General features: G+C 40.9%; 1 protein-coding gene and 3 pseudogenes across 1 annotated transcript; 3 read left to right on the forward strand and 1 right to left on the reverse strand.

The window, feature by feature from the left end:
• Positions 1-24,632: 24,632 nt before the first annotated feature.
• Positions 24,633-101,610, forward strand: Cep162 (centrosomal protein 162). Its single transcript, XM_042668572.1, has 27 exons — positions 24,633-24,687; positions 26,034-26,150; positions 30,547-30,661; positions 33,730-33,876; positions 34,185-34,368; positions 36,554-36,621; positions 44,170-44,288; positions 45,393-45,423; positions 45,882-45,992; positions 54,851-55,042; positions 55,765-55,846; positions 59,097-59,385; positions 60,651-60,906; positions 64,337-64,470; positions 64,838-65,065; positions 65,932-66,072; positions 69,469-69,581; positions 71,512-71,617; positions 74,540-74,666; positions 75,755-75,918; positions 77,247-77,351; positions 80,350-80,562; positions 84,118-84,761; positions 87,329-87,470; positions 89,245-89,343; positions 99,548-99,682; positions 101,244-101,610. The coding sequence occupies exons 2-27, from the start codon at positions 26,094-26,096 to the stop codon at positions 101,451-101,453; spliced, it is 4,212 nt and encodes a 1,403-aa protein (XP_042524506.1). The 5' UTR covers positions 24,633-24,687; positions 26,034-26,093; the 3' UTR covers positions 101,454-101,610.
• A 6,141-nt stretch (positions 101,611-107,751) lies between these two features.
• On the forward strand, positions 107,752-110,636 carry LOC122098084 (annotated as a pseudogene).
• Positions 110,637-111,187: 551 nt separating this feature from the next.
• Positions 111,188-136,261, forward strand: LOC122098085 (annotated as a pseudogene).
• A 20,111-nt stretch (positions 136,262-156,372) lies between these two features.
• LOC122098086 lies at positions 156,373-207,886 on the reverse strand (annotated as a pseudogene).
• Positions 207,887-288,358: the final 80,472 nt, after the last annotated feature.

A 288,358-nucleotide genomic window follows, 5' to 3' on the forward strand; every position in this document is an offset into this window, starting at 1 on the left:
GAGGGGTTACAGTTCCCTAAGTAAGATAATGACTACATTTCTTTTTTGAGCAGTGTTATCCCTTCCCTCGAGGCAAAACAGGAGAAAACGACAGTATTTTTTGAAGCTATTACAAATGGGGTTGCTTTCCAGATTTCAATCTCACTCTTCTCATTGGTAACATACAAAAAAGTGACTAATTTTTGTGTTTCATAACCTACTACTTTGCCACAGTTTTGGATCAGGTCAAGTAATGGGAGAGGTACCTATGGAGTTTTTAAAATACAAGATTTTGTCATATGTAAAGAGGGAGAGTTTAACTTCTTTCCCTATTTGGATTCCCTTTATGTTTGTCTTTTGCCTTAGTGCTCTAGCTAGGAATTCCAGTACCATATTCAAAAAGAGTTAAGAGAGTGGCCATCCTTGTCTCATTCCTGATTTCAGAGAAAATGTTTTTAACTTTTCACCATTAAACATAATGCTGGCTATAGGCTTGCCTTTATTATATTGAGAGAAGTTCCATGCATTCCTAGCTTCTCTAGAGCCTTTATCATAAAGGAGTGTTGAATCTTGTCAAATGCTACTTTGCCTATATTGAGATGATCATGTAGCTTTTGTCCTTGCTTCTGTTAATGTGTTGAATTATGTTAATTGACTTGCATGTACTAAACCAGTTTTGCATCCATAGAATGAATCCCATTTGATTATAGTGTATAATTATTTTGGTTAGTTGTTGAATTTGGTTGGCCAGAATTTTATTGAGAAATTTTACATCGATGTTCATCAAAAAAATAGGTCTATAGTTTTCTTTCTTTGATAAGTCCTTATCTTTGGGACGAGGGTTGTGCTGGCTTCATAGAAGGAGTTTGGTAGTGAGCTTTTGCTTTCATTTCATTGAAGAGTTTAAGGAATATTAGAGTGAGTTATCCTTTGAAGGCCTTACAGAAACCATCTGGTTCTGGGATTTCCTTGGATGGGAGGTATTTCATTGCCATTTCTGCTTCAATACTTGGTAGGGATCTATTTAGTTGGTTTAAATCTTCTTGGTTTAGTTGGGGTATATCAATATTCTATCATTTCTTTCAGATTCTACTTTTTTTTTTTAACATAAAAGTTTGCCAAGTACTCTTTAATGCTCAGAATCCTGCTTGTTTCTATCTGATGTTCCCATTTCTATCTCTAATTTTTATTAGGGTATGTTCTCTTCTTTTTGGTCATATTTGCTAAGAGTCTGTAAATTTTGTTAAGTTTTTGAAAGAACTAACTCATGTTTTGCTGATTCTTTCTATGGTTTTTTTGGTCTCTAATTCATTTATTTCTGCTTTAATTTTGATTATTTGTTTCCATCTAGTGGTTTGGGATTGGACTTGTTCTTATTCAAGCAGCTTAAGATGCATCATTAAATTGTTGATTTGAGATTTCTCCAATTTGTTAATGTAGGTATTCAGAGATATGAATTTTCCTCTGAATACTGCCTTTGCTATGACCCAGAGGAGCTGATATTTTGTGTTTATTTTTATTAAATTCCATAAATGTTTGGATTTCTCTTCTGATCTCTTCAGTTATCTATTGGTCACTCAACAACACATTATTCAGTCTCTGTGAGTAAGAGAATTTTCTATGGTGGCTTTTGGTTTTGAACTCAAATTTTATTCCATTGTCTTCTGACAGAATTCAGTGAATAATTTCAATATTTCTGAATTTTCACAGGTATGCCTTGTGGAATAAAATATGATCTATTTTCGAAAATGTCCCATGTGCTGCTAAGAAGAATGTATGTTCTGATGCTCCTGGGTGAAACATTCTGTAGATATCTGTTAAGTCTATTTGATTCATGCAACTATTTAGGTCTGAGGTTTCTTTCTTGAGTTTTTTCCTGGTGACAATGATGTGTTAAAAGTCACCAACAATCAATGTGTTTGGATCAATGTGTGGTTTTTGGTTAAGTAGTATTTGTTTGATGAAGTTGGGTGCTCTGACATTTGGTGTATAGATATTTAGAACTGTTTTATCCTCATGTAGGAGAGATCCTTTTATTAGTATGAAATGTCCTTCTTTGTCCCTTCCCAGTAATTTTAATTTAAAGTCTGTTTTATCTGATATTAGTATTGCCACTCTGGCCTGTTTATGGGAGCCATTTGCTTGAAAGATTTAATTCCAGCCTTTCACTTTCAGAATATGTTTGTGTTTGTAGGCAAGATGTATCTCTTGAAGACAGTTGATGGATGGGTCTTGCTTTTTGATCAAACAAGTCAATCTATGTTGTTTAATTGAAGAATTAAATCCACTAATATTGAGAGTTAGGACTGAGAAGTGTTTGTTAACTCCTGCCATGTTAACCACCTTCTTAAGGGCTGTGCCTTGTCATTCTTACTATATATATATATATATATGTATATATCTGGTTCTCTGGTAAGGGGCCATGTTTCTGCCAGTATTGTGTTCTTGTTGGTTTTCTATATGTAGTACAACTTTAAGTATTTTCTGTAATGCTGGTTTAGTGGAGATAAATTGTTTCCATTTTTCCTTGTTGTGGGAGGTTTTTGTTTGTACCTTGGTTATGAAGGAGAGCTTTGCTGGGTACCCTATTCTTGGATGGTAGTTGTTTGCTTTTAAGATATGGTATACCTCATTCCAGGCTCTCCTTGCTTTCATGACATCAGCTAAGAAATCTGTAGTTACTCTAACTGATTTTCCTTTATAAATAATTCATCTTTTTCTCCTGACAACTTTAAGGATCCTTTTCTTGGTTTCTATGACCCTATGTGGATTACAATGTGGTAGTGGGATGTTCTTTTCTGGTCTGGTCTGTTTGGAGTTCTATCTGAATGGAGCTATTGTTTTGAATGTTTGGAATGTTCTTTGCTAGAATTTGGTTACATATATTTTATATCACTTTAGTTGCCTTCTTTTCACCTTTCTCAATAACCATCAGCCTTAATTAGGACTTCTGATTGAAACCTGAATTTCCTGACAACTCCTTTCTTCTTTCTAGGGTTTGTTCTGAAAAAATGGTCTGTTCTTCTCTATAATATCTAGTTTCTTTTCATTCTATAGACTGGCTTCTACATCATTAATCTGATATCGACTTTCTTTCTACTTTGTTTTTTTATTCCCTGCATTTTAATTGATAATTTTTGGTGGCTTCCATCTCTTTATTAAAGCTTTGTTTTATATATTGTATGGACTTCTTTACTTTCTTGGTTTGATATTCTGTGTCTTCTCTCATGTCTTTTAGCTGAGTGCCTATTTTTTTGGAATTTATTTAGATTTCTGTTTATGGATCCCATGAATTCCACCAATAATCTTTGATTCGTTCCATCACACTCAGACATAGCCTTTTGTAGGCTATCTTTTCATTAAAAATTTTTATTAGCAGTGTTTTTAAAGCATTTTGAGAACTATCTTCTAGATCTTTCATTGTCTGCTCTACTGCCTGATTATTTTATATGGGAGTTGAGGTTCCTTGACTTGACATTTTTCTTGTGTGTCTATACTTTGTTCTGCTCATTGAGAATCAAAAGCAAATCCAAAACCACAACAGAACACAATTTAAAGTCAGAAATCAACCCAGAGCCACACAATTGCATAGACTTTAAATCATCCATTTTAGTCATAAACAGGTATTCCTGTATTTAAATACTCCTCTTTGTTTGGGGAGGGGTGTTGTGGTGCAAAAAAGGAGATTATATGCAGTTGTAGCCAGTGAGCAAATCTGTTGTTATGCTCACAATAAAGCAATATAAACTTAAAGAAAACAGGATGAGCCAACCAGACAGAGGCAAAATGGAAACAAATACATTCACACTAACAAACAATTATGGATCAATGGAATAAAGAAAAGAAAGGAGAGAAGGACCAGGAATAAAGGAAAACAAGTTAAAGTAAAATTTAAAGACATAGAAAAATAAAGGAAGAACCAAATAAGAATAGAAGAACAAAGAAAAGGAAAGGTAAAGAAGGAAAAAAGTAAAACCTAAAAATGTAAAAATAAAAATAAATGGAAAAATAGAAAATTGAGTAATCAAAAATAGAGCCAGAATTAATATGCACACAAGTAAGAAAGAGGCCTAGCCATCATCAGACTGTATATCTAATATTAAACAGAACAGCAGCAATGACAAAATAACAAAACAAACCAAGAAGAACAAAAAAAATATAGGTTCTCCAATTTGGAGGACCTGTGTCTCTTAATATCTGGTATGTAGTGTCTTAGTGGAGTCTCTGCATTAGTTGCTGTGATCTGTAGCTATCCTTGTAGCCAAGATCTAGGGGGAACTGTGGGGGAATTAGGTGGGGGGGAGAGAGACTGAAGGAAGCTTATTGGTGTTTGTAGTTTGGGATCCACACTGCTTAAGTACATGGAGTTGAGGTGTAGCTGTATTCAGAAGCCTTCTTGAAATAAGAGTATGGCTGTTACCTAGATTCTCACTCTCAGTACAATTGAGAAATAGCTAGGGTTTTAAGGCCTGTATGAACCTTACTTGTAAATCAAAGAGAACAGATGAATTCTCTAATCGGTTTGAGTAGCCAGAATAAAGTGCTGCCTTACAAACTTGGAGTCTTTGCAGATCTCCTCCCAGTCTAGATTAGGTAGCACTGGTGAGGGGTAAGAGGGCTCTGTGAACTGAAACAGGTAGGAAATGGCTCTTTGCTGCTGCCTAGAATTTGCAGAGCCCTTGGGTGTGACCTGAGCTCCTTCTCTTAGCTCAGTTTGAAGCTGCACTCAGTTTTTGTTGTTGTTGTTGTTTTGTTTTACGGTTGTGGGGTTTGAATTCTGGGCCTGGGTGCTGTCCCTCAGCTCTTCAGCTCCAGGTGAATGGTCTACCACTTGAGTCACAGCATCATTTCCAGTTTTCTAGTGGTTTATTGGAAATAAGAGTATAGTCTTTCCTTCCCGGGCTGGGTTTGAACCGTGATCTTCAGATCCCAGCCTCCTAAGCAGCTAGGATTACAGACATGAGCCACCGGCACCCAGCTGCACTCGGCTTTTATGATGTGTCCAGTTTTTTTTAAGGGGGTTGTTTTGTTTTAGTGAGATTTTAGAGACTTTAAGTTTTGTAATCCCAAGGGGCTCCACTAGCCAGGAGCTGTGCTGGTATTTGGCTGAAATGCCAGGCTTGTCTTGTTCACTGCTGAGGGGCAGGGCTGCCTCCTTCTGGGCAGGTCTTTTTGTTTTATTATAAAAATACCATACTGAGGGGTTACAATTACACAAGCAAGATAATGAGTACATTTCTTATCAAGCATTGTTGCCTCCTTTGTTTCCCCTTCCCATGGCTTCCCATCATCTCCCCCTCCCCCCGCCCCAAGTTGTAAAGTTTGTTTTTCCACATAACGTTTTGTACATCTCATTATTTCAATGGGTCCACCTGTGTCCCTATTTAAACAATTTGTTTTTTCCCTTTCCCTCCACAAATTATACCAGCATCAAATACAGTGAAAACAGGGGTTATACCATGGGGGAAGGACATACAAAGCAATCATCTTATTAATATGTTAGAAACAATTGCAAGAAAGAAAAAATATTTGAGTCTATCTTGGGGTTCATTTCACCTAACATCAACTTATCTGACCATTTCTGCTTGTCTGAGACATATACTAGTTATTGCAAATAAGGGAAACAATCGGACCTATGTTTCTTTGGGCCTGGCTTACTTCACTTAATGTAATTTTTTCTAAGTCTTTCCATTTCCTAACAAATTGGGCAATGCCATTCTTTCTGATGGAGGCATAGAATTCCATTGTGTATATATATCACATTTTCTTGATCCATTCATCTACTGAGGGGCATCTGGGTTGGTTCCATATCTTAGCTATGGTAAATAATGCTGCTATAAACATAGTTGTGCTGGTAGCTTTAGTATGGTCTTGCTTGTGATCATTTGGGTAAATGCCCAAAAGAGGGATTGCTGGGTCATAGGGGAGCTCTATGTGGAGTCTTTGAGGAACCTCCATACTGCTTTCCAAAGTGGTTGAACAAGTTTATACTCCCACCAACAATGCAGTAGGGTTCTCTTCTGTCCACATCACCTCTAGCATCTGTTGTTTAATTAGAGTTCTTGATTATAGCCATTCTAACTGGGATGAGGTGGCATCTAAATGTTGTTTTGATTTGCATTTCTTTTATGGCTAGGGAAGTTGAGCATTTCTTCATGTGTCTATTGGCCATCCTTCTTTCCTCTTCAGAGAAGTTTCTCTTTAGGTCTTTAGCCTACTTATTTATTGGGCAGTTGTTCCTTTGAGGATTTGTTGTTGGGGGATTTACTTTTTTTGAGTTCCAAGTGTATTTTAGATATGAGACCCTTGTCTGTTGTATGGCTAGTGAAGATCTTCTCCCAATCTGTAGGCTTTCTATTGATCTTGCTAGCTATGTCCTTTGCCATGCAGAAGCTCTGCAATTTCATGCAATCCCATTTGTCCAACCTTTCTTTGATTTGTTGTGTTTCTGGGTCTCTATTATGAAAATTGGGTAGGTCTTCTGTTTGCAGACAGAGAAGTGTGGTGCATGGCTTTCAGAGTTCTTTGCCATTTTCAAAAATGGAGCCACTTCTCATGCAAGAGTCTCTGGCCAGATGCTCTGACAGCCTCTTTCTACTTTCAGAAATGGCTTTCTTCTCAGGTGTAGGAGGGGTTCCCATCTAGGTGCTGTTCTCTGGGAGGGAAAGGTGATGTCTTTTCTGATGCACTCAGTTCCTGGTGATGCTTCAGACAGACCACATTGTAGCAAATTGTCTCTGCATTCGACTATGTATGGCCACCTTGGCTGTGGGCTCCTGTTCAGGCTTTTTCCACTGTAGGCTGTTTAAATTTCCCAGTAAAAGTATGTGTGCTGCTCATGATCTCCATTTCTGCCGCTGCCACTGCTGCCGTCCTCACCATAGGCAGGTGGCGAATTCTCTCTTCTTATACAGGTAGGTTAAAATCTTCTTTGGTGTATATCTCTGTGTAGTTATGTCTTACTTGGTGTCACTCCCAAGATGTGACTCCCTGATGGGACCTAAAACTCTGCTTCTTGGGAGAGAGCTTAGGTTGTTCTCTGTTCTCTTTCTGCCACCTTCCTAGAATCTCTGTCTACGCAAATTTTTGTTCAGAGAAGTTTCTTTTTAGGTCTTTAGCCCACCTATTTATTGGGCAGTTGTTTCTTTGAGGATTTGTAGTTGGGGGACTTAATTTTTTTGAATTCCAAGTTTATTTTAGATATGAGACCCTTGTCCGTTGTATGGCTAGTGAAGATCTCCTCCCAATCCATGGGCTTTCTATTGATCTTGCTATCTTGTTCAGAAAGAATGAGGGGCTGGGAAGTTGGCTCAGTGGTAGAGTGCTTACCTCGCTTGCCTGAGGCCCTGGGTTCAATTCCTCAGTACCACATAAGCAGAAAAAAGCCAGAAGTGGTATTGTGGCTCAAGTGGTAGGATGCTAGCCTTGAGCTCAAGAGCTGAGGGACAGTGCCCAGGCGCAGAGTTCAGCCCCCACAACTGACAAAAATTAAAAAAAAGTCTTTGAGGAACTTTCTATTTGTGGAATAAAGGTCACTCCAGTTAAAAATAAAAATAATCACTATCTCCATTAATTTTGCCTATTTCCATAGCCTTAATTCTTTATTTTTATTCAAAAGTTTGTTTTGTTGAAAAATTCTTTGGATGTATAATTTCAAATGCTTTGTGTTCATAAAAAAAGAAGATATAGGTCCACAAACATGACTAATAATTTCATATATTCAAATCTCTCCTCTATGTGAGACATATTTCTTTTGTACAGTATATGCTCACATAGGCACAAAACATTGATATTAAATGGAAAAAATAATATTGAATGGATAGGACTGGAAGGATACTTCAGAAAGCATAGACTAAATACAACTATGTTTATTATCTAGGAAAATGAATCCAATCCATTTCCTTTGTTATCTCGCAAGGACTTATTATTGCAAAGCAGCAACACTGTCTTGCAACACTTTAGCAATGCTTGCAGGAAAGGATTATTGCTTTTCTAATTCTATTCCTAGTTATATGGCCTAAGTCAGCCATATAACTATATGCAACATAAATAAGATTTTAATCTTATCAAAATTTCTGGTGACAAAGACATTCTTTATGGTTTTGAAACTGTGTTCTATGTTTAATGAGGAATCGTTGCATGTCTATTGATCTTCTGCATGCCTCCTGAATTGCCACACACCACACATATATGTACTCAGAAGCATACTTTTACAAACATATCTGCATATATGCCACAGTGAGGAAAATAATTTAAAAATTACAGATGGAGATGATGGTGTGGATCCGTTCCCCTCTAGATCCATAGGCTGGATTTACTCAAATGGTGATGGTCATAGACATATGCCATCTGGGAAATGTTTAATGTATTTTGGGGCTCTAGAGAATAATATGTCACAGTGAGAGAGACAAGGGCCTTATTCATCTCTAAGTTGGACAGCCAGCACAAGACTGACAAGCTGGGTTAGAAAGCTTTCAAAATTCAAGAGATATTGATGTTTCATAGTAGGCAGTGACAGCTGTGGACCTGTTTCATGTGCCTTTGCAAATAGCTACCATACACAAACAGGCACAGATGACGAACAAGACACTCCCATCGGTGAGCACAAATAAGGAACGGAGGGACATATTAGAAAGTGGCTGCATGAATGTACATGGTAGGTTAGATAGATAGATAGATAGATAGATAGATAGATAGATAGATAGATAGATAGATAGATAGATAGATAGATAGATAGATAGATAGATAGATAGATAGATAGCAGATAGATTAGGTAGAGAAAAGAGAAAATGAGAGATGGGCTTAGGAATCTCAGGAGGGACTTCAAATGCTACCTAGCAAATTGAGTCATAACATATATACTCCAAGGCTTCCATACCTATTTCTTTTTTAAATAGTATTTTATAACTTATTAAATTGTATACAATATACTAGTAGGATTCAGTATGAACATTTCTATATGTATACCTAGCAATCTATATCTGTTTCAACTAGAGTATCACTATTTTCAAATATTTTCTCAACTATCCATGCACTATGTCATTAACAAAATAAAATCTGCTACAAGATATAAATGATAAAACTGACCTAGTAGCTCTCTTTTCTCCAATTAAAATTGACTTTCAGCATATTCTTCACATGCTGTAAAACAAAGTGGATGAAGAAATTCTAGAGAAGCTCTGAATTTAGTTGCTGCTGTTAGTCCTGAAGGTGTTTTTATTTGAGGTTATATATCTGTAACTTTCAATGGTACTTCATCTATTCATCTAAAAGGCAGTCCATATCTTCCCATCCTTTTTCTTCTTTGCCCAAGTTAAAAAGCTCTGCATATGTGTATGTGAATACCTAAATGCAAAACATTTCAAATTGCAACTTAATTTAAACAGTTTAATATATTTGAAATCTCTTTAGCTTACTTGGTTATGATCTACACTGCCCATCCAAAGAGACAGACAGACATCCATGACTCTAGAAACCTTAAAGTTTTCATGACCTTCTCTCTATATCTCACCTCACAGATCACAAATATATTTTGTTCTGAAAACACACAAATAGACTTTCTCTTATCTTTGCTAACTCATTCTTTAAAAATCTTCATTGTTTCTGTCTGCCCACAGTGATAGTCTCCTGCCTAGACTTTCTATCATCATTTCCTTCCTCCTTATCAATCTCAAACACAGACAACAGAATTTTTTTCTTAACACAATATGATCATGATACTATTCTATTTAAAAGTCTTCAAAATGTCTAGAACAGCATATAATGTTCATACTCCTACACTCACTTTTCCAACTCAATCATGAACATCTATTGACTTATGATTGTTAAATGAAAAAAAGTATTGCCAAAAACCTAGGAAATGAATTTATGACAGGATAAATTGAGAGGACATAGAAATCTTAGGATGATTAAAAAACCAAACTCAGAAAAATGCAAAAAGAGAAGTAGTCTAATCAGAAAAACCACAGCCAAAAGCAAGCTACAAAACTAAGCCACTTAAGACATTATTACCACCACAGAGCAAAGGTCTTGTACTAGGTCGCTACTGACCTGTATCACCACTACTGTGTTGCCTCTCTAGAAAGTCTCTGGTCAGGTGGCCCCTTCCTGTACTGCTCCTGCAAACTACAACCCCAGTGATGTATGAATACTATGAAATTCTCAGCTCGTTCTGTTTTTCTACTTCCCTTGTCCAATTACACTGTAAAACTGCAGTTGTCATTCCACTCCTTTCCTAACAAGAAGGAAGTGTAGGAATTGCCAAAACAAGAGGGAGATAGTTCAGCTTTGTAGAATATGGTCATAAAAAATTTAAATGGAATCAGATTCTGGACAACACACAATGGAAGAAAAAAAAAACAGTGTAACCAAACATATCAGCTTCTCAAGCTATACAATTTTCTTTAAAGAAGACACATTCCTTTGCCTCTTTCAACTTAATAAAGCTAGCTTCTTCCTAGTCACATTCATCCTTTTCATGAAGCACTAGTTGATGCCTCTCTTTTTTTTCTTTTTTCTTCTTTTTTGCAGTCCCAGCACCTCATTGAGTATTGCTCTCAGTTGGTTGTAATTTTATGTCATTTCACAGTATTATTTCATCTCTAAGCAGTGAGTTGCTTTTGAAAGAGAGTATATATTGTATTTCTGTGCCTTTGTAATTGAGCAAGATGCCTGGGACAAAATATACCCTGGGTAAATTCTAATGAATACTTTGTGTAGCTCTTCCTGGAAAAACATATTGGAGTCTGTGAGTAACCCCTAAAACCACTGCCATCTACTGTGAGTGCAGAGACACTATCTTCCTTAGGCCCAGTAACAGAAGTGACAGCTCCTAGGACTTCACAGGACATTGCAAGCTAAATATTGTTCCTGGAATGAACAATGGCCCTCTGCCTCATAATCAGTGTCTTTCAACTCCATTCTCAGCTTAACACCTGTTATGATCTGGCCTTGGGCATATATTTCCTAGAATGATTATAGGCTAGAGAGTGTAGTCATTCACAAATATTTTCCATTGTATTACAGATGAAGCTTATAGCAATATCAAAAAATCTAAAACCCTGTTGGCTAATACTCATACACAGTAAAATTCACATTGTCCTTCTTAGACAGTGAAGATCCCATTGTCTTTACCCAGATTTTACTGTGAAAAGATATATTTTCAACTCTTCAAAATACTGTTCAACATATAGCTATAATACTACTAAACACTATAGCTATATAAAGACATAAATGTATGATTATTTTCAGCATGAATATAATTATCACATTTCTAAAGACAATAAATTACATGATGATAAACTTTAAATGTTAATTACAATGAATGTGTTATCTCATTTATTGATATTAGCCAAGAGGTAACAGAAAGTATTTGTGAATAATGTTCACGGATGTTTTGGTGTAAGATTTTGCTGTGTTTCATTTTTAGAGACAGTCTGTAAGTAGCCCAGGAATGCCTGGAACTCACTAAACAGCTTGGGCGGGTCTTTAATTCACTATCTTCTCACTTGAACATTCTAAGTACTGAGATTATAGGCATGTACCACCACACCCTGATAGAGATGAGATTTGTTTTAAACAATATGATTCTTCAACACATTGTTGATTTTCAGCTGGATAACTCTCACATTCCTCTAGGCTCTGGGGAGGTGGTGAGCATGGTACTTATCCTACCAACATGTACCAAATTCACTAGCAAGAACTAAAATTGCTTATTCTGGACAGACTACTGACATAACAATAGAAATGAGCCAAGTCATGTGAATAATAATAATAGCTAAATTCAGTTTAAAAAAATGTAGTTGTTTGTTTCTAAGAGTCAGGAACCTCTCATTCCTATACATATGAACGTTGTTACCAACATTGTTTATTGCATCAATTGTGTGTTTTAGTAATGTGCCAGGAAAGCATGGACACTGGGCCTTCAGAAATTTATTAGGTAAAAAATTATTTTAGAAACTTTACATTCAATATGGTCTTCCTTGGTTCTGCCCTAATATGTCCTACTGACACAGCTATGAAAGTATTGAAATGTGGTATTTGCTAGAGTACATTAATGATTACTGTACTACTTTCTTTACATCTGTCTCTAAATCAGATTCTCATCTTCACCCTTGGGCTATGAATATGGTCCAGTACACCAAAAATTCATAAAATATCTTGGTTTCCTGTAACCTAAGAAACTACAATGGAAGGGAGAATTTTGTTGTGCGTTTTAATCTGCATCTCGGCTGTTCTCATTTTGATATTTATTTTACTACTGGGATGTTATTTCCACAGACTCCTTCTAAAACATGAAATCTCTTTACAAACACAAATACTTTATTTTCATATACCCTGTAAATATCCTTATGAGTTTGCTGATTATCCCTTATTCTGGATTAAAAAAATAAATTTTCATATTAGGCATTATATATCAAATAGGCAGGAGTATTTGAGTGCATCCTTTTGATGATTTCTCAGAAAAGTGATATTTTTATTTCGGTCGTGGAGCCTGAACTCTGGGCCTGGGGGCTGTCCCTCAGCTCTTCAGCTCAAGGCTAGCGCTCTACCACTTGAGCCACAACACCACTTCCGGCTTTTTTCTTTTTGCTTATGTGGTGCTGAGGAATCGAACCCAGGGCCTTGAGCATGCAAGACAAGCGCTCTACCACTGAGCCACCTTCCCAGCCCCTTCTTTTATGTTATTATAAGTATATTTTGAAGCAGAAATTGAATATAGAGAACTTTAATTTTTGTGTCTAGTAATTTCTTTCTTCAAAAATAAATCTTAAGCAAAAAATCACAACTTGCAAGCAAGGGCAAAATGGGCCCTGGGGTTTCATATATACCTTCACTGTTTGAGGTTACAAAAAAAAATTTACATGTTGCTTAATAGAAATACCTTAAAATGAAATATAAAAAGAAAAAGAAATTAAGTGCGGTTCCCCCAGCCCAGATAATTTTGATTTATGTCCTATGAGATTATACGTCAACATTTGACAAATTTTGAATTACAACTCTAAGTTTGATATTTGAAATTCTACCACAGTCAGATTTCAGTCTTTAAAGACAGCATAATTTTTTCCAGAAAGAAAACAATCTTTTTCTTGAAAAGTTGCCAGAACTAAAAATGTGAAATAAATTCAGATTAGCACTGTATTCTGGCTGTGTTATCCAGACCATAAGAGCCTGTTGATCTGAGCCAAATATATAGTTCTCTTCTAATGTTCAGATGCTACTGTTCCCAGTAGCCTGCTCCTAATTGGTTTTCATCCCATTTCCTGCTAACTCCTGCCAACCCTTCCCAGTGATAACACAGAACTGTGGTTCACTCTAGGCAGTAGATAAATTTCAGAGTAGATGCATTGCATGAGTGTGCTTAATGTAGTAAGAGGAAGGAAAGGAGCCTGGTGAAGGAAATACATTTAATTCAAGTTAGAGTAAGTTATGAGAAAACAGTGAAAAAGAGCAAAACTGCTTCAAAGATGTGGATAGGCCATCACCAATAGCCATCTTTCTCAATTCTGAGATGCTCTATTCTAGAGCAGTAAGCAAATAGTAAGCTCTCTTTCGTAAATTGTTCCAAGGTCTTTATAATTAAGACCCAAAAGGAAAGAACTTTCCTATTGAGACAATGTTTATCCAGAATTAAATAATCAACTTACTTGTCCATTTGCAAGACCCTGCGAGGCAAGAGATTATGCACATTGACTCTAATAACTGATAGATGGATAAAATAAATTCTACAACTCTCACTTCATTATACTGCCTTACACATTTGGTTATCACTAACATTAGAGGAAGTAATAATGGATGAAGTGTCATTCCACCTTCCTGAAGGTAAGGTGGGGTGACCATACACAGACCAAAGAATGATATCTCTACCTAATATACAAAGGTGGTTAGAAGATAGAAGAGAATGGGAAGATCCACCCCGTACATGTAACGTATTGTCAAGATGTACAAAGTTTCAACTTATAATTTACACCATCAGAAAATCAAATTAGAGCAATGAAGTTGATAGATTGAACAACTACTTACTTTGTGAACATCATGGTGTAATACAACAATTTATAACACAATGCCTACTGTCACCAACGATAGAGAAAATGGAAAGCGTCTGGTAGGAAAAAGAAAATATAAATGAAATAGATTATTTTGATTTAAAAAAAAAAGTAAATTTTCCTACTCAAGACATAAGCAAATCTATCAGAAGTTCACTGGAGATGAAATAAACATATATGTATTGTTCTTTTGCTCATTCTTATTTTCCCAAAACCTAAATTGATTCCATTAAGAAGGCAGTAGTATTATAAAACTTATTACACTCTTGATATTCCAAATTCTTAGACATGGATTAATACAGGTGGTGGATTATTCAGAATTTTGCTTCCTCTGGGCTCTCACATTTAGAACCACTCTTTGCTCATTAAAACCTCCTTTAAAGGCCAAAAAAGGTGTATGGGGTGGGAGAATGAAATTCAATTTTGAAACTTGTTAGCAGTATTGATGAAAGAAAGGTCTCATTTTATTTTCATTTTCTTTCAAAGAATCCTTGCTTTTCATCAGTGAGATTTATATGGTGACTAGGAAAACACATGTGTGCTTTGATTTTTCTGGGTAAAACACTTCTTCAAAGAAAGCCTTCATTTAAAAAAAATCAAACTTTTTCCTTAATCCATATCAATTTATATTTTTCATGTTAACTGATCCCCTTATCAAACACATGCACACACAAGCGTACACACTAATACACACACACACACACACACACACACACAAAACCATGAGTTAAATATAGGCAGAAGGATCTATTTTAATACATTTTCATGTCAAAATTGATACACCCCATATATACTAACAGAAAAGAGAAAATATGAGCAACACAGGCCCAAATAACTTTATTTTTAAAATGAAGAATCATTGGAGAATAGTTTTTACTACCAAGAAAGGAGCTTGAATTAAAATAATGAAGTCTCTGATGAGGAGTTATCATATTCTAGACGCTGATAGGACCTTGTCACCCCAACCCTCTCATCCATTGGTCATTATAGGTAAAGGTGGGGACCTGGGGCAGAAACAGACTATGCCTAGGAGCAGTGTGCCTGCTCAAATCTTGACTAGATTAGAGAGCAAGTTTAAGAGTTCAGCAAGATAAAACTGAGGACAGATAATCATAGAGATATTTGTGAAGACTAAGTTTTGACTGCTTAAGCATGCAATCTACAAAAATGAATTTTCTTGCTTTATAACAGAATTACCTTTTAAAAATATATTAAAGACTTTTTTGTGACTGTGATGACTCGAAACAAACAATGCCAATCATATTCCATATTGGAGCAAAAGCACACATGATAACAGAAAAAAAAATTTAACATATCAAACCATTGTTATCTTGTATAGTAGAGGATATGCAACTTTATAAAACAACTATTGTGTATAGAGCATTATCACGTGCAGGTACTGCTCTTAATTTTTATATGCTGATTCATTTAGATATTGGAAAACTATGGCTTATATGTTATAGCACTTATTGAACCAATGAGGAATTTGGAATAAGCAGTTATATTTTAATTTAAACATTTGTATAAATCAAATATAAATTTTTCTCAACAACTTTCAGTCTAGAGGGGTTCCTTTTTGTCTATTAAGAGGCTCCGTGGTTTGAGAAGAGTTCAGCTGGCTATACAAAGCATGTCAGATCTCATATTGTGGAAACACAATAGTCCAACTTTAGTAGAAAAGATTCTGATTGCCTAATATCAACTCATGTGCTACAGCTTTTTTTTTTAATTCGAGTTTAAAAATATGACAAAACATTATTAAATAGTATATATCATTGAATGCATTTTAAATGTACAGACTAGTATGTACGGCTATGCAATCAAGCTCCAGAACTCTTTCACCTTGCAAAACTGAAACTATATTCATTAAACAATATTCTCACATTCTCCCCTAACCTCCTGTTCCCCCAGAAACCACAATATGACACTGTCTCTATGAATTCCACTGTTTTACATACCTCATACAAGTGGAATCACAGCATACATGTCTCTTTGGAACTTACTCCATATGCCACAACATTTTTGAAATCAAAATAAACAATGCAAACAAAAAAATATCATTGTACAAAGTTTTAAATTATTGTACAAAAAGAGCAAAAATAGATGACTTTGTGAGGTTTTTAAAACACAAATGTAAATTATTTTAACCTTCACAGTGTGCTTTCTTAAACAAGAGAAATTTTAAATTACTTAAATTTAACTGAAATATCTATGAACATGAGGTATTAAAATATCTATTATGATAAATAAGATCATTGATATAATTGGCATCATGAACATGAGAGACAAAAATTTGAGGAACATTTTACTCTATTTTGATGAAGTGTATGTATAAAATAAAATATAGATTTATTATAAAATATATGCCACCATACTTCAAGTTTTATTTCCTTTTTATTTTCAATAAAGAAAGTTTTTGTTCCTTATAAGCTCTACAAATCCAACTGATTAAATACTAAAATTATCATTCAAAACTAAGTAGTCAATAGTACTTTGCATTTAATTAATTTATTTTTTGACAGTCATGGGGCTTGAACTCTGAGCCTGTGCACTGTCTCTGAGCTCTTCAGCTTAAGGCTAGCACTCTACCATTTGAGCCACTGTGCCACTTGTAGTTTCTGGTGGTTAATTGGAGAGAAGAGTCTCATGGACTTTCCTGCTCAGGTTGGCTTTGAACTGTGATCCTCAGATACCAGCCTCCTGAGTAGCTAGGATTATAGGCGTGAGCCACCTGTGCCTGGCTTCCATGTCTCTTTTGAGAGATGTTAAACTTTCAATAAGTTAGAGGAATTGTAGAGTCACATGTTCTAATGGCATCTTTATTGCAAGCAGAGCCCAATAAGCAACTTCAGGAGACTTGTGCAGTTTTATATGCAGAAAGTTAAAGGGAATACACTACCATGAACAATTGTCTAATTTACTTATAGCCTGGATTTATACTCAGGCAAGAAATTGTATATTACAAGTTTAAAGGTAACTTTAAAGGAAATTCCTTTCATTTTAATTTTTCATCATTATATCAAGCTTCACAGAAAGATGGGAAAATCATGGATAATAATCAAAGACTACATTTGCTTTTAATTGAAGAAACACTGGCCTCCATTTCAGAATTATTCTTTACTCTTTATTTTTAAATATTACTAATTTGCAGAAAATTAAAGACAATAGTACTGAAGTCATCCAAATCTATGAATATTACATGCACTCACTTGTGTGTGCCCATGTATGAGTGTGTAGTTCTCTATAATTTTATCACATATGTAGCCACAATACACATTACCACAATCAAGAAATATAACAATTCTATCCCTACAAAAATTCCCTATACTGTGACCCATTGCAACAGAGATATACAAGACACAAGACGCTATGTCAAACTTTACAATTTAGGCGGGGGGGGGGGGGGGGAGAGGAGGGTGGAGAGGGGGTGCAGAGGGAAGGGATGGTGGTAGGGGAAAAACAAAAGAGACAACAATGCTTGATAAGAAATGTACTCATTACCTTGCTCATGTAATTGTAACCCCTCTGTACAGTATTTTCACAATAAAAAAACTTATTTAAAGAAAATTCCCATACTATTTCTTCACATATAGACTCATCTTGTGATATTTGTGGTTTTATTTTTCATTTGCCTAACAGTGATGTTAAGCATCATTCATGTGCTAATTTACCATTCTTTAATTCTCGTTAGTGAAGGATCAGTCATGTCTTTCCTCAATTTTCTAATTATATTCCTTTATACTACTGACTTTTGAGAGTTCTTTACATATTCTAATAATCAGATGCTTTCTTTGGTACTTTAGCTTATCTTTTAATCCTCTTGTAGGGACTCTCATAGAGTGATGCCTTTTATTTAATTTGATGAAGTATAATATATTGATTTATGGGTTTTTTGGTTTCAATTACAAATATAAAATATTCTGTTAATTATCTTTTTTAGAAATAGAGCCAAATTGTTACGATTATTGACATCCCCAATGGCCACTTTATAAATTATCGGAGAATTATTTTAAAAATGGTTTCACAACCTAAGTAAACATCCATGTCCTCATGGTCTAATTGCCAACTGGCAGCTCTTCAAAGCCTAGGGGAAAGACATCCACCCCTGATTTAAACACATTTAAATCCACAAAAAGCTGACTGCATAATTTTTCATAATTCCTATTATGAGTAATTAGCCTTATTTTTCTTCAGGAAAATTAAAACATCAGTTAAAACTTTGAACACTAGATTTTATATAAAAGAATTTTTTAAAGGTTTTAAGTAATTAGAATAAAAGCAGCAGGATATAAGGAATGGGGGAAAGTTAACAATAATAACAACAACAAACATATGCAGAACAACATAAGGCATTAAATTTAATTATGATCAGAATAGCACGATTCCTTCAATGTCTTCTCATTATCTACATCAAAAAAAGATAATCCCCTATATCAGAAAAGGAGGTGCAAAAATAAGGATTTTTGTTCAATTGGATTGTTGTGTAAATGGGTCTAATTCAGTTAACCTCCTTAAGTCCCTAGTTTTATATCCCAGGATGCTGCAGGTCTTGACTGTTGGCTGAGTTCCCACACTATACTGCATTTTGCAATAAGAAAAGTCAGTAAATCCTGGACTATAGACCACTTGCCCTAGAATCTAGGAAACTAGACAGACCCAGAATATATACAGAAGTGTATGTCAATACAAAAGCCATAAAACATAAGAAATTTCTTATAGTTATGAAGAAACATCAAAGTAGGAATCTTTGATTCTATCAAAAGCAACAATTACTCAATTATCTAACTTATTTTTCTCAATTCATTGACATTTTATCATGGAATTTGGTATTATACAATGTTTAAAATTATGAGTCAATAAGGTCAATATATTATAGATGGAATCTTGAATCTGCCTCTTTGTTAGTTGAACTTCAGAAAATTATTCTTCAAATCTTAAACTGAGATTCAGACTATGTCATCTACTTCAAAATGTATTTGGGAAAGTGACAGTATAAAAAGTTATGGAACAACTTCTAGTACAGAGTATGCTCTCAAAAATATCAAAGATGACTAGAATTCTTTAAAAAAATGTAGGACAATCAAACTATGTATAAAAAAAATCTTGGTTAGTCCTCTACCACAATTCAGAATGACAAATTATTGAGCATTTATGCAAAAACAATTTACAAGCCCAAAGAAACATAGGTCCCATGGTTTCCCTTATTTGCAATAACTAGTAGATGTCTGAGTCAAGCAGAAAAGGTCAGATAAGTTGATATTCGGGGAGTGAACCTCAAGATAAGTATTCAAATGTTTGGGGGGGCTTTTTTTCCTTTCACGCAATTGTTTCTATCATATTTATAAGATGATTTCTATGTTGCTTTTTATGTCCCTCCCCCACAGTATAACCCATATTTTCACTGTTTTTGATGTTGGTATAATTTGTGGAGGGGAAGGGAAAAAAAACAAATAGTTTAACTAGGGGTACAGGTGGACCTATTGCAACAATGAGATGTACAAGATGTTATGTCGGAACGAACTTAACAACTTTGGTGGGGGATGAGGGGAGGGTTGGGTGGGGGGAGGGGAGGAGTATGGGAAGGAATGGGAAGGGGAAACAAAGGAGGCAACAATGCTTGATAAGAAATGTACTCGTTATCTTGCCTATGTAATTGTAACTCCTCTGTATGGTATTCTCACAATAAAAAAAAAAAGAACATATGAAAGAGCTAGAGGTGAAAAAAAAAGAAAAAAACAATTTACAGATAACCTTGAAGTCCAGTAACATTCATCTTACCTCTCATAACATACATGTAATTGCAACCTCTACAGGACTCAAGTATTAAATGCTGTATCAGAACTGCAAAGAATTCTGTAAGCCTTGGTGAGTGAGGATGAGAGTACAGAGGTAAGTACTGGCAAACATAGCATATAAAGCTTTCTAGATGTTTGGATTTGGTCTAAATTCAATCAGGAATAATGGAAAGATTTGAAGCAATGCAGTAAATTTACATTTTCACATGGTAAAATTTTCTATTATATGGGTTAGAGGAGAACAACAGTAGAAGCAAGGGTGCATATTAGAAAGCTTTTCAAGTAGTTCTGACAAAAGAAAATAATGCCTAGGACTGGGGTACTTGCAACTAAGATGTGAACAAAATGGGGACATAATTTACAGGAAGCATTGGCAAGTCTTTCTAAAAACATTATTGTAAAGTTGACATACAGGGGAATTAGAGTTACATAAGTCAGGTAATGAGCACATTTCCTTTTGAACAATGTAATTCCCTCCCTTGTTTTCTCTCAGTTTTCCCCTCTCACCTCCCTCTCTCCCAAGTTGTATAGTTCATGTCCAAAACAATGTCTCGTAAATATCACTGCTGAATTGATTCACTCTTTATCTTACCATTTTTTTTCCACAAACTTACACATTGGCTTGAAATCTATTTGTAAACCTACTTGAAGATATGTAAATTTCAGGCACTGGTGCTCCCACTTGTAATCCTAACCACTCAGGAGGCTGAGATTAGAGGATTATGGTTCAAAGCCAGCCTGGGCAGAAAAGTCTATCTTCAATTAACTGGAAAAAATTCCTAAGTAGATCTGGGTCTCAAGTGGTTGAGCACCAGCATTGCACAAAAAAGCTAAGGGACGGTGTCCAGGCCCTGAGTTCAAACCCCAGTACCAATGCACTCTCTCTCTCTCTCTCTCTCTCTCTCTCTCTCTCTCTCTCTCTCTCTCTCTCACACACACACACACACACACACACACACACACACACACACAATTGATAGTCAACTTTGTAGGAACAACTCTCTTGATGCTGGAGAAAAAAACTGGCAAATATGAAAAGTTAGTCATTCCATTCAGGATTCTGTGTATCTTCTTCTCAACAAGAGCCATAACCATGTTTCTTGCCCCCCCCACCACACACCACTGTCAGTCTATCAACAGCCTGTTTCCACTTAGACAATAGAGAGGCAGAGCACCAGCCTTCCGAAGAGACTCTGCCCTCTAGGCTTTGCCCACATCCCTTCTTTTTCCTCTATCAAAACACAAGCCCCTTGGGATGGGAAAGCTGCTGGTAACACCATGCAAGCTTCCTAATCTGTTTATTTTGCATATGCTTTCAAAAAGCCTGGCTGTCAACAGTAAAAGCTAGGTATTTCAAACTGTATCTCTGTTATCTGCTTTAAAGGCATATTTTGGGATCAAGGTCAAAATAAGGCTTGATGTATTAGTGAGGGTTCTTCAGACAAAAACAATCAATAGAAGAGAAAGAGATGATAAATAGGTGGACAGACAGACAGACAGATGGACGGATGGACAGACAGATGACAGGTAGGTAGACAGACAGACAGACAGGGTGGATAGATGGAAGTATGGACAGACAGATGGACGGACAGATGGATAGATGGACGGATGGATGGATGGATGGATGTATAGATGGCTTGATAGATGATTACACAGGCTGACAAGTCCCAACATCTTCAGTTGGCAACCTGGAGACTTCGGACAGATACTGGTGGAGTCCCAGTCCACATCCAAAGGCATGAGGCACAGGAGCCAGCAGTGTCTTTTCAGCCTAAATATTGGCCAGCTCAAGACTCAGAGCCGCTGTTTCAGTCTACATCCAAAAGCAGGAAGGCAGCTCAGGGCAGCCTGGCTCAAGTTCCCCCTAGCTCAGCCTCCTGATTCTGTGAACATCCTTAACTGATTGGGTGTGGCTCCCACACTGAAGATGACCTACATTATCTAATTCACTGATTCAAATGTTATTCACATCCAGGATTTCCCTCCTAGATGCATCTAGAATTATTTCTGACCCAATGTTCAGGCACTCTATGACCTAGTCCAGCTAATTTCTCAAATAATCACTCAGGGAAAAGGGCAGGGGGCAGCAAAGATCTTAAGTAAGACCCCGAATACTATCTTACTGTCCTGATTTCCATCTTTAGGTTTGCTAGAAGGCTTCCTACCCATCCTTCCTCCTTGTGGCTATAGATCTGTGGGCTCATTTCTGGGTCTTGTATTTCATTGGTCCTCAGACCTATTCTTGGTCTGTACCAAGCTGATTTTATTACTACAACTTTGAAATAGACTTTGAAGCTTGGAATTGATATTCCTCCAGCATTGTTTTTCCTGATAAGGATTGTTTTTTGCTATTTGGAGGTTTTCTATTATTCGATATGAAATTTTGGATTCTTTCTTCTATAATATTGAAGAATGCTGTTGAGATTTTGATGGGTATTGAATTAAATTTGTAGATAACTTTGGGCAGTATTGTTAGTACTTCCAATCCAGGAGCTTGAGAGGTTAATCCATTTCCTTAAATCTACCTTAATTTCCTTTTTTGGGTTTTTGAAGTTTTAATCATAGAGGTCCTTCACATCTTTTGGTTAAATTAACTCCTAGGTATTTTTTTTTGAGGTTATCACCGATGGAGTTTCTTTCCTGATTTCAGCCTTGCTCTTTTCATTAGTCATTATTGGAATACAGAAAAATGACTGATTTGTGTGTGTGTGTGTGTGTGTGTGTGTGTGTGTGTGTGTGTGTGTGTGTGACTTGAACTCTGGGCCTGGGCACTGTCCCTCAGTTCTTCAGCTCAAGGCAAGCACTCTACCATATGAGCCACAGCACAGTTTCCAGTTTTCTGGTGGTTTATCGGAGGTAAGAGTCTCACGGGCTTTCCTGCCCAGGATGGCTTTGAACCGTGATCCTCAGATCTCAGCCTCCTGGGTAGCTAGGATTTCAGGCATGAGTCTCTGGTGCCCGGCCAAATGACTGATTTTTGTGAGTTAATATCCTGCTACTTTGCCAAAGTTTTGCATCAGCTCAAGTAACTGGGGAGAGGAATCTATGGGATTCTTTAAACACAGAATCATGTCATTTGCAAAAAGGGAGAGAGTTTTACTTCTTCATTCCCTATTTGGATCCACTTTAGGTTTGTCATTTGCCTTATTGCTCTAGGTAGGAATTCCAGTACTATATTAGAGAGGAGTAGAGAGAGTGGACATCCTTGTCTCATTCCTGATTTTAGAGGAAATGATTTTAACTTTTTGCAATTAAGTATAATGCTGGATGTAGGTTTGTCATATATAGCTTTTATTATATTGGGGAATGTTCCATGGACTCCTAGTTTCTCCAGAGCTTTAATCATAAAGGAGTATTATTTTTTGGCAAGTCTTAATGATGTGGAGAAGAGAGAACACCCAGATGTCTGTTGAGTAACTGGCTGAGCATAACTACCACACAATGGGACAGGAGGTACTGAAAGAGAAAGAAATCAATATAGGAGAAGAGCAAACTAACAAGGCATCCATTGAGTTAGAGATAATTATGGGATATCAAGATTTGGATAACTTGGATAAGGACCCTATGATTCAAAACTGAGTTTAGAATGGGAGGAATATATTAGAGAGTCAAAAGTGTAAAGATGATAGTTAATGCCATGAGCAGAATATTTCTTAGGATAAGAATGTAAAAGAAGATACAATGACCCAGAAATTACCTTGATGATCAGGTAGGTTAACTGAAGGAATGGTGAAAGACTGAGGAGAGAGTCATAAAAGACCAAACAAGAAAAGAAAATGGATAGTGATAAATAGCATTGAGAGATCAAATAGCTGATGTCTTTTTTTCTCTAATGTAGTAATATGGGAAAATTGGTGGTTCTATCCATGATGGTTTTAATAGTCTGATGTCAGTGCAAATTGGATTAGAAAGTCTAATGAAAGGGTGATGAATTGGAAATAGTTCATCAAGAAAACTGGCAAGAAAGGAGGAGATAAATTTATTATAGGGGAAATATGCAATGAGGAGAGTGTTTGGAAAGAGCTATGCTGGATCCCAAGGCATATTTAAATGTTGCAAGGAAGATTCCCAAAGACAGCAGATGGAAGATAGGAGAAGTAAATAAAGACCCATCACCGGCTCAAAAAGTGCATTTTATCTAAAAGAATCAAAGCCCTAAACGTTTTGTTGATCTTAATTTCATTATGCTAAATGCTGTTTTCTGAAATATCAGCTTGGGCAGTAGAGAGGGGGAGGAAGGTCAGATGGACAAAAATCAGAGTCAGTAGTTGTAAACTACCACTCACCACTATGGAATGGGGTTTGAAAATGTAAAGTAGTGGGAGCCAGAGATGCTGTGGGAATCTTTCATTTTGCTTTTAACATTATTTATTTCCTTATAGGCATTGCATAAAATATCCTTTACAGGAAATATTTTTACTTAAGCTTTTCCTCCATATATTGTGATGATGGTGATGATGATGATGATGATGATCTTTAAGAAGTTCCCATTCCTGCTGTAGGAATCTTAAGTGTTTTGTATTTTCAACTTCTTGTCCACTAGGTGGTGGCCCAGAGTCACTATTCTGACCTCAGAATTGGTTTTGACGGCTTTGTGTTTTCCTCACTGGGCTTACTGAGGGGGAACGCAATGCATTCATTCTCTCCAAACTTCCCCCAGCGTTCAACCAAGAGGTCGACGAGGCCTGGCCGACCAGATCGGGGACAACCACCAGAACAGGGATAACTGGACTACATCTCCCAGAGAGCCATGGGGTGGCTTCCGGGATCTCCGGGAACCTCCGAGCTGCCACCCACTTTTTCAGGCCGCAAGAGAAGGTGGAAGAGCGTTGAAAGGTGGAGCAGCGAGGGTTCGCACAGGCCTTTTGGTAAGGTGCTGAGCCGAGGTTCCCATCCCACTTGCAAAATCCACGGGACGCCGTACCCCACTGCGCGAGCCACGTGGCCGGCTTTGATCACATGATTTTGACGGGCCACCGCGAGGTCGGTTGCTGTGGCAACGGCCCCTCTGACCTTTTGGAAAGCGCGGGATTCCTCGGCCAGGGTAGATGAAGACGGTCCCCAGCCCACAGTGCCCCAGGACTTGTGTTTGCACCTCTTCCCACTTCCTGCTCGGATTCGTCTTTTCAGTGCTCACTGGTCTCGCCCTCCGCTCTCCAGTCTGCGCTTGCAGGAGCCTGGACGCCGCGGCCTAGCAGCAGGTCCGCGTCTGTTCAGACGCGGGCCCAGACTGTCCTCCCGCTAATCCGGGGCACAGGTGGCGTCTCCCGGCCTCCACCCCTTCCTGCCCCCTGCCGAAGGAAGCTGGTGCTCTGCTGCACCTAGGTGACAATCCGAAGTTGGGAGAGATTTCAGTGTGGGTTCGTTATTGGGGAATTGGAGAGCTTTGCCTTGAAAACCACTCAGTTCCACCTAAGGTGTTCTGTGTTTTGTTTTGGGGGAGGGGGGAAGCTTCTTGGTGCTTCAAAAGAAACATAATTCGTGGTGACTGTATGCTGCATTAATTTCATTAACTATTCTAGCGATCGTTAATAAATTCACTGTCGGAAACGTCCCCACGTCTAGGAAGGCTATTTTGCAAAACTGTTAATATGCATTGGTAAAATAATTAGGGGAAACTAGCTGAATTCAGGCAGCACAAACTTCTGTGTTTTGCAAGAAGACATGGTCTTCTTGGTTTGCATCATTACAATAATAAAAAAAAAAAGATATGTGACGATTTGATGTCTATTTAAGAGGTAATAGGAAACACACAATTATATGTAGGCTTAGGAAAGACTGAAGAGGTTACCTTTTAAAATATTTTTTTATTAAAAAAATTTTTTTTGCCATTCCTGAGGTTTGAACACAGGACCTGGGCACTTCCCTGAGCTTCTTTGGTTCTAGGCTAGCACTCTACCACTTGAGCCACAGTGCCACTTCAGGCTTTTTTTGTGCTTATGTGGTACTGAGGAACCGAACCTGGGCTTCATGCATGCCAGCCCTGAGAAGTTACCTTTTAAAATCAGATATTAACAAATGAAAATGTAATTCTAGATAATATATTAGATACATTGTCCAAGCCTCTTTTCTAAATCAGTTTGCTTAATAAATTAGGAATCTCGACCAGTCATAATTTTGAATCATGAAATGCAGTTTTTGAAGTTTGAGTTTGGATGTTTTCATGATATGATAGGTGTTCTTAAAAAAGATGTTTGTGTCTTTTGTCATTTAGTGTTGGATTTTGCAAATACTTTAGGAATATTTGCTTTGAGAAGCAGAAACTTATTTAACTATGGCTTACTATCCCCAAGAAGAGTTGGATGAAGAATTTGAACAGTTTATGAAAGAGGTAAGGAAATTCACTGTTTTAAAAGCTATATTGTAAATTTGTCTCATAGGACTCTTTAGTCTTTTCTTTCACTTCTTAAACACTATTAGTCCACCAACTCTCAAGTCCAGTGCTGGCGCCTGCTACACCACCTTGCCTATTGCGTCAGTTCACCTTAACTATTGCAGCTGTTTCTCACTAATGTCTAGCATTCCTTTCTGCACACTGCAGCCAGGTAGGATGCTGCATACATCCCATACATATTAAATGAAATCTATGGTTTATAATGCTCTTCAGAATTTTGGTCATGTCTGTCTCACTGACTATGTACCACTCTTCCACTTTGTTTCTCCCACCTCCACCTTAATTTTTCCTTTAATGTGTCAAGTTCATTTCACCCTGGAGGCTTCCAGTTTCCTATTTCTGTCATCAACAATGCTGTTCTCATATTTACCTAGCTATTGAAGCTATTATTTAAAATATTGCCACCTCAGAGAGGCCTTTTCTGTTAACCCATTAAAAAGTAGCCAGGTGGGGCAGGGAAGGTGACTCAGTGGTAGAGCGCTTGCCTTACATGCATGAGGCCCTGGGTTTGATTCTTCAGCACCACATAAAGAAAAAAGCCAGAAGTGGCACTGTGGCTCAAGTGGTAGAGCGCTAGCCTTGAGCTGAAGAGCTGAGGGACAGTGCCCAGGCCCTGAGTTCAGGCTCCACGACTGGACCCCCCCAAAAAAACAAAAAAAAAGTAGCAAGTTACTTCTTGGGGTACCATATATTTCCTTCCTTTTCCCCTTGCCCTTCACTCTCCATTTTCCCCTTCCTCTTTGTTCTCCTCCCATATATATTTATGTACAAATACAAATATATAATATAAATATATGTAGTAAATAAGATATATCATATAAATAATATGATATTCTAAATCAGAATATATTTATTATATTTACATATAGTTATGTTATATATAAATATATATTTATTCATATTTATGTCTTATATAAATATGTATTATGTATTTTATATTACTATATTATACATTTACTTATATAGTTAGTGTTGTATATTATATAATATATAATATACTATATAAAACATATAATAAATAATATATAGCTTATAAATAAAAATGTAAATTTGTTACATATATAAACACATAATATAAATATAATGTAAAATAATATAGATATATAATAAATGCATGTATACATATGTTAAATATATGAATATATTAAATATATTTATATATAAATATATACCATGTATATATACATATATATGGTATATATATATATATATATATATATATATATACACCATATTTATATGGTTAGTTTTAGGAGGTGGGCCAACCAAATTTTAAAAATTCACTTTATATATAACTCATATACCATACAATTTGTCCATTTAAAGTGCATAATTCAATGTTTTAAAGTTTTTAACTTTCATTATAATTGAATTTAGAACATATTTATCATCACAGAAAGAAATCTTGTATCTGTTAGTAGTTTCCCCAAAGATTTTGTTAAATGGAACATACACTATTTGGCCTTTAGGGTCTGGCTTTTTGTTCTTACTTCTTGTACTAAACGTAGATTTTTTTCAAGTCTTCCCATGTTCTCACATATATTAGTTTGTTCTTACAGCTGTATAATATGCCATTGTATGGATAAAGGGTATGTGGCATTTGTTCATCTGCTTTGTGGTTGATGGACATTTCAGATAGTTCCATCTTTGGGCAATTATGAATAATTATGTGCAAGTTTTTGCAAAAACGTGTTTTCATTTCTTATATGCCTGTAAATGAATTTCAAGGCCATATGCTAATTTTGTGTGTAGTTTTTCACCACTAGAAAGGTACTAGACTACTGTCTAGTGTAGCTGGTTACATTCTCACTAACTGTATGTTAATTATGTTTCTCTATGTCTTTGCTATTTTGTAATTTTGTTCTTATCTGGAATCAGCTCTTTTTATTTTTGAAGTGCTGGTCCTGGGGCTTGAACTCATAGATTAGGTGCTGTTCCTGAGCTTTTTTGCTTAAAGCTAGCACTCTACCACATGAGCCACAGCTCCACCTCCAGTATTTTGTTGGTTAATTGGTGATGAGTCTCATAGATTTTCCTACCCAGGCTGGCTTTAAACCATGATCCTCAGATCTCAACCTCCTGAATAAGTAGAATTCCATGTATGAGCTACTAGCATGTGGCTCAGTCTTTAATGATCACAACCCCTTAATCAGTGTGGACAGGTTTGAAAGTCAGAATACCTGCAATGTGTTAGAAAGGCTGAGACATCATTTTTTTTTTACAACCCTACTGTGTCAATGGTTCTATATCTGTGCTATAGATAAATTTTTAAAATGTGGTGAGAAGAAGCTAGGGTCTAAATGGTAAGTGATACAACTAGTTAACAGAACTTCAGGTTAAATAAAGAGTAGGTTTTCTTCTTCCCTTCATCCTACCTATATGTCAGTGAAGACAATAAGTACTTCTTGAACTCACTTCATGAAATTGACACTCTTAGAAATCATTTTTTGTTTTCCATGTGTGAGATGTGTGTGTCTTGTTATCTTAGAAGTTACAAAGTCTCCTATTGGTATCCTAGTTGTGTGGTGGAAAGTAGACAGGCTCTCAGAACAGACCTGAGTTAGTTTGAGTGGCACTTTACCTCTCTGAGCTTCACTGTTCTCATCAGAAAATTGTTGCAAGATTATTTGAAGATGAAGTGAGGTAATGTGACTTAGAGAGCTGGAAATTGAGAAGAGAAGGGGTCAGAAACACAGTCCTAGAGAGGTCTCGAGCTGACAAAATGGGCAGAAAGGCCCAACACTATTACATACATGGGTACGCATAGGGATGGAACATGGTGAGAGTGATGCTGGTCTGGTCAAAGATACAGTTTCATGAAGTTAAAGAGTTGGTCACCAGCACCAAATTCTGCAATATGAAGAGGGAAGGATGACTGATGAGTCGTTCATGGCATTTAGGAGGCCTTTGGTTTCTGGAGGAAAGCTGTTTGTGAGGAAACCAGATTCTAAGGGGTTAATGATCAATTTTTGAAAATGTTATGTAAAGGAAATGCAGCAGGTACAGTAAAAGGAAGGTAGGGATAATGACATTTTTCTGTTTGCTTTGCCCTTCCACACCTTTCTGAGTATAAGGTAGAGTTAAGTATTGGTTCTTTGATTCCAGGTTGTGCCAGTTGCTATGCTAGAGGCAATCTTGAGCCAGGTATGCAATATGGAGGAAGAGTAAGCCTAGAGACTAGAGAGGAGCAAGATGCAGGCATTATATCAGAAGCACCTAAGGAAGAGATGAGAGGGAACTGGAACCCCTGTGCAGGTTCTGTTGGGAGTGTAGGACAGTATTGTGTCTTTGGAGAGGGAAAAGTTCTTGAGTAGATGAGATTAGTGAGGGGAAGATGGTAGTGCTGGCTGAGGTCTTTGATTTCTCAGCAAAAAGGGGGAATTCTGGCTTACTGGCTAGGAGAAAGTACTACACTGCAGCTACACTAGACTAGGGTTATAGTAAAGTGTACTGGATGAGTGGAAAAGGATAACTCCAAGTGTTAAACCACTGTGACAAAATGTTAATTTCTCCAGACAACGTCATCATTCCTCTGAAATGTAGTCCCTAGTCTTGGAGTTGAGTTCTTTTGCCATGATCCTGGGTAATTTTGTTCAACTGCTTCTTGTTCTTAAACCTTAGAGAGCAGGTAGAAGATAAGAACAAATATTTGTTCTCCTTTCCTCAACAAGTGGTTTCATCAAACTTTCTTTCTTTATTGTGCTTTGCTTGTTTAATTCTAGGTATGAAATCAGTATTCAAACACATTTCTTGATTTTTAATTTAGCCACCTGTGTTTACAGATAAGAATATATGTGTTCACTGGGACATGAATATTATATAGGACTTTGGACATTCACACACCAAGGCCAGAGGAGGATATTCATAGGAGTGGTTGCCAAAGGCTCAATAGCTATGTGCAGATGATCATATAAAATAATATTCTATGAAAGGAACTCCAAGAAAAGGAAACAGGAGACATTTTTAGTTGCCATTGTTGCTGTTTTGTTTTCTGTTCCTTTTGTTTGTTTGTATTTCGGAGGGCACAGAAAAGGTGGAACAAGGATGAACAAATTCAACAGTGATACTAGACACTATGTGGAAAATGAACTGAATATCTTATGGGTGGAGATGGGAGGGAAGAATCAGGAGACAGGGTTCAAACAGAATTATACTCATTACTCATTATGTTACTGATTCCTATAACTGTAATCCTTCTGTATATCAACTGTACAAAAACAATTATGTTTTTGTTAAAAATATTGTTTAAGTGATAAGAAAATTGAAATATTTAATGATGGAATTTTCTCATTTACAGTATATTTTAAAATTTTATAATTTGCCTCTGATTCAGCTTTCAGATGATTCTTTTGAAAATGTAAACAAAATGCCCAAACAACCTGCAGAAGAAATGAAGAAGAAAGATACAGTGCCTTGGTGGATAACTGAAGATGATTTTAAAGATGACGGTAAATAATATGAAGTTTTTATGTTAAATTATTTGATCACAAGAGGTTTGTCAAGACTTTAATTCTGGATTTTGTTACTACAATACAAATATATAAAGTACTATTAATGTAGATTTTTGAGTTCATTGTTACTTCACTTTATTACATTTTATTATGCACTTGATAGCAGGTTTAATGATAAATTGATTTAAAAGTGATTTAATAAGATATTCTGGCACTGTATTAACATTATCACAGGGAAGTTTGAACACATCTGTAAGTTTTGGTATCACAGTTTGTTTGCAACTATTTTTACTAGTCATTAACAAACTATAAAAAATATGTCAATATATCTGTAGGTATACAGATAATGTCTCTCTTTCCTTTTCTCTCTCTCCTGCCCTCACTATATATATATATATATGATGGGACTGGATATGAACTCATATATATATGAGATATATGTAGTATATATAAATATATATGTCTATAAAACATATATATTATCTATGCAAATATGGATATATCTCACCGTCACCCTTTCTGGAGAAGTCTACCCTCCCTAACCTCAAATGGAGCATATTCCTCCCTTTGTAACTGCTATTCTTCCTTCCTGCAGTTGTCATCCTTTCCCACATCACCTAATTACCTCCTCATCGTTCTTCAAATTTTGGCAGTATTACTTCTGTGCAGAATGTTCTTGGATTTTTCCAGTCTAGATAGGACCTTCCTCCATTAATATCTCAGGGGTTTCCTCCAAAGCTCTGGAGTTGTAACACACTGAGCTCCATTCTGTAGGTCCTACTGCTTTTCCAGTGGTTACTGCCTGCTTTCCCTTGTCCACCAGAGACCTGTCTCTTCTAGACCTTTTTCTCCATCTTCTGATAAAGTATGTCATCATACCACTCACTGCCGCTCCTTATTGTCCACTTATGTGCATGTTATTCTTAATTTCATAAAGACTTTTCAGTTCCTATTTTACCACCACCTCCAATTCTCCTGTCTATTCTTAATGACTTCATTCACCATTCATATCATCATTCCCTACTCGTTTGTTTGTTTGTTTGTTTTCCCCTGCTCATTGTAATAGCTTCTCTTGTCATTCATAAAAGCTAGTGGCCTCTAAGTTCCCACCCTCCAGGAATCTTGCATCATGACTTCTTTGACCTGTCGATTTTTTTCTGCTTTCCCTTGGCTCATGCTAGTGTAAATCTACTAGCCTGCTCATGTGTCTCACACGCCTGGCCTTTTGCCTCAGGGGCTGCATGCATATTTCTTCTTCCTTAAACACCTTTTATTAAGTGTTCATGTGCACTGGTTCTCTATGTCCATAGGTCTTAGCTCAAGTGGAGCTCAAGTGAAGTCTTCTAGGACACCCTCTTTAAATTTGCCATGCTCTCCCATATACTTGCCCCCAATTTTCTTCAGTTTTCTACAGCTGCTTTGTAAGCTCAAAGGGCAGGGTTCTTTGTTTTATTCACTGAGAAATCTTAAGACAATTCCCAGCATCAATAAGTATTTGCTTTTTGTCTTATACAGTAACTTTCCCATGACAAAGGCCTTTATTGCATGGCATGCATTAATACTGTTCAAGATGCACACTGTTGTTTTTTTTTTAAATCTAAATAATATTAAAGACATTTGTTTTATAAACAAAAATTATACTGTCTTGCTCAGGTTTCAGAAACTTTCTTTGGCCATATTGAAGTTTTGAATTCAGTGGCTCTACCTTGCTAAATAGGCATCCTACCACTTAAGCTTTTCAGATAGGGTCTTTTACTTTTGCCTAGAACTGATCTCAGATCAAGATCTTCCATGCTTCTCATTTGGCTGGGATCATAGGTGTGGCATCAAACCATTCTCTTCCTAATTTTTGCTTCCTAAGTGACTAAGATTTCAGGTATGAGCCATAGCTATTGAGACTAAAAACATTTATACTATGAAAGATGTCAGAGGTTCAGAAAGAAGTAGAATATATTCCTTTGTATCCATTGTCTTAAAAATATCATTTTAACTTATGGTCAGTCATGCTTCTCTTATTTCCCATACTTTCTCTAGTCCCTCGGTTAGCTTATACTAAAAAAAAAAAGGTTTAGTCACTTATCACTTCTATCCACAGATATTTCCACGTATCTCTTTTCTTTACTTTGTTTGTTTGTTTTTGGTCCAGGTTCTGGAACTTAAACTCAGGGTCTGGGCACTGTCCTGAGCTTTTTTGCTCAAGGCTGGTATTGTACCACTTGAACCAGAGCTCTACTTTTGGTATTTTGGTAGTTGGAGATGAGAGTCTCACAGACTTTCTTGCCTAATGTGGATTTGAACTGTGATGCTCAGATTTCAGTCTCCTGAGTAGCTAGGTTTACAGGTATGAGCCATCAGCTCCTGGCCCAAGTATTTCTTAGGATAAGTACTTTTAAAATATGATTGTGACGTTATTTAAGAAGTAACAGTAGTAATCCTTAATATCATCTAATATTTAATCAGTCAGAAAACAATTTTATTATGTTTCAAATGAATTAACTTTAGAGACAATTTCATTATCTAGAATACTGTGAGACTAGGCTATCCTCCACGCTCCCAACAGTAAACATGTATACTGGTGTGAGACTATCCTGCAGGAAGCCAGTTTCCAGCCAGTGTTTCCAGTGTTTGGGAAATAATGACTCTAAAGACCTTTTGTTGTTTCCATCTACTTATTTGAGGTAATATTTATACTAACTCTTGCTGGTATATTGTTAGGTCTTGTCTAGCTTCTGTAGTTGTCTTTCCTGGGACCTGCTTTTTCCTGTGGTGTTTCAGATATTAGTTCATGTTGTGCACATTTATTGACAGGAGAAAAGTGATGTGGCATACTGTATTAAGTACTTTTGTTTCAAGAAAATTTTCTGAGATCTTATGCAAAGTTTTGAAATGTTCTATTTAATCAGAGGCACTGCAAGCAACTGGAATTATACTTTTTTGTGAATTGTAGGTCTGATAGGTTTTTATTCCATAGATTTATTGTAGCTATTTTGCACAAAATTAGTATAACTGTTTTCATGTTGGCACAGTTCTCTGAACATAAATAACCAACTCCATTAAATTCTTAGGACTACTTGGAACAAATGTAAGCTACCTGAAAGTGAAGAAGACTTCTCAGCCTACTGTAGAAACAGAAGAGGAGTCTCCTGAAAACATTCAGCTTCTTAAGAGCAGTGGGACCTCTATCTTAAGTGTTGACAGCTTAGAAACAAATGGTAAGAAATGTGTAGAATGTAAATCAATAAATTGTTAATTACTATGCTCATTTCCCAATTTTTACAGAAATCAACTCATCTTGGAGCCTTGACTAAAGCATGTAAATTTATCTTTCTAGATACAGATGTATTTTCCTAGAAGTTAAAAATTACAACTCTAGAGAAGTTGTACCAAGTTTGGCTTTAAATCAATTTGGAGGGGGAGAGGTTTGTAAAAGTTTTTAAATTTATGGTAGGAGGTCAATAAATGTTCCATTTAATTTTATCACAATTCCAAATAATAGAATGTGTTTGTGCTTTCTCTTTAGAAGTGGTAGTTTCTGAGCTCCATCACAGCATTCTTGGATTGGGATTGGACACATTAGAAGAACAAGAGGAGAAAGAACAATTTTTTGCCAGACTTGAGAAGGGCTTGACTTCTTCCATTGATTATTCAAGACTGAATAAGGAATTGGACTCTAATGACTCTACGCAATTGAAAGCCTTATATAGGTAACAAATACAATATAAACCTATTGATATACAATATAAACCTTTTGTGTTACTCTGTATTTTTGGAAGTCTGACACATACATGGACTCAAGTAGGTAAACAAATCAGCTGAAGATTCAAATAGGTAAACATTTAAATCAACTAAAAATGATGTCTTAGTTTTGTACTCAATTCTGTGTTTATTATTTTGGTGAGTGGTTTTTCTTATCTGGACAGAATATGATGATTGTAGAATATGATGTTTAAAGTCTCTTCTGCCTTAAGCTATCTGAAATTTCATATCTAAGTTATTGTTGAAACTGATTGTATAATTGGATAATTCTAGGAAAGAAACTGATTAGTGGTTTTCCACAAATAAAATCTAAAATAGAATCCAGGTTCTATTCTGAACTCAAACAAAAAGGAAGAAAAGGAAGTAGGAAGCAGAGTAGGAAGTAGGAAGATACAGTTTTGGCCTGTGTCTTACCTCTATGTATGATTGACTATGTTGGTTGTCAGGAAACCTCATTCTCTCTGAATTCCTGCTAGCTGACTGAGCTGGTCCTCTCTTAAGGTCGTGACTACTGGCATTTTCAAGAACTTAGTGAAACCTGATGTTTTTCATTTCCTCAGTTTAATATATGAGTAATGGAAATCAGACTTTAATTTTATTGGATTTTGATAACACAAGTACAAAGAGAAGAATAATCTCTGATTATTGAGTGCCTAGTATCAAGATTACTAGCTTCTTACAGACAGAAAAAGCAGTACCTAACTACTAGCACAGACTGTATGGGGTCTGAGACTTTTTACTACTTTCCAGTGACCAAGACAGACTTCCATTTTTGTGGATATTAACAAGGAATAGGAGTTTCCTCAGGAACAAAAGGCCTATTTACAACAAAAGCAATTCCATGTTTTCATTGGTGTCCCATATCCCTGGGTTAGTACAAAAGTATCCCAGTTATATGTCTGCATTGCAGGAAAGAAACACTGAGCTTGGGAAATCTGTCACTTTTACTGAAGGAGAAATAAACCTGTTCTTTTGGTGGAAAGAGTACCTCATATCTCATATTTACTTGCTGCAAATAGTTAGAATAGCTTGGTAAAGAATATTCAAAGCCTGGCTTTATTGGCATATCCAACAAAAGTTATATGGGGACACTGTAGCAGTTGACTTTCCCACCAGTGACAGCACAGAGTAAGCACACATACATTTGTTGATCATATTTTTTTTTGCATCTTTGTATTATTCCTTAACTTGTTGTTTTTTTTTATTTCTTAACAATATTGTTAAATTTGAGTATTTCTGTTCATAATAGGCCAATTGCAGTATAGCCTGAAGTTCACAGCATTAAATGCTGGCTACTCTTCCTGTGATCAGTCTTCCAGTTCCTCAAGGTGCTAATATCTCAGTAAAGACAGAGTTAAGGGACTGAGAAAAGTACAACTGATGCCTTGGTTTGAAAGAAAGTAGTCTATGACTACTGTTTCCTATACAATTAAAACACGCTCATTGTGTCTGCTTATTGCTGAGTTTTTAGCTCCTATTCATCTTTCATTTCCAGGTGAAATTGTATGTGAGTACTGAACTGGGTAATAGTTCTTGTCCTCTACTCAGACATCAATTCAGTATCTGCTGGTCAGCTCTTAATCTATTGTGAAAAAAACTGAGTGAGGGCTGGGAAGGTGGCTCAGTGGTAGAGCACTTGCCTTGCATGCCTGAGGCCCTGGGTTCGATTCCTCAGCACCACATAAGCAAAAAGAAAAAAAAGCTGGAAGTAGTGCTGTGGCTCGAGTGGTAGAGCGCTAGCCTTGAGCTGAAGAGCTGAGGGACAGCGCCCAGGCCCAGAGTTCAGGTCCCACAACTGGACCCCCCCAAAAAAAAAAGAAAAAGAAAAAAAACTGAGTGAGGTTAAGTGTATACATGTAGATGCACATACTATGTATATAAAGGTGTGTATAATTATATATAAATTTAAGAAAAAATGGCCTTTTCCTTGTTACTTGTGCAGTACAATCAGTCATAAACTGATGGGCTTTTATTTTCAAAATATTTTTGTACAGCTCTGAACTTTTAGCTTTTTGTAGGACAGAAGTATTTGAGAAGATTCAATTTTAGAAGATTAAAAAAAAATCTTAAATGGTTATATGAGAATCTGTTATTTGTATGTTTTACTACATAGTAACTAAATTATTTTTCCAGTTATGATGCTAACATAAAGCAACCTGAAGAGGAACATGAGAGTGAATTGAAGCATGAAGAACTGCCAGGTAATTGTAATGGCTTTCATATTTTGAAAAGGTAGTATAGTTTTGAACTAAAGACACAGCCAGGACATTTGTGTACACTCGTATACTTTCCAAAGTATTTACTTATATATTTATAAACTCATTCCATCTGGCTTTCAAATATGAGAGAAAACATGTAACCTTTATCTCCCCAGACCTGACTTACTTCATGTAACATAATTTTTCCCAGGTCCTTCCATTTCTTCGCAAATGATGCAATGTCATTCTTTCTAATGGATGAACAAAATTCCATTATGTGTGTGTGTGTGTGTGTGTGTGTGTGTGTGTGTGTGTGTGTGTGTGTGTGTGTGTGTGTGTGTGTGTGTATGTATATATCACATTGTCTTGATCCATTTGTCCATTGAGGGGCACGTTGGCTGTAGTGAATAGTGCTGCAGTGAACAAACCTGTGTTGGTGGCTTTTTTGTATATTAGAGAAAAATAATAAAGAGAAATCCTGTTGTCTTGGAAGAGCCTTGAGCAGATGGAATGAGGTTGTGTCATAATCTGACTATTGAGAAATTATTAGAAATGAATTTGCTTTTCCATTGCAGAGAGTAAATGATGAGCCAGTTAGAAAAAATGAATAAAAAACACGAGATAAAGCTTTGTGTTAGGGCTGTTGGCATTTCTAAAGCCAGGCCAAAGATCTTCAAAGCCTGGTGGTGGGGAGGAGTACCTTTTTTCTTCTTTGCTTTTAATGTTCTATGTGTGTGACTGACAAAAAAAGAATGTAGATTTATGTACAAGGTTACTTGTTTGCAGTACTTTGTGTTCCTTCTATAAATTTGAACTTCTATCTTAAATTGTTTTTCTCATTTAAATTTTAATTCAGATTACTACTAGGAACAAATTCTCTCAGCTTTTATTTCTTTGTCCTCAGTTTTGAAGAATACTTTTTAGATTCGGTGCAGTGGCTCATGTCTAAAATTCCAGCTACTTAGAGGGCAAAGATTGGACCGGTCACAGATTTAGGCTAGGTTGTACAAAAAGTTATTAAATCCCTATTTCAGCTGATAAGCCAGCAGCAGTAGTATACATCTGTAATCCCGATAGTTGGGAAGATGGTCATCTGAAAAACAATTGAAGTCAAAAAGGACTGGGGAGTGGCTCAAGTGGTAAAGCACTTGCCCAACATTCACCAAGCTCTGAGTTTAAACTTAAGTACCAATGGGGCTGGGAAGGTGGCTCAGTGGTAGAGCGCTTGCCTTGCATGCCTGAGGCCCTGGGTTCAATTCCTCAGCACCACATAAGCAAAAAGAAAAAAGCTGGAAGTGGCTCTGTGGCTCAAGTGGTAGAGTGCTAGCCTTGAGCTGAAGAGCTGAGAGACAGCGCCCAGGCCCAGAGTTCAGTCCCCACAACCGGACCTAAAAACAAAAAAAAAAAAAACCCCTTAAGTACCAAATAAATAAAAATATAAGCTCAACTATATTGGAAATGAACTATACCACTTGTGTGAGATGATGGTCAGGAGGGAAAAAAACTGGGAGAAAGTGAGGGAGTCAGTAACACTATTCAAAACAAAATGTATTCATTACTTGACTTATATAACTACAGTTACATAACTTCTCTGTACATCACCTTTACAATTTAAAAATAATATATAAGCTCAATATATTCTATACCTGCTCAGTATAGAATTTTAATTAATTTTTTTCTTTTCTTTGAACACTTTGATTTTATTCTGTTGTCTCTTGACCATGAAAAGTCACTGGTAACTCCTATTGTTGTTACTTTGCTTGTACAGTGGTCCCCCAGTATCTTCAGGGCATTGGTTTCAGGGCCCTTTAAAGGTAACACAAATCTGCCGTTGCTCAAGTAACATACGGAGTGGCACAATATCTGCACCTTGTGCACATCTTCCCATAAACTTTGTCACCCTACTTTACTTACAATACCTAGTCCAATACAAATGATTCTGTAAGTAGTTGTTACTTTGTATTTTTCAGGGAATGATAGTAAGGAACAAAGATCCTTACACATTCAGTACACACACTTTTTAACAATCCAGTACTTAATGAAATCCAAAGACAGAGAGCTTACATTATATCCCCCTTTTTTTTCCCCTCAGTTTTTAAGATTTTCTCTTTGTACTTGTTGATGACATGTCTTGTGCCTTCCTATTGGAAGCTGATTGAATATCAGTGATGGGTGGATTCAGAGTTCCCATCAAAGGGAAAATGCTTTGCCCATTAATTCCTCAGGTATCATTTCATTTTATCTCTCATGTCTTCTGATCTTACAAGTGTATCAGAATGCTGTTGCCCTATACATTACTAAAGACTTTTTTTCTCTTTCTGAACTTCAGTTTCTTTTGCTAGGCCTTCAGGGTCGCTGACCTTTAATTTCCTGTTACTGCTAACCATTTTTTTCCTTTCACTATTGAAATTTCTTTTGGATTTAAAAAAAAATTTACCTTTCTTCATTTTTCCAAACACCAAATACTATGCATCTTCCACAGATTTCAACATGTGTTCTGGTTCAAGTATATTTTTGCTTTTTCTCATAGTCATGGGTTTTTTTTTTCTGTTAGATGTTAGAAATTGTGAAGTCTACATTGTTGATTCTACATTGTGTGGATTTCATTTTCTCTTATGGATATGTTGAGCTTTGTGTCAACAGTTAATTATCTTGCTACTTGATCTTTTCTTATTTTTATTAAGGGACAATTAGAGTAGTCACTCTAGGTATCATTTAGCCCTACCACTAAGACCCAGGTCTCTGATGAATGTCCCTCGTGATCAGTGTGGACTTCCCAATTAAACAGACTAGAGCCCAAGAATTACCAACTTGTGAGAACTCAGAATTTTCTAGCCTACAGCTTCCCAGGTTGTTCTTGGCTTATCTCTCACATTAAGGACTTAGTATCTAGTAGGGAGTCAAAAGGACTCATGCAGATCTCTGGAGCCCTTTCTTCTGGAACCTCATTTCTTGATCACTGCACTACAATTCCTGAGTGCTTCAGCCTTTCTGCCTTTCAATGTCTTCTCCCTCCGTGCTGAGCACATCTTCATTCAGGTAATTGTGGGGGAGCTCTCATTTATAGTTTCTTATATAATCACATTTTTTGTCTGCTTGTTTAGTGTGGAGAACAGATGTTGTATTTGTTTTCTCCAATATACTAGTAGTTTACAAATCAAGTTAAATATAGTCTTTCAATTCCACCATGCCAGAGGAGGCTCTTCAGATTATAATATACTTAAAGTTTAGAAGGTAAATTGTTAACCAAGGATGAAAAATGTCTCTGAAAAGAATTCTTGAGATCTTTGACACTGATTGTGGCTTACTTTATCTGAATTGTAAGAATATTTTCTGTTCCTAAAATAATATTTTAGCTGAGGGCTGGTGGCTCAAGCCTATAATCCTAGCTACTCAGGAGGCAGAGATCTAAGGATTGTGGTTCAAAGCTAACCCAGGTAGAAAAGTTCTTGAGACTTATCTCCAATAAACCACTCAAGAAAAGCTGGAAGTGGCACTGTGGCTCAAGTGGTAAAGTATTAGCCTTCAAGCCTCTTACTCGGTAAGAGGCTCAGGGACAGCACCTAGGCCCTGCAGGACCAGCAAAAATAAATAAATAAATAAATAAATAAATATTTTCAGAGTTACAGAAGTTGAATGTCTTCAGTAGGTGACACTTCCTGCTGAAAAGGTCAGAGTGCTACAAGTTAATAGTCTCAGTTTGTTTTCCAAACAGTGTACAAGAGCCTGTCATTCTTATAAAATTACTATTATCAATGATGCTTTATCATTAATTTCTCTTGATGTTTAAGAAATCTGACTTTTTCCTTCCCCTTATTTGTCATTGCTCTTCTCTGTTTCTTGACATTTTCTTCTTTCTTCAGCCTTATTGTATTTGTGACACGTTCCTTGGGAAGAAATTAGTCATTTATATGTTGTATGGTGATACTTGTCTATAGGTTGTTGTTACTCAGTAAAAAGATTAGACTATATTCTGGATTAATGCGCATGAAATTATCAATTTTGCAATTAGAAATAATATTTGCCAGGGATGGAGGTGTAGACCAATGGTAAGAATGCTTGCCTATCATAAGTGAGGCCCTCAAATGCATCTGATACAAAATCCCCAGCACCACAGGAAAGAAAAATAAATAATGTTTTGCTTTACTAACTTTTTATTCAAATTTAATGCAACATTAGCTATTGTAATTCTAATATCAATAATTACTCTTTTGGTAATCAACTGTTGTTTTAAATACTTTTAATCTCCTCAGTCCTTTAAGGTAAGTAAAATTATCAACCTCACTTTACAGACAGGAAAAGAGAGGCCAAATGGTTGAAATAATGGGAAAAAAATGGAAGGTAGGCTTCTGGGTCCACCTTGCCCTACCTGAATGGAGTCTTACTTACACTGTCTCTCAGCAGTGAGAGTGTCTCTCACATACACTATAGCCTAAGGGGCTATAATTCTCATCTTCCAGATAGTTGTCTATGTGTCACACTCCCTTATCTTGTCTCCTGTTTTACCTTTTCTTAAGTAAGTTTAATTGTTGTGATTACTTAAAATTGGATGATCTTCACCTAGAATGTTAAAATTTTAATTATGTTATATCAGATACCCTGAAATGCATCTGTTACAAAATAATTGCCCATTGCTATTTTATAAATTTGATTATGTCAGTTGAAAAATTGAAGTCTCAGGGCTGGGAAGGTGGCTCAGTGGTAGAGTGCTTGCCTTGCATGAATGAGGCCCTGGGTTCGATGCCTCAGCACTACATAAGCAGAAAAAGCCAGAAGTGGCACTGTGGCTCAAGTGGTAGAGTGCTAGCCTTGAGCTGAAGAGCGCAGGGATAGTACCCAGGCCCAGAGTTCAGACCCCACAACTAACCAAAACAACAACAACAACAACAACCAGAAAAATTGAAAGTCTCAAAATGTTCTTATATGGAGGAGAAACAAAGATGAGCTTTTTTTTTTTTTTTTAACCCCAGGATATAGATACTGATGTAGTTAACCTAGCTTTTCTACTTAAGTTACTTAAATTATAATTCTTGTGCTGTCTCAAATCTGTGTTTTTATGAAGAAAAGTGGGTATGTTTCTGTAGCCAGTTTTCCCTAGGTATTGGTGATCATCTTTAATTCATTCTCAGTCTTGTAATGCTGTATGCAAGTTGTCCCTTCCAGTGTTAAGAGTCCTTTCTAGAAGCAGACACTAGTACTCGGGTATCCATCAGCCTACATCCTTTCCAGAAGCAGACATTAGTACTCAGGCATCCATCATCCTATCATTGACACAGTCTTCGAAACACAGATAACATGTTTGTTTTTTAAAATGTTTGGTACTACTGTGAAAGGTTTTTGCCCAGTATAGATCTCAGGCAGTACTTTGATTTGTAAACTATAAAGAAAACTTGATGACAAGAATTTGTCCAAATAACCTCTAATCCACCTTCACTATTAGTAAACTGATTGCATCAGTTAACTTTTCTTCTGCCACAAAGCCAGTCAGAGATAATTTAGGGCATTTGTGAAGATGAACACAGGATTAGGAAATCAGGTTATTTGGTCTAGTATTTGCTAATCTTAGAGACATGCTGGAGATTGGTATTTTAAAAGTATGGAAGAGATGCCTCCAGAGACCAGAAAGCAACTTGAAGTAAACAAAATTCAACCTTTTGTGTGTGTGTGTTGATTGTAGGGCTTGAACTCTGGGCCTGGTCATTATCCCTGCACTCTTCAGCTCAATAAAAGCACTCTACCACTTGAGCCACAACACCACTTCTGGTAGTGGTTAATTGGTGATAAGAGTCTCATGGACTGTCCTACATGGGCTGGCTTTGAACTGTGATCCTCAGATCTCAGCCTCCTGAGTAGCTAGGATTACAAGTGTAAGCCATGACACCTGGCTCTACCAGGTGTGTCAAGATTTCACAAAAGTGCTGCCTTTTCTTTCTTTTTTTTTTTTTGGGTACAGTCGTGGGGCCTGAACTCTGGGCCTGGGCGCTGTCCCTCAGCTCTTCAGCTCAAGGCTAGTGCTCTACCACTTGAGCCACAGCGCCACTTCCGGCTTTTTTCTTTTTGCTTATGTGGTGCTGAGGAATCGAACCCAGGGCCTCAGGCATGCAAGGCAAGCGCTCTACCACTGAGCCACCTTCCCAGCCCCAAGTGCTGCTTTTTCTAAGTAAACAGAAGAGTATATGTCTTTGAAAAAAAATCTTAATGTTTTATTTTAAAGGAAATTAAAAATTCTTTTGGATAGGTCTAAATATTTTACTGGGGAAAGAATAAATGATGAAAATATAAAACTGTTAGAACTCTTTGAATAGACAAAATTGAATCCAGGAATGGAATCAGCTCAGATGTCCCTTAATGGATGAATGGATCAAGAAAATCTAGTATACAAACACAGTCCATTAGAAAGAATGATATTGTATCGTCTGCAAAGGAATGGAAGGACCTGGAAAAATAATGTTAAGTGAAGTTAAGTCAGACCAAGAGAGACAAAGGATGTATGTTTTCTCTTATATGTGGAAGCTAGAACTAATTTATAAATATATAAGTGAACACTTAAGGGTGATAGGCAAGTGAACAAAAATGTGTGGTAGATTAGAACATAAACAGTGTAATGCCTTAAAAAGGATAATTCATAGTCCAACAAAATGAACACCCAGAAACGAGTACTAGAAAGAAGGTGGTATTAAGGGAATGGGGTACAAATGAAGAGAGGAAGCAGGAGAGAATGCAGTCATAAAAGTAAATGCATACTCTACAAAATGAAGGAAATTGAGGATAGGGGTGAATTTGGGAGGGCTGGAATTGAATGATGAAAGGGTGACATTGATCGTGATTCATTGTATTCATAAACTGCTTTGTTGAATGGCAACTTGTTTGTACAAGTACTTAGAGATAAGAAAAAAAACATAGTCTTAAAAGTGAACTTTTGAGATGGGTACCGGTGGCTCAGACCTGTAATCCTAGCTACTCAGGAGACTGTAATCCTAGCTACTCAGGAGGCTGAGATCTGAGGATCATGGTTCAAAACCAGCCCTGGCAGGAAAGTCTGTGAGACTCTTACCTCCATTTAACCACCAGAAAACCAGAAGTGACACTGGCTCAAGTGGTAGGGCACTAGCCTTGAGCTGAATTGCTGAGGTACAACACTTAGGCTCAAAGTTCAAACCCCACGACCGAACAAAAAAGAAAAAAAAAGTGAACTTTTAGGAATTCTTTATAAAAATATGATCTCTAAATGTACATTTATATTAATATCATAGCCCGTTATTCTTATGCAGACTTCTTCTTTTTGATATCAAGTCTTTTCCTGGAATTTGATTTTTTTGCAGTGCATTTGTTCCATATCATTATCTTTATGTAGTTATATAGAGGGGTCGCCATTTAACAAAGAAGTTTATGAATACAGTGCATTTTGATCAATCTTGGTATCATCACTTCCATCATTCTCCCCTATCTCTCCCAACTTCACTTCTCCCAATTTTCTTTATTTTAAAGGATATGCATTGAATTTTGTTTATACACTGTGATCCATATATATTTTATAATTGTTCCCTTCAGAAAGTTACAGTGATGATTTTGAAGATATAGAGAATAATGAAGCTCCTTTGATGAGGAAAGATGAAGAGACTTATTCTGAAGAAAATCCCCAATTGGAAAGACAAGATGTACCCAGCCAAGTAGGTCTCACTCTTACATTGGCCAGTGTTGCAGCTTCTTTCATCAGTTTACCTGGCTGTTGGCTGTATGGAAAGCTCAAAATATGAAGTTCTTCATTGTCTTGCTCAAAGTTGTAAACATAGTCTCTTTTTGTTGTTTTGTCAGTGCTAGGGCTCAAACTTAAAGCCTTACACTCTCACTCAGCCTTTTCTGCTTATGGCTATCTAGAAGGATAATGACTGTTTGCTATTTTGTTCTATTTCTCTCCTTTGGGATTGCATATTAGGACTAGATGTTTGAACATGTTTGAACCAATGACTCTAAATAGAAGAATAAACAGAAAGGTAGCTTCTGGCTCATGCCTGTAATTCTAGCTACTCAGGAGGCTGAGACCTGGAGGAACAAGGTTCAAGACCAGCCTGGGTGGGAAAATCTTTGAGACTCCATACACAAAAGTTAATGTGACTTCATGAATATCCTTATAAATTTAATAAGATTTGTATTTAGAATATAGCAGTTATAGTAGTTTATGTAAAAATACGTCACTAGATGGCACAATAATACAGTGTATTCGAGAAGTATGCTGTGTGTAAAAGTGTATCAATATGAATGTGATAGCCTCATGGAGAGCCCCAATAAGAGTAAGAGTAAGAATCAAACCCTGTATACTGATTAGCCAGATGGGGAATAGAGGTGATAGTGACGGAAACTTCTTGCCATTTGCTAGCCTTCTATTTCTAAACATAGAGGAGACAATGAGTATAATGTATGTTCCTTAATTTTAAGCAATAAGCCTAAATTGATTTAAATGTTAAAATTGTGGACTCTCGTGTGAAGTAGCCCTATTGCCTTTATGTACAAAGAAGCCAGAATTTTTGAGCAAACTGGATGAGCAAGTAGACCCAAGCTATTTTAAACAAGGCTTTTAAGGCCTAAAATACTTTGGATAATTGCCAAGATTTATGAGGCTTGTTCTCTAAGATGTAGAGGCTGTTTACTTGAGGTAAGCCCAGTTCTCTTCACAGTGAAACAAAGTATTAGTGTCCAAATTGTTGTTTTTCATTTTGTGCTCATTTTGCATGATTTGATTTTTGAAATGTAATACTTTTCTTCCTTTAATTTAGAAAGAGGAGAAGATTGGCATGCTGGCTAATGGTAAATATCACATATATTTGTATGTTTTCATTGGCAAAACTTCACTCTGTAAAAAATTTTATCTAAATTCGAGTAAATTTTTATGTCTTTGCTTTTAAATATCTCTGAGAATTGAATAAAGGTCATGGCTTTGCTCAATAATATGCCCTTTATGTACATTTCTTAATCATAGTTTATCTAGAGAATAATTTATTTTTGATCATTACTCAAGCTCTTTGGCCTTCCACATGTAAATGAAATTTATTACATAGAATCATTGATGTGTTTGTTGTTAACTTACTGTCTTGTACAAGCATGTACATACCAAACATGCATCTATAAATAGAAGATTATACCACTTATTCATATAAACTTTTATTTCATGCATTGCTTATGATTAAAGTAATTTTATTAGATCCAAAAAAAATCACACCAGCTCTTCTGCCTTCTTTACACTTTTTTCTTTTATGTTCTTCCAGTTGTACTGCTTGATTCTTTAGAATCTGTTGAAGAGATCAATTGTGATAGACAAGATAAAGCAATACCACAGGCCCTCCCAGAAACCACTGACAATGAAATGACAGCAACAGGTGAGCTTGTTTAAAAAATTGGGTGGGGCTGGGAAGGTACCTTAATGGTAGAGTGCTTGCTTTGCATGTATGAGGCCCTGGGTTCAATTCCTCAGCACCACATAAGCAGAAAAAGCCAGAAGTAGCACTGTGGCTCAAGTGGTAGAGTGCTAGCTTTGAGCTGGAAAGCTGAGGGACAGTACCCAGGCCCAGAGTTCAGGCCCCACAACCAAAAAAGAAAAAAAAAAAATTGAATGTACTATAATCTGGAATGCTTTGTGGCTAATAAACTAATTCTCAGAGAATATACAAACAAGACACTGGTAATGAAAACCTAAAATCTCACATTTTTCTATCATATCTAAATTTTTTATTAATCATTTTATTGTATTTGAATAGATCTACGAAGGGTTTCAATTCAACATGTCCATTTATGTCTGCAGTATATCTTGATGAGTATCACCACTTTCATCATTCTTCCTGCCATATCTCGACAATTTAAATAATCAGAACTTGCTTATGATAATTAATTGCTAGTAAGCCAAGTCTAGAGTGACTTTTAAATAATTACTCATTAGTAACGGTATGCTTTTTCTAAATTCTTTCTCTTTAAGAAAAGGCTAGATCACACTCCCAAATTCTGAAATACCTAAGACAAACTAGGTTTTCTTCATGCCACTAAAAATCATTGAGACAGTAGCCTTCAGACTTCTTAAAGCAGAAAATATTTCTAATTGAAGTCTTATGTGGAAATCTTTATGTAATGTAGGTGATGCTGATATTATATAAGCTGTGTTTCGTGTATACTATATAGTATATAATCTTGATTTACCATATTAGTATTGGTAAATGGAAGTAAATGGAAGCTTTTTAACCATCTTGCTTTGTAGTCTCAACACATTTGTCAACCAAACTAATTCAAGCATTTGGATTGAAAGAGCAGGAGAAGCCCAGTGCTGGTGGCTCACACCTATAATCCCAGCCACTCAGGAGGCTAGGATCTAAAGATCAAGGTTCAAAGCCAGTTCAGGCAGGAAAATGTATGAGACTCTTATCTCCAGTTAAACACCAGAAAATGGGAAGTGGCACTGTGGTTCAAAATAGTAGAATACTAGGTGAGTTCAGGGACAGTTCTCAGACAACTTTGGCAGGGCAGGGAGATGAGGGGGGTGGGGGTTGGGGGGAGGAAGGGAGGGCAAGGATGGTAAGGGGAAACACTTGATAAGAAATGTACTCATTACCTTGCTCATGTAATTGTAACCCCTCTGTACTGTATTTTCAAAAAAAACTTATTAATTAAAAAAAGAGCAGAAGAAATCACTAACCAACTTTATCCTTCAGCTCACATTTTATCTGTATTTTATATTTTACTTTGTGCATTCTTTTGAAGGCAAGTATACCTATAGAAAAGTTTACATGTCATAGTAGTGTACTATGAAGAATTTCTAAAAACTGAATATATCCCTGTAGTCAACAACAAGATCAAAAAATGAAAGAAGGTTTGGTATGGTGGCTCAATCCTTTTATTTTAGCTCCTAAGAAGGCAGACATTGGGAGGCTTGATTTTCAAGACTACTTCAGAATAAAGCATGACACTCTTGTTCAACAGTCAGAAATAGTGGTTGATGCCTTTAATCCCAGCTACAAAGGAGGCATAGATAGGAGGATTTTGATCCAGCCTTGGGAGCAAAGCATAAGACCTTATCTGAATAAACAAACAAAAAAACGACAGCATAAAGGTCTAGGATGTGATTCAAGTGGTAGAATACCTGCATCTCAAGTGTAACATTCTGAGTTCAAACCCTAGTACCACCAAGAGAGAGAAAGAGCTAAGTATTTGTCCTGTCATTAACTTTTTTTCTAGTCATCACCCTTCCAAGTGTCCTCACTCTCTGGACTTAATTAACAAACTTTAATCTTTATAAATATGAAAGTCAAAAAATTAGCATCTTAGTTGGACAGGGTTACACAGAGATATTCCTACACAGAGATATTCCTAGCACTCAGCAAGTTGAACACTTAGCAGGTTGACACATGGGATTTTGAGCTCAAGACCAGCCTGACATAGTGAGCTACTGTCTCAAACAACAAAAAATTATCTACTAGGAATTTTTCCATATTACTCACATATTACTCACTTGAACTGGTGATTATAGTATGATGACAGTGTATAGAACATACAACCCTTATTCCCTTATTCTTATGACTGCTGATTTAAATAGCCATGTCACATATGTGCTGTGATAATCTATCTACCAGTTGTTAGTAAGCTGACATAGATTACTTTAAAAGATCAATGTAGAGCTGTAGCTTTTCTAATCAGCAATATACTATAGACAGCTAAATGAGAGACCTCTTAAGATGTGCGTGAAAACAAGTACAATAAAACACAAGAACTAGCAAAGTATTATAGTTACCACAATGTCTTCAAATTGCAGTTTTGAAAGTGGAACATTAGAATGTGAAGATTCGGTTTTATAATGTCTTAAGTTTAAAATATGAGTTAGAGTAGAATTTTAGTCAAACATCTGTGGAACCTGACATATTCTTGAAGAATTATGAATATAAAATACAGTAAGCAGAAAAGGTCAAAAGCTACGTACATATGACTAGATAAGATGATGTTAAGTGAAATGAACCCCAAGATAGTGACACAAGTGGATTTTTCTTGCTATCATTTCTAACATATTTATAATGTACCATGTGATTTTTTTTGTTGCTTTGTATGTTCCTCCCCCACAGTGTAACCCCTGTTTTCACTGTATTTGAGGTCAGTACCCTGCATCTTGTATAAACACTTTTCTGATTTGGGGAGGGGAAGGGAAAAAACCAAATATTTAAATAGGGATACAGATTGACCCATTGTAACAATGAGATGTACAAGACATTATGTTGAAGAACAAACAAACTTTACAATTTAGGTGAGGGGGTGTAGTTATGGAGGTGGGAGGTAAGGGATTGTGGGGGGAGGAGGCAACAATGCTTGATAGGAAATGCACTCATGAGCTTGCTCATGTAACTGTAACCCCTCTGTAAGGTACTTTTACATTAAAAACTTATAAAAAATAAATAAAATAAAATACAGTAGGAAAATCACTGATGTAAGTTACTAAAGAAAAGCTCAGACAGTTAAAATATATTGTTCAAAGTAAAATTTCAAAGGTGATACAATCTATATAAAGTCGTGGTTTTTGGTCTTATTTCTCAAATGTTCTATAATATGAAATAGTTTGATTTGTTCTTCAATGCAGTAGTGTATGAATTTATTGTTATATATACTTGGATTCTTATTTCCAGCCTTGCCAGTTACCAACTGTATATCAGTGGACAATTACTGTACATAAATCTTTCTTCCCTTCAAAGGAGGCATTGTAGTGGTTAATGTTTCATGGCTAGTGCTAGTACAGTGATAAGTTAAGCATGCAATAAGTTTCAATTGTATAGCTGTTATTCTTTATAGCCTTTATTTTATGCTATACTAAAAACTTGGAGGTATATAATGCAAATACACTTGGTTAGGCCCCGGGATTTTGAATTTACCAGTTATTATTGCTAAATCACATTGGGAAGTCTTCCAATGAGCATCTGAATTTAATCTAAGAACTGAAAAGTTCAATATCTTTTTGGTTTGGTTTCACCACTTTTCTCCTAGTAATAAGAAGGCTTGTTTTTTGTCAATAATATCATTTATGAATTTGTTGTGCTATGCTGGATCAAAATGATTAGTAAATATAAAAATGAGATTTTCCTAGCCCCAGGCTAGATCTGGCCTTTTTCTTATTTGCATTTGTTTTTAGGAAGACGCCATGACTGGAGTTAAGTGCAAAGCTGCCTGACTGCAGCTGTCACAGTATGACAATATCGTGCCATGAAACTGGGGCCTTTCCTCTAAAATACAGTATTTAACACTTCTCAAACTTCTCAAGTTGAAAAGTATAGGGAGTTTTGGATTTCTAGTAATAAAGGAACTACATAGAGTCCTCTCTGTTTTGACAGATAAGTAAGGTCTTTTCCATATCCATGAAAAAAAATTATGTGATTGTGGGATTAGTTTACTATCATTTGGGTGAAAGATACAAGTTAGTATAAATGTCCTTTTCCTACTTTTCTCTCTGAGCATCCCCTAATGTCTCTTTAGTTAGCTGCTGACTTTCAGGTCATTTATTTTTCTTTCTCAGAGCTGCTCTCTCATACTTCATACCTGTCAAGTTAGGTGTGAGTATTAAGTATTACAAAGCTGTTCACCATTAAAGTCATTTACATTTGCACAGAAGATACTTAAACTTTCTTAGGCTTTAAAAAGAAAATACTTTATGCTTTTTTCACCAAAAAAAATTCTCTTTCAATCATGTTTCCCTGATATTGGCTGGTGGTTTGGAGAAATAGTTGGGCTCACCCCAGTAAACAGACCATCTTGGAGAATTCCTTTCCCTTATCAGTTGTCAGTTTTGCTCTAGCAGTATCCTCCACTACATAGTTTTTTTAGTATATTTAAGCATATTTGTTACTTACTGCATGTGTTCCAAAGAGTCCTAATGATCTGAAACATTAGCTACAAAAATTTCCATTGTAAGGCATTCTTTTTTATATGTGGCACTTTACTACTTACATTTACAGTTGAGAATATCCTCAGGAGGTTATTTGTAAGGTTTACAATGTGTACAGAAGATGAATGTATAAATATAGATACACACACAATACATTGTTTAATTTTTAAGGATTAGTTAACCATGGGTATCAAGAGAAAAAGAAACTCATTCTTTAATTTGGAACATCCCATTGTTAGAAGTTAAAAGCAAATGAACACTTTTTTCTTAAATTTTTTAGCAGGTGGGATGAGCTAGAAGTAGAAGAGAAGGAGTAAAGGTTGACATCAAGGTTTCTGTTTTTAGTAGCTGAGTAGGTACTGATTCCATCCCCTAAATAGGAAACATTGTAGTGATCCAAATTTTGCTAAAGACTGTAATGAATTTGCTGTGAATGTGTCCGATGTTCTTCATAGGACAACTGAAGTATCTGTTAGAAACTTTGACAAGGAAAAAGGCATAGGTTTGGCAGTAATGAGCACATGAATGTACTTAAAGTGCCAGAGAAAGGTCACCAGGATGAGCTATTGCCTGAAGAAATAGAGAATCGGGCAGTGAAGGAGTAGGCATAGTGAGGATGTAGAAGAAACTGAAGGAACAGGACAATGTACAATGTCTCACAAGGTTGAATAGATCTAAGGATGAATGGATTTTGATCATTAGGAAATGGCTTTTAAAAAGATGAAGTGTCCCGACCCGCAGGACTTCAACGAGGGCAGTGAACCTAAGCGAGAAGGAATGAAGGGACAAGAGACACGAAGAAGGACAGCAAGACAAGGATTCTGATCAAGCTGCCAAATTTTATTTTTCACACAGGGATATTTATATGCTTAGAATAAGGAAGCTTTTTCATTGGGCTAGCAGCTGCAGGATGCTTGCTTAGGGCAATGTGAAAAGGTGGTCAATAGCAGCTACCTGGTCTTTGTTTGGGGCAGGATGCAAAGACCAGATTCTGTAAATAGCCTCGAGAGATGTTCCAGCGAGATAGTCAAGCTTATCATGCAGAGAGACTCCCTGCAGGGCTCTCAACATCTCCCCCTTTCTTATTTAGAAAATTGACCATCAATTGTTGGTGCTCTTTTTGAGGGGGTGACAGAGGCTCTGTTCCTCTAAGGGCCCAGGGTTTTTCTCCGCTCCGAGCGAGCGTCCTCACTCGGGGAGGGGAATTTTACAGACCTTGGCATGTTTTTTGAGGAGACGGCTTGTGGGTATGCATGCCAACCGTCATGCACCAGAGCTTGCCACTCAGGGGTCTTGGGTTTTGGGATCTCGCGGATCCATCCCCCTGCAGTCTTACCTGCACCCTTGATTAGAGCATTTCTTCTTCCTCCCATAGGTGCATCCTCCCCCAAGCGGAGGGGCCTATAGGAGGAGGGGCGAACCTATCCCTTATGGCAATAGGTCTTGCCCGTTGAATGGTCAGGAGTTATGAATAAGGAGGGTTTTCTAAATAAGAAAAAAAAAGGGAGGGCTGTTTCCCACTGGAACAAGCTCATGGCAAAACACTAATTAAAAGCCTGGGGTCAATCCTAGATCTCGATGCTGCGGTCTGCCATATCAAGGCGTCTGCCATATCAAGGCGATGGTGATGAACCTGTATGGGCTTAGAAACCAAGAGATTAATCTGTTATTTAATAAATTTAAACAGGATGGTCCATGTCTGGAGTTCTAGCTGCATCTGCAAGAGAAAAGGCATCATCCTCGGGGGGGAAGGCTTCCCCTGGGTTGTGGTAAGCCATTCACCTGTTTTATCAAGCGTTCTGGCAGCCACCTTGGGGCCACTTGTTCTTGATCTAAAAGACAATGAGTGGCAGGGAGTGGTCTACCTGTAGCTTTGGAGGGCACTGCCCCTTGGCTTTGTTTTGCCGAAGGGACATTCACGTGCAAAGTGACCAGGTTGTTTACAATTAAAGCAAGTATGCGAGCTGGGGACTGAACCTTGAAATGCCTTGGTAAAGGCAGCACCTATGGCGAGCCCCATGGTGTGAGCGGTTCCTACTCCAGCACAAAGCCTGACGAACTCAGAGAGGTCACCCTTGTTTTTATGTGGTCGGAGGACATCTTGACATGCCGGATTAGCATTTTCAAAGGCAAGATGTTTAACAAAGGCACTTTCACTTTCACTTGGCCCAAGAAGCCTTTCTGCAGCCAAGTTAAGCCGCGAGACAAAGTCACTGTAGGGTTCCTCTGGCCCCTGTCTAACCTTTGCCAGGGAAGTAGTAGCCGATCCCTTTTGAGGGAGACGCTTCCAAGCATAAAGGCCAGCGTTTTGAATTTGTGCCAAAAGTCCAGTAGGAAAGCGTGCCTGTTTAGCATTGGTATCAAAGGGCGCAATACCCAAAAGTTTAGTATAGGTCCAGGTTTTTGAAGATGTTTTAGCCAAATTTTTTTGCGCGGTCTCTCTACATTGTTCCTTAAAGTCCGCATTCCATAAAACAAAATCACCCCCACTAAGGGTGGCACGGGCCAGGAACTTCCAACCATTAGGGGTGAGCCAGCGCCGCACTTTGGTTTTCTAACAAGGCTAATGTATAAGGGGCAGTCGAGCCATATTGGGCACATGCATTTTTAAGCTTTTCAACAAACCAGAGGCTAAGCCTCTTATACTCTTGTTGGCCTTTTCCCTGGGTAGGTTGTTCCTCTTCATCCCCAGTATCCTGTTCCTCATCTTCCTTTTCCTCCTCTTCTGATTCATCCTCCCCACCCTCTGAGGTCCTATCTGTCTGGCTCTGAGTTACTGGAGAGGAGAGAACTGATTGATGGCCTGATCTAACCTTAATTTTATCAGGCGTTTTTGGAGTATCGGCCAAGGCCAGTATGCGGAGTTCATAATCAAGGGACCGCAGTTCTTTTAAAAGTTGAAGGTGTTCTCGCCTATGTTGAAGAGTCTCGCGTAAAGGTGCCAGGTTAGGTAAAGGGGAGGGAGAAAAAACATCTGGATCTGGAGGGGTAGTGGGCCCTTGAAGGGCTGGGCCACAAAAGGAAGGGATTTTCAGTAAATTGACCAGCAGTCATATCTAATACAACTGATGGGCAAGCCGAGGGGGGCCTAGAGGCATGTTGGAGAACCTCCTCTCCTGTTTTTACAAGTTTTAAAATTCCACTATCAAATAGAGAACCTTTTAAAACTTCATTAATCAAATTCCAATAGGAAAAGGCCGTAGCAGGAACCTTTTCTGAACCAAAGGTTTCATAATCTGTTAAACAATCTCCTACTCTTTGCCATCTTTTTGCATCTATGATTCCTACAAGTCCTCTATGAATGAGAAAAATAATTCTAAATCCTTTTTCTTAACCCGCGTTCCCCGTGTCTTGAAGGCCTCCCTGAGGTCTGACAGAAATAGATCATGTGACGATATTGCTTGTCCCATAGTGGGTCACTCACCATGCGCCGTCCCCACTCTCCTCCTGGATCTGTCTCTCGGTGGGGTCTGTCGAGGCGATCTCGCGATCTCGGACTGTACTTGGCCAAGTTTTCCCGGAGGACGGCGTTCCTTCCTCAGTCAGAGGCTCGTGCCCCACGTTGGGCGCCAGTTGTCCCGACCCGCAGGACTTCAACGAGGGCAGTGAACCTAAGCGAGAAGGAATGAAGGGACAAGAGACACGAAGAAGGACAGCAAGACAAGGATTCTGATCAAGCTGCCAAATTTTATTTTTCACACAGGGATATTTATATGCTTAGAATAAGGAAGCTTTTTCATTGGGCTAGCAGCTGCAGGATGCTTGCTTAGGGCAATGTGAAAAGGTGGTCAATAGCAGCTACCTGGTCTTTGTTTGGGGCAGGATGCAAAGACCAGATTCTGTAAATAGCCTCGAGAGATGTTCCAGCGAGATAGTCAAGCTTATCATGCAGAGAGACTCCCTGCAGGGCTCTCAACAATGAAGTGTAGTTGAAAAATGCAGATTCTAAGATGGTGTAGAATATAGGAGAAAAAAAAAGTGGTAGTACTAAAGGAAAGTAGAGCCCTTCAAAGGAACATGTCAGTTTGAGGTATTTAAAAATAGTTTTATCCAGTACAGAAATTGATTAGGTGATAGGATGAGAAGATGATAACTAAGACAGATTCATTTCGCATGTCAAGACTCATCTCAACCTGCTAAAGAATTCTTGAGCCTGCTATAAGATACAGTCATGAATGCGTGTAGGTTTCAGTTAAGCATTTCTTTTTGTAATGTTTTCATGCCCTTTAGCCTGATTCTCTATTTCTAACCAGTTTGAGAATGATGTTTATGTCCTGTATTTCTCATTGTTGACCATGTAACAATACCCTGATATTGTAATTATCTTGATAGGTGTTTCCTACAGACAAAGCAATAGTGACATTGAAGCCCTTCATCAAGCTTACTGTCATGTGGCCCATTCCTTAGGAGATACAGAGGAACAAACAATTAAGAGTAACACAATAGAAAATATCAAAAGCTCTACAAAAGATCACCCTCAAGAAAATGAAGAGCCTTCAAAACACATCTCTACTACTGAATCTGGTAAAAGCTGACAGACAGATATATAGATGAATAAGTAAAATTATCCATTGTTGGAGATGTTCTTTAAGCATAGTATATTTTAAATTTAATACTGTCCTGATGTTTGTTTCATTCTCTGAACACACACACAGGCTTTGTTCAACTTAAATCTGTTTGTTTCATTCTCTGAACACACACACAGGCTTTGTTCAACTTAAATCTGTTTGTTTCATTCTCTGAACTGATAGGCTTTGTTCAACTTAAAATCTGGGAATCATTGATTACCTGAACATAGAATAAAATTTAAAATTATTTTATCTAATATGCTTTGAGCAAGTCAACAAACTACTTGAATTTACATTTTTACTTTTTACATGTACATATTTTTCTAAGAATAGTATTTTGAGATCACTAAGCACAACTTAGCAGATGTGAAGATAGTGTTGGTATATATATATATATATATGTATATATATTCAGTATTAATATTCAAGGCTTGTATTTCATACTGATATTTGGTATGTCTGATATTTCATCAGTGTGATAGGAAGCTTGCCTGGTATCAAACCATCTCTGATGGAAGGCTTTGTTTATTACATGTGTTGTTTTGTTTCTTTTTATGTTTATTCTCAACTAATTCATCAAAACATCAACTAGAAAAAATGTAATTGTGGTATTGGTGTGTAAATTGCACAATTTGTGTAACATTTCTGGTTTCTGCGTTAACCTTTTCCTACTCTTAGATCTGCCCACAGTGGAGGAGCTGATGAAACCTATCAGAATAGACTCCTATGGGGCCAGAGCTATTGATTTACAAGCTGTCAGGTATGCATTTTTTAGAATGTGTTGTGTAGGTTAATTAGTTGAATTTTGTTTGCTTATTTGTTTATTGTGTCATTGGAAATTTTACCATCACTAGTTTTTTGTAATCATTTCAGGGAAAGATTAATGGCTAGTAACACTTTATATGTGTCTACCGATGTTTTATTATTATATATTTATTATATTATACTCAGTTAATTCACTGAAGTTCTACTGCTAAAAGAAAATAGTAGATGCTGCTAAAAAAATTGCTGCCTTAATTTGCTCTAAAAAATATGATCTCTTCAGCTTTAAATAGCTGAGGAACAGTTGATTCACAAGGAGTGCAAAAGAGAATTTTATCTTTTTGGTGAAGCTTTGTTCTTTTCTAAATCAGTTTTAAGTGGCTATTTAATGGCTATTTTCTACCAGTAGTCTCAAGAGAAATGAGCTTTATGAGAATCCGCCAGCTAGCACAAATGCACTTTTTAGCTATATGTGTGACCCATTATCCTTCTTCCACACAGAGTAAAAGTCACACTAATTTTTGTTACAGACAACTTGGCATGTAGCATCTTTCATGTGTTCTTGACAATTTATAATTGTTTATTAATTATTCATTAGCCAGGCACCATTTGTTTATGCCTGCAATCCTGGCTGCTCAGGAGGCTGAGATCTGAGGATTGCTGTTCGAAACTAGCCTGGGCAGGAGTATGTGAAACTAATCTCCAAATACTGCCAAAAAAGCCAGAAGTGAAGCTGTGACTCAAGTAATAGAGCACTAGTCTTGAGCACAAATGATCAGGAACAGTCATCAGGACCTGAGTTCCAGCCCCAGGACCAGTACACACACACACACACACACACACACACACACACACACACACACACACACACACACACACACACACACACACACACACACACACACACACACACACACACACACACACACACACACACACACACACTATTATTTTATACTTCAAATGATGAATCCAGATTAAAACCAACTTAGTTGAGTGCTCACAAGAATCAGATGGTGATGATTACAAGTAACATCTATCACATATTTACTTTATACCATTCTCTACCTACACTAATTTTTTTACCTTTTATTAACTCCATGAGAATAGTCCATTATTATCTGCATTTTGTAGACAAGAAAACTGTAGAATAAAATAAAGCAGTTGCCCAAGACCATATGACTATAATCAGGGGAAGCAGTCAGCTTGCTTTGATCTCCATGAAATATTGCTGTGAAAAATCTTTATCCATTCATCTAGTAATTTGATCGATTGTGTTTTCAACAAACACATTGGGACTATTCTTTGAGATGATTCTCATCATATCAATTTATTTGGCCTTCTTTCCTCATCATTGCTAAGCCTGGCATTTTTCAAATGATCAATAAATCTAGTTGACATTTTTAAGGGGAGATTGCTGTTCGAGGAATGTTAGTATTTCTGAACAATTTTCTTACACATCTGTGTCTTTGTTGTTGCAAGTAAAGCCATTTTAGTATCTTGAATTCTAGATTTTTGTGATTGTGTGTGAAAGTTGAGAACAACTCTACTTACGTGAAATGCTTAGTTATAATTAATAATTGACCTTTAGTATGGATATCTATAACACTTACAATAAACTGCCAGGTAACTAATTCTAGCTTCTATAACAACTCTTGGAAGCCTTGTAGTCATAGATTATCAACAATTTATTCTTGTTCGAATCAGCATCCCGTGTGAGGCACTGGGGTTGGAGTGGAGTTCTACTGCACAGTTATTTTGTTTCCTAGACTGCTTCTGTCATCAATGCATAGTTTTAAGATTGTCATAGTATCATTCAACCAGTCAGCAGAGAAAGAAGGAATAGTTTTCTTTTAGATATCTCACTACAAAAGTGACACATCACTTCAACTAGTTTTCTGTTAGTAACATCAGCATATTTAGTTATCCAGATAAGAGGTCTGGTAACTGTGGTTTGCTTGTATTGTGTGCCTAAAAGAAAAGTAAATTAGGGCTGGGAAGGTGGCTCAGTGGTAGAGCACTTACCTTGCATGAGGCCCTGGGTTTGATTCCTCAGCACCACATAAGCAAGAAGAAAAAAGCCAGAAGTGGCGCTATGGCTTAAGTGGTAGTGCGCTAGCCTTGAGCTGAAGAGCTGAGGGACAGCGCCCAGGCCCAGAGTTCAGGCCCCACAACCGGACCCCCCCCCCCCAAAAAAAAAGAAAATAAATTATTTTGTGTCTAGCAACTTTCTGCTGTAAAAAACCTAACAACCAGATAATCATTCCATTTAGCCACTTGTACCCTTCCCTAAGCAGATAGGGATTGTCTCTAGATTTGGGTTTGTTTTCTGTTGCCTACCAAAGATGGATTAAAGCAAGTTCTATATTTCTTTACTCCTACCCAGTATATAATGATGGAACACAACAAATACTTTCTTCAGAAAGGGAAGTTATCAGGCTGATGTTGCAACTTTGAACACTATAGAAAGACTTTGTAAAGACCTATATCATATGGACGTAATTTTTCTTGATTAGGCTATTTTTCTTTCTTAAGATGTACTATCTTACAAATTTATTGTTCTACAAAGCTTTTGATTTTATTTCTTGAAGGATTTATTACTATTGGCCATAACTAAATTTAGGAGAGTATGCTCATATTTAGAGATTAACGCCTTTCTTAATCTACTTCCTGCCTGCAGGTAATTTTAAGTCTCTCAGTAGCTGATGTTTGGATTTTATTCTTGTTTCTGTTCTATTTTGTTGTTAGTTTTTCTTTGCTTTTAAATAGTGCTATAGGCCTTCAGAAACCCTTCTTATCGGTTTCATTCCAGTCAGCTCCATATGTCAATATGTTTAGTTTCTGGAAGAAATCTGTAAAATACTTTTCCTACTTCAAGTACATGTTTGACTTAATAAGAAACTATGAATAAAGGATACAAAATTTTATTTAGAAATATATATATATATATATATATTAACATGAACTCAAGTTCCATTGTCTTTGGTTTGAGCTATAACGTAGGTTCCAGAGTCACTTATAGATTATACTGCAGAATCTGTTATTATACAGCATTAAAACTTTCTGAAACTCAAAACAAATATGAGACACTATGTGAGTTTTCTGTGTTAATCAAAAGTATAAATAATGTATTTAACAGAACTTAATTTGAATAGTTAAAACTTACTTATAATGGGCATGTGTGTATAACTGACACTTTAAGAATCATAGTACATAGTTTATCCTCTGTGTCCTATTTTGTTTTGTAGCTCTAAGAAAGTAGCTGATAGTAGAGAAAGTGAATATATTACTTCTTTACCCCTTAAGATGAATGCAAACATTGTCTCTCAAGACCCAAGACATGCCAATGAATTTTTTGAAAGAAATAATGAGAATGTGACTTTACAAAAGACAATAAATGAAAATATGGAAAATGTCAGTCCAATAGTAACTGCTATGGAAGAACATGTAGATAATATTGATAAAATGTGCCTTGATATTTTGAGGAAAAAGGTATCTGTTCATTCCTCATTATCACAAGATGATAAAACTCATAAAGTAAGTATTTTTATTTTTATTTATTTTATTGTGAAAATACTGTACAGAGGGGTTACAATTACATGGGCAAGATAGTGAGTACATTTCTTATCAAGCATTGTAGCCTCCTCCCTTCCCATCCCTTCCCATCCTCCCCCCCCCAAGTATTTATAATTTTTACTGATTTGCTATATTGAAAAGTGAAGTTATGTAAAATTCATAAATACTATAAATATATATGTGTTTCTTGAGCTAGGAAGATTGGTTATTTAAATGTCTAGGTTCCTTCAGATTCTAGACATTTGTGGGTAATATTTACTACCAAACCTCTTTTGAATTTATTACCAAATTTGAAAATACCATGTACCATTAACTTTTCTTTTAGAAGATACTCTTTACAAATTCTTTTCATTTTCTTTTCTCTATTTTTCTTTCATTTCAGTAAGAATAAATCCAAAATTTAAATAGTTTAAGAAAATATGTATGATTGTAGTGCTCATTGTACAGGCTTCCCAATGGTTTTTATTGCAACAAAATTAACATTTGAGAGCTTGTTGGGAGGTTCTAGCAGGGGAGCGCAGCTACTCGTATACCCTTGACCGAAGACCAGTCCTCCTCTATCAGGGATGGTCGTCCTCTCTGACCGAGCGCACAGCTTCGGGAGGGACGCACATGGAGCGGTGAGGGAGGAAGGGGACACCTACCTAGGCAGCCAGATCAGCCGAATCAACCCTGGTGATCAATGGGGTGACAGATGTTGCAGCCAGATCGCCCTCACATCCCAAAATTAACATTTGATAGGCATACTATTAATGCTACCTAGAAACTTATGCTTTTTTTATTTGTTGTACTTTATATCCTACTTCCAACATTTTATTTTTATTTTTTAATTTTTAATTTAAATATTTATTAAAAATCACCTCTGTAAAACTAGACAGGTGTTAAATTTTTTAAGTATCTTAAAACTGAGAAAAAGATAAGATTCCAAATGTTAGTTCCAAATATGTTCTTCATTGCTTTTCTTTTCATTCTAGTTTTGCATTCTAACTAGTTTATTTCACTTTAATAATTTGTATTGCTTTGTTTTAATGCTAACCTTCAAATTGCTAAGCTTCTGCTAGAGCATTTGAGTATAATAGTTTGCTGATAGCAAACTACTATATATCAGTAATTTGCAAATTATAGTATTTGGTAGCCACTGCCATTTTGCCATGTGGTAAATCTTCAATAACAATAATCGTTGGAGTTTATTTACATACTGAACAGTTAGTGTTTGTTGTGTACAGACTTTCAGATCTCAGCTTAGTTCTGGAGAAGAAGCTGTAATTGGTAAGCAAATACTCTATAAGAAGGCCAAAAGTGCACCTCCTTTGCTTAAAAGAAAACCCCAGAGTGGAGGATTCACATCAGTTAGGAGCTCAGGCTATGGCAAACCCAGCTCACCACTCAAGTTTTTGACTCTTGAAAAGAAAACTTCGAAGGATATTGTGAAAAGCAAAAATTTGAGATCCATTCCCACCTCAAATCAAGCTAGGAAAAAAGGTAATAATATACTCTTTTCAATATATAATTCTGCACCTATAGTATATGTTATTTTACTTGTGTTTATGGCCTTGGTACAGGTTTGGTCTCAGGAAACTACATTCCTTTTCTAAAAGATATAGTTTATAGGATGTAAGAGACCTTGACCCAGGTTAATAGGAGTGAAAGTGATGAAGATATATTTTTAATTAATTCGAGGTTGCTAAAAGTTTGGGCTATGCAACTAGAAGAATGGAGTTACTGCTCTCTGGCATAGGGAATATTGAGGTAGAGTTAGATTTAGGAAAACTAGCCAATTTTTGAGATGTCAGTTTGACATGCAAGAAGAGATGTCAAGGAGTCTGATACAAGTGTGGATGGCGTTCAAGAGGGCAATGTGGACTATAGGTACCATTTAGAAGATACTGTTAAAAGCTAATGGAAGTGGCTTTTTAAACTATGAGAAAGAAGGTAGCTAGAGAAGGGAAAAAAGAACAAAACCAGACTGGAGACCCAGGCATGCAAACCTTAAGGGGTCAAATAAATCAGAGAGAACCAGCAAAGGATGAAAGGGATTGGAGGAACCCAGAGTCCAGAAAATTCTGAAAAACAACTGATGAAAATATATTAAGAACAATTAGCTATTCTGTTTTAATTGCTGATAAATAAAGAAAGATGAGGACTGAACAAGTGTGCTTGGTTTTAGCAAGCAGGAGGTCAGCAGTAAAGAAGTTTTCGTGGATAGGTGGCATTGCAACATAAGTTGAATAGGAAGATGAGGAACAGGAGGAGTAGAGTTGGTCTTTCAAGCCGTAAAGCACCCTGGAGGAAGCTGCTGTAAAAGCCAAACACTGGCATCCTAGCTAGTCTAGGTCACAGAAAGTGAAAAAAACAACAAGGGAAAGGACTTAAAAGTTGATAGTTGTCTACAACAGTATACTTTTTTATTAGCAAACATTGGTGTTACAAGGTGGTCTTTGTTGAGTACAGTGTACTTCAAACTTCTTCCTTCCTCTCCTCCTTCTTATTCTTCCTTCCTCTCCTCTTCCTCCTCTTCCTTCCTCTCCTCCTCCTCCTCCTTTCTCCTCTCCCCCTCCTCCTCCTTCCTCCTCTCCTCCTTCTCCTCCTTCTCCCTCCTTCTTCTCCTCTTCCTCCTCCTTCCTCTCCTCCTCCTCCTTCTCCTCTTTCTCCTCCTCCTCGTCCTCCTCCTACTCCTCTTTCTCCTCCTCTTCTTCCTCCTACTCCTTCTCCTCCTCTTCCTCCTCCTTCTTCTCCTCCTCCTCCTTCTTCCTCTCCTCTTCTTCCTCCTCCTCCTTCCTCCTTCCTTCTCCTCCTTCCTCTTGCCTTATTCTTCTCCTTCCTTCTTTCTCCTCCTCCTCCTTCCTCCTCCTCTTCTTCCTCCCCCCCCCCCCCTCCTCCTTTTGTCAGTCATGGGGCTTGAACTCTGGGTCTGGGTGCTGTCCCTGAGCTCTTCAGCTCAAGGCGAGCACTCTACCACTTGAGCCACAGTGCCACTTCCACTTTTCTGGTAGTTAATTGGAGACGAGAGTCTTGGGGACTTTCCTGCCTGTGCTGGCTTTGAACCGCAATCCTCATATCTAGATCTTAGTAGCTAGGATTACAAGTGTGAGCCACCAGCAACTCCTTTCCTCTTTTGATGGTGACTCAGGTCTTCCTTGTTGCTGTGTGTGTATTTTCATAGTACTTTTTTCATTTTCTTTGTCTAGTCAATCTAATTATTTTACCTTATCTTCTGAATTCCTGGTACTCTGTTTTCCGTTTATTCCATTCTCTTAGCAAGGTTTTCAATTTGGTTTTTTTATTTGGGTTATTGAGGTTTTATGAGTAAAGTTATATAATGTATAAGCTTATTTTTCCATCTTCCAAATTTTTATAATATTTTGACTACCATAATTCTAATAATCATACTACACATTACTTATGTAATGATAGATAATGACTCCTATTATATTGAATTACTTTTTCTTATTAGACTATTAGATGCATTATATATATATATGCGTGTGTAGATATATAATTAAAGACAATTCCACAGCAGATGTTGCTGTACTCAAATTTGTAATACCTTTGGAAGTTTTGTTACTTGTCACCAGTTGAGTTCTTCAGGAAACAGATTCTCAGCAGAGACAATGAAGAGTATATTGGTGGGATCAATACTGGTTAGGGTGGAAAAGAAGCCCATTTGCTGGAGCTTAACCAAATAATTACTTAAGACTCTTACAAACCACTAAGAGAGAATAAAAAAATAAGACATGAGGAAGGAAAATATTTGTAGTAAGAATGTAGGAACAGGCTGTTTCTAGCTGCTTGGTCCTGAAGAAAATCACTTGCTAGCAGACATTACGCAATAATTTACCTCCAGTGACATGCATGGTCTGTTGCTGCTTCTGCATAGGGATTTCTTCCATGAAGCAGTCTAGTTAAGTATCACCATTATTCTACAAGGAAAGCTTGGCAAGCTTATAAATAAAAGATGGAAAGGAAGTCTTTTTGAAAAACTGATAGTGACTTGTTTCTTTTGGCTTTTCTGTGTTTTCTAAATATTTAATAATCTTGTATAACCTTTAACAATCATGTATAACATTTAATGGAATAGTAAGTTCAGCATTTAAAAAATTAGCATCTTGAAAAAATTATTTTAAAACTATAAATTTTGAAGTACTTCATTTACCTCTAAGGCAAACAGATGTTTATGGAGTGTTTGAGACCTGTAATATTTAAAAACGGGCTTTAAAATCCCTTCTGTGTATTTCCCTTAAATGGTGTTTATTAGTAACTGAATAATTAATATATTGACTTCAGAATTATTTCTACCCTTTTGAGATTTATAAATTGCCTTAAAGTGAAAAATTGGGCCAGAATATTTATTAATCATATTATTCTAATTTAATGTATATGACTGTGGTATGATAGCAGCATTATTAATCTTGTGAAATTATGTCTAAGTTGCTACAATGTCCTTGCAAGTGATGATTCCACTGTTACTATATCTTGTGCCTTGTTTACAAAAATATGCTATTAAGGTGCACCTCACCCAAATTAAAATGTTTTACAAAGTTATCAGATGCTCTTTGCTCTTTGACTCATTATTTAGAAATTCTTATTACTGTGAACATGTGAAAGAACTTATTGAAAGTAATAAAGCCTGAAGCTATACCACTTTCCAATTCCCTTACATTTATTTAACTCCATTTGTCCTTTATCGGAAGTCTTGAATCAGTTAGCCATCTGTGTCTGATAGTGTAGAATGATAACTGAGTAACCTTTCTTACTAGTACAGTTATTATAGAAATAGCTGTGTTGTAGTGTTGCATTTCAACCTGTTTTGAAGTCTTCATTTTATCTTTGTGTCCCCATGGTTGTCATAATAGTTGAATGAACAGTCAGTTTTACATTTGTGGTTCTTTCATCCATTATTTGAAATATTTAGAAATCTTATCTGGAACTAAAGTCATCAAGCCTGCAGCTGTGAATAGACCAATTCCTAAAAGTGAAAATTGCTTGGCTACTCCCAAGAATTATGAAGACCTGACTGCCACTAAATCTTGTATTCAGTTTCAGTCTGTATGTATTAAATTTCACACTGATATTTATAATGTTATATTCCAAAATCATTGTGTCACTAATTCATACTTAATAGATTGTATGATCAAGGCATATTGCACATACCTGTATGTTAATATCACAGTGAATTTCATTAATACATATAAGTAATATGTATTAATGAGCATCAACATAAAAAAATAACTAGCAATACAATAAACATGGAATTTCATTGTTTTCAAAAGTGATATTCTGATCACTAATATTCTAGTAGTACATTTTTATCAATGTAATTTAATGCTTTGTCTTTTGATTTTTTTTCTGAATTCTGTGAGTTTTATACATCCATATATAACCAGTATAATAAAAGACTTCTTTTCTTTGAAAGGATTCCTTAGGGTACTGTTGTGGGAACAAGGAGAAAGAATTATTGATGCTTGAAAGAGTTCAGGAAGCAGAGGAAAAATGGAGGAGTGCACAAGCCCTAATTGAACAAATTAAAGTCACATTCTCAGAAAAAGAGAAAGAGCTGGAAAATCAGTTGGAAGAACTAAAGATGCAACAGGAAAAAGAACTCTTCAAATTGAATCAAGAAAATTATATTCTTCAAGCCAAGGTACTAACCACATAATTCTGTTTTTCCTTTTTATTCATTGGGGGAAGAAAATAAAAATGCAAACTATTCTCCCTGCAAAATGTGTTGCCATGATTGGCTCCTGATTGTTTTCTGTGATAGCAGGCTTAAAAAAAAAAAATGGGGCTGAGAATGTGGCTTAGTAGTAGATTGCTTGCCTACCATGCATGAAGCCCTGGGTTCAATTCCTCAATATCACATAAAGTGAAAAAGCCAGAAGTGGTGCTGTGGCTCAAGTGGTACAGTGCTAGCTTTGAGAAAAAGAAGCTCAGGGACCAGCGACCAGGCCCTAAGTTCAAGCCCCAGGACTGGTTAATAAAAAAAAAGTCAGTTAATTCATTATGACTCTTAGAGAACTCAAAGTTTCAGCAAGAGTTGCTATTAAAAAGCCTAGATTGCCGGGCGCTGGTGGCTCACACCTGTAATCCTAGCTACTCAGGAGGCTGAGATCTGAGGATCATGGTTCAAAGCCAGCCCGGGCAGGAAAGTCTGTGAGACTCTTATCTCCAATAAACCACTAGAAAACTGGAAGTGGCCTTGTGGCTCAATTGGTAAAGCGCTCACCTTGAGCTGAAGAGCTCAGGTACAGCACCCAGGCCCAGAGTTCAAGCCCCAGATCGACCAAAAAAAAAAAAAAAAAAAAAAGCCTAGATTCAGAGGTCACTCTTAATATTCAGAGTTCTTTAATTCACCAGGACTTCAGCATAAAACACTGTATTGATTTATCTGTAATCATATTCAGCATGCTCAGTGTTATAACACATTTAGGTCTGAACACCTTAAATTTCCAATTGTTATTTTTTTCCTTTCCCTCTGCAAATAAAACATTTTCTGCATTTTTCCAAAAGTTAAGCAGCTTCGAAGAAACAAACAGGAAACAAAGATGGTTACAATTTGGAGAAACAGCTGATCCTGTCACTGAAGAAAAGTTGAAGCAAATCCAGAAAGAAATAGAAGAACAAGAGACACTGCTTCAAGGATATCAGCAGGTATGGCATGTCTTCATCATGTGGTGTTTGCTTTTGACCCTTTTATTATAAAAATAAAGTATATTAAAATATTTGTGCTCATTTAGCAGACAGATATTAGACAGGAAATCACTTGACTGGTGAGTACCTTTTGCACTGGCAGATTCCAAGTGGTATGGATTTTGAATTCAGAGAACTGTGTTTTGAGTCTTAGCTGCACACTACTGTGTAGCCCCGAGTAAATTGCTTTACCTTTCTATACCAGTGTCTTCATCTGTAAATGTAGATGATAAAATAATAGGTCATGGTGAAATTCAAATTGTGACAGTATATACCAGTTTCTGAATAAGTATACACTTAGCCTGGCACAAGTAATCTGTCAATGAATGTGGCCTATTATTAATTTTAATAGTGCAGTTCATTAGAAATTGACCTTTTTATAATATTTTGTAAAAGATACTTTGTTCATTTTTCTGTTGTATTCAGGAATGTGTTTGTGAAATTAATTGCTAATACCTTCAAGGTGAGCAGTTTTTTAATATATAATTTTTATTGTAAAGATTCTGTACAGAGGGGTTACAGTTACATGAGCAAGGTAATGAATCCATTTCCTATGGAGCATTGTTGCATCCTCCTTTGTTTTTCCCTTACCATCCCTTTCCTCCCTACCTCCCCAACTCCTCCTTCCCCTCTCCACCCCCAAACCCCACCCCCGCAAAGTTATAAAGTTCATTTTCAACACAGTGCCTTGTACATCTCATTGTTACAATGGGTCATCCTGTATACTTATTTCAGCATTTTGTTATTTCCCTTCCCCTCCCCAAATTAGAAAAATGTACATACAAGATGCAAGACACTGGAATCAAATACAGTGACAACAGGGGTTGTGCCATGGGGGTAAAACATACAAAGAAACAAAAAAAAAAAAAAATCACATAGTACATTATAAGTACATTAAAAAGAACAGCAACAAAGATAAAACCTCTTGTGTCCCTATATTGGGGCTCATTTCACTTAGCATCAGGTTATATGGTCATATGTGGGAATGTAAACTTGTACAACCACTTTGGAATGCAGGATGGAGTTTCCTCAAAAGACTCCACATAGAGCTCCCCTATAACCCAGCAATCCCACTTTTGGGCATTTACCCAAATGATCACAAACAAGGCCATACTAAAGCTACCAGCACAACTATGTTTATTGCAGCATTTTTCACCATAGCTAAGATATGGAACCAACCCAGAAGCCCCTCATAGATGAATGGATCAAGAAAATGTGTGTGTGCATATATATGTCTGTATATAAATGTTATATATATATATATATATATATATATACATATATATGTGTGTGTATATATATATATATATATATATATATATATATATATATATATATATACACACGTACACACACACTCACATATAATGGAATTCCATGCTTCCATCAGAAAGAATGACATTGTCCCATTTGGTCCCATGGTTTCTCTTATTTGCAATAACTAATATATATCTAGGGTAATCTTACCAGACAAGCAGAAAAGGTCAAAAGCTATGTACATATGACTATATAAAATGATGCTAAGCGAAATGAACCCCAAGATAGAGACACAAGAGGGTTTTTCTTTGTTGCTGTTGTTTTTAATGTACTATGTGATTTTTTTTTTGTTTCTTTTGTATGTTCTTCCCTTATACTATAACCCCTGTTGTCTCTGTATTTGATTCCAATCTTGTATATACATTTTTCTAATTTGGGGAGGGGCAGGAAAAAAACAAGGATATAAGTGGAAACAAGTATATAAGTGGACCCATTGTAACAATGACATATGCAAGACACTGTTGAAACTGAACTTTACAATTTTGGGGGGGTTGTGTATGGGGGTAGTTAGGAGTTGGGGAAGTGGGGAGGGAAGGAATAGTAGGGGAAAAACAAAGGAGGGGGTAACAATGCTCAATAGGAAATGTACTTATTACCTTACTCACGTAACTGTAACCCCTGTGTACAGTATCTTTACAATAAATTTTTAAAAGAAAAACACGTTGACCCATTGTAACAATGAGATTTACAAGAAACTATGTTGAAAATGAACTTTACCACTTTAGTGGTGATGGCGGGGAGGGAGAAGAGTTGTGGAGGTAGAAGGGAAGGGATGGTAGAGGAAAAACAAAGGAAGAGGCAACAATGCTCAATAAGAAATGTACTCATTACCTTACTCATGTAACTGTAACCCCTCTGTACAGTATTTTTACAATAAAAAAGTACAAAAGCAAGGGACAAAAAAAAAAAGAAATAGCTCTACATGAAATAGCTTGACTTTGCAGGATGCAATGCCATGATCAGGTGACGAGGTTGAATTCAGCCTTTTCTCTAGATCTTAACATATAGAAAGGAAATTTGAACATTTCACAGACCTCCTAAGTATGACACTCATCTCTCTTCTAATAGAAGAACATGTATGTAACAAGTTATTTGAGGGTATCTATATGTTTAAGTGCCTTCTGCTAAGCACCGTTCCACACTGGTTAAATATTCCATAGTTTTCAGTAGATCCTTAGAAAGCCTCCCTTTTAAAAAAATCAGATTCTTAGTAAACTAGAATATCTAAAGGAACAATACTAAACCCTCCTTATTTCTCTCAGATGGCTTGAATAGCTCTTTATTTAAAAAAAAAATAAGTTTTTTATTGTGAAAATACTGTACAGAGGGGTTACAATTACATGAGCAAGGTAATGAGAACATTTCGTATCAAGCCTTGTTGTCTCCTCCTTTGTTTTTCCCCTACCATCCCTTCCCTCCCATCTCCACAACTACACTTCCTTCTATCCCCCCACCCCCTCATCCCCCACCCCCGCCTAAATTGTAAAGTTCGTTTTTCGACATAGCATCTTGTACATCTCATTGGCTTAATCTTATACTAGGTCTGTGTTCTGCTTTGTCCTGACAATTTTCAATCTTTAGCTTACTGTTTAATAACAGTCGGCTTTAGCCACTGTTGGCTTTATCACTTCAACTCATTAGGATTTATTTTGTGTTATCTATCCTCAAGTTAGGATTTATTTTCTTCTTTCAGTCCAGAATCACAAGTCTGTATAGAGTCCCATTGGACATCATCCACTCCTGGCCTACAAAGTTGGGGTGTAGTGATTCCTTCACCCACTTTACTATTAAAAAATCCTTGTGAAATATGATCTATTATACTGACATTGAGAAATTTTGCAACTGTTTTTTCAAGCAATCATTTTGAGCATTTGGAAAATATTTTTATATAATAAGTTTCCCCCAAAAAATAAACAGAAAATTTGAAAGAGATTTTACATACTTAGAAACTGGAGAAATGTAAAATATTTAAAGGATCGCATCTTCTATTTTTTAAGTACTGCTGATTTAATTCAATTGTATCTTTCTGCTATTTAAAAGGAAAATGAAAGATTATATAATCAAATGAAAGAGCTTCAAGAACAAAACAAGAAAAACAAAGAGCACATGTTTAAGGAAAACCAGAGTTTACTTACTGAATTAGCTTCTTTAAAGTAAGTTATTTATTTAATTCTTACCATGAAATTTATTTAGACTTTCTGTGCATCTTATTGTTATATTAATAATACATTTATTTTTACTTGGAAATTAATCATTTACTTATTTTATTTTTCTTCCATTGTATACTGATTTCTAATTTAATGGCCTCTATCTGTTGAAGATTCAGAGGGTTTCCTGTTATTCGATGACTAGTATATACTGTTTTAACATTTTCAACATATTCTTAATTGAGTTTAACATCACTTTCAGAAAATTGCATACACAGTATTCATCGTGATCACTCACAAAGTCTGATATGTTTATTCATCTCCTAAAGAACCATGTAATTCACAACATTCAAAAAAGAAAAAGAAGCTTAGAACTCACACTAAGTGTCATACTAAGTACTCAGTTTCACTGTGTCTTCAGGCAGGTTCTATGTACACAAAAGCTGGGATAGCCATCCTTGCAGAAGGGATATTACTGTGGGATCACTGAACAAAGGAGAGAAAGAGAAGCAAGATGGGGACAAGAAGAGGGAGAGTAAAATGTGGTTGGTCATAGCTTCAGCCTAGCTTTATTGTGCTCTTCTGCCAGAGCTTTGAAGAACATATTACACTGCAAAGTTGGTCCCCTCTTGAGGCAAGAGGGCACCCCAGTCTCTGGCTGGTGTGTACGTAGGCTAATAGTGAAGACATCTTCCCTCCAGGGACTGTGGTTTGGCTGAGGGTATTTTTCCAGAATACACACAGTAGATTGTTGTCAGCCAGCACTAGACTAGGGAAGACAGTGGGACAACATTACTACTTCCTTCCGTGGAATATGCTAAAGTTTTTGAGTTGTTTCTACTTCCAACTTTAATGACAAATGAAGATGCAGAACCTAAAACATGGACAAGCTTGCTTCTTTTAGAATATGACTAGCATTCTTGAATCATAACCACATTATTTCATCATTTAGATTGGACTATAATCTGTAGAAATTTCCTTGATCATAAATGTCATGAATTCATGAGTGTTACCATATTTATTGGCAGGCTACTTCCCTTTCTTTGGTAATTAATCTGTGGGATAAGAAGTACAACTGCTAGCTCATGTTGATCTTTCATGCAAGTAGAAAGACCTTCAGTAGTAGACAGATCTAGCAGCTGCAAAATAGCTATAGAGGATACTTTTGTGTGAATTGGAAAGAAAATACTGTCCTTTTCTCCCAGTAGATGTAATCCCCAGGCAAGCATGTCGATCTGATACATACAAACAAATATACATATTGACCTTTTTTGGGGGGGAAGGGTAATATTGGGATTTGAACTCAGGAACTTCCACTTGCTAGGTAGATACTTAACCACATGAACCACAGCCTTAGCCTTTCCATGATGAATATTAAAATATCACATCTTATACTACCTGGCTTCTAAAAAAACCTATTCCAGGGTCCCATATTAAAGAGCTAAATAAATTTTCACAATGTAATGTTTATAGTACACTGTGGTTAGATCATCTTATATAGATTCCTAAACTCTTTGTATAATACCTCTTTTAAAACAGAAAAATTGACTCAAAAGCCAAACAGTAGGGTGTGATTTCCTTTGCTAGTTTTTCCTCAACAACAGGACAAGTTTAATAGCAACACAGGAAATATACAGCCAGCATATTTTTCTGCATCACTGGTTTTTATCCTCTGTAAATTAGGAGGAAATATTTGTATATTAGAAATAAAATCAATAAACTTAAGAATTCTGTTTCTTTAAATTAAAACTACATGCATTTCCCTTAAAGTATACTTTTCCTTTCATGATCAATATTTTAATCTTTTAGATAAGATTTTTTATCTTAAATAATTGATGTAGTTGTAATGTTCATTAGCTTTTCATTACTAAGAATATTTTATATTGAAGGACTACCTTACTTTCAAAAATATCTCTTTTATTTTTAAATAAATCAGAGAACAGATGCACAAAAGCCATTTGCTATCTCAAGTACCAGAAAATTCAGAGCCAGCCAGAAACCAGAGTTTTACAGATCTGTTAGCAGAACTGAGGGGGGTGCAGGTAAGTTGCATGTAATTTTTAACTGTTAGGAATAGTAAAATTATTATGAAATCCCAACACTATAAAAGAGATCTGGTTTTATATAAATATTAATAAAATCAATTGTTATTAATAAATACATGTTTTTTAACTTAATATTTGGTTAGCATAATTTAAATGCTTGGGGTTTCATTGTGACACTTACAACACATGAAATAGTGTAGATTTTCTCCAGTGTGCTAGAAATATTGACAGTAAAAGAAGTAATTAGGTTTTAGTTCCACATTAGCCAAAAAGTTAGTGATAGTTGCTATAAGAAATATAAGCTGAAGAAACTGTTTTCCTAGAAATAAATGCTATAAACCTTTTGTGCTTGAAAAAGAAAAAAAAATACCTAAGTTTAGCGATTAGAATTCATGAGACTTTAATGTAGAGAAGATATTGTAATACTACTTTATAATCCAGTGCTACACTAGATGTATATCATGTGAAACTTTATAGCAGAGATAACTTTTTTAGGACATACACAATTTATCTCAAACAAATTCAGCATTGGAATGTATAGAGTGTACAGCTAAAACACAAAAATAATTTCAAGATAATTGCTTCTTTAAAAAATTACTTGGCTTATCATCTGTCTTTCAAAGCATGCCATACATTTGTAGGCAACAACAACTATTTCTTATACATATTATATCTCTGATACCTAAGGTAAACTGTGGTGGTCCATAACTCTTTTCTTGTTTATGTATTCTACATTAGATTGTATTATAAAGAACATGGCCTAGAGTTTTCTTTTTCTTTTTTGTTGGTTGTGGGGCCTGAACTAGGCCTGGACACTGTCATTCAGTTCTTCAGCTCAAGGCTAGCACTCTGCCACTTAAGCCACAGCTCCACTTTTGGCATTTTCTGCTTATGTGGTGCTGAGGAATCGAACCCAGGGCCTCATGCATGCAAGGCAAGCACTGAGCCACCTTTCCAACCCCAACAGTGCATTTTTTTGTTGTTGGTGGTGGTGGTCATGGGGCTTGAACTCTGGGCCTGGGCTCTGTCCCTGAGCTCTTCAGCTCAAGGCTAGCTCTCTACCACTTGAACCACAGCACCACTTCCAGAGTTTTCTGAAAGAGTATGGATAAGAGAAGTTTTAGAATCTGAGGACAAGTTAAATCTTTTGTAAACATGCCATAATTTTATGAAGTGTGTTTATAGGTCCCATCAGTCACCATAACCATCATAACCACTCTTCCAGTATTACCAAACATCCTGTATCAAAGATAGTTACTTCTCCATATTCCTTCTATTAAGAACCACACTATTAAACTAAAATGACTTTTTAATCTCTTCAAATGCTTACATAATTTAGGAAAATTCTAGTTACATATGTGTTCCCAATAAGAGATTTAGTTATGTTACATAAAGTGGGAGAAACTTAGGGAATGGGAACACTGTTCAAAAGAGATGTACTCATCACCTGACTTGCATACTCATCACCTTTACAATAAAATTTAAATTTAATAAAAAGCAAACTAGCAGGGCACAAGTAGCTCATGCCTATCATCTCAGCTACATAGGAGGTGAAATCAAGCTATTCTGAGCAAAGTTCACAAGATCCTTTCTCATCTTGCACAAAAAGCCAGACAATCTCAAAAATAGCCAGAACAAAAACAGTTGGAGGCCCTGGCTCAAAAGCAGTAGAGTGGCTCCACAAAGCCCTGAGTTCAGACTTCAATATTGTCAAAAATAAATAAATCTAAATGTATGATAATGCAATAGCTGATACTTAACAGCTTTTTTGATTCATTGGATATAACTTTGTTTGTGAATCTATTAGGGTTAGACCTAAAGAGTCTATGGTTCTAAGCATTCAGCTAAGCATCAGAAGGTAAATGAGATAAATAAATATTGCTTACTAGGAACTTATATTGGAGTGGATAAGTTGAACAAGAAGTGAGGGAAACTTACAAAATGGAAGAATAATAGGTGATATCATGGTAGAGGTAAAACAATATGTAACAATATTGTTAAGCTCTCTTTGAGAAAGATTTGAGAATTGAAGGGAAGTCTTTAGCTGGGGAAAGAGCAAACGGGAAAGGCTGGATGAGGAAAGAGGTGAGGAAAATTAAGATGAAGTCTGCACAGTGACACATAAGGAGGGAAAGTACAATTTGTCAAGCAGAGACCTCAGGGTCATAATGGCTTTCTCTGTTTCTGTACATTGCTTGCTATTTCAAAGAGTCTCACCGTTTTTCCCAGAGCTAACCTCATACCACAATCCTCCTATTTGTGCTTCCCTTTTGGCTGAGAATAGACATGTCACTATCCCCAATCAAGTCTTACTTTTGTTCAGACAAGCCTTGAACCTCAATCCTCCAGATCTGCATTCACAGAAGCCGGGATTATAGGTGTGAATCATCACACCAAGCCTAAAGCTTGGTCTGTTACAGGGAGTGATCAGCGAAGGTGTTCCTAGGGTAATTCCTTTGAGCAGAAATCCTAAAGTGAAAGAAGTGAGCTATGTGCCTTTCTGGGGACTGAGTGCCACAGGCAGGAAATCACAGAAGTGACATGAGATATTCAAGGAACAGCAAGAAGTTCTCTGGCTAAAATATGAGGAAGATTAGTGCAGTCATTAGTGCAGTCAAAACTAGGTTATGAGATCCTGAAGGTCATGGATAAGGACTTTGGGCTAACCCTGAGAAATGAGCCATGAGAAAATTTTAGATAGAAGAGTGAGATTAACTGCCTGTGCACTAATCCCATTGGCTGCTGTAAGAATAGATTGTAGGGGAGCTATTCATGATTTGAGGCTGTGGCAGGAAGAATTAATAAAATTAGAACTGAAATTTAGGAAAGTGTATGTCATTTTGCTTTTTGATGGACTACAGACTATGTCATAATATGGTGTTTGGAAGTAACTTGCCTTTGTATTTCTCTAATGTCAAGAAAGAAAAAAGCAATTTGTTGGAAGAAATAAAAAGATTGAAGCAAGACAAACAAGCTCTTGAAGTAGACTTGGAAATAATGAAGAAAGAGAGGGACCAAGCCAAAGATCAGATTGCTTATGCCACAGGTAAAAAATGGAGCTGAAATGGGTTACCTTTCTACGGATCATTATGCTAATCTTGAATTTTAGTGTTAGAAAATGAATAGTATAATTGTTTTTCCTTTAAGCATGTGGTAATCCTAGAACATTTTTGAAGTTATTAAAATATGTGTACCTTCCATTAGTTTTTAATTGAATAATTGGAAGATCAAAGAAAATCAGGGATTATTTTGGACTTGTGGCATTTTCTGCTTAGTGTTTACATGTCTGTGATCCCAGCTATCTTATGAACCTCCTGAGGGCAAGCTCTATCTTCTTATCCCTGGGTCTGAAAAGTATTGGTAAGTATTTGACCCAAATGAGCCACATACACTGCACTGTGTTTTTCTCCACTAGGAAAATCAAGTACGTAACATAAAAAACGAGAATACTTTTTGAAAGAAATTATAAGAGAGAAGACAGCATACTAAGTCAGAGTTGCAGGGAAGGTTGACATTTGAGCTGGGCCTTAACGGGTAGTAGGATTTGACAGTGAAGAAAGAGAGGGAGAATGCTCAAGTTTGGCCAGTGAGCACATTGTCAGGTGCACCTGTGGATGGAGTCCGGGTGGCAAACACTTAATTCAGGGCCGCTATGTTTGCCAAAGTAAAAATATAATAAAATGAAAATAAAATAATAAAGTAAAATTACTAATAAGATTTTTAAAAAATGCTATTTTTAAAAGTTTTTTTAATTCAAGTTTGCTGTACTAAAGTAATGGGAAGGAAGCACTTGTGAACGCTTCCTGTTTATTTTAAATATAACTGTAGCTATTCTTCATTTTTCTTATAATTTTTCCCTGGAAACAACTTCACTTTTATGACGAAATTGGTGGGGAAAAACTGAGTTACCAAAGATATCTGGAAGTAGATTGCTATGAGGTTGTAAACACAGTCTCTTGCCTTCCATTGCTAAGACATTAAACTCTGTACTTTATTACATATGTCATTGGTTTCATGTCTTCTTTCCTAGTGTGTCAATTTAGACAGACACTGGTTTTCATTCAAAATATTGTTTCACTTATTTCCATTTTTTAAAAAATGCAATCCGGTTATTGAGTTACTTTTTCTTAATAGGGGAAAAATTATATGAAATAAACCTTTTAGAAGAAACACATAAACAAGAAGTCAGCCGTCTGCAAAAGAGATTACAGTGGTATGCTGAAAATCAAGAACTTCTGGATAAAGATACAGTTCGGCTAAAGGAAGCAAATGAAGAAATTGAGAAGCTTCAGCTTGAGGTAGTACATCATTTTAGAATGTATTACTGTAGGGGCTGGGAAGGTGGCTCAGTGGTAGTGCACTTGCCTTGCATGCCTGAGGCCCTGGGTTTGATTCCTCAGCACCACATAAGCAAAAAGAAAAAAGCCAGAAGTGGCCCTGTGGCTCAAGTGGTAGAGCACTAGCCTTGAGCTGAAGAGCTGAGGGACAGCGCCCAGGCCCAGAGTTCAGGCCCCATGACCGGACCCAAAAAAAAAAAAAATGTATTACTGTAGATGAGCCCTGTGGTCTTCAAGCTCAGTTCTCTATGAGCAATGATGTCTGCACCATCACTTGAAATCTGTGGTTTTTGGATGGCCAACTTGGGTTTGTGTTTGTGTTGGAGATGTGCTCCATTCACAGTGTGTGAGATCTGTGTGTTCTGAGCTCTGCCTTTAGGAGCAACCTGGAACCTCTCACCTGAGCTCTTTTCCTCACCAGCTCCTGAGGATCTTGAAGAAGTCAGGCTCACTGCATTCATTAACTTGGCCTTTGGGACTCTGGCCTCACTTTATCCTATATATTGACTTACACCATCTTCTTTAAATGTCAGCTCAAATTTCTGTTTCCCAGAAAATGTCTCCTGACCTGCTTATCTAATGGAGCAAGCAGTCCCACCCCACTGTTCTTTGTTCCTGTTCTTTCATTTTGCCTTCTTCTCTTTATAGCATTTGTCCCTGTCTGAAGTAATTTTATTTATCTTACTTCACTTATTAGCTTAATATACACTCTTGAGAGCAGGGACCCAGTTTATCTTGCCCCAGCAGCCATATGCTACCTCTGGGAAGTACCAGAATTACAAAAGCTCAGTGCTTGTTGAAGAGTGAATTGCTGGGATAAATAATAGTTTCTTTCCCTTTTGTTAGATTTATCATTATTTAAAGGTGATGTACAGAGGTGTTACAGTTACATAAGTTGGGTAATGAGTACTTTTCTTTTTTAACAGTGTCACTGCACCCTCGTTTTCTCCCAATTTCCCACCCCCAACCTCCTACCCCTACAAGTTGTATAATTCAGTTTCAATATAGTGTCTAGTGAGTATAACTGCTGTATATTGTACCCTTTGTCCCACAATTTCTGTCCTTCCCCTTCTCCTCCCCAAAACATAAACTTACATACAAGACAAAAGGAATAGAAATCAAAAACAGTGCCAAAGGAGAGAAAACAAAAAAAGCAAAATAACAAAAAACCTCTTGTTTTCATTTCTTGGGTTTCATCTTGATAAACATTTTAAATGAGCATATGTACATAGCTATTGTTTTCTGCTGTTTTAAATATTCTTCTTACTCTCTTCTTTCTGTACTGACAGATTGAGAAATTGAAAGCTGAATTTGGTACTCCATCTACTCACCAGAAGTTACTTTCAAAAGGTAGAGCAGTTGATGCCAAAAGAATTCAGGACCTAGAACGACAAGTATGTGTAAAGACTAGATTTTTATGAAGGTACTTTTTATATACAATGCATTTTTGTTTCAGCATTTCCTACAAGATGTACTTAAGTGGGGAATTTTTGTTTTAAAGTGACATTAATAAACAACACTTTATACAATTGATGACTTTATAAGTAAGCAATTTTTAGACTAGTGCTCCTCAGTTATATGGAGACCCATCAGTGGAAGGTCATTTTGAATCCCAGCTCTAGTACCTATCTAGGAAGAAGGAAGCAAAATTCTGAAGCTCTGGGCTTAGAGTTAGGATTCTTCCTCCTATGCTGGCAATACTGGCACATACCTAATAGTCCTAGCTACTTAGGAGGCTAAGGCAGGAGGATTGTTTGAACTTAGGAGTGAACTTTAAAAAGGTTACTTAAAAAAAAAGTAAGACCTCCTGCTCTGATGTAAGGTAGGTGAGAGAATAATATAGGAAGAATGTCTTTGGGTTGGGAATGTTGGTAATACTGCAAAGTGATAAGAACACTTTAAAAATGGAACATTAATGAACTTTAACTCTTACTTGACTTACACTTAGAAATAATGCATGCCATGGTCAGTGTGGCTGGAAGATCTTTGTTAAAATCATATAGTAAGACCATTAGGATAAACATATGAGAATAAGCAGTTTGGGGGAGAGGTATAATTTCTTTATTTTCCTTCTATTTTTAAACCATTCACTTAGTATTTATATTCACAGATGAATATTAAAGTGAGTACAAAATTTCATCTTTGTTCATAGAGAACATGATTCTATAATCACGGCATGATACTTACATCTGTGGCTATTATTCCATCACAAATCCAAATCTGTGAGGTCATCACTAGGTTCATTGTTATCCTTGTTCTATGAGAAAAAGAAAAACTAAGCAAAAAATAAAAACAAAACTTTTGTTCATTTTACCAGACCTTCTTTTCCTTATGTTGAAAGGTATGACTCAGTTTGGTTTAGGGACCAAGAAAGGAACAAGAGAAAAATGGTATGAAGAGCTAGGAGTATTCTAAAGGGAACGTAGTCCAGGATTTTGCTTAGAATTTTTTTTCAGTGTTTGAGGTTTAACATAACCAGCATAGAAGAAGCCATGCAAACTAGGAGAGAAAAGGTACTAGTCCATAAAAAGGCTTTTTAAAGAGAATATGTAGAAATGAATATATGAAAGTTAAAATGTGAAAATACGCTTAAGATGAAAATTAAGACTTGAACTGGGGGTACTATTGACAAGAAATAAACTTTTATAAAAGTCACCTTTTGTTAGCATTATCACTAAACATGTATAATTATCTTTGATTATGTCTTTGTAGAATATTATTCCCCGTTTAGTAGTATTTTTATAGTTGGATTTCTGTGTAACCAAATGCTATCTTATTTATTCTATGTTCATGAGCATTTCTAACCTAATGATTTTAGGCCTGAATATTTATTTTATAATTAAGGTATATCACAATGTATTCAGAATCATTCTGGAATATGTTCTAAACTAATTATAAATTATTTCTTTTCAAAATAGAAAATAAGTAAAAACAGGGTTAATTAGATGTGAAAATTGTTTAATGCAAAAATTAAGAAAGGTAAAAGTAAAATTAATTCTCCCTGAAAATTATATATGTATTTCAAGATGCCAAAATTAGATCTAAAGCGTTTGTGTAATATTTAAATAAATCAATTAAAATCAATTAAAATATTTCAAATAAATTTATTTCTAAAATCTAATTCTCTTTTTAATATATAGTATGTATGTTTATATGCATATACCTCCAAATAGTTACAGTTCATGAAAATAGGTAGATTTATTAGTCAAAGGAAAGAAAGCTTTGAAGATTTTTTAAGTAAAACAAATTATTAGTATTTAGATTTTGATGTATCTCTATGGTGCACCAATTAATACAAAAACAGTTTTCAGTAATGAAAATATTTGCTGTCAATTTTGCAAATGGTATATGATCCTTAAATGTTAAATCTAAATAATGTTGTCTTGAAGCAGGATTTTGAGTCTCACCACCCATCTTGCCTTAGACAAAGTAATAATAAATAAAACAATGACAATAATTATATGTTGGGTTTTCATAGGGATAAATGTCAGTTGATCTGCAGTTTCAAAACCTTGAGTTGGTACTTTTCACATCAATATTTTTTAATGTGGGTTGAGGAGTAGAGGCCAGGAGGTCCTGAAGCTGGTTGTACAGTCTGATTACACATGCATGCTCTTAACCTATACTACAGTGCCTCTCAGTTGCATTGTTGCATTCTGAGAAATTTTTAAAAAAGAATTTAATATTTTAAAATATATTTTTCAAATATATCTTAACCATAGTATCTTTTAAAAAGCAAGTATGTAAAACATATGTAATACCATGTATGATTTCTATGCAGCCTGGTACAGTTCTTTTCTTCTAGAAAGACCGTAAAAGATGTCATTATTTTATAGACATAATGGAAAGTATCCTTTTGCAAAAACTTCATTATATGTCATCTGGTTCTTCTTGTTTCCCCATTAAAATAAGTCATTTTAAATTATATTAAGCTTATTGGAAAGGCTTGATGGGAGAGTCTGTTGGTTAGAGATTGTTACCACAGGGCAAGCGCCTAGAAAATGATATTAATTGCAGAAACTTTGTGTGTTCCTGTGCATATATGTAATTGTTCACCCAGTGGATAGTAATACTATTGTTTAAAAAGGGCCTATGGAGATGAGAGGTTTGTACTTGTATAACCATTTTTTACTAATATAACAAAAGAGCAGAAGATGTAGCTAAAGGAGAATTTCTTAAACTAACCAGAAGTTACTTGGAGATGGATTAATAGGCTTTTGAATTAGATAATTTTTTGAAATTGCACTGTACTCTGTGCCTTTCACTTGGTCTGGAGACATGCTATAAACCTCTTTGATATGACTAATACGCATAATCTAAGTTTATATGTTAAACTCTGCTTTATTTTTACCTAGTTTTATATATTTACATATGTTCAAACCATCTTGATAGGTTAAGGAAATGGAAGGAATTCTCAAGAGAAGATACCCCAACTCTTTACCTACTTTAATTCTGGCTGCTTCAGCAGCTGGTGGCATAGTAGATAGAAATACAGTGGAATTTATGGAAAATAGGGTAAAAAAGTTGGAAGCTGAACTGGAGGGTAAAGACGAAGAAGCAAAGAGAAGTCTTCGTACCATGGAGCAACAGTTTCAGAAAATGAAGGTAAGCGCCAGCTGGCTAAGGAAATGGATCATGGGGATAGGACTTCCAAGAGCCCATTTTAGCAAAGCTCTAGACACCTTGCCCTCAAAACCTTTACCACCAGTACTAGTATATAAAGAAACCTAGACCCATTAAATCTTGTTGCCTTTTCAGCACCCTCTTTTTAGTTGGGCCTAATAAGCAATCACAAAGTGATCTTTGCATTGTTCCTCTCAATATTAAAATTAGTGGAAATGAAGTCAGAGAAAAGTAAAACAACTCTGATACATACTCAGCATAAAATGAAAGAAATTACTATGTTTAAAAATATTTTTTCCTAAATTTACCTAGATATTAATGAACCATTGAGGCAGAACGACACATTTTGGGGAGTGGTATAGGGCAGGGGTTTCTCTCTGTTTGATTTGGTTTTGAAAGTGGGGTATAGAACTTGCTAGGCAAGCACTGTACCACCAAGCCATATTATAGCCCAGCTTTATATCCACACTCCTCTGTTGATGCTCCTATTTTTCTTAGGAGAGATAAATGGCATTTATCTGTAGATTATAGCTGGGTCTTTCCTTATCCTTTAGTCCTACATCCACAGAGATTTGTATATTCTGCTTCTTTCCCAAAATGAATTTATTTCTGACCCTCAGATCTCAGCTCAAATATTGCTTCCCTAAAGAAACCTTCCCTTGGGCCTCCTGGTTGATGAATTCTCTGTGGAAGCATTCTTAGCACCTTTCCTTCATACATTCATCATAGTTTTAACCATTTGGTTAGATTGTGAGTGGTCTCTTTCCTCTCTATATGTGGACTCATGGCTGGGACTGTTCTATTCTTACCCCACTTCATCTTTCCAACAGCAAGATGTTTAGCACATTTAATGCATAATTTAATTAATCCCTAAATTAGAAGATATTGGTAGGATTGACAGTCCTTAAAGATCTCAGTATTATGACTCTAGTAGAGCAAACACACAGTTAAGTAAATGTTTATTACTGTTGCTATTTTACTGACCAAATTGGGACTCAGACACAAACTCAAACTTGCTACTCTAATTTTATATATCTAAATTTGCCTACCCTAACATTTCCCTTTTTCTACTTCCCTACTTCATCCTATTCCTGACCCTGCTCCCTGCTTGTCATTTTCTTCATTCATTTACAATTCCCAGTACACATTTAGCATTCACTTACATTCAAGTATCGTCTTCCTATTTCTAAATATCCTTGCATCCACTTAATCCAAGGTTTACCTTTATACCTCAGAACCAAACTTGAATGTGCTGTCTCTGTGCCGTCTTCCCACCTTCTTGGTTCCTCTACATAGCAGGCCACCTTCTCTCTGAACCATGTTCCCAAAGTCATTACTAGCAGTATCATGGAACATTGTAGCTATTATTGTGCTGCTGTCCTCACCAGGCTGTGAACTGTTTGAAATAAAAGAACTGAATCTCTTTTACCTGTGGAACCAAGCTCAATGACAGTCATGAAGTTGTAGCCCAATAAATATTCACTAACACTATGAACACTGATTACTCAGTCCATAGAGTGATCAGTTTATTCTAAGTATTTAATTTATTTAGTATATGAAAGCTTCATAGAAATTCCAAGCTGTTATGTTCCTTATAACCATTTGTAAGTTGATGTTTTAGGGTTTAAAAAGTGCTGCTCCCTCAAACATTTCTGTATTTACCTACCACTTGCTTTACATGTTTACCCTCAAAGACAGTGTTTTACAGATTGCATCAAGAAGGGTGCAGAATAGGTTGGTAGTAACCTGTTGATTTAAAATTAATAATTTTTAACTTAGTAAACCTTATTTTTATTTAAATTAAAAAAAATTTTTAACCAGTCTGGGGTTCGAACTCTGGGCCTGAGTTTCTTTTGCTCAAGGCAAGTGCTCTACCACTTGTGCCTCAGTGCCACTTCAGCTTTTTTGAGTACTTTATTGGAGATAAGAGTCTCACAGAGTTTCCTGCCCAGGTTGGCTTCGAACCATAATCATCAGATCTCAGCTTTGAATAGCTAGTGTTATATGTTATGAGCCACCAGTGGCAGGCTTCTTAATTTTATTTTTAAAGCTCAAAAAATTGGGGGTTATGGTATAACCCCTGTTGTCACTGTCCCTGGTGTTCTACATCTTGTATATACACTTTTCTAATTTGAGGAGGGGAAGGGAAATAACAAAATGCTGAAATAAAGATATAAGATGACCCATTGTAACAATGAGATGTACAAGACAGTATGTTGAAAACGAACTTTACAACTTTGTGGGGAGGGAAGAATTGAGAGGAAAGGGATGGTAGGGGAAAAACAAAGGAGGGGGTAACAGTGCTCAATAGAAAATGGACTCATTACCTTGCTCATGTAACTGTAACCCCTCTGTACAGTATCTTTACAATAAAAAATATACATTTAAAAAATGAGGTTATTCAAGCACATATGGGTCAAATGTTAGAGCAAGTTTAAAGTCCTTATTTCCAAGCCTCTTTCTTATTAAAGAAAAGAGAGACAGAGAGCCACAGAGAGAGAGAGAGACAGAGGAGAGAGAGAGAGAGAGATTTAATGTTATGGCCTCCTTCAGAGGAGAATTTAAGTTTATTCTCAGATGTACCTATAAATATAAAAGTAAACACATGGAGGGGAAGGGGAAAAAACAAATGGTTTAAATAAGGATACAGGTGGACCCATTGCAACAATGAGATGTACAAGTCGTTATGTTGAAAAATGAACTTTACAACTTTGGTGGGGGGGGTAATGGGGCGGATGGGGGGGAGCAGGGGGAGGATGGGAAGGGATGGGAAGGGGAAACAAAGGAGGAGGCTACAATGCTTGATAAGAAATGTACACATTATCTTGCCCATGTAATTGTAATCCCTCTGTACAGTATTTTCACAATAAAAAAATTAAAATTAAAAAAATAAATAAATAAAAGTAAACACACTGTGTGGTATGCAGGTGGTTAAAAATGAATTAACTGAAGTATAATAGGCTTTATGGGAGCTCAAATAGTATAATTCTTTAGAAAGACTAAGTCAAAGAACAACAATATCAACACCAGGAAATAGGTACTTACAATGGGAGAAGAGTACAAGAATGAAGGCGGAAGGCAAGGATTCATCGCATATACTACAGAATTGAGTAAAGTTAGGAAATGACTGGGTTGAAGGGGGGTGATGTTGAAGGGATGACACAGATCAAGATGCATGGTATACATGAACTGCCTTGTTAAATAACAAAAATAAATAAATACACAACCTGAAAATTAATAAAGGTGAGGGAAGGGGGTGGGCCAGGAGGGGTGGATGAGAATGTTGCAAGATCCAACATTGATCAAGCTGCTTTTTGAATGGAAACTCCTTTGTAAATTAAAAATAAAATTAAAAACATTCCCCCAAAAAACAAAAAACTTGAAGAATCTGGCTAGTGAATGCTTAATGAAGATATAGGTAGGACTCAGCAGAATTCAGGCTTCATCAATTAATGAAAAATGAAGTATTATATGGATATTGAACATGAATATGAAACATGAAAGATTTGATGAATATTCTGTGGATTCTTTTTCCAGATCCAGTATGAAAAAAGACTAGAGGAGCAAGAGCAGCTGCTTGCTGACAAATTGAAGGAAGAACCCCAGAACCAAAATGACACCAGGGTTAAGGCACTAGAGACAGAGCTCAAGGACATTAAGGAAGCTCATCTGACCACCGTGAGAAACCTTGAAACCGAAATAGATCTTCTTAAACATAGGAATACCGAATTAAAACATAAGAAAAATGACAGAGATGGTAAAGATCTCCAGTCTATAGAATTGCAGGTAGAACAGGCCCATGCTAAAGCAAAACTGGTAAGACTTAATGAAGAACTGGCTGCAAAGGAAAGGGAAATACAAGAGCTTTCAAGAACTGTGGAGAGGCTTCAAAAGGAGAGGAGAATGATGCTGTCTAGTCAGAACTTGAAGGGAAAAGAAGATTCATCTTCAAGAGTGAAGAAAGATGCTTTGCCCCCAAATAAAGGAAATGCAAAGTACATTTTTAGACCCTTAAGTGGCAAACTGTACCAGCCACACATTTTTACCGATTCCCACATTTCAGAAGTTTTGCAGGAAAACTACAGATTGAAAAATGAGCTAGAGGGATTAATTTTGGAGAGAAATAAACTGAAGATGGAATCTGAAGCAGCAGTGAGCCAGTTTGAAAACTCCATGAAAAGGTATAAATTGTTTCCAAAATATGAATATGAAAGATTTTTAAAAGTTGTAAAACAGAGCTGGTTGCTCATGGCTCATGCCTATATTCCTAATTACTCCAGGAGTATTAGGTCTGAGAATCTCAGTTTGAAGCCAGGGCAGGAAAGTCCATGAAACCCTTATCTCCAATTAACCCTCCAAAAGCCAGAAGTGGAGGTAGGGCTTAAGTGCTAGAGCACTAGTCTTGAACAAAAAAGTTCAAGGACAATATCCAACACCTGAGTTCAAGCCACAGAACCAGTGCTCGCTCTCTCCCGCTCTCCCTCTCTCTTCCTCTCTCTTGCTCTCTCTCCCTCCTTCTCCCTCCCTCTCCCTCCCTCTTTTTCCCTCTCCCTCTCTCTCTCTCAAACACACACACACACACATACCCCAAGTTGTATTTTTTTCTGGATAATTTAATCCCTATCCAAATTCTTTTTTTTTTATTGTGAGAATACTGTACAGAGGAGTTACAATTACATGGGCAAGATAACGAGTACATTTCTTATCAAGCATTGTTGCCTCCTTGTTGTTTCCCCTTTCCAAATTCTTTATTAGATTTTTAAGGTATGTTACTTTGCTGAGCATAAATCTGTTGATACCCAGTTCTCTACCTGCCAGAGGCCTTGATTTTTGGGAAATCTGAGGCAGAGTCCTGTCAAAAATCAGCTATCAGAACGAATTGAGCCCTGAGGCTGAGTTTTGTGATAGATGATGCCTGTAATCCTAGCCATTTGGGAAGCAGAGCTAGATCTTTAATTTAATCTTCAATTTTTTAACCCATAAACAAGTTCTCCCTGTGAGTTTTCCATTCTTGTCTGTAGCTATGGCCAAGGAATATTTGCCTCACTTGTTCCTTGGATTTATGGTGTATAGGGTACTTCCTCATACATTTTCCTCATTTTTCTTTCTTCCTTAGTATAGTAAACCAGTGCTACAAACCTAGTTTACTGTAGTTTTATCACCCTTTACCTCCTCTGTCATTATGCTTCAAAAATGCTTTTAATATCCCCATATCCATCCCAGTCACTGTGCCCTCCACGATTCTGAGCTATTTGAATATCAGGACCAAATTTCTCTATTCCTACCACCACTGTAGTAATCCTCTCCATGCATAACTTACCCTGTTTCTTCATGCCTTTTGCTCATTTATGTTTCAAGACACACCTTTTCCATAAAACATTTCTTAAACCTCTCCAGGAAATTGTTTGTTCCCACCTGCAACTCCCACACAACTTATGTATCAGGAAAGCATTAACTACGTATAGCCTTGTAGCTCCTTGAAAGCCTAAAGATATACTTGTTTTTGTCCCCACAACCAGCTGGTATAGTTGCAGAAAGAACATGGAAAGGCACCTAATGTATGCCTATAGATTGACTGGAAGACGTGTCATGTCAGTGATTGAATTGTCATTGCAATCCTGCTCTAAACCTTATTTTTTTCAGTCCTGAAAAGAGTAGTAGCAAGTCATTTCGAAATAATACATTCTTTCCCAAAATAATTTAAAATTCTTTTTTTCTGGTAAATTTGCCTTTAAGTCTTTCTAGTATTATCAGTCTGTTTCTCAGATAGTTCTTATCCTGAGAAGTAATTTTACTTCCTACTGCTTTTTACTTGTTCCTAGAACTCTAACCCTACTATTTCCATGGAGAAACAGTCATATTGTGAAACAGCTGATAAGCCTATCCATAGTTTGTAAGTTGCTGTATTAGCACATATGAGTAGTGATCCTTAACTTTACCATTTCTTTAACTGCCTATGAATGTGTATATCTTGTCACAGAAATTTTCTCTCACACTTATGGTCCCAGGTAATTAAATGCAGGTTTTCCTTGTGTCCTAAGAATTACCCTAAATATCATTTTATTCTCACAGCATACAACTAGCCTCGGAGCCATATCCATGGACCAAAATACAAACCATTAAGTTTCTGAAGGGGTTAGTTGTGCTCATACAAACCAGAATCAGAACAAGAAATGTTGAGTGTATCTTAAAAGGATTAAAACACTTCACATTCAAGCAGATACTTCAGGGGGCTGGGAAGGTGGCTTAGTGGCAGAGCGCTTGCCTTGCATGCATGAGGCCCTGGTTCGATTCCTCAGCACCACATAAGCAAAAAGAAAAAAGCCGGAAGTGGTGCTGTGGCTCAAGTGGTAGAGTGCTAGCCTTGAGCTGAAGAGTTGAGGGACAGCACCCAGGCCCAGAGTTCAGGCCCCACGACCGGACCCAGAACCTCAGATTCCTTCAGAGAATGTACAAAATGTGATCTAAATTATAAAATCTGGATCTACAATTATTGATTATGAAGTCTGGAAGTATAATTACTGAGTTTCAACTCTAGACAACTTTTCACAAACTTAAGTTTGCCCCTTGTACAATCTAGTAAATAGTGAGCTCATGGAGTGTTGTAAGAACCCATAAGTAATCATGTATGCAGCACTTAGCAATAATAACTACCTTCTCTCTCTTTACTGTTTCCAGGCTTCCTACACTATTTTTGTGCTAACTTAATTAAAAGTTAAAGAGCACTTTTCTCTCATTTTCCCTCTAGGATCAAGGAAGACACTGCAGCACAAATTGCATCCCTCAGAGCATCTCATCAGAGGGAGATGGAGAAGCTCCTTTGCCAAAATGCAGTCGAAAATTCTTCTTCTAAAGTTTCTGAACTGAATCGTAAGATAGCAACTCAAGAGGTAGGTGACATTTCTCTCTTGGTCTGAGACTTAAATATATATTTTTGTTTTGTTTTGTTTTTTGTTGGTTGTGGGGCTTGAACTCTGGGCCTAGGCGCTGTCCCTCAGCTCTTCAGCTTAAGGCTAGCACTCTACCACTTGATCCACAGCGCCACTCCCAGTTTTCTGAGTGGTTTATTGGAGATAAGAATCTCAAGGACTTTCCTGCCCGGGCTTGCTTTGAACTACTATCCTCAGATCTTAGCCTCCTGGGTAGCTAGGATTATAGAGGTGCCCAGCCACTTAAATATATTTTTAAGACAGTTAAAAATATTTAATTTGGACCAGTTTTAATTTCAAATTGAAATTAGATGATAGAAATGAAAAATATATTTTTTAATAGAAGAGGACATCATTGCCATGTATTTAACTTTTCTAATTCAAAATTATACCATGTAAATGTTGTTACAGTTTTGTCCCTGTGTTTCCAAATCTTCCTTTAAAGAGTTTCTAACGTGGGCTGGGAAGATGGCTCAGTGGTAGAATGCTTGCCTTGTATGCATGAGGCCCTGGGTTAGATTCCTCAGCCCCACATACACAGAAAAAGCCTAAAGTGGAGCTATGGCTCAAGTGGTAGAGCGCTAGCCTTGAGCTAAAGAGCTGAGGGTCAGTGCCCAGGCCCAGAATTCAGTCCCCATGACCAACAACAACAACAAAAAAAGAGTTTCTAACAGAAGTTTGAAGTGTGTCTAGCATGATTAGGAACTTAGTATTGGAATGTTGAACCACCCCTCTTCATTCTAAGTCCCATTGGGGAGCAGTTATCTGTAGGCATTCCTCCTGAGAACTATAAACCATCAGGCACTGGTGATAATAAACAGAGAGAACTTCTCTTCTGAAAACTGTGATGATACTCCTAAGCATTTCCTTGAATAAAATTATCTTCGAAGGAATAGGTGACCATACTAAGAATGCCTTACAATATCTGCCCTCTTCTGTGATGTTAGTAGATTGAAAACAGCATTAAAAGTAGAGCTCTTATCTGCAATTACAAAGATGCTAAAGAAAAGGAAAATGGCAGGATGCAGCTGGTGAAGTGGAAGAATATTCATGTTCATTTTTTTAATCTTTACTATAGGGTTTAAATTTGTAAAAATCACCATTAGGAACAAGTTTCAAGAAATAATTTCCTCATCTCATTACCATTTCTCCCATCTAATTATTTCATACTTTCTTAATTGAAACAAATCCTTGTGAAAAAAATGTTGATAATGGGAATTTTTTACATGTTGTCATTACGTTTTTTTTTTATTTTTTAAACAGTTCTGGGGATTGAACTCAAGGCCTTGCACTTGCTAGGAAGTGCTCTACCACTTGAAACACCTCGGTTTCTTGGTGGAAATGTCTTTTTGTGTATTTCAGTTTGTCTGAACGTATAAAAGTGACATTTCTATCATAAGTATAAGGCTTATGTTATTGTTGATAGCTCTTTTATAAAGACCACCATCTTACTTAGTCTTGGATGTGTATAGATAATGACATATAAAGATAATGACATAGATATTATCCAGTATGTTTAAGTTTTTTGTTTGCTTGACAGGGTTTCACTATATAGACCATACTGGTCTTGGGCTACATCGTTCTCCCATGTCAGCCTTTAAGTGTTTGGGTAACACGTATGTGCCACCTTGCTGGCCTAAGGCTTTTTAAATATTTTATTCTATTTTAGTCATGATGAGTTTACTTAGTTTCAGAGAGCTTTCCTAATCCTGTACCTCTCTTAACTATTCATTAGGTACTCATAAAACATTTCCAAAGTCAAGTTAATGAGCTTCAGAATAAACAAGAGTCTCTTGCAGTTTCTCAAGTTCGAGAAGAAATCTTACAAAATGAGGTAAGAAGTAAGCAGAATATTGAGCTAATATTTCTTCAGCATTTCACTCACATTCGTATTTCTGTGTCAGTTTTTTAACTTAAATGTACACAGTGACACAACCTGGTATCTCTCAAATGTTAAGAAGATATTCACAAATCTTTACTGTTTTCCCCACACATAACTCACATATTGCCTTTTAGTATGTTTTCTTTTGAAATTTTTTTTTGTTATATTGGTACATTATTAATTGTACATAGTAAGGATTTTCATAATTACCTTTTTGTCATTGTTGAGGTTTTGTAGGCAGTGATAGATTTTTATTTAAAGAAGAGGGACTAATCATCTATTCTGTGTTAAGTATTATCAGTGAGGAAAACCATTTTTTTTATCTCAATCTTCATGAAGGTTGAAATTAGATTACTAAGCAGAGACCAAGCTGGTACACATGTGAAACACTCACTGCAGAGGTAACCTTAGCACAAAGAGATCCAAGGAGTAGCCTCGACCTTGCAAAGTTGGTAGTATTGGAAGAGATGTGGGTTATAGGTTGTAGGAGAAGAGAATAGGAGAGAAAAACTTAAGTACATTGTCCTATCCTTTATCTAATTGTGTCTCTTAGTCCTGAAAAGGGGGTGTTCTTACTTAAACAGTTGTGTCCCATCTCCTATGAGGAACTGAAGGTTATAATGGCTGGAACAGTCTTGGAGGGCAGCCATCCAGATGACACACATTTCTCAGTTTGAATGTCTGCAATGTTGTCTAAGTGAGCCTACAACAGAAGGCATGATGGAGTTCATATGTGAGTTCCAGTCTTCCTTAGCTTTTGTATATTAGAACTTCAGGAAAAGGAAAGCATTCATTTGCATTTATTTCAAGCTAGTAGTGTTAGCAAAAATTTGGAAATGCTAATTTAGTGGAGTATAGACTATAACTGGAGCAAACTAGAATCCAGGCTTTATGACAAGTAAATAACAAAACCTCCAAGCAATAAGGAAATTAGAATCTAATGCCCACATGGGTATCTACTGGGACAGTGTTTTTCTCTATCACTGTTTTGTCAAAGATAGAGTATGGCCATTTTCTTTTCACAAATAATCCTAGTCTCATTAAACTAGGCTCTTTTTAATTTAAAGTCTGCTTTTCTTGAACTTTCAATAGACTCAGCCTTTAAATGCTGCTGTAGGTGAGGAGAGGTCAGGCACAGTGGCTTTTGTGAGTAATCCCAGCTTATCTGGGAAGCAGAAAGAAATCCCAGAAAAAGAAATTGTAAAGCTCTATCTGAAAAATAAGCAAAAGGTTTGGGGGGAGTCTGACTCAAGTGATAAAGCACTGAGGCCTTAAGTTCAAATTCTAGAACACCAAAAATAAATGCTACTACAATAATAAAACAAGCAAATCATGGATTTCCTATCCCAATTTTGCCTATAGTACCAGTAGATTTTGCCATATATTGCCTTAGCCTATGGCAGATTTGTTTCCTGATTGCCAGCATTTACACAAGTAACTCATAAAACCTCCATTCTATGAGATCAGACTACAGTGTTTTTTATAAATCTTTGAGAGAAAGAGCTAAGAACAGATTTGGGGAAAGGAGGTTTAAGCCAAGGGCCTAGAGATCCCGAAGATCTTCGAGAAACTCAGGGTCAGAGAATTTGGGAATAAATGAGATTATTGGTTAGATGAGGAAGAATTTATAGCAGGTATAGATTTTCATCTTTAGTCTGACTTGTTTTTATTCTGATTAAATGAGTCTTTAAGACTCACCTTGACACTAATATGTGTCTATAAGCTGTGAAAGCACAAATCTTTAAAAGTATATCCATTTTAATATAATTCTACAAGCCTTTTTATGACTTCGAATCGGTAAGTCTTTTGTAGCTTAACATGAATACTACAAGCTTCCTCAGAAAGCTGATAAAGGTACAATTTTCATCAAGATCCAAAGTTTCCTCTAACAATAAGGAAGCAAAGAACTGTCGGTAAACAAGCAGTAAGAACACTGTTTGTAAAAAAAATACATTATTTCTAGTCTTCTACAGAATGTGGAGCAACTTCAGTCACAGACTTTCTAATCTGTGACACTGGGATAGGACTTTGCTAACTAAAGAAATGTAAGGGATCCCTTGTAAGACATAGGTAAGACTTGGTCCTTTGAGAACTAGCATAGTCAGACAAGGAATGATGTCTATTCCACTTACTGCCTGACACAAGCCAATATTTGCCCCCTCAGATTGTAGAGACCAGAGTTTGCTAACTACAGAGCTAAGCTCTCAGACCAAATGATAAAGGAAAACCATACTCATTTGTTTTTTCTTTGGGGATGCCTCCCGGTGTGACATTTATCTAAACTCTGTCACCAGTCTTTAACTTATTAGACCTGTGTCCTGTCCTTATCACTATGATTCTCGTTAGCACAAATGACAAAGATGATAAAGAACCACAGTGACTATCTCTGGTAGGCATAAGATCAACAACCAACAGATACTCCAAACCAAATCTTAAATCTACAAGGGAAAACATCAATAAAGTAATTGTGTTTGGAAAGGAAGAGACAAAAAATAGTTTTTCCTTCATCTCTCACTACAGAAGAAGTAACTTTGGTGAGAATTCTTACCTTTTACCAGATTCTTCCAGCTTTCTGCAAGCTCCAGAGAGAGTGTGTTTCCCAGAAATTCATGTCTGGATCTCCAGAAACTGGCAAGGAAGTAAATACTGTTTTTCTCAGCTCTCCTGAGCTCTTCATTGGGATAGATGCCTGCAATGAATGACAGATTAGCAAGAAAATAAGTTGACCAGCATCACACAGGAAAGTCTCATTGGAAAGGAACTCTAAGCCAGTAGCTTTTACATAGAATATCTTTAACAAAGAACAGTAAGTCTGTAGAGAAATGATAGGGCAGAAGAAATGAATTTTAGAGTTCCAAAGGTCAGGAACTATGGAAGATAAGTATATAAAAGGAAACTAAGCTGGGCATCAGTGACTCACACCTGTAATCCTAGCTACTCAGGAGCCTGAGATCTGGGGATGGCGGTTCAAAGCCAGCCTGAGCAAGGAAAGTCCATGAAACTCATCTCCAAGAAATCACCAGAAAACCTGAAGTGGTACCATGGCTGAAGTGGTAGAGCACTAGCCTTGAGGTGAAGAGCTGAGGGACAGTGCCCAGGCCCAGAGTTTAAGCCCCACAACCGGTTTGCTTTCAGATTCCTCAGGTATTTTTCCAGAGCTGACAAAAGTAAGGTGTCTCCAGTAAAAGAGCATTTATATCCTGCCTTTAGATGGAAAGGGTGAATACAAAGAACTTTTTAATTTGGTACTTCTTAATTGCCTTCAGCTAAAAACTATACCAGAAATATATGTCTATAAAACAATTATGAGAATCAGGCACAGTGAAGAGTAAGAGTATAAGAATAGGTCTCTTTGGAAATTCTTTTCATTTTAGAAAGTGTAAAAATTGCAAACTTGTACATTCTAATCTTTGAAGAAAGACAAGTATCCTCTATGGGACATGTCTTGGTGGCACACACATGTATAAACTCCTCTACCTGGGCCACCTCTGCAAATAGGTAGTAAAAGTCTGTCCTCCATAAGGAAATCATATTCACCCACTTTCAGTGAATAGTGAAACAGTAAATCATTAAAGCGTTTTCTAGCACTGGTCAATACTCATTTACAGATAATAGTAAAAATTAGAAAATATAAAGTGACCTGTAATCCCACCATCTTAAGGTATATTTTATGATATATTTTCAGGAATTTTTTATTATACATAAAAAGGTATGAAGAAGCAGTAAAATGCCAGTATGGAGAGCTACGATGGAGATATGGCTGAAGAGGTGAGATAGTAAGTGAGCAATTCTTAAAGAAGTGAGCCATAGTTTTGCTAAGCCAGCTATAATTCCATTGGGTCTTAGCAGGAAAGTTCTAGTGGGCTAGTGCTAGGCAGTATGTTAAATAAGCATTCTATAACTATTGTGCAATTGATTAAGTGTGAGCTCCACAAGAGCAAATTTCTGTATGATTTTTAGCCTAACAATATCTATAAATCTTTTCATATCAGTATATATCTTTACTAGTTCTTTTCTAAATTTACTAGTTCTTTTTTAAATTTTTATAACATTTTTATAAGTTATAATAATACTAGTAATACTAAAAATACTATAGTATTTGGTCTGTACTATAGACTGTGCTAAGTGCTTTACATGCATTATTATATTTGATTCATCACAACCCAAAAGGATACATAGTACTTTTCTCATTTTAGAGATGGGGAAATTGATGTTAAGAGAGTAAAATAACTTGCCTAAGGTTAGGTTACCAACTATCATACAGAAAGCAATTCCAGCATTAAAAGTCATCAGAGAGCTGTAGGTGTTGAAGATACTGAATACAGAAATTTATTCTTGTGGAGCTCACATTTAATGAGTTAAATGGCACAATAGTTACAGAATGCTTAGTTAACATACTGCCTAGCACTGGCCCGCTATAACTTTCCCAGTAAGACTCAGTGGAATTATAGCTGGCTTAGCAAATCTATGGCCCACTTCTTTAGGCATTGCTCACTCATTATCTCACTGCTCTTCAGCCATATCTCCATCATAACTCTCCATATTGGCATTTTACTGATTCTTTCACAAGAACAGAAAGGTGTAACATAAGACAACAAGGGCGGGAAATGTTGAATAAGGATAACCTTTAAAAAATTGACACAAGACTGGAATGAGTACCTGCTCAATATGCCTTGGGTTTGTTCTCCAGAAGCCCCTTAAAAGAAATTTACATAAATTGAAATGGTTATTGAACTATTTAATATATAACTATCCCTCCAGCAGTTCAGAAATCAAGATTCAGTTTTTTTCCTACATAATTTTTGATAATCACAGACAAAATTTTTATGCTTAGCACTCATCACCACGGTATATTCTATAAGCCACTCTCTGGGCTTTTGTAAATCATTTCTATTCTTGATAACTGATTTCAAGGATGCTGCACATTTCATATATTTAGATCAATTTAATTTGCTTTTATTTTATTTATTTTTTTGGGGGGGTCTGGTTGTGGGGCCTGAACTCGGGCCTGGGCGCTGTTCTTCAGCTCTTCAGCTCAAGGCTAGCGTTCTACCACTTGAGCCACAGAGCCACTTCTGGCTTTTTTCTTTTTGCTTATGTGGTGCTGAGGAATCGAACCCAGGGCCTCATGCATGCAAAGCAAGCGCTCTACCACTGAGCCACCTTCCCAGCCCCACTTTTATATTTTTTAAATTTTATATTCAATTTTGGTAGAGGTGATTTATTTTTTAGTATCATTGTTCTTAGTTGACAGCTGTTTCCATATAAAACATTTAAAAAGCCTGTAATCCTAGCTACTCAGGAGGGGAGATCTCAGGATCAGTTTGAAACCAGCCCAGGCAGGAAAGTCTGTGAGATTCCTATCTCCAATAAACTACTTTGATAAAGCCAGAAGTGGCATTCTGGCTCAAGTGGTAGAGTTCTAGACTTGAGCACCAAGAGGCTCAGGGACAGCACCCAGGCCCTGAGTTCAAGCCCTAAGACTGGCAAAAATATTTAAAAATATTTAAAAGATACACATGGATCCAAATACAAAGTTGGTTGAAAACCTCAACACCTGTTCTCACCAACAGATAGCTCATCCAGGAAAGAAAAACTCAAATATTAGATTTAAATGACCCCATTGACCAATTTGACCTCTCAGACAGCTACAGAATTTTTAACCTGCTAGTTTCATAATCCACATTCAGTACCCCATATTGGAAGTGGAGCTATGGCTCAAAGTGGTAGAGTGCTACCTTCAAGCAAAGGGGCTCAAGGACAGTGCCCAGACCCTGAGTACAAGCCCTACAACTTACAAAAAAACAAAAAAAATTAGCCCATATTCTTGGTCAAATATAAGCACATTGAAATAACCCTCTGTATTCTGTAAGACCATAATCGAATAAAATTAGAGCTTAACAGTAAAAGAAACCACAGAATATACTCAAATTCATAACACATTGCTGAATGATAAGTAGAACATTAAAGAAGTAAGAATGGAAATCTAAAAGTTCCTGGAATCAAATGAAAGCACAAAACAAAATACCAGAAGCTTTGGGAAACAGAAAAGGCAGTTTTAAGTCAAAATTTTATAGTTTAAGACTGCCTAAATCAACAAAATAGAGAAATCTCAAATGAATAAACTAATGCCATACCTCAAGCTTTTAGAAAAACAAGAACAAGCCAAACCCAGTAGTTGGAAAGAATAAAGATCAGATTTGAAATAAAGGAGACTAAAAGAACTGTACAAAGAATAAAACAAAAAGTTCTTTGGGAAAAAAAATTGACCAAAAGGAGACATCCACGAAATACAATTAGAGATTAAGTGGGGGGATATCATAACAAAAATGAGAACATTATAATATAGGGAAACCTTTATGCCAGTTGGAAAATCTTAAAGAAACTGAGGTATTCCTAGATAACAGCCTCAATGTACCAAAATTAAGAGGATAACCATTTAAAAATAACTACAAGTAATGAAATTAAAGTAAATATCTAAAATACCTTTAAAAAAAAATAACACCAGTATATCCCAAACTTTTCCATGAACTAGAAAGGGAGAAGTCATTACCAAACTCATTCTATGAAGACAGAATTTCACATTTCCAAACCAAACAAGATTCAACAACAACAAAAAGCCTATTGGCCAATTTCTGAGAATATAAACCCAAAACTCCTTAATAAAATATTTGCTAACCAAATTCAACTACTAATTTTAAAAAATCATATAATACCATTCCTGGGATGCAAATATATGTAAGTAAATATAAAATAACATTAACAAAACCAAAAACAAAAATCACATGATCATCTCAATAAATGCAGAAAATCTCTTCAACAAAATCCAGCATCCTTTTTTTGATAAAAGCTCTGGAAAATCTAGGAATAGAAAGAACATCTCAGCATACTAAAGTCTATTTATGACAAATGTAGAGTCCATTTTATCCAAAATCATGAATAAGACAAGGATATTTACCCTCTACATTCCTTTTTAATTTAGTACTAGAATTCCTAGCCATACAATGAAGGCAAGAGAAAAACATAAACTCACTCAAAGTAGGACAGGAAGACTACCCCTATTTGTACATGTTATGATTCTATAGTTAAAGGACCTTAGAGGAAACTCCATCCCCAAGCTCCTAGAGTTAATAAATAATTTTGGTGACTAGCAGTATATAGAATATCACCCCACAAAAATCACAAGCTCTTCTGCATAAAACAAAATTAATTCCCTATGTAACAGTTATTTTATAACAGAAATTCCTATAAATAAACCTAACCAAGGAAGTAAAGTACACTTCAACTAAAACTTTGAAAAAAAGAAAACTCCAGAAAGTGGCAAGAGCTCCTAAGAAGTTCATGGATCATTAGAATTAATATCCCCACAAATGGCTATACTGCCAAAGGCAATCCACAAACTCAGTGTATCAAAATCCCAAAGTCATTCTTCATAGTGATATAGAAAACAATAAACAAAATCATATGGAAAAACCCAATAATAAATAATCAAAGCAATTCTGGGAGGGGGGGAGCAAAAAACTATTTTTTTTTTTTTTTTTGGTCAGTTGTGGGGCTTGAACTCTGGGCCTGGGCACGTCCTTGAGTGCTTTACCTCAAGGTGAGCGCTCTACAACTTAAGCCACAGCACAACTTCTGGTTTTCTGGTGGTTCATTGGAGATAAGGGTCTCATGGACTTTCCTTACCCAGGCTGGCTTTGAACTGCCATCCTTAAAGCTCAGCCTCCTGAGTAGCTAGGATTACAGGTGTGAACCACCAGTGCCCAGCCTTAATTTTTTTTTTGATGATTCTGTCTTTATCCACGGTATATTTACATGTATATCTTTGGGAGGGTAAGGGTACAAACTCAAGGGAAAAAGGGATGAAAACATGCAACAGTGGAGCTCATTGGGCATTGATGAAAGTAAACTGTGTAATTCACGGGTGGAAACGGGATGGGGCGATAGGGGGATTGAAGAGGGACTGGGAGAGAAGAGACTGTACAAAAGGAAATGTATTCATTACCTGACTCATGTAATTTTAATCCCTCTGTTCATCACCTTTATAATAACAATGAAATAAATAATATTTTTTAAGCAGTGACAAAAGTATTGCAATTTCAGACTTCAAACTTTTCTACAGCACTATAGTCCCCCAAACAGCTTGCTACTGGCACAAAAGTAGACCTGAACACCAGTGTAATAGACTAGAAGCCCCAGACATAAATCCATATATCCAGATAGCCAGAAGTAAGCCTATGTAGCCATGTAATATTTGACAAAGTTAGAAAATATAGGTTGGAAAAAAAGATAGCCTTTTTTTGTGGGGAGTGGGGGTGGTCATGGGGTTTGAACTCTGGGCCTGGGCGCTGTCCCTCAGCTCTTTAGCTCAAGGCTAGAGCTCTGCCACTTGAGCCATAGCACAACTTCTGGTTTTCTGGTGATTTATTGGAGAAAAGAGTCTCGGGGACTTTCCTGCCTGGGCTGGCTTTGAACTGGTATCCTTAGATCTCAGCCTCCTGAGTAGCTACGATTACAGGCATGAGCCACCAGCACCCAGCAAAGATAGCTTCTTTAAAAATGGAGTTGGGGACACTAAAATTGGACACCTGTCTTTTCACCTTCTACTAATATCAATAAAACATGAATTAAGACTTCAATTTAAGGAAGACCTGAAACCTTGAACCTACTATAGGAAGTAGTAGAAAAAACATTAGAAATTATTGGCATAAGCAACTTTGGTGAGGGGTCGGGGGAGGATCGGGTAGGGGAAGGGGAGGAGTATGGAAAGGATGGGAAGGGAAACAACGAGGAGGCAACAATGCTTGATAAGAAATGTACTCATTATCTTGCCTATGTAATTGTGACTCCTCTGTATGGCATTCTCACAATAAAAAATATATATATTAAATTAAAAAAAAATTATTGGCATAGGCAAGAACTTCCTGAGTAGAATTCCAGAGGGTCAGTAAATAGAGAAGGAAATTAACAAATGAATTGCATCAAGCTAAGATAATTTAAAAGTTATAAGTTTAAAAAAAAACAGTGTGTTAATTTTATCCATACTCATTTTCTTGTTTATTATCTTTTGATGTTAACAATGAGCAAAATCTGATTCCTGGTGAAATTTTATCCATCCTTATTTTCTTGTTTATCTTCTTGATGTTAACAGTGAGCAAAATCTGATTCCTGGTGAAATTTCACTTCATAATTATATAGTGTAAAGAAAATGTAACTACTTGGCTCACTAAGCATATTTTAAAGATCCTTCAAATTACTTCCATTTTATTCCTGGGTACTATAAAAATATAAGTGTTGCTTGTGTGCTGTGGTATGAAAGTGAAAGTTGTATACTAGGTTAACCTTCCTGAGGACAGGGACTGCCTTCCCACTACCTCTGCATTCTCAGCTCCAACACAGATAGAGAGCCTTGTACCACATTGCCTTTCATTTATACATAGCTTTATTGTAAGATAAGTTGGTAAGAATTGCTCAATGATTATGTTACAGGACAATTACAATGATAAAAGAGAAGATATAGGGCTGGGAAGGTGGCTCAGTGGTAGAGCGCTTGCCTTGCATGCCTAAGGCCCTGGGTTCAATTCCTCAGCACCACATAAGCAAAAAGAAAAAAAGCTGGAAGTGGCGCTGTGGCTCAAGTGGTAGAGTGCTAGCCTTGAGCTGAAGAGCTGAGGGACAGCACCCAGGCCCAGAGTTAAGGCCCCACGACCGGACCCAAAACAAACAAAAAGAAGATATAGTCATTGAACTCTGTGCATTAAAGACTATATGTTGTAATAGATATTTTAAGGGTATTTTCTAATACTAAAAGTAACAAAGTAAGAAGTTTTTTGGTTTTTTTTTTTTGGGAGGGGTCCGGTTGTGGGGCCTTAACTCTGGGCCTGGGCACTGTACCTCAGCTCCTCACCTCAAGGCTAGCTTTCTACCACTTGAGCCACAGCTCCACTTTGGTTTTTTTTCTTTTTGTTTATGTGGTGCTGAGGAATCAGACCCAGGGCCTCATGCATGCAAGGCAAGCACTCTACCACTGTGCTACCTTCCCAGCCCCATATCTGGAGAAGTTTTATATACATGTTCTTCATTTTTAAAATGTACCTGTTGAAAAAGAATTATTTCATTGAGAGCATATAATTTTTTATGTATATTTCAATTTTAGATTACAAAACTCTTAGAAGAATTGAGAGAAGCCAAAGAAAATCATACACCAGAGATGAAACATTTCATGGGATTAGAAAAGAAAATTACACAGATGGAAATAAGACACAAGCAAAGAGAACAGGAACTTCAGCAGGTAAGTAGAAAGTTTCTCATTTTTAAGTGCTTTTTATTTGCTATAATTTTGGCATCTGTACCAAAAGTTGTTTCCTTAAATCTTCCCATTAAATTATTATTTGATTTTCTCTTAAAAGTTATTAACTGATTTGTTTAAGAAGACTTAAAAGCCAGGTGCTAGTGGCTTACACCTATAATCCTAGCTCAGGAGGCTGAGATCTGAAGATTGCAGTTCAAAGCCAGCCCGGGAAGGAAAGTCCATAAGACTCTTATCTCCAATTAACCACCAGAAAATCAGAAGTGGTGCTGTGGCACAAGTGGTAGAGCTCTAGCCTTGAACTGAAGAGCTGAAGGACAGCGCCCAGGCCCAGAGTTCAACAAAAAGAAAAATCTTAAATACTTCAAGATTGACTTTCCTTATATTTGGAGATCTATCCATCATCTACCTACCTACCTACCTGTCTGTCTGCCTGTCTATCTATCTATCTATCTCCCATTATTATTGATAGGTACCTAAAAAGACAAAGACAAAGCTCAACAAAATAAGCACCAGGAAATGGGTATTTGCAAGAGGAAGTGGAGCCGAAGGGAGAGGGATAAGTAGACAAATGAAGAGGGGACGATGCAGGCAATAATTCATTGTATATACTGAAAGAGTGAGTCAAAGGAGGGTGAGAATGTTGAAAAGATGCATTGCATTCATAACGTACTTTGTTAAGTGGGACTTCCTTTTTACAACTACCTAAAGATAATAAAAATTTGTTTAGAAAATTTACATTTTACTTAGAAACAATGTTCATATTTAATTTCAACAAATTCAGCAATTTGTTAAAAGATGATCATTACAATGTTAATTTCAACAAATTTAGAAATTTGTTAAAAGATGACCTTTAAAATGTTATATACCTAGCATTAGCTACATTGCCTACACTTAGTTACAGATAAATTAATAAAAATTTAAAATAGCAGATATAAGAAATGATGCATTTTAGGTACATGCCTTGATGCCAATATTCAGCTGTGCTTGAACAATGTTTTAGTCTTCTTGGGCTCCCTTAACAAAAATATCTTGTACTGGGTCATGAAAACACCAAAAAAAGAAGCCTTTTTACAGTTTGGGAGACCAGATCAAAAGTCCAAGGTTAAGGTCTGGTCAATTTGATTTCTGGTCAGGGCTATCTTCCTGGCTTGCAAGTGGCATTCTTTTGTTCTTGCATGGCCAAAAGGCAAAGGAGCGTTCTAATGTCTTTTCTAATGAAACTAATTTAATCAGATTGAAGCCCAGTCTTTATGACCTTAACTTTTTTCCTCCCTCTAGATATAGCACAACTATCAGCAAATAGGGCTTCAACATATGAATTTGAGCAGGACATAGACATTCAGTCCGTAAGAAACTGAAACTTATGTACCCTTTTAAAGCAGAAAATAGACACACAGAGTTTTATGGTTGACCTAAGTACCCCAGAGAAACCCCAGGTGTCCCCTACACAACATTTGTTCCACTTTAGCTCTTGAGATGGTTAAATGTTTTTCGCTCCCACTGCGAATTGTAATGATAATATGCAATCTTGTGTTTGCAGATAATACAGAAAACACACCAAGTAGTAGAAAATGAGCAAAACAAAGAAATTGAGAAATGGAAAAGACTTGCACAATTAAAGAATCGTGAACTAGACAAATTCCGAACAGAATTAGACTCAATATTAGATGTTCTTCGGGAGCTACACCGCCAGGGGGTGGTGGTACCAGTTGCTATTACAGATGAAGTGACTGCACCACAATTTTACTAGAAACTTGAATTATTCAATGACCTTTATCAAAAGGCCTGAAGATGGATGAAATTATACACCTTTTGAAAAAAAAAAAAAAGTATTGCCAGAAGTGAACAGCAGCAAAGCAGCATTTCAAAATAAATCACCCTTAACCAAGAAAAACAACTATCATGATGTACTTCACTGAAAATAATTATCATATTTTAAATGGTTTATGACAGGATCCATAATGCCAGATATTTATAGCCAATAAGATTGATTGTAAAGCATTTCATTTGCAAATAGAATGGAAAGAAAGTTGACATTCTCAGCCAGATTGTAACTGATGAAATATGATTTGTATTTTTCTTTGTGACAGAAACAGCTCCTCTTTCTGCTAGGAAAAGGTACAGGAATTTGGGCCCAATAGTATAGAGGATCTTGTCAGCTGTCATGTTATAGAGCTTCCTCTCTTAATTCCAGATGAGAATTGTAACTTGTATACACGAATATAGTGAGTTCTCTTGTGTTCCCCATTTTTATTTCCTAGTGGTTCTTTCATACAACTCATGGTTGTATGGTGGGAAAAAATACATTTCATAATAGGCAAAATCTGATATTTTCATTGTTTAAGCTTCATCTCATAAATAACAGTACAAATTTTTGGTCACTTGAAAAGTATAACCACAATTTGGGGATTTTTTTTTTTCCAGTGGTGATAGTTTGAACTCAGCTTTGACTTGCTAGACAGGTGCTCTACTGCCTGTGCCAGGCTTCCCGCCCTTTGTGTACTAGTTATGTCTAGATAAAATCTCATGTTTTGTCTTGGCCAATCTGGACTTTTTTTTCTAGGTTGGCCTATACATAGCTGAGATGATAGGCATGTACTACTGTACCTAGCTATAATCTGAATGTAGCCCCAGGCTGGCCTCAAACTGCAGTCTTTCCAAGTAGCTAGGATTACATTGTAAACCACTGACACCTGGCAAGTTTGTCTTTTCTATTGAAAAAGTAATCTATGTGTATTAGAAAAAAATACAAATATGCATGGTAATAACTGGTAATTGTCTCACCATTCGTTTTTTGTGGAGGAGACAGTACTGGAGTTTGAACACAAGGCCTTGTGCTTGCCAGGCATGCAGTCTACTACTAATCCATGCCTTCAGCCCTGGCAATCCCCATCTAAAAGCTTAGTCAAAACTGAAGTCAGTTTGTTTTAGAATATTCTTACCTAGCATTAATGAGATAGAATCTGAACTGCATATGTCATTTTAATTTTGGTAGTGGCCACATCAAAAAAGAGTAAAAAAAAAAAAACAACAATTAAGATAGACAATTTTTAAGCCTTTACAGTGTATTTTGTATTTATAGCACATCTCAGTGTAGACTGGCCATATTCCAAGCGCTCAGGAATCACATTCCCAGGTGATAATTACAAAAGCCAGGTGAACTAGTTGTTGGTGAATTTGTGGGTCATAGATTTCAGGTGTGAAAGTTGTTAAAAGATAGGGAGTGCAACATTTTGTAATGTACTTTTCCTAACAGGGTATTGCAAGCATTATAATTTACTGCTTTCTACTGTAAAATAATTTTAAGTTGCCAATAATTTATTTTGATTATTCTTTGTGTGTGCCTTTGTGTATCTTTTATCTACTATAGTTAATCTGCTTAGCCTGTCTGAATCCACATCTGCACCATCCCTCCATTTGTCTTTTCAACTAGCTCTGTACATTGGCCATCCATCCTAAAAACACACAGCTGGATCTAAAGCACAGAAGTATACATATCAAATAATTATTAGCAAAAGATATAGCCTATTTTGATGAGGATTCTCTGGTTTTGAGTATGTCCTGCATGTGGAAGATCTTCAGTTCTATTTACAGAATAAAGATTTCCTAGGTATTTGTTAAAACTTAAAAACCTTAGAAACTGTGGCCCAATTTTTAGTCATTGCCCTCAATGGTCAAGAACACAGAGGATGGACACTTATGCTTTTTGACTTAGGAAGTCTCTCGTGAATATTTAAGAAATTTAAGATTCCAGAAATGGTCAGTCCTCTTCCACTCTTAGTAGTTAATTTTAGGCGTTTCCAGGTAGGTTACTTCTAGGTATGTTTGTGAGATTATTATGGAAGGAGATTGATATTTGAACTATTGGACCAAGAAAGATTCACCATCACCTAGGATGGGACTGAAAACACTCAAATTGTAGAGAAGGATTTAGTTAGAGCAAATGAGGTGGGGAGAGACATAATCTACTCTAAGACAACCATCTTCTGCTCTTGCACATCAGAACTCCAGGTTCTTGTCTTCAAACTCCAGGATACACACCAGAAGACCCTCACTTTCTTAGATCCTTTACCTTGATAATATCAGCAGCAGCTTTCCTATTTCTGGGGCTTTTGAATTTAGAGTAAGCTCGCTGGCTTTTCTAGTTCTTCAGCAAGCAGACAGTAGATTTTTGGGCTTACTTCCCCAACAGAACAAAGCCAATTCCTGCAATCCCCTTTGATCCGCTCTGTTCTTTCTGTCTCCATTTTTATATCATATGGTGCTATGTTTTGTGTGAAGCCTGTACATACTAAACAAATGCTCTACCACTGAGATAGTCCTCCCATCCCACAATCTGTCTTTGAAGCCTGCTTTGATAACCTTGTGCTGCTATGCTCAGTATATTGCCCTATCACCTATCATGTAAGTGAGAATAAAATCCACTGTGTACTGTGTAGGATTGACATAGGAAAACCAAGGTTGATGGGCCAGTTACAGGCAGAGGAGTAGGCCTAATTATTTGCTAGAAATCAAGCTCCAATGATGGCCATGATTACAAATGGGAAATTTCCCTCTAAAGAAAAGCATCTTCAAGGAGTAACCTGGAAAACTCTATGCAACAGGTCGATTTCAGTAATCTGAAGGGGGAATGTAATAAATGTGAAGAATAGATCAAGTTCCCTAAGAATAGGCTGCACTATCCAGGGACAGGCTACCATGCCATAAGAGGACACAGTGAAGAGAGGACTGCTCTTCTAAGGTGGATTCATGTCCAAACTGGCAGTCCTTGTAGGCTAAGGATGCCTTAGTTCCCACTAATTGAGCCCCAGTCAATTCCCAATTGGTCCCAATACAATAAAAACATTTTAGTAGGGGCTGGGAAGGTAACTCAGTGGTAGACTGCTTACCTTGCATGCATGAGACCCTGGGTTCAATTCCTCAGCACCACAGAAGCAGAAAAAGCCAGAAGTGGTGCTGTGGCTCAAGTGGTAGAGCACTAGCCTTGAGCTAAAGAGCTGAGGGACAGCACCCAGGTCCCACAACAGAGTTCAGGCCCCACAACCAACGAAAAATAAAAATAAAAAACATTTTAGCAGATAATGAAGCCAATATTCTGCCTTGACTTCCTGGATCTCTTTCACACAAAGATCAAATGATTCACTGATTTCCTCCTAGCTTATGGGTGATAAAATTTTTATATTCTCCCAAAGACTTCTTGTTTTAACAAGAGAGGATGAAGAAAGTTATATATTGTCAAATAGATTTGCACTATGAAAATGTAACAGTGTACCTGTTGGGAAATTTTTTTAGGGGGAGAGGTGGCAGGGAGATTGATAGAGGGGTGGGATTGAGTGGAATGCAGTGTGCACATGTGTGGAGATGTAACAATAACATACTCGCCCTCCACCATTTAACTAATGACAAGCTAATAAATAGCTCTAATTGGAGTTCATTTAAATATCTATATCAAAACCTTATATCAAGTGATTAAACTTTAATATTCTTAAAAATGTGTGGGCTATACGTCTAAACTTTATTCAAGTGTTATGTAAACATTTATTGAGTACATAAATTTAAAGCAGCCAAAATGCTTTGTACAATGTTCGTTGAGCTAAATGGACTTTGTATACAGAGGATGTACTTGGTCAGAGAGATCAGGCCTGTTTGGGTTCATTTGCACTGTCAGAAGTCTGAGTTGTATCTATGATTTATACCTGTATAAATATACCATGCCCAAAATTCTAAATTTTACTTCAAAGGTAAAAGATAAAATTAATATATATGTATGACATATGTGCTAATTTTGACTGATTCCTATGTTAAATTCTTTGTGGTCTCCAAATACAGAAACCTTCTAACTGCCAAAGATAGGAAAAATCTACCCAACCCAGTTCTTTCTTTTTTTTTTTTTAATTGTGAAAATACTGTACAGAGGGGTTACAATTACATGGGCAAGATAATGAGTACATTTCTTATCGAGCATTGTAGCCTCCTCCTTTGTTTCCCCTTCCCATCCCTTCCCATCCTGCCTCTGCCCCCCCCACCCAATCCTCCCCACTCCCCCTCCTCCCTATCCCCACCCCCCCACAACCAAAGTTGTACGACTGACTTGTACATCTCATTGTTGCAATGGGTCCACCTGTATCCCTATTTAAACTATTTGTTTTTCCCCTTCCCCTCCACAAATTATACCGACATCAAATACAGTGAAAAGCAGGGGTTATACTGTGGGGGAGGGACATACAAAGCAACAAAGAAATACTCTTATAAATGTGTTAGAAATAATCGCATGAAAGAAAAAAACATTTGAATACATATCTTAGGGTTCATTTCCCTAACATCACCTTATCTGACCTTTTCTGCTTGACTCAGACATATACTAGATATTGCAAATAAGGGAAACCATGGGACCTATGTTTCTTTGGGCCTTGCTTACTTCACTTAATATGTTTTCCAAGTCTTTCCATTGCCTAACAAATGGGGCAATGTCATTCTTTCTGATGGAGGCGTAGAATTACATTGTGTATATATACCACATTTTCTTGATCCATTCATCTACTGAGGGGCATCTGCCAACCCAATTATTTCTAAATCAGTGATGTATACAATGTTCCTAACTGTAACATGAATATAGTGCTGGTATAATGTTGCCAGCTATAATTATTCTGAAGTACCAAATTTGATGAAAATGGTAAGTCTTCTATTATTGCTTAACCACTTAAAAAGTTTAACCATGGCTAATCCTTACAGATTGGATCCTTCTGCAAAGGCATTTTGTGATCACACTGCTGGAAAGCAATTCTAGGATGTTGTTGGCTTTTCAGCTATTATGATCTTGTTTCTAGTTTTTACAAGGGGGTAATACTAAATCTAATGACAAAAAATAGCCAGGGTACTGGGGATTGGGGAAATACAGGGTACTGGGGGATTGGGGAAAGAAATAGACTGTTGGTGGATGAATATTAGCAGCAGAGATTGGTTCACTAGCTCAGTGTAATGTGCAACTAAAAACTCAACAGAAATTAAGGTCATTAATGTCATACAATGAATCCTAATTTGAATATGCAGGTGATCTCTTTAATTTCATGGAATCTATAGGGAACTGGGTCTCCACAAAGGGCAAAAATCACTCAAGGAAAGGTAAAATTACGTAGGCCACATTGCAAGTCCAAAAGGACTATAAATTTGAACCATAAGAAAGGCTTTATCTGTGCCAGTACTGGCTCTTGAATCAAGACCTCATGTTCTTCAAGCAGCTTTTTCTCTGTGTGCTTGAGCACACTTCTGTCTTTTTGCTGGTTACTTGGAGTCTTGTGAGTTTTGTCTGACAAGATTGCCTTTAAACTAAGATCCTCAGAACTCAGCCACTAAAGTAGCTAGAATTATAGAGGTGAACTACCAGCATCTGGCTTTTTTAAAATTAGAATAATGATGTGTTCCAATCATGTTTTGGTCCTTATGGCAGCTTACCAACTGAACTTCCCATGTTACTGCCTAAATTAGAGCAGGAAATGACTTCTGATTCCTTTTTTCAAGGTAGAGACAACAGTCTTCTTCCAAAATTAAGCAGCTATACAGAAAGACTATCATCCCACTGCACTCCTTTTTAAGGCTAAGAGAGACCAAAAGAGCAAGGACTGCAAATAATAGTTGCCATTTTTGTCTTCAACTCTCGTTCCCCATCTGTCATATTAAAAATGAGTTCTTGGTTAAACTTAAGAAATTAAAACATTTATTATAAGCAAACAATGTAGTTGAAGACAAAACATATTTCTACATCAATTGCTTAATATTGGAATGTCAACTTCTACTTGGAATAAATGATGCAGACTTTTTGTATGCTTATACTTGTCAGCTTTTACTGGTTTGGATTGGTCTTATATCTTGTGGGTTTTATGCTACAGCCAAGTGAGGCTTTGTCTTTAGTTTTTCAAGTTCCAATGTAGAAAATAAAATGCGATTCATGTGCTTTGGCCACTCCTGCTGCTAGCTGGAAATGCCATGATTAAGTTGCAGAATGTGAATAAAACACTGCTTGATTCCCACATTTTTGTTAAGGGGAAATAATGGTGGTTAAAATAGAAATTGCTGTAATTGATTATGTCTCTCTAAATACAATTGTCAAAAATGAATTAAAGTAGGCACAAGCTGCAACATTTTTGCATGCAGATTAGAAATACCAATTGCTGTGAGTAATTCTCTAGGCCTGCAGAGCTGTACTTTCCAGTAATTTAGTAAAAAGAGTCTGCTGTTTTGTTTGGTTCTCATGTGTGTTAGGACTTACCATGATAACCTTTAGAATGGCAAATGTAACATGGTTTCATGGAAACTGCAGAACCTAATTAATATGTGTTAGCATTAGCCCCACCTTTGGTCCTCAGCTCTTCCAGACCTGAGCTCTTCCCTGCCCTGGAGTTCCAGCCCTACAGCTGGCCACTCCCTCTCTCCACCCAGACCCACCTGAGCTCCCACCTACCTCCATTCCTGCCCCTAGACCCTCCTGCTCCCTGGATAGGGACAGATGCCCTGTACTCCCTCTTGGGGAAAATATGGCTCCTCTAATAAACCTTGTAACAATCTTTCTCCTATGCCTGCTTGCCCTGGGATGGATGTGAAGGATCCTTTCAATATGCTTAAGTTATATTGAGCAATACAGCAGGAAATTAATGCACTGAATATTGTTGTGGCAAGGAATGAAAGCCTTTCTGTGTGAATCAAGCAGTTTTGACCTCTTTTGACAAATAATGCTGTGTATAGTGCAGCAAAATTGACATCCCCATTCACTTGTTAAGTGATGGTCTGTTAAAATTCCATTTGTATTTCTTGGATGTATCATCTGGTGCTTGAAGAGGGTCAGGATTTTTTCTTTTGGTACTGTGGGGTTTGAAGTTAGGTCCCTTGGCTCTCAGCTTTTTACTCAACTGTTAAATCTACCACTTGAGCCACATCCCCATTTCCAGCAATTTTTTTCTGGTTCATTAGAGAAACATCTTGGATTTGTCTGTGCAGGCTGGCTTTGAATTGAGAGTCTCAGCTCTCAGCTTCCTGAGCAGCTAGGTTCAGAGGCATGAGCCATTGGATCCTGGCAGGAAATTTGATTTCAAGGGGCTGATCTATTTGCCAACCCAAAAAAAAAAATTCTTTTTTTACAGTTACAAAACTTTGACCAGCAGAGGGCAGTGGAGTAAATACAGACCTTGCTAATGATGATACAAAGCTATACATGAGTTCTAAGATTTAGAGCAGAGCAAAAAAAGGCTGGGGTGAGGGCATGGCTCAGATGGTAATTTGCTTATCTAGCAAGTGTAAAGCCCTTCAGTTCAAACCTCAGTATTCTTCTCCAAAAAGAAATCTCAAACTTGTCATGAAACTCATGTACATCCTGATGCTCAAAGTACTTAAGATCCATACTGTCCATTACATTTCTACAATCATAGAATCACAGTTCTATGATTCTATTGTTTCTTATGAACAATAGAATATACACAGCTGGTGCAGTTGAGAGAAATTGATTTTTTTTTCTGGTCCTGGGGCTTGAATTCAGGGCCTGGGCACTGTCCCAAAGCTTCTCTTGCTCAAGGCTAACACTCTTCCACTTGAACCACAGTACCACTTCTACTTTTTTGTATGTGGTACTGAGAAATCCAACCCAGGGCTTCATGCATCTTAGGTGAGCACTGTACTCCAAACCACATACTCAGTCTTCTATTCTTTGCTAATCATGGGGCTTGAAATCAGGGTCAGGGTGCCATCCCTGAGCTTTTTGGATCTAGGTTAATGCTCTAAAACTTGAGTCACACAGCTCTACTTCTGGCTTATTTTTGTGTGGGGGAGGTTAACTAGAGATAAGTCTCAGAGATGTTCTTGTCTAAGCTGGCTTTGAAAAGTGATCGTTGGATTTCAGCTTCCCCAGTAGTGAGAATTACAGGGATGAGCTACAATTGCCTGTCTTAATCTTAACATAGCCACGAGCTACAGTTTGTCACACTATTGGACGGTGTATAGATTACCTACTTGATAAGAAAGTATGTGAGGGTGCAGAGGGCGGCGGCGCCTGGACTGGGGCCGACGGTGCCTGGAAGGACCGAGGGGCGCGCTGGGCTCTGAGGGGCTAGGTGGGCGCCGTGGCCTGCCTGGGATGGGCGGGCTGAGGTCCATGCGAGGGTGGGGTGCGGGTCGGTGGCCGCGGTGAGGCAGAGGGGGGGAGTGGGGGTGGGGGAAGGGGAGGGGGGAGTAGGGGTGGAGGGAGGGGAGAGGGGGCGTGGGCGCGGGGGGGGGCGGTGGAAGAGCCCCAGAAAGCGCACGCAGCACAGCTCCACTGGCAGGTGCGCGCATGCCCAGGAGGACTCCTCTGGCAACCTGCACAAGGCTGCACCGGGCTCCCGGGTTGCTCTAGGTCAGAACCAGCCTTTGAAAAGGGAGACACCGACCTGGATGACAGACAGGACAACTGCGCAGCAAGGGGGATGCATTTTGGAATCATGCATCAGCCTTTGAAAGCCATAAGGAGATTTAGGGTGCCTTGAAGGCTGCTGCACGTGCCTTCGAGAGCAATGATCCCGAACGGGAACGATGGGGCAAACATAACATTACCACATGGTGCATTTAAGCAGTGCTACGAAGGACTGAGAAACAGGGACAGGATGCCAGTCTATTGCCTAGCACCAGCAATCAACATGATAAGGGAAAAGTGGCATAGAGACTCTGGATAGTCCCGAGCCACCACCCAACTCTGGGTATGAACCTCAGCCCTCTTTCCACAGGCAAAAGACTTCAAGCTGGTGGTACACAGCACAGACATGGTATTCCACCTGAAGAGACAGTGCATGCAATAGAAGGAGAGGATCCAGGCAGTCAGTTTTTCTCTGGTAGACCGCTCACTGACAAAATGAAGCGAGAGGAGCTGAAAATCCCAGAGGACTATGTTGTACAGCCAGCCTTTGCAAACTGAATTGATGATGTTGGCTGGTTTTCAGGTCCCTCCACTCCTTTTTATTCTCATTATTTCCTACTCTATGGCGTGAAATTGTTTCACTGCTCCAAATTCTCATGAATGGCTTTCCTTCTGAGGAATTACCAATGAAAAATGGAGACCCCACACCTACAAAAAAAAAAAAGAGTAAGCCAACAATAAAAAGTATCTGAGAGAATTCCCTGCTTTGAACCTTATTTTCACAAACAGAAGTGCAAGGGTGATGGCAAGATATTACTTTCAAAGCATTTTCTTTTATCAAAGGGCAAATGCTGGACCCATTGCCTACAGTATTACTTTTCCTCAAATGAACTCGTCATCCTTCAGATCACTTATCAAGCATTGTTTCCTCTTGCAAATCTTCCATGATATTTCTCATAAGACCAAATTGCTTTATAGGAGTCATGTACCCAGAGGGAGGGAGATGGAGGGAGACAGAATAGGGAAAGGAGGGGAGACAAACAGACAGACACAGAGAGAGAGAGAGATTTGGTAAAGAACACAAAGATGAAAGACATCGTACCTGATCCATGGCAAAAACTCTAAACAAGGGCAGCCCTCTAGGAAGTGAGGACCTCTGGAAATTCAAGCGATACACATGGGATATGCTTTATGCAGGTGAGGGTAGATCTTGATGTAGTCAGAAAGCAGATACAGACAGCCCTGCGAAGTGCAGGTTCTGGGAATGTTTTGCATTTTGTACTGGTAAGATGTGAGAGTTGATGTTTGATTTCTGTCTTGTTAATGGAAGGGGAGATGGGGGGGGGGGGGACATGGCAGATGATAAAAGGTTTGAGGAATTGGGACAAATTAGGACCTGGTTACTCTGAACTTAAGGCTGAGGAGATTGTTTCCAGGGACAATACCTAAATCACACATGTGGCAGGTGTAGCTTTACAAATATCAGAGAAGAGGATATGGGACCAGATGAAAACAGCTCTATTGACATTAAAAAGATTTATTTCCTTCCATTTCCATCTCTTTGGGGACATCTGGGGCTTCTTGCTCATGTGGAGATGATGAATGTGAGTTGACTTTGGACTTGTTATCTTAGTGACATAACCCTTCATCCTTCTACCAACTGTCCACAGCATCCCATGTCTCAGCTATTTAGAAGCACAAGGCCAGCAGAATGTAGTCAGGCTTTCTCACCAGGCCCTTGGCTAACATATGACTCACCATAGATAACCCCACTGGGCTACTTAGGATTTCCTCTTCTGTCACGTCTATATGTATTCCTTCAGCGTTGGGAATACTCACAGGAAAATAGAAAACAATTCTCTGAGAAGAAAGGAAATTGAACCTAACTCTTGCCTTCTAGGGCTCAGGATTCAATGGCTATCAATGCTTGAAAATATCTCAGCTAGGAGTCTTTCCATCAGGCAGAACACAGGCTTATGGCCTGCAGGAGGGTTCGTTAACAAATGAAGGGTTTGTTGGGTTTGTTGCTCACAGTCTGGGGATGAATCACCTCAGGAAGTGGTCAGCACAAGGGCCCGGCAAACAAGTGGCTCTAGCTGGGTGTGTTGAGAAGTGGCTCCTGGAAGCTCCTGGGGCCTTGAGTTACACTATCTGCTACCTCTAGGCTCCCATACTCTTTACTTTGATGTAAATTCTTCTCTCTTATTTGAAAATTAATTTTTCGTTGGTGAAATACATGAGTAAGTTCTCCTAAAAATACAATGTGAAAGAACTACTTTTCTTTTGACTGTTCTCTGTAATTATACTCTTCCTCCTGTCCCAAGAGGATGCAACCAATAGCGTGTATGCCCCTAGATGGTTAAATTTGCCTGCTGTATTACGTAGAATTGGATTAGTTACACAAGATAGCAAAAAAATCCCAGAAAGACCACTCAGACAAAAGTCATGTAGAGGAGAAAGATGTATTGCCAACAGAGCTGACCAGGCCAAGTTCTCACAAGGGGGAGAAGAAAATGGTGCTGTTCAGATCCTTGAAGGACCATTTTATACAGTCGGGGTTGGAGGTGTTGTTTTACCTGAGGCTGGAGGTGGGAGATGCCTCACCTGCCTTGCCAGCACTGCCATCAAGGGCACAGCTTAGGTCTGGGAGGGGGAGTTTGCTGACTTACATTTCCCCCAATTTTTGGTTTAATATGTTTAGTACCGGGCAGAAAGTATGGGCAAAGGTCTTTTCTTCTGGAGTTACTTCCTGCTGAGAGGGGGTGAGATAGTCAATGGGGGAGGCAGGTACTGTACATGAAATTGACCAAGGTCATGATGGTTATGAAGGCGTTACTTGTCCAGAGCAGGTTCCTCAAGACTAGAGGAAGACTGAGTCCAATTTTTTTATCTATAGAGTCAGGGGTCCAGTTGGCTTGGAGGTATATGAAGGTCAATCAGGCCGGTGACAAATCCAGTGTGGACAACCATGAACCTGCATGGCTATGGGAGGAGAGAGAATTACTGAATAGGGTCCTTCCCACTTAGTAGAAAGCCTGGTGGAATAGAGGTGCCCGTGGCAAGTAGTTTTCTGAAATGTACATTAGGTCCCCAGCATTGATGGAGGGCCCGGAGGACAATGTAGGGGGCCTAGGGCTATATTGATCCCCATCTTTCCAGAGAAAAGTGTGCAGGTGCTGAAGGGGACAGCATTGGGGTAGGAGAGGGATGAAGGAGAGTCTAAAGCCTGAACTAGGGGAGGCAAAGGTGGGTGGCCATACATAACTTCAAAAGGACTTAATAGTAGAGGCTTTTTTTGGCAAGACCCTCAAGTGGAAAAGAGCCAAAGGTAAAAGCGTTAGCCGATCTAGATGCAGTTCAAGGGACAGATTGGTCAGAGTTTGCTTAAGGAAGCAAGTTCCACCTTCCCTGAGGACTGAGGGTGATAGGGAATATGAAAAGACCAGGAGATATTTAGAGACCTAGCCAATAGCTGGATCACAGAAGAGATGAATTCCAGGTCATTGTCCATCTGGGTGGACACAGGCCGGCCAAAGTGGGGAATTATTTCCTGTAAGAGATGGTGAGACACAGAGGAGGCTCTTTTGTTGGTGGTAGGAAACACCTCTATCCATCCTACTCAGGTGTCTACAAGCACCAGCAGGTACTTGTATTTGTGGATGGTTGGCATATGGAAAAAAATCTATTTCCCAATCCATTCCTGGGAAGTTACCTTGAGCCTGATGGGTTGGAAAGGGAGGTGGCCACACATTGGTGTTTGGGTTTGCCCTTTGGTATACTTTGCAGGTCTGTGACAGCTGCATGAGAAGTTGTGTGCCGGCCTGGGTTAGGGGAAGGCTTTGTTTTAGGAACTCTCCTAAGCTCCTGTATGGGGGTGGAGAAGATGGTAGAGGTATTTAAGGATATCTTGCCTAGAGGGAGGGGCAGAATCCTCTGTTATTGGTAGTGTTGATGCCCATTGTTTTGAAGATATCATAGCCTGTTTGGCAGTTTCATCGGCCAGGTTGTTTCCTTTAGTTATAACTGAGTCATCTGATTGGTGGCCCCTGCAATGAACTATGCCAATGGCCCAGGGGAGAAAAGAGGCTTTTAAGAGCTCAGTAATATATGAACCATTTATTACTGAGGTCCCTTTGGTTGTTAACAGGCCTCATTCCTTCCAAATAGCTGCATGAGAAAGGACGGTATGGAAAACATAGTTAGAGTCTGTGTATACCGTAGAGAATGTCTCAAGGCCAGGAGGAAGGCCTGTGTTAGGGCTACTAAGCTCAGCCTGTTGATTGGTGGTCTGGAGAGGCAGAGGACCAGACTCCACAATACCAGAGATTGACACAACAGCATATCCAGCCACCCATGAGCCCTCCCAGAGAAAGGAGCTGCCATCAGTAAACCAGGTAAAATGGGAATCCTTGAATGGCCCTTCACTAATGTGGTCTGGGGAAGGTAGCAGGTCCTCCAGAGTCTCCACACAGGAGTGTGCTGGTGAGGTCTTTGTATCTGGAATGGGTAATGGGGTGGAGGGGTTTGGTGGTGGGCAGGGCTGGAAGATAAGGGTGGAGTTCTCTACTAGTGACACCTGAAGGGAGAGAATACAGCTGGGAGCAGAGTTTATATCCCCTTACAGGCGAGTAACTCAGAGCGGTGATGGTGGGAGAGGATGGTTAGGGCTGCATCAAAGGCTAGCTTCTTTGACTTCTGTATTAAGACAGAAGAGGTGGCTAGGATGTGGAAGCAGGGAGCCCAGCCCCTAATGGTAGAGTCCAGACATTTTGACAAATAAATAACCAGCACAAATGAAGCTCTGATCTATTGACCTAAAACTCAGTTACATACAGAAAGAACAGGCATGAAAATTCTGGCAGCCTGAAAGCAGGGGGGTGTACTGAGGCCTATTGGAGCCTCTCAAAGAGAGAAATGAGAGAGAAGGGAGATCAACGGGGCTCCTTGGGTGACTCTCTACCTGCTTCAAATAAGGGGCAAGTTAGGAGGGAGTAGTTAGGGATCCAGGACCTGACGTAGCTGGCTAGACCCAAAATGGAGAGCAGCTCAGACTTAGTGGAGGGGGTAGGGTAGCTAGTAATCAGGTGTTTTCTGGGGATAGTAATGGCCTTGTGCGTGGGAGTTGAACTCCCAGATTAGTCCCAGATCACCGAACAACCTGTACTTTATTGGGTGAGACTCTGTATTCCCAGGAGGCCAGAAAGTTACAAAGTGTTACTGTATGGTTGTAACACAATAGCTTGGTGGGACTGCAGAGAAGGATATCATCCACATATTGGATAAGGGTGGATGGTTCTAAACTTAGTCTCTTCATTCCCTTGCTAGCGCTTGACCAAACAGATGGGTACTATCCCCGAACCCCTATGGCAACAGTCCAGGTGAGCTGAGCTGAGGTTTGGGTGACCAGGTCAGTCCACATAAAAGCAAAGAGGTCCTGGGAAGAGGGGGACAAAAAGGATAGTTTTAAAAAGGCATCTTTTAAGTCCAATACTGAGTAAAAGGCAACTGTAATAAGGATTGTGGAAAGCAGCATATAAGGGTTGGGCATAATAGGGTGAAAGGAGATAATGGCAGCATTTATAAGGCAAAGGTCCTGCACAAGGTGGAACGAGCCATTAGTTTTGCCTATTGGTAAGATGGGGATACTATGAGAGAGACAGTGGGATGTAATAGCCCTTTTCTCTGTGATTGTGTGTGTGTGCGTGTGCCTGAGTGTTTGTATAGCAATACTGAAATGTGAACTCAGTGAATTGGCATGATGCTTCTTTTTCTCTTAAAGGTGTTGCTCTGTGAACCAGCAAAGGATTTCCAGGTTCTAACCTTACTAATGCTTCCGCTAATTATTTCCTCTCTCTCATGTCCCTTCCCCATCTGGTTGTGGCCACACCTCCTCTTCCTCAGATATAATCTGTCTCCTCCATTAGCTTCACCTCTCTGCACACCTTACATCTGGTACAGCCTGGTGGTTGGATTGCCCCCAATAAACTCTCTTCTACCTGAATCATGTGGTGGTTTCCTTTCAACAGAACCCAGCCCTGTCCTGTGTCAAGAATAAAGAATGCCAGCCAGGCACCAGTGGCTCACGGCTGTCATCCTAACTACTCAGGAGGCTGAGATCTGGAAGATCACAGGTTCAAAGCCAGCTCAAGGCAGGAAAGTCTGTGAGACTCTGATCTCCAATGAAACCACCAGAAAATGGAAGTGGCGCCATATATGTGACTAGAACTCTAGCCTTGACCTGAAGAGCTCAGGGACAGTGGTCAGACCCAGAGTTCAAGCCCCATGACTGACCAAAAGCAAAAATCTTCCCACCTACTGTGGTGGCTGTAGGAGGAATGGGCATGGTTAAGTCTGGGGATTTTGAGGCTGGAGCCTCTTGAATGACCTAGAAGAGGCCTCAGGAACACCAGGAGCCTTCAACATACAACTTCACAGTAGGGAGACTTCATCTGTTTACCGCTAAACATCCCCCAACCCACAATTAACACAACATAGCTCAGTATCTACCCATAAGGAGTGTGCGTATTTTAATATGAAATAATTGCTATTCCAATCCCACCCTGGGTGTTCACCAAAACACCAATGGTTAAACCAAACAAGTCATATACCCAATACTCAACTTACATAGGAACCGATGGGTCCAGGCAATCTTCTGGTGGTTACAGGAAAATTTAAAAATAAAATAAAATTAAAAAGAGCCACCTGGCCTCACATTTCATGTAGAATCTACAGAAATGAAGGTATTCTTATAGTTTTAAAGGTTACCTTTTCTGTCTTAATGCTGAAACACTCAAGGACTCTGTCCTTGTGTTTCTGGGGGTTTTTCCAGACCTGAGCTTGTACTCAGGGCCTGGGAATCCTAAGACTCTGTGTTCAAGGCTAGAACCATATAAACCACAGCACCACTCCTGGGTTTCAGGTGACTAATGGGAGATCACAGTCTCCTGAGGCTGAGTTCAAACCCTTTCATGCTGAGTAGCAAGGATTAGTGGCAGGAGATGGGCTTTATTCTGATTTTTTTTTTGTCAGTCCTGGGGCTTGAACTCTGGGCCTGAGCTCTTCAGTTCAAGGCTGGCTCTCTACCACTTTGAAGAATATATGTGTGTATATATATGTGTATATATACATGCATACATGCATACACACATGCATACACATGCAAACACACATACACACACATACACACACACACATACACACATTCATACACACATATATACATACATACACATACCTGCATGCACACACATACATATATACATGTGTGTACATGTGCATACATATATACATTTATATTCATATACATACATATATGTACATATATACACATATACATATATACACATATATGTGTATATACATACATATATGTACATATATACACATATACATATATACACATATATGTGTGTATGTGTATTCATATATGTATACATATATGAATATGTGTATATGTATACACACATGCATACATATATGTGTATATGTGTATGTATATGCATGTATATATATGAGTATGTATGTATATGAATATGTATGTATATATATTCACATACACACACACATACCTACATATATACATATACATATATGTACACATACATACACACACACACACACACACACACACACACACACACACACACACACACATATATACATGTCGCCACTTCTGGTTTTCTAGTGGTTCAATTGGAGATAAGAGTCTCAGATTTTTTCTGCCCAGGCTGGGTTTGAACCAGGATCCTCCAGATCTCAGCCAGGCATGAGCCACCAGTGCCTGGCTTATTCTGAAATTTTTTTAAGAGAAAAAAAATATAGACTTAGTTTTCCATCATTCAATCGGAGTGGCTAATTCTGGGCCAGGGGACACTGATTCGAGTCTTTACAGTCAGAATCAGATGCTTGGGAATTGGTTTATTGAATCACTTAACTCATGATAGTACAAATTTCAGGAGAAAGGGAAGAAAAAACTGAATCAGGATGATGGTTTGCAGAAAAGGGGGAAAATGGTTGAAAGTTGAGGATGGGTTGTCATCCTAGAGCTGATTCCATTTGAATGAGAAAAATGGATGCGCATCTGTTCCTGAAGACAGTACCACCTGGGGAGCGGGGAGCAGAGAGGAATCAAATGCACCTGAGACACTGAATAGTGTCATAGTGCAGATTGCACATGGAAAACACAAGCAGCCCTAGAAGGAGACCATTGCCCAAGAGTCTGAGGGCCTTCCCTATCAAACTGAACCATATTGAACTAAACCAGCCAAGGTTTACCTCTCAGTTGGGAGAGTGGAGGGCAACATGTGTCAGTGTCTACTTACCCAGGGATGACGTCCTTACTCAGGACAATCATCTGTGACAAAGGGCAAAGAAGAAAAGAAACACAGGATCAGGGATGGATGTCAGACATCACCAAGCTTATTCACTAACACTTGAGTAACGTGCAATTGTGCATCCCGATGATGCTAAGCAAGAAGCTTCTAGAGTGGTCTCATGGCACAATTTCTCTACGATTTCTCTCTTTTTTTTTTTTTTGGTGTGTTGGGGTGGGAGGGCGGGAGGGGGGGAGGGTTGGGGAGGAGTAGGCCATAGGAAATCCAGGAACCAGGATTCCAGGACGCATTGGATAATGGAAGTCGGGATGTTCCTCTTCTTGGCCAACTTGGCCAGCTTCTTCTGCTATTTTGTCAGCCTCTGCCCTTTCCCTGCAGTAGTAATGGGAAGGAGGTCAGGGAAGGGTTTTCATCAAAACGCAGCTTCCATGTGATTTTTTTTGTTTTGTTTTTTTGTATGTTCCTCCCAGGTCGGTGTGCTGTATCTTGTATATATACTGCTCTAGCTTGGATAAGGGAAGGGAAAAAACAAAATGCTTAAATAGGGGTACAGGTTGACCCATTGTAACAATGAGATGTACAAGACACTTTACAATTTAAGTGGGGGAGATGGGGAGGTGGGTAGTATAGTTGTGGAAGTGGGAGGGAAGGGATAGTAGGGGAAAAACAGGAGGAGATAACAATGCTTGATAGGAAATATACTCATTACCTTGCTCATGTAACTATAACCCCTCTGTATAGTATTTTTACAATAAAAAACAAAAAAAAACAGAGCCTCCATGGGCTGGGAAGGTGGCTTGGTGGTAGAGTGTGCTTGCCTCACATGCATGAGACCCTAGGTTGTATTCCTCAGTATACCACATAAGCAGAAAAAGTCAGAAAAGGCACTGTGGCTCAAGTGGTAGAGACTAGCCTTGAGCTGAAGAGCTGAGAGACAGTGCTCAGGCCCAGAGTTCAAGCCCCACGACTGAAAAAAAAAATCCAGCCTAGATGATGATGCTTCCCACTGGGCTGTCTCCATTCAATGGCCTCCAATATTCCTCCCTGTCCCAAGAAATGCCAGGAAGAGCAAACTGGTCCCATACACACCCCTAGCAGTGACATTGGCCAGGTGGATGGATGGAAGTCAATGGATTAGCCAGGTTTTTGTGATGACGACTCTTCAAGCAAGGACCTGGACAGCTAATCATCTGCATTCTCAACACTGCCTCAGTGATCAAATGATAATGGAACAGAGTTACTTTTCTTTGTTGGTTATGGTTTTTATTTATTTTATTATTTACTTTTATTATTTATTATTTACTTATTTATTATTTTATTTTTTAATTTATGTTTTGGTTCCAGTCCTAGGGCTTGAACTAGGGGCCTGAGCTTTTGTTATTGTTGTTCAAGGCTAGTCTTCTACCACTTGAGCCACAGCTCCAGTTTGGGCTTTTTTTTTTTTTTGGTGGCTCATTGGAGTTAAAGAGTCTCATGGTCATCCTGCCCTGGACTGGCTTTGAATCACCATCCTGAGATCTCAACCTCCTGAATCACTAAGGTGACAGGCATGAGCCCCCATAGCCCATGTCCAGTTGAGATTTCCTGTATTGTCTCCATACTCCAGAGTTTCCTTTTATCCCCATCTTCATGACCAGCCACATTTCTGTGTGCTTGTCCTGGCCTCCCAAAAGGAGAGGACCAAATGATTTGAACTTTTACTTAACCATGTTAGCCTTGTTGCATCTGAAAATATAAAATCAAAACTGGAAATCACATCTTTATAATCCATCCAGCTAGGGATTCAATTTGATGCCCTCCTTGAGTAATGGACAGTATAAAACTCAAATGCTTGCTCAAAGCTCAAGATACCATGGGGATTGACAGTGTATTTGAGGGGCTCCCATTGGTGTGCACCTGCCGGGAAATTTACATTACGGTTCACTCTGTTGAGAACATGGTAGGCGAGCTCACTCCCTGACCCAAGAAAGGACGGAGTCTGCTTCAGTCAAATTAAATGAGAATTTGCCACGTGGGTCCCTAGCCAACAGCCCAATTATCCCTGCATGAGTGGCCCAGGCTACTACCCAAGGAGCTATTGGAATGAGATGAACTAAAGAAGTGTGTGACAGACAGGTCTTTCTCAAGAGATGTTTCTGGTGTTCAGAAAACCATTCTGCCTCCTCCACTCAGCAGCACAGAGCTAAGGTGATCAGCCATGGGCTGCTCTACCCCATCCCAGTCCAGCCCCCCTTTATCCTGAGGTGGGTAGATATCCCCCCCCACCCTCGCCCTTGTACAGACCTGCCACCAGGATCATGCATGTGATCTGCCCTTCCTCATCCACATTCTCATTGTAGAAGATGTCTTTGCTTCACAGGCTCAAAGGTGTTCATACCAGAGTCTACGATGGAAGAGGAAGAAGCCAGGGTCAGTCCACTTGAGTTCCCTCACCCCAGTTCATGTCCCCCTGGTCCCATGTGGAATAGATTGTTCTCTCCTCTCCTCCTGGATTAAGCTGGAGGTCAATAACTGTACCTAATCAATCCATCTCATGTACTCCCATGAAGTTCAAATACCTTGTTTTTTTTGGGGGGGGAGGGAGCCTCACAGACTAATTCTTGAGTTTTCCACACTCCCCAAAACACCATCCTAGGCTGAATCTATCTGAATCTGCGCTCCCACGTGTCACAGGCCAAACTGATAAAAATTCAGTAGGCTCAGGTGTGTTCTTCTATTGGCATTCTGACTTTTATATCAGAATTTCAGTAAATTAGAGCACTTTTCCTTCGATCATTGGGCTATCAGACCTCTAACAAACTTTCTTATGAAGTATATTCTAATTATCCTTAAATGACTGTACAGAGGGGTCAACAAAGCAGTTTTATGAACACAGTGCATCTACATATGGACGATAAATCACTTTTTTCCAATGAGATGTAATAACGCCTGACCAACTAGATTAAAGCATTTGTTGGACACACATCCCAATTTAAATTTATGGTAATATCCTTATGATGATTCATCAACCTCCCTCCCCCGCCCTACTCTATTGCATGGGAATTGATTTATACCACCACACAAAGAGAAGAAAAACCTATTACAATGAATACATGTGCAGATAACTTAGGAGTCAGGAGCTGGGGCTGATCACATCTGTATCGCCTGTTTATACAATTTTCAGATAAATGTTTTAATGCATCATGATTAAAAAACAAGTAAATAAATCAAGATAAAACCCATGGGATGGGGAATTGTGTCCCACCACCAAAACTATCCATGCCCTCTGCCCCCCCACACATACCCCCAATGTGGAGACACCCATCAAGATCTGATGTATTTGTCTGCTGCTCTCATAAATGGCAACTCCCATGTGTAACCACTCACAGGTCATTTTCAAAAGGACTGATAAAATATAATAATAAATATAAATAATAAAATGAATAAATAAAATAATGAAAAATGAAATAAAATTTTCTAGGAAGAACCAAGCACCTTGGAAGTAGAGCTTTTTTTTTTAAATTCCAGATAATCTCCTTCCCTACTCTTGGATGTTTCTAGAATTCAGAGCTATTGATGGAACACCTAAAATAGCCTCCATGAATCTCCAGGCTGTGTGTACATCCCTGCTTTGAGTCCAGTCTTCTGTCTACACCACGTTGCACTCACACTCTCCTACATAGACCCATTCTCCTTCAGCTTGCCCACAATGGTATATTTTTGGCACTCCCCAATTTGCCTGGAAGACAATAAAAACAACAGAACAACAGCCAAGTCCTTATTTCCTACCCATAAACTCCAGGAACATCTTCCAGACTTGTTGTGTAGCTGAGGAGGACATCAACCTGGGTAAATGCTTTGAATAACCCATTGTCCTCATTCTGATTCATCATGTTCTCTATCATTTTTGTGCAAGTCTTGGGGCTTGAACTCAGAACAAGAGTGCTCATCTTCAGGGCTTATGTTTTGCTCAAGGCTGGTGGTATAGCACTTGAATCACAGTTCCACTTTCTGCTTTTTGATAATGAAATTCCTAATGGATACTCTTGCCTAGGCTGGTTTCAGACCTCACTCTCTCAGATACCAACTTCCTGAGCAGCTGGGATTACAGGCATGTGCCACCACATGCTTGGCTGTTGGTTGCATGGTTTTGTGCTAGTGTCAAGGGAAGAGGATTCATCTAGAATACTCTTCCGGACAGTGAGCTCATACTATCCATTCATGGATGGAAACTAGCAATGATGTCCTTTTCTAAACATGTCCCTGTCTGTGTGAAGGATCAAATGTCCCAGACATGTGAGAAGTCAGACTGTCGATCAATCCTGGGGAGGTGTGGAGGTGGGGAGTGAGAGGGAAGGTTTTGCTTACTTGTTATAAAAGTTGACAGTCATAGATTTACCACCTGCGGGAGCCTCTGTCAGAGCAGGCCTCTCAAGGGTCTACCCCTCCTGGACCTTTTCTGGCTTGTCTGCCAAGATGGCCAAGGTGTGCCACTCACCAGTCACCTAGACAACCCATGTCCCATTGACACAAGGCCAGCACCCCTCCTGATTCCCCATTTCTCATCCTCACAACAGCTCCCTCTATCCCAGCACCAAAGAAGCCACTCCTGGCTGGGCAGGAGAAGAGGAGGCTGGGTCTTCCAATCCATGTGGAGTTCCACACCGTGACACCAGGATCCAGAGAGACACACGTGGGAACCATCGCATGTGGAAAGTAAGTTAGGGATTCCATGTAGGCATGACATGTGACCCAGTCTAAGTTATGATGCTGTTGCCTTAGCATTAAAGGGGACACCTTTGTCACAGGACAGGGAGTTGAAAGGTGCACAGGCATTTTTCTGATTATGAAGACACATTGAATCCATGTGCTATCAAACAGAATCTCTCGCACACACGCACATTCACACACACAGGCATGCAAGATGGACATGCCCATTCAGGGGTACCTCTGATGGCTGGACCCGAGAGCTTTGGCCAGCATAGGTCACACCAAACAACAGGACAAAGAGCAGAGCCTTCCTTATGTGGATGCTGCTGATGGTCCTTGTCCTGCAGAAGCTCAGAGCAAGGGCAGGTGTGGTGGAGAGGGTCTGAATGGATTCCCCAGGGGCGAGGGGAGCTTGTCTCTATGGCCTTGGTGGAACCCATAGAATCTTGTTCTGCAATCCAAGATGGCAGCCTCCCCCTCAATCCAATCATGGGATGACATCCAATCATCAACAAATTACCTATAAACACCAACAAGCAAAAACTTACATCAGAGGTCTACCATGCTTCTTAGATTACATTTCTTGCTGAAGTTAAAAAAAAAAAAAAAAAACAGGAAAAAGGCATTAATGGCCATTCTTATTCAGGAATATGGTCCTATTGATTTGTTCTTCCCATGCTATTCGTCCATCCTATGGCTGTTTATATAGAGAGGAAGAAACCAGTAGAACACTCTCAGAAAAGACAGAAAGTTTTCTGTCACAGCTATACAAAGGATCTGGGGTGATTTATGTATAAATTGGGTGGTCTGATTTCTCCAACTTGACTGATCACAGGGTTTTTTTTTGCATCAAATTTCTTCATGCAATAGATGGGTGTAACAGCAAACATCTTCCTGGTGGCCCAAGGCCCATTTATCTCAGTATTTCTTACCTTCTCATATGTCCCTTGATATCTAACTTAAAGAAAATAGTTGTACCACCCACTGCCAAATGTATCTTTTCTTTTTTTGCCAGTCCTGGGGCTTGAACTCAGGGCCCAGGCACTGTCCCTGAGCTCAAGGCTCTACCACTTGAGTCATAGCACCACTTCTGGATTTTTCTGTGTATGGTATACTAAGGAAACAAACCCAGGGCTTCATGCATGGTAGGCCAGCACTCTACCACTAAGCCTCGTTCCCAGCCCCTCCATTTATCATTTACAGATATTTTAAATATCTATCATTCCCATTGGAGGACTGGTAGCCAGGAGATAAAGCAAATTTGATGTCCATTCGCTTCTCAGAAACAGAAGCATGGACGTTTTCTTGAAATGTTCATGAGATGATGACTCTGTTCTGAGCTAATTCCTATGCTTGTTTTTCAGATGCTTTGGTTCTGAGCACAAAAATGAGTCATCCTTCACCCAGTGCCAATCCAGCTAGGATATTCTCATCCAATAAGACCTTTTTGGATTTTTTTTAGATGGCTGCCTAAAGTGTGCCAGACACACTAAGGATTCCTGGTGTCTTTGGGATGCCTCTGTCACCCCTGGAAAAGAGCAGTGTCCTTGGAAGTTGAGATAAGGTGAGCATCAGCCTTGAAATACTTCCTTCTTCATTCTTGCTTAATCCTATTTTCTGATTTACCCTTCCATGAAAATTTGCCATGTCCTTGTTGGAACAAAGGTTTTATATCTGTCTATATATCTGTATATGTATACATATATGTGAGTATATATGTATATATACACATTCATATATACATAAAACCTTATATATAAAGTCCTCAAGCCTGACCAAGTCTTCTCTTTCCATGATGGAGAGTCTCAGGTCCCAGACATACTCAGAACTAAGTCTCCTCAGTTTCTAAATTCAGTTATCCTCCATCCTTCAGTGGCTGTTGCCATTTTGTAGTTGACTCTTTCAGTACCATTTCACTGTCATCTCATGTGCCCTGCAGTATTGATGGAGCTCAAAGTCTGGAGTAGCATCCATAGCAAGGAAGTTTGTTATGACCTTGACTGTGATCCTCCAAGTAGAGACCATAGATCCACCTGGTTAGTTGTAGCTGGCCTGATAATAGACCTGGCTATGATCATACTCCCTGTTTCAAATAAACCCTACATCTGGAGTCATGCAGTGAGAACAATGGAGCCTATTACTGGCTCTACACTCAAAAATCAGACACATCCAAAAACAGAAAGATACTGAAAGTTCCTCATTTTCACCAAACCTAGAACCAGATCTGTCATACTGAGCAGGGAAAGGAGGGCTCCTAAAGATATTCTTGGTCCTGGAAACCCAGATTTATATGAAGGATGAATCATGTTCTCTTTGGGGACACTGCAGCACATGAGAACGGTTTCACAAAGCAGGTTTCACAACCTGATGGACAAGCAAAGCCCTAATCCTGTGGTAGGAAACTCAAGAGGCACACTGCAGCATTAATATAAAAATATCACATACGCCTGCAGAAATGTATTCTCTTTCAAAATAGCACAGCACATATAGCAAGCATATATGACACTCGGGAGCCCATGGAGGAGGAAATGGAGGCCTACAGAATGGAGCATCAGAGGCCAGATGACCCAATGGCCTCTTTCCAGAAGTAGGCACAGGTCATTCAGGATACAGTCCAACATGTTCCCACAGCTTCCCACTCATCATCATGAAAATTAAACAACAACAACCAAAACAAACAAACAAACAAAAACCCCTGATCTGTCCTTGCTGCCTAACTTTAATAAAGCTTTCAGAAATCTCAAAGTAATTTCATTCCTTTCCACAGAAAGAAACAAAGGATTGGAAGTAGTGCTGTGGAAAGCAGGCCTGGCACCCTATGGGGTGATGCCTGCTTATAATCCCAGTACTTTCAACCTTGGAGGAGGATTCGAAGTTCAAAGCCAGCCTGGGATACATAGGGGACCCCATCTCAAAAACAAACAATAAGGTTTATACTTGAAAAGCCAGAAATAAAATGTGAGATGTAGCTGTTATTACTAATATTTTAAAGGCAGATCACCATGTTCTAAAACCAGGGATAAATGCAGTTTTTTTTTTTTTTAGCAATAATTCTACTAAAATTGCAGTTAGTTCATAATTACTTGGTTTTTGCCTTCTGAGATTTTCTTGTTCTGAAACTAGAAACATTCTTAAATCTTTGATGCATCAAAAGGAAAGTGATAGAACAGGTAAATTACTTCTATCCCCTAAATCTGAAGTCATAAATTTGGTTTTCATTTGATTGGCAAGTTTGATTCTTACTACATTTCCTTTATCTGAAATCTGGAAATAAATTAGCCTTGAATGGAAAAGCAGCTGTCTTCTCATCCTTCAGTTGCATACATACATCAGGCAAAACACCAGGTATGCAGGGACATGCTTGAAGCCAGCAGGACAATCTGATCTAAGCCTGGCTGAAAACTTACCAAAAGCCCTCACCTCTCCATACATAATAGCTTTTGCCATAACCTCTGTCTTCATGCCCCATAAAAGCCTAACTCCAATCACCTCCTTGCACAACAACCTCCAATCCCAGGGGAAAGTTGCTGCCCCTTGCTGTTCCTCAATAAAGAGTCCTCACCTGTTGAGATGAGTCCTGTCTGTTCTTTCTCCTCCATTTTCCTCACACTTACTGGTTAGCACCAGGTCCTTACCATGTTGCCCCTGAGCTTGTAGACAGAAATCAAAAGATCTCTAGAATATCGTAGAGAACATCGCTTTTTGTTGGGGATATTTGGGGGGACATTAGGGCTTGAACTCAGCCTCCTGCTTAATAGGCAGAACTTGCTAAGCCTTGCCTCCAAAACAACAGATGGTGTTTCCCCTCCCCTCTGTTTGAATTTTCCCTATATGCACGCAATGTATAATGATCAAACTTGGGCTCCTCATCACCCTTCCTCTTCCCCCAAAGGACAATGTTTACAATACTATTGCTTTAATTATGAATGACTTTATGTAACTACAAGATTATACATTATCCAGTGCACCTCATCTTCCTAGCCAGCAGGTATCACTTTGTAAAATTTACAGAGCAAAACCTAGAGGTTCCTTGAACCTGAAGCCTCCTCTGAGAACAATGCAATATTGATACAGTGGGCAGAAAGTTGCTAAGTCCAAGGGGTCCAAACTACCAAAACCATGTAAGGGGTATCCTTTCAACTCAGTACATCAGTAGCAGGTAGAACAGCTGGGCCAATAATCTCACATACACTAGATACATATACCTGGTGTCTAGATTCCAACTAAAAGAACATGTACATTGCAATGCAAATTGTCATTCTTCAAGATAATCAAAATTGATGGCTCAACCAAAATTCGTGGCTTAACAGAAAGTCTGACACTGGTGTCTATTTTGTATCTTATCTTTTGTTAAAATGTGAATACTCACAAAAGAAAAAGAAAAATGCAGAGAAATATCTGCTTATTTTCCATGAATTGGCACATGAAGAACCTAAAGGTACATATAAGAGGCCTAGAGGTATCTCAATTCTAATCAAAGTCAGGAGAGCACTGACACTGAAAGAGGGAGAGCTGGGAAAGAAAGCTGGGAAAGAGAAAATAGCTAGAAAACAGAAAAGAGTGTCTGGGAAAGGTGGGAAAGAGAGCTAGGAAAGAGAAGGGAGCTGGGAAAGAGAAGGAAGAGCTGAGAAAGAGCTAGAAAATACCAGAAAGAGCATCTGGGCCTGGGCTAGGCCTTATCTAGGGTATGGGCGGAGAAAGGTGTGGCCACATCAAATTCAGATATGACCTCATCGGATGCAGATGTGACCTCTTCCAGGTAATGCAGGTACTGTGTGGAGACTTTGCTGCGAGGAGGGTGGAGTCTGCTAGCCATCCAAGAGAGGACCTTACATTCCAGCCTTTTAATAATCATGAAATAGGGCGCGGATTCTCTGGCTACTTCCTGCTGACAAGGGGCATCAACAATAGGGTAAAAGGCTAGAAATTGGTCCCCTCCCAGAGAAGGTGAAGAATGTAAAAAAAATATATAGAGAGAGACAGCACCTAACAGCCATTTTTGCTTCTGTACCTTTGCTTGCTAAAAACTGCTAAAACCTTGAGGAGTGGAGTGAAAGAGGCAGAAAACTGGACTGCCCTCAAAGTAGGCAAGCACCTCCTGAATTTATTAAAAGGTATGGAGTAACATTAATGCTTAATGTAATAGAAATTAGAAGTTATGATTACTAACCGCTCATTTTTGCTTCTGTACAAATTGCTTTGTGCTAGATGATTTTATAGTTTTTATAAGATTTTAACTGTGACTGGTTTTAGTTACTCAGTAGTGGAATGTCAGCCTGGGAGCCTAGAGTTGCTTAGTAAAAGACTTCAAAGGCTTTACAGCCTTGACCAAGGGCGCAAAGTCCTCAGAATTATCCCCCAAAGCTGCAACACCCCTCCCGGAGGCCAGGGCAGTAAGGCCCTAGGGAAGAAATATAATGTTTTGAGAAACCTAAGCAATTTTTGTTTAACACTCCATCTCAGTTCTCAGACTTGACTCGTGACCCACTTTAGCCCCAATGCTAGGAATTTATGACAGAAACCATGCACAATTCTTGGAGCCATAGATGGTGTTTGCTTAAGTCAGGTGTTAGCCCCCAAGTGGTGTTGCCCCCCAGCTACCTAGGACTAAGAGTTTCTAACCAACTGGTTCTTCAGAGCCCAGGATGAGACATGCCATGTGTTCTGTTGGTCCAGGTGTGACTTGTAACCGATTTTGGTCAAGCTATGGACCAACGACATTTTTCTGTAAAGGTCAACCAATCATTTGCTTAGCTTAGCTTGCTTTAAATATTAACCAATCATGTAGTTTCTTATGTAAAAGTTCCTTAAAGTTGTTTGTTCAATACTATAAAAATGTGCTGATTCTATGCTCAGGGCCTCTTAGCATCACCGGTTACCGTGTGCGCGGAGGACCAAGCTCGAGCTTGCAATAAACCAGCTCTTTGTTGCTTACATTGATCGTGGTCTCTGGTGGTCTTCTGGGGGTCCCCAAATTCTGTTATAACAAAGGCAGTGAGCAGCAGCTGTCCCTTGGTGGCGTGAGTCCTTAGATGAAGTCTGAAGAAGTCTCATGAGCATTGAGGGGCTGGAAAAAAAATACTAGAGAGCAAATAAATGGCAAGAGGAAGGACTTGGGGCTGAAAATGTTGGTAGAAATGTCCCTAGCTACTTCTGACATCTGGCTACCAGGTAGAGAAGTCAGGTAGAGAAGAATATAAATTCCTGTTCAGTTAATAGGTAGACAGGTATAGACATTGGATGGGCAGGCTTCTTACTTCTACTGACCTCCTGGCTCTGGTTAATTTTGAAAGGTCAGGCACAGAGTAGCTGATGTGACATTATCTCCTCTTACTCCTCTCCATGTTCCCTTGTTCCCCAGACTGGCTGAGTCTAGGTGCTCATTGCTGGGATGGCTTGTCCCAGTTGGTATTCAAGGAGGTTTGAAGTCACGGCCTGGGCACTGTCCCTGAGCACTTCTGCTCAAGGCTAGTGCTCTACCACGCTGAGTTACAGTACCACTTCCAGTGTTTGGCTGGTTAGAGATAAGAGTCTTGAGCCATGCTTTCAGCCTGGCTCTTTGCAGGTTAGCTGGGAGATGGAGTCTTAGGGATTTTTCAGCCCGGGTTGGCTCTGAACTGAAATCTTTGCCACAAAAGTCTTTTATTATTTCCAATTAAAGCAACAAGGAGATCAAGTAGAATAAGTAGAGCTTACCTGGTTCTTATCAAGAATTGACCAACAAGTATTCTAGAATGATAAAACTTCTTAGATGTGAGAATCTTAGCACAGATATCCCCAATATTTTAGAGTCATGTAGTCAGTACTAGAATACACAACACAAAACAAAAAAGGCAAAACTCAAAACCTAAAATTTTGACAACAATGTTTAGACATCTTTGCTAACAAAGCACATCAGCTAGTTGGGCCTCAGTTACCAGAGCCTGTGAAAAGAGCAACTTGTTAGCAAGGCACCTTAGAATAGCTGGATGGAGTAGTAAGCTTGGAAGGTTAAGGGCCAGATGGGGCCAAACTCTTAACCCACCATGTGGCCAAGATGGCGAACTCAAGATGGCAAATTTCTGGAAAAAAAATGCAAAGAAACCCTGAACAAATAGATCAAGCCGACATTGGCTAGCATTTGAGAGGGAACCTAGAGGGGGGTCCCCGGGACCCAGCCTGCATTGCACTCTTCAGGGCACAAGCCAAAAAGCTGTAGAAAAAAGGGTAGAAAGTTGGACATGAATGGCAGAGAGAGAGCAAAGAGAGCCTGAAATTAAACAGACTTCTGACCATTTACCATTGCAGTAGCAAAAACTGTACATCTGAGAATGGCATCAAAGGGGTTTCATGGCTCAGGCGTGATTCACAGCACCCCATTAAATGAGTAGGAAAGTCAGTCCGGTGAGTGAAGGAGAACTGATCAGGCAGAAGCGGTGTCCCAACTTTCCCCAGAGCCCTCTAGAGAGAAATGGCCAAGCCCCCAAAGCTAAGCGTCCTCAGCTTCAGAGGTGACCGGACTTTCAGCTAAAGGCTGCAGGAGCTCTGGCATGGCGCCACGTCTGAACAGAGACTGAGCAACAGAGAGCCGTAGAGAGTAGTTTCACTCACCAAAGTAGAGAAGTGGTGTGGACGTGGATGTGAAGGCAGCAATGGTATCGATGCGCTGTGTCCACAGCAGACAGATGGGTTCGAAAAAGGCCGTCAGAACTGTGGGTATTCCTCAGAGCAAAAAGGGAAAAACAAAGAAAAAAGAGGGGGGAAAAAAAAACCCGGAGAGGAATCCCACCTATCCTGACTTTAAGCCCTTTATCCGAGTCACAGCACCATTTATGTTAGGTTTTTAAAAAGAAGTAGCCGAGTAAGAACAGCAGCACGCACATGGTATTCAGGTAAGGGGTAGGTTTATTCATCGTTCTAGCTGGCACCAGGCCATCTTGGTCCTCCATGCGGTGGGGAAAGGCCTGGGAAAGAGCTGGGAAAGAGGGAGAGCGCACGCTGGGAAAGAGAGAGCATGCACACTGGGAAAGAGCACTGGGAAAAAGAAAATAGCTAGAAAAGAGAATAGAAAAGAGCTTCTGGGAAAGGTAGGAAAGAGCTAGGAAAGAAGGGAGCTGGGAAAGAGCAGAGAAAGAGCTGAGAAAGAGCTAGAAAAGAGCAGAGAGAGGTAAAATAAAATTAAAAAAACAAAAGAGATGCAGGGCTGGGAAGGTGGCTTGGTGGTAGAGTGCTTGCCTAGCATGCATGAGGCTCTGGGTTCAATTCCTCAGTACCACGTAAACAATAAAATTAAAAAAGATGCAGCCACATTTCAAAATACATGGTCAGAAAGACAGCTGTGTTCCTTAGTAGTGTGTACCAGATAGGGACATCATTGGACACAAAGCACTAGAGAAGGAAAAGGCTCTTAAGAGCAATGTCAAAACAGCCCAGGGGCTGGGAAGGTGGCTCAGTGGTAGAGTGCTTGCCTTGCATGCCTGAGGCCCTGGGTTTGATTCCTCAGCACCATATAAGCAAAAAGAAAAAAAGCCGGAAGTGGCACTGTGGCTCAAGTGGTAGAGCACTAGCCTTGAGCTGAAGAGCTGAGGGACAGCGGCCAGGCCCAGAGTTCAGGCCCCACGACCGGACCCAAAAAACAAAAAACAGCCCAACCTCAAAATAGCCCAAGTAGGACTGCTGGGACAGATGCCTGCCCAGGGTACGGTCTGATGGTGATGTGTCTTTATTACCTGTGACTTATGTCATGAGCCTAACATTTGCCAGTACTTGTAACTCCTCCTCAGTATAAGAGAATGCAACTCTTATCAGCAGGAAGCAGGCCAGCTATTCCTTCCACATGAACAATGTTTCACATGCAACATGTTTGCCAAAAATCTTAGTACACTTATAAGCATAGACATATACACAAAAGAAAAAATCACCTGCAACTATCCTCCTTGCAGTTGGATTTGTGGAGCACCACCTGGGAACACTAGGTTACTATTACCAACATAGTGTAGTAAACTCAGTGCTTATAAATGTAACAGTCAGGGCCCTGGAGGAAATGGCTTTAAGTAAGTGGGTTCAAACATCTTATTCAGTTAAGACAATCAACTTTGAGTTCCTCTCCTTCCTCAACCAAGGCCATGTGAAGCTGAATCCTGGCCGGCAAATCTCATGTTCTCTATCTCTGGTGAGTCAACAGCCACTCACACCACAGTGTCCCAACATCCCAGCAGTCCTATCTCCAGTCTTATTCTAGCCATCCCACAGTGATTTCCAGTAGCAACTGTGGCCATTTAAAATCTACCTACATCACCTTTGAAGTCCCAAGACCCCTTCTCAATGCCACAAGAAGCCCCTTAAGCTTGGCTTCAGCCACAACCAGCTCTAATCCCATTTCTACATGAGCATTCATTCAGGAAAACACCATTTTTTCTGCTGGACACAGTACTTTCTTCCTTCACTACATTCTTTCCTCATCATTCAAATCTTACCTTAGGAGTCATTTCTCCCAGACTTTTCCCATGGTTCAAAAGCAGTTCCAAGTACCACCTCCCTCCCCCCCCACACCTGAATGCTTTCACTACAGCTGAGTCTTATCAAAATATACTACACTAGTATTTTAATTTGCACAGTGCCCCAAATTGGTTTTACCAAGGGGAACAAACGCCTGGCACCAAGCATCACAATCTTTCACATTTGCACCTGATCTTTCAGTGGATAACAGAGCCATCCACATTTGTGGTGGCCAACAGTGTCAGCTCTGCTTGAGATTTCAGCATTCCTGGTATCCAAGGTTTGGATGTTCTAAGAAGACTGCTCTAAACGGCACTTTGATTCCAGCACTCAGGAATTAAGAATTATTTCCTGCAATACGCACTGCCATTGAAACTCATTCAACATGTACATGCTAGAATAAGACTGATGTGCAAACACCATGCTGCCTTCACCTAGGCAGTCTCCAAACCTTCTGGGGCAAGTGGGAGGCTCTCCCCTCACCAAACCTACAACCATCTCATTTTCTCCCCTGCTAGAGGAGGCCATTCAACTTGAGAAAATTACTAAGAAAATTACTAAGACTATCTGTCAAACAAAGGTACAATAAGGTTTCACTGAGATGTTCCTACATAGATGAATCCAAGAACTTTAAGAAAACACAACAATTCATGAAGGTTTTTGTGTAAGTGCTGGGGCTTCAAACTCTGGTCCTGGGCCCTAAGCTTTTGTGCTCAAGGTTTGTATTCTACCACTTGAGCCTCAGCTCTACTTTCAGTGTTATGTTTTGTTTTGGGTAATAAGTTGGAGATAAGGGTTTCAGACTTTCCTGCTCCTGCTGGATTCAAACCTCCATCTTCAGACCCAACTTCCTGAATAGCCAGGATTAAAGGCTTGGACCAGCCACATCCTGCAACTGAGGACTTCTGCAAGGGCACACCCTCTCAGAAGAGGAAGAGGAAGTAGAGGGGTGGGATCATCATGTCCTGCAGATAAAGGAAAGCAGCATGGCCTGGACTTCACTTGGTGCAGCTGCTGGAGGAAGGGGGTGAAGAGCGAGCAGGAGCAGGACGGGAGACAGGCTCCAGAAAGGACATGGAGACCAGACTCCCAAGGTAGACTACGGAGCCAGTGATGGAGTGAAACTTCCCATCATAGAGGCAGAGGTGAAGGCTGAGGCTGGAGGGCTCAGCCTCTTCTCAGCAGTGACTGTAAGGAACAGAGCAGGGCTCCATTCAATCCACCTCAGTTTCCTACTCCCTGCCAAAGATTTTTCCCTCCAACTGTAATCATGGCAATTTCATCTGAAGAAGTTTTGTTGATTGAAAAAAAGCTTCAAAAGTAGCAGGATGGAGCTCCATATCTCATGGCAGAAAGAATTGCCTATGCCCCTGAAGGCAAAGAATGGTTTATAGCCTCCCTTGCTGGCCCCGTGGGGGTCCTGGCCAGAAGCAGCACCATCTAAGGTTCATGGGGTACGCATCAGCATTCAGTCGGCCTGTGAGAATCAGGTGCAGGAGGTGGGCCTGATGGCACTGTGTCCTACCTGCAGCCATTGTCCATGTCCCAGAACCTGGCAAGCCTGGCCCAGTGCATCTTCAGCCAGGGTTCAGGCCCCAAAGAGGAGACTGCAGGGCCTGAGAGCAATCCTATGCACAACTCACTGGGCACCAGCGCTGACCCAGACAACCAGGAAAGGTTAGTAAAGTTTCAACCTATGGCCTTGGGACCCGGTGAGGAACAATTTGAGGAGTGCTCTGACAGAAATGCCTGTGCTCTATGATATCCTACATATAATTAGAGACAAAAAAAATTATGACTCTTGATCCATTCCTCCAAAACAGAATCCTCAGACATTGCAGCTGATCTCTAAAGCGAAGTCCCTTGCTGGAGAAACACCTATCCTCTTGAAGCAGGCAGTAAGACTGAATCAGTTACCGAAAACCAGGAGCATCAGCTACAAAGAGACTTCAACTCTGAGCTCTTGAGATTAAGGCAACACTGGAAACTTTTAAAAGTTGGAGATAAAATACTTGGAGATACGAGCTACAGAAGTGCAGGATCTCTTTCCCCATCATGGTACATTTGAGGTAATAAGGAACACAGATACTGATCTGGAGAAGATACCTGAAGACTATTGCCCCCTGGATGTCTAAATTCCCAGTGATTTACAGTGATCTGCATGCACCAAGGTTTCTATTGAGAAGCAGGCTCCAGACGTAGGTGATCTTGGCACAGCTCATCTCTTCTAGCGACCTCTACCCAAATCCAAAACAAGCTCCCCACATTGACAGACAAAATTAGAAGCAGCACCAATGTTCTCTTGTGTAAAGAATGTTTTTCACAGCTCTCTTGGGAAGTTGTTCAAGTTTAACCACAAATACCTCACATCGTGGTCAAAAACCAGATTATCTCTTCAGCCCTTCCCAGGTTTGCAGTTATCTTTTTATTTTGGGGGGGGGTCCAGTCGTGGGGCCTGAACTCTGGGCCTGGGTACTGTCCCTCAGCTCTTCAGCTCAAGGCTAGCGCTCTACCACTAGAGCCACAGCACCACTTCCAGCTTTTTTCTTTTTGCTCATATGGTGCTGAGGAATCGAACCTAGGGCCTCATGCATGCAAGGCAAGCACTCTTACCACTGAGCTACCTTCCCAGCCCCTTTGCAGTTATCTAATTCTTTGTGCCATTCCACAAATGTTAAGAAATCCCCCCAAATCAGCCATTGAGAAGCCAAGTGCAGAGGACCACATCTATGTTCTAGAGCATAACTTGCATCTGCTGATTAGAGAGTTTCATAAGAAATACCTTTTCCATCATGAAGATCCACCCAGCAAGTGTACCTTTTGGCCACAAAAGAACGAGACTTTCAGGTTCACAAGCTTTTGATAAAAATGAAATTAATTTATTACAGTCCAGTGAAAGGCTTCTGGAAAAAAAATAAGCAAAGCATATTTTTTCTGAGGAACAGAGTAGCTACAACCATTGACAGCTTGGCAATTGTGAAAATACTGTACAGAGGGGTTACAATTACATGGGCAAGATAATGAGTACATACAGGCTCATTGGTCCAGTACAAGTGATGTTTATGAATTCAGTGTAAAGGTGTTGATCACATCCCAGGGCTATAAACCAATATGCAAGTCCATTCAGCTGCAGTTAACATTGGAGTTGAGCAGATCCGAGTTTTACACAGAGATGGAAGGATGATCACACTGTCTCATCAGGAGCAGGAGCTACAGGATTTTCTTCTGTCTCAGATGTCTTAGCACCATGGGCACACAGCTCAGCAGCTGGCCAAGGTCATGGGCTGAGTTTCAGTAACCATGTGGGCCTGAGGCCCGTAGAGAGCATTGGCAATGCGTCCACCATAACCGTGGCCTCTGCAAATGGTGACTTATGCTATTTCAGTTCACAATGGGCCTGAGAGTAGCAGCAAAGTCCTGGTGCAGTTTCCATGGACCCAGAGCAAAGATGTTCCCAAGAGTGATGTGCCCCAGGACAGTAAGTGGAACCATTTCCATGGGCCCTTCAGAGGAGTACAGTGGAAGAAAATGGAAGGTTGAAACTTCCTTCATAAACTGGAGCTGCTCATGTCTGCACTCAGCCTTGTCTGCTCTGATTCTTCCATAAAGTGGACTGTAGAGGTTTGCAGGACAATTATAAGCACAACAAAGAAACGCCTTCCAAAGGATGTTTCATTGCTTTAGAAAAGTTTGAAACTTTTCACTTCGTTTTCTTTTTCTTTTTTTTTATTGTGAAAATACTGTACAGAGGGGTTACAATTACATGGGCAAGATAATGAGTACATATTTTTTGGTCGGTCGTGGGGCTTGAACTCTGGGCCTGGGCGCTGTCCCTCAGCTCTTCAGCTAAAGGCTAGTGCTCTACCACTTGAGCCACAGCACCACTTCCGGCTTTTTTCTTTTTGCTTATGTGGTGCTGAGGAATTGAACCCAGGGCCTCAGGCATGCAAGGCAAGCGCTCTACCACTGAGCCAACTTCCCAGCCCTATGAGTACATTTCTTACCAAGCATTGTAGCCTCCTCCTTTGTTTCCCCTTCCCATCCTCTCGCTACCCCCTACGCAATACTCCTCCCCACCCAAAGTTGTAAAGTTCGTTTTCGACATAAAAACTTGTACATCTCATCGTCACAATGGGCCCACCCGTATCCCTATTTAAACGATTTGTTTTTTCCCTTCCCCTCCACAAATAATACCAACATCAAATACAGTGAAAGTAGGGGTTATACCGTGGAGGAGGGATATACAAAGCAACAAAAAAATCTTATAAATATGTTAGAAACAACTGCATGAAAGAAAACATTTGAATACCTATCTTAGGGTTCATTTCACTTAACATCAACTTATCTGACCTTTTCTGCTTGACTCAGACATATATTGCATATAAGGGAAACCATGGGTCCTATGTTTCTTTGGGCCTGGCTTACTTCACTTAATATAATTTTTTCCAAGTCTTTCCATTTCCTAACAAATGGGGCAATGTTATTCTTTCTGATGGAAGCATAGAATTCCACTGTGTATATATACCACATTTTCTTGATACATTCATCTACTGAGGGGCATCTGGGTTGGTTCCATATCTTAGCTATGGTAAATAATGCTGCAATAAACATAGTTGTGCTGGTAGCTTTAGTGTGGTCTTGTTTGTGATCATTTGGGTAAATGCCCAAAAGTGGGATTGCTGGGTCATAGGGGAGCTCTATGTGGAATCTTTTGCAGAACCTCCATACTGCTTTCCAAAGTGGTTGAACAAGTTTACACTCCAACAATGCAGTAGGGTTCCTTTCTTTCCACCTCCCCTCCAGCATCTGTTATTAGAGTTCTTGATGATAGCCATTCTAATTGGGGTGAGGGGGTATCTCAATGTTGTTTTGATTTGCATTTCTTTTATGACTAAGGAGGTTGAGCATTTCTTTATGTGTCTATTGGCCATCCTTCTTCAGAAAGGTTTTTCTTAAGTCTTTAGCCCACTTATTTATTGGGCAGTTGTGAAATCTTTCACTTTGTAACTGACAAGTACTTTAAAATGCAGCACAATTGTAGATAAGCAGTATGGGAAAATATAAAATTGTACTTTTATGCAGTTAAACTGAGAATGTTATTAAAATTTGCTTTCAAATAGCCTTCTTTTGATGTTACCATTAATTAAAATATGTGATTAAAAATCTCACGTAAGTCAGGCACCTGTAAATTCATGCTTGTAATCCTAGCTTTGCAGGAAGATGAGCTCTGAAGATCCTAATATATAGCCAGCCAGGCAGGAAAGTCCATAAGACTCTTATTTCCAATAAAGTACTCAGAAAAATGATGGAAGTGGAGCTGTGGCTCAAGTGGTAGAGTACAAGCACATAGAACCGACAGTCTACCCCTTTATTTATCCCTAATAAGCAGAAGACCTTGCCCCTCTGCTCAGATTGGTTGAGCTCAGTTTTACCATCTTCTCTGCTTGTGATTGGCTAGTTTGAATAGGATAAGATGTATTTACATTAGGTGATTTTCAAATAAGATTAACAGTTCACAAGTAATCTCAAAATATGCTTATGCCCTCTGCTATTTCTGAAATAGTCTAGGGCAGGTCATAATCCCATTGAAAAACTAGTTTCAAACAAAACCTTATATTTACAAAGCCTTTATCCCAAAGAAGGTCCCCTTTTCCTTAAGAGCCAAGCCACCAGGCCAAAGGAGGAACTTTTAGGCAGTACACTTTGACAGAAAAGACAGTTTTGCTCACACATGTATATATTTATAAAGGTTTTGTAATATTTTTACAAATTTCATCTGTACAAGTTATATTTACTTTCCAAAGCAGGAAAGCAAGGCTACTGCCCACTTGCCTAATTTTCCTCCTGAGAATAATGTGTAAGTCGAAATATTGTATGTTATATACACACATATATATACTATACATATATATCAATTTATATATTCAAGAGTGGTGTGATTTTCATGTATGTCTTAGGATATGAAAAGGTTTCTCTGAATTTGGAGAAGGTTTTCATTGCATATATTTTTGTAATAAAATTTGTAAATATAGGCCCTCAACAAAAATTATTTGCCTGTTCCCAATATTAATAGATCAAGAACCACCATTATTTACACTTTTATCTGAATTCATCCATCTCTATCTTCAAATTTAGAATCCCCTTTCAAACCACTACTTTGAAAACAAAACAAAAAACAATTTTTGTCTGTGTACAGAAGCCTTTAGGCACAAGCAGCCAGAACTAGGCACCTCACCCAGAACTAGGCTCCATTCTAAGTTGCATAGACACAGAGTGGCATCCCATAGAGTTGTACCACCATCTCCTGGACACACAGGACTGCACCAGTCCCACCACAGGCCCAGGGCAGAGAAAATGCCAAGTAAGTGCAAATGAAGCCATTTTACAGGTCCTGTGTTTGAGCATTTGTAGGCATGTTGAGATGGCCACTGTGGGTGCTGAACAATTCTGTTACCCTCTGAAGTAAGGAACTGCGATGGGTTTCCATCATGCAATGGCCCATTTAGTGAACCTTTGTCCCAATTCATACAGCATAGGCTCTCACTTGTTGATATTGAAATATGGATACCGGGTCTAACTGGAGGCATCTTTACATCTTTGTGTGAAAAATCTTTGCACCCCACCCACAGGTAATAGGCATGTCTGAATCCCTAGAGGGAGGACCAGGGACTTAGACAATAGGTTACCAGACACCCCCAGACCTGTACCATGAACTTGAGACTGAGTCCTCAATCTCCTTGTGAAACTGTCCCATGACCATGACCAATTCAGCCACCATTGTTCCATGCTCTCCTCTGGTCACCATGGTATCCCTTCTCAACTCTCCATTAGAGTTGATCTGGTTTGTTGAGATTGTTTGTCTGCTCTTTCTTACCCTCATAGCTCAATTTCCTAACAGTATGAAGTGCATTGAGGATGCAAGTTTTCTGGGGACATGTGCCTGCTTACAGTCACCGGCTTTCTACAAAGACTCCCAATTCGGCCTCTCAAAATGTGACTTCTCTATCTCGTGACTGAATTCCCATATAACAATCTCATTTTGGCCTGAGGAGGGTACCTGAGGATAGATGCCCCAAGAAGAGCAAAGTTTTATGACAAATGATACTGCCACCATCTGTGAAAAATCAACTGTTTGAAAAGTCTTCCCCTCAGGGGCTCTCAGATATTGGGAGCTGCGGTTGGTTTACAGGAAAGGGGATAGCAGAAAGGCAAGCCCAGTCTGTTCTGCGAGCAAGGGGGAAAATGTGCCCCCCACCCATTTTTGTGTGGTCCAGTCTGTAGTTCTAGTCTTCAATGAAACTCACTAGAAATTGCAGGATAGGGTAAGGTCTTGTGAACTGAAATATGTGTTTATAGCTTCCAGGGGGTTTTAATTTCACTTGATAGGGTCATCATGACCTTGTGTAGAGAGAATATCTTAGTTCATACAGCCAAGATTATACTGGGCCACATTTAGTCCTTGTGACAGCTATACTGGCTTTGATTTAGTACTTCTGTGACTGCTAGGAAAGGTGGTTTTTGGTTGTTTTTATTTTTATTTTTTATTTTATTTTGGTTTTGATTTTGGCCGGTAGTGGGGATTGAACTTAGGGCCTGGGCTCTGTGCCTGAGACTCAGTGCTCAAGGCTAGGGCTCTACCACATGAGCTCTGGCATCACGTCCAGCTTTTTCTGTTTATGTAGTACTGAAGAATCGAACCCAGGCGTTCATCCATGCTTGACTAGCATTCAGCCATTAAGCCATATTCCCAGCACCCTCGGAATTTTTTTAATGCATACTAAGTTTCTCACACCTTTTGCCTCTATCAGCCTTAAAAGGCTAGACATTAAAGATGGCACGTCGACTTTGTAAATTTCCCTGCCTCCTTGAAGACATCTGAATCTTGTGAAAGACATTACTGTCTCTTAAGTCATCTTGTTTTTTGTTGGTCATGAGGCCTGAACTCTGGGCCTAGGCACTGTCCCTTGGCTCTTCAGCTCAAGGCGAGCTCTCCACCCCTTGAGCTACAGTGCCACGTCCGGCTATTAATTCTTCTTGACTCCACATTCTCTTAAGACTATAACAAGTTTGTGAGAACTCTTCATGAAGGCCCTCTTAGGGATCAGCTCACTCCACGCCATTTCTCAGGAGGAAAAGAGAAAGAATTAAAACTTTTAGCTACTTGGCCTCCCTCTCCATAGAAACAAAGAGGCCCACACTGCCAATCTCTACATCATCTGTGTTTTGCAAGGGAGCTATGCACCTGTCCATATTTGCAGATGCAGACTATAGAGAAAACAAAGGAGAAGCAAAGACCTTCTGAAGCAACCCAAGCCAGTGTTCCATGGTAAGAGGTTCTAGCAGAGATTAAGGGATTTTTTGAGGCTTCTGGATTCTCTCCTTGAAACCTCAAAATTCTCTTTACTCCTTAGGAATAAGAATTAGATCTACCTCTAAAGACTTAAGCCTAAGCATATGAGTTATGGAGTAGAGGCTCTTTAAGCATCAGAGCTAGGCAAAGCAGCCAAAGACTGATCAGAACACTGAACAAAGACCAGAGCTGTGTACAAGGAGACTGAAAGGCAAAGCCCCACTAACTGGAGACTGTGTCATCAGTAATGGACTCTAGCATGTCTATACCAAAGCCTGATGCAACAAAAGACACAATGTGACTAAAGAGGGGATTGCGCACCATTTACAGATCCAAGCCCGACACCAGTATGTCCATAGCTAAGCAGATAACACTAGCCACACAGCAGTAGGACAAGTGCAGAATTATCCTTGGCTTAAATTGTGGAAGGGAAGATGGTGAAGCAAAAGCATTTGATTATTTGTCCAAACACAAATTTTCTATTAGAGAGCTACTTAGGACATCCTTGAATCTGATTAGGAAAATAAAACCCTCCATCTTCCACCACTCACAGGAAAGCAATTACCCCGTTAGGAACACATCTAAGGCTTGTAAGTTCTGATTCCTACTGTGTGTTAAGGACACCATCCTGGGCTGTGAAGATGAAGATGCAAGCTTGAATCCTGGCTGCACACAATGGCTTCTGAACGGAGCCCAGGCTCCTAATAGAAAATGAGGCATCAAGAACACAGCCAACGCCTTACCATAAAGTACTCAAATGTTCTGAGGGCAGAAGACTGTCTCTGGGATGAAGCATAAATATTGGCAGACGAGTGGAAAAGCAGGACTCTGGGACCTGGCTTTGGCCCACTGTCATGCACAGCTTCACACAGCAGGAAAAGACAGGAAAAGCTGTTGCAAAATCTCCCACTCATGGGAGCTCAGTGTGCAAAAGGAAAGGAAAAAACCAATCACTCCTGGAAGGGGCAGAAGGGGTTTTAACTCAAGTAGTGTAGAACACAGGCTTAGGTCTCAAAGGCTATCAAATAGGGTTTATCAGCTCCAACTAGTTACCTCTCCACTAAATCTTACACTGTTCATCTTCAGATAATACTTAGTTGCCTATAATGCAACAACTTAAAAGACAGAAGTAACTTCAAAGTGCTTTCTCAAATGTGTCACAGACTTGATATTGCCAGCAGTGAGTAGGTAGCAGTCTGTTTGCTACAGTAAATGTACTCATACTAAAAGCAACTTGTGCACAAGGCTCCTTATCCCTCAAGGAAACAGTGCAGCACTGTTTGCAGGTGTTGGATGTCCAACACCTGTTTTGATGAGCCACTTCCCCAGTGGGCTGCTCAACTGGAAAGACTTTACAGAGAAGCCACAGGAGGGATTCAGTAAACACTTCTGTCTGGACTAGGGGACAGTAAAGCAAAATCAGACAAATAATTTCTTTTCTGTAGAATCTAGAATGTGAAAAACGGCATGAACATTAATGGGTTATTTGAGGGTAACCAGCAAGAGACAGGAGAAAATACAGTGTGAGGGAGAGAACATGATAGAAATTAATGCATTAAATAGAAAAAGGTCATGAACTAATTGTACCAATTACAAATAGAATCAAAGTATTTTATAGGGATGTATTGAAATTCCAAAATGAAATTCCTCCCTTTGGAGATTATACACTGATTTTTCAAAAAGTCACCTATTCATCCTCTAAAGAATTGAGAATTCAGAGGTGAATGCTTCTAGGTAGGTTTACACAGGTCAGGAATTTTTAACCAGCTCTTCAATGAGGGCATGCAGGAAGCCAAAACGGTGAGCCCAGCTCTTCAGTTGTTTTACCCTTGGAGGAGGGTAATCACAGGCCCCAGATTCACAGGGGAAACTGAACCCCATTTCCCCCTCAGTAAATCCACATCCTACCCTTTGCCTCAGCTTTGACTGAGTTGACCTTCCACCCAATTTGGGTTAAAGTGAGAACTGCTGAGCAGATTTTTCAACAAACCAACAAAAGCCCTTGTATGTTACTCTGGTCAGGGAGAAGACACTTCCCACCAAATCCTCTAGAGCAAGAAACAGAGGCTGTGGAGTCCACATTAGACTGTCTGGTGATGGAGATAGTCCCGAGTGTGATTAACACCTGAGCTCATTTACAAAGAATAAGGATGAACTGGGAAGGAGAGAAGGGGAGGGGTACTGAACTTCCAACAACTGTGAGAAGACACAGACACCATGTCTCCACAGAACCCAGACATTGCTTACAGAAAATCTAGTCAACAGAGCAAGCCTGGAGCTCCCAAGGAGCAGCACCCACACCTCACTGTTGCTCTTGCCAGCACCTGGCACAGAGCCCTACATGGTGGGGGGTGAATGGGAGGGGGCTCAGAAGAGAAAATGGAAACACTCATTTCCCTTTAAGCTTAAGAACATAATGTGAGGGCTGAAAGCGAGGAAGTGAGGGGATGGATTTTTAATGAAAGTTCAGACCCATCTCTTTCTCCATTCCATTCCTCCCTAAAGCTTCCAAGACCACAGATCTGTCACAGAACTCTCAACTATTCTGTTAGCATGAAAAACAGGTCAGAGGACAAGTTAGGTTGTTGCAAAGCAATACACAATACAAGCACTCATTCTTTTTACCCAAGAGAGCACTTAAAAACATTTGAATCCCATTTCCCTCTTCTATCTCCTTAATACACCTGAATCAAGTTTATTGCCTAATTCAGGTGGCCTGAAAGAGCCTCAAATCTTTGTGCCAGTTGCTTTATAACACACACACATACACATACATAAACACACACTTGAGAATGTAAAGCAAATGTAGTGAATGCATACATTGCCCATTCCCTGACAGGAATTCAAATCAGCGGCTTCAAATTGTCTAGAACATTCTGTGCTAAGAATGGTAAGTGTTGGAACACTAAGTCTTTTGCTTTGAAGTCAAGGCCTGAGAACATGATCCTGCCATCCTAGCAACAAACATGTAACATACAGTACAAGTAGTTTGAAAACTAGCTTTAAAAACTAGCTTTAGGGATGGGGAGGTGGCTCAGTTGTAGAGTGTTTGCCTTGCATACATGAGGCCCTGGGTTTGATTCCTCACCACATGGTAGAAAAAGCCAGAAATGGCACCATGGCTCAAGTGGTAGAGAGCCCTAGCCTTGAGCTACAGAGGTCAGGGACAAGAGCCCAGGCCCAGAGTTCAGGCCCCACAACGGCCAGAAAAGAAAAAAAAACCAACTAGCTTTAAACTGGGGTGTCAGCACAGGCTGGGAAGAAAAAGCACAAGGGATAGAACGAAACAGAGGTCAAGCATTGGAGGTCATCATGGTCAGAAAGGAGCTCTAACATATCTGGAGACTTCTAGATTTGGACCACTCTGGCTACAATGAGGGTCTGGGCTGCTGCAATGACACTTGTCAGGACTCTAAAGCTCAGGAGAGTTGAAGCTGGGAGCTAGGTAATGACTGAGATCCAGCTATGCACAAAATTTGTGCTTTCAACATGAGTGGATTTGGCAAAGACTTGAACATCAGGGTGCCAGGGGGAAGAAGGGAGGCTCTCGAAAGGTAAGAGCAGAGCTGAAGTCTCTGGACAGTACAATTCAAAACATGAGAACACTGGGCACTGTGAAAAGGGACATCTCAACAAGGTCAGCAGTAAGGGAGGAAAAAAGACAGTATGTGGTTTCAACTGGCTGTTCTTTGACACCTGTGAGACAGCGGATTACAAAAATCATCAATCGGTGGAGTAAATCATCTTGAGGTCTCTGCTAATTAAAGGATTACCCAAGGGTAGGCTGGCTACAGCTGGCTCCACTAAGTGCATTATTGATCCCACAAATGAGACAATTCAAGACCACCCCTCAGGACAGGACCAGAGGAATAAGGTGGGAGGCCTTCAGTTACTCCCTATAAATATTCTACCATATTTGTTTTCTTTAAGTATTTATATATATATATATTATTTTTTGCTACTGACAATGGCCTGCCCTCCAACACATCTGAACCTTATACCAAAAAACATATAACTTAGGAAGTTGAGCTGAAAGTTAAAGCCATAGAGCCTAACGTCCTGCCAGATATTTTAGAAATCTGTTTTGTAATCACAGAATCAACGCCAACAAAGCTCTATGCATACACCTGAAGCTGGTGCCTTGTATTTCCTCACAACATTCCTGGTCAGAAGAGTAGCACCTGTTTAGTAACAATCTCACTGAACAGGACAAAGTTCCCATTTCCCCCTCCATAGTGAAAAATATACACCTTTCTCTCCTACATTTGCAGACTCATTCTGTACATTGCATTAACCTTTTTGCTACTGGCCTCAGTTTACAATCCCTTGTGTTATTTCTTTTTTTGGGGGGTCTGGTCGTGGGGCCTGAAGTCAAGGCCTGGGTGCTGTCGCTCAGCTCTTTAGCTCAAGGCTAGCGCTCTACCACTTGAGCCACAGCTCCATTTCCTGCCTTTTTTTTTTTTTTTGCTTATGTGGTGCTGAGGAATTGAACCCAGGGCCTCATGCATACAAGGCAAGTACTCCACCACTGAGCTACCTTCCCAGTCCCTTGTTATTTCTTGAATGGGATGTGGTATCATTAATTTAAGGCTCACAGTAAAAGGCAAGTAACATCTCAGAGCAAAGTGGGAATGCTGACCAGAAATGCTGCAAAGAGCCTGGGGGTTTCAAATTCAAGTGTGAGGATTAGGAAAGCTGACCGACCCCTCACTGAGAAATAGGAAGGACTTAGGAAACTTGGTAGTTTGCCAGGTTGATTTTTGAGCATATCAGATAGGCAACAGAATTCATGGAGGCTCTAAAAGCAGTCAGTTGTGGGCTTTTATCTTGGCAAGCCAGAGTGAAAAAGGAGAGGTTACCCATAGAGGGCAGGCAAGTTCGATCTAACACCTGAGGCCTACTACATAACTCCTCAAGCATGTTTTAAGAACCTAGAGCTTATGTAAGCTTTAAGCTACAATCCCCAGAAGACCACCAGCCCCTTGGAGAAGATGAAGATAGACAGGCCAGGGAACCCACATGAGCCATGTGATCAACAACCCAGGTGAGCCACAGGAGAGGCGGAGGGAAGGCTTTTTTCTGAGGCTTTGTAACAGCCCAGGGAGCAGATCAGGAACATTGGACACTCTTGAAAGATTAGAGTTTTAAAGTAGAGGCAACAGAATATTCTGGGTAAGATAGTGGGGAAAAAATGCCAAAGGCTACCCCCTGCCCCAGCCAGGTTTCCTAGCTTAGGTTTCAAGTAGCTTTTCAAGTGTCTCACAGGTCTTCATTCCCCATTCCCCCACCCTCCACACTTAAAGATGATGTGTTCACGCCCCTCCCCATCCCTTTTCCCTCCCTCCACATCTCTTTCCCCCCCCTCCCCATCTCTTTCTCCCCCTCCTCGTGGTCCTCTGAGGGAGAGGCCTTTCTTGAATTCTTCCAGCTTTGTTAGCTTTCCACCAACACCACCACCCCCGTTTTCTTAGCACCTACATAACCCTTTGCTTCTTGGTTACTTTTCTCCAGAGAAAGTTTTGAGAAATACAGAAGACCTTGCACCCAAAAAACCCTGTATCTAAAAGTTTTTCTTCAAAGGAAAGGAAGCTTCCAGAGCAGGGTGGAGCAGTGTTTGCTTTTTTCCAAAACCCGGAGGCAGGGCTTCCAGGCCAAGACCTGGGTGGTCCACTCGGTGGAAAGCCCCCGGCTCCTGGAAAGCTGCTGGAGCCCCAACTGTGGAAACCCGGACGAGGAGGAGACTCACTGGGGCCTTCTGAGCTTCAGCGCGTTCCACACCCCTCAGACATAAGCCGCAAAATGAAGAGGCTGGGCAAGAGCCATGCAAGAAGCTTAGTGCACTCTGGGCTGGGCTAGGGCCTTTTCATGGTCCGTGGTATTACGTCACTTCCGGGGCGTGGCCGCAGCGGGGAGGGGCAGGCGAGGCTGGGTCCTTCTCACAGGGCCTCGCCCAGCGCTTGACTGTATGTGGTCAAAGGTGGGGGTGAGCCATGGTGGGGCTCGGCTATACTTCTGGGTTCAGGTGTCCACAGCGGCAGCAAGCAGGGCAAGAAGCTAGCAGGACCTGAAGCCCAGCCTCAGACCTCCACTCTGTTCCCAGCACACCTGCGCAGCCTTCTGGGCTGTCCCCAGGCTCAGCCTTGGCCGGGCCGGTTGAGAGCACAGCTGGTCCTGGGCAATCAATGAACTCCTCTCACACTTGTTACCAATCCACTGGGGGCCAGCGCCGCCCGCCCCTCCCCGCTGCGGCCACGCCCCGGAAGTGACGCAATACCACGGACCATGAAAAGGCCCTAGCCCAGCCCAGAGTCCGACTGAGACTCTCGCATGGCTCTTGCCCAACCTCTTCATTTTCCGGCTTATGTCTGAGGGGTGTGGAACGCGCTGAAGCTCAGAAGGCCCCAGTGGGTCTCCTCTTCACTGGGGTTTCCACAGTTGGGGCTCCAGGAGCTTTCCAGGAGCCGGGGGCTTTCCACCGAGTGGACCACCCAGGCCTTGGCCTGGAAGCCCTGCCTCCGGGTTTTGGGAAAAAGCAAACACTGCTCCACCCCGCCCTTGAAGCTTCTTTTCCTTTGAAGAAAACTTTTAGATTCAGGGTTTTTTGGGTGCAAGGTCTTCTGTCTTTCTCAAAACTTTCTTTGGAGAAAAGTAACCAAGAAGCAAAGGGTTATGTAGGTGCTAAGAAAACCGGGGTGGTGGTGGTAGTGGAAAGCTAACAAAGCTGGAAGGATTCAAGAAAGGCCTCTCCCTCAGTGAACCATGGGGAGGGGGGAAAAGGGATTGGGAAGGGGGTGAACGCCTCATCTTTCAGTGCAGGGGGGTTGGGGGAAGAATGAAGACCTGTGAGACATCTGAAAAGCTACTTGAAAACTAAGCTAGGAAACCTGGCTGGGGGCAGGGGGTAGCCTTTGACATTTTTTCCCACTATTCTACCCAGAATATTCTGTTGACTACTTTCAAACTCTTACCTTTCAAGAGTGTCCAATGTTCCTGACTTGCTCCCTGGGCTGTTACAATGCCTGCAGAAAAAAAGCCTTCCCTCTGCCTCTCCTGTGGCTCACCTGGGTCGTTAAATCACATGGCTCATGTGGGCTCCCTGGCCTGTCCTCTGTCTTCATCTTCTCCAAGGGGCTGGTGGTCTTTTGGGGATTGTAGCTTAAAGCCTACATAAGCTCTAGGTTCTTAAAACATGCTTGAGTAGCTATGTGGTAGGTCTCAGGTGTTAGGTCAAACTTGCCTGCCCTCTGTGGGTAACCTCTCCTTTTTCATTCTGGCTTGCCAACATGAAAGCCCACACATGGCTGCCTTTAGAGCCTCCATGAATTCTGTTGCCTATCTGATATGCTCAAAAATCGACCTGACAAACTACCAGTTTCCTAAGTCCTTCCTATTTCTCAGTGAGATAGGTCAGTTAGCTTTCCTAATCCTCACTCTTGAATAGGAAACCCCCAGGCTCTTTGCAGCATTTCTGGTCAGCATTCCCACTTTGCTCTGAGGTGTTAACTTGCCTTTTACTGTGAGCCTTAAATGGATGATACCACATCCCATTCAAGAAATAACATGGGGGTTTGTAAACTGAGGCCAGTAGCAAAAAGGTTAACTCAATGTACAGAATGAGTCTGCAAATGTAGGAGGGGAAGGGGTATATTTTTCACTATGGAGGGAGAAATGGGAACTTTGACCTCTTCAGTGAGATTGTTACAAAGCAAGTGCTACTACTAAACCTGCTCTTCTGACCAGGACTGTTGTGAGGAAACATAAGGCACCAGCTTCAGGTGTATGCATAAAGCTTTGTTTGCGTTGATTCTGTAAGTGACTACAAAAGAGATTTCTAAAATATCTGGCAGGACGCTAGGCTCTATGGCTTTAACTTTCAGCTCAACTTCCTAAGTTACATGTTTTTTGGTATAAGGTTCAGATGCGTCGGAGGGCAGACCACCCTCTGTACTAAATACATGTGTATATATATAAAAAACATATTTAAAGACAACTAATATGATAGAATATACATGGGGAGTACTGAGGGCCTCCCAGCCTATTCCTCTGGTCCTGTCCTGACGGGTGATCTTGTTGAATTGTCTCATTTGTGGGATCAATAACACTTAGTGGAGCCAGCTGTAGCCAGCCTACCCTTAGGTAACCCTTTAATTAGCAGAGACCTCAAAATTTACTCCACCGATTGATTTTTGTAATCAGCTGTCTCCCAGGTGTCAAAGAACAGCTAATTGAAACAACATACTGTCTTTTTTCCTTCCTTACTGCTGAGCTCCTTGAGATGTCCCTTTTCAGTGTCCAGTGTTCTCATGTTTTGAATTGCACTGTCCAGAGACTTCAGCTCTGCTCTTACCTTTCTAGCGCTGCAGCCCCTCTTCCCCCCAGCACCCTGATGTTCAAGTCTTTGCCAAATCCAGTCATGGTGAAAACCCAAATTTTGTGCATAGCTTGAGCTCAGTCATTGTCCGGCTCCCAGCTTCAACTCTCCTGGGCTTTAGAGTCCTGAGCTTTAGTGTCCTGACAACTGTCACTGCAGCTGCCCAGGCCCTCATTGTAGCCACAGTGGCCCAAATCTAGAAGTCTCCAGATAATGTTAGAGCTCCTTTCTGACCATGATGACCTCCAATGCTTGACCTCTGCTTCGTTGTGTCTGTTGGGCTGACACCCCAGTTTAAAGCTAGTTGTTTTTTTTATTTTCTGTCTGTTGTGGGGCCTGAACTCTGGGCCTGGGCTCTGTCCCTGAGCTCTTTAGCTGAAGGCTAGGGCTTTCTACCGTTTGAGCCACAGTGCCATTTCTAGCATTTTCTGCCTATGTGGTGCTGAGGAATCGAATCCAGGGCCTCATGCATACAAAGCAAGCACTCTACCACTGAGTCACGTTCTCAGTCCTAAAGCTAGTTTTTAAAGCTAGTTTTCAAACTACTTGTACTGTTTGTCACACGTTTGTTGCTAGGATGGCAGGACCATGTTCTCAGGCGTGGACTACAAAGCAAGACTTAGTGTTCCAACACTTAGCACAGAATGTTCTAGACAATTTGAAGCTACTAATTTGAATTCCTGTCAGGGAATTGGCAATGTATGCATTCCCTACATTTGTTTTACATTCTCAAGTGTGTGTGTTTTTTAAAGCAACTGGCACAAAGATTTGAGCCTCTTTTAGGCCACCTGAATTAGGCAGTAAACTTGATTCAGGTGTATTAAGGAGATAGAAGAGGGAAATGGGATTCAAATGTTTTAAGGTGCTTTTTTGGGTAAAGTGTGCTTGTATTGTGTATTGCTCTGCAACAACCTAACTTGTCCTCTGACCTGTTTTTCATGCTAACAGAATAGTTGAGAGTTCTGTGACAGATCTGTGGTCTTGGAAGCTTTAGGGAGGAATGGAATGGAGAAAGAGATGGGTCTGAACTTTCATTAAAAATCCATCCCCTCACTTCCTCGCTTTCAGCCCTCACATTATGTTCTTAAGCTTAAAGGGAAATGAGTTTTTCCATTTTCTCTTTTGAGCCCCCTCCCCTTTACCCTCCCACCATGTAGGGCTCTGTGCCAGGTGCTGGCAAGAGCAACAGGGAGGTGTGGGTGCTGCTCCTTTGGGGAGCTCCAGGCTTGCTTTGTTGACTAGGTCTTGGGTTCTGTGGAGACATGGTGTCTGTGTCTTCTCACAGTTGTTGGAAGTTCAGTACCCCTCCCCTTCTCTCCTTCCCAGTTCATCCTTATTCCTTGTAAATGAGCTCAGGTGTAAATCACACTCGGGACTATCTCCATCTCCAAAAGTTCTGATGTGGGCTCCACAGCCTATCTCTTGTTCTAGAGAATGTGGTGGGAAGTGTCTACTCCCTCACCAGACTAACGTACAAGGGCCTTTGTAGGTTTGTTGAAAAATCTGCTCAGCAGTTCTCACTTTAACCCAAATTGGGTGGAAGGTCAACTCAGTCAAAGCTGAGACAAAGGGTAGGATGTGGATTTACTAACAGAGGGGGAAATGGGGTTCAGCATCTCCCCTGTGAATCTGGGGCCTGTGATTGCCCTCCTCCAAGGGTAAAACAACTGAAGAGCTGGGCTCACCGTCTTGGCTTCCTGCATGCCCTCATTGAAGAGCTGTTTAAAAATCCCTGACCTGTGTAAACCTACCTAGAAGCATTCACCTCTGAATTCTCAATTCTTTAGAGGATGAATAGGTGACTTTTTGAAAAATCAGTGTATAATCTCCAAAGGGAGGAATTTCATTTGGAACTTCAAAACATCCCTCTAAAATACTTTGATTCTATTTGTAATTCGTACAATTAGTTCATGACCTTTTTCTATTTAAAGCATTAATTTTTGTCATGTTCTCTCCCTCACACTGTATTTTCTCCTGTCTCTTGCTGGTTACCCTCAAATAGTCTATTAATGGGGCTGGGAAGGTGGCTCAGTGGTAGAGCGCTTGCCTTGCATGCCTGAGGCCCTGGGTTCGATTCCTCAGCACCACATAAGCAAAAAGAAAAAAGCCGGAAGTGGCGCTGTGGCTCAAGTGGTAGAGTGCTAGCCTTGAGCTGAAGAGCTGAGGGACAGCGCCCAGGCCCAGAGTTCAGGCCCCACGACCGGACCCAAAAAAAAAAAAGTCTATTCATGTTCATGCCCTCTTTCACATTCTAGATTCTGCAGAAAAGAAATTGTCTGCTTTTGCTTTACTGTCCCCTAGGCCAGACAGAAGTGGTTACTGAATCCCTCCTGAGGCTTCTCTGTAAAGTCTTTCCAGTTGAGCAGCCCACTGGGGAAGTGGCTCATCAAAACAGGTGTTGGACATCCAACACCTGTAAACAGTGCTGCACTGTTTCCTTGAGGGATAAGGAGCCTTGTGCACAAGTTGCTTTTAGTATGAGTACATTTACTGTAGCAAACAGACTGCTACCTACATACTGCTGGCAATAACAAGTCTGTGACACAGGTGAGGAAGCACTTTGAAGTTACTTCTGTCTTTTAAGTTGCATTATAGGCAACTAAGTATTATCTGAAGATGAACAGTGTAAGATTTAGTGGAGAGGTAACTAGTTGGAGCTGATAAACCCTATTTGATAGTCTTTGAGACCTAAGCCTGTGTTCTACACTACTTGAGTTAAAACCCCTTCTGCCCCTTCCAGGAGTGATTGGTTTTTTCCTTTCCTTTTGCACACTGAGCTCCCATGAGTGGGAGATTGCAACAGCTTTTCCTGTCTTTTCCTGCTGTGTGAAGCTGTGCGTGACAGTGGGCCAAAGCCAGGTCCCAGAGTCCTGCTTTCCCACTCCTCTGCCAATATTTATGCTTCATCCCAGAGACAGTCAGTCTTCTGCCCTCAGAACATTTGAGTACTTTATTGTTAGACATTGGCTGTGTGTTCTTGATCCCTCATTTTCTATTAGGAGCCTGGGCTCTGTTCAAAAGCCATTATGTGCAACCAGGATTCAAGCTTGCGACTTCACCTTCATAGTCCAGGCTGGTGTCCTTAACACACAGTAGGGATCAGAACTTACAAGCCTTAGATGTGTTCCTGAAGGGGTAATTATCTTCCTGTGAGTGGTGGAAGATGGAGAGCTTTATTTTCCTAATCAGATTCAAGGATGTCCTAAGAAGCTCTCTAATAGAAAATTTGTGTTTGGGCAAATAATCAAATGCTTTTGCTTCACCATCTTCCCTTCCGCAATTTAAGCCAAGGTTAATTCTACACTTGTCCTACTGCTATGTGGCTAGTGTGATCTGCTTAGCTATGGACATACTGGTGTCTGGCTTGGATCTGTAAATGGTGCGCAATCTTGGCTCTTTAGTCACACTATGTCCTTTATTGCATCAGGCTTTGGTCTAGACATGCTAGAGTCCATTAGTGTCTCCAGTACACAGTCCATTTCACAGTCTTCATTTAGTGGAGCTTTGCCTTTCACAGTCTCCTTATACACAGCTCTGGTCTTTGTTTATTTTTCTGATCAGTTTTTGGCTGCTTTGCCTAGCTCTGATGCTTGAAGAGCCTCTACTCCATAACTTATATGCTTAGGCTTAAGTCTTTAGAAGTAGATCTAGTCCTTATTCCCAAGCAGTAAAGAGAATTTTGAGGTTTCTGAGAGGATCCTGAAGCCTCAAAAAATCCGTAACCTCTGCTAGAACCTCTTACCATGGAACACTGGCTTGGGTTGTTTCAGAAGGTCTTTGCTTCTCCTTTGCCTTCTCTATAGTCTGCATCTGCAAATATGGACAGAGGCCAAGCTACCATGCAAAACACAGATGTAGAGATTGGCAGTGTGGGCCTCTTTGTTTCTATGGAGAGGGAGGTAAAGTAGCTAAAAATTTTAATTCCTTTTCTTTTCCTCCTGATAAATGGAGTGGATTGAGCTGATCCATAGAGGACCTTCATAAAGAGTTCTCACACACTTGTTGTAGTCTTAAGAGAATGTGGAGTCAAGAAGAATTAATAGCTGGAAGTGGCATTGTAGCCCAAGTGGTAGAAAGCTCTATCTGAGCCAAAGAGCCAAGGGGCAGTGTGTAGGCCCAGAGTTCAGGCCCCATGACCAACAAAAAACAAGATGACTTAAGAGATATGGAATTTTTTACAAGATTCAGATGTCTTCAAGGAGGCAGGGAAATTACAAGGTCAACGTGCCATCTTAATGTCTAGCCTTTTAAGACTGATAGAGACCAAAGGTCTGAGAAACTTAGTATGCATCAAAAAAAATTTCTAGGGGCTAGGAATGTGGCTTAGATGTTGAATGCTTAGCAAGCTTTCAACCTGAATCCCTGGGTTTGATTCCTCAGTACCACATAAACAGAAAAGGTTGGACTTGATGCCATAGCTCATGTGGTAAAGCACTAGCCTTGAGCACAGAGAGGCTCAGGGACAGAGACCAGGCTCTGAGTCCAAGCCCCAATACCAGCCAAAAAACACCAAAACCAAAAATTGCCTTTCCTACTAGTTACAAAAGTGCTAAATCATAGCCAGTATAGCTGTCACAAGAACTAAATGTGGCCCAGTACATTTTTGGCTGCTTGAACTAAAACATTCTCTCTCTACACAAGGCCATGATGCCCCTATCAAGTGAAATTAAAACCCCCTGGAAGCTATAAACACATACTTTGAGAACTTCAGTTCACAAGACCTTACTCTATCCTGCAATTTCTAGTAAGTTTCATTGAAGACTAGAAGTATAGACTGAACCACACAAAAATGGGGGGGGCACATTTTCCCCCTTGCTAGCAGAACAGACTGGGCTTGCCTTTCTGCTATCCTTTTTCCTGTAAACCAACCCCAGCTCCCAATATCTGAGAGCCCCTGAGGGGAAGACTTTTCAAACAGTTGATTTTCACAGATGGTGGCAGTATCATTTTTCATAAAAACTTTGCTCTTCTTGGGGCACCTACCCTCAGGTACCCTCATCAGGCCAAACTGAGATTTTTATCTGGGAATTCAGTCAAGAGATCAGCCACATTTTGAGAGGCCGAATTGGGAGTCTTTGTAGAACTTGCATTCTCAATGCACTTCATACTGTTAAGAAACTGAGCAATGAGGGTAAGAAAGAAAGAGCAGACAATCTCAACAAACCAGATCAACTCTAATGGAGAGTTGAGAAGGGATACCATGGTGACCAGAGGAGAGTTAGGAGAAACCAAGGCATGGAACAATGGTGGCTGAATTGGTCAGGGCCTAAGTATGGTCATGGGACAGTTTTACAAGGAGATTGAGAACTCAGTCTCAAGTTCATGGTACAATTCTAGGGGGGTCTGGTAACCTATTGTCTAAGTCGCTGGCCTCCCTCTAGGGATTCGGGCATGCCTAGTACCTGTGGGTGGGATGCAAAGATTTTTCACACAAAACTGTAAACATGCTGCCAGTTAGATCCAGTATCCATATTTCAATATCAACAAGTGGGAGCCTATGCTGTATGAATTGGGACAAAGGTTCACTAAATGGTATATTGCAGGAAGCACTCCATTGCACCTCCTGACTTCAGAGGGTAACAGAATTGTTCAGCCCCCACAGTGGCCATCTAAACATGTCTACAATGCTCAAACACAGGACCTTAAAGTAAATGAATGGCAACCTGTAAAATGGCTTCATTTGCATTTACTTGACATTTCCTCTGCCCTTGGCCTGGGGAGGGACTGGTGCAGTCCTGTGTGACCAGGGGATGGTGGTACAACTCTATGGGATGCCGCTCTGTGTCTATGCAGCTTAGAATGGAGCCTAGTTCTGGGTGAGGTGCCTAGTTCTGGCTGCTTGTGCCTAAAGGCTTCTGTACACAGACAAAAGTTTTGTTTTCTGCTTTGTTTTCAAAATAGTGGTTTGAAAGGATACTCTAAATTTGAAGATAGAGATGAATGAATTCAGATACAAGTGTAAATGATGGTGGTTCTTGACCTATTAATATTGGGAACAGGCAACTATTTTGTTGAGGGCCTATATTTACACATTTCATTACAAAAATACATGCAAGGGAAACCTTGTCCAAATTCAGAGAAACCTTTTCCTAACCTAAGACATAAGAAAATCACACCACTCTTGAATATATATTTGATATATATAGTATATATATGTGTGCATATAATATACAATATTTCTACTTATACGTTAATCTCAGGAGGAAAATTAGGCAAGTGGGCAGTCTCCTTGCTTTCCTGCTTTGGAAGGTAAATATAACTTGTACAGATGAAATTTGTAGAAATACTACACAACCTCCTTTACATATATATACATGTGTGAGAAAACTGTCTTTTCTGTCAAAGTGGACTGCTTAAAAGTTCCTCCTTTGGCCTGGTGGCTTGGCTCTTAAGGAAAAGGGGAGCTTCTTTGGGATAAAGGCTTTGTAAAATAGAAGGTTTTTCTTGAAACTAGTTTTTCAAGATGGGATTATGACTTGCCCTAGACTATTTAAAAATAGCAGTGGGCATGGGCATATTTTGAATTATTTGTGAACTGTTAATCTTATTTGAAAATCACATTATGTAAATTTTATCCTATTCAAACTAGCCAATCACAAACAGAGAAGATGGTAAACCTGAGCTCAACCAATCTGACCAGAGTGGCAAGGTCGTCTTCTGTATTAGGGATAAATAATGAGACAGACTGCCTGCTCTGTGTGCTTGTACGCTGCCGCTTGAGCCACAGCTCCACTTCCATCATTTTTTCTGAGTATTGCAGATGAGAGTTTTACGGACTTTCCTGCCTGGCTGGCTTTGTACCAGGATCTTCAGACCTCATCTTCCTGCAAAGCTAGGATTACAGGCATGAACTTACAGGTGCCTGACTTACTTGAGATTTTTAATCACTTATTTTAATTGATGTCACCATCAAAGGAAGGCTATTTGAAAGCAAATTTTAATAACATACTCGGTTTAATTGCATACAAACACAATTTTATATTTTCCCATACTGCTTATCTACAATTGTGCCGCATTTTAAAATACTTGACAGTTACAAAGTGAAAGGTTTCAAACTGATAAGTGTTTATTGCTTTAGAAAGAAACTCCTTTGGAACGCATTTCTTTGTTGTGCTTACAATTGTCCTGCAAACCTCTATTGTCCGCTTTATGGAAGAATCGGAGCAGACAAGGGCTGAGTGCAGACATGAGCAGCTCCAGTTTATGAAGGAAGTTACAACCTTCCATTTTCTTCCACTGTACTTCTCTGAAGGGCCCATGGAGATGGTTCCACTTACTGTCCTGGGGCACATCACTCTTGGGAACATCTTTGTTCTGGATCCATGGAAACTGCACCAGGACTTTGCTGCCACTCTCAGGCCCATTGTGAACTGAAGTAGCATAGTCACCATTTGCAGAGGCCACGTTTATGGTGGACACATTGCCAATGCTTTCTACAGGCCTCAGGCCCACATGGTTACTGAAACTCAGGACCTGCCAGCCCATGACCTTGGCCAGCTGTTAAACTGTGTGCTCACGGTGCTAAGACATCTGAGCCAGAAGAAAATCCTGTAGCTTCTGCTCCTGATGAGACAGTGTGATCACCCTTCCATCTCTGTGTACACCTTGGATCTGCTCAACTCCAATGTTAACTGCAGCTGAATGGACTTGCATATTAGTTTATAGCCCTGGGATGTGATGAACACCTTCACACTGAAGTCATAAACATCACTGATACTGGACCAATGAGCCTGTATGTGAGGATCCTCAGTGAGACTTGCCAAGCTGTCAATAGTTGCAGCTAATCTATTCCTCAGAAAAATATGCTTTGCTTGTTTATTTTTTTCCAGAAGCCTTTCACTGGACTGTAATAAATTAATTTCATTTTTATCAACTTTCAGACTGAAAGTCTCATTCTTTTGTGACCAAAAGCTACACTTGCTAGGTGGGTCTTCATGATGGAAAAGGTATTTCTTATGAAACAGTCTAATCAGCAGATGCAAGTTATGCTCTAGAACAAAGAGGTGGTCCGCTGCACTCAATGGCTGATTTGGGGGGAGGCCTTTCTTGCATTCAATGTCTGTCTAGAGAGATCTGCAGTGATTCTATTTTTTCCCCATTATATTATAGCTCCTTCATTTTTACTACATGCAAGATTGTTTCCTTATTCAGGTCTATCATTTTTACTATGTGTCTAGAAGTGTTTCTCCTGGGATCCTGCTTGTTAGGTATTCTATGTGCTTCTGTTTTGTAGGTAAGATTTTTTTTTTTAAGATTGGGGAAATTTTCATTGATCTTGTTGAATAGGTGTTGCATTCCCTTGCTTTGATATTCCTCAACTTCGTCCACTCCAATTATACAAAGGTTAAATTTCTTGGTACTATCCACTTGCTCTTGGATTTCCCTTTTGCATAATTTGAGTGGTTTTTTTCCATATGTGTGGTTTTTTTTTTGGTCCAGTTGGTGTATTCTGTCTTCTGTATCTGACACTCTACATTCCATTTTGTTCACTCTGTTAACTATGGCTTCCATTGTGGTTTGCATGGAGGAAATGGACTCATTTATGGATTCGATGTTCGTTCTCAAAGTAATAATCTCACCTCTTAGTGAGGTGTGTACTGCCTCTATTTTTGCTTGCACCTCCTGTTTGAGATCCTGCATCTCTTCCGATAGCTTGTCCCTGTGTTCTTTAAATTTCTGGTCTATTTTTCACTTTAATTCTTTTTGTTTTTTGTTTTTGGTCATGGGGCTTGAACTGTGGGCTTGGATGCTATCCCTCAGCTCTTCAGCTCAAAGCTAGTGCTCTACCACTTGAGCCATAGCACCACTTCCTTGCTTTAATTCTTGAGTCATTGCCTCTAGCATCTCTTGGATGTAGCTTTTGTTTTCCATTCCTGATTTGCTCCCACTGGGGCTCTCCCTTAGGTGGCTGATGGCTTTTGGGGGTAGCTTGCTATGCTGGGTGTTGAAAAACCTTGTAATTTTTCTGTGATTTTTCGCATGGGGATTCAGGGATTATTGGAGACTAATCTGAAATTCTGTTTTGGTCCATAGGTGTCTGTCTTTGCTTGATTGCTGTTTCTGGGCTGGTGGAGAGACTCTGTACCTGGTCTCAGTTCTGTTGGGGGCCGACCTCCAGCTGCTGGTCTGACCCATGTAGGGCTTTTGGCTCTCTACTGTAGATAACTGGCAGTTCCTGCCTTAGAAGGACTGAGCAGCCTACACTGCTCCTGTTTACTTCTACAGGTGCTCTTGGCAAGATTGAGTGTGCTAGATGTACTCTCCCAGTTGTTGGAGTCTGCTATGGACTCCTGATGGGTTTTGTTTTTGTTTTTGTTATTTTTTGGCCCGTTGTGGGCCTGAACTCTGGGCCTGGGTGCTGTCCCTCCGCTCTTCACTCAAGGCTGGCACCCTACCATTTGAGACACAGTGCCACTTCTGTCCACAGAGCCACTTCTGGCCCTTTGTGCTTATGTGGTGCTGAGGAATCCGATCCAGGGCCTCATGCACACAAGGCAAGTACTCTACCGCTGAGTCACCTTACCAACCTGAGCTCCTAAATATTATCAGGTGCTGGTGGCCAGAGTTGTCCAATTCCTGGCCTGAGATATATGGGCCAAGTTCTGGTAGAGTTTGGGCTTCTGGTTCTCTTGCCCTGGACACTCAGATCTTTTGCTGTTTTCCCCCCTCTGATGAGGTGTATACACAGCTTCTGGCTTCAACTGGGAGGAGTTGGTTGTGTTGCGCAGGCACCAGATCCCCAGGCCTAGTCCTGGCTCCCAGTCCCCAGCCTGGGGCACGCCAGTTGGACCTGTGCTGCTGTGTATCCCACCTGGGTTACACAGCCTGGAGTAAAAAGTTCAAGTTTCTTCCACTGTTGGCTGTTGTGACCCAGGGACGCTGTTCTTGGCTTGGGTGTTTAAGCTCCCTTCCAGGGACGCTCTTGATCTATTCTGGCCAGCTGGATGTGCTCCACGGGCTGGTGGAGCTCTGGAACAGTTCCCAGTTTTAGTGGGTTCTGCAGCCCAGGTGTTGGGGTAAGGGTCTGGGTCAAGGTCTGGGGGCTCCCACCAGCTCTGGTCTCCCTTGAGTGATACACTGCACCATGTGGGGTAATCACCCTGGAGCTAGTTGTTTTTGTGTGATGTAGGTTGCCAGTTGCTGCTGCAGAGTTCAGTTGAGATGCTTGTGGGCTGGGCCAGGTGGTGGTAGCTCTGCATGTTTCTGTCTCTGCCTTTGTCACTGCTGTTCGGGTCAGCACAGCACCAGTACCTTGCAGGTTTTCTGCTCTGGCGTTCTGTGGGCGACCTGTGTAGTTCTGGGGTTCCTGTCATGGGGCCGAGTGGGTTTGGAGGGATAGAGCCCCCTCTGCTTGGAGAGTGAGGGGTGGGGGCGGGATCTTTGTGCAGGCTCCCAGCTTGGAGGTTTCTCTGTTCGTCACAACAGCAGGTCCAACACCGGTACCTCAGGCGTCTTCTGCTTGGGTGATCTGCAGACAAACCCCTGTGTCTCTGGGGACTCCAGCAGCCCCCACCAGGCTGGGCTGGGCATGACTTGATGCATTCCCAAGCAGCCAGTAAAGGTTGGGGGAGGGCTCTTCACACTTATGTTCTGAGATTGTTGTTGTTTTTTCTTTCTTTGTTTTTTTCCCCACCTCCTGTTTTTCTCTGGATGTTCATCCTTTTTTTGTTGTTGTGGTCCGTCTCTTGGGGAAATTAACCATTTGAACTCAAACAATCTTTTTGGTCAGAGAGAGCTGTGGAGTTTCCCTACTGTCCCATTGCCATCTTGGTCCCTATCTCCAACTTTTTAAAGTTTCCAATGTTGCCTTAATCTCAAGAGCTGGTGCTCCTGGTTTTCTGTAACTGATTGAGTCAGTCTTTCTGTCTGCTTCACGAGGATTGGTGCTGCTCAAGCAAGGGACTTTTTTAGAGATCAGTTGCAGTGCCTAAGGATTCTGTTTTGGAGCAATTGCATTCCAAGAGAATGGATCAAGAGTCATGTTTTTTGTTGTTGTTGTCTCTAATTATAAATATGATATCACAGAACACAGGCATTTCTGTCAGCACTCCTCAAATTGTTCCTCACTGAGTCCCAAGGCCATAAGGAAGGTTCAAACTTTACTAACCTTTCTTGGTTGTCTGGGTCAGCGCTGGTGCCCAGTGAGTTGTGCATAGGATTGCTCTCAGGCCCTGCAGTCTCCTCTTCAGAGCCTGAGCCCTGGCTGAAGATGCACTGGGCCAGGCTCACCATGGTCTGGGACATGGACAATGGCTACATGCTGGACACAGTGTCATCCAGGCCCACCTCCTGCACCTTATTCTCACAGGCCGACTGAATGCTGATGCGTACCCTGTGAACCCTAGATGGTGCTGCTTCTGGCCAGGACCCCCACGGGGCCTGATTACAGTTGGAGGGAAAAGTCTTTGGCAGGGAGTAAGAAACTAAGGTGAATTGAATGGAGCCCTGCTCTGTTCCTCACAGTCACTGCTGAGCAGAGGCTGAACCACCCAGCCTCAGCCTTCACTTCTGCCTCTATTACTGGGAGGTTTCTCATCTATTCTTGGCTGCGAGTTCTGCCTTAGGAGTATAGGTCTCCACGTCCGTTCTGGAGCCTCCATCTCCTGTCCTGCTCCTGCTCGCTCGTCACCCCCTTCCTCCAGCACCTGCACCAAGTGAATGAAGTCCAGGCCTTGCTGCTCTCCTTTATCTGCAGGACATGATGATCCCACCCCTCAACTTCCTCTTCCTCTTCTGAGAGGGTGTGCCCTTGCAGAAGCCCTCAGGTGCAGGGTGTGGCTGGTCCCTGCCTTTAATCCTGGCTATTCAGGAAGCTGGATCTGAGCATGGAGGTTCCAAGCCAGCAGCAGCAGGGAAGTCTGAGAGAACCTTATCTCCAATTTATTACCCAAACCAAAACACTAAAATTGGAGCTGAGGCTCAAGTGGTAGAGTACAAACCTTGAGCACAAAAGCTTAGGGCCCAGGAGCCCAGGACCAGAGTTGAAGCCCCAGCACTTGCACAAAAACCTTCATGAATTGTTGTGTTGTGTTTTCTTAAAGTTCTTGGCTTCATTGATGTAGGGATATCTTGGTGAAATATTGTAACTTTTTTTTTTTTGGGGGGGGGGTCTGGTCATGGGGCCTGAACTCTGGGCCTAGGCGCTGTCCCTGAGCTCTGCAGCTCAAGGCTAGTGCTCTACCACTTGAGCCACAGCACCACTTCTGGCTTTTTTTCTTTTTGCTTATGTGGTACTGCGGAATCAAACTCAGGGCCTCATGCATGGAAGGCAAGTGCTCTACCACTGAGCCAGCTTCCCAGCCCCCCCCCCTTTTTTACAGTTAGTCTTAGTAATTTTCTCAAGTTGAATGGCCTCCTCTAGAAGTGGAGAAAATGAGATGGTTGTAGGTTTGGTGAGGGGAGAGCCTCCCACTTGTCCCCCTTGGAGACTGTCTAGGTGAAGGCAGCATGGTGTTTGCACATCAGTCTTATTCTAGCATGTACATGTTGAATGAGTTTCAATGGCAGTGAGTGTTGCAGGAAATAATTCTTAAATCCTGAATGCTGGAATCAAAGTGCCATTTAGAGCAGTCTTCTTAGAACATCCAAACCTTGGATACCAGGAATGCTGAAATCTCAAGCAGAGCTGACACTGTTGGCCACCACAAATGTGGATGGCTCTGTTATCCACTGAAAGATCAGGTGCAAATGTGAAAGATTGTGATGCTTGGTGCCAGGCGTTTGTTCCCCTTGGTAAAACCAATTTGGGGCACTGTGCAAATTAAAATACTAGTGTAGTATATTTTGATGAGACTCAGCTGTAGTGAAAGCATTCAGGTGTGGGGGGGAGGGAGGTGGTACTTGGAACTGCTTTTGAACCATGGGAAAAGTCTGGGAGAAATGACTCCTAAGGTAAGATTTGAATGATGAGGAAAGAATGTAGTGAAGGAAGAAAGTACTGTGTCCAGCAGAAAAAATGGTGTTTTCCTGAAGGAATGCTCATGTAGAAATGGGATTAGAGCTAGTTGTGGCTGAAGCCAAGCTTAAGGGGCTTCTTGTGGCATTGAGAAGGGGTCTTGGGACTTCAAAGGTGATGTAGATAGATTTGAAATGGCCAGAGTTGCTACTGGAAATCATTGTGGGATGGCTAGAATAAGACTGGAGATAGGACTGCTGGGATGTTGGGACGCTCTGGTGTGAGTGACTGTTGAGATAGAGAACATGAGATTTGCCGGCCAGGATTCAGCTTCACATGGCCTTGGCTGAGGAAGGAGAGGAACTCAAAGTTGATTGTCTTAACTGAATAAGATGTTTGAACCCAGTTACTTAGAGCCATTTCCTCCAGGGCCCTGACTGTTACATTTGTAAACACTGGGTTGACTATACTATGCTGGCAATAGCAACATAGTGTTCCCAGGTGGAGCTCCACAAATCCAGCTGCAAGGGGGATAGTCGCAGGTGTTTTTTTTCTTTTGTGTGTGTATGTTTATGCCTATAAGTGTACTAAGATTTTTGGCAAACACGTTGCATGTGAAACATTGTTCATGTGGAAGGAATAGCTGGCTTGTTAAGTTTCATGGAATAAGCATCATGACTGTCCATGACTGCTGCTAAGAGTTGCATTCTCTTATACTGAGGAGTTACAAGTACTGGCAAATGTTAGGCTCATGGCATAAGTTGCAGGTAATAATGTGACATCACATCAGACCGTACCCTGGGCAGGCATCTGTCCCAGCAGGCAGATGAACCAGTCCTACTTGGGTTATTTTGAAGTGGGCCCTGACATTGTTCTCTAGTGCTTTGTGTCCAGTGATGTCCCTAACTAGTACACACTGCTAAGGAACACAGCTCTTTCTGACCATATATCTTGAAATGTGGCTGCATCTCTTTTAAAAAATGACTGTAAGTGGCTGCCTCTCTTGGAAGGCCTTCCACATGATATTCAGTGTTTGAAGAATGTATAGTGGCAGTGCTCTCCTGACTTTGATTAGAACTGAGATACCTCTAGGCCTCTTACATGTACCTTTAGGTTCTCTTCATGTATCAATTCATGGAAAATAAGCAGATATTTCTCTGCATTTTTCTTTTTCTGTTGAGTATTCACATCTTAACAAAAGATAAGATACAAAATAGACACCAGTGTCAGACTTTCTGTTAAGCCACGAATTTTGGTTGAGCCATCAATTTGATTCCCTTGAAGAATGACATTTGTATTGTAATTTACATGTTCTTTTAGTTGGAATCTAGACACCATGTATATGTATCAAGTGTATGCGAGATTATTGGCCCAGCTGTTCTACCTGCTACTGTTATACTGAATTAAAAGGATGCCCATTACGTGGTTTTGGTAGTCTAGGACATGGTCATCAATGCCCCCTGGAGTTAGCAACGTTCTGCCATCCCACTTTAGCTATATTATACTTGCATTGTTCTCAGAGGAGGCTTCAGGTTCAAGGAACCTCTGGGTTGTGCCCTGTAAATTTTATAATGTGGCACCTACTGGCTATGAAGATGAGGTGCACTGGATAATGTATAATCAGGTAAAGTGGTTTCATAACATGAGTTAAATAAAGGCAATCGCAATGAAAGCAATAGTATTGTAAAAATTGTCCTTTGGGGGAAAAGGAAGGTGATGAGGAGCCCAAGTTTGATCACTATACATTGCGTGCATATAGGGAAAATTCAAACAGAGGGGAGGGGAAACACCATCTGTTGTGTTGGAGGCAAGGCTTAGCAAGCAGGAGGCTGAGTTCAAGCCCTAATGTCCCCCCAAATATCCCCAACAAAAAGCGATATTCTCTATGATATTCTAGAGATCTTTTGATTTCTGTCTACAAGCTCAGGGGCAACATGGTAAAGACCTGGTGCTAACCAGTAAGTGGTAGGAAAATGGAGGAGAAAGAAGAGACAGGACTCGTCTCAACAGGTGAGGACTCTTTATTGAGGAACAGCAAGGGGCAGCAACTTTCCCCTGGGATTGGAGGTTGTTGTGCAAGGAGGTGATTGGAGTTAGGCTTTTATGGGGCATGAAGACAGAGGTTATGGCAAAAGCTATTAGGTATGGAGAGGTGAGGGCTTTTGCTAAGTTTTCAGCCAGGCTTAGATCAGATTGTCCTGCCTGCTTCAAGCATGTCCCTGCATACCTGGTGCTTTGCCTGATGTCTGCATGCACCTGGGTTAATAAGGTGGGGGTTAATCCTTTGGTCAGTACTGACTGAAGGTTGAGAAGACAGCTGCTTTTCCATTCAAGGCTAATTTATTTCCAGATTTCAGATAAAGGAAATACAGTAAGAACCAAACTTGCCAATCAAATGAACCAAATTTATGACTTCAGATTTAAGGGATAGAAGTCATTTACCTGTTCTATCACTTTCGTTTTGATGAATCAAAGATTAAGAGTATGGTCCTAGTTTCAGAACAGGAAAGTCTCAAAAGGCAAAGCCAAGCATTTATGAACTAACTGCAGTTTTAGTAAAATTATTGCTAAAAAAAAAATAAGAACCGCATTTATCCCTGGTTTTAGAAAATGGTGATCTGCCTTCAAAATATTAGTAATAGATAACAGATACATCTTACATTTTATTTCTGGCTTTTCAAGTACAAACCCTATCGCTTCTGGTTTTTGTTTTTTTTTTTGTTTTTTTTTTTTTTGAGATGTGGTCTCTCTGTATCCCAGTCTGGCTTTGAACTTTGAATCCTCCTCCCTCAAGGTTGAAAGTACTGGGATTACAAGCATTCATCACCATACTTGGTTCTCAGAAGATACGGCCTAGGGTGCCAGACCTGCTTTCCACAGCACTACTTCCAATCCTTTGTTTCTGTGGAAAGGAATGAAATTACTTTGAGATTTCTGAAAGCTTTATTAAAGTAAGACAGCAAGGACACATCAGGGTGTTTTTTTTTTGTTTAATTTTCATGATGAGTGGGAAGCTGTGGGAACATGCTGGACTGTATCCTGAATGACCTGTGCCTACTTCTGGAAAGAGGCCATTGGGTCATCTGGCCTCTGATGCTCCATTCTGTAGGCCTCCATTTCCTCCTCCATGGGCTCCCGAGTGTCATATATGCTTGCTATATGTGCTGTGCTATTTTGAAAGAGAATATATTTCTGCAGGCGTATGTGATATTTTTTTGGGAGGGTCCGGTCGTGGGGCCTGAACTCTGGGCCTGGCCACTATCCCTCAGCTCTTCAGCTCAAGGATAGCGCTCTACCACTTGAGCCACAGTGACTTCCAGCTTTTATCTTTTTGCTTATGGAGTGCTGAGGAATTGAACCCAGGGCTTCAGGCATGCAAGGCAAATGCTCTACCACTGAGCCACCTTCCCAGCCCCCGTATGTGATATTTTTATATTAATGCTGCAGTGTGCCTCTTGAGTTTCCTACCACAGGATTAGGGCTTTGCTTGTCCATCAGGTTGTGAAACTGTTCTCATTTGCTGCAATGTCCCCAAAAAGAACATGATTCATCCTTCATATAAATCTGGGTTTCCAGGACCAAGAATATCTTTAGGAGCCCTCCTTTCCCTGCTCAGTATGACAGCTCTGGTTCTAGGTTTGGTGAAAATGAGGAACTTTTAATATTTTTGTTTTTGGATGTGTCTGATTTTTTTTTTAGTGTAGGGCCAGTAATAGGCTCCATTGTTCTTCATGACTCCAGATGTAGGCTTTATTTGAAACGGGAGTATGATCTTAGCCAGGTCTTAGCCAGGTCTAGTATCAGGCCAGCTACTTCTATAAACACAACTAGCCAGGTGGATCTATGGTCTCTGTTTGGGAGTTGTCACCGTGACTGTGATCCTCCAAAGTCATAACAAACTTCCCTTGATGTGGATGCTACTTCAGACTTTGAGCTCCAACAGTACTGCAGGGCACATGAGATGACAGTGTAATGGTACTGAAAGAGAGACTCAAACACAAAATGGCAATAGCCACTGAAGGATGGAGGACAACTGAGGTAGAAACTGAGGAAACTTGGTTCTGTGTGTTTCTGGGACCTGATATTCTCCATCATGGAGAGAGAAGACTTGGTCAGGCTTGAGGTTGTTGCTGAAGATATGTGTAGTGAGGACATAGGGTCTTTAGTATTTTCCGTGCTGATCTGTGACCACTATTGTTGGGAGATAGTTGCATCTTCTGGAGTTGGCCCTTTCAGGTCAGCTTGGCATAAAATGGTTTGAATCTTATCAGAATAGAGAGGACATAGTCCCCTGAATTTGTGTAGGTGGTTCATTTGCACCAAGGAAAGTTCTTGTAATCTTGGACCAATGTTGTCCAGTGAAGTTAGCCAATTGAGGAGACCATTTCATCTGTGAAATCCAGTACATCTATAGGATTTGCAGGATGGCAGCTATCTGGAGGCATAAAAACTGGTTCCAGCATTTGGTTGTAGGATTCTCTCTATTACTCTGTCCTTTTTTAAAGTAATATTTCAAAGCCTTGATGTTTTTCTTGGTCTCTGGACAGACTGAAAAGTAGGATAATTGTTCAGGTGTTCTCTTCTGAAAGAACCAGTTTGTCCATCCCAGTACTGAGCTGCTCAGCCTGCACATTCTTGTCTTTTAGGCTCCATGCTTTCTCTGTGGAGATGTTCCAAATGATAGGATTTTTAGCAACATGGTCCTCTCCTTCCTGATGCCATTATGTTGATGTTGTGGTAGCTCATCCCTCTGGAACTCAAAACAGTATGTGAAAAGAGGCTAATCACAGTGGAGTTGATGCTTTCCTAGTTGCAATCGCACTGTTTTAAAAGGCCACGTCATGGGCAGAAACTGGATAATAGAAGTTTCCAATGATTTCTAGAGAGACTTTCCACATAGCTTTGGTCAGATGCCAGGGGAGTTCCCCAAGACAATAGGCCCTCCATCTCCTTTGATGGTTTGCCTAAACTTCGGAGGGCTCTGGCAGTGGTCTGATTTTTCTCCCCCTTAATTTGGGGGAAATCTCTCTGTAGCTGTTGAATGTGACCAATAACTGGAAGTCCTTACCCTTCTGCAGATGACTTGGGCATGGTTTAAATGTCCTGGTTTCCTTTATTTGCATCGATACATGCGGGCAGGGCACATTTGGATATTTCAATGGCTATGTGACTCCAATTAGCTTTTGCGCAGAACAGATGCAAGTGTCATACTCACACAAGTCAAAACAAAGACACATCAAGTGCTGAAAAATTTGTAGGTCCTTTAACAAGTTGAGTGGAGATTTTTAAAGGCAGAAAAGGTTAGATATTGTTGCCAAGGAGGCTAGGTACTGAGCAATTAAGGGATCACTTGAGGCAATAAGGAACAAGCCAGGCCCAGGGAGGAGGTGGTCTTTTCTGTAACTCCAGAGGGACATTACCATGGCCCTTCTTGTAAAACTGAAGTCCGCCTCCTAGGATGGAGTCAGTCCTATTTGGCATATTAGAATTTGGAGAAAAGTCATTTTCCTGTTTGCTTTAAGATTAAGGTGAAATTTATCTTTGGGGGTAATTGAGGCTGTCTACTGAACATGAGACTCCTTTCTCACTAATTCTATTTGTTAGAGGTTTGGGTCCTAATGTAGTATCATGCTGTTTTTAGCCTCAGATGGAAGTGTGATAGGCAAGGTATATCTTTATCATAGCTTGTAAAGTGTCACTCTGGCTACTATACAGTGACCCCTGTGGGAGGAGAGACCTCAGATCTATTATACCCCCCAATGTCTAGGACCTCAGTAAACTGAGGAAATAGATGGAGGGTACTTTTCTCTGGATATTGTCTCACTAACTAGGGTAGTGTTGCTTTGTCTTTGTGTACTGCTTAAGTATGAAAGAATACTTGAGAATTTTTCCTGTGCTGCTAGGATGCTCCAAAATCTTCAAAACCTGTGCACATTGTCTGTAGCCACCTAGCTCATGAGGCAAACATTCTACCACTTGAGCAACAGCACCACTTCCAGTTTTCTGGTGGCTTATTGGAGATAAGAGTCTCACAGGTTTTCCTGTCCTGGCTGGGGGTGGCTTTGAACTGCAATCCTCATATCTCAGCCTGAGTAGCTAGGATTACAGGCATAAGCCACCAGTGCCTAGCTTCCCATTGCTTTTTAAAGGTGCACCTAAAGTCACCAAGTTCAAGAGCCTCCATCCCAGAGTGTGAGTTGGGTCTCCATTGGTGTCTCCTTGGACCATATGAAGCAGTGATTCATTATGTACTAACCCAGTAAGGGAACATGCTGTGAGAGTTACAATCCAGATCTTGTTGGTCTTGACTTACTTTTCTCTGGACTGTGTTATGATAGTTCGTTAGTATTCTGTAGATAATCAATGGATCAAACTGGAGATAGCACAATGACATTTCAGTGGTACTCCTATGGAGTCCAATCTGTTGCATGTCTTCTTTGAGGCTGAGGTAATTTCCAGGTGTGTACTTCATAGGGAGTGGATGGGGAGACCTAGGCTTCTGTTCTCATAGGAGTGTATCTTGTCTCGTGGATTCATATTTGGCAAGATGTGCTGACCTGAAAATATTGCCTTGGGAAGGGATTTATGACATTTAACAGCTTTTAATTAAGGATTTCTGCTCTCAAGATGGAAACTGAGTTGAGCTAATGACTTGGACTACTATACTGAAGGCTATGTGACTTTCACTTGGGCATCAAGATAGAGTGAACCACCTAGGGCTATATCTAGTCAAGAAGCCCTGAGGCCATTTGTGTCTATGCAAAAATGTCTCATTTTACTATCACACTCTGATTTCTAGATTTGTTAGGTCCTGGGTGGTTATGTGCCAGGTTATCCAGGGCTTGGTTTTAGGATGTGACTTCCTTTGGGACATGTCTGTCTGTGCTCTGGTCCAGAGTAGTCTGAATCTAGAGTAGGTATCTGTGTGGTATCAGCAGACAGGATATGTGGCCACTGTTGAGCCCACCTTCCCTGCACTGCTATTGCTTTTTTGCCAGATTAAGCAAACAAAACAATGAAGTTTTCAGGCCAGATCTACCACACTCCATTCCAAGAGAGTTCAGTTCCAGGTTGTATTGTCTCTGTTTTACTTGGAGCAGAGCAAGTCCAACAAGTAGCTTCCAAAGACCTACTTTTACATTTTCTCCCATTCCTTCAATAAACCAATGTGTACTATTCCCATATCTGGCTTTCTTATGGTACTTCTGTATCTCCTACATAAAATTTTTCTCATGAAAGGAGCACATGAACTGAGAAGCACATTGCTCTCTGCATGTAACAAGCAAATCTAGGCTCTAATCGCTTTCTTTGCTGTTGCTTGTCCATATGGACCACTATCATCTGAACTAAATCTTCATTATCTTCTGCCATCATCCCTAGCATGTTCATATGTGGCCAATCCTTTCACTGATTGAAGTTGATTTTGTGATTAAGATCTCTATTGCTAAAGAGTCTGAATTCTTGGTACCCTTGTCTTTATGTGAATTCTGACTGTCCTTCCACTCTGGCTGTGGAAGCTCAAGCTAAGCTCCAGCAGAGCCCATGTACTCTTGTCCATATAACAGCTCTTTTTCTATTCTCTTGGCCATATGAATTGAAAACACCTTGCTGTACTACTTGTATCCCTTGGTGAGAGCATCTAGGACTAGAACCACTGAAACATAAGTGGATGAAAGACATGGATATCTCACTGGTACTTAATTTTATTTTTTTGCAATGAGGCATGTTATCTCTGAGCTCATGTATTTTATTTGATGGAGAAGTTTATATGATGGAGAAGTTATCTCTTGAACTTTAATTTTGAAGGGGATATTTTCATCTGATTCTACTTAGGTAGAATTGGCCCCTCAAAGGGCTGGTGACTACAGACCACATAGATTGGTGAAGTTGCACTTGGGGGTAACTCAAGCTTCTGAATGATCCAAGGTCACAGTATCATGAGGACAGTCTCCTGGGTACAGGCTATAGATATGCCACTGTCAGGGTCAGGACCAGGTAGGACATGGAATTTACCCTCCACAGATCAAATGAAGTATGTCACCTCCCTGTTGGCATTGAAGGTAAGCTCTGTGCAATCCCATGGATGTCTTGAATTCAGAACCTAAGCTCTATGACCCTGACTAGGAACCTTTAAAATAGACTGTGTTCTCTCTATTCCTTTCACTAATTAGCCAGACAATCTTAAGCCAGAGACTAACCACTGTGGTATCAGAATCTAAGCTTCAGTCATCCAATGGACTCTGATACTACAATAAAGTTGTCTTCATTGGTTATGCCTTAGAAAGTGGCAGTGCAGAGTGTCTATAAGGGAACCTTGAGCAAGTATGGAAAGATAGCTCTTTTTGCAAGTGTGGAGAACAAGTTTCAACAATTGGGTGAGAATTCTTTGTGCGTTTCTCTTGCCAGAAGAATTTTAGAGATCTTAAAGGAATGTCTGTTACTATGTATCCTTCTAAGCTTTTCAATTATGTGGACATCAACAGTTGGTCAGGACTCTTCCACATTTTCAGTGTTGACGTGGATAATCATCACAGCAGTACAATGTCCTGCACGTTGCTTGATGCTTATCCTCTCTTGACTATTCCTATATACTGTTAGTGTGTACTGTAGTAGAATATGACCAGTGATTTGCACTTTCTAAGCATGACCAAAGAAACTATCTCTAACCTCACAAGTTGGGGTCTGGCTTAATGATACTCAAGAAAATTAAATGTTTGACTTATTCTCCCTTGGGCTTTTATGGATGGTATACTAGATACCTAATGCTTTTTGTCCATGACCTTAGCATTCTCGGAAAGTATGTTTTCTAAATTCAGGGTGGTGCTCTCCTCCATCTATCTCTCCTGGGGAAAGCTCCTTTAGCTTGGTTTCTAGGTGTCAGGACTTGATTTTTGTGTTCCTGTTTCTCTAAGGAATTCTTTGACCACTAGACTTTTGTCATGAAACTTGTAGGTCTGATGTCTTCATTGTAGTACACATTTAAACCCACACCAGTTACTACTTGGGGCTGTGTCCCTGAATGAATCTGGTGGTCTCTGTGTGACATGTTCTGGGTCTTACATAGTTTTGGCAGAGGCCAAGTGGGGAACTGTGCTGTCTCAGATTAAAGCTGTGAATTATATAAAGCTGCCTTCTGAATTGTATACTGTATGAAAAACGCTTGAAATCAAGAAGCTTTGTGTCCTTAACTGTTTCCTGTACAGATAGAAATGCTTCATATGCCTAGTGCCCCAAAGCAAAGTTCAAAACAACTTTGTTGGAAAGTTTTACAGATTGTGGAGCCTTGATTGGGGGTACTCAAGCAGCACCTGAGTCAGCCATTCTGCCTTGGGCTTTTATGGCTAATGTGTTGAATGCTTGCCTTTTAAGTATATATTTAGCACATTCAGGATTGTTTCTTCATCAAAGCTGATGATACTTCTCCCCAGATACTGATAGGTGGCCCTGGCTTCATGTCTCAAGGATCTTCAGAGCTAAACCTGCAGCTCTGCATTGGGCTCACATTGTTAGATCTCTGCATTTAGACTATTCCCAGAGGGAATGACCTTAAGTAAGGATGTCTGAAGATGTCTGAGAATATACCTAAAAAGAAAACAAAACTGAGGACAATCTTCAGATAACCCTTGCAGCAGTGGGTTGTGCCATGTCTTCTCTTGATAAGCGATCTGGTTACTATCTTGTTGGAGTGCTACAGACCACCAGCAGGATTTGCTCTGTTGCTGTCCTCACCAACCTAGATCTCTATGGTGCTCACTTGCTGGTTAATGCCAGCTCTCTTCTCTTCCTACAAATAGCATTTATAACAGAACCCACTAGTGTTGAGCAATGCCAGTAGTGATGGAACCATAACAAATGCTGGCTGTGAATGACTGTTAACTTTCTTCCAGTCATCTTATATCAGAGGAAAGAAAATTTAGTTGGGAAGGTTTTTTTCTAGAATGTTAGGATTACATTTTAGAACATTTGCTTCAGGTTGATCTAGATATATTTTACTAATATTGGCAGTCTACACAAGATACACTGTGGTTTTTGTTTCTCTTTTGCCAGTCATGGGGCCTGAACTCTGGGCCTGGACGCTGTCCTTCAGCTCTTCAGCTCAAGGCTAGCACTCTATCACTTGAACCACAGCACCACTTCTGGATTTTTCTGCTTAGGTGGTGCTAAGGAATCAAATCCAGGATCTCGTGCATGCAAGGCAAGCACTCTCCCACTGAACCATCTTCCCAGCCCTACACTGTGGTTTTTAAGTATGTAGAATGTGATGAATCCTTAGATCATAGCTGACAGGACCAACCTCTCTTAGGTGACACTGTTTGCTGGTTTTCACTATACTGTTCTTATATAAAACACACTTTGATCTGGTTCATGCCTCAGAACACTACTCTTTTCCCTCCCCTATTCAGTCCCTTGATCAAGTTCATGGTTTATTATCATTTAGGATCCAGCTTTTGCATAAGTAAAAAAACATGAGTGAGTCACTGGTACCAGACTAATTTCTCCTCAACTGTGTATGTATGCCCCATTTTCTGTATTGTCAGGCATTTTGGCTGATTCCATAACTTGGTTATTGTGACCAGCATTGTGATAATCATGGCTATGCAGGCACACTTTGATTGTTTTTCCCTCTCTGGATCTAGGCCCAAGAGTGCTATTATGGAGTGATAAAATGTATCTGTTTCCAAATGAACCTCTCTAATGGTTTCCATAGTGTTTGAATTAATTCACATTCCTACCAAAAATGTATGTGGGTTCCTTTAACTTCCATCTTCGCCAGCATTTGTTGTTTATTTTTTCTGTAGTCATTCTGGCTGGGATGAAACAGAATCTGCCATTGGATATGCTCTTCCTTTAAGGAGGTTGAATATTTTTAGTTCTTTTGAAAATTGTTTAGTGCATTTCTCTTATAAATTGAGCTTTTGATTGCTTTGGTATTTAATTTGAGCTCTTTAGATATTTAGATGGTAAATGTTTATCTGAAAAGCTAAGAAACACCTTGTTATATTCCTTTGCTTGTCTTTATCATGGTAATTTTTTCCTGTGTGCAGAAGCTTTTAAATTTGAGTAGGCAATTCTTGCCCTTACTTCCTGGGCTATTAGGAGACTTCAGAAAAAAAATTGTGTACCTGTGTAATTTCAAGTCTTCCTATATTAGCTTTAAAGTTTTCAAGTCTAACATTTAAGAACTTGGACCAATGTACAAAGTTTTTTTTAATAGAGTTAGAAACAAGTTTGTGTTTTATGCAGTAAGGTTTTTGTAGATCACCAATACTATTTGTTGCCAAGTCTGTCTTTTTTCTAAGGTATGTTTCTGGCTTGTCAAAAATAGAAACCTGACTGTTGCCATGTGGATTATTTCTGGGCCTTCTGTCCCGTGCCATTGTTTCTTGTGTCTCCTTCTGTGAACCACCACTCTGTTTTTGTTACTATGGCTTTGTAGTATAACGTGAAGTGTGGTATCGGGATAACATCAAGTTTTGCTGTAAACATATATATATATATATATATATATATATATGTTTTCCATATTTATATGTAACTATATACCTATATATAATGCTCCTATATCTATAAAGTTTTCAATTTCCATTTTTATTTCTATTTTTTGTGAAGAATGACCTTGAAATTTTGAGGGGAATTGGGTTGAATCTGTAGAAAACTTTCAATATTATAGTTATATTGACAATATTTTGCCAACCATCCGATCTATCTTACTGGGAAATTATCTCCATCCTCAAATGAAGGTACTTTCCATGCTTCACAATACTGATAGTTTGGTCCAGCCAGCTCTGCTTCCATCTGCCTGAAGACAAAGTACTGGAATATGACTCTTCTGTTGGCATCACTGCCTAGAGTCAAAGGGGCTTCTTTAATTGTCTTAAAATAAGGCTTTGGCCACATTTTCTCTGGAGGAACAGTAGCACTTGAAATAAACCACATTTCGTTTCCTTCACTTCTGTGATAGTATTTATTTAAAAGCTTGTGATTCTCTTGCACTTGTTGAGATCTTACTATATGGTAGAAATCCATCATGGTTGGGGGTTTGGTAACCCATTTTCACCTCAGCTTATAAAGGATTCCACTGTTTGACCTGCTGATTGCCAGCTGGTTACATCAATTGTCCAATTCCCAAAGGAGTAAAATGGCAACCAAGACTTCATATTGATGGTTGAGCTGATGCTAATGTTCTCAGCTATCTTTTCAATATGGCTCATGGAGACTTCCTTTATTCTGCCCAAAAAACTTAATGGGTCTCTCACACAACCTATGGGTCTAGAAATGTCTGTAGTTCTGGTTTATCCCTGCTCAGTGCCAGAGAAATATGGTTGGGAGCACTGGGTGCCAGTATACTCTTCTCTAGGCTCTTATCTTCCCATGAGACCTAAAGAGATCAGAGCAGGAAGAACTTAATCTCAACAGCCTCAGTGATGCCTCCATTCCTCACTTCCCAGTGTTCCTGCTGTACATGTTTGTGCTTGCAATACATATCAGAGCCCGGCTCATATTCAGCCAGTACCTCTTGAGGTTGCCTAGAAGTTTTGACCTAAAATTTCCTGTTGCTCACAAGAATTGAGCTGCTGTGTTGAGCAAAATCTTGTTTTTTTTTTCAGTCTCCAGGAAGTCATCTCAGATAAGAAGTTTCTCTAAGATCTCAAAAGAGGGATGCTAACTTTGTAACCATCTGTGGCTATATAAGTGGGTGAGGACCTGTTCTGTGATTTTTATTTTTGGCAGCTATTACCTATTTTTGCTCCTTCGCTGACGAGAATTGTCTTGAGATTTCACATCTGCTCAATTTCTCCTTCTGTTCTATTCTGAATCTTCCCAAGAATATTGCCTAATGGACTTCATGCTGTAGAGTATCCTTTAGCTGTCTCCTTAGGGAAATTATCCTGTGATAGATGCCTACCACCATGATCATGCCTATAAGCCAGCAAGGATTAGTACAGAATGACATCCCAATCTCAATGCATATCTCTGCCTATCAGCGGTTGCATTATTACCCACAAACATGGATAGATGTGACAGTGAATCTGTCATGCAGAGTACACAAGGTATACTATCTGCAAGTCTGCATGTTTGGCTTTCATGTCCCACCCTTTCAATCCCACCAATGAGTGGGGATATGATCCAGTGACTGTCAACTTTCCAGAGTTGCTAGCATACTCTGAGAGCTGTACCCCTACCTATGTTGGCATATTTCCTTCAAGTAAACTCTTTGAAAAGGTGTGATGGGTTGACAGAAATTGAAACAATAAGAGAAGGGTATCTTTGGATTCTCACTCAGTTCATGCAATGACTATATCCTGGAGTTATTCAGAATTGATATTCATTATTTCTCTTTTATGATGCTTTATCATGGTGCCTACCTAGCTTTGTGAGCTGAGTTGTTCATGAAGTAGGTTTTATCTGAGCCATAAACCCCCTTGGTCATAGTGTACCTTGACTTTAGTATCTAGTGGAGCCTCACAGTAACCCAAAAACTCTCAAGAAAAGAGGAATGAAATTATTCTAACTTGAGTATCTAGATATGGTCGTCTTAAACTATGATTTATGAGTTTCCATACAACATGTTTGACCTTATAAATTCCTTTTTATGAAAATAATTTCTTTTGTAAACTCACAAGAAATGAGTAGCTCCACTCAGGAGAAGTCTTGCTTCTCAGTAAGAGGCCAGCTGGTGGAGGAGTGTCCATAAGTCCCAGAAATGGATAAGGATTCTAACTTTACTGTTAGTCTATAGTGGTGGGAATTGAGTTTTCTATTCCGTAAGGCTCAAGTGGTCAATCATCTTTGACCTATTGTTGAGTCCATTGTTATTCTGGATTACACTTCAACTGGCAGCATATGGATTACTTGGTAAATAGATTTGAGCTGTACCAAAATATGTGTAGGCATCCAGAAGTTTGTGTTACCTCCAAAGTCCAAACATGCTTGAAAAACATTAGGCTGATCTGCTTCTTGGTGCCAGGTACAAGTAGAGCAACTTGCCACTAATTTCAGAAGATGATATCATCAGCCTAGGCCACTGATTCAGCAGGACTGAACCTTGCGGAAATAACCATCTTCTCACTTGTAGTACTTGTATGTCTTGCTAAATCATGTAAGGTCTGTCTGAAGTGCTGTGGACCCAAGGGAGAAGAGAATGAGAATTAATGTAATCATAAACTTTATAGAGGCCTGTTTATGTCCATGGCATAACTTTACATAAAGGCAAACTTCAGATTATGGTAAACAGTTAACCCTTGCTAGCCCGTTTGTATATCTTAATATCATTTCATCGAGGTCATAAAGATAAGGCATGGAAATATTTAGTCTCTGTGGATTAAAATTTTTTGTGCCAGTCCTAGGTCTTAATTCATGGCCCAGGCACTGAGTTTTGCTACTCAAGGCTAGTGCTCTGCCACTTGACTCACAGCCTCTCTCATCTTCATCAACCAGCAAGAAGGACGGTCTCAGGGACTTTGTTGCCTGGGCTGGCTTTCAACCGTGGTCCTCACATCTCAGCCTCCTGAGTAGCTTGGATTACAGGTGTGAGCCACTGGTATCTGGATGAAACTATTTTCATTATCTCCCACTTGTATGTTTATTGCCTAGTCTCGCTTTCAAGTGGCTACTTGAAAGCATCTTTGATAAGTGCTACCACCTACATGAACCAGGGAAACCCCCTACATGAACCAGGGCAACAACAATTACATTTAGGCTTTTTTTTTAGTGTTTCAACTGTGTTAAGGTCTATATTGAGTTCAACATTAAGTCAATATCTTTAGGTCTCTTCCACTGAAGTAAAAAAATAAGTTTTAAAGCTCTTAATGAGTTCAAAGCTTAACAGATTTTAAAGTGTTCAATGCAGCATTAACTGCAGCTCTTTAGAACTCCCCATGTTTAACTGAGGGCTAAGGACTTCCGAGAAAGCTCCAATGACTTCTTGTGGCTTCCTAGTACCTATGGCAGAAGGTACTTGGGTAAGCCTTGCTACAAATTGCAGAGCTCATTGTCAAGCAAACCTTGGAAAAAACAGTCATCTTTGGAACAAAGCCTTCTTGGATCTTGTTTTAAGCAGACAGCAGGAAATGGAATCCTGTATAAGTCTCAGGCTGTATTGGGCTCAGCATCGAATGTTGCTTACTTACTGAAATGCTAGATATACCAGATATAAATGATAAATGATTTTGTGGAATCCAAAAATGATAGAAATAAGGTTTCATAGTCATGATATGACTTTGACTAGGCTTTATCTTAAAGCCATTTGGTTGTCTTTGGACTCTGGAACATATGTATATGGTTCATGCATATAAATTATGGTCTTGGTTATTCAAGGTGGTCCAGAAAGTATATGTCCACTGTGGAATATTGGCCAATGGATATTTCCCTTTGAACCAAAAAAGTAACTTTATTCAAGCTTATTAGTGAAGCAAATAAGATACATAAACATACAACTATGGAGGCTGACAAGTTCCAATCTCATCCATTTGCAAGCTGGAGAGCAAGGAAAGCTCAAGAGACAATTCAGTGTAGGTACAAAAGCCCAAGAGCCATAGGATCTGGTGGTCAAATTGTTACTTAGAGGCTGCTTATGAACCCAGATTTCCAAGATGGATATACTAGTTTAATGTCCACTTACATTAATCTGTAAGGATAGATCTTTGTCTACTGATTCAAATGCTAGTGCCTTCCAGAGACATCCTAAGATGGACAAGTGCTGACCAACTTTCTGCATGAGCCTTACCCTAGCTGAGTAATTGATTTCTCACACTACCCAGCAGTGCAGTTGCCTTCAACATTGGTCACATTAGAACTTCAGTCCCAGCTTCTCTCTGACCTTGGGTAGATCTCAGATACAAATTGGAGAACATGTTGACAGAACTTGGATTCTGGACCATGATTCTGAGCACTTCCTCAGACATAGCAGTTCATAGGATGCAGTTCCCGGATGCAATGAGCATGAATGGGTCAGGGATGGCTGCTCAGCTTCCAGTAGGGTGTTCTGCATTTTGAATAGAGCACCGCTGCCTGCCTGTTTGGGTTATCAGGCAGAATATATCACAAGATGGCATGTTCTGAGTTTTGTATACATTTTGTTCATGACTTTTAAAAGGATCAAGATAATAAAACTACAGCAAAATTTTAGTCGGGTCTCACCCTGAAAGCTTTATCCCAAGGACTCTGTGGGCAGTTGATTTAGGAGAAGAGCCCAGTGAGAGGAGCCCATATCCTGGGGAGAACAAAATAGTAAAGGAAACGCCAGGACAGTGTACTGAGATCACCATTTAAGGACAAAAACAGAACCTTGTGAGACACAGTGGCAAATAACCCTGAAGACTCAGTGGCCTACAATCACGACTGTTGATATCTTCTCCTGCCTATACAGTCTGTGGGCTGGTGAAGGCTGACCGTGTACTCCTGTGTTCCCAATATACATATGGCAAAACACAAAGTATTTCCGAGTGTGGAGTGGAATCATTTGGCTGGGTTTTCCCTAACTAGTCTTTCTTTTTCAGTATGCTCTGGGAGAGAGACTGCACAATCAGGTGAGGTAGGCCCTTTTGGAACAAGGAGGAACTCAACAGCCCCATCCCAAAGAGCACTTTAGTATTTAGAATTTTACAGATGCAAGCGTGCATTTTTAGTGGCTGTCATGGGAAGAGGTATAGGGAAGAGATGTTTGAAGATAAGCTATCTCCTGTGGTTTGCTCTTCCACTGAGAGGAGGATGGCTATCCCAGAGAAAGTCAACATTGTGGGTTTGGATCCCTCATTTCTTTTTCTCCCCCACCCCACATACCTTTCTCTGCAGAAATAGAGATGGATTAAAGGGACCCTACATTTAGGGATCAACTTTCCACCTGCTTTGTGTCTGACCAAGAAGCTATTACAAACTTGACTAGCCTGGGCTAGTCCAGGATAAGAGTGTGGCATAACTGTGAACACCTAGTTAACTAAGCCAATAACAGATAAAAATCTCAGATAGTTTCTGACGGATAGATTGGTGACTGTAGCATTCTTAGAAGTCATTGCCCTTCAGCCACCTCCACTATAATTCTTACTTTTCTCTCAATCCTCTATGGGTTCTGAGGAGATGCCTCTCAATCCTCTATGGGTTCTGAGGAGATGCCAGAAGTTGTGCTGAGTATCCATGTGGCTGAGTATCCATGTGTTTGACGAGCTACTCCTCTCTTGTTTGTGTGTTGCTGTGGATCTGAGTTTATCCCATATGGTCTTCACTGACTGAAGTACATGTGTAGGGAATGTTTGTTATAAAATGCAGAAAAGTTTTCAGCCCTTGCTACTTCATATATTCAGTCCACTCTATTCTACCCTTCTGGGAATACCATTATGCATATGTTGGTATGTTGGGTATTCGAAAGAAGTCTGGGACTGTTGAATTTCTGTTAGGCTGTATAGTTGCAAGTGACTTACTGTTTGATTTACTCTTCTAGTTCAAATCTGCCGTTGAGCTCCTCTAGGAGTTAGGTAATTTCTAAACTCAAGTTGAGAGTTACTTGTAGTTTGTAAAGGCTGTTTCCTGATTGACACTGAGCTACTGGCTGTCATTTACATTTTATTTCAGTGGCATTTAAAATGGCTGAAGTTCTTAACTATTAAATATATCATACTGGCTTCCTCAATAACCCTGAATAGTGACATTGTGGATTTCCTGTTTTGTGGTCCACATCTTCCTATTTCTTTGCAGATCTAATAATTTTATTTTTTTATTTTTTTTTCCTTTTTTTAAAATTTTATTTGAGAACATACTGTACAGAGGAGTTACAGTTACATGGGCAGGATAATGCGTACATTTCTTACCAAGCATTGCAGCCTCCTCCTTTGTTTACCCTTCACATCCCTTCCCAGCCTCCCCCCTCCCCCCCTAATCCCAATCCTTCTCCTTCCTCCCACCCCCCCCCCAACCCCCCCCCCCCACACCAACGTTGTAAAGCTCGTTTTGGATATGACAACTTGTACTTCTCATTGTGGCAACAGGTCCACCTGTATCCTTAAACAACTGGTTTTTCCCCATCTCCTCCACAAGTTATACTGACATCAAATATAGTGAAAGCAGGGGTTATACTGTGGGGGAGGGACATACAAAGCAACAAAGAGATAATCTTATAAATGTGTTAGATCTAATAATTTTAAAGCTGAATGTTGGACCTCATTCATGATGCTGGAGATTTGACCAATAGCTACTGTTCTGACTAGCTCTGCAAAGTGTTGGGTTTTTTTCTCGTCATACTTAGTCCTGAAGTTATGCTATACCTTTATAATTGTGTATGAACTACTGTGCCCCTTCCTTTTCCTTCAGCTGTGAGGAGTCTGACTGTCAGCTAGAAGTGAGCTATAAGGGTTTCCCAGGTTCTTGCTGGATATGTGCACAGTCCTGAATAAGTATATGGCCTTTGAAAGCTCGGTTTATCAAAGCAGGCAGCCCCCTTCAGTAGCAATATTATCTAAGAAAGATCTTCTAACCAGTCATATAGTCTATGAGAATCATCGTTGACACAAAAGTGAAAAAATGGTAAGGATTAAGAATTTGGTGTCAATTTGAATAGCAAGGAAAGGGCAACAATGACCACCTTAAGCAGAGTTATGATGTTCCCTGTGTTATATTGGAATTTGCTTGTGAGATGCAGAGAAGCCACATTTTGAGAGGTTGAATTGGGAGTCTTTCTTACAAAAGTGGCAATTGCAAGTGGACTCATGTCCCCAAGACTTGCAGCCTCAGATGTAGTTAATACTATTAGGAAACTGAGCAACAAGAGTATTAGAGTAAATAGCAGAAAACAGTCTCAACCAACTCTAATGGAGAGTTGAAGAAGGACACCATGGTGACTAAAGAGGAGTCAGGAAACTTGAGGCACAGTGTAATGTTGGCAGGCTTAAATAAGGTCATGGGCATAAGGAGCTTGCCAGTTCATGGTACAGGTATTGCAGTTGGCATTACTATATCCAGTATTGATATTTCATTCCTCACTGATTTTATAGAAATAAAATCAAATCGATGATTCTTCAGTGAGAGGGCTTTATTGAGTCTTTAGAAACATGAGATTAACGGAGTTAATACAATTTTGAGAAAAGTTTACATGGATCTATATGGTTACACCCAAAAGAACTAGAATTAAGAGCCCCAGGACTGCAGATATCAGCTGTTATCCCTGGGGAGCAACTAAGCAGGTTGTGAAACCAGTTATGATAATTTGCCAACTTTGGCTTTTTTGTTTCTATATTCTGTCTCATCATAGAGAGGCTCTCCTGTATTAGACCTTATTTGGTTAGCATAAAAACATGTTTCTCCTAAAATGTTCAGAGTTAGGGAACCCTGGCCTGGGCGGATCCCAACTACAATCTGAGGTGTCTCCAGCAGTTAACGTTGGCTTGGTATAACCAATACCCTCATATTAAAGAAGATTCGAATTTAAAGATAATTAGCAATCCTTTCCCAAATCAGGTGGGGTAAAGTATATAGATCTATGTACCACAGAAAGTGTCACACAAGGCTCCAGGGAGGGATTTGACAGGAAGGGTGAAGGGTCAGTGCAGTGCCAAAGTCTCAGCTTCATTGGATCTGAAGGGGTTTGAGCCTTTCTACCTGAGTTCGCAGGTTTAGTGAAGTGTGGTGGGACCAGGCAGGGATCGCATATACTTCTCACCATGGTGGGAATTGTCAGGATGATGATGTACGATCCCTTCCAGGTGAGAGTGAGGTGTCTTTGAAATTCTTGCCCCAAATTGACTCTCCATGTTGGAAGGGATGGGCTGGATCTGGGCTGGGCAGTGACAGTTTCTTCCAGATCTGTTTATGCACCTCTCACTGAGTTACCTATAAGCTCTACAGAAACTTAATGTAGAAGAATTACATGTAGCCAATATTTCAGAGTGGGGCCTGTGGAGAGTAAGGGTTGGAGGAATCTTCCAAACATTATTTTGAGCAGGATAAAGCCCACTTTACAGGGAATGCACCAAGTTTGTAATCACAACCATAGCTGTTCAGTGTGTTGTGGGAAATGCCTCTACTCACCCTGAAGGGTGTTTATGAAAAGTAGGAGATATTTATAACCTGAGTTGGAGGGGTGGGTGACTTAAGTGAAATTTGTCTTCCAGTGCTCCCCAGCAGGCTTCCTAGGGTTCTTACTCCTGGGGGGGCCGGTGGCTTTTTACCCTGTTTTGCATACACCGGAGCACAGACAAGGAACTTGGTGGTTATTACTTCAGCTCTTTGTTCTAGTTTAGGAACAAAGTAATGTCCCTTAAGAAGGCCCAGTCTTAATGGTTCCCTGGTGAGTAGTTTGATGCACCTGGTCACTCAAGGTTTTGCCCCGAGCTTTGGGTAAGAGAATCTTAAATCTAGCAAGATCCACCATCATTCAGAGTCTTGCTTTCCATCCAACTCTTTGGCTAGATGTTATTTTTTTCTGAGTACACTGGCTTGGATGGCCGACTGGGATTGGGAATAGTCAATAAAATATTTAGGCAGCTTCTCAGGCAGTGACTGTGGTGTACATGGCTTTTACTAGTACTGAATCCCCTTTTTGATGTGCTGGACAATGTACCAGGGTGGTGGCTTTTGATAACCAGGTTGCCTCCAATGAGGCTAGGGTTTCCCCGGGCACACATAGAAGGCTTTAGTCCTGTAACTGAGGTCTCCACTGGTTACCACATTTGGTATCACTTCTTGATTTTCACAGCATGTCTGCCTCTTCCCTTTCCTCTCTACTTTGTGAGAGGAGTCAAAGGAAAGAGTCAGAAGGATACTTCTGACTTGGCTAAATGCTGGTTAAATTGAGATGGAGTCTTGAAGATTATTTTGCATAGTCTGTGATCCTCTAGGTTTTCTCCTGAGTTGCTAGGGTTACAGGTTTGAGCCACCAGCACTGAACTAAAAAAATACTTGAACTTTTGAAGATTTTTTTCTTTTCTATGTTGTCTAGAATGTGTTGGATAGAATGGAATATTTATGCCCTATTGCCCTATTGGGTGGGTAACAAGGAAGTTTCGTAGGTCCAGAGAAGGCTTTGTGGGAAGGTTTGTACTTGTATAGTTAGTTTTCATTCACAAAAATCATTGCTACAGTTTTCAGTTTCTATCCCAGCATGAATGGCATGAATCACACCATCTTGGCAGTGCTTTGGGAGAGGTAATAAGAAACATTGTTGAAAATTTTTACCTTTCCTCTGACTCTTGAGCAAGGAATTTCTGTAGTGAGGCTGATAATACACCTGTGAAGAATTCAGTCACAGACTTCGCCTCAATGAGTTACTGAGATGACAGTTGTGTGCATTCCTGACTTGCTTATTTTGCTCTTCTGGTGCTCTTTAGCTTTTATCTTTCTTAATTTTGGAACTTTTCCCTGTCTCAACTCAATACACTGTCCTACTTGTTGCCCCAATTCTTCTGAGGTGTGTGAATGAATCTGATATAGTTTAAGGTTTCTAGGCTTCTTGAGAACTCCAACACTTTCCTAGAGAGGTTTCTCTGGACATCCAGCAACTGTGCCATCTCCCCAGTGAAGGTCATGGATAATGACCTCAAATCATACCCTCACTAGTAGGCACTAGGTCTTTGCTCTTGGAGATACATAGATGACTGGTGGATTGCATCATTTCCTAAGTCCCAGGTCACTGGGATTATCCATATAAATCTCCTAGTACCATGAGGTCACATTTGTTGTATCAAATGACACTGTAGACACACCTGAGCTCCTATGCAAAGAAGAACTCAGAACAGGAAGAACACCACATTGCAACACTCTAACTTACAGGAACTATATCCCATTTGAATAACTGATGTCCCTCTTTGGCATGCCACTATAGGCACCATGAATGCTAAGGAGCCTGTTTGACTTCCTAAGCACATACTCACTTAGAAATTTCACAGGATTGATTATACAGATAGTGTTTTCCACTGCCTTATGTATAGCCTCTGATAAAATTATCTAGAAGACACCTGCATCTGATTCTGTGCTGACCTGAAATGGAAGTAGATGCCTCATGTCTTTGGCTTTATAAATCCACAGCCATGCTGACTGGTTGGACACTATCAGTTCAGCCTCCTTCTGTTTTCATCTTGTCTACCTGGTGCTCTTACTCCTTATGTCTTTGTATAGAAGTTGATCTCAAGGCAAAATCATTGTTACTGCTTTCAGTTTCAATCCCAACATGAATGACATGGATCACACCATCTTGGAAGTGCTTAGGGAAAGGTAATATGAAAATATGAAATATGAAACAATATTTGTTGATGACAAATTTAAATAAATTTTTATTGTGAGAATTGTGTACAGAGGAAGGGTTACAGTTACATGAGCAAGGTAATGAGTACACTTCTTATCATGCATTGTTGTCTCCTCCTTTGTTTTTCCCCTACATCTCCTCCCTCACATCTCCACAACTATACTCTCCCCTTCTGAAAATGTTTGAGATTGGAATAACTGTTTCTAAGCACCTGGAAGTGGATTCCATTTGAATTGAAATCTCCGGTTTTGTAGGAAGAAACTAATTCTTCTTCAGAATTTCTTTGATCCCCGAGTGCCAGTAGATCCAGTACCTTGTAGTGAGACCGGGCCTGAGATATGCTCCAGTCCCATTGAAATCTGTAGTTGAAGGACAGAAAGCATATTCTAAAACAGTCTTGTAATATTAGGCCAAGCCTAATGCTAATATGTGTTTGGATTAGACCCTGTCTTAATGTCATAAGTAAGATGCTGCCAAACCAATTTGCTAGAACTCTAGTCCAAAGATGTGTTCATTTGTAGAGAACAATTGTTGCTATTGCCATCATTTTTCTGCTCAGATGATTCCAGGAGGTCTCAAGGTTGCTTCATTACACTATTCTAAATTTGTCTCGAAATATGTTCTTATTGCATCCCAAAGCACTTGTGTTGTTCAGGGGAAGTTTTCCACATTTTAACCATACAATTTCCTCTGCACAAAGCCTTTGGGTGGTGACTGAATGCACGTACTTACCATGGGCTGGGAACTGGCATCTTGCCTAGGATTCCTGTGCCTCAGGATCCCTGATCTTTGAATGCTCACTTTTGTTCCCTTTAGTGCAGTGACTAACTCAGCTCTAGAACCCAACAGTGAGTCTGAATTTATATCTATCAGTTGTCTAACCCAACACTTAGCCCAAAGGAAGAAGTCACAAGCCATGTGACAGTGGAATCAGCCACAGGCATCTTGTCAGCCTCTACAGTTTCTCTTTGTGCTTCTGTGTGTATATCAATCCATATGCAAGTGTCATGGTGCCTACTTTATAGAGTGGCAGTTTGTATCATTTCGGTAACCAGTTTTTTGTTTAGAATCTTTAAAATCCCCTTAGGGGTTGGGAATGCGTGAGAAATGACTACATAAAAAACTTGACATGTGTATTCCATTCTTTTTAAAAATGTATTCCTCATAATGCTGATGGCTCTTTTAGTCCTAGACAGAGGGTGAAGATTCTGACTGTTCAGTAGAAGGTAGAGGAAGATCTGCCAGGTTTCCAGGTATGACACTGTGGATAGGTATTCCCAGGTTCTTGGGGGCCCAAGGCAGGAGGATTGTGTTGAGCCTGGGACTCCAGGTTAGGTTGGGCAATAGAGTGATACTTTGTCTAAAATAACTTCCAAATACCTGGAAATCAATTAAATATTGGTTAATGTCCATATACATGTATGTTGAATATATAAAGCAGAAGGAGGCTTGAGGAGCTACCAAATACTGTTTCACCCTGATCTCTGCAGCCCAGAGCACTGGATGTGCTGACTCCACACAGCAGGATGTCCAGGTGTTCCTACTCCCTGCTCCATGCTGAATTGAGTCTTGTGTGTTATGTGAAGGGGGTCCTCCAGCATGGGCTCCAAGGGAGGGTTAGATGAACTAAGAAGCAGGCCTCTGTGCCATCAGGAACTCCCCAACTCTGCAGGAATGCCTCAGTCACTTCCAGAACATCATCTTCCTCCAAAGCTTGAGATGGCATGGTGACCAGATGCTGTGGAAGGGGATTCTTGAGTCTGCTTATCTGGCAAAGCTACAGGATGCCCCTCTGGAGTTTCTCCATACCACCTAAGAAAGGTCTTCCCCCAAACTAGCAGTAGATGTCACCAAGTGAGCAATTTCCAGATTTTTTCTGAAGAAATGGCATGAATTTTGAGCTCTTCACAGAGAAATCTGTTACTATGAGCAAGAATTGCCTCTTTCCGTGGAGTTAAACATCAGTGTTCAGTCATCCATATTCTATGACTCTGTGGTATGACCTTTAGCTTTTATGCTCTGCCCTCTGGGCATAATCAGTAGTGACCTGTAGTGTCTTGTATAGTGGCCAGGTGAAGGAGTGCTATACCAGACACAGCATCTGTGAATGACCCTGGCTGACAGCATGTCTGGTGAATAGCCCTCCATTGAGTGGCACTTCTGGCTTTACCTGTCTATATCTCTATTCATTTAGCAACTTGTAGGAATGAGATAAAGTATAGCTATGACTCCACAAATTTCTTGGCCATGTCAGTTCCAGTAAACTAGATCTACTGTAGACCAACCTTTACAGCATGCTTCTGTACTATGGTGTGGATATTCAGCACTGGCAACCAAGTGCTCATGGAATTGAAGGGTCTGTCTGTAAAACCAAGTCTTTGCTTTTATATGGAACAAGGAATGTCCACCTCATTGGTGTTTGCAGCTCTGACCTCATCTGGAAGATCTTATTACAGTGGTACAGAAACTGAAGAGCCTCAAACATGGCTTTCTTTTACACTAGACATCAGAGAAGAATGTGACCCTTTGCTGTCATCTGAGAACTGATGTGCCTTTAGTATAGATGAGGGAAACTCACTAAGCCACAGCACACTGCTGCAGGTCTGAACTGACTTTTCCCCAAACAGATTTTGCCATTTTCTGGATAGCTGAATTGGTGTGCTTCTACTTTTAGTCCTATTGATAGGTCCATATTCTCCTGGAGTTAGGTGACATTCCTTGTAATGATTTTAAGTAGGGTATCATGAAGCATTCAGATGACTGCATCCATTGGAAGTACTCAAACATACTAGGCAACACTACTGAACAGAAAGCTAGACAATTTATGGGACATGTAACATTTCTTAAAATACTGTGGGATGTTTCTTTTTCAATACATTTTTATTGTAAAGATACTGTACAGGAGGCTGGGAAGGTGGCTCAGTGGTACAGTGCTTGCCTTGCATGCATGAGGCCCTGGGCTCGACTCGTCAGCACCACATAAGCAGAAAAAGCCAGAAGTGGGGCTGGCACTCAAGTGGTAGAGTGCTAGCCTTGAGCTGAAGAGCTGAGGGACAGTGCCCATGGCCAGAGTTCAGGCCTCGTGACCGAAAAAAAGAAATACTGTACAGAGGGGTTACAGTTACATAAGAAGGTAATGAGTACATTTCCTATTGAGCATTGTTACTTCCTCCTTTGCCTCTCCTCTACCATCTCTTCTCTCCCCACCTCCCCAGCTCCTCCCTCTCCCCCCAAGTTATAAAGTTCGTTTTCAACATAGTGTCTTGTATATCTCATTGTTACAATGGGTCAACCTGTACCCTTATTGCAGCACTTTGAACAGCCAGTTTGTAAGTTGCTCTTGATTGGCTTCTATCACCTACTTCTATCACCTTGATTTCAAGAGTTCTTCTCTTCAGAAATCAGTTTCTACCTTGCATATCAGAAGAGTTGAGGCAACAAAGTGGCAGGAGGATAGTTCTCCATCTTGAAACTCAAGGACACCAGGCTGCTGTAGATCTTTAGCAAGCCCTTCCCTTAGAAATTTACTGAGAAGCTTCCAGAAATAGCCTCTCTTTCTAGGTGAAGTTCAGAGAGATCCTCAAAAGTGTGCTGATGGACTTATTTCCTCTGTTTTTAGAGGCACAAGAGGACTGGGCATCCAGGACTTCCTGCCATAGGGGTGATAGGTATGCTCCACATAGATCTCCCAACACCTGCAGGTCATAGGTGGCAGTAACCGTCCCAGACACTGGGGCCTTCTGAGCAGAGGACAGCTGTCTCTCATTTAAATTTGTACAATCAGTGTTAAGGGAGAATAATTTCTCTTACATGTCTCTTTGGTACACAAGAGGTCTGCTTTCCTTCCTATTGAACACCTACTTAAGATTCTTAGAGTTAAAATGGGAAGAGAGATTGTTGCATAGAATACTGCTTCTGGCAGAATTCATCCTTTCCTTTTTTTTTTTTTTTTCCAAAAGAAAAAAGACTTACCTCTCCGTTCCAAATTAGTGGTGCTGAGTTGTTTCTCCAGCTTCATAAGGAGAGGCTTTGTATAAATGATGATATTGTGGGATCTGTAACTGTAGGTTCTATACAGTGTGTGTGTGTGGTGTTCATGCAACCACTGGAATTCCCACTGACATTGCCCGCTTAACTCTCCATAGCAGTGTGAATGTGAGACAGCATGCCAGGTGTGAGGTAGATTATGGGGATATTGTCTGTGCTTGCCTTCTCCCCTGTTTCAGTAGGAGTGGGAATTCACAGCTTTGAGTTTTCTGTGACATGCTTGGAGTTAGGAGCTAGTTATTTTCTCAAGTCTGGTATTTTCCCTTGTCCACCCTTTGGATTGAGCTAGTATGGCACCCTCAGGTGATGGCTGCAGTGTCCATTTCGCACTCGGCCACAAGGCACAGTCTCAGGTCTGCTCTGCCTGTGTCCCAAGCCAGACTAGTGCTTTTGTTGTGTAGCTAAACTGTAATAATTCCAATTTTAACTCACTAGAGATGATATTCAGTTTTTGGGGTGGAGGAGAGAGTCTTTGGACAATCATTGTGAACAGGCCATGAGCGCTTCTATTTTGAACAAGTCCTCCAGCAGCCTGTGGAAGTAGGTGGTGTGGTATCCGCAGATGCCTATAGCAAGTATCCTGGAGCTTGGCTTTCTGACTGTGTAGGTCTACTTCAGCCTGGGGGTAGAAATAGGATTTCCTTTCTGATAAACTACAGCTGGTACTTGAATGGTAAATGAATGATGACCCAGAAAATATGTCTGCATCCAGAAAAAAATAGAAGAAGGCAGAGCCTGGGTCAAAGTGGCAGAGGGGAGCTCAGGGTAGAGATGTAACAAAGGCCTGTGGTATCTTAGTAAATAGGTTTGCTCATGATTTTCTGACACTCAGGCATCAGTGATGCTATAAGTGTGGCTAAAGCAAATATTTCTTTCTCTCCTCAGAACAGACAATTCTCTTGAAGGTATTCTCAGTTCCAGATGGAGAATTCTTGACCCTGATTGTTTTAATCAGACCCAGACCTATCAGTAAACCTTTTTTTTTTTTTTGAGGGGGGTGTTTCTGGTTGTAGGCCTGAACTCTGGGCCTGGGCACTGTCCCTCAGCCCTTCAGCTTAAGACTAGTGCTCTACCATTTGAGCCACAGCACCACTTGAGGCTTTTTTTCTTTTTGCTTATGTGGTGCTGGGGAATCGAATGCAGGGCCTCATGCATGCAAGGCAAGCGCTCTACCGCTGAGGAAAGCGCTCTACGGCTGAGCCACATTCCCAGCCCCTCAGTACACCTTTTCATAGGGACAATAACTCTGTGCTGTGGTGCACAAATCATTCTTTGAATATAAAAATGGAAAGGTTCCATTGCCCTGTGAAGTTCTCTTGCTGAGATTCTGAACTAGGTAACTCACACTGTCCAGGTGATCATAGCAACTAGACAGTGCCCTGGTAGAGATGGGTAACAAGAGAACAATGATGGTTCTGGAGAGGAAGCAAGTTCTTTTATTTTTGCCTGGATTGACCTCACATTGTGATCCTCTCCTCCTCCTATCCCTGAAGTAGTTGGGAATATAGAACTGTTGAAGGTGACCCCAATGATTGATATAGCACTGAGGAAATGTTTTCTTCCTCTGTTGACCTTCCTCTGTTGATTCCAGAGAAGGAGGTAGCATATGACCCTGATGTCTTGAAAGTGAGTCCTACGTGAGCCACATCTGTATGAAGTTCTCCTCTGATATGGGTCTCTCTCCTTTGCACTACATGCTGAACACAACACATTTTGCATAGTCATTGCTCATCCCAGGAGGCGTGAGCATTTCCTCTACTCTGGTATATGCTTGGGAAAGTGGATGGCAAATAGTAGCATCTTAGACTTCTACCAAGATGAGGTGAAGGTCAGAATGAAGACCTTAGCTTCTCCCTTTCTCTTCCATGTTGTCACTTCTCGCCAGATGTTATCTTAGAAAGTCTGGAGACTATGTTCTTCATTTAAAAATTTTCTGTCCAAGATATGTTCTGGCAGATATGCTTCATCTAGAGATGTTTGACCTTAGTCCTGGAATGAAGGGGCATCCACTATGGCATTTTCTATCTTTGTTGTATACACAGTTGTTTGAGGTACTCAGAGCATGTGGTTCTGAGTCCCTCAAATAGGCATTTCAGACCACATGCAGGGAGATTGCTGTCAGCTGCCCTGAATTTTCCAGTTGCAATGCCTTGGTGGCCCCAGGGAGGGGACTGACCCAGGCTGACGTCTCAGGACCCATTATGGTCAGGAACAATGTTGTGTCTAAGCAGGATAGGCCCCTACTGGAGACTTGCAGAGATGTTTCTCTGGTTGGCTCAATGACTGCACCTGAGATGTTTGGGAGCAGTGTTATTCTTGGGGATGGAAAGCTGTTGTTTTTTTTTTTTATAACATCCAAGTTTTCTTTTTGGAGACATTTTCCATGTTTCAATGAACAAGGAAGGGCACAGGAGAAAAATTGTTCAGGCTATGAATTAGATAAGTATGTATTCTCTGGGTGTGGGGATGGTCCCCTCTCCAGGGCTTTCCTTAATCTTCTGTGATGCGGAGAGCTGTTAGTCAACTCTGGACATTTGGCCTCCAGTCACTTAGATTCTTAGCTTAGCAGCCATTACATGAGTTGATCCTCATCCTGATGGGTAAACCGGAGTGCTGTGTCTAGAGTAGGTACAAAAAAGCAGTCCAGTCCTTTGAGCCTGAATACTTGTGGAAGGTCACATTATTGTATCTGTAGAGATAGGTTTCTGAACATTAATGTGTCTACTGTAGTTTCTTGCAGCTTTTCTAGACAATTATGCCAGGCAGTACTCAACATGAGCTACCTTGACAATATCTGAAGTGGGTACAGCACCATCTGCTGGGGCAGTGTGATATTTTGAGGAGCTTCTTAGACCTTGAACTTTAAAACATCTCCAGTAATGGAGATGTGTTCTGCATGAGTTTATCCATGCTCACTCATCACTTTCTACTATTTCTGAGTGTGTATATAACATTGACATCTAGTCCAGGCAGGTCAACAGATTTCTGAGCATGATCTCGACAAAGCAGGAAAAACTGTAACCAAGGAAGGAGATGAATCCTCACACAAGTTCCCCATTTCTGTTCAGACGGAAGTACCCATGTGCTATGAGGGAATGGTTTGGAGGCCTTTGTAGCCTAGGTTGTAATTCTTCCTCTCCCTGCTATTTCAGATTTAAGCCTTTATTTACTTCCCTCCTGTGAAATGATCACTTGCAGCATGCTTGTTTGTGCGTTATGTAGACTTTCTGAGGCAATATCCCTCAGATACTTGAAAAGGGTTGGCATGAGCCAGAAGATCTAGGAGGAAATATGAGTGTCTGTTCAGTGTGGACTCTTAGCTAATATGACCAGACAGAAAGGTCCCATACCTTTCGTAGCAATGTTGTAAGTGGGCTGGGGAGAGTTAAAGCTACATGTGTTTTCTATCTTCCTGGCTTTGATAGGCTACATGTGAGGACAAGTTAGAGTTGACAGAAGGACATGGGGAGGTAGCAAGGCTTTGTTTACTGCTGTGTTGGATGGTTGGACCTCTTCTGTGTGTGTGTGCTGATGATCCAAGCTTGCTCATGAGCTATAACTTACGAGATTGTATCTGATGGAAACCTTCATTTTCCTGTAAAATCTGAGCCCAATTTCCCTCCTTCTGAACTCTTTGGGTGAAGGCATGGGATTTGTGGGCATGTGCCAGCTTCCTACATCTACTGATGAATGTACCTGGGTGCCTGAGTCTCCCCAGACCACTCCTGTGCAATCTAGCAGATAATGCTATCCCTCTGGTGACAGGCAGTGCCCTGGAACACAAGTTGGGATCCAGATGAACTTTTCTCAATCTTGAGTCCATGCTTATGACATTTCCAATCTTCCATACAATAAGGAAGCCTATAAAGTATCAGTGCAAGCAGGCTCTGTGCGATGAAAACATTGCCTTATTAGGTTATTTTTATGAATCTGTTCTAGAAAATTTGAGGAAGCCTGTGGTATATCATTGCAAGCGGGCTCTGTGTGATGAAATGTCACATTAGGTCATTTCTATAGATAGGTTCTAGAGTGTTTAAGAAATCCTATGTTATATCATTGCGGGCAGCAGACTGCATGATAAACTTATATGGCAATGTGATTATTTTTATGGGTAGGTCTAGAGTTTGAGGAAGCCTATAGTGTATCAGTGCAAGTAGGCTCTGTGTGATGAACATATTGCCATGTTAGATGAGAACTTGATCACTTTTTGGGGTCTCTTTTGTAAATCTCAGAGGGGAAATTACATGGGTAACATGCTAGGAGCCTCTGTACATGGATCTTTCTGTTTCTCAAACATTGCATTGAATACAGTATCCCTGCCTGGTTGTGATGAAAGCAAGTGCTTCCAGTGAGATGGCTCATGACAGTCTCATCACTCCAATTCCATTCCCAGTAGCAAAGTTTCCTTTTCATGGAAGCAGATGCACTACCTACTTCAGCAAGAAGCTCCCTGTTGTGTTTTCTGTGATCTTCTTTCCGTCTCTTACTGGGAGGTGGTCTGTTGTTTATTAAATATACTTTGGTTATTTATCTGTACTTAAATGGATCTCTACCTGCCGTGGTCACCATGAGAATTGAATACGGGGTCAAAACGTGAGGTTAATTAATTCCCTGTATTCAGAGATGAGATGTTTAACTCTCATGCATTCATTCTATCACATCTAGGTGAGAGCATATTTATATCTAAAATCATCATTTCTGCTTCATTTTTTCTCAGCTGTTCTGAGTATATCTAATATAAATACCGTAAGACAGTCCTCCAACTGGTCACTACTTAATTGCAAGTTAAGAACTTTGGTGTAGTATTCATCCATTAAGAATGAAATTATGCCATTTACAGAAAAATGGATGGACCTGAGGATGCTTCTTTAAGGGAAGTAAGCCAGAGGACAAAAGGCACAGGTTTTCTTGCATGTGTGGATGCTAGACCTCAGAAACATAAATACATCCAGGAAATCCTATGACCTATAAGTATAGATGAGACATATTTATAATTGTGGTGCTGTTATGGGGATGAGAAAGAGAGGAAAGAGACAATTAGAGGGTAAACAATCCCAAACACATTTTATCTGTGAGTAAAGACAGCACAATAAGAATTGCTGAAAGGAGGAAATGGAGAGTAAATAAGAGGGTCAATCTGATAGAAATATGGTGTATGCATGTGTGAAATATCACAGGAGCATCTGTTTGAACAATTATCACAGACTAAAACAGTAACAGGAATATAAAATTGGTCTTAACAGGGGTGTGATTACTAATGGGCAGGGGTGGTATGGTCAAAATGCTTAGAGTATGTGTGAAAATGGAACAATGAAGCTTGTTGAGATTGTTGTTGTAGGTGTTAGGTAGACGAGAGTGACAGAGGGAATGAGTCTAATCAAGGTACAATCGTATGCATAGATGGACATATCAACATGAAACTCCCATGTACCACTGGATGCTAATAGGAAAAATGAAAATAGCTAAAAACATAGGTTTAGATTTCCACACAGGAAAATATTTTAAAATGTCAACCATTGTGTTCTGTTTATATATGAAATAGGATCTGAAGTCTATAAACAATCCAAACTCACTTGAATTTGAACAATCTATGATTGTCAGGGGAGAGAGCTTTCATGGCATTCCAGTTCTTTAGCACCCATGAATTTTAGGAGGGCCTGTTTTCATTCCCATTGCCTCCTTTAAGATGCTTAGGACTGACTGAGGAGCCAGGCATCTTAATGCTTAGACTTTGGCAGGCCTAACCCAACTACCTTGCTCACATAGTTGATGGGCATCAGTTGAATGTGTTGGCAGACATCTATGACTGCCTACAGTTGTGTTGAGGTGTTTGGCAAGAATCTCTAGCAGGAACTGAAATGAAGTTAAGAGACTACTCCAATGGAACTGGAATTGAGATTTTCAAAGGGGAAACTCAGTATTAACCTCAAACACACAGGCAAGAACAAAAACTACAAATATACCATGTATTCTCCTACCCATTTTGATAGTTTCATTCTCACTGTTGGATGTATTCTACCTGTTCTCTATCATCTAAACAATCGTGGAATTCTCTCTCCCATGCCCTCCTCTAACTAGGAGTTGTATCTTTAATCACAGTCTAGACTACTGGACATAAAGAGACTATTTCTGTAACACATTTCCTGTGAGACTGAGCTTATGATATTGCAGAAGTAATGTGAAAAACTTTTTTCTTTATTGGGTTATAATAATCAGTAGATTTGAATTCCTCATTTTTATGGCATATGTCAAATACTATTTTGTATTGCTGTATATTAGCTATGTTGAGCAATCGGATTTGAAATATTTTAACATTTAGTTTTGCAAGGTCCCATTCTCTTCATTTTGGAAGCTTTAAAATTATCTCCATACAATTTGAGTCATTGATACTTTGTTGAGAAATTAGTTCCTTCCCAAATGGCTCATTTATCTGGTCTACTGACTGTGCTGACACGAATCTGTGGTATGCTGGCACCCAAATACACTTCTTGGGAATATAATTCTTGACAAATGAAATTTGCATAACCCAAGCACTTAGGTAGACTACACTCTGTACTGACCTCTAGTGGAAGTCATAATTTAAATGTGCTTGATTTTTGATGGCTTACTTTGCTTACTGCTCTTGGTAACTTTTGCCTACCTTCTGATGGACATAGCCTAGGTCATCCTTTGACCTTGATGAGCCTACTACTCCAGTGTGTGGATACCTAGGAGTCATTTGAAAGCTGGAGTATTGGGAATAGTCCAGGTGAAGTTTCCAACTACCCCTGATCAGGAGCTGGATTGACTCTTTTGATCCTGTGGAGTGAGTTGTGTCTATGACATGGGCCAAGTGTGTATTGTGTGCTGATTCACCACAGACATGTCCCTAGGCACTCACATTCACATTCTTGGATATCTGGCATTTAGTCTTCTCTTCAATGTGGATCCTGTGCTGTGTGGAAGACAGAGTCCTTTCTTTTGGTTATCTCCTGTTGAATCCAAATGTGGTGACTGAGTAGTTTTAATGGACTCTATCCTCTTTATGGAATTGGCCATGACTCTGTTCTTGGAGATGATCTTCTGGGAAGCCTAGTTCTGATATCTTTGAGGATTGCTGGACTATGGGAAGCAATAATGTTAGCACTACTTCTCCTGGTTGGCAGCAGAGAAGACAGGAGAAACAGCACGAACATTATTAGCACTAACATAAATAGCTAAGAGGTACAAAATCTACATTCTTTGATGGTAACCTCTTGAAAGAGATGATTAACTCTACAGTCTCAAGAATATGTATTTTACTCTGGAGAGTAAGCTGGGGGACTGAAGGAGTCATCTTGGTTCCCAAGTCAGGTTGGTTGTGCTTTGTATAATGATCAATGACCACTGAAGAGATGAAGTCAATTCAATAAACATTGACATGTTACCAGATTTCTAAACTTCTACTTGGTTCCTTATACTTCAAATTGTTCATAGAAACCTGATTTTTCCCCAGTAAAATACTCATTAGTGTTTTGAGTTTTTGTTGTTGTTGTTATAAAGGTGATGCAGAGAGGAATTAGTTACATAAGTCAGGTACCGAGGAGTTAGTCAGGTAAAGAGTGCATTTCTTATCCAGGCACCAGTGGCTCATGCCTGTAATCCTAGCTACTCAGGAGGCTGAGAAATGAGGATCTCAGTTCAAAGTCAGCTCAGGCAGCAAAGTCCATTAGACTCTTACCTCCAAGAAATCACCAGAAAACCAGAAGAGACGCTGTGGATCAAGTAGAGTGCTAGCCTAGAGCTGACAGACAGTGCCCAGGCCCAAGTTCAGCCCCACAAACAACAGCAACAACAACAAAAAGAACACATTTCTTTAGGCAATATAACCCTTTCCTCACTCCCAGCTTGTCCCTTCCATCTCCCACCAGCAAGTTCTATAGTTCATTTTCAACATAATGTTCAGTGAGCACCATTGCTACATTTGCCATTTGTCCCTCCGTTTCTGTGCCTGCCTTTACACTGCCAAAGACATTTCAATAGAACAAAAAGAAAACAAAAAGGGCAACAAAGAAAAATCGCATTTATCGAAGTGAACGCTAGGAAATGATTATCAGATGAGCATAAGCATTGTACCTTTCTGTTCCTCCCCTAAGAGAATTCTCCTTTGATCTCACTGCATCTAATTGCCTAGAGACCTGTGTAATCTCTTACGTCCCTATGTATCTTAGATGTAGCTTTGGCATCTGAGAGAAAATATATGACATGTGCTTCTCATGGATGTTCTGATGGGCAGGACTGTCTAGACCCCACAGTGGGACCATGGCTGCATCACATGTAACGATATACACACGGGATCTTAGAGCACCCATACCTCTGTGGCATTGGAAGTCTCCCCCGAGCCTTTCCAAGAGATAGAGGCCACATTGTATCGTCACAAGCATTGGAGACCAGCAGTGGCTGTTGAGACATTAAGGGACCTATGAAGACCTTTCCTGGGATTAGGGCATCCTCTGAGAACAGTGCCTGGTTCAAAGTCCCGCCTTTTACTCAGCCCCAGTGGCTGAGTTTGGGGATGGAATGCTGCCCCCAGCTTGGTCTCTCATTCTAGGTAATATTGGCTGGAAGCTTGATTTTCCTCAGCCCTGAGAGCTGAGTTCAAGGGCCTGAAGTCTGGTTTGGAGTACCACCTATCTGTTCCTCTCTGGATCTGTTCCTGAGGGGAGCAGTTCCTATGTGTACTGGGGGTGGTCTTGGCTGGAAGCCTTAGTCACATCCTTTGTCACAGTACAGCAAGAGGTTTAATCCTCAAGTGTGGGCCTAGACTGGTGAAGTCTCTGAATAGGAGCTGTATCCTTTGTCCTCTATTCTGGGTTCACCCTTGCCCGATCTTGACCAGAGGCTGAATCCTCTCTTGCCTAGTATGGGCTGAGACTGATATCTTTGAGTGCCGATTGCCAAACTTTGTCCCTTGTCCCCAATTCCAAGTGCAAGTTCCTCAGAGTCTGAAGTATATAACCTTCTTACAATGCTGGTGGCAGACTGAGATCTAAGTGGTCTGAGTTTTGAGCTCAGAATTTTGCCCTCTGTTTATGCTCCCTCTTCCACCTTCTGATGTGCCAAGCCTGTGTCTGAGCTAGGGGTTGTGTTCCTCTGAGCCCTTCTGGCTGGCCACCCAGGGGTAGCAAACATGTGACTCAAGGTGTTTGGTGTCCTTCCCACATGGTCTCCTTCCTGGGTTTCACTTGTGAAGTCATTCGTCTTTTGCACTGCACCTGCTGTCGTGCTGGATGGGATGCTCCAAACAGAAATCTGAGTTGGGCAAAGATCACTGCTTAGCAGAAGGCTGGTCTCTGTGTTGGCTTTCTATGGCATTCCAGCTGTCTGTCCATGCCAAGCTGTGATCCCCACAGAGCTGCAGGCTGTTGGTCAGCAGGCTGCAATGGAACCTGGTTAGGGGGACTTGTTAACTTTCCTCCTCTTCTTGAGTTACAAGTTTGATGTTTCTTGGTTGGCACTGGGCTCTGACTGCTTGCCATTCCTTGGCATCCCCTCTGGAGCTGGATGTCCAGGTTGGAGTTTTATACTTCTGACGAACAGATAGAGCTTTGATATTGGCCCTGTGCCTGGCTGCCATCCTGGATCTCTTCATGGATGCTTAACGTTTATTACTTTTAAAAATGGGAAGGAAGTGATAGCAAAGACTCTCAAACCTGAGGCCTAACCTGTGTCCTGCCACAGAAAACCTGTGTGAGGCTGGAATCCATTGGTAGGTAGTATAATCTCAGATTTCATGGTAGCCCATTACTGAAGAAACACACATGAAGTAAGTGTTCTATATTTACATGGGGATGTGTTTAATTGTTCGTGATTCTGTGTGAAAGTTCACAGACATTGTACTTTATTAAGGATGACCTAGTTCTCTCTTGATATAGGGTGAACAAAGTCTTATAGCAAATGCTGGAAGGCCAGACACATTTTCTCTCTGCAGAGGCCATTGCTAAGGAGAGTTCTGATCTTGTGCCCAATTCTTTGGACAGAATGGAGGCTTGGAAAGTACAGACAGTGTTAACCCACATCCCTAGAAGGAGCTCCTGATCTGGGCAGTGAAGTTTTAAACCCTGAATCACAGGATGAATTCTGGATTCTGTGGAGAAAAAGTCATGCTTAGTAGATGCCCAATAGATTGTGCCTCTGTTAACAGCAGAAAATATCAGTCAGATTCTTGTCTAAGACTTGGCCAAAACAGCCATGAAAGTTCAAATCGGGAGTTTGTTGTAGAAGTCAATCCCTGAGAGATTTTGAGAGAATACAGGTGGTCTTCACCTGTATTTCCTCCAGTCACTGAGCATTTAGACATTCACTGTTTAGAAGAACAATGCTAGAAGCAATGGGGTAAACTTGCTTTTGGGTGATCCCAAGATTCAAGGCCAGAGCCCTGCCTCACTGATGGTTCCCAAACACCCAATAGGAGCTCCTTGACTGAGGAAATGGCCTCCAGGCCCTGTTGAGACCTGTTTTAACTACTCTCATAGCCATCCTAGAGCACACCCTGAGTATGTTGTCTGACCAAAGTTCCAGGGTTTTCCTCTGCTGTGTTTGGCAAAGCCCATGTAAACATAGCCTGTGTCTTTAAGAACCTACTCCTCATGCTCTTCCTTGGAAGGCATGAAAACCATGTCCTGTATGCACCAGGGGTTGAGGAGAAGGTAAGTCCTCAGCCTTGTAGGTGTGGCTTCTGCTCTTCACAATCAGGTCCTATCTGCTCCTGATGGTGTTAGTGTACTGGTGAGAGCCCCAAGAGCCTCCTTTGCCAGGATTGCTAGTCAGGGGCATCTTCAGGTCAAGTTCCACCAGGGTGTGTTTGGAGATGCTAGGATGTGGCCCACTAGCAAACTGCAGCTTCATTTGCTCATGGGAATCCAGAGCTTGACCACAATCGGGCACAGGTTAAATTTTCCATTTAGAAGGTATGAATAGGGCTTGTTTCTGTCCAGTGTGTGACTTGGAACCACTTGACCCTAATATTTTGACCCTATCTAGAGAAGATAGCAATGATGTGAGAAGAATGCTACTGAAGTGTAACCTTCTCAGAATCATGGTTTAAAACTTGGGATACTTGCAGGTGAAAAAGAAGACTGATCTGGGGTCTGGGGAAGAAACAGATTTAGGTTTTACTGTGTTGAAGTTCTTTTCTCTTTGTAGTTGTGGGTTGCCAAATGAATCCAGCTTGTGTCTGGCACATGGTCAATCTTCGGTACATTGTGTCTTCTGTGGAAATAGGGACGTTTCTTTTGTTTCCAGAGGCTCTGCAAAGTGACCCTGTGAATGAGTGCTGTGTGCACATCTCTTAGGCTCCTATGTATCTGTGTCCAAATTTCCGCCGCTCTCGTGCTGGGGTAGCATGCCAAGTCTAGGGTGGGTGCTGCTGGACTGGTAGATGAGTCCTTGAAGTGCTTTGTCTTGTTGTCCTTCCCAGCTTGGTGCTCAATTTAGCCTGTGGTGTGGGACGCTGCCTGGCATCTGTTAATAGCCCCTGCAAATTTCTCTTGGTCTCACTTCTAGTCATGAGCATGTTGTTCAGACTGACATCAATGTCTCTTTCATAAGTGACTTGTATATCCAGCAGTGTTCTTCCCACTGTCTTAAGTTGTCTTTTGAGCCAAACTATAACTTTGGGAATTTCATTGAATCATGCCTTGAACTTCCATTCCTTAAACATTTTTTCCTTTTTTAAAATATATTTTTATTGTAAAGATACTGTTACAGATACATGAGCAAGGTAATGAGTCCATTTCCAATGTAGCATTGTTGTCCCCTCCTTTGTTTTCCCCCTACCATCCCTTTCCTTCCCCCAACTACTCCCCCACACCACAAATTTATAAAGTTTGTTTTCAACATAGTGTCCTGAACATCTTATTTTTACAATGGGTCATCTTATATCCTTGTTTCAGCATTTTGTTATTTCCCTCCCCCTCACCAAATTAGAAAAATACATATACAAGTTCAGGACACTAGAATCAGTGACAACAGGGGTTGTACCATGGGGAAGAGCATACAAAGAAACAAAATTAAATCACATAGTACATCAGAAATACACTAAAAAAACAAAAACCTACGATGTTTCCCTTTAGCTCTTTGAGGTTTAATGGAAACTTGCCTTTGAAACACTAGAAAGTGAATAATGAGAGACAAAACCATTATCCTGCTCCATTGACTGGAGTCTCACCATCCATTGAGGTGGTGTTGAGAGATGCTGCTAGAACAAGAGAAGGAATTCCAAAGCCATTCTCCTGCATTGCTAACAGGTCTCTATGTGCTTCTCATTTTACAAACACTTTGTGGTGCTTGGTATTATGTTCGCTAACATCCATGTGGTTCTTGATCTGATTCACATTTTCTCCCATGGGCTGTTCCGGAATTGAAAAACCTATTCGTTTCTGTTTACCTTGTAAGGAGCAGGTAATTCTTCATGTGAACAGATTGAATTCTGCTCAGCTAGCTTCTCACACAGGTAGATGATGTAAATAGAACTCTTGAGCTTTATTCTAAGAGACATGAAGACATAGAATAGCTGTTCCTGGAGATGTGTCTTTTGCTTTTGATACCTCTGATGCCAAATGGACACTTTGTCCTAATGTCTAGAATATGATCAATCAACATAAGTACCTTCCTGTGGGGCAGGAAGATTCATTGGTTTCCTAAGATCCATGCAGTGGACTCTTCTACAGTATGGATGTGCTTGTCCTAGGAGGCTCTGTGGGGCAAAAGTGTGAACTACTGGAATCATCTGTGGCATGGAAATATCTGTTGGTCTTGTTTTCAAGATCCATAACACATTGAGAATGGTCCTTGAAGTATGAGGGGCCTGGGGTCAGAAATTTTTGACATGAGGGAAATGTGGAGATGGTTCAGACCTCTGGATCAGAAAGAGCTAGCTGTTAAATAGGGACACAGACAGAAATGTTGGGCTCCTCAAACCACAGGGGTCTGTGAAAACTTAGACCCTCAACTTACTGTAGCCTGTCTGGGGTGGAGAAAAGTGTGTTTGCCCTCTCCTGTGGCAGCTGATTGTTGGTATTAACAGGAAGTAACACTAAGACATTTCACATCGTAATGATGCTGGTAATAATTTGGCTCTGACTCTGGTCATTTCTTAACTAGTGATAGTATTTAGAAAGAGGTTATTTAGCACTATGGAATGCTTTTTAGGAAGAGTTCTAATTTAATTAATAGAAAAATAACCATCACCTTTAGTGTATTTGGTAGTGCATCGTTGGTGGCTTGTATGCCTAGATATTTCAAATATGCTGTTATTCAGCGAGTGTACACCAGAGCCCTGGTGTGGACGTTACAGCATGCTTCCTGCTTTCCCTTTTCCCTCTTCAAGTTCCCAAGGGAGAAATCGTTATGAAGACTGTCTACTCAGTATAAGAGAAATGTTGCAGATTGATTTGCAAGTGCCCTGAGGCTTGGATTGAATCTTGGACTGGCCTTGCTGTAGTGTGAGCACCAGCTGAAAGGGCCCAATAAAACACATTTAGATTATTGTCTGGTGAGGAGAGCAGATGTGCAACACTGCTCTCACTTACACAGATACGGCCGGCCTACTTTGTTAGATGACAATGTGCATTTTCTACCCCTGGCAGCCTTCTATATTTCTTGGCTGGAGGTCCCCTGTCTCAGGCTGCATCATCTAGTTCTCCTTCCCTGTTTCCATTTCTCAGTTAAATTGCCCTTGTGATGACTGCACCTGTAGTGAATGGGAGACACTGTGTACACGTTACAGCTGGTTGTTTAGCAACTTCAGTCCTCTTATTCCGTACTTCACTCTTGCTGTGTCACCTAACATGGATAAATTAAAAGATGGCAATCTTCCTGGGACATGATCTGCATACAGCATTTGGATAAGTTATTTGCAAGTGAATGAGGATCTCCATGGAGACCTAAAACTTGGACTAAAGGGGGTGCTAGTGAGCTGCCCAGTTGCAGAGATGCCTTTGGCTCATTCCTGCTGGGGGCTGGGAAAAACCATGAACATCTACATGTTCATGGAAATGTACAAAGTCTGGCCATGTACCCCAACTCATTTGGTTTCTGTTTAGTTTCTCCTCCTGTCCCAAGGTCTCAGAACCACAGCAGTGCTGAGATACGGTTGTTTTTTTTTAAAAAAAAAAAACAGGGTGAGCTATGCTGAGAGTGGCCTTCCGTTAAACATCGAACTGATATGGTTTCTTTACACAGATGAACACTGTGCTTAGCATGCTGCAGCAAACAAACAAACTCCCTGTTTTTCCCTCCTGTAATAGCAATTTCCCTCTATGGGAAGAAATTACTGTATTTTGTCAGTCTTGTCATCTCTAACTCGCTCATGAAAATTTTTCAGGACAAATATACACAGTATTCATTACATCCACATAGTTTTAAAAAGCTTATACCTTTTCTCACCAGTAAATCTAGGTGAGAAAGCTGTGAAATTGGCATGCCCCCAAATCTCTTACTATGTTCCATGTTGTAACATGATAAATATTGCAGAAGAAATTTACAGCTGTCATTTCTTGGTTGGTCATAATGGAGGTTAGAGCCTATGCATTTCCATGGTCAACATTGCTTTGCATTGCCATATGCCTTACTGTATGATGTGGGATCAACATGGAAGATAGTTAATGTTCACTCATTCAGCTATCCTCCTCTCCTGGATGTGAATCTCTAGGAACAGCCTGCAGCTCTAGGGAATCTTTGGTTGGGAAGACTTCATGCTTTTCCAAAATATTTGGTACTTTCCTAGCGACAAAGGCTCCCATTATATTGTTTGCCATTTAACACTGTGAAAGCTGAACCAAACACTACATGCCTTTTAGCCCTTCCCTTTCCAACTGCCTGGATGTCTTCATCTGTATGCCTGAGGGACAAGACCTTCTGATTTGTAGTGGAAGCTGCTGCCATAAGTGTGGCATTGGTATTGTTGCCCCGTGTGTGGGTTCCTCTTCATCTCTGCTGCTGCTGTGTTCAGAGGTCAGACGCTGATGTCTTTCCACCCAATGTTCTTGTTCAGTAGATGTTATTTCTGTAGGCCTGGACCACCACTGTTCTTCCCTTGAGGGTGCCACATACTATGTGATTCTCAGGTCACAGTGTTCTTCTTTTCCATTGTTTCCCTTTGCTGTGGTAGAATACTGAAAATAAGGACCAAGGATTCAGTGTTGTATGTAGATCAACCTGCCTGATCCATCTGTGCACTGACAAGGTACTTTCCCCTGACATGAGCTTTACTCTATACATGGTTGGCTCCTGGGCACGGCACAGGTATGCCATCTGTATGTGTATGGAAACACACCAACTCATGCTGACTGAAGCTCTGTAGCACTCTGAGGACAATTGTTCCCAATGGAAACTCCTTACTTGATGATGATCCATAGGGCTAGAACAAGAAAAGTGGTAGCAGTCACATTGCAGGTGACACATACTCGAATGCATTCCTGGTTGGTGTATCATTCTGTGCTATTTTGTCATTGAACTCAAGGAGAAAGACAGGAACTATCCTATCTCAAGTGTTAACCTTGCAGTTGTTCTTGCATTAAAGGTTAGAGTGGAAAATATTTTCAAAGTGTTCTTTGAGTATAAACACGTAGGATTCTGGAGAGATGTGTCTTTGTGAATATTGAACTCAGACTTGAAGAAGGCCATTTTCACCTTGATGTCTGGAATTGAGTCTGGGTCAAATAATTATTACATTGAATTCATAAGAATGGAATGGTATCTTACAGATTTGGATATACTTTTTTAAAGACCTAAATGTTCAGATGACTCCTAGACCGCCTATTGCTGCTGCTTATGATCTGCTTAACTGAGACCATCCAGGGAGCTGTGCTCTGGGTCCGACTGTGGGTATTAGAACTGCATGTGAAAGCATAGGGAAGATCCTGTCCTGAGTCTCCTGTATGATTACAATTTGCCCATATTTGTGAGGATATCAACACTCTACATCTTAATTTCTCTCTTAATTGATGATCATGTTTGTTGAGTACAGGTTCACGTTTCATAAAGACTTTGCATTTTCCATGAGTACTTTTTGTGTCCTGTGGTCTCTTGTTCTGAGCATACATAGTCATGGTTTGGCACAACTGAGAAATATTTCAAGATCAGAAATGTTGTCCAGAGTGAGAGTCACAGCAGTTGAATGTCGCTGCTCCTTGAGATTTCTTGACCCAGATACAAATATCCCCATACAGGGCTGGGATGGGACCATGTTTCTCATACACAATGCTTTGTAGCCAGGGCCATTAAAATGAGCAGATTCTATGGCCCAAACACCTGAACAAGAGATTTTCTAGTATAAAAGGGTAACTTGTTCATACCTTCCAAACATTGGCCCCTTTCTGGTTGATCGTTGGAGACTTCCAAAGTAATCACTGAAAATAGTTTTTCTATTTCTGTTTCTGCTCCAGAAAGCTTTACTTCCGTTGGTCCAAGGCTTGGAAAGGTCTCCAGGGTGGTTAGTTTGGAAGTTTTCTCATGGCTAAAGGAAGAAACTCAGGTGGAAACCCTGATGTCAGGTAAGGTAGAGATGGCCCTGAAATCCAGGCTTTTCCAGTCATGTTTGAGGGTAAGATGTTTGAAGAGATACTCACCCAGCCCAGCCTCAGTAGCCACCAGCCTATGAAGACTGGTTAAGTGGTCACTCATTTTTTTTTTACTGTGAAAATACTGTACACAGGGGTTACAATTACATGGGCAAGATAATGAGTACATTTCTTATCAAGCATTGTAGGATTCTCCTTTGTTTACCCTTCCCATCTCTTCCCAAAATCCCCCCGCCCCCCACCCAAAACCCTAATCCTGGTCACTCATTTTCTTGTTGAGCTTCAACTATTCATATAGGAAGTGGTTCTTCTCCAGGAAATCACAGAGATGGAGGTCTGTGAGCAGAACCCAAGGCATAAAGATTCAAAATGACGTTGGTTCAGGTTCTTCTCCAGTGCTAGGGCAGCTTCCAGGAATTCCATGGTTTTACAACACTCACCTTGAGAAGGCTTCTGCACATCTTAGAAAAGCTCTGGTTCTGCATCTTCAAGAGGCGCTGGGTGCCTTTGCGCTTTTCCTTTGCCAACTCCAGAAGAAGTGACCCATGCTGTCCAGAGCCACATCATCCTGATCAAAATAGTAGCCCAGTAGGTGTAGGATGCCCGCAAATGCAATTTGACCACTTGACAACAGCTTCCACCACAGTGGAATAACTCTGGATTTGTGAGGTCATGGCTATTCATCAATACAGAGCTAACCACAAAACAACAAATGGCATTGGTTGGTCCTGGAAGCAAGAGGGTGAGAAGAAAAGGGTCAGAGGTTGTGAGTGGAGGAGATTTGAAGGAGTTGATGATGGAAAAGAGGAGTCCCTGGGTCTGTTCTGTCCAAGCACTATTGACACTATTGAAACAAGACAGAGATCATGGGACTGGCATGTACAAAGGCTCAATTTTTCTATTCTTGTCATTTATATCTTGAAAGCGATTCACATCTTGAACTCTACACACATTAAACTAGTGATGATTCACCTTTCTGAAAATGCACACAGGCACACAAACACACACACACACACACACACACACAGGCCCCAGTTATCTTGCACAAATCCTTGGAAATGGGGCTGTTACTATTAAATATATAAAGTGCTTCAACTGAAGTTACAGATAGTGTACGCAAGATGCATATATTCTCCATGGCAAGAAAAAGTTGCCAAGTTGGTACAGTAGTTACCTGTTTGACATGCTTAAATATTGATCTCAAATGTGTAGTGGTAGTTAAGGTCAGGTGATCTTACTGTGCAATCTTTCCTTTTATTTAATGAGGCCTGTAGTGATTAGATGCAAGTAAAGGACCCCCTCCCCCATTTTCAGGCTCATGACATCTCCTCAGATAGCTGACCCTAAGCTCAGACACAAAGGCTACTATATGAGCAGTCAGATTTGGCAACTTGTAATCTAGTGGCCAGCGTGAGTCACACACAAGCCATGGTTAAGTAAAACCTTCAGAAATCCTGAGAAAATGCCTCTTTTCAACATACCTATTCGGTCACTTGTTCTGAGAGTAGGTGTGGGCTGCCGTGTGGGCCTTTAAGGAAATTACTTTGGGCAGAGGGAAGGTATTATCTGTCTGACTCGAGCAATCCCACTTCCATCATAAACCAGTTCTTCCAGGACTTTCCATCTAAACAGAGGGCCAGAGAGCTGCATTTTCTAGAAAGCTGTGGGAACAGTTTCAGAAGCTTAGTCTGTGCGTGAGGCAGACTGTCAGCCCTTGCAGCTCTTCTGAGCAATTCATGCTGGGCATTTGCTTCTATGAGACTCTGAGACACACTGTGTCAGAAGCAATGCACTTGTTCCCATTGTTAAGGTGCTGTTCTGCTATAGGGCATGTGGGATGGCCCGTGTATTATCTGGCTTATACTTGATGCCTGCTTAGGGAGCACCACACCTGTGGTCAGTCTGCTCATCTGGAGAACCAAGATCCCCCTATAAACCATAATGCTTACCTTGTTATTTTAGGGAGTGCTTTACTGCCCAGGATCCTACTCTATCTCTTCAGTACTGACTGAGACAATATTGCCTCCTTGCCTTCATCCCATGAGGAATCTACTGTGTAGCATATGAACAATGTTACAATCTCACTTGAGGCTTGATGGCTGTACGTTCCAAATACCTTCTTCAGTTAGGAATAACTTACAACGCTCCCCCTTTTCCCACTGAAATGTGTAGAGGTTGTCAGAGTAAAATTATCTCTGCCAAAGGAAGCATTTGTAAGTAGATGAGGTGCATGTATTTTTAAAGTTGTGAGATTGATGTGATATAAGAGAAACTGAGATATTCCTGTAATTCATAGAAGCCAATGTGTGTCCACTGGATCAGAGGAAGCCTCATCCCTCAACCAGGACACTCTAGCAAAGTGTTTCATGTAGGAATGTTGGAAAGAATGGAAGAGTAGATTTCACCCTTGCCCCTCATTCCTGATTCTGGAAACATGGTGAGCCAGTTGGCAAAGGGAACAGGTTGTCAAAGAGCTAGAGTCTCTGTCCTGGGACCTCAATTCAGAAGTCTTAGAGGCTCCGTGTCATAGGAGAGAAAAGAATGTGGAAGCCGTGGTTCAGACACACACTAGACTGATGGCTCTGCTGTGCATCAGCCTTCTCTGAGTAAGTATGAGCCTCATTGGGCAGCTCTAGGCACACAGACTCAGATCTCCTGGGGATGAGAAACTACCAGTCTTCTCTGTTCAGATAATTCTTAGGAAAAGCGTCACATCCTTTCATTTTAGAAGTTTACTTCATGGAAAGTTGGAGCAATTTCAGAAATAATCAGTTTGGGATGATTGAGTGTATCCTGTTGGTTTCCCAAATTATTCTTCTTGCTCAGAACAGGGCTAGATTGTCTACTTCCCTGAGAAGTGCAACCACAGTATTTCATGTTGTCAGAGCTATCTTGTGATAGGCTCAGGTTGGTGAAGTTGCCTTTTTTTGGCGGGGGGGGGGGGGGGGGGGGAGGTTTCATTAATAATTTTACTGATCCTCCAAGTTACTATGCAAGAGAGGTGGGCTTTGTGTAGTTTATTGTTGTCATTACACTTTCAATGATTAGTGTTTACTCATTAGTGTCTTGTGAGAATATTCATTTTGAAAGATTTTTGTTGGATTTTTTTCCCTAAGCCTGGAGAACAATTTAAGTGTCCCTCACAAAGGCAATGAAGAAGGTTGGTTTTATAAATGGCTCCAGGGAACTACAGGAAGGGTACCAAGAGCACAGATTAGCTCTTGCTGATTATTTCAGCGTCAGGACAGGTGCTGCCATCAATGGGGATTCTTTTTCTCCATTCCTATTCCCTACAGAGTTGGTGCTTCCTCCTTCCAGAGTAGGCTTTTCCCAGTCAGAAATCCCTATATCATGTCTGGATACCTGTGGCAAGACCTCCATTTCAGATGATCAGGAAGCTTTTAGTTTGTAAATGAAGCCTTTAGGGCTCAAGAGTGAGACCTCAGATCACTTACAAACTGTTTAAGGAGAGCATACATTTCCCTTTTTTCATTTGGCTACCTAAATAGGTTGCCTTCTGGGTGCACAATTGGGCCTTTTCAGCAGAAACCTTATTCCCCAATTGGCACTAGGTGATAAGAAGGTCATCTATGGCCTGCTGACCCTCCTCATGTGTCAGAGCTGCCAGGAACATGTTATCAACATATTGTGATAGAGTAGTCCCAGGGTATAACTGGCTAAAATTTAAAAGGCCTTGGCTCCAGGCCTCATCAAATAAGGTGAGGAGTTTTTAAAACCATGTGGCAACCTGGTCCAAGTCAGTTGTCCAGATAATCCCCCTTCTGGGTCTGTCCAAGGCAAATATGACTCGGCTTACTTGGCAAATGACAGGCTGAAGAAAGCATCCTTTAAGTGCAACACACTGTAAATATGTTGTTCTGGAGGTAACACACTGTGAAGAGTATAAGGGTTAGGTACCCTAGGGTAGATGGTCTCCACCTGCCTGTTTACTTCTCTCAAATCCTGCACAAGTCTATGTTCATTGGTGCCTGGTTTATGCACAGGTAGAAGAGGTGCATTTCCAGGCAAGTGGCATGGGACAAGAATTCCATTTTTTTCTCAGGTGTTTAATGTGAAGTGCAATCCCCTTCTTTGCCTCTGCTGATATAGGATATTGTCTCACTCTGACTGGCTATGACTGACTGGTTGATGAGACCATAGTGGGCGGCCCAGGTGGGTTAATCTCTGCCCCAAACCCCACGAACCTTGTTTTGGAAGTAAGTCAGTGAAAGTTGAGGCTCCTTCTCTTTTTCTGGGGGAAGCAACATATATTCATTTCCAAGGGGACTATTTACCAGCAGAGTAACGGGGCACCTTTCCCTAATGATAATTTCACCTAATAAATTTTGGAATTTAATTGTTTTAATAAGTCTCATCCCAGAAGTGGATAAGTACAGTCTGGAATGATGAGAAAAGTTTGAGTAATGGTTCCTTTTCCTAGATGAGTTATTCTAGCCAGGGACGATGGATAGGATTCAGTCTTTCCAGTGGCTCTGTGAACATTTAGTCTTTGTTTAGTTATTGGTCTTTCTGGTTTTTACAATAACGAATAGGCAGCTCCAGTATCCATGGGAATTTTGTCTTTTTGCCCCCTATTTGTAATGTTACCAAGGGCTCTGGGGGTGGGGATGGGCCTGTGAGGACAGAGCCCCGCCCTGTTATTCTACATCCTCTTCCAGGTTTAGAGTGTGAGCCTCCTCCTTTCTCCTCTTTGGACATTCCTTTTTTCAATGTGTGTTCTGCTTGCAATAAGCACCTTGGACTAGTCCTAGTGGTTTCCTACAGCCATTTGCAAATGAGTTAAGCTGTTGCTGGGGGTCTCTTGATCTCTGTTCTCATGCTACTAAGCCAGCCTTTTAAACTTTTTCCTCCAGGGTATCTCTGTTATCAAATACCCCCTGGGTGACCACTACTACATCAGATAACCTTTCCCTCAAAACTTTCTAACCTTTGAAGCTTTTATCTAATGTCTAAGTCTGACTGGGTAATGAAGGCCATATTTATGGCTCTTCAATTCTCTGGGGCCTCAGTGTCTGTCGGTGTGTAGGTCCTATGGGCCTCCAAGAGATGTTAAAAGCGTCGGGGGACTCACTCCGGAGCTGTACAATCTTTCTCACCTTAGATAAACTAGTTGGCTTCCTAGCTGCTGCCTATATCCCTGCTAACAGTCTGCAGATAGTTGGTAAGCACCTCCCTAACTTGATCTCTATTGTACTGGGCCAGTCAGGGGAAAGACTCATTCCAGATGGACTTGGTCATCAGTGGGGAGCCATGTGTTCCAAGGACTGCTTTCAAGGCACTGTGTCAGATGCACTCTCTTTCTTCCAAGCACCTGTAGAAGTTGCTGGCAATTGTCTGGAGTGGGCTGGTACGTGAAGAATACTGTCTCCAATAATGAGATGAGCGCCTGGGGTTTTCCAGAAAAGGAGAGATTTTGTTGTTTCCAGTAATATAAGTCAGGAGTTGTAAGGGGAACATACATTAGAAAGGGGGCCTGCCCAGTCTTCCTCAGGGGTTAGCACTTGTCTCGGGTATAGTAAGAGGGATGTGGTCTGGTCTTTGGGCAAGCCCTCAAACTGGTACAAGGAACCACTTTTGGTATGGGGGGACATAATATCAGAGATGCTGATGGCACAGAATAAGGGGGTAAGTACACACTAGGTCTTCTTCTGGGGACTCTATAACGCTTGGGGAGAAAGTTTTTCAGTTATAGTTAGAACTTTATAGATAGAACTTGAGTTGAACTCCTTTTATGACATTGTTTTAAACACTCCTGGCAAACAAGAATTAGGGAAGGAGTATACAGAACACAGACAAATCAACACATACAGAAAAGTACCCACGGACACTAAACTCACATGACTTCCCAAGGAAGTCCCAGATGACCTTCCAAGGAAGTCCTTGGAAGCCTGCACATGTCTCATCCAGGCCTCAGATTCAGGAAAGAGTGATGCATCCAGACACCTGAGTCTCCCCAAATACAAATAACTCCTATCCACATTGATCCTTGGGAAACAGACCCTCAAGGGAGGCTCGGGGGACCTCAGGGATGAGAAATGTTTCTCAGAGGCCATCCCAGAGGGATGAGGCACTCACCTACAAGGGAATTTCCTTGGGGCCTGATGCCATCCACATGTATTATCTCACTCCTGGCAGTTTATTAATCAGTCAGATTGACTACCTATTGAAACTACTTTTCCTTTAATGATTTTATTCTTACTAATAGCTCTTGTTTATTGATCCTTATGTAAAAATCTGGTCACCTAGGTGCTGGGAAACACTGAGAATCAAGATGGGTATTTTCTTCATCCTATATTAAGGGAGGAGGGATTCTAAATTACCGGAAAGATTATCTCTCCATCTTTCTCAGATCAAAATGGACTTTTTTCATCCCATATCAAGAGAGAAGGGGATATAAATTACCTGAAAGACATATTTCTTGGTCCCAAATTGATGGTGGTAGTAGGACTGGGGGTGTCTTTAGAGGGGGGTAGAAGATTGGGAGTTTTCTCCTAGACTTCACCCCTTGTGAGCCATATCCCCAGGGGGAGCTCCTGAAATGCTCTATTATCTGTGTTTGGCTCAGAGGTCTGACCAGTGTGGTAGGAAGAATCCAGGGAAAGATGGAAGACATCTTAACCTGAGTTCTGTCCAGATCATTCCAATCAGTTGGTGTCCCCCAAGAGGCATGGGCGGGCTTCTGGGTCTAGCTGAGGGCTTGTACATGGGGACAAAGAACCTGTTGTGCCCATTAGGCCTGAACCCCGGCACAGTGGGATGTTGTTAGGATCCTGTGCTAGGAAGTTTAGGCAGGCTTCTGGAGCTGCATGGGCATTGAGACCTCCCTCACTACCTTCTTTACCTGGGTAAGGGCATCCTACAAGGTAAACCACAGATAGATTTTTGGAGTCAGCTAGGGGCTGACCACAGGCACTCTGGTTATGGACATTTCACATTTGGGTGACTGAGATGGCTTTTAAGGCTGTCTGGTCTGGGTGCAACCCTTGATGCTGTGGGCAGTGGCTTCTCAAACAGGTGCACAAGCACGCTTTTGGATCCAACAGGATGTAGACCTCCACCCCACCACACATACTGTTGGAGGTTGAGCTGTCCTACTGAGAGGTATGAGGAGAGACTTGGGTAGGTGCTGCCCCGGGTGCTGTGGTTTTCTCTTTTGTGGATGCACTGATGGGCAAGACTGTATATAGACCCCCCAGTGGGACCCTGGCAGTGTCACACATGGAAATGCACATGTGGACTTTTAGAGGTGCCCTCTCTGTGGTGTTTGTGTCCTCACGAGCGTGAGAGACCAGCAGTGGCTGTTGAGAATTTAAGTGATCTGCCAAGACCTTCCTGGGGTTAGGGAATCCTCTGAGAACAGTGCCTGGGTTCAAAGCTGGCCTTTCACTCGGTGGCTGAGTTCGGGGCTGGAAATCTGCCACCAGATTGGTCTCTCATTCCAGGTAGCACTGAGTAGAGGCTTGCTTTTCCCTCAGCGCTGAGGCCTGAGCTCATTGTGGAGACTGGTTTGGAGCACTGCCTATCTGTTCTGCTCTGGATCTGTTCCTGAGGGGATCAGTTCTGTACTGGGGGTGGTCTTGGCTGGAAGCCTTATTCCCACCCTTTGTCCCAGGCCAGCAGGCGGGTCAATCGTCAGGTGTGGGCCTGGACTGGTGTGGTCCCTGAATAGGAGTCCCAGGCTTTGTCCTTTGTTCTGGGTTCACCCTTGCCCAATCTTGGCCAGATGCTTAGTTCTCGCTTGCCTAGTATGGGCCGAGACCGATGCCTTCTCTGAGTGCTGATTGCCAAACTGTGCCCATTGTCCCCCACTCTCCCAAGTGCAAGTTCCTGACAGCCTGCCACCAACACAGTACGTACTTTACCTCCTTGTGAGATCTATGCGGTCTTTGAGATCGGAGCTCAAATTTTGTCTGTTTCTGTTCCCTCTCCAACGTTCCAATTGTTAAGTCTGTCAGGGAGAACAATGAACTTCTTCAGCAGAGCTCACAGGGTCTTAGGACTGAGGTGACACATGAATACACTCCTGAGTCACAGGTGCTTGAGCTGACTGATGCAGGGACACTGAGACAAATACCTCAGGTCTGCTAGCTTCAGTGGGCAATGTCTAAAAGACAGAGTCATCAAGGCCATCAGGTTCCTGAGAATCTCGTGTAATTTTCCAAAAAAGAAAACGTCATGCATATAAAGTTGTAGGAGAATTTTTGGTTACAGCATTTGGGTGAAGTACGTGTAGAAGTTCTTGAACCAGAAAGTATAACTTTCCATATTGATCTTCTGGCCCAGATCTGGAATCATATTTTCCTTTGTTTTTTCATTCCACAAACCATCTACCACCAGGTCCTGGATGGATTGCAGATGAAGTGCAAGAAGAATGGTTTGTATTCTGTAGGTGGGGCTTGCTATAATCTTCAGCTGTGTTTCTGATTGAGCAGACAGAGCTTTGGAATCTCCCTATCTCTAGTCTGCCATCATGGATCCACTCTCAATTCAGATCATTCTAATCAGAAGCATTCCTTGTGGGAGGAGATTTCCTTTAGCTTGTGAGAAAACCTACCTGAAGCTGTTTCCTCCAGACTATGAGCATCTGGAGGACTCCATAAGTCCTAGATGTGCTAGAAATGGCAAAATGATGTCATCTTGTGTTGTCTCCTCTTTCAATGTCATAAGGAGGATGCAAAGTGCATTTTTTCCTGACAGTTGCTTTAGCTACCTTTCAGTTGGCTGGGTAGGTAACCAAGAGGGTGGCCAAAGCAAGACTCGCATGAGAATAAAGTTTTCTCTCACTGTATAAGTTATTTAGTACACACTTCATCAAAACCTTAATCACTCATACACTGGCAAATTAGCACTAGTGATGAGTTTTTGTACTTGTCACGTACATTGAATGTAAAGTCGTATATGGTAAACTCCTGTTCACAAAAGTGCCACAGAAAAGCCATTCTATTGGTGTTAACTTTGAGAGGATCATGTCAATTTCCTATGAATTGGCTTATACAAAGTCAGCATCCCTGCTTTGCTAATGGGGGTCTGGTAGTGTCTTAGTTATGAGGAAGAGTGAAGTGATTCTGCCCTTTACAAAGTATACCAAGAATGATGATAAAATTAATGTCCTTTAGATAAGGGAGTGAGTGGGCTGGGAGGGGTGGGTGACAGTGTGGAAAGGGTGACATTGATCAAGATGGACTGTAGTCCTAGACTACACTGGTTAATGGCAGCTCCTTTGTAAACTACTTAGAGGTAAGAAAATATTCCAAAACACTGACCACCTAGGAAAGTCTAAACACAAGACTGAGTGTTCAAGATGCTGTTATCTTTCAAGGATTATCCACTGTGGAAGAATGTCCTAGAAGAAAACTGTTGTTCAAAACTTTGACCCATGTTTGAAGGGAGAAGGTGGTCCTCAAAATGGAAAATGCCACCCGTACGTTACCAGTGTGAGATTTTTTCAATGGCTAAGTCTATGTTGGTCAGAGAACTTACTGTAAAGTGCTCATTATGTATGGTCATTAGATAACTTCCACAGAGGTGGAGGGAAGGTGGCTTCCCATTAAACTGAGAATGGGTGAGACACTCCATTCTTATATGTATGAGACCATTGTTTTAGTCTTGCGGCTCTCAAGTTTTAGCTTTAATGTCTCCTTTAATTAGAAAATGGAAGTTGATGTCAAGCTCAGGGAAGAAAGTCAATAGAAGCTTGATAAAGCAAATTTTGTGGAGTAGATGCAATGTTTGGTGTCCCATAGTTGCTTATTGGGAGTTTTATTCAGTATAGCCTCTTTTAACCATAAGTGATGGAAACTGAAAAATATACTGGTATGGTTCCTGTATTCTATACACTTGGGCAGGGAGAGAGATAACTCTTGGATGTTAATCTGGGTCAGTCTTGGAACTTCCATGCATAGGAATTGGAGAGAGGACAGCAAGTCCCTAGAACATGGTATACTGTGCTGCTCGGAACCAAGTCTGAAGCTAAATAATGGAGTAAATAGTTGAAGCTGGAGCAGTGTGGCCAATGAGACATCAAATGTATCTGGCTTATTTGGAAGAACTACTCCATGTTTATATCAGACAATAAGCCTGCTTGGGTTTAAATCTTCAGGAAGCAGTTGTAGACATAAGTAACTGTTCTTATTCTCTCTAGGGCTTATGATGAATTGCTTCCTTTCAGAGTCTTAGCGCTGGCCCATCTTATTAAAGTCCACCTGGGAGAAATGGCCCCTTCCCTTGGTTCCCTCCGTTGGTTCAACCTACAAGTCTCTGCCTAGCACCTGTAATGCAGGCACCTGGCATGCCTAGGGGCAGTGGGAGGTCTCCCAGGCTCTGAGGTCATTTCCTCATCCTCTGTGTCACTTCTGTCTCCTCTGTGTCCATCCCTTCCCCCTCCTTCTCCTGTATAATCTGTCTCCTGACAGAAGCTCTCTTTCTCTGCTCACCTCCATCTTCAGTGGCAGGTGGTTTGATCTCTCTCTTGAGAAACACTCTCTCCCTTAACTTTGTGGAGTTTCCTTTCTGCATCCCTTACACATCTAAATGAAGCATAAGAAAATTTCTCTTAAATGTTTCTGCTGAGGTCTTAGGTCTTGGTTGGAGGCTCTAGTACAGACCAGAGAAGGTATTTGATTTCAATTCCTTTTCCAATATTTTTTTCAGTTAATCAAATTCCAGTATTGTGTGAGTCCTGACCAGAAATACCCCTTGTAGGAAGTATGGCCATTGTCACTAAGTGATGAGATTTCTACACAAGCATCATTCATTGGAGGACCATTACCTGGGCACTGTCTTAGAATTCTTCAAAGGCTTGCTCCTTTCACCTGAATAGTTGTCGCCAGTACTCCATGTGCTACACCTGTGCTGGAGACTTGTTGGCCAATGTGACCTCTCCTATCTTGGACAATAAGGGAGATCTAGGAGGAAGGATTAATATATTCTTGACACAAGTGAAGGTCCTGAGAGCATGAACATTCTCAGATCTCACCAAGCTGTGCACTGAAGAAGGTGACTTTCATTTCCTGTGGGCTGAATTTTAAGTCAAGGGTACAAGTGAGAATGACAGAGGCAGGCTAGGGTGAAGCATAGCATTGTATACTGCTCTAAGGAAGCTCAAATCACTGTACTCTAGAGGATTTCTCATTTCTTCTTCCTTGGTATCTGTATATTCACAAATCTGCCTTTCTCTGTGACCCATCAATGACCAGGCACAATGAACCTGCTTTAGAAATTGTCTTTTAAATTGTCAAATCTCTGGAACTATGAATCCTTTTCTGTAATCTTAGGCAAGTCTGCACTTTCACTAGGGACTGCTCTGAGAGAAGGGAGCACATAGACCTATCTTGGGCTCCTGCTTCTACTGGTTCATAGGCCCCCAGTACCTTTTGAGTTTCCCTGGCACTGTGAAACGGAAATGATGCCTATTGGGTCACAGGCACTAGCCTGAGCTAGTGAGAGGATGGGTGCCATATCTTAGAAGCTGGGTGGACATAGTCCTTCATAGTTCCTTGCCCATAGTGTCCTTGTATGTTGCCTGATGTCTCTCCTGAAGCTACAGTGAAAAAGCATGCAAGGTTGAGTTACAAAATTTCAATACTTGGTAGTGCAGGTGTGTGCTGGTGAGTTTGATCTCTATGAGTTTTGGGGTCCTAATTCTTGTGAATCTCTTGCCTCAACCTCCTCCTTGATTGGTGGTGTGGGGCACAAATGACAAGTAGTTGGAATCTACTAAGAGTTAGATGGGCCCACAGACTACTTTGCAAGAGGATGTTTATTGAAAACTTACATTCCCTGTGAAAGAATTTATCCGCTCAGTATGTAAATTTTAACCCCTGCTACTTCATGACATCTAATGCCTATACTTTTGAAAGTTCGATGAACATGATCCAAGATGATTTTGAAATATCTTTAATTATAATAAGTGATATCATGACTTGTTTTCTCTTTTATCAGACTTCACAGAGATGGAAGTATTATAAGGCTTCTATGTGACCAACATGAGTGACTTACGGCACCTATATAGGTAGAACCCCAAGTGTAGTGATATTCTATTGGTACTATAACAAAATAATCAAGTTAGGGGCTTAAAACAAGTTTATTTGGAGAGAAAGAAGTCAGCAAGTTTATGAACCCTCCAGACACCTCTCTTCAGACACTTATACCTTGAGCATCTCATCATCCACCAAAATACATTCACAAGTGCTAAGGAAACTAGGTGAGATATGGCATCACCTGGATGTAGCGGAGACCTAGTGAGAGGAGTTTGACTTCTCATACCCCTTCACCAGCCCCACAGTACAGCGTGGAGAAATGAGCTCTTGTCATGTGGGAGGTGAATACTTCAGCAGAACCAAGTGCCAGAGGGCCACCAGGTAGCTATTGTGAGACCAAACCCATTGTCCCTAAGCACTCATAGGCCAATCCCCAGAACCCTATTCCTCAGGCCTGTACACCTGGACTGGTTCTCCAGGCTGGCCCTAGCAAATTCAGACTGGAGACCTACCCAATTGAAGGTCAGCCTCTTGGGGACTGAGCCTGAAAAATAAGCCCACATTAATACTAAATAGGACTCTCACCCAATCCCTAAACTCCAGGCTTGCCTAATGAATTTGGACTCTGGGGTTGCTCCAGTACCAGCCCTGGACCATCTGCAGTTGCCAGAATGGTCCAGGAGCTCCAGACTTTGGGCTCAATTTAGTGTTCTTTCAGCCTCCACAATAGAGAACTCTCATATAAAGGGGCTTTATTAAGGTTAGCATATATTTCAACACAGGACTCAAAGCCAGTAAAGCGCTGAATGCAAAAACTGCCAGGCAAGAATGCTATACCTGGTAACGCTATCTTTCAGAAATGATGGAGAGAAAATGACTTAGATGAGAGCTGAGGCAGCAGAAATTGTAAGCATTTCCGTCTGTTTTGATGTGGACTGCTATAATGGATCTTTGGGCTATATCTTCTACCTGTGCATTCAGGCTAGTTCTTATGATCTGTCTGTCCTTATATTGGACTTCTCTTGTACTTCTCAATTAGACACCAAAGTGGATAGATGTTTAGAGTTGGCTTCTCCGGCTCTTTTGTCTTCATTCCAGCTATCATGGTCTTGATGGTGGCTGATTATGTGATATTTAGGCTATTATCAGAATGGAAATTGCATGTGCAGAGGGGCTGGTGTCCAACAACACCATCATCATAGATGATGTTCATAGAACTTTCAGATATATAGGCATTAGATCTTCGTGTTTAGCCTGGCTAAGCACAACCTTGGTCTTTCACATTTCCCAGAGGTCTTGTCCCGATGTTCCAACTAGGAAGGCTACTGATTCCATCCTAGAACATCTACTCAAGTGGAGGCTTCTCATATTAAAAATCGTTTCTTGGAGCTGGGGGCCCAGGTGTCTACAGCTATTAATGACGAAGTATAAATTGTTGACTACCTTGTAAGCATTAATGGGGTCTTGAGATATCTAGGTGTTCTTTTCTATGTTTCCACACCCATAATCCCAGGTGATCTTCTGCGTCTTAACTTGACTACCACTGGGGTAGAGAAAGGCTCAGTGTAAAGGCTCTGTGTTAATGGCTGTCTTCAAGGCTATCCCACTGGTGTATCCTACTTGTAAAATACAGAGATTTTTGATCTTCAAATGGAGTTGCCTTGAAGTCTTAGCATAGATATGTCTACTTTTAGAGAACCAGCTGACTTTTCTTTTGGGGGTGGGGATGAAAGGAGAGATGAGGGAATGAAAAGATAGGAAAAGAAATACTGAAGCAAGGCATTCTGGCATATTCTCCAAGCAGTCCTCAACGAGGTAGGAGGCTCAAGTCCACCCCCCCGCCCCGCCATCTTCTGTAATTGGGTAATTTCCTCCCAGGCTGCCTCTCAAAAAAGGAGGCACCATTCCCTTCTGGGTTCTCACCATCAGAATCTTCAGGCCCTTTAGGGTCCTAAGTATCTTCAATTCAAAATGTCAAAGGGATAGCACTGCTGGGGGTATGGTTGAAGTGGTAGAGCAATTAGTTGTCTAGGCAGTATGAGAATTAGCACAAATATTTGTAGTAACAGAGGACCTCTTCTCTGAATCTCCTGGTGGCAGCCATTGCTTAGTTTTGTGTGGGTGATTTTTGGATTTGACAGGGCAGCTGTTGAACTGCTGGCTCACTGGGGCTGACAGCTGGAGCCAGGGTTTCCAGGTCATCCAATCTGTTCCAATCCAATGCTGTTCAGGTGAATATGAACAGGCCAGATGGACACTCACTGGCTTTGCTGACATGGTGTGCTTGGAAATACAGTAATCCATTCAGCTACATCATGACTGAGGTTGCTCTGTCTTGCCTCAATTCACTGTGTCTGATGAAATTTTAAAATCATCACATTGTACTTCCCAGATTATATCCTAGCCAGTCAACTTCAGATGAGAGTGTATGGTCCTTGACCCAATCACTGACAAATTTTCTAACTGGATACTTGCTATGGTAGGCAAAATTCTAGGCCTTTGTGATGTATCACTTGGTGTTAGGCCCTTGGTTGGTTTATGTTAATTAAACTAATTGTGTTTTATGGCAAGAGTCACAGAATTGTATAGATGTATTAGCATCTCAGATGGATTAACTGGTCTCCAGAAGAATGTCTATAATGAAGCAGTTTAAAATGAAGCAGAAATAGGGGAAACCATGGGACCTATGTTTCTTTGGGCCTGGCTTACTTCATTTGATGTAATTTTTTCAAGTCTTTCCATATCCTCAGAAGTGAGGTGGTGTCATTCTTTCTGATGGAGGCATAGAATTCCTATGTATTACATTTTCTTGATCCATTGGTCTAGTGAGGGGCATCTAGGTTTGTTCCATAGCTCAGCAATTGTGAAAGATGCTATGATATAGTTGTGCTGGTAGCTTTAGTATGGTCTTGTTTGTGATCATTGTTGTGCCCAGGTCACAGGACCCCCACCAAGACCACTGAGAGTCAGACTTTACACCTGTTTTAAGACTGTACACCTGTTTTAAGGTTTTATTTAGATGGGCTACAGCTCGGGCCTCGTCCTACACTCCAACACAGCAGAGCCTAAGAGGACAGCCCTGTGCTAAGGATTTGCAGGTCTTATAAAGGCTCACAACCATGTTTTACCACCCCGTGTTGCTCAGCTAGCTGAAACAAGCAACAAATGGTCAGTGCCTAAAGTACTTTAACCCTTCAATCATTTGGGTAAATTCCCAAAGTGGGATTGTTGGGTCATAGGGGAGCTCTATGTGGAGACTTTTGGGGAACCTCCATACTGCTTTTCAAAGTGGTTGAACAAGTTTATATTCCTACCAATAATTCAGTAGGGCTTCCTTTTGGCCAAATCCCCTCTAGCATCTGTTGCTATTAAATTTCTTGATTATAGCTATTCTAACAGGGGTCAAGTAGAATCTCAATGCTGTTTTGATTTACTTTTCTAATTTGGGGAGGGAAAGGGACAAAACAAAATGCTTAAATAGGGATACAGATTGACTCACTGTAACAACCAGATAAACAGGATGCTATGTTGAAAACAACCTTTACAACTTCCGCGAGGGGCCGGGGAGTAGTTGGAGAGGTGGGAGGGAAGGGATAGTAAGGGAAAAACAAAGGAGGAGGCAACTATGCTCAATAGGAAATGTACTCATTATCTTACTCATGTAACTGTAACTGCTTTGTATAGTATTTTCACAATAAAAACGTATTTCAAAAGAACCAAATATCCTCCCCAACATGGCTCTAAGTCTATTGAAGATTTCTGTTCAAATAGTTCTCTTTCTTCAATTGAAGGTGTATAGCCCTATCGATGTCATGATACATTGACTGAAAATGATCTCACATTTGCCCTTCCTCTCAACTGGAAACAAAGATAAGGGGGAAACTGGAAATGTGGTCAAGAATTTTTCTTCAGTTTTTTAAAGAATCATCTAATTCTAAACAATTTTTATAAATCCCAGGCCTCCCAGGAAGGATGCTGAGTTGGTTCCAGGGTTCTGCCTGAGAGATAGGACTGAGGAATTTGGGAGTTCCTGCCATGTTATCCACCTTGGGGACTGCAGCAACTGGCTTCTTCCTATGGTTCTTGGATTCTCAGTTTGGGTATGGTTTCTTGGCCGTTATTCTGGTCTTGTTGGCTTTCTATATGTAGGACATCTTTAAGTATCTTTTGTAGGGCTGGTTTGGTGGAGATATATTGTTTCAGTTTTTCTTTGCTATGGAAGGTTTTTATTTGACCTTCGGTTATGAAAGAGATTTTAGCTGGGTAGAGTATTCTTGATTGATAGTTGTCTTTAGGGCATGGCATACATCATTCCTGGCTCTTCTTGCTTTAATTGTCTCTGCTGAGAAATCTGAGGTGATTCTAATTGGTTTCCCTTTATAGGTGATTGATCTTTTCCTTGTGACAGCTTTAAGGATCTGTTCCTTGGTCTGAATTGATCCTGTGCGGATTATAATGTGACGGTGGGATGTCTGTTCTGGTCTGGTCTATTTGGGGTTCTAAAAGCTTCTTGTATCTGAATAGGCTTATCTTTTTGCATGTCTTGGAAGTTCTCTGCTAGGACCCTGTTAAACAAATTTCCTAGACATTACCTTCTGTCTGCTCTAACATGTTTCATGAGCTTGGGCAGGCAGGTGGGCAGAAGATGCTGGCTGAGTTGTTGCAGGGCCATCAGCTCAGTCAGGACCACCCTCACCTACTGAAGGGGCTGACAGGTGAAATGACTGACTGACCCTCTGGGAACTTGAGGTCACAATGCTGTCAAGGTGAGTAGACTGGATCAACTTGGGAAAACCTCCAAAGATCCTTCAGTAGAGAATGCAGGTTAGTTCCCAGAAATATCCTGGCTGACAAAGTGGATGTGTGTGCAGATAGGCTTTCCTAGCTGATATGGATTTCACAGTATCTCAGCCTCATTTCTGTGGGCCTTGATTCCATGAAACATTCCTTTCTGGAATGACAGGAAAGATGTTTGTTGGGGGTTAGCGGCTGTACCCCATTTGTGACTCACATGATACAGTGCTAACCTTGAACAAAAGAAGCTCAGGCACAGTGGGCAGGCCCGAGTTCAGGCCCCATGACTGGCAAAAGAGAGAAAGGGATAAACAGAGGGTGGGGAGAGAGAGAAAGTGGGTTGGGGCTGTGAGAGGACCTAGGAGATGTGGACCTTGCTTTGTATGGCCTTGATTACTTGTTTATAGCTTATTCCAGAGTGTACTCCTGGATCCTTTGTGGAGCGACTTGGCTTAGCATGAGTTTAGAATATGAATATTTTGCCTTTGAATGTGTTTTCTACTCATTTTTGCTTTCACATGAATTATGGGGATGTAATGAAAATATGGTCAGTATCTCAACATAGTCGTCCGAATCTGCATGCAGATTTCTATATTCAGCACTTCCACATATGTGGGGAAATCACCACTGAATTGCTTTCTCTAATTGCAGTGATGCAGATTTTAGGACAGGGCTGAGATATAAGCCAAAATCTATGGGGATGGATGTTGCATTCACTGGTTTCTATACCCAGAGCTTATGGATTTCATACTAATTAGTGAATAGCATTGGATCCTACTCTGGATTTAACAGTATCTCGGGAAATTCTATCTTATTCTCTGATATAACAAAGCATAAATATGTAAATATATGGGTATATAACATAATATATGCAAATGTAATTAATAGAAGTTGAAGATTTCTTGATAGATATATAGATAGGTATTGTGGCTGTTTTCATTCAAAAAATTATATTATGAAAAGTCTATAGGAATTAACTTAGAGGGGTATAGACGGAGCCAGTAGAGGCTGTGCTTAAAGGAAAATGGACTCTACTGGCTTTAACCAAAGGTATAGTGGTAATAGGAACTCAAGAGAATTTTGACAAATGGTCAGATGAGATTGTATAGATCATAGACACTTACAAGGATATCTTAGAAATGAGTGCTTATGTAAATGTCTGCTGAAGTGAATACTAATACTAAAGTAGATCTAACACTAACCTTCCCAATGATACTCTCCTTCACACTCATTGCTCATTTGGCTAGGGTTCAAACCAATCCTAGCCGATGAAGAATCATTTTAGAAGGAGTATAGAATACTCCCATTAGGTTCTGTTCCTGGGATATGCGAAGAACAGTTTGTTGGGGTTTAATGGTATCTTATTTTATATCTTTACTTATAAGTGCAATTGAACAAAGGGCCATCATGTTCCATGTGGTGGCTGACTTAGTCTTACTCTCATCCACTGAACTCAGTATGGCTATACAGATCACCAGGCATGTTGGTCAGTTGTCTGTTTATGGTATGGCTGAGCTCACCCTAGAATCAAGCCATTGCCACAGGTCCCTGTGGGTCACCGATCTTTTGTTGTTTTCCATTATAGTGATGACACCTATTTCAACTCTCATCGTCACAAGCCACCAACTGCCTCAACCAGTGCTCTTATTTTCACTGATACTTGAGTGCTAGTTCCATGGTAGCATATCTTAAGCAAACCTTGTCCCTCAGAATTGTCATTGAAGTGTTAATGACATCAGATCCTCCATCACAACTGTATTCCTTGTTGCTTGAATTAGTGAGTGTTCTCTGGACTCTCTTAGACACAATACAACCACCTTCTTATGCAAAACAGATTCCAGAATTTCCATATATCTGAGCCTTTGGACCTTCCAATATGCCAGGCAATTTTGACATCTTTGGGTTATTTGACTTTAGACAATGATGATGGAGAGGCACTCTGCCCAGGTCTGCAATTGAAAATGAACTGCCCAGATGCAGAGAGAGCTGGTAGTAGTCAGCCTTTCCCATCAGCATGGCATTACCATGCTCTCCCCTGGCCTTGATATAACAGTATTGCATTTGAGAAACTAGGTTTATTTCAACTACTATCTGATTGGGTTTGACAAACTACTATTTACTAAATTACTATCTAAATGACTGAGGGTGTGACTCAGTCATAGAGTGCTTGCTTAGCATGCTTGATGCCCTGAAATCAATCCCCAGAATCATAACCAAGATATATAAAGAATGTTTCCATGTATTTACTAGTCTATTTCCTAAAATCCAGATGTTTCTGCAGAATGATGTACTATCACAAACTCAATCAAACTGAAACCTCAGCAGAAGTCACCAAGCCAAATGTGATCTTTTCTCTAGATCAAATTAACAGGGCCTTAGGTAAACAGTGCATGGCTGATTATTTGACAAGTTTGTCTTGTCTCCTGTCAGGAAAGATTGTTCTCATTTCTGTGAGGCATAGACATTATCAGGGTTGGCAAATCTTTTATAAAGGTTCAGATAGTAGATATTCTAGGGGTATTTCAAGCCATGTAGTTTCCATAGCAACTCTTCAACCCTGAAGTGGAAATGCAAAAGCATTTCTATAACATCCAACATTAGTGTCACATTCTGATAAAACCTGGTTCTAAAAGTCAATATCCAATGGGACTTAGCATGTGGGCTATCGTTTAATAGCAAGACAGCAGAATACTTGTGATTTCATCCCATAGAGCTCTCATTCTCCAGTACTGTCACCATGTAATCTGGAGAGATCTGAAGCATCCAGGCTTCCTGTGGAGCCTCACACTTGTTGGCTTCATCCTTGATGTCATGTTAAACAGTCCTCCAAACCTAGATGTGGTTAGCACACATGGCTTTGCTAACACTTCTGCATTCCCGAAGCTAAAAGATAACCCAGCGATGGCAGTCGTGGCCGAGTGGTTAAGGCGATGGACAAAATAACCCAGCGAAGAATCTCTTCACTTTGGTCCCATTTTTAGGGTTCTACTTTGCAGAGATCTACCAGAGTATCTCAACTGTGTTCATTTGTGTTGTCTAAGAAACAGCCAGCCAGATGGAGTATGCGCCAGGTATATTTTGAGAGAAATACTTGGAAAGAAGCAAGAGTAGCCAGGGAGAGGCTTTGTCTGTAGTGCAAGTGCAATGCACATGAAAGGAAAAGGGGAGACAAAGAGGTTCAGAGGTTTCAGAAAGTTGGCCAGGCCTGTAGCGGAATGCCCTCGGTCAATAGAAATAGCCTGTCACTAATATTTCAGTCTTGTCATTGACTGGAGGCATCCAGAGAGAAGCCTGGTCTAGAACAATTGCTGAATTGAGATGAATAGTGTCTGGGTCTTTCATCTATTTCCTGTGCCAGGTCATCTTGAAAGAGATCTGAGAGTCACACTCATCTAGCAAAAAATGTGTTCCTTTTAATAATCCACAAAGAAAGTGCAATGGCATGTAGACCTCTCTGGTTGTGGTAAGAACTTCTGTGACCTGTTTATTAGATGACACAGAAGGCTATCAGCTTTGAGTGGAACCCAGAGTATGAATGGGCTTTGCAACTAGTCCAAGAATGCTTGGCCACATCCTTAGTTCATATAACCATCTAATTGGTGAAGGAACCTCCTAAGGTTAGAATACACATGGCCCACTGAGTGGTGGCCATTTGTGCACAAACCTCCAGAAAAAGGTTAGAAAACCAAGGGCAAGTGGGTCTGAGATAAATATGTGGATACACATGATTTCTGACTCCCATGGTTACACAGAAGGTTTCTCCATGATGGAGTAGACAGAATGGTTCAGCAAGTCTGCCATAGGCAACCTGAAGTATTAGCCACTGCAGTACAGGAGGGAAGTGTAGGAGCAAAGAAAACTGAAGATGAGTGGAATCTATGAATGGAGCCAACAACATGAACTTCATACCAAGGCTGATCTAGCTCCTGCTACCACTGAATGTCCAGTTGGCCAATGGAAGAAGCCGATGCCAAACCTCCAGCTGGCATCATTTCCTAAGGAAGCTAGTGGGCATATATGTCTTTGGGCCACTTCATCCTAGAGGGGCTAGTGTTTGTACTCAGAGAAGGCATTTTTATTGCAGAGATGTTCTTGACTTTGTTACACTCTGGCCACATTTGATGGCCCAAAGCAAGCAACCACAAGCCTCACCACAGCATGAGACAGGCTCCTAGGAAAAGGGATCCAAGAGGATGTCACTGGTAATACCAAGGCTTGTTTTCAGTGCTTTTTGAGTTTAGGTCCTGGAAAGGTTTTCAAGCCTGGGTCTTTTTTCAAATCATTAGGACAAAAGGGACAAGTTCTTGGCATTTTTTTCCACCTTCTGAAGCCTCCTTGGATCCTTGTAGACTGTGGTTCTGAGCACCCTTTATTTTCATATGCTTGTTCTGCTTTGCCTGCTCTTCCCCAATCTGTGTTTAAGTCAAGGCCATCATTAAGACCCTTCAGGTTAACTTAGCCTCTAGTCAAACCAGTCAACTCAGTGTCATGTTAGTGAGAGAGGTAAATGGTTAGAAGAAGACTCTTAGCTAAAGAGGAAAGGATGGTGATCTAGTCACGTCCTTATAAATAAAATAATTGATTACTTGGCAAACCAACATATTTTTTAATAGGAGATTCCTTGGGAAGTGTTATCAGTATATACCCTATGTATTGAAATTTGTGGTGTTAACCCTATCTGTGGATTTGTTATATCAAACTGATATGTTTCATGGTCAGCTCCCTTCTGTATAAGTTCTGAGTGAATGTATGACTTGGGTATATAATTTTATCTTTCCACAAGATGACTTAAGTGCAAGAAAGGGCATGGAGTGCTAGATCCCTGGAGCTCACAAGCCTGCAGTGTCCACTCTTACCCTTGGTACTGAGTAAGATCTTTGGTGCTTGGCAGCCTGATTTGAGAATCCCCTTTCATGTGTTTATCTTGGTCAGTTTAACCTAATAGCATAAACAGGGTAGCTGATACACAGAAAATTTTTTTCTGTGTACTGGAGGCTGAAGTCCAAGACCATGGTACCAGCATGCTCAGGGTTTGATAAAGGCCCCCTGTGTTTGGCAGATTATTCAATTCTCCTTGGATTGTCATGTGGAAGACAGACTAAGTGCTCTCATTCACTAGGACAGCAGCCTTGTCATACAAGTGGTACTTTCCTAATCTAATTACTTCCCACTGACTTCACCCACCAAAGCTGTCCCAGTTGTAATTAGGGAGTTTGGAGGAAAAAGAAGACACACAAAACAAGTCCATACAGAAGGTCTTTCAGCATAATATGCAAGTCAACAGCCTTCACTCCTCCCAGACTCCTGGGCAGAGGGTCACTACTAACTGTTGAGATTGAAGAGAGGCTGGGGGTATAAGGTTGAGGCTGCTAAAGGTCCCTGACAGACTGGATGTGGCTGATATGAGGCTGATATGAAGAGGACATGACCTCTAACATGATTCTTAGAAGGCTTAGCCCCAGGTGCATTTGACACTTTGCCAAAAACTTTGCAGCCAAATGAGCCAGATTCAACTGGTTTTCCATTCTATGTTTCTAGAAGAGCTTGAAAGATGGCTCTTTTTCTTTTCGGACTTGTTGGCAAATAGACTCTCACAGGAGAGTACTGGGAATGTTTACATGTACTAGAAATTCTCACAAAACATACATGAAAAGCATATACACTTGAGATGAAGCTAGAGTCTTTGTCTTTGAGACAATTTTTCCCTAGAGAAAGTATGTTAATTGCACTCTGAGAGAAATACTTAATGGTTCTGGAATTGTTTGAGTTCTTGAAAGATATCCAGATGAAAATGTCCTGTGATGAGGTGTAGGACAAAGCTGATAGCAATCTTCAAAACCAACTTATGAGAAAGAATAGCAGATTTGATCCAGCCTCTGAATTGAAGTCGCCTTAGCAACAAATACAGGAAACATTTCTTAAGGTGTGAGTACTGATGCATTCTTGCTCAGTCTTATAAGCCTGCTGCTGTGAGTGTTGGCTTCTAAAGTCTTCTGCAGATTTGCCTTTGGCCAAAAGTGAGCTTTCTTGCTCAAGAGGTTACCAGCGCTATCCCCCCCCACAGGACTGATCATGGTCATTGCATGGTGATGATCAGGTTCTCTGGAATGAACTCTTGCAAAGGGGCCAGATTATAGTTAATCTACATTTTAGTCTCAACAAGCTGGTTGGTAATAAATCCTGTCCTTTCAGGAAACAAATGTGACTACAAGAGAATGGTGTGAATGAAAGGACACAGATGCAAAATAAGGGGTCTGGGATGCTTTATCTTTATGGACTGTATTTAGTTAATTCATGGACCCAGTAAATTAGATTTGAAGCTGCCGTTTAAAAGGGTTGCTAAATCTAAGCATATAAAATGACCCAAAAGCATATGGCTTAGTGGTAGAATGCTTGACTACCGTTCATGAGCTCTAGGTTTAGTCTACACCACTGGTTGACAAAAGTAATGACCATAGTAAATATTTTAATTTTATACAGTTTTATATTTAACAAATCCCTAACTTGTTATTTTTATGGGGGTTTTTTGTTTGTTTTTGGTCAGTCGTGGGGCTTGAACTGTGGGCCTGGGTGCTGTCCCTGGGGTCTACAGCTCAAGGCAAACGCTCTACCACTTGAACCACAGCACCACTTCCAGTATTCTGGTGGTTAATTGGATATGAGTCTCTCGGACTTTCTTTCTCTGCCTGGCTTTGAACCGTGATCCTCAGATCTCAGTCTCCTGAGTAGCTAGGATTACAGGAGTGAGCCACTAGTACCTGGTTATGGTTATTTTTTTGATGCTATACTTTAGCATATGTTTTTTAGATTATGTTCCAAGATTATCTATTAAATGACAGTACATGAACATAGGTCAATATCATTAAACTTTGGAATTCTGGAAAATAACTATTTCTCACAGCTCAAGATATTAACAAAATGAGATTGAAATATGTCCTCTGTCATGTAATGGGAACTACTTGGCCACAGGATTGTTCAGGGTCCATCTGAATTTTTCACGTATCTAGGAGCTCTAGGATTAAAAGGAAACAGCACTGTCTTCTGATGGAGAACATGTACACACTCTACTCCTATTTTCTCATTCTTTTTTCCCTACCCCTTCCTAGTACTTTGACTTAAGTGAAGGCTGAGAAAAGTGAAAATGAAAAGCTTGGCAATGGGTATGTAGGCCATAGTATTCTGAACAGTATTTTTTTGAGTATATACCTGTCTCTCTGATGTCCTTAACTAGATGACTTGGTGGACTTTAGGTGGGTATTTTCATGTCTTTAGGGATACTTATTCCCCAAGGAAACAGAGCCTAAGACCTCCAGGTTCATATCAAGCACATAGAGAAAAGAGAACACATTGTGCTTAATCTTAGGTAAGGTAAATTTAGAAACTTGGATGTATGTATACCCACACACAACTTAGGGAAAGGAGAGCAGACTTGCTCTTTTTAGTTTCCATTTTCTGTCCTAAACCATGTTTGGCTGTCTAAAGAATTTTTTAAGAAATCATTTTTTTTACAGTATTATAAAAATGACTTCATTTTTCTTTCTAAGATCAAGTCAAACTATCCATTTCACTGGAGAACAGCATTGACAGCCTGGAAACAAGGTATATATTTAAAGGAGATCGGTTAAGGTATATGTTCAAAAACGAATGTCTTTACCTCTTTTCCTCCCATGTGAATGAACTTGGCATAAAGTAAATGTACTAGAAACACGGTAGCATAAGAGCAAACTATGACTGAGTTACATGTGCTTTCTTCCTAAAACTTATCCAAATTTATTTCCACTATAGTGATTTTGAGTGGCTTGCTTCTTAAAGTCCAACCTTTAGCAGACGTGAACACACCTGGTCTTCAGCTAAATAGTGTACTGATAATTGAGGCTCTTCAGTTAAATAGTGTACTGATAATTGGAAGCCTTCACAGTGTTCTGTGGTGACAATCTTCTAACCACAGAGCAATGTCATGACATCAGTGTGATGTCACGGAATGTGAAACTTGAAAGAAATGGTCACAAGCTCTCTGTAGCCACTATAGGCACCACCAGCACACAGTTTCTGTCCCAGGCCACGTTTGAATAGTTCTTCAGCATTTTTCCACATTAGCATTCCAGAATAATTTTTGCTTGGGCTCTTAAAACCATGTTTTTGGATATCTGCTTTATGCAGAATTCTAGAGAAAGTTGTCTACTACCCATCTATATCACAGATGGGGGTACAGCGTATCACTGCCTCTGCCACCCGCCAGTGCACTAGACCCTTCAATGTTTTTTTGTCACATACTGTCAGTTCTGAACCTCGTTGGCCACAGGAGGCATCTATTTCCTCCACATCTTCCCCAGTGGACTGCTGGTACATCTCTATTTTTTGAACAAATGCTTTATGTTAGTAGCTTAACTAGTGAATGAACTAGATCCTACAGTAAATACAGCACTAACTGTGGAAGATGCATTCTTTCTGGAACTTTGAGTGTTTTTTTTGTGTTTTGTTTTTTTGTTTTTGTCAGTTGTGGGGCTTGAACTCTGGGCCTGGGTGCTGTCCCTCAGCTTTTTAGCTCAAGGTTAGCACTCCATCTCTTAAGACACAGTGCAATTACCTGTTTTCCAGTGGTTTATTGGAGATAAGAGTCTCATGGATTTTCCTGCCCAGGCTGGCTTTGAACCTCGATTCTCAGATCTCAGCCTCCTGAGTAGCTAGGATATGTGTGAGCAACCAGCACCTGGCTTTTTTCTTTTTAACTGAGGCTAAGCACTAAAAGAAGAACCAGTAGAATAACTTACAGAATTCAGAACATGACACTACAAAGCATCTACTTAAAGAAAAATCACACCCTCCCCAAGTAAAATATGTTTACTAAGCTGAATAGTATTCTGGCTACTGATCGTATTTTAAAGATAGCTGCTTTTTAAATTTTTAAATATATTTTTTATTGTAAAGATACTGTACAGAGCGGTTAGTTACACGAGCAAGGTAATGAGACTATTTCCTATCAATCATTGTTACCTCCTCCTTTGTTCTCCCCCACCACCCCTTTCCTTCCTCCCTCCCCTGTCAAATTTGTAAAGTTTGTTTCCAAAATACTGTCTTGTACATCTCATTGTTACATTGGGTCATCCAGTATCCTATTTCAGCATTTTGTTATTTCTCTTCCCCTTCCCTAAATTACAAGAATGTACATACAAGATGCAGGACACCGGAATAAAATACAGTGACCACAATGGTTGTACCAAGGGGGAAGAACACTCAAAGAAACAAAAAAAAATCACAAGTACATTATATGTACATTAAAAAGAACAACAAGAAAGATAAAATCTCTCGTGTTCCTATCTTGGGGTTCATTTAGCTTAGCATTCTCAAAAGACTCCACATAGAGCTCCCCTATGACCCAGTAATCCTACTTTTAGGCATTTACCCAAACAATCACAAACAAGGCCATACCAAAGCTTCCAGCACAACTATGTTTATTGCAGCATTATTCACCATAACTAAGATATGGAACCAACTCAGTATATGAATGGATCAAGGAAGTGTGATACACACACACACACACACACACACACACAATGGAATTCTATGCTTACATCAGAAAGAATGACATTGCCCCATTTGTTAAGAAATGGAAAAACTTGGAAAAAAATTAAGTGAAGTAAGCCAGGCCCAAAGAAACATAGGTCCCATGGTTTCCCTTATCTGCAATAACTAGTATTTCTAGGACAAGCAAGAGTCTCAAGAATATGTATTTTACTCTGGAGATTAAGCTGGGGGAATTGTACCAGGGGCTGAAGGAGTCATCTTGGTTCCCAAGTCATGTTGGTTGTGCTTTGTATAATGATCAATGACCACTGAAGAGGTCAAGTCAATTCAGTAAACATTGACATGTAACCAGATTTCTAAACTTCTACTTGGTTCCTTATACTTCAAATTGTTCATAGAAATCTGATTTTTCCCCAGTAAAATACTCATTAGTGTTTTGAGTTTTTGTTGTTGTTCTAAAGGTGATGCAGAGAGGAATTAGTTACATAAGTCAGGTACCGAGGAATTAGTCAGGTAAAGAGTGCATTTCTTGTCTAGGTACCAGTGGCGCATGCCTGTAATCCTACCTACTCAGGAGGCTGAGAAATGAGGATCTGAGTTCAAAGTCAGCTCAGGCAGCAAAGTCCATTAAAATATTACCTCCAATAACCCACCAGAAAATAGAAGTGACGCTGTGGATCAAGTAGAGTGCTAGCCTTGAGCTGACAGACAGTGCCCAGGCCCAGAGTTCAGCCCCACAACCAACAGCAACAACAACAAAAAGAGTACATTTCTTTAGGCAATATAACCCTTTCCTCACTCCCAGTTTGTCCCTTCCATCTCCCACCTGCAAGTTCTATAGTTCATTTTCAACATAATGTTCAGTGAGCACAATTGCTACATTTCCCATTTGTCCCTCCGTTTCTGTGACTGCCTTTACACTGCCAAAGACATTTCAATAGAACAAAAAGAAAACAAAAAGGGCAACAAAGAAAAATCGCATTTATCGAAATGAACTCTAGGAAATGATTATAAGAGCGCATAAGCATTGTACCTTTCTGCTCCTCCCCTAAAAGAATTCTCCTTTGATCTCACTGTGTATGAATGCCTAGAGACCTGTGTAGTCTCTCATGTCCCTATGTATCTTGGATGTAGCTTTGGCATCTGAGAGAAAATATATGACATGTCCTTCTCATGGATGTACTGATGGGCAGGACTGAATAGACCCCACAGTGGGACCAAGGCCGCATCACATGTAAAGATATACACAAGGGCTCTAAGAGCCCCAGCACGCCTCCCCCCCCCTCCCCCCCCCCCCCCCCCCCGCTTTGTGGCATTGGAAGTCTCCCCCAAAGCCTTTCCCAGAGTTAGAGGCCACATTGTATCCTCACAAGCATTAGAGACCAGCAGTGGCTGTTGCGACTTTAAGGGACCTATCAAGACCTTTCCTGGGATTAGGACATCCTCTGAGAACAGTGCCTGGGTTCAAAGCCCACCTTTTACTCAGCCCCAGTGGCTGAGTTTGGGGATGGAATGCTGCCCCCAGCTTGGTCTCTCATTCTATTTAATACTGGCTGGAAGCTTGATTTTCTCAGCCCTGAAATGTGAGTTCAAGGGCCTGAACTCTGGTTTGGAGCAAGACCTGTCTGTTCCTCTCTGGATCTGTTCCTGAGGGGCGCAGTTCCTATCTATACTGGGGTGGTCTTGGCTGGAAGCCTTAGTCACATCCTTTGTCACAGGACAGCAAGAGGTTTAATCCTCAAGTGTGGGCCTAGACTGGTGAAGTCTCTGAATAGGAGCTGTATCCTTTGTCCTCTATTCTGGGTTCACCCTTGCCCAATCTTGACCAGAGGCTGAATCCTCTCTTGCCTAGTATGGGCTGAGACTGATATCTTTGAGTGCTGATTGCCAAACTTTGTCCCTTGTCCCCAATTCCAAGTGCAAGTTCCTCAGAGTCTGAAGTATATAACCTTCTTACAGTGCTGGTGGCAGACTGAGATCTATGTGGTCTGAGTTTGAGCTCAGAATTTTGCCCTCTGTTTATGCTCCCTCTTCCACCTTCTGATGTCCCAAGCCTGTTTCTGAGCTAGGGGTTGTGTTCCTCTGAGCCCTTCTGGCTGGCCACCCAGGGGTAGCAAACATGTGACTCAAGGTGTTTGGTGTCCTTCCCACATGGTCTCCTTCCTGGGTTTCACTTGTGAAGTCATTCCTCTGTTGCTCTGCACCTGCTGTCGTGCTGGGTGGGCTGCTCCAAACAGAAATCTGAGTTGGGCAAAGATCACTGCTTAGCAGAAGGCTGGTCTCTGTGTTGGCCTTCTACGGCATTCCATCTGTCTGTCCATGCCAAGCTGTGATCTCCACAGAGCTGCAGGCTGTTGCCTAGCAGGCTGCAATGGAACCTGGCTAGGGGGACTTGTTAAATTTCCTCCTCTTCTTGAGTTACAAGTTTGATGTTTCTTGGTTGGCACTGGGCTCTGACTGCTTGCCATTCCCTAGCATCTACTCTGGAGCTGGATGTCCAGGTTGGAGTTTTGTATTTCTGATTGAGCAGAAAGAGCTCTGATTTTGGCCCTGTGTCTGGCTGCCATCCTGGATCTCCTCATGGATGGTTAACCTTTGTTACTTTTAAAAAATGGGAAGGAAGTGATAGCAAAGACCCTCAAACCTGAGGTCTAACCTGTGTACTGCCACAGAAAACCTATGTGAGGCTCGAATCCATTGGTAGGCAGTATAATCTCAGATTTCATGGTAGCCCATTATTGAAGAAACACACATGAAGTAAGTGTTCTATATTTAAATGGGGGTGTGTTTAACTGTTGGTGATTCTGTGTGAAAGGTCACAGACATTGTACTTTATTAAGGATGACCTAGTTCTCTCTTGATATAGGGTGAACAAAGTCTTATAGCAAATGCTCGAAGGCCAGACACATTTTCTCTCTGCAGAGGCCATAGCTAAGGAGAGTTCTGATCTTGTTCCCAATTCTTTTGGAAGAATGGAGGCTTGGAAAGTACAGACAGTGTTAACCCACATCCCTAGAAGGAGCTCCTGATCTGGGCAGTGAAGTTTTAAACCCTGAATCACAGGATGAATTCTGGATTCTGTGGAGAAAAAGTCATGCTTAGTAGATGCCCAATAGATTGTGCTTCTTGTGACGGAGGAAAATACAGGTAGTCTTCACCTGTATTTCCTCCAATCACTGAGCCTCTAGACATTCACTGTTTAGAAAAACAATGCTAGAAGCAATGATATAAACTTGCTTTTGGGTGATCCCAAGACTCATGGATGAGACTTTGGAGTTACAACTCTATATTTCTTGGCATACACCAATGGTTTCCAACTAGTTAGGTGAGGACTGAAGATACAGGGATATCTAGAGCTCTTGGACTTTGGGGGATGGTTGTAGAAGTACTTTTTTGGAACTTTGATTATGCTCACAGTATCAAGTGAGTTATACTTTTGTCAGGTTAATACAATTCTTGCCAATGCTCACTGAAGGTACCTTTACCATGACAGCCTTAAAATATCCACCACTAACTTGTGAAAGGAATTTAATTTTCCTGGATAGTGACCAACCTGTTCTTAGAACTCTTCATTGGTCAGAAAAAAACACACAATGACTACTCATTCCTTATTCTGTATGATCAATTTTGAAGTGTCTGAGCTGAAGAAAGTATTTGGAAGGAGACTCATTTCCATGTAAGCACAGATTCCCAAGTGGAAATAGAAGAGGGGCTTTTGATGGGTCCTCTCAACAAAATTGGATAAGTGTGATGTCTGTGTGGCCAAAATTGGATGTCATCGTCCCTCATCTTTTGTTTATTTGCCCTGTGATATAGGACTTGACTTGGGTGGTTTAGTGGCCTTGGGATACTACAGAAAAAATCTTGTATTTCTTTTTGTACATGTTTTTTTATTGTACAGAGCGGTTACAGTTACATGAACAAGGTAATGAGTACATTTCTTATCAAGCATTGTTGTCTCCTCCTACCATCCCTTTCCATCCTCTACCTTCCCTTTCCTCCCATCTCCACAAGTACACTTCCCCCACCCCTGCCTAAATTGTAAAGTTCGTTTTTCAACATACATCTTGTATATCTCATTGTTGCAATGGGTCAACCTGTATCCCTATTTAAACAATTTGTTATTTCCTTTCCCCTCCCCAAGTTATACCAACATCAAATACAGTGAAAACAGGGTTTATACTGTGAGGGAGGGACATACAAAGCAACCAAAAAAATCACATGGTACCTTATGAATACTTTAGAAACAATACTCATTCTTATGGGGACATGAGTCTCCATGAGTTATCACAAATCTGATTTCTCTAGTGTCCATCAATCATTTGAGTTCATAACTATAGTCTCTCTACTCTAGTGTTGAGAGATACACTTGGTAATATTTGACTTCTGTCATCTTTTTCCTTTATTCTGCATGTGACTGGAAAATCGTGGTCTTGACATATTCACAATGAGAAGTACGAGTAGGGCTTGTATGCCCAATGGTGAGAATGGAACCACTTGAAAACAGAGCAGTCCCTTAACTTTCAAATCTCCTACCCTAGAGAAGGAACTGGGAACTGCAGATTAACTCTCTGAGCCGGGACTTGACAACTGGAATACTTAAGGTTAAGGAACTGGTAAATTAGTATGAGGGAAGAACAAATCACTGGTGATACTGTGTGGAAGCTCAATCTTTAAACTCCAGTGGGGCTCTGCTCTCTCCCTCTTTGTTTGTGTTTCTCCTAAAGGATATAGCTTGTTCTAAAATGAAGGTTCACTCAGAATAGAAGGTGGATCTGTGTGGAGCACAAGGGCAGCAAAGATGGCGCTGGGAGAGGGTTGAGTGGGCAGACCCCAATTGATCTTCTGATCAGTGCCTAACCAGCCCGTGAAGGCTCAGGTGAATGATAGGGTGTGACCTTGACAGTGATTGGTTCTCTTCCTCCCTTACCATACCACCCACCCTTGTTGTCTTTAAAAGGGGCTGCTCTCTGTTAATAAATGAGTTTTTCCACCTGCTGGATTTGGCTCCCCGCTGTGTCTGATTGTCTCCTGGGCTGAGGGAGGCTAGGGAATGGGCGAGCGCCTCACTTACCTTTCCTGGGACCCCGTCCGTCTTTTGTGGGACGGACGAAGACCCAACATCTGGCGCCCAACGTGGGGCACGAAAGGAAAAGATACTGGCCGAGGCTAAGCGGTCTCTCGGGGTAAGTGAAACCCTAAATATGGGTAATGCTATATCACAGAAGGAGGAGGAAGAGGCAACATTAGGCCTAGAAAGAGTACAGGAAGACTTGGAAAGTAAAAAGGAAAAGGAAAAGGTCAAATTCGACCGGGAACGCACTATCTGTGCATGCAGGGGTGGAGGCAGCTACTCAGGTGCCCCGGACGGTCCTAGGCCCCCTCCCTATTCCCCTGATTGGAAGGGAGGTACGGCGCCCTACGAGACCTGCAAGAGGGACTTGCAAAACCCAGACCCCCACCACATGGAGGGACCAAGGGCTGAGGAAGTAACCTACTCGGAGACCTCCTCTGGAAAGGAAGGGCCACCCAAGAGCCCTGGAAAGGAAGAGCCACCCAAGAGCCCAGACTCTCGGCCACAGGATTCGCTTCCCCAAGCATATCCGGTCAATGTGGCATCAGGGGCTAACAGGCCCTTGGAATGGTATCCATGGGAAGCTAAGGATCTTAAAGAGCTCTGCAAGGCGGTGGCGGAGGATGGCCCAAACTCTCCCTGGGCCCAGACCACTAGTTCTCAGTTTATTAAATGGTGTGCTTTCTTTAAGGAGGAATGCAGAGTGCGAGCGGAGAGTAACCGGCAGGCTCAACCAGCAATACCTATTACTTATGCCATGCTAGCAGGGAAGGGGGAAGGGTACTCCACCGGCATCCAACAGGCCGCAATACCTGGCCTGTACCGTGACCAGGTGAGGCAGGCAGGACTTGCCGCGTGATACAAATTAGATGATGGGCCAACTGAGTCCCCCATGGCAGAAGTGAGACAAAAACTGGGTAAGCCTCTACCTGATTTCATAGACCGAGTCCAACAGAGCGTTCACCGCAAGCTGCCGACAGGGAACCTCCGAGATCAGTTTGTAAAGCTGCTGGTCTGGGAAGGGATGAATGCAGACCACCGCATAGCCTGCACGGGATTGAGAGAGAGTTCCCTGAGCAGAAGGGTGGTGGCCTCACAGGATGTGGGAATGCAACAGCATCAGTCCCAATCACTAGCTTTAGCTTTGCAGGCTCAGGCATCTACAATGACTGAGGCCATTACTCAGGCGCAGGCAGCCCAGGGCCAAGGAACCCCAAGGCCATCGGGGAGAGGGACTTGTTTTAAATGGGGGCAGGAGGGGCACTTTAAGAGGGATTGTTTACAACAATCCCCTGCCAACCGGCCTGAGGGCAAACCACCCCCTACACCCTGCCCCAGGGGCATGGAGGGATACAAGTTTGATTTACGTGGGAAGTCTTTAAACTTGGGGAGGGGCATCCTCTAGCCCCATTAACTCAAGGAGGAACCCCCTCTGCTGTGAGGCCCAGGCAGCCTCGTGGCAGGGTGACCCAGGCCCATTGGACCATCCCCCTGGTGGACGGACTCCGCCCTAAAATGATTCTCATAGGCGGAAAGAGGTTTCACTGCTTAATTGACACTGGGGCAGACCAAACCATACTCAGGGAGGAGGAAGTGCGCTTGGACTGGAGGCTTGCACCTGGGCCCCCGATATTGGGGGTAGGGGGCAACTCCCAGACCAAAGAAACGGTTGCCCTTATGACATGGACTAGCCCAGATGGAGAACAAGGAAAGATATGCCCTTTAGTGGCAAAGAACCTCACTGCCAATTTACTAGGGCAAGATATGCTAAGACAAATGGATGCTGTGGTCACTACAGACCATCGAGCATCATATGATGATATCTTGGATGGGGAAGAAGCACAAAGGCTTAAACAGGATCTAGAGGGAGTTAAGGAAGGGGATTTTTTTAACTTTCATAATTACAGAGAAGAACATAGGGGACCCACTCGGGTGCACCCCCAATCCTAAAGGCCACTGCCCCCCAAGTACCTCCCATTAGGTGGAAGCCAGGAAGCCCAATCTGGGTGGAGCAGTGGCCATTGACCAAACCTAAACTTGAAGCCTTCCACCTTCTGGTGGAGGAACAGATAAGCCTGGGGCATATCCGCCCTTCTATAAGTCCTTGGAACACACCCGTATTTGTTATTCAAAAAGCCTCTGGGGCTTGGCGGATGCTCCAAGATCTGCGGAAGGTAAATGAAAGGATGGAACTAGTAGGAACGCCCCTAAGAGGCATGCCCTGGACTCCTGCTATACCTTCAGAATATACTTTGGTTGTGATTGATATTAAAGATTGTTTTTTTTCTATCCCTCTGCATCCAGATGACTGCGAGAAGTTTGCTTTCTCTATACCTTCTCTTAATTTTTCCCAGCCTGATCGGAGGTTTGAATGGACAGTGCTGCCACAGGGTATGGCCAATAGCCCGGCCTTCTGCCAACAATACTTGGCTACACTTTTAGGGCCTATGCTGGGTTCAGATACCTCCCTTGCCTATGCCTACATGGATGTTATAATTCTGGAGCACCGAGACCCAAGCTGCCTGGAGGGCCTTCTGGCCCAGGGTCTGGACATATTAAAAAAGGGGGGTTTTACCATAGCCCTTAATAAAATTCAAAAGGTAGCTCCTTTTAAGGTGCTCTGGACCCACCTTACCTTGACTCAGGCCAGCCCCCTTAAGCCTTTGCTGGATATTCCAGCCTCTCTAACCTTAACCCAACTTCAGAGTCTTTTAGGGGAAATCAATTGGCTGCTGCCATGGGTTTCTGTCCCTACAATTACAATATAAGGAAATGCTGGCCATTATGGCCCTTCAGGACATTCAAAAACCCTTTAATTTGTATTCTGGTAGCCTATAAAACAAAAAAGGGGGAGTTAGCCCCCATATACAGTTAGATAGCTTTGTTTTTAAATTTTTCAAAAGGGGCAACTAAATCCAGATTTCAGAAGCACTGGGGACAACTAAACCCTAAGCCCCAAGTGAAAGACAGGTGGAAGGACCCCCTGACACAACAATGGAGAGGACCTGACCCCCTAGTTACTATGGGCAGGGGATTTGGATGCGTTTTCCCCATAGGGGAGTCCGCTCCCATTTGGATCCCTGCCAGGAACCTTAAGTTTTTACCCATTTCCTCTATACAGGAGGATGCCCAAGAATAAGCTAACCAACAACAACAACAACAACAAAAAAAAGGCCATGGCCGAGGCTTGTGTTTTAAAGACAAAAGCCAGAAAGACAATTATTAACCATCCCCAAGGGCAACCAGCCCTTGAGAAGCTCTTGTGTTCTCTAACAATTGCAGATGGTGATACTCCAGCTGTTAGCTGTCCTGACTCTCCGAATCCTGTGAACGGCCCTATGGAATCTGCATCAACCTCAACGAGTGACCTGGGCAGTGATCAACGCTGGCAATGCAGAAATCGTCAGGAGCACCACAAGAGAAGCTGTCCCTTCGACCTGGTGGCCTGACCTTTTTGATCACCACCCTATGGACTGTTTAATATTTTTGTAGGAGTTAATTATTTTAATGTTACCTGCTTTAATTGTTCTTTTACTAATGGCTTGTATAGCAGCATTGAATCCATACTTATTGTTAAACAACCACCTTTTGTTATGCTTCCAGCTTAGATTTTGTCCAACCCCACCTCTGGACTCTGAAGTGGCAAAGACTGCTATCCCATCCTTCACTAAGGTTAAAGGACTAGTAGTGACATTTCCTGGCCTGGGAATGCTTTTGCTGATGGTTTTTCTATGCCTTCCTTGCATTATATGTGCACTGCAAAACTCTTATGAGCTTAGCCAGCCAGTTATCAAGCTCCAAATGAATGAATTCCCCCCCTCCCCCCCCCCCCCCCCGAGAGGAATCGCAGCCAGAGACGGGTAAGAGGGGGTGTCAGTCTGACCAACCTAAGACAGGGCCTTCAGCTTCGCTCTGAAGAAGTTCCCGAAGACGGGTAAGGCAGACAAGGCGATCCACCCAACCTAAGACAGGCGGGTTCACTTCTTTAAGCAAAGACGGGGGGAGATGATGTTGGGAGCAATTGGGAGCTGACAGTAAAGCTCAAAGGTCATCTTGACCCCTGTGCTAGCTTAAAGGCATGTACAAGGAACTGGCTTACTTAAAAGACACCAGGTGCCCAGGAATTAATTGAACTGCTTCGGACATTTCTAACTGGTGGGTCTGCCATTAAAACAAAAAAAAGGGGGAATCTGTGGAGCACATGGGCAGCAAAGATGGCGCTGGGAGGGGGTTGAGTGGGCAGACCCCAATTGATCTTCTGATCAGTGCCTAACCAGCCCGTGAAGGCTCAGGTGAATGATAGGGTGTGACCTTGACAGTGATTGGTTCTCTTCCTCCCTTACCATACCACCCACCCTTGTTGTCTTTAAAAGGGACTGCTCTCTGTTAATAAACCAGTTTTTTTCTACCTGCTGGATTTGGCTCCCCGCTGTGTCTGATTGTCTCCTGGGCTGAGGGAGGCTAGGGAATGGGCGAGCGCCTCACTTATCTTTCCTGGGACCCCCGTCCGTCTTTTGTGGGACGGACGAAGACCCAACAGATCTGTAGCAGTGGTGGGGTCTTCCTTGATGAAAAAGGGGTAGGTGATTACACACCTGCACTGGATTCCTAGATATATTCTGAAGGATACACAGTAGTGACTTTGAGGTTCACTGAAGCCCAGCGCTGAGCTCTGGCACAGGTTGTACTAACCAAAGAGGGGAGGGGCAGAGCAGCCTTGGGACATAGGCTTAAAAAGCCAGCAAACCCAGAGGAAGAAGAAATGGTCAAACAGTAGGGAGTGTGGAGAGAGGTGGCTATGGCCTTGCAAGCTAAAATGTAAGCTACCTGTGACTTGAGTCTCTGGGAGCTCTGTAAGGAAGCCCAGAGTGGAGGTCTGAATGTCCATGTCAGGACACAAGGACTTCAGTTCAACATCAATGCCATCCCGGTGGTTAAGTTCATTTGTGAACCTATGTTAGGCAACTTGCAAAAGTAAGGAGCTCTATCTCTGATTCTCTGTCCTCTGGGCTGTTGGACATGTCAGAATCAGTCACAACTGATTTTGTATGTAAGACCTCCTTAATTGTCCATGGGATGGATTGACATTGATTCTCCCAGTATCTCAGAAAACTCACTGATGGCTATAGCATCTTGGAAATCAACAGAGAAGGTGAGGAAGGGAGAAGGAAGAATTCATAAAGCTAAAGCTTCTTTCTCCCAGAGGCCTTTGCTGTTCAAACACTAAGAGGACAGGATGGGTCATGTTCATATTGATACCTTCCCATCTATGTGGAAAGACCCAAGGGTCTGTCCTGCAAAAGGCAGATTGCGAATTAAATTCCTTCACCATGGTTGGGGTGTGCTGGGCCAGCCATGCTCCCCAAAGCTAAAGTGTGAGCTAAAATGTTCTTGCCTGGAGTGGAAGCAGCTTTTGGCCTTGCTCTCCTGGTGAACATCCCTTTCAATGTGCCCTTAAAGATGTTTGATGCAGAGGAGATGGCTCAGATAACAATTACCAAAAGAGTATGGCAAATGCTATACTTTGTTGATGTTACAGGAAGAAATACCCACCTCCTTGGCAGCTGCAAGGACTTCTGAATTGGAAGAGAGGGGCGCAGGTCTGAGATGTGTCCTAAAATGGAAGTATAGCCCTGCTATTGTGGAGAAATTGAGAATGTCCTCTGGTGTTCTAATCAGTCTTCAGTTCTAATCAGTCTCATGAGCAGAAAAGGGGAGTAAAATAGTTAAAAAAAATTTTTTCCTGGTTGTGTTGCCTGGTGTACTATCTCTCCTAGTGATAGAAACCAGTGTTGAAGTTATTTGGGGCTATATCATACTCCATTGGGAACTTTCCAATGTTAAATTTCCATGTTAGACAGTAAGACATGGATATTTTCTGCCAATCGTGCCTGTCCATTTAAAATTTGTTCTTTAATGTTTCCAACCTCTGTACTCTGAAATATTCTGGAATGCTATGAAGACATGTAGGATATTTCCTTTGATTGTCCATTTGTTTTTAATTTCTGATCTAGGTTTCTAGTGCTAGAATAGGCTTGGGTACTATTTCATAAAATAGAAAGGAAATGGGGCTCACTCAGTCTTCCAAAGACACATTAACTTAAAGAACTGAAGAGAATCACATGTTACAGTGGGGAAGAGCCTGAGCGTAAAATGGCTCTCATGTAGACAAATCGTAGGCAGTCTTATGCCTGGTAGAAGAGGCAGAACTCTTTTGTGAAGTTGTTCACTTTTATCAGCTTCTGTCTTCCTTAGACTTCTTTTCAATTTCAGAGATGGGAACTCTCTAGATTGCTCAGTGCCTTTCCAGTTCTCTTTCTCTGTCCCACTTTCTTGGCTTAGTTTCCTTTCTCATTATAATTATCCACCTCCCTGGGAACAAAAGACCATCTGGGCCTGGGTATCATTGGACAAGCAGTCTTGTTTCTATTTGTCTCCTTAACTTGGCATGTTCTATGGATTAGGACCAATTCTATGGATTAGGACGTGGGCATTTTATTGGAACACTGTATGTCCACAGCCTTCGCATATGTTCTTCAGAGGTCCACAGAACTATTGAACTGGTGACTGAGTGGAGTGAAGAGAGAAGCAACTGCAGGAGGTGTTAGTGAGCTGATCAGTTAGAGATGGCTTGGTCTTGAGCTCTCTGAGAACACTGAGAGGCCATGAACAATGCATCTCAGTATGTCCCTCCGGGTGAAGTTTGCCTACTTAGCTCTAACTTGGCCAGTTGCAATCTTTATAGCTTTCCCCCTTAGTATTTCCTGGAAGTGATGAGATGAGACTCTGGAAGGAAACAGGTGGGGAGTGAGGCTAGCGAGAGGGTGACACACCTGACAGTTCAGATGAGGTCAAACCCACTTAACTGCCCTTTTCAGAGGGAGTTACAGCAAAGGAGCTCCTTGTCCATTTTTCCTATGATGGAGAGCTGATTCCCAGAAGAAATATGACACAAATGTGTCCCTGTTCACAAGTCAGATACCATTGAAGAGTCAATGATCAGAGATGGGTAAGGATCTTGTCTTATTTTGTGTGTCATGGGTAAACTTGGTTACTTGCCATTCTCCATTTGGGAGGTATGAGCAGGGCTTGTGTGGTGATTGACAAGAGCAGGTTCCAAGTTCCCCTCAAAGCCTGTGCTCTAAAGAGGCAAGAGGAGGGTTCATGTGTGAGTTTGAATTGAGGTGTGGCTCAGCATGGGGTCTCGGGGAGGAGCAGAGCTTTGGGTCTTGCTAGGTGGAAACTCATCCCTTAAACTCTAGAGGGTGTCTCTATTCTCTTCCTTTTTTCTTTCTGTTTCCCATGAAATCCAACTTGTTTCTAATCCATGGTGACCTTCTTAAGAGCAAAGACTATTTTAAACCTAAGACTATTTTAAACCTGTTTTCTCCACAAAGCCCTTTTTTTCCTCTGGGTCAGCAGCTCTGCAGGGTCCTCCTTGAATGAGCAGAATGTGTGCACTTCTCCTGGGCTCCTGTCTGCACTCTGAGGGACATTGCTCAATGTCCCTGCATTGCATGAGCTCTGGTGCAGTTTCCAACTTGGTATTGTGGGAAGGCCCTGTCTGCAACATACGTGCTGGATTTTCATGATCTATTCCTTTACAGCTCCTTTACAGCAGTTCTGCTGAGCCACAGTGAATTTCTCTGGCTCAGCCCCTCATGATGTGGTACATAGTACAGGTTTGTGATATACCTTGGTGGGCACTGATTGCTCCTCAGGACATGGTCAGCTGGTGAGTCCCCTAGAGATGGAGCTGATTGGGACAATTTTCTGGGAACTCAGCATCACAATCTATTTCCCAACCTAGGAAACCCAGAGGAAAGAGTGGTGAATGATGGTGAACAATGTGTGAGCATCGACTTGTGTTGGTGGCCTTGAGGCCATAGATGGCTTGCTGTCACCAGCAACCCTTTATGAAACTCCACAGAATGTAGGACAGAATGCCCATGTTAAGAAACAAGACTCCTAGGGTTTGCATCAAGGCCAATGAATGGGGTTCGTTCTCTTCCTTGCCAGCTAGGACAAATCTCTATACCCGAAGCTGAGCTACTGTGGGACATTTTCAAGAAAGCTCTATGATAGAGGTTCGAGAGAGAGATCTTTCTAGGATGGGACAGGAGGCATGATGCCTTCTAGCCAAACAGGGAGGCTAGAAGGTGACATAGAGCACCCCAGCCTTCCTCAAACTCTCCAGAATGGTCCGGTGCACTTGGTATTTCCCTTTACCATAAACAGAGAGGGGGTCTCTCCCATTGCAGCAGGGCTGGCATCCTGCTGAAGGTTGGCATCCTGCTCCTTTCTCCTGAGTTTTCATGACCCACTGCATGTGGAAGGAGAAGTATTCCCAGCACTTACCTGCCCCATTCACAGCAGTGTCCCGCTGTTGGCAAAGTCTTTTTAGTCACTCATGACAGAATGAGAGGGGAGGGACTCAAAAGACACTCTGCTAGCAGATGTGTGTGTGATATTTTTGTCTACCCACACCCTACTGACCCCTGTTAAAACTACAAGTCATGATGTAGATGACATCAGCAAAGAACTTTTTTTCGGACTTGCTCTGTCCTATGGACTGTGGGGCATAGGACACCAATTCTATGAGTCCTACTTTCCTTGTAAGATAGAGGTCATTCTTTATGGGAAGAGATTTAAAGTGGCTCCCTTAGTATGTCAGAAAGTTCAGGTTGGTTATAGCATCTTGACTTCCTCCATCTTACAGTGTAAGGCAGAAAGCATAGTGCAGGAAACTGCTTTCTCCTCTGAGGCCTTTGCTGTTCCCTGACAACTGGCAGTGCTGTGCAGAATGTGGAGAAACAGTTGATCATGTTCTAAACAGCAACTTCCCCTCACATTAACCAGTGGTACAGGCACCTGACATCTCTGCTGAACTATAGTGTATTTCTCTGTCAGGAAAGACTCAGTGGTCTCAAATGATATGGATGCATGGTCATGCTGGCAGATTGTGAGCCAGAGTGTTCTTGTGTAGAATGAAAACACCTGCTCGTCTTGAGGTCCTGCTGCAACTCCTTTCGATGTATCCCTGGAAATGCTTTCCTATAGATAGTGTGTGCTTTCAAATAGTAGCTGGTATATCAGAGTGGCAAATCTGGTCAGAAAGAATGAGCCGATGGGGCAAGGAGGGGACAAGGAGGGGAATAAAAGATGGTTTGTATCTTAGGCAGCTGTGCTCTACTACCACTCCAGAAGTGCTGGGGCCCCAGCTCCCTGTGAGTTGTATTCCTGCAGAAGGCTTGTCCTTAGGTCAGAAGGTCCCCTGCTTCCTGAGGGAAGCTTTGTCATTGTGAGACACGAAACATCTGTTCCCCTGAACTGGTATCTTTGTTGGTTTTAGGATCCTATGAGGAAACTTTTCCTCATTTTATATTTCTAAAATGGAAAACTAATCATTAAGAACTTATAAAAGCACATGGATATTTATGATAGTCAAGATGATTCCTCTCAAATATAAAAGCAGATTTTATTCAACCTTATGAAATACTATGCGATTGACACAATGTGTTTCTTCTCCCATGTACTTGTTTCCAGGCAGTCAATTTTGTATTCATTGTAAAAGGAACTACTTTCTTTAGATTCCTTCTTTTCTCAAGGAAAGCAGCAGATTGTTTTCAAACACTTCTCAATGATTTTCTTTAGCCTTGTCCAGCCACTGCCTTGGGAATTTGTTGGGGCTGCAGTCAAATCAGTGGGTTGATCAAATGGGATGGGGTGTCTGCAGGTGCTGGTCCTGGGCAAGGAGGTCTGCTACACCCCATCTGTGCCTCTGTGCCCCTGGAGGACCTTTCTACTACTGCTGGGCCCACAGGCAGTTTGCTTCTCTCTTCTGTGCTCCCGACCCTAGTCGAAGTAACTGGGGCAGGAGAGCTGCTCTCAATTTCTCCTTCAGTTCACCATGTTAATGTGTTACAAAGGATGCATGGGGAAAAAAAATGGGACCCTGGGGCATTTCCTGCTCCCTTCCTGCCTCTCTTGCTGGGTGGCTGGCAGGACAATATATTAGATTGGCCCCAGGGGAGAGTTTTGGTGCTCCTCTACCAGGGGTGGGTTTTTTGCACTCAGTCTCCTCCTTTGTGCCCCTTATGCAGGGGTTAAAGAGGCGGCAGGGGAGACACACATAGATGCCTGCTGCTGGTGTTCAGGGAGCAGACAGAGGGTAGGGTGACAAGCAATTGTTGTCGTAGTGGAAATATGGTTCCACACAGAATTACTGTGTGCACAAACATGCTGTCTACTTCTCTTTGTTGTCTTGTCTCTCTTGTGGGCAAGGTGTAGAGCACTCAGAACTTAGAGGCCCTAAAACAAAATTATTATTTGGTTCCTGAGTTTCCTACCCCTCCTCAGCTCTGTCAGAACAGTGAGTAACATTGTTTTAAGGCCCCTAAGTTCTGAGGTTCCATCTTACTGTGTCCTGAGCTCCTCAGCTCTCCCAGAGTAGAGAGTAAAAAATTTCGACCCGTGGCTGTGGACAACAAGAGGGACGTTTAGAGCTGCTAGAATGCACACAGGAGTTGATGGGGACAGAAGGACGCTGTCTATTGCACTTTGGTGGCTTGTCTCTCACTTGGGGAAGGTGTAGAGCATTTAGAACTCGGGGGCCTGAAAACAGTGGAGTAAAAGACTACAGGCAAGGGGCAAGGAGGAAGTGGTGCCTCTCATGGCAGGTGAGGTCATGCCCATGGTCATGCCCCTGATCCTTCTGCTTGAGCAGCATCAGAGAAGTTCTCATGGTGGCATTAATCTCATGTCCTGCCTGACATGGCGGCCTGTCCCTTTTCTGGATCAAATCCTAGGTAGTGCATTATATCCGGGCTGGTGGAGGCTGGAGTTTGCCTGAGTCAGGGGTGCCTGCATCACTTGCCCTAGTGAGGGTCTCCACTCATGATCAGCACTCATTGAACAAGCCAGAAGTCCTAGTAGCTCTGGAGAGAAGCATTTGCAAATCCAGGACCTTCCTGCCCAGGACGAGCCTTTTCAGTGTCTGAACTCTCACCGCTAAAGGCCACGTGGCCCATCATCATATAGTAAAGTATCATGCCTTGAGGCTTCAAAAGTCTATCTTGTGGCCTTGGTATCACTGATGCTAACAGATTTTGGGCCCCTTTGGCTAAAGTTCTACATTCTCCTTCCAGCTCCTCCTCAGATGTGAACTCTGTGCTAAGTCCAGAGCTTTGTGTCTTGACTTTTCCCCTGGTGGGTAGCAGGATATTTTATGCCTTAAGGACCCTGTGTGCAATGCCACTGTTGTGGCGACACTATATAGCACTAGGATCTGCTGAATCAAAGGCCTGGCTGCTGCTGCCACCATCCTGCTGCTAGAGGGGGTCCACTAGGCCTCTTCCGTGTAGATACTCCATCACAAAGTACAGACGGTGCTGTTTCTACTACCTCAAAGAGTTTTATAATGTTTGTGTGCTCCACAATGGCAAAATGTCCAATTCATTGGCAAAGGAAGAGTTGCTCCTCTGGTTAGGAGCTTTTACTGCCACCATGGTGTCTGTGAGATGCGTGGCTAATTTGGCAAGGCCAAAGCCCTGCCTCACTGATGGTTCCCAAGTGCCCAGTAGGAGCTCCTTGACTGAGGAAATGGCCTCCAGGCCCTGTGGAGAGCTGTCCTAACTACTCTCATAGCCATCCTCCAGCACACCCTGAGTAGGCTGTTTGACCAAAATTCCAGGGTTTTCCTCTGCTGTGTTTGGCATAGCCCATGTAAACAGAGCCTGTGTCATTAAGAACCTACTCCACATGCTCTTCCTTGGAAGGCATGAAAACCATGTCCTGTATGCACCAGGGGTTGAGGAGAAGGTAAGTCCTCAGCCTTGTAGGTTGTGGCTTCTGCTCTTCACAATCAGGTCCTATCTGATCCTGATGGTGTTGGTGTACTGGTGAGAGCCCCAAGAGCCTCCTTTGCCAGGATTGCTAGTCAGGGGCATCTTCAGGTCAAGTTCCACCAGGGTGTGTTTGGAGATGCTAGGATGTGGCCCACTAGCAAACTGCAGCTTCATTTGCTCATGGGAATCCAGAGCTTGACCACAATCAGGCACAGGTTAAATTTTCCATTTAGAAGGTATGAATAGGGCTTGTTTCTGTCCAGTGTGTGACTTGGAACCACTTGACCCTAATATTTTGACCCTATCTAGAGAAGATAGCAACGATGTGAGAAGAATGCCACTGAAGTGCAACCTTTTCAGAATCATGCCTTAAAACTTGGGATACTTGCAGGTGAAAAAGGAGACTGACCTGGGGGCTGGGGAAGAAACGGATTCAGGTTTTACTGTGTGGAAGTTCTTTTCTCTTTGTAGTTGTGGGTTGCCAAATGAATCCAGCTTGTGTCTGGCACATGTTCAATCTTCAGTACCTTGTGTCTTCTGTGGAAATAGGGACGTTTCTTCTGTTTCCAGAGGCTCTGCAAAGTGACCCTGTGAATGAGTGTTGTGTGAACATCTCTTAGGCTGCTATGTATCTGTGTCCAAATTTCCGCCGCTCTAGTGCTGGGGTAGCATGCCAAGTCTAGGGTGGGTGTTGCTGGAATGGTACATGAGTTCTTGAAGTGCTTTGTCTTGCCCTTCCAAGCTTGTTGCTCAATTTAGCCTGTGGTTTGGGACGCTGCCTGGCATCTGTTAATAGCCCCTGCAAATTCTCTTGGTCTCAATTCTAGTCATGAGCAGGTTGTTCAGACTGACATCAATGTCTCTTTCATAAGAGACTTGTATATCCAGCAGTTTTATTCCCATTGTCTTAAGTTGTCTTTTGAGCCAAACTATAACTTTGGGAACTTCATTGAACTATGCCTTGAACTTCCATTCCTTAAACATTTTTTTCCTTTTTTAAATATATTTTTATTGTAAAGATACTGTAAAGAGGGGTTACAGTTACATGAGCAAGGTAATGAGTCCATTTCCTATGGAGTATTGTTACCCCCTCCTTTGTTTGTCCCCTACCATCTCTTTCCTCCCCCAACTCCTCCCCTGCTCCACAAATGTATAAGGTTTGTTTTCAACATAGTGTCCTGAACATCTTATTGTTACAATTTGTCATCTTATATTCGTATTTCAGCATTTTGTTATTTCCCTTCCCCTCCCCAAATTAGAAAAATGTATATACAAGATGCGGGGCACTGGTATCAGTGACAACAGGGGTTGTCCCATGGGGGAAGAACATACAAAGAAAAAATATTAAATCACATAGTACATTCTTAATACACTAAAAAGAACAAGAAGCTAAGATCTTTCCCTTTAGCTCTTGGAGGCTTAATGGAACCTTGCCTTTGAAACAATAAAAGGTGAATAATGAGAGACAAAATCATTTTCCTGCTCCATTGACTGAAGTCTCACCATCAATTAAGGTGGTATTGAGAGATGCTGCTAGAACAAGAGAAGGAATTCCAAAGCCACTCTCCTGCATTGCTAACAGGTCTCTATGTGCTTCTCATTTTACAAACACCTTGTGGTCCTTAGTGTTATGTTCCCTAACATCCATGTGGTTCTTGAACTGATTCACACTTTCTCCCATGGGCTGGTCAGGAATTGAAAAACCTATTCGTTTCGGTTTACCTTATAAGGAGCAGGTAATTCTTCTTGTGAACACATTGGATTCTGCTCAGCTAGCTTCTCACACGGGTGGATGATGTGAATAGAACTCTTGAGCTTTACTCTTAAAGACATGAAGAGTTATAGAATAGCTGTTCCTGGGCATGTCTTTTGATTTTGATACCTCTGACACCAAATGAACATTTTTGTCCCCTAATGTCTAGAATATGGATCAATCAACCTAAGTACCTTCCTGTGGGGCAGGAAGATTCATTGGTTTCCAAAGATCCATGCAGTGGACTCTTCTACAGTATGGATGTGCTTGTCCTAGGAGGCTCTGTGGGGCAAAAGTGTGAACTACTGGAATCATCTGTGGCATGGAAATATCTGTTGGTCTTGTTTTCAAGATCCATGACACATTGAGAATTGTCCTTGAAGTATGAGGGGGCTGAGGTCAGAAATTCTTGACATGAGGGAAATATGGAGATGGTTCAGAGCTGTGGATCAGAAAGAGCTAGCTGTTGAATAGGGACACAGACAGAAATGTTGGGCTCCTCAAAACCACAAGGGTCTGTGCAAACTTAGACCCTCAACTTACTTTAGCCTGTCTGGGTGGACAAAAGTGAGTTTTCCCTGTCCTGTGGCAGCTGATTGTTGGTATTAACAGGGAGTAACACTGAGACAGTTCACAACTTAATGATGCTGGTAATAATTTGGCTCTGACTCTGGTCATTTCTTAACTGGTGATAATATTTAGTAAAGAGGTTATTTAGCACTATGGAATGCTTTTTAGGAAGGGTTCTAATTTAATAGAAAAATAACCATCACCTTTAGTGTATTTTGGTAATGCATCTTTTGTGGCATGTATGCCTAGAAATTTCAAATAAAAAATGCTGTTATTCAGCGAGTGTACACCAGAGCCCTGGTGTGGATGTTACAGCATGCTTACTGCTTTCCCTTTTCCCTCTTCAAAGTTCCCTAGGGAGAAATCATTATGAAGACTGTCTACTCAGTCTAAGAGAAATGTTGCAGATTGATTTGCAAGTCCCTTGCGGCTTGGATTGAAACAAGACTGGCCTTGTGGTAGTATGAGCACCAGCTGAAAGGGCCCAATAAAACAAATTTAGACTATTGTCTGGTGAGGAGAGCAGATGTGCAACACTGCTCTCACTTACACAGATATGGCAGTCTTACTTTGCTTAGATGACAATGTGCATTTTCTACCCTTTGCAGCCTTCTTATTTCTTGGCTTGAGGTCCCCTGTCTCAGGCTGCATCATCTAGCTCTTCTTCCCTATCGCCATTTCTCAGTTTAATTGACTTTGTGATGACTGCACCTGTAGTGAATGGGAGACACTGTGTACATGTTACAGCTGGTTGTTTAGCAACTTCAGTCCTCTTATTCTGTAGTTCATTCTTCCTGTGTCACCTAACATGTATAAATCAAAAGATGGCTATCTCCCTGGGACATGATCTGCATAAGCATTTGGATATGATACTTGCAAGTGAATGAAGATCTCCATGGAGATGTAAAACTTGGACTGCAGAGGGTGCTAGTGAGCTGGCCAGTTGCAGAGATGGCTTTGGCTCATTCCTGCTTGGGGCTGGGAAAAACCATGAACATCTACATGTTCATGGAAATGTACAAAGTCTGGCCATTTACCACAACTCAGTTGGGTTCTGTTTAGTTTCTCCTCCTGTCCCAAGGTCTCAGAACCACAGCAGTGCTGAGATATGGTTTGTTTGTTTTTTTTTTAAAAGAGGGTGAGACTATGCTGAGAGTGGCCTTCTGTTAAAAATCAAACTGATATGGTTTCTTTACACAGATGAAGACTGTGCTTGGCATGCTGCAGCAAACAAACAAACTCCCTGTTTTTCCCTCTTGTAATAGCAGTTTCCCTCTATGGGAAGAAATTACTTTATCTTGTCAGTCTTGCCATTGCTAACTCGCTCATGAAAATTTTTCAGGACAAATATACACAGTATTCATTATATCCACATAGTGTTAAAAAGCTTATGCTTTTTCTCACCAGTAAATCCAGGTGAGAAAGCTGTGAAATTGGCATGCCCCCAAATCTCTTACTATGTTCTAAGTTATAACACGATGAATACTGCAGAAGAAATTTACAGCTGTCATTTCTTGGTTGGTCATAATGGCGGTTAGAGCCTATGCATTTCCATGGTCAACATTGCTTTGCATTGCCATATGCCTTGCTATATGATGTGGAATAAACATGGAAGATAACTGAATGAGTGAACATTAACTATCCTCCTCTTGGATGTGAATCTCTAGGAACAGCCTGCAGCTCTAGTGAATCTTTGGTTGAGAAGACTTCATGCTTTTCCCCAATGTTTTGTACTTTCCTAACGACAAAGGCTCCCATTATATTGTATCCCATTTTACTCTGTGAAACCTGAACCAAACTTTAGACTATTAGCCCTTCCCTTTCCAACTGCCTGGATGTCTTCATCTGTATGCCTGAGGGACTAGACCTTCTGATTTGTAGTGGAAGCCGCTGCCATAAGTGTGGCATTGGTATTGTTGCCCCGTTTGTGGGTTCCTCTTCATCTCTGCTGCTGCTGTGTTCATAGAGGTCAGACGCTCATCTCCTTCCGCCCATTGCTCTTGTTCAGTGGTTATTTCTGTAGGCCTGGACCACCACTGTTCTTTCCTTGAGGGTCCCACATACAATGTGATTCTCAGATCACAGTGTTCTTCTTTTCCATTGCTTCCCTTTGCTGTGGTAGAATACTGAAAATAAGGACCAAGGATTCAGTGTTGTATGTAGATTGTGCTGCTTGATCCATCTGTGCACTGACAAGGTACTTTCCCCTGACATGAGCTTTACTCTATACATGGTTGGCTCCTGGGCACGACACAGGTATGCCATCTGTATGTGTATGGAAACACACCAACTCATGCTGACTGGAGCTCTGTAGCACTCTGAGGACATTTGTTCCCAATGGAAACCGCTTACTTGATGATGTTCCATAGGGCTAGAACAAGAAAAGTGGTAGTAGTCACATTGCAGGTGACACATACTCGAATGCATTCCTGTGCTATTTTGTCATTGAACTCAAGAGGAAACTCAGGAACTATCTCAAGTGTTAACCTTGCAGTTGTTCTTGCATTAAAGATTAGAATGGAAAATATTTTCAAAGTGTTCTCTGAGTATAAACACTTGTAGGATTCTGGAGAGATGTGCCTTTGTGAAGATTGAACTCAGACTTGGAGAAGACCATTTTCACCTTGATGTCTGGAATAGTGTCTGGGTCAAATAATTATTAAAATGAATCCATAAGAATGGAATGGTGTCTTACAGATGTGGATATACTATTTTAAAGACGTAAATGTTCAGATGACTCCTAGACCGCCTATTGCTGCTTCTTATGATCCAACTCTTTGGCTAGATGTTATTTTTTTCTGAGTACACTGGCTTGGATGGCCGACTGGGATTGGGAATAGTCAATAAAATATTTAGGCAGCTTCTCAGGCAGTGACTGTGGTGTACATGGCTTTTACTAGTACTGAATCCCCTTTTTGATGTGCTGGACAATGTACCAGGGTGGTGGCTTTTGATAACCAGGTTGCCTCCAATGAGGCTAGGGTTTCCCCGGGCACACATAGAAGGCTTTAGTCCTGTAACTGAGGTCTCCACTGGTTACCACAGTTGGTATCACTTCTTGATTTCCACAGCATGTCTGCCTCTTCCCTTTCCTCTCTACTTTGTGAGAGGAGTCAAAGGAAAGAGCTGTGGAAGGATACTTCTGACTTGGCTAAATGCTGGTTAAATTGAGATGGAGTCTTGAAGATTATTTTGCATAGTCTGTGATGCTCTAGGTTTTCTCCTGAGTTGCTAGGGTTACAGGTTTGAGCCACCAGCACTGAACTAAAAAAATACTTGAACTTTTGAAGATTTTTTCTTTTCTATGTTGTCTAGAATGTGTTGGATAGAATGGTATATTTATGCCCTATTGGGTGGGTAACAAGGAAGTTTCGTAGGTCCAGAGAAGGCTTTGTGGGAAAGTTTGTACTTGTATAGTTAGTTTTCTTGCACAAAAATCATTGCTACAGTTTTCAGTTTCTATCCCAGCATGAATGGCATGAATCACACCATCTTGGCAGTGCTTTGGGAGAGGTAATAAGAAACATTGTTGAAAATTTTTACCTTTCCTCTGACTCTTGAGCAAGGAATTTCTGTAGTGAGGCTGATAATACACCTGTGAAGAATTCAGTCACAGACTTCGCCTCAATGAGTTACTGAGATGACAGTTGTGTGCATTCCTGACTTGCTTATTTTGCTCTTCTGGTGCTCTTTAGCTTTTATCTTTCTTAATTTTGGAACTTTTCCCTGTCTCAACTCAATACACTGTCCTACTTGTTGCCCCGATTCTTCTGAGGTGTGTGAATGAATCTGATATAGTTTAAGGATTCTAGGCTTCTTGAGATCTCCAACACTTTCCTGGAGAGGTTTCTCTGGACATCCAGCAACTGTGCCATCTCCCCAGTGAGGGTCATGGATAATGACCTAAAATCATACCCTCACTAGTAGGCACCAGGTCTTTGCTCTTGGAGATACATAGATGACTGGTGGTTTGCATCATTTCCTAAGTCCCAGGTGACTGGGATTATCCATATGAATCTCCTAGTACCATGAGGTCACAATTGTTGTATCAAATGACACTGTAGACACACCTGAGTTCCTATGCCAAGAAGAACTCAGAACAGGAAGAACGCCACATTGCAACACTCTATCTTTAACTTACAGGAACGATATCCCATTTGAATAACTGATGTCCCTCTTTGGCATGCCACTATAGGCACCATGAATGCTAAGGAGCCTGTTTGACTTCCTAAGCACATACTCACTTAGAAATTTCACAGGATTGATTATACAGATAGTGTTTTCCACTGCCTTATGTATAGCCTCTGATAAAATTATCTAGAAGACACCTGCATCTGATTCTGTGCTGACCTGAAATGGAAGTAGATGTCTCATGTCTTTGGCTTTATAAATCCACAGCCATGCTGACTGGTTGGACACTATCAGTTCAGCCTCCTTCTGTTTTCATCTTGTCTACCTGGTGCTCTTACTCCTTATGTCTTTGTATAGAAGTTGATCTCAAGGCAAAATCATTGTTACTGCTTTCAGTTTCAATCCCAACATGAATGACATGGATCACACCATCTTGGAAGTGCTTAGGGAAAGGTAATATGAAAATATGAAATATGAAACAATATTTGTTGATGACAAATTTAAATAAATTTTTATTGTGAGAATTGTGTACAGAGGAAGGGTTACAGTTCCATGAGCAAGGTAATGAGTACACTTCTTATCATGCATTGTTGTCTCCTCCTTTGTTTTTCCCCTACATCTCCTCTCTTACATCTCCACAACTATACTCTCCCCTTGTGAAAATGTTTGAGATTGGAATAACTGTTTCTAAGCACCTGGAAGTGGATTCCATTTGAATTGAAATCTCCGGTTTTGTAGGAAGAAACTAATTCTTCTTCAGAATTTCTTTGATCCCCGAGTGCCAGTAGATCCAGTACCTTGTAGTGAGACCGGGTCTGAGATACGCTCCAGTCCCATTGAAATCTGTAGTTGAAGGACAGAAAGCATATTCTAAAACAGTCTTGTAATATTAGGCCAAGCCTAATGCTAATATGTGTTTGGATTAGACCCTGTCTTAATGTCATAAGATGCTGCCAAACCAATTTGCTAGAACTCTAGTCCAAAGATGTGTTCATTTGTAGAGAACAATTGTTGCTATTGCCATCATTTTTCTGCTCAGATGATTCCAGGAGGTCTCAAGGTTGCTTCATTACACTATTCTAAATTTGTCTCAAAATATGTTCTTATTGCATCCCAAAGCACTTGTGTTGTTCAGGGGAAGTTTTCCACATTTTAACCATACAATTTCCTCTGCACAAAGCCTTTGGGTGGTGACTGAATGCACATACTTACCATGGGCTGGGAACTGGCATCTTGCCTAGGATTCCTGTGCCTCAGGTTCCCTGATCTTTGAATGCTCACTTTTGTTCCCTTTAGTGCAGTGACTAACTCAGCTCTAGAACCCAACAGTGAGTCTGAATTTATATCTATCAGTTGTCTAACCCAGCACTTAGCCCAAAGGAAGAAGTCACAAGCCATGTGACAGTGGAATCAGCCACAGGCATCTTGTCAGCCTCTACAGTTTCTCTTTGTGCTTCTGTGTGTATATCACTCCGTATGCAAGTGTCATGGTGCCTACTTTATAGAGTGGCAGTTTGTATCATTTCGGTAACCAGTGTTTGGTTTAGAATCTTTAAAATCCCCTTAGGGGTTGGGAATGCGTGAGAAATGACTACATAAAAAACTTGACATGTGTATTCCATTCTTTTTAAAAATGTATTCCTCATAATGCTGATGGCTCTTTTAGTCCTAGACAAAGGGTGAAGATTCTGACTGTTCAGTAGAAGGTAGATGAAGATCTGCCAGGTTTCCAGGTATGACACTGTGGATAGGTATTCCCAGGTTCTTGGGGGCCCAAGGCAGGAGGATTGTGTTGAGCCTGGGACTCCAGGTTAGGTTGGGCAATAGAGTGATACTTTGTCTAAAATAACTTCCAAATACCTGGAAATCAATTAAATATTGGTTAATGCCCATATCCATGTATGTTGAATATATAAAGCAGAAGGAGGCTTGAGGAGCTACCAAATACTGTTTCACCCTGATCTCTGCAGCCCAGAGCACTGGATGTGCTGACTCCGCACAGCAGGATGTCCAGGTGTTCCTACTCCCTGCTCCATGCTGAATTGAGTCTTGTGTGTTATGTGAAGGGAGTCCTCCAGCATGGGCTCCAAGGGAGGGTTAGATGAGCTAAGAAGCAGGCCTCTGTGCCATCAGGAACTCCCCAACTCTGCAGGAATGCCTCAGTCACTTCCAGAACATCATGTTCCTCCAAAGCTTGAGATGGCATGGTGACCAGATGCTGTGGAAGGGGATTCTTGAGTCTGCTTATCTGGCAAAGCTACAGGATGCCCCTCTGGAGTTTCTCCATACCACCTAAGAAAGGTCTTCCCCCAAACTAGCAGTAGATGTCACCAAGTGAGCAATTTCCAGATTTTTTCTGAAGAAATGGCATGAATTTTGAGCTCTTCACAGTGAAATCTGTTACTATGAGCAAGAATTGCCTCTTTCCGTGGAGTTAAAGGTCAGTGTTCAGTCATCCATATTCTATGACTCTGTGGTATTTCCTTTAGCTTTTATGCTCTGCCCTCTGGGCATAATCAGTAGTGACCTGTAGTGTCTTGTATAGTGGCCAGGTGAAGGAGTGCTATACCAGACACAGCATCTGTGAATGACCCTGGCCGACAGCATGTCTGGTGAATAGCCCTCCATTGAGTGGCACTTCTGGCTTTACCTGTCTATATCTCTATTCATTTAGCAACTTGTAGGAATGAGATAAAGTATAGCTATGACTCCACAAATTTCTTGGCCATGTCAGTTCCAGTAAACTAGATCTACTGTAGACCAACCTTTACAGCATGCTTCTGTACTATGGTGTGGATCTTCAGCACTGACAACCAAGTGCTCATGGAATTGAAGGGTCTGTCTGTAAAACCAAGTCTTTGCTTTTATATGGAACAAGGAATGTCCACCTCATTGGTGTTTGCAGCTCTGACCTCATCTGGAAGATCTTATTACAGTGGTACAGAAACTGAAGAGCCTCAAACATGGCTTTCTTTTACACTAGACATCAGAGAAGAATGTGACTCTTTGCTGTCATCTGAGAACTGATGTGCCTTGAGTATAGATGAGGGAAACTCACTAAGCCAAAGCGCACTGCTGCAGGTCTGAACTGACTTTTCCCCAAACAGATTTTGCCATTTTCTGGATAGCTGAATTGGTGTGCTTCTACTTTTAGTCCTATTGATAGGTCCATATTCTCCTGGAGTTAGGTGACATTCCTTGTAATGATTTTAAGTAGGGTATCAATGAAGCATTCAGATGACTGCATCCATTGGAAGTACTCAAACGTACTAGGCAACACTACTGAACAGAAAGCTAGACAATTTATGGGACATGTAACATTTCTTAAAATACTGTGGGATGTTTCTTTTTCAATACATTTTTACTGTAAAGATACTGTACAGGAGGCTGGGAAGGTGGCTCAGTGGTACAGTGCTTGCCTTGCATGCATGAGGCCCTGGGCTCGACTCGTCAGCACCACATAAGCAGAAAAAGCCAGAAGTGGGGCTGGCACTCAAGTGGTAGAGTGCTAGCCTTGAGCTGAAGAGCTGAGGGACAGTGCCCATGGCCAGAGTTCAGGCCTCGTGACCGAAAAAAAGAAATACTGTACAGAGGGGTTACAGTTACATAAGAAGGTAATGAGTACATTTCCTATTGAGCATTGTTACTTCCTCCTTTGCCTCTCCTCTACCATCTCTTCTCTCCCCACCTCCCCAGCTCCTCCCTCTCCCCCCAAGTTATAAAGTTCGTTTTCAACATAGTGTCTTGTATATCTCATTGTTACAATGGGTCAACCTGTACCCTTATTGCAGCACTTTGAACAGCCAGTTTGTAAGTTGCTCTTGATTGACTTCTATCACCTACTTCTATCACCTTGATTTCAAGAGTTCTTCTCTTCAGAAATCAGTTTCTACCTTGCATATCAGAAGAGTTGAGGCAACAAAGTGGCAGGAGGATAGTTCTCCATCTTGAAACTCAAGGACACCAGGCTGCTGTAGATCTTTAGCAAGCCCTTCCCTTAGAAATTTACTGAGAAGCTTCCAGAAATGGCCTCTCTTTCTAGGTGAAGTTCAGAGAGATCCTCAAAAGTGTGCTGATGGACTTATTTCCTTTGTTTTTAGAGGCACAAGAGGACTGGGCATCCAGGACTTCCTGCCATAGGGGTGATAGGTATGCTCCACATAGATCTCCCAACACCTGCAGGTCATAGGTGGCAGTAACCGTCCCAGACACTGGGGCCTTCTGAGCAGAGGACAGCTGTCTCTCATTTAAATTTGTACAATCAGTGTTAAGGGAGAATAATTTCTCTTACATGTCTCTTTGGTACACAAGAGGTCTGCTTTCCTTCCTATTGAACACCCACTTAAGATTCTTAGAGTTAAAATGGGAAGAGAGATTGTTGCATAGAATACTGCTTCTGGCAGAATTCATCCTTTCCTTTTTTTTTTTTTCCAAAAGAAAGAAGACTTACCTCTCCGTTCCAAATTAGTGGTGCTGAGTTGTTTCTCCAGCTTCATAAGGAGAGGCTTTGTATAATTGATGATATTGTGGGATCTGTAACTGTAGGTTCTATACAGTGTGTGTGTGTGGTGTTCATGCAACCACTGGAATTCCCACTGACATTGCCCGCTTAACTCTCCATAGTAGTGTGAATGTGAGACAGCATGCCAGGTGTGAGGTAGATTATGGGGATATTGTCTGTGCTTGCCTTCTCCCCTGTTTCAGTAGGAGTGGGAATTCACAGCTTTGAGTTTTCTGTGACATGCTTGGAGTTAGGAGCTAGTTATTTTCTCAAGTCTGGTATTTTCCCTTGTCCACCCTTTGGATTGAGCTAGTATGGCACCCTCAGGTGATGGCTGCAGTGTCCATTTCGCACTCGGCCACAAGGCACAGTCTCAGGTCTGCTCTGCCTGTGTCCCAAGCCAGACTAGTGCTTTTGTTGTGTAGCTAAACTGTAATAATTCCAATTTTAACTCACTAGAGATGATATTCAGTTTTTGGGGTGGAGGAGAGAGTCTTTGGACAATCATTGTGAACAGGCCATGAGCGCTTCTATTTTGAACAAGTCCTCCAGCAGCCTGTGGAAGTAGGTGGTGTGGTATCCGCAGATGCCTATAGCAAGTATCCTGGAGCTTGGCTTTCTGACTGTGTAGGTCTACTTCAGCCTGGGGGTAGAAATAGGATTTCCTTTCTGATAAACTACAGCTGGTACTTGAATGGTAAATGAATGATGACCCAGAAAATATGTCTGCATCCAGAAAAAAATAGAAGAAGGCAGAGCCTGGGTCAAAGTGGCAGAGGGGAGCTCAGGGTAGAGATGTAACAAAGGCCTGTGGTATCTTAGTAAATAGGTTTGCTCATGATTTTCTGACAGTCAGGCATCAGTGATGCTGTAAGTGTGGCTAAAGCAAATATTTCTTTCTCTCCTCAGAACAGACAATTCTCTTGAAGGTATTCTCAGTTCCAGATGGAGAATTCTTGACCCTGATTGTTTTAATCAGACCCAGACCTATCAGTAAACCTTTTTTTTTTATTTTTGAGGGGGGTGGTTCTTGTTGTAGGCCTGAACTCTGGGCCTGGGCACTGTCCCTCAGCCCTTCAGCTTAAGACTAGTGCTCTACCATTTGAGCCACAGCACCACTTGAGGCTTTTTTTCTTTTTGCTTATGTGGTGCTGGGGAATCGAATGCAGGGCCTCATGCATGCAAGGCAAGCGCTCTACCGCTGAGGAAAGCGCTCTACGGCTGAGCCACATTCCCAGCCCCTCAGTACACCTTTTCATAGGGACAATAACTCTGTGCTGTGGTGCACAAATCATTCTTTGAATATAAAAATGGAAAGGTTCCATTGCCCTGTGAAGTTCTCTTGCTGAGATTCTGAACTAGGTAACTCACACTGTCCAGGTGATCATAGCAACTAGACAGTGCCCTGGTAGAGATGGGTAACAAGAGAACAATGATGGTTCTGGAGAGGAAGCAAATTCTTTTATTTTTGCCTGGATTGACCTCACATTGTGATCCTCTCCTCCTCCTATCCCTGAAGTAGTTGGGAATATAGAACTGTTGAAGGTGACCCCAATGATTGATATAGCACTGAGGAAATGTTTTCTTCCTCTGTTGACCTTCCTCTGTTGATTCCAGAGAAGGAGGTAGCATATGACCCTGATGTCTTGAAAGTGAGTCCTACGTGAGCCACATCTGTATGAAGTTCTCCTCTGATATGGGTCTCTCTCCTTTGCACTACATGCTGAACACAACACATTTTGCATAGTCATTGCTCATCCCAGGAGGCGTGAGCATTTCCTCTACTCTGGTATATGCTTGGGAAAGTGGATGGCAAATAGTAGCATCTTAGACTTCTACCAAGATGAGGTGAAGGTCAGAATGAAGACCTTAGCTTCTCCCTTTCTCTTCCATGTTGTCACTTCTCGCCAGATGTTATCTTAGAAAGTCTGGAGACTATGTTCTTCATTTAAAAATTTTCTGTCCAAGATATGTTCTGGCAGATATGCTTCATCTAGAGATGTTTGACCTTAGTCCTGGAATGAAGGGGCATCCACTATGGCATTTTCTATCTTTGTTGTATACACAGTTGTTTGAGGTACTCAGAGCATGTGGTTCTGAGTCCCTCAAATAGGCATTTCAGACCACATGCAGGGAGATTGCTGTCAGCTGCCCTGAATTTTCCAGTTGCAATGCCTTGGTGGCCCCAGGGAGGGGACTGACCCAGGCTGACGTCTCAGGACCCATTATGGTCAGGAACAATGTTGTGTCTAAGCAGGATAGGCCCCTACTGGAGACTTGCAGAGATGTTTCTCTGGTTGGCTCAATGACTGCACCTGAGATGTTTGGGAGCAGTGTTATTCTTGGGGATGGAAAGCTGTTGTTTTTTTTTTTTTTTATAACATCCAAGTTTTCTTTTTGGAGACATTTTCCATGTTTCAATGAACAAGGAAGGGCACAGGAGAAAAATTGTTCAGGCTATGAATTAGATAAGTATGTATTCTCTGGGTGTGGGGATGGTCCCCTCTCCAGGGCTTTCCTTAATCTTCTGTGATGCGGAGAGCTGTTAGTCAACTCTGGACATTTGGCCTCCAGTCACTTAGATTCTTAGCTTAGCAGCCATTACATGAGTTGATCCTCATCCTGATGGGTAAACCGGAGTGCTGTGTCTAGAGTAGGTACAAAAAAGCAGTCCAGTCCTTTGAGCCTGAATACTTGTGGAAGGTCACATTATTGTATCTGTAGAGATAGGTTTCTGAACATTAATGTGTCTACTGTAGTTTCTCGCAGCTTTTCTAGACAATTATGCCAGGCAGTACTCAACGTGAGCTACCTTGACAATATCTGAAGTGGGTACAGCACCATCTGCTGGGGCAGTGTGATATTTTGAGGAGCTTCTTAGACCTTGAACTTTAAAACATCTCCAGTAATGGAGATGTGTTCTGCATGAGTTTATCCATGCTCACTCATCACTTTCTACTATTTCTGAGTGTGTATATAACATTGACATCTAGTCCAGGCAGGTCAACAGATTTCTGAGCATGATCTCGACAAAGCAGGAAAAACTGTAACCAAGGAAGGAGATGAATCCTCACACAAGTTCCCCATTTCTGTTCAGACGGAAGTACCCATGTGCTATGAGGGAATGGTTTGGAGGCCTTTGTAGCCTAGGTTGTAATTCTTCCTCTCCCTGCTGTTTCAGATTTAAGCCTTTATTTACTTCCCTCCTGTGAAATGATCACTTGCAGCATGCTTGTTTGTGCGTTACGTAGACTTTCTGAGGCAATATCCCTCAGATACTTGAAAAGGGTTGGCATGAGCCAGAAGATCTAGGAGGAAATATGAGTGTCTGTTCAGTGTGGACTCTTAGCTAATATGACCAGACAGAAAGGTCCCATACCTTTCGTAGCAATGTTGTAAGTGGGCTGGGGAGAGTTAAAGCTACATGTGTTTTCTATCTTCCTGGCTTTGATAGGCTACATGTGAGGACAAGTTAGAGTTGACAGAAGGACATGGGGAGGTAGCAAGGCTTTGTTTACTGCTGTGTTGGATGGTTGGACCTCTTCTGTGTGTGTGTGCTGATGATCCAAGCTTGCTCATGAGCTATAACTTATGAGATTGTATCTGATGGAAACCTTCATTTCCCTGTAAAATCTGAGCCCAGTTTCCCTCCTTCTGAACTCTTTGGGTGAAGGCATGGGATTTGTGGGCATGTGCCAGCTTCCTACATCTACTGATGAATGTACCTGGGTGCCTGAGTCTCCCCAGACCACTCCTGTGCAATCTAGCAGATAATGCTATCCCTCTGGTGACAGGCAGTGCCCTGGAACACAAGTTGGGATCCAGATGAACTTTTCTCAATCTTGAGTCCCATGCTTATGACATTTCCAATCTTCCATACAATAAGGAAGCCTATAAAGTATCAGTGCAAGCAGGCTCTGTGCGATGAAAACATTGCCTTATTAGGTTATTTTTATGAATCTGTTCTAGAAAATTTGAGGAAGCCTGTGGTATATCATTGCAAGCGGGCTCTGTGTGATGAAATGTCACATTAGGTCATTTCTATAGATAGGTTCTAGAGTGTTTAAGAAATCCTATGTTATATCATTGCGGGCAGCAGACTGCATGATAAACTTATATGGCAATGTGATTATTTTTATAGGTAGGTCTAGAGTTTGAGGAAGCCTATAGTGTATCAGTGCAAGTAGGCTCTGTGTGATGAACATATTGCCATGTTAGATGAGAACTTGATCACTTTTTGGGGTCTCTTTTGTAAATCTCAGAGGGGAAATTACATGGGTAACATGCTAGGAGCCTCTGTACATGGATCTTTCTGTTTCTCAAACATTGCATTGAATACAGTATCCCTGCCTGGTTGTGATGAAAGCAAGTGCTTCCAGTGAGATGGCTCATGACAGTCTCATCACTCCAATTCCATTCCCAGTAGCAAAGTTTCCTTTTCATGGAAGCAGATGCACTACCTACTTCAGCAAGAAGCTCCCTGTTGTGTTTTCTGTGATCTTCTTTCCGTCTCTTACTGGGAGGTGGTCTGTTGTTTATTAAATATACTTTGGTTATTTATCTGTACTTAAATGGATCTCTACCTGCCGTGGTCACCATGAGAATTGAATACGGGGTCAAAACGTGAGGTTAATTAATTCCCTGTATTCAGAGATGAGATGTTTAACTCTCATGCATTCATTCTATCACATCTAGGTGAGAGCATATTTATATCTAAAATCATCATTTCTGCTTCATTTTTTCTCAGCTGTTCTGAGTATATCTAATATAAATACCGTAAGACAGTCCTCCAACTGGTCACTACTTAATTGCAAGTTAAGAACTTTGGTGTAGTATTCATCCATTAAGAATGAAATTATGCCATTTACAGAAAAATGGATGGACCTGAGGATGCTTCTTTAAGGGAAGTAAGCCAGAGGACAAAAGGCACAGGTTTTCTTGCATGTGTGGATGCTAGACCTCAGAAACATAAATACATCCAGGAAATCCTATGACCTATAAGTATAGATGAGACATATTTATAATTGTGGTGCTGTTATGGGGATGAGAAAGAGAGGAAAGAGACAATTAGAGGGTAAACAATCCCAAACACATTTTATCTGTGAGTAAAGACAGCACAATAAGAATTGCTGAAAGGAGGAAATGGAGAGTAAATAAGAGGGTCAATCTGATAGAAATATGGTGTATGCATGTGTGAAATATCATAGGAGCATCTGTTTGAACAATTATCACAGACTAAAACAGTAACAGGAATATAAAATTGGTCTTAACAGGGGTGTGATTACTAATGGGCAGGGGTGGTATGGTCAAAATGCTTAGAGTATGTGTGAAAATGGAACAATGAAGCTTGTTGAGATTGTTGTTGTAGGTGTTAGGTAGATGAGAGTGACAGAGGGAATGAGTCTAATCAAGGTACAATCGTATGCATAGATGGACATATCAACATGAAACTCCCATGTACCACTGGATGCTAATAGGAAAAATGAAAATAGCTAAAAACATAGGTTTAGATTTCCACACAGGAAAATATTTTAAAATGTCAACCATTGTGTTCTGTTTATATATGAAATAGGATCTGAAGTCTATAAACAATCCAAACTCACTTGAATTTGAACAATCTATGATTGTCAGGGGAGAGAGCTTTCATGGCATTCCAGTTCTTTAGCACCCATGAATTTTAGGAGGGCCTGTTTTCATTCCCATTGCCTCCTTTAAGATGCTTAGGACTGACTGAGGAGCCAGGCATCTTAATGCTTAGGCTTTGGCAGGCCTAACCCAACTACCTTGCTCACATAGTTGATGGGCATCAGGTGAATGTGTTGGCAGACATCTATGACTGCCTACAGTTGTGTTGAGGTGTTTGGCAAGAATCTCTAGCAGGAACTGAAATGAAGTTAAGAGACTACTCCAATGGAACTGGAATTGAGATTTTCAAAGGGGAAACTCAGTATTAACCTCAAACACACAGGCAAGAACAAAAACTACAAATATACCATGTATTCTCCTACCCATTTTGATAGTTTCATTCTCACTGTTGGATGTATTCTACCTGTTCTCTATCATCTAAACAATCGTGGAATTCTCTCTCCCATGCCCTCCTCTAACTAGGAGTTGTATCTTTAATCACAGTCTAGACTACTGGACATAAAGAGACTATTTCTGTAACACATTTCCTGTGAGACTGAGCTTATGATATTGCAGAAGTAATGTGAAAAACTTTTTTCTTTATTGGGTTATAATAATCAGTAGATTTGAATTCCTCATTTTTATGGCATATGTCAAATACTATTTTGTATTGCTGTATATTAGCTATGTTGAGCAATCGGATTTGAAATATTTTAACATTTAGTTTTGCAAGGTCCCATTCTCTTCATTTTGGAAGCTTTAAAATTAACTCCATACAATTTGAGTCATTGATACTTTGTTGAGAAATTAGTTCCTTCCCAAATGGCTCATTTATCTGGTCTACTGACTGTGCTGACACGAATCTGTGGTATGCTGGCACCCAAATACACTTCTTGGGAATATAATTCTTGACAAATGAAATTTGCATAACCCAAGCACTTAGGTAGACTACACTCTGTACTGACCTCTAGTGGAAGTCATAATTTAAATGTGCTTGATTTTTGATGGCTTACTTTGCTTACTGCTCTTGGTAACTTTTGCCTACCTTCTGATGGACATAGCCTAGGTCATCCTTTGACCTTGATGAGCCTACTACTCCAGTGTGTGGATACCTAGGAGTCATTTGAAAGCTGGAGTATTGGGAATAGTCCAGGTGAAGTTTCCAACTACCCCTGATCAGGAGCTGGATTGACTCTTTTGATCCTGTGGAGTGAGTTGTGTCTATGACATGGGCCAAGTGTGTATTGTGTGCTGATTCACCACAGACATGTCCCTAGGCACTCACATTCACATTCTTGGATATCTGGCATTTAGTCTTCTCTTCAATGTGGATCCTGTGCTGTGTGGAAGACAGAGTCCTTTCTTTTGGTTATCTCCTGTTGAATCCAAATGTGGTGACTGAGTAGTTTTAATGGACTCTATCCTCTTTATGGAATTGGCCATGACTCTGTTCTTGGAGATGATCTTCTGGGAAGCCTAGTTCTGATATCTTTGAGGATTGCTGGACTATGGGAAGCAATAATGTTAGCACTACTTCTCCTGGTTGGCAGCAGAGAAGACAGGAGAAACAGCACGAACATTATTAGCACTAACATAAATAGCTAAGAGGTACAAAATCTACATTCTTTGATGGTAACCTCTTGAAAGAGATGATTAACTCTACAGTCTCAAGAATATGTATTTTACTCTGGAGAGTAAGCTGGGGGACTGAAGGAGTCATCTTGGTTCCCAAGTCAGGTTGGTTGTGCTTTGTATAACGATCAATGACCACTGAAGAGATGAAGTCAATTCAATAAACATTGACATGTTACCAGATTTCTAAACTTCTACTTGGTTCCTTATACTTCAAATTGTTCATAGAAACCTGATTTTTCCCCAGTAAAATACTCATTAGTGTTTTGAGTTTTTGTTGTTGTTGTTATAAAGGTGATGCAGAGAGGAATTAGTTACATAAGTCAGGTACCGAGGAGTTAGTCAGGTAAAGAGTGCATTTCTTATCCAGGCACCAGTGGCTCATGCCTGTAATCCTAGCTACTCAGGAGGCTGAGAAATGAGGATCTCAGTTCAAAGTCAGCTCAGGCAGCAAAGTCCATTAGACTCTTACCTCCAAGAAATCACCAGAAAACCAGAAGAGACGCTGTGGATCAAGTAGAGTGCTAGCCTAGAGCTGACAGACAGTGCCCAGGCCCAAGTTCAGCCCCACAAACAACAGCAACAACAACAAAAAGAACACATTTCTTTAGGCAATATAACCCTTTCCTCACTCCCAGCTTGTCCCTTCCATCTCCCACCAGCAAGTTCTATAGTTCATTTTCAACATAATGTTCACTGAGCACCATTGCTACATTTGCCATTTGTCCCTCCGTTTCTGTGCCTGCCTTTACACTGCCAAAGACATTTCAATAGAACAAAAAGAAAACAAAGGGCAACAAAGAAAAATCGCATTTATCGAAGTGAACTCTAGGAAATGATTATCAGATGAGCATAAGCATTGTACCTTTCTGTTCCTCCCCTAAGAGAATTCTCCTTTGATCTCACTGCATCTAATTGCCTAGAGACCTGTGTAATCTCTTACGTCCCTATGTATCTTAGATGTAGCTTTGGCATCTGAGAGAAAATATATGACATGTGCTTCTCATGGATGTTCTGATGGGCAGGACTGTCTAGACCCCACAGTGGGACCATGGCTGCATCACATGTAACGATATACACACGGGATCTTAGAGCACCCATGCCTCTGTGGCATTGGAAGTCTCCCCCGAGCCTTTCCAAGAGATAGAGGCCACATTGTATCGTCACAAGCATTGGAGACCAGCAGTGGCTGTTGAGACATTAAGGGACCTATGAAGAACTTTCCTGGGATTAGGGCATCCTCTGAGAACAGTGCCTGGTTCAAAGTCCCGCCTTTTACTCAGCCCCAGTAGCTGAGTTTGGGGATGGAATGCTGCCCCCAGCTTGGTCTCTCATTCTAGGTAATATTGGCTGGAAGCTTGATTTTCCTCAGCCCTGAGAGCTGAGTTCAAGGGCCTGAAGTCTGGTTTGGAGTACCACCTATCTGTTCCTCTCTGGATCTGTTCCTGAGGGGAGCAGTTCCTATGTGTACTGGGGGTGGTCTTGGCTGGAAGCCTTAGTCACATCCTTTGTCACAGTACAGCAAGAGGTTTAATCCTCAAGTGTGGGCCTAGACTGGTGAAGTCTCTGAATAGGAGCTGTATCCTTTGTCCTCTATTCTGGGTTCACCCTTGCCCGATCTTGACCAGAGGCTGAATCCTCTCTTGCCTAGTATGGGCTGAGACTGATATCTTTGAGTGCTGATTGCCAAACTTTGTCCCTTGTCCCCAATTCCAAGTGCAAGTTCCTCAGAGTCTGAAGTATATAACCTTCTTACAGTGCTGGTGGCAGACTGAGATCTAAGTGGTCTGAGTTTTGAGCTCAGAATTTTGCCCTCTGTTTATGCTCCCTCTTCCACCTTCTGATGTGCCAAGCCTGTGTCTGAGCTAGGGGTTGTGTTCCTCTGAGCCCTTCTGGCTGGCCACCCAGGGGTAGCAAACATGTGACTCAAGGTGTTTGGTGTCCTTCCCACATGGTCTCCTTCCTGGGTTTCACTTGTGAAGTCATTCGTCTTTTGCAGTGCACCTGCTGTCGTACTGGATGGGATGCTCCAAACAGAAATCTGAGTTGGGCAAAGATCACTGCTTAGCAGAAGGCTGGTCTCTGTGTTGGCTTTCTATGGCATTCCAGCTGTCTGTCCATGCCAAGCTGTGATCCCCACAGAGCTGCAGGCTGTTGGTCAGCAGGCTGCAATGGAACCTGGTTAGGGGGACTTGTTAACTTTCCTCCTCTTCTTGAGTTACAAGTTTGATGTTTCTTGGTTGGCACTGGGCTCTGACTGCTTGCCATTCCTTGGCATCCCCTCTGGAGCTGGATGTCCAGGTTGGAGTTTTATACTTCTGACGAACAGATAGAGCTTTGATATTGGCCCTGTGCCTGGCTGCCATCCTGGATCTCTTCATGGATGCTTAACGTTTATTACTTTTAAAAATGGGAAGGAAGTGATAGCAAAGACTCTCAAACCTGAGGCCTAACCTGTGTCCTGCCACAGAAAACCTGTGTGAGGCTGGAATCCATTGGTAGGTAGTATAATCTCAGATTTCATGGTAGCCCATTACTGAAGAAACACACATGAAGTAAGTGTTCTATATTTACATGGGGATGTGTTTAATTGTTCGTGATTCTGTGTGAAAGTTCACAGACATTGTACTTTATTAAGGATGACCTAGTTCTCTCTTGATATAGGGTGAACAAAGTCTTATAGCAAATGCTGGAAGGCCAGACACATTTTCTCTCTGCAGAGGCCATTGCTAAGGAGAGTTCTGATCTTGTGCCCAATTCTTTGGACAGAATGGAGGCTTGGAAAGTACAGACAGTGTTAACCCACATCCCTAGAAGGAGCTCCTGATCTGGGCAGTGAAGTTTTAAACCCTGAATCACAGGATGAATTCTGGATTCTGTGGAGAAAGTCATGCTTAGTAGATGCCCAATAGATTGTGCCTCTGTTAACAGCAGAAAATATCAGTCAGATTCTTGTCTAAGACTCGGCCAAAACAGCCATGAAAGTTCAAATCGGGAGTTTGTTGTAGAAGTCAATCCCTGAGAGATTTTGAGAGAATACAGGTGGTCTTCACCTGTATTTCCTCCAGTCACTGAGCATTTAGACATTCACTGTTTAGAAGAACAATGCTAGAAGCAATGGGGTAAACTTGCTTTTGGGTGATCCCAAGATTCAAGGCCAGAGCCCTGCCTCACTGATGGTTCCCAAACACCCAATAGGAGCTCCTTGACTGAGGAAATGGCCTCCAGGCCCTGTTGAGACCTGTTTTAACTACTCTCATAGCCATCCTAGAGCACACCCTGAGTATGTTGTCTGACCAAAGTTCCAGGGTTTTCCTCTGCTGTGTTTGGCAAAGCCCATGTAAACATAGCCTGTGTCTTTAAGAACCTACTCCTCATGCTCTTCCTTGGAAGGCATGAAAACCATGTCCTGTATGCACCAGGGGTTGAGGAGAAGGTAAGTCCTCAGCCTTGTAGGTGTGGCTTCTGCTCTTCACAATCAGGTCCTATCTGCTCCTGATGGTGTTAGTGTACTGGTGAGAGCCCCAAGAGCCTCCTTTGCCAGGATTGCTAGTCAGGGGCATCTTCAGGTCAAGTTCCACCAGGGTGTGTTTGGAGATGCTAGGATGTGGCCCACTAGCAAACTGCAGCTTCATTTGCTCATGGGAATCCAGAGCTTGACCACAATCGGGCACAGGTTAAATTTTCCATTTAGAAGGTATGAATAGGGCTTGTTTCTGTCCAGTGTGTGACTTGGAACCACTTGACCCTAATATTTTGACCCTATCTAGAGAAGATAGCAATGATGTGAGAAGAATGCTACTGAAGTGTAACCTTCTCAGAATCATGGTTTAAAACTTGGGATACTTGCAGGTGAAAAAGGAGACTGATCTGGGGTCTGGGGAAGAAACAGATTTAGGTTTTACTGTGTTGAAGTTCTTTTCTCTTTGTAGTTGTGGGTTGCCAAATGAATCCAGCTTGTGTCTGGCACATGGTCAATCTTCGGTACATTGTGTCTTCTGTGGAAATAGGGACGTTTCTTTTGTTTCCAGAGGCTCTGCAAAGTGACCCTGTGAATGAGTGCTGTGTGCACATCTCTTAGGCTCCTATGTATCTGTGTCCAAATTTCCGCCGCTCTCGTGCTGGGGTAGCATGCCAAGTCTAGGGTGGGTGCTGCTGGACTGGTAGATGAGTCCTTGAAGTGCTTTGTCTTGTTGTCCTTCCCAGCTTGGTGCTCAATTTAGCCTGTGGTGTGGGACGCTGCCTGGCATCTGTTAATAGCCCCTGCAAATTTCTCTTGGTCTCACTTCTAGTCATGAGCATGTTGTTCAGACTGACATCAATGTCTCTTTCATAAGTGACTTGTATATCCAGCAGTGTTCTTCCCACTGTCTTAAGTTGTCTTTTGAGCCAAACTATAACTTTGGGAATTTCATTGAATCATGCCTTGAACTTCCATTCCTTAAACATTTTTTCCTTTTTTAAAATATATTTTTATTGTAAAGATACTGTTACAGATACATGAGCAAGGTAATGAGTCCATTTCCAATGTAGCATTGTTGTCCCCTCCTTTGTTTTCCCCCTACCATCCCTTTCCTTCCCCCAACTACTCCCCCACACCACAAATTTATAAAGTTTGTTTTCAACATAGTGTCCTGAACATCTTATTTTTACAATGGGTCATCTTATATCCTTGTTTCAGCATTTTGTTATTTCCCTCCCCCTCACCAAATTAGAAAAATACATATACAAGTTCAGGACACTAGAATCAGTGACAACAGGGGTTGTACCATGGGGAAGAGCATACAAAGAAACAAAATTAAATCACATAGTACATCAGAAATACACTAAAAAAACAAAAACCTACGATGTTTCCCTTTAGCTCTTTGAGGTTTAATGGAAACTTGCCTTTGAAACACTAGAAAGTGAATAATGAGAGACAAAACCATTATCCTGCTCCATTGACTGGAGTCTCACCATCCATTGAGGTGGTGTTGAGAGATGCTGCTAGAACAAGAGAAGGAATTCCAAAGCCATTCTCCTGCATTGCTAACAGGTCTCTATGTGCTTCTCATTTTACAAACACTTTGTGGTGCTTGGTATTATGTTCGCTAACATCCATGTGGTTCTTGATCTGATTCACATTTTCTCCCATGGGCTGTTCCGGAATTGAAAAACCTATTCGTTTCTGTTTACCTTGTAAGGAGCAGGTAATTCTTCATGTGAACAGATTGAATTCTGCTCAGCTAGCTTCTCACACAGGTAGATGATGTAAATAGAACTCTTGAGCTTTATTCTAAGAGACATGAAGACATAGAATAGCTGTTCCTGGAGATGTGTCTTTTGCTTTTGATACCTCTGATGCCAAATGGACACTTTGTCCTAATGTCTAGAATATGATCAATCAACATAAGTACCTTCCTGTGGGGCAGGAAGATTCATTGGTTTCCTAAGATCCATGCAGTGGACTCTTCTACAGTATGGATGTGCTTGTCCTAGGAGGCTCTGTGGGGCAAAAGTGTGAACTACTGGAATCATCTGTGGCATGGAAATATCTGTTGGTCTTGTTTTCAAGATCCATAACACATTGAGAATGGTCCTTGAAGTATGAGGGGCCTGGGGTCAGAAATTTTTGACATGAGGGAAATGTGGAGATGGTTCAGACCTCTGGATCAGAAAGAGCTAGCTGTTAAATAGGGACACAGACAGAAATGTTGGGCTCCTCAAACCACAGGGGTCTGTGAAAACTTAGACCCTCAACTTACTGTAGCCTGTCTGGGGTGGAGAAAAGTGTGTTTGCCCTCTCCTGTGGCAGCTGATTGTTGGTATTAACAGGAAGTAACACTAAGACATTTCACATCGTAATGATGCTGGTAATAATTTGGCTCTGACTCTGGTCATTTCTTAATAGTGATAGTATTTAGAAAGAGGTTATTTAGCACTATGGAATGCTTTTTAGGAAGAGTTCTAATTTAATTAATAGAAAAATAACCATCACCTTTAGTGTATTTGGTAGTGCATCGTTGGTGGCTTGTATGCCTAGATATTTCAAATATGCTGTTATTCAGCGAGTGTACACCAGAGCCCTGGTGTGGACGTTACAGCATGCTTCCTGCTTTCCCTTTTCCCTCTTCAAGTTCCCAAGGGAGAAATCGTTATGAAGACTGTCTACTCAGTATAAGAGAAATGTTGCAGATTGATTTGCAAGTGCCCTGAGGCTTGGATTGAATCTTGGACTGGCCTTGCTGTAGTGTGAGCACCAGCTGAAAGGGCCCAATAAAACACATTTAGATTATTGTCTGGTGAGGAGAGCAGATGTGCAACACTGCTCTCACTTACACAGATACGGCCGGCCTACTTTGTTAGATGACAATGTGCATTTTCTACCCCTGGCAGCCTTCTATATTTCTTGGCTGGAGGTCCCCTGTCTCAGGCTGCATCATCTAGTTCTCCTTCCCTGTTTCCGTTTCTCAGTTAAATTGCCCTTGTGATGACTGCACCTGTAGTGAATGGGAGACACTGTGTACACGTTACAGCTGGTTGTTTAGCAACTTCAGTCCTCTTATTCCGTACTTCACTCTTGCTGTGTCACCTAACATGGATAAATTAAAAGATGGCAATCTTCCTGGGACATGATCTGCATACAGCATTTGGATAAGTTATTTGCAAGTGAATGAGGATCTCTATGGAGACCTAAAACTTGGACTAAAGGGGGTGCTAGTGAGCTGCCCAGTTGCAGAGATGCCTTTGGCTCATTCCTGCTGGGGGCTGGGAAAAACCATGAACATCTACATGTTCATGGAAATGTACAAAGTCTGGCCATGTACCCCAACTCATTTGGTTTCTGTTTAGTTTCTCCTCCTGTCCCAAGGTCTCAGAACCACAGCAGTGCTGAGATACGGTTTTTTTTTTTTTAAAAAAACAGGGTGAGCTATGCTGAGAGTGGCCTTCCGTTAAACATCGAACTGATATGGTTTCTTTACACAGATGAACACTGTGCTTAGCATGCTGCAGCAAACAAACAAACTCCCTGTTTTTCCCTCCTGTAATAGCAATTTCCCTCTATGGGAAGAAATTACTGTATTTTGTCAGTCTTGTCATCTCTAACTCGCTCATGAAAATTTTTCAGGACAAATATACACAGTATTCATTACATCCACATAGTTTTAAAAAGCTTATACCTTTTCTCACCAGTAAATCTAGGTGAGAAAGCTGTGAAATTGGCATGCCCCCAAATCTCTTACTATGTTCCATGTTGTAACATGATAAATATTGCAGAAGAAATTTACAGCTGTCATTTCTTGGTTGGTCATAATGGAGGTTAGAGCCTATGCATTTCCATGGTCAACATTGCTTTGCATTGCCATATGCCTTACTGTATGATGTGGGATCAACATGGAAGATAGTTAATGTTCACTCATTCAGCTATCCTCCTCTCCTGGATGTGAATCTCTAGGAACAGCCTGCAGCTCTAGGGAATCTTTGGTTGGGAAGACTTCATGCTTTTCCAAAATATTTGGTACTTTCCTAGCGACAAAGGCTCCCATTATATTGTTTGCCATTTAACACTGTGAAAGCTGAACCAAACACTACATGCCTTTTAGCCCTTCCCTTTCCAACTGCCTGGATGTCTTCATCTGTATGCCTGAGGGACAAGACCTTCTGATTTGTAGTGGAAGCTGCTGCCATAAGTGTGGCATTGGTATTGTTGTCCCGTGTGTGGGTTCCTCTTCATCTCTGCTGCTGCTGTGTTCAGAGGTCAGACGCTGATGTCTTTCCACCCAATGTTCTTGTTCAGTAGATGTTATTTCTGTAGGCCTGGACCACCACTGTTCTTCCCTTGAGGGTGCCACATACTATGTGATTCTCAGGTCACAGTGTTCTTCTTTTCCATTGTTTCCCTTTGCTGTGGTAGAATACTGAAAATAAGGACCAAGGATTCAGTGTTGTATGTAGATCAACCTGCCTGATCCATCTGTGCACTGACAAGGTACTTTCCCCTGACATGAGCTTTACTCTATACATGGTTGGCTCCTGGGCACGGCACAGGTATGCCATCTGTATGTGTATGGAAACACACCAACTCATGCTGACTGAAGCTCTGTAGCACTCTGAGGACAATTGTTCCCAATGGAAACTCCTTACTTGATGATGATCCATAGGGCTAGAACAAGAAAAGTGGTAGCAGTCACATTGCAGGTGACACATACTCGAATGCATTCCTGGTTGGTGTATCATTCTGTGCTATTTTGTCATTGAACTCAAGGAGAAAGACAGGAACTATCCTATCTCAAGTGTTAACCTTGCAGTTGTTCTTGCATTAAAGGTTAGAGTGGAAAATATTTTCAAAGTGTTCTTTGAGTATAAACACGTAGGATTCTGGAGAGATGTGTCTTTGTGAATATTGAACTCAGACTTGAAGAAGGCCATTTTCACCTTGATGTCTGGAATTGAGTCTGGGTCAAATAATTATTACATTGAATTCATAAGAATGGAATGGTATCTTACAGATTTGGATATACTTTTTTAAAGACCTAAATGTTCAGATGACTCCTAGACCGCCTATTGCTGCTGCTTATGATCTGCTTAACTGAGACCATCCAGGGAGCTGTGCTCTGGGTCCGACTGTGGGTATTAGAACTGCATGTGAAAGCATAGGGAAGATCCTGTCCTGAGTCTCCTGTATGATTACAATTTGCCCATATTTGTGAGGATATCAACACTCTACATCTTAATTTCTCTCTTAATTGATGATCATGTTTGTTGAGTACAGGTTCACGTTTCATAAAGACTTTGCATTTTCCATGAGTACTTTTTGTGTCCTGTGGTCTCTTGTTCTGAGCATACATAGTCATGGTTTGGCACAACTGAGAAATATTTCAAGATCAGAAATGTTGTCCAGAGTGAGAGTCACAGCAGTTGAATGTCGCTGCTCCTTGAGATTTCTTGACCCAGATACAAATATCCCCATACAGGGCTGGGATGGGACCATGTTTCTCATACACAATGCTTTGTAGCCAGGGCCATTAAAATGAGCAGATTCTATGGCCCAAACACCTGAACAAGAGATTTTCTGGTATAAAAGGGTAACTTGTTCATACCTTCCAAACATTGGCCCCTTTCTGGTTGATCGTTGGAGACTTCCAAAGTAATCACTGAAAATAGTTTTTCTATTTCTGTTTCTGCTCCAGAAAGCTTTACTTCCGTTGGTCCAAGGCTTGGAAAGGTCTCCAGGGTGGTTAGTTTGGAAGTTTTCTCATGGCTAAAGGAAGAAACTCAGGTGGAAACCCTGATGTCAGGTAAGGTAGAGATGGCCCTGAAATCCAGGCTTTTCCAGTCATGTTTGAGGGTAAGATGTTTGAAGAGATACTCACCCAGCCCAGCCTCAGTAGCCACCAGCCTATGAAGACTGGTTAAGTGGTCACTCATTTTTTTTTTACTGTGAAAATACTGTACACAGGGGTTACAATTACATGGGCAAGATAATGAGTACATTTCTTATCAAGCATTGTAGGATTCTCCTTTGTTTACCCTTCCCATCTCTTCCCAAAATCCCCCCGCCCCCCACCCAAAACCCTAGTCCTGGTCACTCATTTTCTTGTTGAGCTTCAACTATTCATATAGGAAGTGGTTCTTCTCCAGGAAATCAGAGATGGAGGTCTGTGAGCAGAACCCAAGGCATAAAGATTCAAAATGACGTTGGTTCAGGTTCTTCTCCAGTGCTAGGGCAGCTTCCAGGAATTCCATGGTTTTACAACACTCACCTTGAGAAGGCTTCTGCACATCTTAGAAAAGCTCTGGTTCTGCATCTTCAAGAGGCGCTGGGTGCCTTTGCGCTTTTCCTTTGCCAACTCCAGAAGAAGTGACCCATGCTGTCCAGAGCCACATCATCACGATCAAAATAGTAGCCCAGTAGGTGTAGGACGCCCGCAAATGCAATTTGACCACTTGACAACAGCTTCCACCACAGTGGAATAACTCTGGATTTGTGAGGTCATGGCTATTCATCAATACAGAGCTAACCACAAAACAACAAATGGCATTGGTTGGTCCTGGAAGCAAGAGGGTGAGAAGAAAAGGGTCAGAGGTTGTGAGTGGAGGAGATTTGAAGGAGTTGATGATGGAAAAGAGGAGTCCCTGGGTCTGTTCTGTCCAAGCACTATTGACACTATTGAAACAAGACAGAGATCATGGGACTGGCATGTACAAAGGCTCAATTTTTCTATTCTTGTCATTTATATCTTGAAAGCGATTCACATCTTGAACTCTACACACATTAAACTAGTGATGATTCACCTTTCTGAAAATGCACACAGGCACACAAACACACACACACACACACACACACACACACAGGCCCCAGTTATCTTGCACAAATCCTTGGAAATGGGGCTGTTACTATTAAATATATAAAGTGCTTCAACTGAAGTTACAGATAGTGTACGCAAGATGCATATATTCTCCATGGCAAGAAAAAGTTGCCAAGTTGGTACAGTAGTTACCTGTTTGACATGCTTAAATATTGATCTCAAATGTGTAGTGGTAGTTAAGGTCAGGTGATCTTACTGTGCAATCTTTCCTTTTATTTAATGAGGCCTGTAGTGATTAGATGCAAGTAAAGGACCCCCTCCCCCATTTTCAGGCTCATGACATCTCCTCAGATAGCTGACCCTAAGCTCAGACACAAAGGCTACTATATGAGCAGTCAGATTTGGCAACTTGTAATCTAGTGGCCAGCGTGAGTCACACACAAGCCATGGTTAAGTAAAACCTTCAGAAATCCTGAGAAAATGCCTCTTTTCAACATACCTATTCGGTCACTTGTTCTGAGAGTAGGTGTGGGCTGCCGTGTGGGCCTTTAAGGAAATTACTTTGGGCAGAGGGAAGGTATTATCTGTCTGACTCGAGCAATCCCACTTCCATCATAAACCAGTTCTTCCAGGACTTTCCATCTAAACAGAGGGCCAGAGAGCTGCATTTTCTAGAAAGCTGTGGGAACAGTTTCAGAAGCTTAGTCTGTGCGTGAGGCAGACTGTCAGCCCTTGCAGCTCTTCTGAGCAATTCATGCTGGGCATTTGCTTCTATGAGACTCTGAGACACACTGTGTCAGAAGCAATGCACTTGTTCCCATTGTTAAGGTGCTGTTCTGCTATAGGGCATGTGGGATGGCCCGTGTATTATCTGGCTTATACTTGATGCCTGCTTAGGGAGCACCACACCTGTGGTCAGTCTGCTCATCTGGAGAACCAAGATCCCCCTATAAACCATAATGCTTACCTTGTTATTTTAGGGAGTGCTTTACTGCCCAGGATCCTACTCTATCTCTTCAGTACTGACTGAGACAATATTGCCTCCTTGCCTTCATCCCATGAGGAATCTACTGTGTAGCATATGAACAATGTTACAATCTCACTTGAGGCTTGATGGCTGTACGTTCCAAATACCTTCTTCAGTTAGGAATAACTTACAACGCTCCCCCTTTTCCCACTGAAATGTGTAGAGGTTCTCAGAGTAAAATTATCTCTGCCAAAGGAAGCATTTGTAAGTAGATGAGGTGCATGTATTTTTAAAGTTGTGAGATTGATGTGATATAAGAGAAACTGAGATATTCCTGTAATTCATAGAAGCCAATGTGTGTCCACTGGATCAGAGGAAGCCTCATCCCTCAACCAGGACACTCTAGCAAAGTGTTTCATGTAGGAATGTTGGAAAGAATGGAAGAGTAGATTTCACCCTTGCCCCTCATTCCTGATTCTGGAAACATGATGAGCCAGTTGGCAAAGGGAACAGGTTGTCAAAGAGCTAGAGTCTCTGTCCTGGGACCCAATTCAGAAGTCTTAGAGGCTCCGTGTCATAGGAGAGAAAAGAATGTGGAAGCCGTGGTTCAGACACACACTAGACTGATGGCTCTGCTGTGCATCAGCCTTCTCTGAGTAAGTATGAGCCTCATTGGGCAGCTCTAGGCACACAGACTCAGATCTCCTGGGGATGAGAAACTACCAGTCTTCTCTGTTCAGATAATTCTTAGGAAAAGCGTCACATCCTTTCATTTTAGAAGTTTACTTCATGGAAAGTTGGAGCAATTTCAGAAATAATCAGTTTGGGATGATTGAGTGTATCCTGTTGGTTTCCCAAATTATTCTTCTTGCTCAGAACAGGGCTAGATTGTCTACTTCCCTGAGGAGTGCAACCACAGTATTTCATGTTGTCAGAGCTATCTTGTGATAGGCTCAGGTTGGTGAAGTTGCCTTTTTTTGGCGGGGGGGGGGGGGGGGGGGGGGGAGGTTTCATTAATAATTTTACTGATCCTCCAAGTTACTATGCAAGAGAGGTGGGCTTTGTGTAGTTTATTGTTGTCATTACACTTTCAATGATTAGTGTTTACTCATTAGTGTCTTGTGAGAATATTCATTTTGAAAGATTTTTGTTGGATTTTTTTCCCTAAGCCTGGAGAACAATTTAAGTGTCCCTCACAAAGGCAATGAAGAAGGTTGGTTTTATAAATGGCTCCAGGGAACTACAGGAAGGGTACCAAGAGCACAGATTAGCTCTTGCTGATTATTTCAGCGTCAGGACAGGTGCTGCCATCAATGGGGATTCTTTTTCTCCATTCCTATTCCCTACAGAGTTGGTGCTTCCTCCTTCCAGAGTAGGCTTTTCCCAGTCAGAAATCCCTATATCATGTCTGGATACCTGTGGCAAGACCTCCATTTCAGATGATCAGGAAGCTTTTAGTTTGTAAATGAAGCCTTTAGGGCTCAAGAGTGAGACCTCAGATCACTTACAAACTGTTTAAGGAGAGCATACATTTCCCTTTTTTCATTTGTCTACCTAAATAGGTTGCCTTCTGGGTGCACAATTGGGCCTTTTCAGCAGAAACCTTATTCCCCAATTGGCACTAGGTGATAAGAAGGTCATCTATGGCCTGCTGACCCTCCTCATGTGTCAGAGCTGCCAGGAACATGTTATCAACATATTGTGATAGAGTAGTCCCAGAGTATAACTGGCTAAAATTTAAAAGGCCTTGGCTCCAGGCCTCATCAAATAAGGTGAGGAGTTTTTAAAACCATGTGGCAACCTGGTCCAAGTCAGTTGTCCAGATAATCCCCCTTCTGGGTCTGTCCAAGGCAAATATGACTCGGCTTACTTGGCAAATGACAGGCTGAAGAAAGCATCCTTTAAGTGCAACACACTGTAAATATGTTGTTCTGGAGGTAACACACTGTGAAGAGTATAAGGGTTAGGTACCCTAGGGTAGATGGTCTCCACCTGCCTGTTTACTTCTCTCAAATCCTGCACAAGTCTATGTTCATTGGTGCCTGGTTTATGCACAGGTAGAAGAGGTGCATTTCCAGGCAAGTGGCATGGGACAAGAATTCCATTTTTTTCTCAGGTGTTTAATGTGAAGTGCAATCCCCTTCTTTGCCTCTGCTGATATAGGATATTGTCTCACTCTGACTGGCTATGACTGACTGGTTGATGAGACCATAGTGGGCGGCCCAGGTGGGTTAATCTCTGCCCCAAACCCCACGAACCTTGTTTTGGAAGTAAGTCAGTGAAAGTTGAGGCTCCTTCTCTTTTTCTGGGGGAAGCAACATATATTCATTTCCAAGGGGACTATTTACCAGCAGAGTAACGGGGCACCTTTCCCTAATGATAATTTCACCTAATAAATTTTGGAATTTAATTGTTTTAATAAGTCTCATCCCAGAAGTGGATAAGTACAGTCTGGAATGATGAGAAAAGTTTGAGTAATGGTTCCTTTTCCTAGATGAGTTATTCTAGCCAGGGACGATGGATAGGATTCAGTCTTTCCAGTGGCTCTGTGAACATTTAGTCTTTGTTTAGTTATTGGTCTTTCTGGTTTTTACAATAACGAATAGGCAGCTCCAGTATCCATGGGAATTTTGTCTTTTTGCCCCCTATTTGTAATGTTACCAAGGGCTCTGGGGGTGGGGATGGGCCTGTGAGGACAGAGCCCCGCCCTGTTATTCTACATCCTCTTCCAGGTTTAGAGTGTGAGCCTCCTCCTTTCTCCTCTTTGGACATTCCTTTTTTCAATGTGTGTTCTGCTTGCAATAAGCACCTTGGACTAGTCCTAGTGGTTTCCTACAGCCATTTGCAAATGAGTTAAGCTGTTGCTGGGGGTCTCTTGATCTCTGTTCTCATGCTACTAAGCCAGCCTTTTAAACTTTTTCCTCCAGGGTATCTCTGTTATCAAATACCCCCTGGGTGACCACTACTACATCAGATAACCTTTCCCTCAAAACTTTCTAACCTTTGAAGCTTTTATCTAATGTCTAAGTCTGACTGGGTAATGAAGGCCATATTTATGGCTCTTCAATTCTCTGGGGCCTCAGTGTCTGTCGGTGTGTAGGTCCTATGGGCCTCCAAGAGATGTTAAAAGCGTCGGGGGACTCACTCCGGAGCTGTACAATCTTTCTCACCTTAGATAAACTAGTTGGCTTCCTAGCTGCTGCCTATATCCCTGCTAACAGTCTGCAGATAGTTGGTAAGCACCTCCCTAACTTGATCTCTATTGTACTGGGCCAGTCAGGGGAAAGACTCATTCCAGATGGACTTGGTCATCAGTGGGGAGCCATGTGTTCCAAGGACTGCTTTCAAGGCACTGTGTCAGATGCACTCTCTTTCTTCCAAGCACCTGTAGAAGTTGCTGGCAATTGTCTGGAGTGGGCTGGTACGTGAAGAATACTGTCTCCAATAATGAGATGAGCGCCTGGGGTTTTCCAGAAAAGGAGAGATTTTGTTGTTTCCAGTAATATAAGTCAGGAGTTGTAAGGGGAACATACATTAGAAAGGGGGCCTGCCCAGTCTTCCTCAGGGGTTAGCACTTGTCTCAGGTATAGTAAGAGGGATGTGGTCTGGTCTTTGGGCAAGCCCTCAAACTGGTACAAGGAACCACTTTTGGTATGGGGGGACATAATATCAGAGATGCTGATGGCACAGAATAAGGGGGTAAGTACACACTAGGTCTTCTTCTGGGGACTCTATAACGCTTGGGGAGAAAGTTTTTCAGTTATAGTTAGAACTTTATAGATAGAACTTGAGTTGAACTCCTTTTATGACATTGTTTTAAACACTCCTGGCAAACAAGAATTAGGGAAGGAGTATACAGAACACAGACAAATCAACACATACAGAAAAGTACCCACGGACACTAAACTCACATGACTTCCCAAGGAAGTCCCAGATGACCTTCCAAGGAAGTCCTTGGAAGCCTGCACATGTCTCATCCAGGCCTCAGATTCAGGAAAGAGTGATGCATCCAGACACCTGAGTCTCCCCAAATACAAATAACTCCTATCCACATTGATCCTTGGGAAACAGACCCTCAAGGGAGGCTCGGGGGACCTCAGGGATGAGAAATGTTTCTCAGAGGCCATCCCAGAGGGATGAGGCACTCACCTACAAGGGAATTTCCTTGGGGCCTGATGCCATCCACATGTATTATCTCACTCCTGGCAGTTTATTAATCAGTCAGATTGACTACCTATTGAAACTACTTTTCCTTTAATGATTTTATTCTTACTAATAGCTCTTGTTTATTGATCCTTATGTAAAAATCTGGTCACCTAGGTGCTGGGAAACACTGAGAATCAAGATGGGTATTTTCTTCATCCTATATTAAGGGAGGAGGGATTCTAAATTACCGGAAAGATTATCTCTCCATCTTTCTCAGATCAAAATGGACTTTTTTCATCCCATATCAAGAGAGAAGGGGATATAAATTACCTGAAAGACATATTTCTTGGTCCCAAATTGATGGTGGTAGTAGGACTGGGGGTGTCTTTAGAGGGGGGTAGAAGATTGGGAGTTTTCTCCTAGACTTCACCCCTTGTGAGCCATATCCCCAGGGGGAGCTCCTGAAATGCTCTATTATCTGTGTTTGGCTCAGAGGTCTGACCAGTGTGGTAGGAAGAATCCAGGGAAAGATGGAAGACATCTTAACCTGAGTTCTGTCCAGATCATTCCAATCAGTTGGTGTCCCCCAAGAGGCATGGGCGGGCTTCTGGGTCTAGCTGAGGGCTTGTACATGGGGACAAAGAACCTGTTGTGCCCATTAGGCCTGAACCCCGGCACAGTGGGATGTTGTTAGGATCCTGTGCTAGGAAGTTTAGGCAGGCTTCTGGAGCTGCATGGGCATTGAGACCTCCCTCACTACCTTCTTTACCTGGGTAAGGGCATCCTACAAGGTAAACCACAGATAGATTTTTGGAGTCAGCTAGGGGCTGACCACAGGCACTCTGGTTATGGACATTTCACATTTGGGTGACTGAGATGGCTTTTAAGGCTGTCTGGTCTGGGTGCAACCCTTGATGCTGTGGGCAGTGGCTTCTCAAACAGGTGCACAAGCACGCTTTTGGATCCAACAGGATGTAGACCTCCACCCCACCACACATACTGTTGGAGGTTGAGCTGTCCTACTGAGAGGTATGAGGAGAGACTTGGGTAGGTGCTGCCCCTGGTGCTGTGGTTTTCTCTTTTGTGGATGCACTGATGGGCAAGACTGTATATAGACCCCCCAGTGGGACCCTGGCAGTGTCACACATGGAAATGCACATGTGGACTTTTAGAGGTGCCCTCTCTGTGGTGTTTGTGTCCTCACGAGCGTGAGAGACCAGCAGTGGCTGTTGAGAATTTAAGTGATCTGCCAAGACCTTCCTGGGGTTAGGGAATCCTCTGAGAACAGTGCCTGGGTTCAAAGCTGGCCTTTCACTCGGTGGCTGAGTTCGGGGCTGGAAATCTGCCACCAGATTGGTCTCTCATTCCAGGTAGCACTGAGTAGAGGCTTGCTTTTCCCTCAGCGCTGAGGCCTGAGCTCATTGTGGAGACTGGTTTGGAGCACTGCCTATCTGTTCTGCTCTGGATCTGTTCCTGAGGGGATCAGTTCTGTACTGGGGGTGGTCTTGGCTGGAAGCCTTATTCCCACCCTTTGTCCCAGGCCAGCAGGCGGGTCAATCGTCAGGTGTGGGCCTGGACTGGTGTGGTCCCTGAATAGGAGTCCCAGGCTTTGTCCTTTGTTCTGGGTTCACCCTTGCCCAATCTTGGCCAGATGCTTAGTTCTCGCTTGCCTAGTATGGGCCGAGACCGATGCCTTCTCTGAGTGCTGATTGCCAAACTGTGCCCATTGTCCCCCACTCTCCCAAGTGCAAGTTCCTGACAGCCTGCCACCAACACAGTACGTACTTTACCTCCTTGTGAGATCTATGCGGTCTTTGAGATCGGAGCTCAAATTTTGTCTGTTTCTGTTCCCTCTCCAACGTTCCAATTGTTAAGTCTGTCAGGGAGAACAATGAACTTCTTCAGCAGAGCTCACAGGGTCTTAGGACTGAGGTGACACATGAATACACTCCTGAGTCACAGGTGCTTGAGCTGACTGATGCAGGGACACTGAGACAAATACCTCAGGTCTGCTAGCTTCAGTGGGCAATGTCTAAAAGACAGAGTCATCAAGGCCATCAGGTTCCTGAGAATCTCGTGTAATTTTCCAAAAAAGAAAACGTCATGCATATAAAGTTGTAGGAGAATTTTTGCTTGCAGCATTTGGGTGAAGTACGTGTAGAAGTTCTTGAACCAGAAAGTATAACTTTCCATATTGATCTTCTGGCCCAGATCTGGAATCATATTTTCCTTTGTTTTTTCATTCCACAAACCATCTACCACCAGGTCCTGGATGGATTGCAGATGAAGTGCAAGAAGAATGGTTTGTATTCTGTAGGTGGGGCTTGCTATAATCTTCAGCTGTGTTTCTGATTGAGCAGACAGAGCTTTGGAATCTCCCTATCTCTAGTCTGCCATCATGGATCCACTCTCAATTCAGATCATTCTAATCAGAAGCATTCCTTGTGGGAGGAGATTTCCTTTAGCTTGTGAGAAAACCTACCTGAAGCTGTTTCCTCCAGACTATGAGCATCTGGAGGACTCCATAAGTCCTAGATGTGCTAGAAATGGCAAAATGATGTCATCTTGTGTTGTCTCCTCTTTCAATGTCATAAGGAGGATGCAAAGTGCATTTTTTCCTGACAGTTGCTTTAGCTACCTTTCAGTTGGCTGGGTAGGTAACCAAGAGGGTGGCCAAAGCAAGACTCGCATGAGAATAAAGTTTTCTCTCACTGTATAAGTTATTTAGTACACACTTCATCAAAACCTTAATCACTCATACACTGGCAAATTAGCACTAGTGATGAGTTTTTGTACTTGTCACGTACATTGAATGTAAAGTCGTATATGGTAAACTCCTGTTCACAAAAGTGCCACAGAAAAGCCATTCTATTGGTGTTAACTTTGAGAGGATCATGTCAATTTCCTATGAATTGGCTTATACAAAGTCAGCATCCCTGCTTTGCTAATGGGGGTCTGGTAGTGTCTTAGTTATGAGGAAGAGTGAAGTGATTCTGCCCTTTACAAAGTATACCAAGAATGATGATAAAATTAATGTCCTTTAGATAAGGGAGTGAGTGGGCTGGGAGGGGTGGGTGACAGTGTGGAAAGGGTGACATTGATCAAGATGGACTGTAGTCCTAGACTACACTGGTTAATGGCAGCTCCTTTGTAAACTACTTAGAGGTAAGAAAATATTCCAAAACACTGACCACCTAGGAAAGTCTAACCACAAGACTCAGTGTTCAAGATGCTGTTATCTTTCAAGGATTATCCACTGTGGAAGAATGTCCTAGAAGAAAACTGTTGTTCAAAACTTTGACCCATGTTTGAAGGGAGAAGGTGGTCCTCAAAATGGAAAATGCCACCCGTACGTTACCAGTGTGAGATTTTTTCAATGGCTAAGTCTATGTTGGTCAGAGAACTTACTGTAAAGTGCTCATTATGTATGGTCATTAGATAACTTCCACAGAGGTGGAGGGAAGGTGGCTTCCCATTAAACTGAGAATGGGTGAGACACTCCATTCTTATATGTATGAGACCATTGTTTTAGTCTTGCGGCTCTCAAGTTTTAGCTTTAATGTCTCCTTTAATTAGAAAATGGAAGTTGATGTCAAGCTCAGGGAAGAAAGTCAATAGAAGCTTGATAAAGCAAATTTTGTGGAGTAGATGCAATGTTTGGTGTCCCATAGTTGCTTATTGGGAGTTTTATTCAGTATAGCCTCTTTTAACCATAAGTGATGGAAACTGAAAAATATACTGGTATGGTTCCTGTATTCTATACACTTGGGCAGGGAGAGAGATAACTCTTGGATGTTAATCTGGGTCAGTCTTGGAACTTCCATGCATAGGAATTGGAGAGAGGACAGCAAGTCCCTAGAACATGGTATACTGTGCTGCTCGGAACCAAGTCTGAAGCTAAATAATGGAGTAAATAGTTGAAGCTGGAGCAGTGTGGCCAATGAGACATCAAATGTATCTGGCTTATTTGGAAGAACTACTCCATGTTTATATCAGACAATAAGCCTGCTTGGGTTTAAATCTTCAGGAAGCAGTTGTAGACATAAGTAACTGTTCTTATTCTCTCTAGGGCTTATGATGAATTGCTTCCTTTCAGAGTCTTAGCGCTGGCCCATCTTATTAAAGTCCACCTGGGAGAAATGGCCCCTTCCCTTGGTTCCCTCCGTTGGTTCAACCTACAAGTCTCTGCCTAGCACCTGTAATGCAGGCACCTGGCATGCCTAGGGGCAGTGGGAGGTCTCCCAGGCTCTGAGGTCATTTCCTCATCCTCTGTGTCACTTCTGTCTCCTCTGTGTCCATCCCTTCCCCCTCCTTCTCCTGTATAATCTGTCTCCTGACAGAATCTCTCTTTCTCTGCTCACCTCCATCTTCAGTGGCAGGTGGTTTGATCGCTCTCTTGAGAAACACTCTCTCCCTTAACTTTGTGGAGTTTCCTTTCTGCATCCCTTACACATCTAAATGAAGCATAAGAAAATTTCTCTTAAATGTTTCTGCTGAGGTCTTAGGTCTTGGTTGGAGGCACTAGTACAGACCAGAGAAGGTATTTGATTTCAATTCCTTTTCCAATATTTTTTTCAGTTAATCAAATTCCAGTATTGTGTGAGTCCTGACCAGAAATACCCCTTGTAGGAAGTATGGCCATTGTCACTAAGTGATGAGATTTCTACACAAGCATCATTCATTGGAGGACCATTACCTGGGCACTGTCTTAGAATTCTTCAAAGGCTTGCTCCTTTCAGCTGAATAGTTGTCGCCAGTACTCCATGTGCTACACCTGTGCTGGAGACTTGTTGGCCAATGTGACCTCTCCTATCTTGGACAATAAGGGAGATCTAGGAGGAAGGATTAATATATTCTTGACACAAGTGAAGGTCCTGAGAGCATGAACATTCTCAGATCTCACCAAGCTGTGCACTGAAGAAGGTGACTTTCATTTCCTGTGGGCTGAATTTTAAGTCAAGGGTACAAGTGAGAATGACAGAGGCAGGCTAGGGTGAAGCATAGCATTGTATACTGCTCTAAGGAAGCTCAAATCACTGTACTCTAGAGGATTTCTCATTTCTTCTTCCTTGGAATCTGTATATTCACAAATCTGCCTTTCTCTGTGACCCATCAATGACCAGGCACAATGAACCTGCTTTAGAAATTGTCTTTTAAATTGTCAAATCTCTGGAACTATGAATCCTTTTCTGTAATCTTAGGCAAGTCTGCACTTTCACTAGGGACTGCTCTGAGAGAAGGGAGCACATAGACCTATCTTGGGCTCCTGCTTCTACTGGTTCATAGGCCCCCAGTACCTTTTGAGTTTCCCTGGCACTGTGAAACGGAAATGATGCCTATTGGGTCACAGGCACTAGCCTGAGCTAGTGAGAGGATGGGTGCCATATCTTAGAAGCTGGGTGGACATAGTCCTTCATAGTTCCTTGCCCATAGTGTCCTTGTATGTTGCCTGATGGCTCTCCTGAAGCTACAGTGAAAAAGCATGCAAGGTTGAGTTACAAAATTTCAATACTTGGTAGTGCAGGTGTGTGCTGGTGAGTTTGATCTCTATGAGTTTTGGGGTCCTAATTCTTGTGAATCTCTTGCCTCAACCTCCTCCTTGATTGGTGGTGTGGGGCACAAATGACAAGTAGTTGGAATCTACTAAGAGTTAGATGGGCCCACAGACTACTTTGCAAGAGGATGTTTATTGAAAACTTACATTCCCTGTGAAAGAATTTATCCGCTCAGTATGTAAATTTTAACCCCTGCTACTTCATGACATCTAATGCCTATACTTTTGAAAGTTCGATGAACATGATCCAAGATGATTTTGAAATATCTTTAATTATAATAAGTGATATCATGACTTGTTTTCTCTTTTATCAGACTTCACAGAGATGGAAGTATTATAAGGCTTCTATGTGACCAACATGAGTGACTTACGGCACCTATATAGGTAGAACCCCAAGTGTAGTGATATTCTATTGGTACTATAACAAAATAATCAAGTTAGGGGCTTAAAACAAGTTTATTTGGAGAGAAAGAAGTCAGCAAGTTTATGAACCCTCCAGACACCTCTCTTCAGACACTTATACCTTGAGCATCTCGTCATCCACCAAAATACATTCACAAGTGCTAAGGAAACTAGGTGAGATATGGCATCACCTGGATGTAGCGGAGACCTAGTGAGAGGAGTTTGACTTCTCATACCCCTTCACCAGCCCCACAGTACAGCGTGGAGAAATGAGCTCTTGTCATGTGGGAGGTGAATACTTCAGCAGAACCAAGTGCCAGAGGGCCACCAGGTAGCTATTGTGAGACCAAACCCATTGTCCCTAAGCACTCATAGGCCAATCCCCAGAACCCTATTCCTCAGGCCTGTACACCTGGACTGGTTCTCCAGGCTGGCCCTAGCAAATTCAGACTGGAGACCTACCCAATTGAAGGTCAGCCTCTTGGGGACTGAGCCTGAAAAATAAGCCCACATTAATACTAAATAGGACTCTCACCCAATC

The sequence above is a fragment of the Dipodomys spectabilis genome, unplaced genomic scaffold (genome assembly GCF_019054845.1).
Source record: "Dipodomys spectabilis isolate Male_0828 unplaced genomic scaffold, ASM1905484v1 ptg000457l, whole genome shotgun sequence".
NCBI classification, from domain to species: domain Eukaryota; kingdom Metazoa; phylum Chordata; class Mammalia; order Rodentia; family Heteromyidae; genus Dipodomys; species Dipodomys spectabilis.

Bases quoted from the DNA above. Each gene is read 5' to 3' on its own strand.
- Cep162 (XM_042668572.1), top strand. From the start codon at position 26,094: ATGGCTTACTATCCCCAAGAAGAGTTGGATGAAGAATTTGAACAGTTT. The intron at 36,622-44,169 runs GTAATTGTAATG...TGTTCCCTTCAG, and splicing joins GAAGCATGAAGAACTGCCAG to AAAGTTACAGTGATGATTTT. The intron at 87,471-89,244 runs GTAGGTGACATT...ACTATTCATTAG, and splicing joins GTAAGATAGCAACTCAAGAG to GTACTCATAAAACATTTCCA.